Source organism: Scatophagus argus, chromosome 11, assembly GCF_020382885.2.
Source record: "Scatophagus argus isolate fScaArg1 chromosome 11, fScaArg1.pri, whole genome shotgun sequence".
Classification (NCBI taxonomy): domain Eukaryota; kingdom Metazoa; phylum Chordata; class Actinopteri; family Scatophagidae; genus Scatophagus; species Scatophagus argus.
The window spans coordinates 19,325,781-19,614,138 of NC_058503.1; the positions used below are offsets into that span (position 1 = coordinate 19,325,781).

Here is a 288,358-nt window from a genome sequence, read left to right on the forward strand (position 1 = left end):
GTTTTCTTCCAGTCTGAGTCATACCCCATCCTGACAGACAGTCTCTGGGGTTGCAGATATTGAACAGACCCCTTGTTGATCTGGGCTGTTGAGAAGCAAGCAGACGAGGGCATGCAGAACAGACACCCACCGTTCGTTAATGTGCACATCCTGTTTAGAAGGCAGTTCGCCCTGGAGACCAGACGTCGGTATCCTAGCAGGAGTGCAGAGAAGACGCGTATTTGCCCTGCAAGCCTTTTGTCGGGGAAGAGCTGTTTGCATGGATCGTGTTATTGAGTTGGAGAAAACATGCAGGGGCATGTCTGACTGGCTTCTCCAGGCTCTGATGGTTTTTCTATCCAGAAGTCATTGGTTGGTCAGTGGCAGCTCAGCGCATACAGGTGTGGAGATTGTGTCCTGAGAGTTGATGGTTCAAATCCCCACATCATCCATCAAAATACAGGGTAAAGTAAGGGTAGAAAATGCCCTTGTTCTACCTCAGAGTTGCTACTGACTGCTCATTAGTTTAAGATTGGTGAAACACGTGAAAGCTATCAAATGGAGAAAATAAAGTACTTTATTAGTCCCATTGGGAAATTCTGTAAGCATTGCATCGGCACAAAACAGGTTTTAGCTTCAGAGCTCAGACCTTCCAATTTGTCTTTTGTATCAGAATCATGGACACAGTTTGTTTGATCAAAATATGAAAGGAGTAAACGTATGATTGGAAAATACAAGAACCTGTGTTGCTCAGAGAGAATGTACAGCCTTTTAAATAACATGTGTTTTCTTTATTTACTTTCCTCAGTTCATATTTTTCTATTGCCTTAGCTCAAACTTTGGCTAAATTTTGACATTTAACAAATGTGAGACTGCTACATGTTGCATCAACAGCAGCTTCACAGCCAATATCCACAAACAGACTTAGTTACTGGCGCCACCTAGAGGCCAATCATTGACAGTGACACAAGCACCTCAAACAAAATACTGGAATTACAGAAGCAGCAACGATCACAACATCACAGAGTTACAGTTTTACTAGTGTTGTAAGTCATTAATTTTCCTATGTTGGTTCAAAAGCTTTCCTTACATTCTCTGCATCTTAACAGATTCCGCTGCAGCTCTCTTTAACTTCTTTTTTGTTTTCAGGAGCCAGTATACAGTGAAGCTCATGCCAAGTACACTTCCAAGAAATAATACAAAGAGGACATAAAGTGCAACTTCAGCATCCTGAGATGAAAGCTCCAGACCCAAGAAGTCCATTATGCTCAGGGGCAGAATGGGGACGGCTGTATTTGTGATGGTGGGAGCACTTGTAGCTGTTGACAGAGAGAAAGAATAAACAAGGAAAACTTAATTTTTTTCCTTCTAACCTTAAATAAGTTCCCTCACTCTCTGAAATTAAAATCTAGAGGAGGTTTTTTCCTCCTAAATTCTATAGTGATTACACTTTTTTTAAATCAAGGGACTCAGCTTTACATTACCTTCAGGTTCAGGGTTCAAACACTCATGGGGCCCGAGGGCTGGGTCTGGGAAACCATTGCAGGTGATGATGGAGGAGTAGCGAGAAGCTGAGTTTTTTGGGATGCGGGGCAAGTTGGTGTCAGAGCGATTCACATAGAAAAGTCCAAATCGCTCAGCGTAGCCTCCAGCCCACTCAAAGTTGTCCATTAATGACCAGGCTGTATAGCCTCTCAGATCAACTTCATCCAGAACATGAGCTGAAAGAGCCAAAGTAATGGTTACATGTAACAGGCATGTACGTACCCTAAAAACCAAGACATAACTAGGTTGTAGGATGATGTTTTGATGTTCACTTCCTTGTGGTAATAACAACTCTCTTATTAATCTGTCTTATTTACCTGTACATTTAAAGGACAGATATGCAAAATGAAATTTAATTTAGTTCCACTATCTTTTCTCAATTTTACAAAAGAAATAAAATTCCCATAAGTCCATCAAATCCTTGATTTTTATTGGCTGCAGTACCTTTCAGGGCCTGGTTAATGTAGCTTTCATAGTAGTGCGTTCTGTGGATGTCATTCAAGTCAACTGGTCCTCGTTCTGAGACCCCATTCTCTGTGACATAGATGGGTGGGTTTCCATACTCATCCTTGATAAACTTGAGGATTTTTCTAAATCCAAATGGAGTGATCTTTAGCCAGAATGAGCCAGTTTCAATCCAGGTGCGATCATGGGTGACTCGAAGACCTCTGGACATTGGAATGGACATACATTTAGCATCAGTAAAATACGTCATATATATTTCCACATCTACTTTGTGTGATCACTTACACAAAACATGATTTAATTGTGGGTTTAATCCACTCATGTGTCATATGGTACAAAAAAGGCACCCAGTTTTTTTTAAAACTCCAACACACCTGTCACCTTCGTAATCTTGCTGATTTCCCAGACTGAATGGGTATACAAGAACTGAGCAGTAATGGTTGAAGCCAAAGTAATCATGAGTCCCTTTGATTCTCTTGATTTCCTCAGGGGTGAACTCAGGAAGCCTACATTAGAAAGAAGAATCTTTTTCAAAACACACTTCAGGATTTCTCCTCAAACATTAAAAATGTACTCTAATGTTTATCTGTCACTTACTGTGCACACTTCTATAAGCAATTCATTTTACAATACTGAACCGGATCATCAACAAAACTAGCATATCATGACAGAATGCATTTATTGACTAAGTGTTCAACACCAAGAACATAGCAAATGTGTGTCTGTGACATCATATTGTGTATTAGAACAAAGTATTTTCTATGCTCAAGATGGCATCAGTGTTTCTCATTTACCTCGACTGAGGCAGACCCGCAGCAAGGCTTCTTTCCCGAACGATTGTTTTCATTATTTCAGGATAATCACCGTTGAAAATGGGATGGGCAAACCAGCCAATGAAGAACTGCAGCATATATTAAATATTACAAGATTTCACCCAAAATCAGTTCAGTTCAAAATCTCATCCTTTTGTCATGCTTTAATTTATCTGACTCTATCTGAATTTTTTTCTGCATCTGGTGAACTGGTGAGGTTAAAAAACTGTATAAACTCATCAGCTCTAGTGTTTACATTTATTTGTCTACCTGCAAGTAGCGCATGGTTGCATCCACATCTTCCTGCTTATACGGGTTCCTTGGCTCTGCCCAATCAGAGTTGATGGTAATGGAGATGAGACCACCCTGAGTTGCTCGATACTTGTCATTGTAGAGATGCCAGGCCTCAGCATGGGCCTTGATCAGGTTGTGAGCTGCAATATACTGCTTACGCACAACGCCTGAAATATTTGAGGTATTATTCACAGTTGCCATTCATCATCATACAGTGTAAAGATTTCAAATACCTTTTTTGTGGTTTAAAATGATGATCTAAAAGTTATGTTTTAAAAAAATGTTTTCTGAAACACTTTCTGTGAAGTAATTAAGTATTTGATTTCTTCTACCTTTACACATATAGACCATGATCAGCCATACAAAAATATCTATACTTTGTGCTAAAAACTTGTCAGTATTAGTAGAAGTATCTCAAAATGTTTCTTTTTTATCACCTGGAGCAAAAGTACCATATCCATAGCCAAGGTTGGCCACAATATATGGTTCATTTAGTGTGATCCAGAACTTCACTCTGCTTCCAAATTGACTGAATAAAACATCTGCATAATCTCTGAATCTCTGGACAATGGTTTCATTCTCCCAGCCACCAACTCTCTGTAGAGCCTGGGGGAGGTCCCAGTGGTACAGGGTTACCTGAAAAACAGAGGACAAGAGATTTATATGACAATACTGTATACCTTCTGGGGCCAAATAGTATTTTATGAGGTAGAAGTAATTTTTTGAGACAAGCACCACTGTTGTTCATGATAATATCATTAGAAGAGAACAAAGTTACAAATACTGTACTACATATAGGACCTATTAGTGTTTTTTTTAATTACACTGCTTACCTGGGGCTCAATATTGGCAGCTTCCAGGGCGTCGAGTAATCTGTGATAGTAGTTCAGTCCAGCTTCATTGATGTGGTTGTTGGTGCCATCAGGAAGTACTCTGGGCCATGATACAGAGAAGCGATAATGGGTCACCTTCAGCTTCTTCAGCACTTCCACATCCTTGTCAATCTTGTTGTAACTATCACAAGCGATGTCGCCATTTTCACCGTTGTGCGTCCTCAAAGGAGTATGGGCAAACTTGTCCCAGATACTCAGACCTTTACCATGGGCTCTCCAGCTCCCTTCAATCTGAAATGAAAGTTTGTGTGTCATCCCTGATAAAAGATATGTTAAACATAACTGACACTCCACCATACCAGTGTGCCACAAGTGTACTCTGCCCTTGCAGAACATTAAATGTTACTTACCTGGTAAGCAGCACTGGCAGTACTCCAGTTAAAACTTTTGGGAAACTCGCCGTAAAGTATCTTCTCATCATCTGGTAATGGGAATCCGTTGTCCTTCATGACTTGGTAGTAATAGTGAGCAGAGCGTTTGGGTGTCCTTGGCCGGTGTGGGTTAGTGAAGTCCACATGGTGTAACCCAAATCCAACTTTGTAACCATTTAGCCACTCAAAAGAATCCATGAGAGAAGTTGCTATGTATCCTTTAACCTTTACACCGTCAAGATCATGAGCTGTGCAAAATATGTTACGACAGAGATGACACAGTTAGGAATAAGACATTGACATTTGCTGAGAGGTAATCAATATTTTATAGTGTATAACTAAATAGAATATGCTGACAGAGTGGTTATGTTACCATGTGTATTTTAGACGCACGTAATCTCATTTAAGGGAACTACAACCACATTTTCACTAGATTTTAAGTGCTTGATCTTTGGTAACTGATGTGCACACTCACCTTTTAGAGCTTCATCAATATAGGTCTTGAAGTAGAATACTCTGTCTATGTCATCAACTGTGGTCCTAATGTCTGTAGCTACTCCATTCTCAGAAATGTAAATCTCTGGATCTCCATACTCCTCCTTGATCCAGTTGAGGAGTCTTCTCAGTCCCCATGCTACAGCTCTCTGGTCACTGATTGCAGTAGTTGGTGAATCTCCTTCCTCTGCTTCTGACACATCTCGGTCATATTCATAGGATGCAGGTTTAAGCGAATTTGCAACATGGCTTACTATCTTTGTAGTGTAATGATTTAAACAGAACATGTCAGCCGTTCCCTGGATGAAACTCTTCTCTTCTTCAGTGAAGGAAGGCAGTCTGGTCTCTGAAAGATCTTGCAGCTCACTTTTGCTTTCCACTTGCCACTTCATTATAATAGGATAGTCACCGTTCTTGAAAATGGGATGTGCAAACCAGCCCAGTTGGAACTGCAGAGCGCGGTCAGCAGCCGCCACTTCACGGGGAACGTTAGCGTCTTTAGGCTCAACCCAATCAGCATTGAGGGCAATGGATATTAAACCACCTTGTGATTTGCGATACTTATCATCATATGTGTGGTAAGCCGTGGCGTGTGCTTTAAGAAGGTTGTGTGCAACTTGGTATGGTGCAGTTCCTGGATTCTTAACATTTGGTGGCATCTGTCCAAGTCCATATCCTGACCATGCAATTGTCTGAGGTTGGTTGAAGGTTATCCAAAATTTCACTCTGTCTCCAAAGGTGGCAAAGCAAAAATCACAAAAGTCATTAAAAATGTTGATCATGTCTACATTTTCCCAGCCACCAATGAGTTGCAAAGCATGAGGGAGGTCCCAGTGGTACAGTGTCACCATGGGAGTGATATTATATGATCTGAGGCCATCAATAAGTCTGTTGTAGTAGTCAACACCTTTCTGGTTCAAAGATGCATGCCGACCGTCAGGAAAGATTCTGGACCAGGACAAAGAGAATCTGTACGACTTCACCTTCAGAGCTCGAAGCATGTAGAGGTCTTCTTCAAGTCTGTGATAGCTGTCACAGGCCACATTTCCATTTGCATCTTCAGGAATACCTGGAGGTCTGATGATGTCCCAGATGCTGGGCCCCTTTCCATCAGCATTCCAGCCACCTTCAATTTGGTAAGCAGAAGACGATACTCCCCAACTGAATCCTTGTGGGAAAGTGCCATAGTGGTAGAGTTTTCTCTGAAAATTGTTTTGACCAGAGAATTTCTCCCAAACACTTTTGGCTTGAGATGGGACTGTGGAAGGTGGCATTGAGGAAAGTTTATTTGACGCTATGTTTTTCAGTTCTGGCATATGAAAGAACATTTTTGAAGGGGCAAAACCATTTTTTTCAATAATTTCGGAGTAAAAGTAGGCAGACTGTTTTGGAGTCCTGGGTCTATCAGGTGAGTCAAAGTTGACATGATGCAATCCAAAACGTTCACTGTAGCCTTGCGGACCTTCAAAGCCATCTACAAGTGACTGGACAGTAAACCGCTGCACATTCACGCCATCCAAATGTATAGCTGTTGAGAGAGCAAAAAAATTCAACCACACCTAATTAACATGATACTCATGCTGAATCTTAAAAAGAAATACACACCTTCATATTTACAAGATGTAATTCACAATAACATATACAAGAAGAAATGATGTGGCTGTCCTTACTAATGACTAATTTGTAATGTAATATCCAATGGTTGTGGCAAAAGCCTAGTCTCATGTATGGATGTGAAATTTGTTTACATAAACAACTAATTAACACCATACCTTTCAGAGCCTCATTGATGTAATTCTTCATGTACTCTATTCGATGAATGTCATTTAGAGTGTCCCCAGTGTACTCAGTAGGCATACCATTCCCAGTTATATAAATAGGCACTTTGGTAACTTTCAGGTATTCTGTGGAAATGTAGTTTAGAAGTCTCCGAAGACCCCAAGGTGCAGAAAAGATCCAGTCAGAAGCTGTCGAGTTCCATGAAGGGTCCACGTGTGTCTGGAAGTCAGCCACACCCTGAGGACCAGGGCTGCAGCCCCCATCACTGCTGTTGACCAGCCGGGAGGTATAGTGGTTCAATCCCAAAAAGTCAGCTGTTCCACGTATCCTCTGGCTCTCTTCAGGAGTGAAAACTGGAAGTCTTGCAGGCTCAGACACGGGGCACTCATTTCGTTTCTGTTCTATTTGAGCCTTGAGTGTTGCAGGATAATCTCCATCCACAAATATGGGATGTGCAAACCAGCCCAGCATGAACTGCAGGTAGCGATTTGCAGCTGCTGTGTCTTCAGGTTTGGAAGGATCCATGGGCTCTGCCCAGTCTGAATTCAGTGCAATGCCTACTTTCCCTCCTTGTGTTTTCCTGTACTTGTCATTGTAGACATGCCAGGCCTCAGCATGAGATTTGAGTATATTGTGAGTCACCTGAAGATCCAAAATACATGGTGAGCTAAATTTCTTAAAATGACAATGAATCAATAAATATTTGCATCATGGTAAGGGTCTCACCTGATAGGAGGCAACCACATAGTCTTTCACACCAGGAGGATGCTCACCAGTGCCATACCCAGCATGGCTCACCACCCAGGGGCTGCTGAATGTGTTCCATGTCTTGACCCGATCTCCAAACCTGGAGAAGCAGAAGTCTGCGTAGTCCTTGAAGGCTTCAACAATGGAATTGTTGGTCCATCCACCAGACTCCTGGAGTGACTGGGGCAGATCCCAGTGGTATAGAGTGACAACAGGATGTATGCCAGACTCAATGAGGGCATTGATTAGTTTGTCATAATAGAGTGCACCTTTTTCTGACTGGCTGCCCTGATGACCTGAGGGGAAAATTCGGGCCCAGGAGATGGAAAACTGATAGGTGTTGACTTGAAGACCTCGCAGGAGGTAGACATCATAATCGACCTTGTGGTAACCGTCACAAGCTAAATCAGCTGTTTGATTTTCAAAGGCTAGGCCCTCATGACCGAATCGATCCCAGATGGTCTCTCCCTTCCCATCCTCTAACCAGCCTCCTTCAACCTTGAAGGACTCACTGGAGGTGGCCCACTGGAAGTCAACAGGAAAGGACTCTTTCAGGAAGACATCTCGCTCAGATGAGGTCATCCTGGCAAAATTGCTCCAAGTTTTGCAGTAGTTTGTTGAACACGACGACATCTGAACATTGTTTCTGTTTTTGTCATTTGTGAGGTAAGATAAAAGGAACAAGATGTTGAAAATAAAATTAGATGGGATCTTGAGGAGAAATCCAACATTTTTTTGGCATAGACAAAAATGTATGTAAGATACATTAGAGGTGGAACCAAGCTGGCAAAATATAATTTTGTGTTCACATATGCTGCATTAGTTCAGTGGTTCCCAATTTTTTTAAGTTAGACCATCTTATTGTGAAAAATATTATCAGAAATAAGACACATAAAACTTAGTCATTATATATTGTTGATTAAATGCTTGTCATACCTTTCAGGAAGATGTAACAAATCAACCACGTCAAATCCAAGAACATTGTCATCTCCATTGCTCAGTGCTGTAAAAATGTAAGAATATATCAATTAAGTCATGTACCTTATACTTTGCTATAAAGTTAAAATCCTTGAATCTCTGATGCTACGCTTTCTTGCATGACAATTAAATCCAGTCTATGTCAGGTATAAATAAAAAATAATTGGCTGCAAAAGACTATTACATCCCTGACACATTCACAATAAATCATAATAGCTATATTTTTGAAAAGTATCTAAATTGATCTGTGGATAATCTGATCTGATCTGTTTGAAGAATGCTTATGATTCACTGTAAACAAGCAATAGTATTTCACTTCTCTAAGGTGTTGCCTTTCCACTGATAATGTAGATTACCTTTTAAGAATGTGGTATCTGACAGGAGCTGAGAAGGAGAACAGTCCTTGATGTCCACCTCATAAAAGAGAATGGGTTTGTCTCCACATGTTGCCTTCAAGAAGATAGAAACGCTCAATACAAGTGCATGTGACAGAATTCCCAGAATAAATTTTATTCTAATTATATACTGCAACTGATTATCTGCAGAAGTGACAATTGTTAGCTGAATTTTTGAATAAATTCCCACATACCAAAATATTTTGCAGTTCCTCAGCCAGGTTTTGTCCAGTGGTGCAGTCATATTGAATTTTAATAGAGAGGAAATCTGAATATTTCTGAAACAGAGAAACATGTGCTAGTATAGCTGGATGTGGGAGGCATATTATTTTTCCCTTGTGCATATAAAACTTTTTCTTTAAATGATCTGCTTATGCCCTGTGTGATCATGTAGTCTCACCAGTTGTTGAGTGTTGCAGATGAATGGGGCTTTACTGGCCTTCACTCCGGCTGATACCCCTCCATCTGAAAAATATGACAAGATAATTATATACTTTTCTGCTCCTTTAGGACATTGACAACACATTTCCCCTTGTATAACCCTACTCCCTTATCATGATCTTTGGAACATATGGTGTACAGACATGGAAATCATTATCAAACATTGCCATGATTAGATCTAATCTGTATGTTTGGGAGACACCCATAATGAAATGAATTTCTCCTTTGAAGACAATAAAATTTATCAATCAGTGTGACCGATAAAGCTGCCAGAAAACCGGATAACAAGAAAAGAAAAGAAATATCACTTTCAAAATATGATTATAAGCTTAACTATCTTGTTTGTTCACTCAAGGTCATCATAAGTAAGCAGTGGAATAAAAGACTGTCCATATTTATCTCTTTTTTTCTAAGTGTGGCACTAATTTTCTGCCATTATATACACATTTTATGCAAGAAATCATCAGTCTTCAACTTTTTCAGGGACCACGTATGATGGGATGAACTGTGGATCTCCTACCTCTCCTGGGAAACAGCTGATGGTAACGGTGGTAGATTTTGGTGTGTGCATCAAGAGCATTTTGCAACTGAGCATCACTCAGCTCATCCAAGTTGCTCAGTGTCACCCATGAGTGCGCCAGCTCTCCAAACACCTGGAAGGCAAACTCAGCATACTGCCGAAATATTTTAGCTACCTCCTGGCTCTCCCAGCCTCCATGACTTGAGCTCAGAGTGTCTGGCACGGTGGATCCGTGAAGCACAATCAGGGGCTGAAGGCCCACCTCCAGCAACTGTTTCAGCAGAGTCTGATAACAGGTAACCACAGCCTGCTGGGCTTCACTGGAGAGGGCTGAAGGTAGAAATTGATCCCATGACAGCGGTACTTTGAAGTGGGTCACTCCTCTGCTCTGGAGGTACTCAAAGTACTGTTTGGAGCCTGGAGGTATGGGATGACTGCAGTCAAAAGTGTCCAACACTGTTCCTTCAGACGGTTTGCCATTCAAATGCTTCACCATGGTCATGGGACCTGCAAGAAACATGGCTGGATGTTGATCCTCATGTTTCTGGCACATGCACCCGTACAAAGTGATCAAATACAGACAGAAAAGTCTCCCCTGTAATGCCATGTTGTCCAAGTGTGGGGAACTGATTGAGCCACTAGATGGTTAACCTTTTATAGGAGCATTCAAGCTGTTTACAAGCTTGAACTTTTGGCCAAACCAGGGTTTCATAAGTGGCAGCACTGAATGCAGGGGTGACTACTGCTATGATGTTTTATGGTGTGTTTGGTAAGACTGGTCACAACCTTGAATGCTTCTGATAACCTATGAAAGATCAAACAGCAAGCAAAGATTTATGGTGCAGGGTTAAAAAAAAAAAAAAAAACAAAGCATAAAAATGGCTGCCTTAATTTTATTAAGGCAGCTATTGATTTACTAAGTTGTATTAGTTTCCATAGAAAAATTCATTACATAATGTAATATCTGTGAGTTAACTTCATATAACCAAAAATACTCAAATAATCAAAAATAAGCATGTTACGTCTTAATAGTTGAAAAAGGGATCTTATATTGTGCTTTGAATTTGACTTGTATTATAATGTCCAATGGTGTGACAAAAGTATGGATTGAATATTAATAAAAATTTGATTAGATCACCATTCAATGTGCTACAGATGCTCAATCTGTCAAGTATAAACTGCACTGAACAAAAGTATAAATGCAGTGAATTTGCACACATTTCTCCGGAGCTGAGATGAAAGATCTAAGATTTTATTCTTTGCCCACAAAGAGCTTATTTCTTTTTCTCTTCGTTGAAATCCATGTTATCCAACACTTGATTTTGGTAAAGAAGAAGCGTTAGGTGACTTGTGTTAACTAATGCTTCTTCTTTGCATTAAACAGTATGATTATTGCACTGCTGTGGATCTGGTCACAATAAAAGTTGACTCTAAAATGTACAGCTTTATCTTGAGAAAATAAATTTATGAGACATTACAATTTAGCATGACGGTCATCGTTAAATAACTCTGGGTGTGGTGATAATAACTTCAACGGATATCATGATGCCTGTCACATGCTTTAGTTGGTAAGGAATTAAAGGAGAAGGTAGGAAAGATATTCCACTATGCTGTGATTCCTTCTCACTCTGCATTTCCCCTTAACAAACTGTTAATATTTTAAGATTAGTTTGGCTGCTAAGATGTATTTCTTACACCTGAGGGTTCAAACTGAATTACATTCAATTATATTTTTACTCACACATTACACACGTTATTATGAAAACATACAACATTTTAAAAAGCATGTTTTGAATTCATACAGTATTTCATGGTGTTCAAACGTGAGTACAAGAGAGGGATGCAGTTATCACCTGACATGTCTGAGTCCAGAGTCTTTCTGACCATATCATATCACACAGCTGCAATAAAATGCTGAAAACGTGCAGTGCTGGGATGTGATATTGATCTTAATTGTGCAACGATGCATTTAGAAGAAAATAACAAAGCTTTAAAGAGTGGATAATATCAGTCCAAACTTTGTAAGCCACAATGAAGTGTTCATTGTGGCTTGCATTTCTGTATGTTTTTTGTCTGAATGGTTGCCAGAGCAGTGAGCTGAATGGACAAGAAGACTTCATGCTTGTTGCAGGCCCTCTGACAAAGCAGCTAGTGAGAAACTCAGGCAGTGCAGTCAATGATGCCTTTGACTGCAGTCATCCCATACCTCCAGGCTCCAAACAGTACTTTGAGTACCTCCAGAGCAGAGGCGTGACCCACTTCAAAGTACCGCTGTCATGGGATCAACTTCACCAACTCTGACAGAGTTGGTGACACTGAGTAACTTGGACAATGTTCTGCATGATAGGTAACTCTTTGGTGCTCCCATTCCTTTCCAAAATATCCTCCAACTTGACAAAAACATTTACGAGCTCTACCATCAGTGATTTCCTGACAGAGGTAAGAAAGACAGACAGAATTTCTGTGTGTGAATTGATATATTAAGTGATATGTTGTTGTTTCAGTATTACTTCTTAGATAACTTTATTCCATTACTTTATGACCAGTAGATCGTATTTTTTTATTGGATCATTTTGTATTTTGTAACTCATCACCCCATGGTTTATGGGGCTGATAATATGTTAATAATCATTTCTATCTCAACAATCAGTCCTTCTGAGATCAATAAAATAATCTATGCATGCATTTCACTGTGTGGCTGTGCATACTTGGCCTTTTTCAAGCTAAACATTTTGACTTGTTGTAGGAACTTCGCATGTGTTTCTAATAATATCAGAAGTTTCTCTGTTCATTTCAAGAGCCCCATTAAACAGGGCATGAAAAATACCAAGACCCTGTAACTGAAACAGTAGAATTCATCTGTCATTAATTTTATTAATCATACCTGTGCTTTGTCAAAATATCCTCAGTGATAAAAGGTCTATTTATGTTTAGCTGGAAGCATAACATAAATAGACCTTAAAAGCAATGTGTAAATGTGTAGTTTACACATTTACACATTGCATAAAGAGCGCCTTCATACCTTCATATTTACAGGGAGACGTCTGTCGATTGGGCTGAGAGCCAGTGATGTTGCTATCCTTCCCGATCAAAGGTTCAACACCAGTAAGCTGCATCTTCTGTTCTCTTATGTATGTTGTAAACATAAATAAACCACAGTTAATGATGGTTTACTGATGCATTCAACTTCTGGGTAGTTTTCATTTTTTACACATGTCCGCAAAAACGTGATTATTCTCGGGGCAAGGTCCTGGTGGAGCTTTATTTTACATGATTAATTCAGCTTGCTCCAAAGTATGTTGTCAGCTCTTTAAAATGTTTATGCCTTTCCTTATCTTAGCTCTGATAATAAGTGCTCAAAGATTACATGTCAGCAACTTGTTGTCCATGTCTGTCTCTGATCTCTGAAATTTCTGATTTTCTTTAACTCAATTATATTATATTATATATATTATATATATATTAATTCAATGTATTAAATCTCTATTATATAACATCTTATCCTGTTATCCAGTGTGAGGTTTTGCCCTGGGACCGACTGTTGTTGTTGTTGTTGTTGTTGTTTACACACCTGTGTCTTGAGATAACTGTGTTATGAATTGGCACTTTAAATAAAATTGAATTGAATTGAATTGAAGAAATATAGACAAAGAAAGCGTAATGACAACAATACAACAATATCTGACAATAAAAAGAAAAAATAAAATAGAGTGTAAGTTTTCCATTTAACCCTAGAACACTAACGTCGGGTGATTTTCACCCACACAATTTTGAAGTGATCGAATTTTACAACCAAATGAAGGGATGTGTTGATACTTTCGACCAAATGTGTGCTCAGTACAGCTGTGAAAGGAAAACCAAGAGGTGGCCACTGTGTGTCCTATATGGCATGATGAACACTGGTGTGATAAACTGTATTTTATCCGAGATATTATATCGGGTAAAATATACCCAACGTTAGTGATGGTGTTACTAATTTTAACGTTAGTGTTCTAGGGTTAATGTCATAAAAGAATTTCACTATGATCAAAATGAAAACTGTCTTTTGTGGTGTATGGATCAATGTGTTAATTGCCTATGGCAATAAAACTTCACTTGTTTTTCATTTAGAGACATAAGTGTGATGATGATTTTTAAATCAAAACTTAAGACACACTTTTTTAGATTGGCCTTTTATTCCGACTAGGTATACACTTCATGTGTACTCACTCTGCCTGCTGCATCTTATACATTTCTGGAAGGTTTTTAACACTACAGCACTTTTATTTTCTTTTATTTATTTTCTTTTTATTGTATTTAAATTGTATTTTAATTGTATTTTAGTTGTATTTTAATTTTAACTGCACTTATTTATCTATGTACCTGTTATGTATTGTTTCTAGAGCTTTGTTGTAAAGCACTTTGGGTACCGTCTGGCTATTGTAAAGGGCTATATAAATAAACTTGATTTGATTTGATTTGATTTGATGATGCTCTGTTGTATTTCCTGTTCTGAACAGATGGATTTCTTGTCAGTGCACATTGAGTACAACTGTGCCTCTGCATCAAATTTTGCAAAGAAACTGAGCAGCTTAAGGGTAAACATTACACTAAACATTAAGTGTTTATTTTTTTCACTTTGGATTTTAAACAATGAAGGATGAAAGCATGTCAAAGTTAACCTGTTTGATCAAAGCACATGACAGATGTTCCCTCTGAAAAGGTATTTTGCCATTTCAAAGCTTTGTCTCCAAGGCACATTTCAAAACTGAATGTAGATCACTGTGCTCCAACACAAATAATTAAGAACCGCTTGTATTGTCAGACTGTTACTTATGTATTGTCCTGTACAAACACACGCAGTTATTGATTGGGGATTTTAACGACTGAATCACCAAGGTGAAGTTGAGACTCTCCATCATTTCAATTTATTGTAACCATTTCAGTTTGTTTTACAATTACGTCCTCAGTCTTCACAGTCAGCCCACACACTGTGCCCTTGTTCTACCTCAGAGTTGCTACTGACTGCTCATTAGTTTAAGATTGATGATACACACGCTATCAAATGAATTAAAAAAGTACTTTATTAGTCCCATTGGGAAATTCTGTAAGCATTGCATCAGCACAAAACAGGTTTTAGCTTCAGAGCTCAGACCTTCCAATTTGTCTTTTGTATCAGAACCATGGACACAGTTTGTTTGATCAAAATATGAAAGGAGTAAAGGTATGATTGGAAAATACAAGAACCTGTGTTGCTCAGAGTGAATGTACAGCCTTTTAAATAACATGTGTTTTCTTTATTTACTTTCCTCAGTTCATATTTTTCTATTGCCTTAGCTCAAACTTTGGCTAAATTTTGATATTTAACAAATGTGAGACTGCTACATGTTGCATCAACAGCAGCTTCACAGCCAATATCCACAAACAGACTTAGTTACTGGCGCCACCTAGAGGCCAATCATTGACAGTGACACAAGCACCTCAAACAAAATACTGGAATTACAGAAGCAGCAACGATCACAACATCACAGAGTTACAGTTTTACGAGTGTTGTAAGTCATTAACTTTCCTATGTTGGTTCAAAAGCTTTCCTTACATTCTCTGCATCTTAACAGATTCCGCTGCAGCTCTCTTTAACTTCTTTTTTGTTTTCAGGAACCAGTATACAGTGAAGCTCATGCCAAGTACACTTCCAAGAAATAATACAAAGAGGACATAAAGCGCAACTTCAGCATCCTGAGATGAAAGCTCCAGACCCAAGAAGTCCACTATGCTCAGGGGCAGAATGGGAACGACTGTATTTGTGATGGCGGGAGCACTTGTAGCTGTTGACAGAGAGAAAGAATAAACAAGGAAAACTTTTTTTAATTATTATTTTTTCCTTCTAACCTTAAATAAGTTCCCTCACTCTCTGAAATTAAAATCTAGAGGAGGTTTTTTCCTCCTAAATTCTATAGTGATTACACTTTCTTTAAATTGAGGGACTCAGCTTTACATTACCTTCAGGTTCAGGGTTCAAACACTCATGGGGCCCGAGGGCTGGGTCTGGGAAACCATTGCAGGTGATGATGGAGGTGTAGCGAGAAGCTGAGTTTTTTGGGATGCGGGGCAAGTTGATGTCAGAGCGATTCACATAGAAAAGTCCAAATCGCTCAGAGTAGCCTGCAGCCCACTCAAAGTTGTCCATTAATGACCAGGCTGTATAGCCTCTCAGATCAACTCCATCCAGAACATGAGCTGAAAGAGCCAAAGTAATGGTTACATGTAACAGGCATGTACATACGCTAAAAAAAAATAACTAGGTTGTAGGATGATGTTTTGATGTTCACTTCCTTGTGGTAATAACAACTCTCTTATTAATCTCTCTTATTTACCTGTACATTTAAAGGACAGATATGCAAAATGAAATTTAATTTAGTTCCACTATCTTTTCTCAATTTTACAAAAGAAATAAAATTCCCATAAGTCCATCAAATCCTTGATTTTTATTGGCTGCAGTACCTTTCAGGGCCTGGTTAATGTAGCTTTCATAGTAGTGCGTTCTGTGGATGTCATTCAAGTCAACTGGTCCTCGTTCTGAGACCCCATTCTCTGTGACATAGATGGGTGGGTTTCCATACTCATCCTTGATAAACTTGAGGATTTTTCTAAATCCAAATGGAGTGATCTTTAGCCAGAATGAGCCAGTTTCAATCCAGGTGCGATCATGGGCGGCTCGAAGACCCCTGGACATTGGAATGGACATACATTTAGCATCAGTAAAATACGTCATATATATTTCCAGATCTATTTTGTGTGATCACTTACACAAACTATGATTTAATTGTGGGTTTAATCCACTCATGTGCCGTATGGTACAAAAAAGGCACCTACTTCCAGCCTACCTGTCACCTTCGTAATCTTGCTGATTTCCCAGACTGAATGGGTATATAAGAACTGAGCAGTAATGGTTGAAGCCAAAGTAATCATGAGTCCCTTTGATTCTCTTGATTTCCTCAGGGGTGAACTCAGGAAGCCTACATTAGAAAGAAGAATCTTTTTCAAAACACACTTCGGGATTTCTCCTCAAACATTAAAAATGTACTCTAATGTTTATCTGTCACTTACTGTGCATACTTCTATAAGCAATTAATTTTACAATACTGAACCGGATCATCAACAAAACTAGCATATCATGACAGAATGCATTTATTGACTAAGTGTTCAACACCAAGAACATAGCAAATGTGTGTCTGTGACATCATATTGTGTATTAGAACAAAGTATTTTCTATGCTCAAGATGGCATCAGTGTTTCTCATTTACCTCGACTGAGGCAGACCCGCAGCAAGGCTTCTTTCCCGAACGATTGTTTTCATTATTTCAGGATAATCACCGTTGAAAATGGGATGGGCAAACCAGCCAATGAAGAACTGCAGCATATATTAAATGTTATAGGATTTCACCCAAAATCAGTTCAATCTTTCAAGCTTTCGTCGTGCTTTAATTTATCTGACTCTATCTGAATTTTTTTCTGCATCTGGTGAACTGGTGAGGTTAAAAAACTGTATAAACTCATCAGCTCTAGTGTTTACATTTATTTGTCTACCTGCAAGTAGCGCATGGTTGCATCCACATCTTCCTGCTTATACGGGTTCCTTGGCTCTGCCCAATCAGAGTTGATGGTAATGGAGATGAGACCACCCTGAGTTGCTCGATACTTGTCATTGTAGAGATGCCAGGCCTCAGCATGGGCCTTGATCAGGTTGTGAGCTGCAATATACTGCTTACCCCCAATGCCTGAAATATTTGAGGTATTATTCACAGTTGCCATTTCTTCATCATACAGTGTAAAGATTTCAAATACTTTTTTTGTGGTTTAAAATGATGATCTAAAAGTTATGTTTAAAAAAAATGTTTTCTGAAACACTTTCAATGAAGTAATTACTCAAAAGGCAATTATTCATTAATATCTAGTTTTGATCGTTTTTAAAAGAAGACAAATACTCTGATCAGTAACAAAAAGATTTGTTTAAAAAAAAAAATATTTAGTTTTCCTTGACAACATTTTAAGTTTATCTATCTAAAAAAGGTATATGAACCTTTTTATTTACTAAAGACGTTTCCTGGTTTTGGACACCAGCAAAACACAAAGTGGTTGATTTTTTCTACCTTTACACATATGAGGTGAGCCATACAAAAATATCTATACTTTGAGCTAAAATCTTGTCAGTTTTCATAGAAGTATCTCAAAATAAATTTGTTTCATCACCTGGAGCAAAACTACCATATCCATAGCCAAGGTTGGCCACAATATATGGTTCATTTAGTGTGATCCAGAACTTCACTTTACTTCCAAATTGACTGAATAAAACATCTGCATAATCTCTGAATCTCTGGACAATGGTTTCATTCTCCCAGCCACCAACTCTCTGTAGAGCCTCGGGGAGGTCCCAGTGGTATAGGGTCACCTTAAAAACAGAGGACAACAGATTTACATGACAGTACTGCATACCTTCTGGTGCCAAATAGTATTTTATGAAGGCAAAAGTAATTTTTCGAGACAAGCACTACTGTTGTTCATGATAATATCATTAGAAGTGATAAAAATCAAAAATGTTTTACTACTATACGACATACCTGGGGCTCAATATTGGCAGCTTCCAGGGCGTTGAGTAATCTGTGATAGTAGTTCAGTCCAGCTTCATTGATGTGGTTGTTGGTGCCATCAGGAAGTACTCTGGGCCATGATACAGAGAAGCGATAATGGGTCACCTTCAGCTTCTTCAGCACTTCCACATCCTCGTCAATCTTGTTGTAACTATCACAAGCGACGTCGCCATTGTCACCGTTGTCTGTCCTTGAAGGAGTGTGGGAAAACGTGTCCCAGATACTCAGTCCTTTACCATGGGCTCTCCAGCTCCCTTCAATCTGAAATGAAAGTTTGTGTTTCATCCCTGATAAAAGATATGTTAAACATAACTGACACTCCACCATACCAGTGTGCCACAAGTGTACTCTGCCGTTGCAGAACATTAAATGTTGCTTACCTGGAAAGCAGCACTGGCAGTGCTCCAGTTAAAATATTTGGGAAACTCTCCGTAAAGTATCTTCTCATCATCTGGTAATGGGAATCCGTTGTCCTTCATGACTTGGTAGTAATAGTGAGCAGAGAGTTTGGGTGTCCTTGGCCGGTGTGGGTTAGTGAAGTCCACATGGTGTAGCCCAAATCCTATTCTGTACCCACTGAGCCACTCAAAAGAATCCATGAGAGAAGTTGCTATGTATCCTTTAACCTTTACACCGTCAAGATCATGAGCTGTGCAAAATATGTTACGACAGAGATGACACAGTTAGGAATAAGACATTGACATTTGCTGAGAGGTAATCAATATTTTATAGTGTATAACTAAATAGAATATGCTGACAGAGTGGTTATGTTACCATGTGTATTTTAGACGCGCGTAATCTCATTTAAGGGAACTACAACCATATTTTCACTAGATTTTAGCTTTGCCATGCTGGATGAAGGTATCTAACAAACTGTATGTGCTTGATCTTTGGTAACTGATGTGCACACTCACCTTTTAGAGCTTCATCAATATAGGTCTTGTAGTAGAATACTCTGTCTATGTCATCAACTGTGGTCATAATATCTGTAGCTACTCCATTCTCAGAAATGTAAATCTCTGGATCTCCATACTCCTCCTTGATCCAGTTGAGGAGTCTTCTCAGTCCCCATGCTACAGCTCTCTGGTTTCCGATTGCAGTAGTTGGTGAATCTCCGTCCTCTGCTTCTGACACTTCTCTGTCATATTCATAGGATGCAGGGGTAGGCAAACTTGCAACATGGCTTACTATCTTCGTAGTGTAATGATTTAGACAGAACATGTCAGCCGTTCCCTGGATGAAGCTCTTCTCTTCTTCAGTGAAGGAAGGCAGTCTGGTTTCTGAAAGACCTTGTATCACACTTTTGCTTTCCACTTGAAACTTCATTATAATAGGATAGTCACCGTTCTTGAAAATGGGATGTGCAAACCAGCCCAGTTGGAACTGCAGAGCGCGGTCAGCAGCCGCCACTTCACGGGGAACGTTAGCGTCTTTAGGCTCAACCCAATCAGCATTGAGGGCAATGGATATTAAACCACCTTGGGATTTGCGATACTTATCATCATATGTGTGGTAAGCCGTGGCGTGTGCTTTAAGAAGGTTGTGTGCAACTTGGTATGGTGCAGTTCCTGGATTCTTAACAGTTGGTGGCATCTGTCCAAGTCCATATCCTGACCATGCAATTGTTTGAGGTTGGTTGAAGGTTATCCAAAATTTCACTCTGTCTCCAAAGGTGGCAAAGCAAAAATCACAAAAGTCATTAAAAATGTTGATCATTGTTACATTTTCCCAGCCACCAATGATTTGCAAAGCCTGAGGGAGGTCCCAGTGGTACAGTGTCACCATGGGAGTGATATTATATGATCTGAGGCCATCAATAAGTCTGTTGTAGTAGTCAACACCTTTCTGGTTCAGAGATGCACGCTGACCGTCAGGAAAGATTCTGGACCAGGACAAAGAGAATCTGTACGACTTCACCTTCAGAGCTCGAAGCATGTAGAGGTCTTCTTCAAGTCTGTGATAGCTGTCACAGGCCACATCTCCATTTGCATCTTCAGGAATACCTGGAGGTCTCATGGTGTCCCAGATGCTGGGCCCCTTTCCATCAGCATTCCAGCCACCTTCAATCTGGTAAGCAGAAGACGATACTCCCCAACTGAATCCTTGTGGGAAAGTGCCATAGTGGTAGAGTTTTCTCTGAAAATTGCTTTGACCAGAGAATTTCTCCCAAACACTTTTGGCTTGAGATGGGACTGTGGAAGGTGGCATTGAGGAAAGTTTATTTGACGCTATGTTTTTCAGTTCTGGCATATGAAAGAACATTTTTGAGGGGGCAAAACCATTTTTTTCAATAATTTCGGAGTAAAAGTAGGCAGACTGTTTTGGAGTCCTGGGTCTATCAGGTGAGTCAAAGTTGACATGATGCAATCCAAAACGTTCACTGTAGCCTTGCGGACCTTCAAAGCCATCTACAAGTGACTGGACAGTAAACCGCTGCACATTCACGCCATCCAAATGTATAGCTGTTGAGAGAGCAAAAAAAATTCAACCACACCTAATTAACATGATACTCATGCTGAATCTTAAAAAGAAATACACACCTTCATATTTACAAGCTGTAATTCACAATAACATATACAAGAAGAAATGATGTGGCTGTCCTTACTAATGACTAATTTGTAATGTAATATCCAATGGTTGTGGCAAAAGCCTAGTCTCATGTATGGATGTGAAATTTGTTTACATAAACAACTAATTAACACCATACCTTTCAGAGCCTCATTGATGTAATTCTTCATGTACTCTATTCGATGAATGTCATTTAGAGTGTCCCCAGTGTACTCAGTAGGCATACCATTCCCAGTTATATAAATAGGCACTTTGGTAACTTTCAGGTATTCTGTGGAAATGTAGTTCAGAAGTCTCCGAAGACCCCAAGGTGCAGAAAAGATCCAGTCAGAAGCTGTCGAGTTCCATGAAGGGTCCACGTGTGTCTGGAAGTCACCCACACCCTGAGGACCAGGGCTGCAGCCCCCATCACTGCTGTTGACCAGCCGGGAGGTATAGTGGTTCAATCCCAAAAAGTCAGCTGTTCCACGTATCCTCTGGCTCTCTTCAGGAGTGAAAACTGGAAGTCTTGCAGGCTCAGACACGGGGCACTCATTTCGTTTCTGTTCTATTTGAGTCTTGAGTGTTGCAGGATAATCTCCATCCACAAATATGGGATGTGCAAACCAGCCCAGCATGAACTGCAGGTAGCGATTTGCAGCTGCTGTGTCTTCAGGTTTGGAAGGATCCATGGGCTCTGCCCAGTCTGAATTCAGTGCAATGCCTACTTTCCCTCCTTGTGTTTTCCTGTACTTGTCATTGTAGACATGCCAGGCCTCAGCATGAGATTTGAGTATATTGTGAGTCACCTGAAGATCCAAAATACATGGTGAGCTAAATTTCTTAAAATGACAATGAATCAATAAATATTTGCATCATGGTAAGGGTCTCACCTGATAGGAGGCAACCACATAGTCTTTCACACCAGGAGGATGCTCACCAGTGCCATACCCAGCATGGCTCACCACCCAGGGGCTGCTGAATGTGTTCCATGTCTTGACCCGATCTCCAAACCTGGAGAAGCAGAAGTCTGCGTAGTCCTTGAAGGCTTCAACAATGGAATTGTTGGTCCATCCACCAGACTCCTGGAGTGACTGGGGCAGATCCCAGTGGTATAGAGTGACAACAGGATGTATGCCAGACTCAATGAGGGCATTGATTAGTTTGTCATAATAGAGTGCACCTTTCTCTGACTGGCTGCCCAGATGACCTGAGGGGAAAATTCGGGCCCAGGAGATGGAAAACTGATAGGTGTTGACTTGAAGACCTCGCAGGAGGTAGACATCATAATCGACCTTGTGGTAACCGTCACAAGCTAAATCAGCTGTCTGATTTTCAAAGGCTAGGCCCTCATGACCGAAACGATCCCAGATGGTCTCTCCCTTCCCATCCTCTAACCAGCCTCCTTCAACCTTGAAGGACTCACTGGAGGTGGCCCACTGGAAGTCAACAGGAAAGGACTCTTTCAGGAAGACATCTCGCTCAGATGAGGTCATCCTGGCAAAATTGCTCCAAGTTTTGCAGTAGTTTGTTGAACACGACGACATCTGAACATTGTTTCTGTTTTTGTCATTTGTGAGGTAAGATAAAAGGAACAAGATGTTGAAAATAAAATTAGATGGGATCTTGAGGAGAAATCCAACATTTTTTTGGCATAGACAAAAATGTATGTAAGATACATTAGAGGTGGAACCAAGCTGGCAAAATATAATTTTGTGTTCACATATGCTGCATTAGTACAGTGGTTCCCAATTTTTTTAAGTCAGACCATCTTATTGTGAAAAATATTATCAGAAATAAGACACATAAAACTTAGTCATGATATATTGTTGATTAAATGCTTGTCATACCTTTCAGGAAGATGTAACAAATCAACCACGTCAAATCCAAGAACATTGTCATCTCCATTGCTCAGTGCTGTAAAAATGTAAGAATATATCAATTAAGTCATGTACCTTATACTTTGCTTAAGTTAAAATCCTTGAATCTCTGATGCTACGCTTTCTTGCATGACAATTAAATCCAGTCTATGTCAGGTATAAATAAAAAATAATTGGCTGCAAAAGACTATTACATCCCTGACATATTCATAATAAATCATAATAGCTATATTTCTGAAAAGTATCTAAATTGATCCGTGGATAATCTGATCTGATCTGTTTGAAGAATGCTTATGATTCACTGTAAACAAGCAATAGTATTTCACTTCTCTAAGGTGTTGCCTTTCCACTGATAATGTAGATTACCTTTTAAGAATGTGGTATCTGACAGGAGCTGAGAAAGAGAACAGTCCTTGATGTCCACCTCATAAAAGAGAATGGGTTTGTCTCCACATGTTGCCTTCAAGAAGATAGAAACGCTCAATACAAGTGCATGTGACAGAATTCCCAGAATAAATTTGATTCTAATTATATACTGCAACTGATTATCTGCAGAAGTGACAATTGTTAGCTGAATTTTTGAATAAATTCCCACATACCAAAATATTTTGCAGTTCCTCAGCCAGGTTTTGTCCAGTGGTGCAGTCATATTGAATTTTAATAGAGAGGAAATCTGAATATTTCTGAAACAGAGAAACATGTGCTAGTATAGCTGGATGTGGGAGGCATATTATTTTTCCCTTGTGCATATAAAACTTTTTCTTTAAATGATCTTCTTATGCCCTGTGTGATCATGTAGTCTCACCAGTTGTTGAGTGTTGCAGATGAATGGGGCTTTACTGGCCTTCACTCCGGCTGATACCCCTCCATCTGAAAAATATGACAAGATAATTATATACTTTTCTGCTCCTTTAGGACATTGACAACACATTTCCCCTTGTATAACCCTACTCCCTTATCATGATCTTTGGAACATATGGTGTACAGACATGGAAATCATTATCAAACATTGCCATGATTAGATCTAATCTGTATGTTTGGGAGACACCCATAATGAAATGAATTTCTCCTTTGAAGACAATAAAATTTATCAATCAGTGTGACCGATAAAGCTGCCAGAAAACCGGATAACAACAAAAGAAAAGAAATATCACTTTCAAAATATGATTATAAGCTTAACTATCTTGTTTGTTCACTCAAGGTCATCATAGGTAAGCAGTGGAATAAAAGACTGTCCATATTTATCTCTTTTTTTCTAAGTGTGGCACTAATTTTCTGCCATTATATACACATTTTATGCAAGAAATCATCAGTCTTCAACTTTTTCAGGGACCACGTATGATGAGATGAACTGTGGATCTCCTACCTCTCCTGGGAAACAGCTGATGGTAACGGTGGTAGATTTTGGTGTGTGCATCAAGAGCATTTTGCAACTGAGCATCACTCAGCTCATCCAAGTTGCTCAGTGTCACCCATGAGTGCGCCAGCTCTCCAAACACCTGGAAGGCAAACTCAGCATACTGCTGAAATATTTTAGCTACCTCCTGGCTCTCCCAGCCTCCATGACTTGAGCTCAGAGTGTCTGGCACGGTGGATCCGTGAAGCACAATCAGGGGCTGAAGGCCCACCTCCAGCAACTGTTTCAGCAGAGTCTGATAACAGGTAACCACAGCCTGCTGGGCTTCACTGGAGAGGGCTGAAGGTAGAAATTGATCCCATGACAGCGGTACTTTGAAGTGGGTCACTCCTCTGCTCTGGAGGTACTCAAAGTACTGTTTGGAGCCTGGAGGTATGGGATGACTGCAGTCAAAAGTGTCCAACACTGTTCCTTCAGACGGTTTGCCATTCAAATGCTTCACCTGTGTGTTGGTCATGGGACCTGCAAGAAACATGGCTGGATGTTGATCCTCATGTTTCTGGCACATGCACCCGTACAAAGTGATCAAATACAGACAGAAAAGTCTTCCCTGTAATGCCATGTTGTCCAAGTGTGGGGAACTGAATGAGCCACTGGATGGTTAACCTTTTATAGGAGCATTCAAGCTGTTTACAAGCTTGAACTTTTGGCCAAACCAGGGTTTCATAAGTGGCAGCACTGAATGCAGGGGTCACTGCTATGATGTTTTATGGTGTGTTTGGTAAGAGTGGTCACAGCTGTGAATGCTTCTGATAACTTATGAAAGATCAAACAGCAAGCAAAGATTTATGGTGTAGCATAAAGAAATGTGTCCCTGTCAAAGAGGAAATTAAGCAAAAAATAAAATAAAATAAACTTAAGCCAGCTATTTATTTACCACGCTGTATTAGTTTCCATAGTACAATTCATGACATCATGTAATATCTGTGAGTTCACTTCTAATTTATCTGAATCATAAACCAGAAATAAGCATGTTATGTCTTAATAGTTGAAAAAAGGATCTTATATTGTGCTTTGAATTTGACTTGGATTATAATTATTGAATATTAATAGAAATTTGATTAGATCACCATTCAAAATGCTACAGATGCTCAATTTGTCAAGTATAAACTGAAAGATTTTTTTCTTTGCACACAAAGAGCCTATTTCTTTTTCTCTTTTTCTCTCATTGAAATCCATGTTAGCTAACACTTGATTTTGGCAAACAAGAAGTGTTAGGTAACTTGTGTTAGCTAACACTTCTTCTTTGCCAAGATAATTGAATCATCTGACAGGTGTGGCCTGTCGAGATGCTCATTAAACAGTATGATTATTGCACTGCTGTGGATCTGGTCACAATAAAAATTGACTCTAAAATGTACAGCACATCTTGAGAAGATAAATTTATGAGACGTTACAGTTTAACATGAGTTAAATAACCCATGATTGGGTTCAACGGATATCATGATGCCTGTCACATGCTTTAGTTGGTATGAAATTAAAGGAGAAGGTGGGAAGGACATTCCACTGTGCTGTGATTCCTTCTCACTCTGCATTTCCCCTGAACAAGCTGTTAATATTTTAAGGTCACTTTATTTCACTTATTTTATTTTTACTCACACATTACACACATTATTATGAAAACATACAACATTTTAAAAAGCATGTTTTGAATTCATACAGTATTTCATGGTGTTCAAACGTGAGTACTAGAGAGGGATGCAGTTATCACTTGACATGTCTGAGTCCAGAGTCTTTCTGACCATATCATATCACACAGCTGCAATAAAATGCTGAAAACTTGCAGTGCTGGGATGTGATATGGATCTTAATTGTGCAACAATGCAATAAGATGCAATAAGAAGAAAACAGCAAAGCTTTAAAGAGCTTGGCTATCAGTGGATAATATCAGTCCAAACTTTGTAAGCCACAATGAAGTGTTCATTGTGGGTTGCATTTCTGTATGTTTTTTGTCTGAATGGTTGCCAGAGCAGTGAGCTGAATGGACAAGAAGACTTCATGCTTGTTGCAGGCCCTCTGACAAAGCAGCTGGTGAGAAACTCAGGCAGTGCAGTCAATGATGCCTTTGACTGCAGTCATCCCATACCTCCAGGCTCCAAACAGTACTTTGAGTACCTCCAGAGCAGAGGAGTGACCCACTTCAAAGTACCGCTGTCATGGGATCAACTTCTACCTTCAGGCCTCTCCAGCCAACCACAGCAGGCTGTGGTTACCTGTTACCAGACTCTGCTGAAACAGTTGCTGGAGGTGGGCCTTCAGCCTCTTGTTGTACTTCATGGATCTACAGTGCCAGACGCTCTGAGCTCAAAGTATGGAGGCTGGGAGAGCCAGGAACTGGTTGAGATGTTTCGTCAGTACGCTGAGTTTGCCTTCGAGGAGTTTGGAGAGCTGGCACACTCATGGGTGACACTGAGCAACTTGGACGATGTTCTGCATGATGGACAACCCCTCGGTGCTCCCAGTCCTCTCCAAAACATCTTCCAACTCAACAAAAACATTTACGAGCTCTACCATCAACGATTTCCTGACAGAGGTAAGAAAGACAGACAGAATTTCTGTGTGTGAATTGATATATTAAGTGATATGTTGTTGTTTCAGTATTACTTCTTAGATAACTTTATTCCATTTCTTTATGACCAGTAGATTGTATTTTTTATTGGATCTTTATGTATTTTGCAACTCATCACCCCATGGTTTATGGGGCTGATAATATGTTAATAATCATTCCTATCTCAATAATCAGTCCTGGTGAGATCAATAAAATAATCGATCGATGCATTTCACTGTGTGGCTGTGCATACTTGGCCTTTTTCAAACTAAACATTTTGACTTGTTGTAGGAACTTCGCATGTGTTTCTAATAGTATCAGAAGTTTCTCTGTTCAATTCAAGAGTCCCATTAAACAGGACATGGAAAATACCAGGACCCTGTAACTGAAACAGTGGAATTCATCTGTCATTAATTTTATTAATCATACCTGTGCTTTGTCAAAATATCCTCAGTGATAAAAGGTCTATTTATGTTTAGCTGGAAGCATAACATAAATAGACCTTAAAGAGCGCCTTCATACTTTCATATTTACAGGGAGACGTCTGTCGATTGGGCTGAGAGCCAGTGATGTTGCTATCCTTCCCCCGATCAAAGGTTCAACACCAGTAAGCTGCATCTTCTGTTCTCTTATGTATGTTGTAAACATAAATAAACCACAGTTAATGATGGTTTACTGATGCATTCAACTTCTGGGTAGTTTTCATTTTTTACATGTCCGCAAAAACGTGATTATTCTCGGGGCAAGGTCCTGGTGGAGCTTTATTTTATGTGATTAATTCAGCTTGGTCCAAAGTATGTTGTCAGCTCTTTAAAGTGTATATGCCTTTTCTTATCTTAGCTCTGATAATAAGTGCTCAAAGATTACATGTCAGCAACTTGTTGTCCATGTCTGTCTCTGATCTCTTACACACATTCATCGGAAAACAACAAAGTGTTTTTATAGACCCATCAGCATGCACTTACAATAGATTAAAGTTTGGTTTAGTTTTAGTTTTTTAGTTTACTTTTCTGTATTTAATATGTACGTCTTTTCAGTGTTGTAGGTTACTTTTTAAAATCATAAATCTGAAATTTCTGATTTTTTTTTAACTCAATTATATATTAATTTGATTGATTATATCTCTATTATTAACATAATATCACTATTAACATCTTATCTTGCTTCCATGAACACACATATAGACAAAGAAAGAGTAATGAAGACAATCAAACAATATCTGACAATAAAAGGAACACCTATAGTGTGTTCGGTTCCCATTTATTGTCAGAAAAGTGAAATTTCACTATGATCAAAATGAAAACTGTCTTTTGTGGTGTATGGATCAATGTGTTAATTGCCTATGGCAATAAAACTTCACTTGTTTTTCATTTAGAGACATGAGCGTGATGATGATGCTCTGTTGTATTTCCTGTTCTGAACAGATGGATTTCTTGTCAGTGCACATTGAGTACAACTGTGCCTCTGCATCAAATTTTGCAAAGAAGCTGAGCAGCTTAAAGGTAAACATTACACTAAACATTAAGTGTTTTTCACTTTGGATTTTAATATTTTTGCATTGCTATGCTGTTACACTACAGCCACGTGCATACTATTTTATGTCGTAGATGTCCAGTGGGAATTTACCTATCCTGATATATAAGATAATTATTGATGGTTGTTCGTACAGTCAGTTCCAGCTCCTTGGCAGTTTCCTACAAGGTAATTAAGACTGGCTTTATTTTACTTTTTGTAGCTGCTGGTTAGTATGTTCTTTTAAAGAGACAATAAAGTGACATTTTTGTCTTATCTAATTCTCCTCATATTGGATAACATACACATATTTATAAAACAGTGTGATTGTCCTTGTTTTATTGACTGATTATGACCTAGCATCAAGGCCAGCCTGTTGTAAATCACAGTATTATAAACATTTATAGTACAATAATCATGAGGGTGTTATCATGACAGTGATGAATGTGAATTCACCTTGCTATGGTTCAACAAGAAGGCACGTTCATGGTGCAACACAGCTGTGGCACTTTCATATTTGTAGGATAATGCGTAACAGAATTGACATGAATTTTTTATATACACCATGCACATTCATGGTGCCAAGAGGATCTAGTCCTGAAATACTGATATAATATATATATATATATATATATATATATATAGATATGTGTGTGTGTGTGTATATATATATATATATATATACATTGCGTATTGGTTTAACTTACATACATACAGTCAGTGATACAGTCTTACAGAGCTAACGGCTGGTATAAATATGTATATATAATACAAGAAGAATAGATTTTTAATTCTTCACGTTTCATTAATGTGATCATATAGCTATTATTAACTTTGTCTTGCATTCATTATAGTTTTTAGCAACAATGACCTGGATATTGTGGGAGGTGACATGATGGATATGTTAGGCAACCTGGACATGCAGGACATTCCAGCCAGGTAACATCTAATCTTGCTGAAATGGGCAGATTCAAGTGCACTGACAAAGTTTGTTACATGTATATTTACATTGTTTTATTCATCTTTTTCAACAGTCATGGTATTTCAAACTACAATACATATTCAACTTTTAGAAACAGTTATCAGGATGTGTGGAATAAGTTTGGGGCCCAAACAACAACAGAAAGAGATCTTTTCCTCAATGAATCATTCCCCTCTGGCTTCCAGTGGGCCACGTCCAGTGAGTCCTTCAAGGTTGAAGGAGGCTGGTTAGAGGATGGGAAGGGAGAGACCATCTGGGATCGTTTCGGTCATGAGGGCCTAGCCTTTGAGAATCAGACAGCTGATTTAGCTTGTGACGGTTACCACAAGGTCGATTATGATGTCTACCTCCTGCGAGGTCTTCAAGTCAACACCTATCAGTTTTCCATCTCCTGGGCCCGAATTTTCCCCTCAGGTCATCTGGGCAGCCAGTCAGAGAAAGGTGCACTCTATTATGACAAGCTAATCAATGCCCTCATTGAGTCTGGCATACATCCTGTTGTCACTCTATACCACTGGGATCTGCCCCAGTCACTCCAGGAGTCTGGTGGATGGACCAACAATTCCATTGTTGAAGCCTTCAAGGACTACGCAGACTTCTGCTTCTCCAGGTTTGGAGATCGGGTCAAGACATGGAACACATTCAGCAGCCCCTGGGTGGTGAGCCATGCTGGGTATGGCACTGGTGTGCATCCTCCTGGTGTGAAAGACTATGTGGTTGCCTCCTATCAGGTGAGAACTTTACCATGATGCAAATATTTATTGATTCGTTGTCATTCTTAGAAATTTAGCTCACCATGTATTTTGGATCTTCAGGTGACTCACAATATACTCAAATCTCATGCTGAGGCCTGGCATGTCTACAATGACAAGTACAGGAAAACACAAGGAGGGAAAGTAGGCATTGCACTGAATTCAGACTGGGCAGAGCCCATGGATCCTTCCAAACCTGAAGACACAGCAGCTGCAAATCGCTACCTGCAGTTCATGCTGGGCTGGTTTGCACATCCCATATTTGTGGATGGAGATTATCCTGCAACACTCAAGACTCAAATAGAACAGAAACGAAATGAGTGCCCCGTGTCTGAGCCTGCAAGACTTCCAGTTTTCACTCCTGAAGAGAGCCAGAGGATACATGGAACAGCTGACTTTTTGGGATTGAACCACTATACCTCCCGGCTGGTCAACAGCAGTGATGGGGGCTGCAGCCCTGGTCCTCAGGGTGTGGGTGACTTCCAGACACACGTGGACCCTTCATGGAACTCGACAGCTTCTGACTGGATCTTTTCTGCACCTTGGGGTCTTCGGAGACTTCTGAACTACATTTCCACAGAATACCTGAAAGTTACCAAAGTGCCTATTTATATAACTGGGAACGGTATGCCTACTGAGTACACTGGGGACACTCTAAATGACATTCATCGAATAGAGTACATGAAGAATTACATCAATGAGGCTCTGAAAGGTATGGTGTTAATTAGTTGTTTATGTAAGCACATTTCACATCCACACTTGAGACTAGGTTTTTGCCACAACCATTGGATATTACATTACAAATTAGTCATTAGTAAGGACAGCCACATCATTTCTTCTTGTATATGTTATTGTGAATTACATCTTGTAAATATGAAGGTGTGTATTTCTTTTTAACATGAGTATCATGTTAATTAGGTGTGGCTGAATTTTTTTGCTCTCTCAACAGCTATACATTTGGATGGTGTGAATGTGCAGCGGTTTACTGTCCAGTCACTTGTAGATGGCTTTGAAGGTCCGCAAGGCTACAGTGAACGTTTTGGATTGCATCATGTCAACTTTGACTCACCTGATAGACCCAGGACTCCAAAACAGTCTGCCTACTTTTACTCCGAAATTATTGAAAAAAATGGTTTTGCCCCCTCAAAAATGTTCTTTCATGTGCCAGAACTGAAAAACATAGCGTCAAATAAACTTTCCTCAATGCCACCTTCCACAGTCCCATCTCAAGCCAAAAGTGTTTGGGAGAAATTCTCTGGTCAAAACAATTTTCAGAGAAAACTCTACCACTATGGCACTTTCCCACAAGGATTCAGTTGGGGAGTATCGTCTTCTGCTTACCAGATTGAAGGTGGCTGGAATGTTGATGGAAAGGGGCCCAGCATCTGGGACACCATGAGACCTCCAGGTATTCCTGAAGATGCAAATGGAGAAGTGGCCTGTGACAGCTATCACAGACTTGAAGAAGACCTCTATATGCTTCGAGCTCTGAAGGTGAAGTCGTACAGATTCTCTTTGTCCTGGTCCAGAATCTTTCCTGACGGTCGGCATGCATCTTTGAACCAGAAAGGTGTTGACTACTACAACAGACTTATTGATGGCCTCAGATCATATAATATCACTCCCATGGTGACACTGTACCACTGGGACCTCCCTCAGGCTTTGCAAATCTTTGGCGGCTGGGAAAATGTAGACATGATCAACATTTTTAATGACTTTTGTGATTTTTGCTTTGCCACCTTTGGAGACAGAGTGAAATTTTGGATAACCTTCAACCAACCTCAAACAATTGCATGGTCAGGATATGGACTTGGACAGATGCCACCAAATGTTAAGAATCCAGGAACTGCACCATACCAAGTTGCACACAACCTTCTTAAAGCACACGCCACGGCTTACCACACATATGATGATAAGTATCGCAAATCCCAAGGTGGTTTAGTATCCATTGCCCTCAATGCTGATTGGGTTGAGCCTAAAGACGCTAACGTTCCCCGTGAAGTGGCAGCTGCTGACCGCGCTCTGCAGTTCCAACTGGGCTGGTTTGCACATCCCATTTTCAAGAACGGTGACTATCCTATTATAATGAAGTTCCAAGTGGAAAGCAAAAGTGAGATGCAAGGTCTTTCAGAGACCAGACTGCCTTCCTTCACTGAAGAAGAGAAGAGTTTCATCAGGGGAACTGCTGACATGTTCTGTTTAAATCATTACACTACAAAGATTGCACAGCATGCTACATTGAGACTTACCCCTGCATCCTATGAATATGACAGAGATGTGTCAGAAGCAGAGGAAGGAGATTCACCAACTACTGCAATCAGTGACCAGAGAGCTGTAGCATGGGGACTGAGAAGACTCCTCAACTGGATTAAAGAGGAGTATGGAGATCCAGAAATTTACGTTTCTGAGAATGGAGCAGCTACAGGCAATAAGGTCACAGTTGAGGACATAGACAGAGTATTTTACTACAAGACCTATATTGATGAGGCTCTAAAAGGTGCACTGAACACATTTCTTCACACAAATATTAATCATTTTCATGACTGTTAAGTTTTTTAGTCCTGATTATTTACTTGTTTGTGTATGTTTTAATAACAGCTCATGACCTTGACGGTGTAAAGGTTAAAGGATACATAGCAACTTCTCTCATGGATTCTTTTGAGTGGCTAAATGGTTACAAAGTTGGATTTGGGTTACACCATGTGGATTTCACTAACCCACACCGGCCAAGGACACCCAAGTACTCAGCTCATTTCTTCTACCAGGTCATAAAGAACAATGGTTTCCCTACACCGGATGATGAGAAGCATCTTTATGGACATTTCCGCAAAGATTTTATCTGGAGTACTGCAACAGCATCATACCAGGTATCCCTTAAGAAGACATTTAGTTATAGCTGGATCAGTGAACTGCACAGATTTTTCCTACTCTGTTTCAACCTATTTTGATTATTTTCCTTTTAATTATTTTCACTATTTTGTATTGTCCAGATTGAAGGGGGATGGCGAGCAGATAGAAAAGGTCTCAGCATCTGGGACAAGTTTGCTCACACTCCTCTCCGAGTGTTCAATGATGACACTGGAGATATAGCCTGCGATAGTTACCATAAAGTAGAAGAGGATGTTGCTATGTTGAAGCAACTTAAGGTGACTCATTATCGTTTTTCCATATCCTGGTCGAGAGTGCTTCCTGATGGCACCACCAAGCACATTAATGAGGCTGGCCTCAACTACTACCACAAACTGGTGGATTCACTGCTTGCTGCAAACATCCAGCCTCATGTATGTGTAATTCTTGCCAGCATTTCAGTTGTTTTTTTCAATGGAAACTTGGTAAATTTGGTGAATCTTGACTGAGTTTTCTTTGTTGTTAGATCACTCTCTACCACTGGGACCTTCCACAAGCTCTTCAGGATATTGGGGGCTGGGAAAATGAGACTATTGTTGTAAAATTCCGGGATTATGCTGACTTGATCTTTAGCCACCTTGGCCACAAAGTAAAATTTTGGATCACCATTAATGAACCATACAATGTAGCCATGATAGGCCATGGCTATGGAGCAGCTGCCCCAGGTATGCCTCAATGTCACACTCTACCACACACAAATGTATATTTCTCTTTTTTGCATGAAAAACAACGTGGAAGTCCTCATCATTTAACCATTCCACAAGTGCCACAAAGTTATAGGATCATTGAGGAAACTAAAATTGTGGCCAAGGTAGTGATTATAATCTGTATCAAAGCTGAGTGTTTTCTGTAAATCAAATGTGTCAGTTACTCCTTATGTGTGCCCAGGGATCAGTTTCCGACCTGGCACTCTGCCCTATATTGTGGGTCACAACCTGCTTAAAGCTCATGCTGAGGCCTGGCATCTCTACAGTGACAAGTACCGGGAAACACAGAAAGGAATTATCTCCATCACCATAAATTCTGACTGGTCAGAACCTAGAAATCCCTATAAGCAAGAGGATGTTGATGCTGCGAGACGTGTGGTGCAGGTAGTTTAAAAAACAAAAAGAAAATATTTTTATATTGCTTGCATTATTCTTCTTTCAGACCACACATTCTCTTCGCATTTTACAATAGACATGAAAGGAAATTGTTGGAACTAAGGTCTGTTATAGCTGTTGTTATATGACCTTGTGCAGTTCTACATTGGCTGGTTTGCCCATCCTGTATTTAATGGAGACTACAGCAACATGATGAAGACCATCATACGAGAGCGAAGCTTAGCTGCTGGTCTGATAAAATCTCGGTATGATAAAAACATTAAATCAACATCAAAGCCTGAAAGAGAAATAAAAACAACTTGTTCCATATAATTTACATTTAATTATAATACAATACAATATGATAATGATACAATACGATACAATTTTTCCAGGCTGCCAGAGTTCACTCCTGAGGAGATTAAGAGGATCAAGGGAACCTATGATTATTTTGGTTTCAACCATTACACCACAGTTCTGGCATTCCCTGTGGACTATGGAAATCTTCAGCATTATGATGCCGACAGGTAAACACATACCCAGAGTAACCAAGTGGTGGTAGGAAATTAAACATAAAAGGCACAAAAGGCAATCAGCTGAAAATTGTTCCTACTTCATTCTGTGTCTTATTTTTGTGAAATAAAATAATTAAAAACTGGTTTGACCTACTCAGGGGTGCAGGAACAATTGCTGATCGTACCTGGCTGGATTCAGGTTCATCATGGTTGAAGGTCTCACCATTTGGATTTCGGAAGATACTAAACTTCATTAAAGAGGAGTATGGAAATCCACCTATTATCATCACAGAAAATGGCATATCAGAGCGGGGGCCCATTGATCTAAATGATATTCACAGGAGCTACTACTATGAAAAATACATCAACCAGGTGCTGAAAGGTATCAGAACTCAACTGACTTTATATATTTTCAAGGGACTATTTATGATTTAGTCTTAACAACAGTTTGATGATATCTCATGTCAATTTTCTGCATGCAGTATAATTATTCTCCTGTTTCACAGAATGACATTTATCCACAAAGACAATGAATTTCGAGTCCCTTTTTAAATGAGATTTTACTTTCATTCCTGAATGTTTTCTTTTTCTCCTCCCAGCTTACTTGCTAGATAATGTGGATATCCGTGGATACACAGCTTGGTCGCTGATGGACAACCTAGAGTGGGCCACTGGCTTTTCAGAGCGATTTGGCCTTTTCTATGTCAATCAGTCAGACCCTAATCTGCCTCGAGTGGCCAAGACTTCTGTCGCCAGCTACTCCACCATCATTAAGTGCAACGGATTCCCTGACCCTACCTTGGGACCCCATGAGTGTTTGAACTCTGTGCCGGAAGGTATGTTGATGCACAGCTCATAAACCCACAGAAGGAACTTCAAATGCATAGTGTAAATGTACCGTATACAACATGTGAAAGGTGAAAGCACGGCATGTCCAACTCTAACTCTGATTGTCTAACCCTGTCATTCTTACCCATTCTGGCTCCACATGCCTAACCTAACCAACACAATCAACAAATGCAATGAGTACAAGCAGGAGGAGGATGTACTAAATAAATATGGTAACCTCTGTGTCTTTTCTACAGGTACAAGTACACCCACCAAACCTCCTCTACCTGCAACACCTACTACACCTGCTGCCTGTGACAACATTGTGAGCTTCCTGGGCATGAAGCTCTCTACCAGTGATGCTGAGACGGGACTTAACACCTTATTTGCTCTGCTGATTGTTGCAGTGTTTGGAGTTATTTGTTCAACCTTCTGCTTCATAAGGAAAAACAAAACAAGAAAACAAAAAGACTATGCTGAATCCATAAACATGTCCAGGAAATTCTAAATGCAAATATGAACTGTTCTAATGAAAGTCTAAGATACACTGAACTCTGAAGTAAATATTTGAGCTGACCATTTATATGAAAACCATTTAAAAAATCAACCTGCATGTTATAAAAATATTTATAACAGTTCTTGCAGACTGAAAAGATATTTTCTTTCTTTATGCTAAGGGCTGTTGGAACAAATGTCTTTGTTTTTCATTGTTCAGTGGTTATCGCTGTCGCCTCACAGCAAGAGGGTTCCAGGTTTGAATTCTGGTCTGGGTCCTCCTGTGTGGAGTTTGCATGTTCTCTTTGTGCCTGCTTGAGTTTTCTCTGGGTACTCCGGCTTCCTCCCACAATCCCAAAAACATGCACATTAGGTTAATTGGCTGCTCTACATTGACCTATTGACCATAGGTGTGAGTGTGTGCTTGTCTGTCTTTCTGTGTCAGCCCTGTGATTGACTGGTGACCAATCCAGGGTGAACCCCACCTCTTGTCTGTAGTCAGCTGGGATAGGCTCCAGCCCCCCTGTGGGATAAGTGGTATAGAAAATGGATGGATTATAAACATTTGTCCATGATCCACATCATTTCATTTATTGCTGCTAATTAACTGAACCACAGTGAATCCTATGACGTCCGTCATTCAGTGCTGCAGCACTCCTGTCTGTATCAAAAATGCAAAATAACAAATGAACCATTTATAAAGCAAAAATAAAAAATATACAAAATATTTACTGGTGAAAGCTGCATGTTAATACTCAAACCAGTGGAACAAGGCTTCCACTTTGATCAAGTCAGATATCACGTTATATATCAATATCAACCTTGTTTATAATGTGTCCAATAAAACCTGACCAAGAAAGTATTTCAAGATTTACTTTGGAGTGCATCAATATAAAAAATGGTAGCACCTTCTCTCATCTATGTAGTAGACAGACTGCAGCAGCAGTGTTCAGACTTTGTGTATTGTTTTTACATTGAGAAATGCTGTTATGTGATCATCAGCACTTACATATATTGTGAAACAAAAGCTCTTGCACCATGCATGAAATTCTGACTTGCAGACAACTGCTGTTGCTCAATCATGCTTGCATATTTTTTAAATCTTCAGGTGGGTCTCAGAGATTAAGCGATTAATGATGGGAAAAGTGTGCTAACACAAAAAAGGTAAATCTCCACATCTCAAATCTTAAAATTAGGTTGCTGCAGGTTAAACTGCACCTGTGCTTTAACATAAACACAGTGGAAACCCGCTAGTGCCACTAGAGGTCACTGTAGGTTTACAGTAATACTAATTTAAGAAAAGACTCAGACTCTTCCAATACTTTTTAATTTTTGACACTTCTATAAAGGAAACACTCATATTGTCCAACTAATATAATATTAACTTATTGTGAAAGCTTTATCATATCATCAGAGATTAATAAGAAAATACTCTATTCTCTATTCATTTGCTGACGAGATGTGGTGTTGCACTAGCTAATACAATCAAGCAGACAAACTAAATGCTTAGCTGAATTCAGACTGGAGAGCAGGCAAACTTCAAGCTAGTAATAAAACCAGACTGAAACCACTTGAAAAACTGGTATTTGTTGAAAAAAATTTATTTTAAAAACTAACCACAAAGTACTATCAATACAAAAAGTATAAAAAGTACAAAAAGCATTGCTCAAAAAATAACTTGAGATGACAACATTTGAGCTGGCACTGTGGGTATGATTCAGAATACAAAAGATGGCATCTTAGTAGAGCGCATTCAAGGCATTGAATTCACATTGAAATGCATATTACATGGTTTACAACCCTCACTGAGACTCTGGAGCAGTGACAGCACTAGTCCAAAAGTCAGCACTTTCAAACACAAAACACGAGAGATAGTGTTACCCTTATTTAACGGAAACAATTCAATTTAGGTCTTTAAAGGCCAAAGACAACATGTAAATAACAAACTAAGCTGTAGGTATTATTAAAAATAAAGTGTTGCACTCAAACTCAAATTGTACCGAACCATTTTCAGAATGCAGCAAAGGACTGAATGTGGTTTCAGGGCGCTAAGACAGCAGTGAATGTCCTTTCTTTTAAAATCAAAACATAAGCCACAGTGACAGAGTCTCTTTTCAATACCACGATACTCAAAACTAATACAAAAATAAAGAACAGTATCAAATACACGTTTAAACATTACGAGACGATATCAAGAGTTACATGTTTTTTTTTTCAAGCATTACCCAGGTTTGTTTATTCCTTTGGACAAAGGCACCCCAAGTGTGTTCCTGTTACCATCGAGGCACCAGACTTGGGAATGTTGACTGGTGCAATGCCAACATTGTCAAAACGATTGAGAAAAAAAAAACCTTTGTGTGAAAATCAACACCTCAGAAAGTCTTTATCAGCATGACAGTAACTCCAGTACCTTTCTTTAATGAGTGATGCCTTGTCTGTTGACGTTTTGCTTGCATGTACAGCACACACCCACTGATTCACTTCCTCACTAAGCACAAGATTCTTACAGTTTAAACACGTTTTTCCCCCACTACAACTGGCTTGGCTTTACCTTCACAAAATGTCATAAAACAGAGTTCCAGTTTAGGTCTAAGGCAAACTTGAGATGCATTCACTGTGAACTTCCAACAGAGGACAAACTCTTTGAAAATGACTAATAGTTCTAAATCTCATAATAAAAATCTAAAAAAAAAAAAAGAAAGAAAGAATAGCTGCCCTGAGGGAAATGTACGTGTTAACCTTATCTGTTCTTGCTGCATGACGGTAGTTTGTAAGCACTTTGGATCTTCAGACAGGCTGGTGTCTCAAGTATTGCTGGTTTGAGACGACCGTCTGACTTGATGCTCGTCCGCAACTGGCCTTAACACTGGGCGGCTTGGGCTGACTTCATCCACCTCAAGCACACACACACACACACTCGCATACACTTTGATTCCCTTATGTCAATTTTCTGATCCTGATGTGAACATTAATCTCGTGTCAGCTGGGCTGGTGAGAATCTATGCGCGGAGACCTGTGAGCAGAAAGACAGCCCAAATGTCATTAAAGCATTTATCACAGATCACTTGAGCAAAACTTAGACAAAAATCAATGTACTTAAGGATGAAAAGGTTGGAAGTCTCACCTTTTTCACATGTACTGCTCTGCTTCTCCTGGGCAAAGTTTAGTCTATTTTGCTCAACTGCAGTGCCGTTGGACTCTGGGCTGCTGCTGCGTGACGGGCTGCCCTCCTCATTCTGGTAAGCCATATCTAGATGCTGCTGAGCAAGTTTTAGGTGTCTACGCAGCCTCTCTAGCTCCCTTGACGAAGCCTCATCCCCAAACGACTCGCGACCCGAGTCTCCCAGATTATCCCTGAAGCCCATTTTGCCCGATGGGTCCTTCTTCAGAGCCGTGTGGTAGCCTGGTGGTGCAGAGGGCTGGCGACAAATGGAGGACCTCTGGCTGGCCAAAGCTGGGTGACGGGGGGTGGGAGGCCGAGGACGTGGTACGCAGAAGCAGTCTCGAATGCCGCTGACACCAAGGTGAAGGATCTCCAACACGGTAAAGAGCAGACACAGAGCGCTGACGGCATACATGATGAGCAGGAAGATTGTTTTCTCCGTAGGGCGCGAGATAAAGCAGTCCACTGTGTGTGGACAAGGAGAGCGAGTGCATACATACGACGGTGCCACTTCCAGCCCATAAAGGACATACTGTCCAAACAGAAACGAGACCTCAAAGACAGCACGTGACAGCAGCTGAAACACATAGACCTTCATCAGGCCATCACGCTTGATGCGACGGCGTCCATCATGCTTTTTGGTTGGCTTCTCCACAGCTTCCTTTTCCTTTTCTGGCTCTATCTCTTCCAGAATCATAGGGTCCTCCTCCCCATTGTCCTCTGCTTCCTCGTAGTCCCTGTTGGCACCGCGGCTCACTATCGGCATCCTTTTCCTTCTCTGTGGCCGATAATCATTGTCATCCATGCGGGCAATTTTATGCATAGCAAAGCCCAGGTACATGATGGTAGGGGTGGTGATCATTATCACCTGAAACACCCAAAAGCGAATGTGTGAAAGCGGCGCAAATGCGTCGTAGCACACATTCTCACAACCAGGTTGCTGTGTGTTACACACAAATTTACTCTGTTCATCATAGTAAATCGACTCGCCCCCAACAGCCGTTAGCACAATGCGAAAGACAATGAGGAGCGTAAGCCAGATTTTGCCCACAAAGGTGGAGTGATTGGAAATCTCATCCAACAGGCGTGTAAGGAAGCTCCAGCTCATCTTGACTCTGGAACAAGAGGAGACCTCTCAAACCTGTGGAGAAAAAAAAAGATGTTCAGGAGCCATTTTTAAAAGTACGCATGTTGTAATATTGAGTTATCACTGGAAACATTTAATCTCATTAACAAAACTGAGACTCAACGATCAACCTTCTCCAGAATCACTCACTCCACCTTTAACATCTCAAAATAATTTAATCTCAAGAAATATTCAAATTAATTCCAAAATCATTTTATGCCACAATCCTAAATAAACATAATCAACTTAAATTACTAATATTTCCATTAATAGCTCTCCTACAGCACATTAAAATAGCTCCCCTTGGCTCCACATGATATTGCACAAGATATCCACACGGCGGTGCTGTTATCTCATTGTTTCAAAGCCGTGAAAAACCAGAGCAAACCTCAGTGCTGTGACCAAGAGCCACGGCATGTTCAAGCAAACATCTCCAACCTGAATGTCTAAACAGATGCCATCATCAAATCACAAACCCCTATCTAGCCAAGCCCATATCTAAAGTATGCTGTGCTTTATATGAGAGTTCTATTCTCAGCTGATAATCTTAAATACACTACAAACCCATGTCAAACTCAGTTGGTTTAATAATCTCACAAAAATTGCCAAAACAGAGTAAAGAGCTGACAGTGAAAACCTTAAAGAGGCAATGAACTCCTGTGGTTTCACACCAACTGTGACCAACCTCGTAACAAACTCCTACTGAGTAATTATCCACTACTACCAGGCTTTCACCAAGTACGTAAATTGAGTGTTTATTGTGACTTGGAAAAGATTCAATTACTCACCTTCAGACCGGTCTCATTGTTTTTATTACATCTTCTTGAATGCTACCAAAGATCAGCAAGCCGTTTGCTTTAAGGCCTGTCAAGGATTTACTTATTGGCTTCACTAACCAGAGTTCAAAATGATCCTGAGTGTGTGAAATCAAAACTGATGATTCGTTTTGTTTCACCTGCAGATTAACACCAGATTGAGCAGGTACCAAGTAGCCAATAGTAAACTCAGAAATTCTGAATTCCCCATGGTACGAGATGGGACAAGTATTAACAAAATATTTTCTATGTTTAATCTCTTAATCTTCCCGCCTGGCCAGTAGCTCTTGTGAGGACAGGAATCTTAGCACCAAAACAGTGCAGACAGACAAAGCTTAAGGTATGAAAAAACTATGTCACAGCTTATCCTTCCATACCGAACATTTCATTCGTTTTTACTTGTTGTTAGCTTTACAGTTACACTTGGAAATCAACAAAGAACACCAAAGCCAAAACCAAAAACCTGTACTTTCTCAGACGGCTGCTAAATTCAAACATAAAAAGAATTGTTATTTTTACATTTTTGTCTTTATGTTTCAAGAGATGTCGCTTTAAAGCCCAAACTAAAAAGTCTTCATTTTTCTGATGGGGTTTGGGTTTAATTTGCTTTTTGAATCTATAAAAAGGGGGTGAAACATTGGATCAGGAGCTCAGAGCCACAAAAGCATAGACTGTGGCTCCCAACATCATCACTTGCATGGGAGAGCAGCACTATTCAACATGGGTTCGCTGTTGTACATTGAGCAAAAGCAGAGATGTCATCTATCTTTATTCGTCAATGGTTCTGTCAGTCAAAATCATAACAAACCTGCACAGACGGGCCTTTACAGATCACAATTCTCCAGCAGAGATCCTCAAAGAGAAGTGTTTGTACTGGGCAACTCCCAACATGTGAACTGTATGAATGTGACATTTGACATGACATTTAGAGCAAACTATCCTTACATAAATAAAGAGTTAGGAGTGAAGCACACACTGTACAGCACCAACACAGGCACTATGAACAATCTGAAGAATGATCAGCTCATTTTCATGATCGATCCAGTGGTTGCTCTATCGCATTCTTTGAATAAATCATTGATCCTTAGTCTGTGGTGATTAAAAGTTCAAATTATGTTTGTAATCTGGAGGGAGGAAGGAAGGTAAGAAATCATATGAGAAGGTCAATGATTGTATGGAGCAGACTGCACGTTTGCTCCTTCACATGTGTCAATGTTTATTCACTCTTTTCATTTGCCTATTCACTGCTCACAGTGGATACCATTATCATTAATGTTGATCTGTGGTTTTGTGCAGCATTGCCTGCATGCTCCCACATACTGCAGTTACCTGAGCAACTGTATGAAAACTTTACAGCTGACAAGAGCCCCTACACCAGTTTCAAAACTGGGTTGCTTTGAAACTAAGAATAGTTACACAAAACCAATTAGCTCAGAATCAAAAACTAAACATGGGAAGTCAAAATGTATGAGCCACCACAGAGCTTTGTTCAGCTATATTCTGCCGCCACAGCGGTCATCTGTATATCAGTCACCTAAAATGTAAGCTACACTGCTCTTTTGTCAGACGGCAAGAGACATAGAAAGAACAGAAGTAGACAGCAAGCATTGCTGCTTGTAATCTAGGTTAATGGTTAGGATTTGCCCCGAGCTTTTATTGAAGTTGACATTAATACACAAGGAAAACCACCGATAGAGCGGCTGCAAGTGAGTGCACATCCAACCCCTGCACAGAAGTAGTTGATTAAAAAGCTTTTTCCAGGCGTTTTCCTTTGGACGGTGGTGTTTAACCCTCCAGCTAATAACAGTGTGCAGTTTGTAAGGTCATTACTGTGCTCCCACTCTGTCATGGAACTAAAGAGCTGCTGAACCTTGCTAATGCAGATGTGTTTTGCAACATATTATACCTTTCAGTTATAATATGACTCAGCAACAAACCAGCAAAACCTCTCTTCTTTAAGCAGGACCTCAACACTTGGTCTATCCTATAGGTGTATTTTCATGTTTCAAGGCAAAATACAGTCACTCACTTTGAAGGACAGCTTTAATCGTACTTTAAATAGCCTGTTTAAAGCAATTATATACCAAACAACTAACTAATACTGATGCTGTATGCTAATTGATGATGTAGTGATAACACAGTGCATACTTTCAATTCCATAGCAGACTGGATATCATTCAGAAGATGATACTCTCATTATGACCACAACGGACCTGAGAAAGCTCAGTAGCTCATAAACGATGCTGGATTTGTTTGTTGATGATAAGGATCTCTTATCATCAGAGAAGAAAACCGTTTGTACTGTTCAGGAACCTGCTTTTCTCTCCATAAGATGTTGAAGACAAAATGTTAAATATAATTTTGGAGAACTTTCACTACAGAGAATATATTAATGATGTTTTGCATAATATGAAAAAAATATCGACTATCGCCTGTTACGCAAACTAACATGGTAGCACAAAATGGCCAGCAAAGAAAGAAAAACAGTGTGTAGAGCTATAATACTTTCAAACCTTACGGGACTGGAATTGGATTGTTTAAAAACACACTGTAGCGTGTAAAAATGAAAAACAAAATGTTAAGGGGCAGAAAGGTTTTATGTGGACCAAAGCCAACAGTATTCAGTCCAGGGTTAATGTACTGTCACGAGATGCTCGTCTGTGTCTAGCAGTGATCACATATGCGCTTAAAAAAAAAATCAGATAAAATTTGCTGACGAATACTGAAAAGTCTCTTTAATCTCCAAAACTGCATCACATGTCCATTCCACATCCAACCTACTGACGCAGACCAGGGGCCTATACATCTGTGGTACTCCAAAGAAAACAGCCTGCTTCCAAGTACTGAGCAAAGTAAAGCAGCGGCGTTTGGACGCTGCCAGAACAGAGAGCCTTTTGTGGCTCTCACATCTGGGATACTAGTTATGGCTCCCCGTCCTTTATCCCAGAGGCCCCAAGCCTGGGGAGGACAGGGCCCAAAATAACCAGGATAATACTGAGTCAAACTAGGGAGTGACTTCTAGAGACTGTGGAGGTGTAACTGGGGAACAAATTAAGTCACCGCCTTTGCCATCACAATAAGCCCTAAAACTGGATACACAAGATGTTGAGAGTACAGTTGAGGCTTGGCTTAGCAAATGAAAACATGAAGACAAACTGTGTGCAGGTCTGGCTCTGCCCAAGTGATTAAGCACTAAAGTGTGAAACAGGAAACTAATCCACTTAACAAGTGGAGAAGAAGAGGGGGAAAAAAAAAATCCTCCTCCTCGTGGGCCAACGTCACCGCGACGCTACACGCGCTGCATAACCACAAATCAACTGTTAATTCAGTTTGACGGAGAAACGGGTGCGCCAAGTCGTTTGGGCAGCTTAACTAAATAATGACTAACACTTAACCCTAAAACGTATTATTTAGTTCAGCTATCGAGCGAAAATACTCGAAGACGGGCGGGGGCAACTGCGAGGGTGGAAAAAACATCCCTGCGCGTTCCTCCATCACCAAATCCAGTCGACCCAGTCAAGACACCCGAAGAAATGATCACAATATTCTGTGAACTAGCAGAATTTTAAAGACATGTGGTGTGAATGCTAACAGGTTTGCTACAATATTCCCCCAAATTCCAAGTTAATCAACACAACGTGATCGATTTGAGCAGAGAATGCGTCTATTGGCGCTGCGTGCTGCCAGCGTGTGCGCGTAAACTTAGTTAGCCATAAACAACACATTAACCACAGCTGCAGTCGTGAACACGGCTTTTTAACAAGGCTGAAATTACATTAACCGCTTTAAAAGACAAAAATGAACAACTCGTCGCTCCTCTGGTGCAAAAAGCTAGAAGCACCATTGTTAGCGAAAGCTAAGGAGCTACGTGGTGATGCTGCGTTACCACGAATTGTTTGTGCAACGTTAGTATTTTACCTTAAAGATGTGATTTTTTTTGGTCCTCTGCTTTCGCCTGACGTCTCCTCAAAGTTCAATACGAGAGCTTTTCCTTCGTTTTCTCTTTATTTAGAAAAAGCACTGCTGCTCTTACTATCAAGCCATCCAGTTTTTCTTTTCCTGCGTGGAGCCTTTCTCCAGTTGCGTGTTGAACTGCGGGGTAAGGACAAAGAATATTCCCAATTCCCCCCCTTTTTTCTCTCGCTCTTTCTCCTCCCAGTTTTTGCTGGGCACCCCACCCCCTGTCTGCGCACAGTGGAAGAAAACGATCGACTGCCAACATTCCTAATGCAATCCTTGCTTCGCCTTTCGGTTATAACTTCACCCTGGACTCAGAGCCTGAGAGTAACATGGAGTGCGTTGGAATCTGTGACACCAGATGGAGTTTTAATAAAATAATAATAATAATAATAATAGGTATGAACTGAATTTCTTCCCTGAAAAATATATTATATATTGTTGCTGGAAATACAAAAACTTAGTAGTTAGTAGTAATTAGTAGCATGCTTGAAACGCACAACACAACTTGAAGTAAGCAAAAAATGCAAAGTATTTTAATGAATGGTGCTTCATGTTACAACCTGCACCTGCACACATTGCTTAGAGCAGCTAGGTGAAGAAAAGCAGCTGTCAGGCCGCAGAGCCTTTGTTCCTCTCTGGGATGTGGAATAACATGCAGCCGACTGATGGTGAGTTCACCCCTTCCTGCTGATGCAAACATTCGGAAGTTGTTGCCATCATGAGGCCCCTTCCTCCATGTCACACTTTCTTTGGCAAGGGTCGCACGTGCTTTCCTCAGCCCGCGCCCCCACCCTCAGCATCTCTTTGAAGCTCCATCCCACACTTCATAACGTTTCTTACCAGAAGAAAAAGTAGTTAAATCTATTTTAAGCTAGGATTTATGTCCCACATTCGGGCTGTAAATGGGGGTCTGAGGGAGTAGAGTCACGAATCATAAAGTGAAGAGTCAGATTTGTGAACTCAGCATTATGTGGACTTGGTTATTCTGAAAAAAATAACCATCTGCAGTATGGTATTAGCCTTACACTCGCTCAAAGATGAGGTGTCATTTACACACTGCACTTTCCCTATGGAAGTGACTTAAACGAGCCATGTGCATTTACCCAAATTAAACATCTAGTCAGCATCAGTCTCCTGAGGTAGTCGCTCACAACGAATGATCACATTGTTATGTCTGGATCTCCTGAAGTACTGGTCTTCACTGGTTACCCACATCTCCAAACAAAGCACAGACAAAGCAAGATCCACTCTATTTTTACATATTAGTTCAATGACTGTTTTGACACCCAGCCACAGATGGGGAAAACACATTATTACAAGCAGCAGTTATTGTTTAATATCTGCTGCAAACAGGAGGTCAGTAGAGGAATGTGATGCCCTTCCCCCTTCTTAGGGAGTCGCGGAGCTCTATTGTGAACCGCAAGCACGCTTGCGCAATGTGGGGTGCCCTGGTAAACCACAGTCCAAATGGTAGAGGAAGATAATCTGGGGACTGAACAGCCAAACCTCATGGTTCCTTTAGACCATGAGCTGAAGTTAGCTGTCTTATTGATAACACAGCGTAAGTGTGTGTGTGTGTGTGTGTGTGAGTGAGTACAGTTATTCTTATAGAAGTCCTTTTAAAATTCATGTGATTTCAAAATACAAGATCCTGTAAGTCATTATAATGTGAAACTTTCTCAAAATAATGACTAACTACTCCTCATAGTTTTGTGTCTCTCCCTCCCTTTCTCTCTCTCTCTCTCTCTCTCTCTCTCTCTCTCTGTATCTTTCTGCAGGTATCTCTCCATCCAGATCTTCATGTTGAACTGTCTATGACCAACCCAATGTCTACTGTTGACGTCTGCCTGTCATTCATTCTTTCGTGCACCGACTATCGGCAGGGTGGTTCTCCCTGCAGGCCGAAATTGAACTGAATAGAATTGATAGGATAGTGATTTTCAACAGCACATAAAAAAATACATGAATGGTACAGCAGTTCACTATAATTTCATTATTATAATTTCAGTCTTGTGAAATGCCAAAACCATATTGAGGTGGTATCAAAAATGAAACTAAACCGTTGAAATTTTGTTTCACTTGTATGACTTTTTAGTAATGTCATTCTCATGTTGTTAACTGCTTTCCTGCCTGAACAACATCCATTGCACGTCCGCCCCACCTGGGTGAGGGATCCCACCTCTGTTGCACACCCTGAGGTTTCTTCCATTTTTTCCTGTTAAAGGTTTTTCTGGGAGTTTTTCCTTAGTCGATGTGAGGGTCGAAGGGCAGAGGATGTTGCTGATGTTATGTTAAGCCCTTTGAGACAAACTGCTTGTAAAAATGGGCTGTACAAATAAAGTTGACTTGACTTGACTAACTTATCTAGAAAATAACGACTTCATATTGTAAAATAACAAGAAGGAGCAAGCTCACCCAACCCTGTCTATAACAATAAAGCTGAGGTGGAGCAGGTGAACAGTTTTATGTATCTGGAAATCAACGTCACGGAGGACCTGTTCTGCGTATTACACATCTCCACCCTGGTAACGAAAGTTCAGAAATGACTCTGCTACTTAAGAAGGATAAATTCACATGCCAGGTTCTTGTCAGCTTTTACAAGGGAGTAATATAAAGCATATTGATATAAAACTTAACAAACCGGCCTTTTTTGTGCATGGCTCGGGATAGGAAAGCTATGCAGGGAGTTGGTAAAACTACCCATAACCTCTTTGGTATCCATCTAAGGGCTCCTGAACTCATCCTTCACACTGAGATGTAAGGATGAGCATAAACACTTCACCCTGAGTGCTCTTGCATAGGAACACAAAGATAGCTCATCTGTTTTAAGTTTTGTTAATGTACTATTATAGCCTCTTGAACCCAAAGTTGTTTTTCAGTTCCTTCCCCATCTGCTTGCTCAAGTGGCCTGGGATTACCCAACAGAGGAGACTTAAACATTCATCTGTTGTTGTGGGTTTTCAGCATAGGAGTCAACATTTTAAAAACATAAATAGCATTTTACAACTGACCAATTTTACAATTGGTCTAAGACTACTTCTTTGACCATATGCATTACATTACACTCTTCAATGCTCAGTCTGTGTTTAACCCCCCAAAAATATTTTTGGACAGGCTGTTCTTTATGACTTCTTACTAACATGTTTTCTTTCATAATGACAGCCCCACAGATGTTGCAACTTTTCCAAAGAGGTGAAAGGGCTTTGCTCAAGATTTGCCACATTGCCACATTTGTTTCAGAACCCGACCTACTGTGAATCATCCCCTTGTGTTGTTTGCGTTCCTGCCACAGCCATACACAAGTGCGTGCATGCACACACACTTCTGATGTGTTCTGAAGAGTGAACCTCAAACTGGTTTTGTGCCTGAATGCTTGTGCAGTTTCTATAAGGAAATCCATAACATTCCCATTCAGTCAGTCATGGTCCGCTCCTTTGTCAAAGGAGCTGAAATGATTGAGAGACTCCGTGAAGGTGGAAAAAAATATATAAGATGTCTGACAGCTGTGTTTCCTCAACTACAAACTAATTTGGAGATGATCTGTGCATTCACCATCAGGGACTTTCTCTCTATGTTAACATCATCTTTGCAGAGAAGATGAAGCACAAAGATACAAATGCTAAAAAAATACAGTCTTATTAGTGGTAGCAGAAATTCTTGCTGCAAGGTTTCGCTGGTGTTAATCTTTTAACTTGCATTCTTGAGCAGTCTCCCTGCCAACACATCCGGTAGAATGCTTCAGGGTGCTGTTATTTTATTATTTTAGCACAAGCTTAACCTGGCAACCCTCAGAGATGACTTGCAGTGTCTTCATTGTCTGCCAGAAAGGAATTCCTTTCTCTAAGCAGCCCGCTCAATTTGTCCTGTCCTGTTTATTTTTTTTATTCTTTACAATACCTAAAAGTGTGCCTTTATTTAAAAAAAAAGACAAAGTTTAGGTTCACGTAGCAAATCTAACTGCACCTGTAAGGGTTTTGGCAATTATTCATTTCACACAGAGTGATTTGAAGTTTGAAGTTCAGCAGTGACCCGTCCAACATAGTTACATTTTAATTCACAGTACAACAGGGAAATTTGAGTTTGCTGCCAGCAAGACTAATGCTTTCCATCTGTGTATTATTTAGGAGTCCTTGTATCCCAAATAATGCCTAATAAGGTTCTGCTTCAGATCAGAATGACTCAGTGTAACTTATAACCTCAAAATTTAACAGATACAGAAGGATTAAACTTGATTAGGATTGGTAGAGATGAGTTTTGGAGCCTGTGATTTTACAAAGAGCTATATTACAATAGAATAAAACCATATGGACAATAAAATATGCTCAGACGCATGTAAGGATATTTAACGTTGAACATTTTACGGTCCCGTATGTGTCAAATATCCAGAGGTGTTTGTGGTAAGCACACCAAGGAAAGTCAATGCAATTATTTTGACCATAAATTGCCTATAAAAAGAGAACTTTAAAAGTGTGTTTTTCCAAACCTCCCCCAAGAGAAGCAGAGAGTCTGACATTTATTTTCTGTCGAGAAGTGTGTTCCAACTCCCACCACTCCTGAGTGTGTATTATAACCTGTATTTAACAGAGAGAGTTTACAGTTTGAAGAATTCATGTTGGAGGGGCTCCATTTCAAAGCAAAATTAAATAAACATTAGGATATGAAAGCAAAGATTATTTGAGTCATTAATAATTATAGGCTGGTGTTTTTTAATTTGTTGCATTTGCAAACTGATGGGGAGTTAGACACATTCTTTTGTGCAGACTCTGAGTTTTCCTGGCCGGTTTACTGATCCTTCCTCACTAGTTTACTGCTTGCTCTTCCTTCCTACTCCTGCCTATCACCCCACTTCTGGAACAGTCAGGAACAGGGTGACTAGGCATGGGGTAAAAGGGGGGAGGGGTGTAGATGGGCTTATTTGCAAGGTCACCTTGTTTTGCATGGGGGAGGGTGACTGATGTTCTCAGAAGTGGGGCTCCTTGGTTCTTCAGTACATCTATTGTCTTTCCATTGTTATAAAAAGCATCTAATCTGTGACACTGCCTTGCTTCACTGTAAGATAATGGACAAAAAAAGCTCTGCATATTATCTACCAGTGCAGATCCTATTACGAAACCCCTTGTGTCTGTCATACAGTCAACACTAGCACCCCTCAGCAACATGGACCGGGTGCAGTTGAAACAGACTGCACGTGGGACGCACAAAAGAAACCTCAGTGCTTATTGGGAGGAGGGGTACAGAGTTACCATGGAAACAGACAGCCCTACCCCCATAGCAGATGGTGGTGGTGAGGGTATCGGGGGCTGGGTGTAGTGATGGCGGGATCCAGAGATGATTATCTATCCCGCGCTTCCGTCCTGAAATAACAGCTTCTGTGAGTCTCAAAACAGGTGGCATCAGGTTGTGTTCAGTTGCTCGTTAATGTAGGAGCAAGTATGTAAGTTTTGTTCTGGGGGTTACAGCTCTATTTAAAAGCGTTTGTAGTTTAAGGTTCACATTCTTTAACTAGTTTCCGTGCTAAATATAAACACAAATGTTAACCAAATTTACCAAAAACCAGAGAAAGAAAATGTCCATAAATAGCTGGATGTTGCCACATTGTTACCCATGTGCTCACATTGAAAGAGATATTAGTTGCTGTAATTGTTCCTCTTGTCCAGGTGTCCATAGATATGTCCAGTATTAATGGGAATTTCTGTTATACAGAATTCTACAAATTAAGTGTATATTTTTTAGATTTATAGTCTTTTCAGTACAAAATTCTGTTTAGACAGTCTGGTGCCATCATGAAAGTTTTCCAAACTTCCTTTCTCTGAATATTATAAACTACAGTGCAACTATCTCATAACACATCATAAACACAGTGTTTAAGCTACAACTCCCTTCTACAGCTGGCATTAGGCAATATGCGACCAGCTCAGCAAGCCAACGGTCAGCATAGCCGCCACTGCTAGCTGGACTTTCCCATCTGTCTTCAGAGGAATTTCCTGGCCTGTCGTCCAAAATTTCAGTCTTTCCTTTTCCTCAAGTCCAAAACGTGACCAGCAATATTATTATAAATCAAGTTGGCTACCAAAGCAAACAAAAGTCGAATATTTTAACCCAAACCTAGCCTTTAAGTCCACGGCTTGAGAGGTAGATTTTTGCAGTGTTAGATCAATACAAATTACAGTTTTGCACAAGTTAAAAGGATCTTAATGTCCTGTTGCAAACATGCTTGAGGATGAGGACCAAAGGCAGTCCTTTATAAGGAGAGAAAAGAAACACTTCAAGGCACAGGAAATGTGGTTATTGAGGACGGCCTTTGTCCTTCACTTCCTCACTGTTGCTCACCACACATCTCTGGTTGGCAGACTCTTGCTTAGATTTGTAGTGTGCTTACACTACAAAACATATTTGTAGTGTAAGCACACATAAAATTTATTTGTAGCATAGGTTTTATGTGGAGGCACACATTAAACTTATTAAATAACTTATTGGTTGAATGATTTTATTCAGGAAAATGACTGAGAAAAGTTGATTCATGCATCACTAAGTACCACCAAAACTCCTTATTCATGTTGTTTTTCAGTTTTTTACTGGGACCTCCATGTATTAGCAGCTCATAAAAATTACACTATATAGATAAAAGTATTGAGACACCTAATCATCACACCAACAGGGACACTGATGGCATCACATTTCAAAGACATAGACAGCTTTGCAGCTCTAACAGCTTCCACTCTTTTGGAAAGGCCACAAGACTCTGGAGTGTTTCTGTGGGAATCTTTGCCATCGATGCAGTAAAGCATTTGTAAGGTCAGACACTGATGTTGAACAAAAAGGTCTGGCTTGCAGTCTCCATTCCAGTTCATCCCAAGGTATTCAATGGGCTTGAGTTCCTTGTGGACCAGTATATATGCTATACTGAAGTATTAAGATTTTCCTTCACTGGAAGTAAGGAAGAAAAACAGCCCCATAAAGAGGTGTGACTGGATACTTTTGTCTATATAGTGTATTACTGCTTGTTCAGAAATATTTAAATAACTTGATACAAAACTATTATCTAAAGAAGCTTAAGGAAATGTTTTTAACAGCAGCTGTAACAAACTGTAGTGGTACGGATTCCCCCACATCTCTGTGTATGTGGATACTCTCCCTTAACAGATTCCACGTGTAACTGAACTCTCCAGCTGCCCACATCTGGTTTGTAGGTTTTGTAACTCTGCACTCACCCAGGCTTGTTTCCCTTTTTCCACTTCCAATGATACTCATATTGTGTCTTGTCAAAACAGCCTAGTCTGCCTATGTTTTATCTCTTTCTTCCACAAATCTCCTCTTACTAGCACTTGTCGAAAGAGTAAGAGTCAAACAAATGTCAAAGTACTTGTCCTTCATTCAGACTCCTAAACTCCTAAACCCCTCTGCCTTTTTGTCATAAACAGGCTTCTCTGGTGATGTCAGCATGACTGTGCCAAAGAGCAGTAAATGCCTAAAAGGCTTGGCAGTCACACTGCCGAGCCTTCCGGCGAAGGTGGACAAAGAGGAATTATGGGCTGGGTAAAACTGCTAAGATCACCATTGATTCAGCATGTACAGCATTTCTCCCCTGGGTGACAGGAAAATTAGATGATCTATCAAGAGACTGCAGTAGAAAGGATGATTTGGGGTCGTGACAGTACAGGGTGAATGCTGAGCTCCAGTGTCACTTTAGAAAGCTTGTGCAAGTTCAGAGTGGAATAATATGAATTTCAGTGCAAATTCTCTTCAGTAGAAAATCCTTAATTGTCATATATATGCGGGTGAATTTTTTTATCCATCAGTCATCTCACACATTTACCTTTTTTTTTCTCAAATCCATGTCCAAATCTGACGGAAAAGACCAGAGGTATCAGATTATAAAACGCGAGTTTGGGTGAGGAGTAGTATGGCCTGACACTCAGGACACTTGGGAGGGTAGTTTGGATATGGTTCTTGTCCTGAACATTTGTTTTTTCCATCTAGCCCTGCCCTCTCATGTCTGAGTGGTGATGTCATGAAAGTTTTTGGGTCTCACAGCTTTATGTTTCACCACAGTGGATGCACTGGGTCAAAGTTAGACTTTTGGGAGACTTTGGAGTCACCTGGGCAGGAGGGAACACGTTATGTATATTGTCCTAATTGTCAAAGTTTCTCTCTGTTGGGGAAACAGTGACGACCATTGTTACTACTTACCATGACATTTGTTTTAAAAGTGGGATGAGTTATACAAAGTTTGTCATCCGTCTGGAAACTATTACCAGCTCTTCGAGGAATGCAGTGCTTACTGAATGTGCATGTCTGGAGGTGAATACACTGGGCTGATCAGATACAGTAAACAGACAAGGAAATGAGGAAAATCCTCAAAAAGATTCAAATTGGCAGTAATGGGTCTGTCATCTCACCATTATCTTCCCCTTTATCCATAATACACGGAAATAAAAGAAGAGGTTGCAAAGAGGCAAGCCTATGCAAATGTACTCACCTCATTGAGAGTAAATATCCTGAAGGAGAAGGCATGAATAAGAGCATTGAAATCTGTTTTTGAGTGAATAGACATTATCTTGACTGCCTGACGTTACACTTTTCAGAGCCTCTCAAATTCAAAATGCAAAACCAAAGAGAACACAGACAATTAGTTCATTCTTTATTTTGGAGGTCATAGATATGGTGGAAAGTCTAAGAAAGGCATGTAAGTAAACCATGCATTAATGTCAAGCAGTGTGCAAAAGACATTCTGGGTAAAAATGACCTAGTTCCTATGACCCAAGGGCAACACGACATTGACTTTTAGATGAGGCTGGGATGTGTCTATAAGGCTATAAGGCCTTCTTTACAGCAGGTAACCTGTTGTGAGCACATTGTTTACAGGTGGCATTAAACCATTCTCAAAGACTTTGCTCTGTTAAACTCACTTCAGATATTTTGTGCCCAGAGGAACTGGAGGAAACTGCCAAATGCACAGATAATGCTGAGTAAGTCTGGAAACCGGCATCCTTTTGGTGGCTTGAATTGAAAAATTGCCTCATTATGACTTGTGTTATGAACTTTCTGACATCCAGAGGGCAGTGAGCATAGCACACTTCTCTAACTATGCACAAGGTCAAAGGCTTCACAGCTTCACAACTGCTGCAGAGCATTAAAGGGATTGCTCCAGAAACTGTCCAGAGTCAAGAGTTTTGGTCACCAAGCAGTCAAAAATAAACAATCAAACAGCTGATTCATACCAGAATTAACAGATTAATTATCTACAAAGATTATTATCTACATTTCTCAGGTGGTAGAATTGACTGTATTATAAATGTCATGTTTCTATTTCAGTTTTTTATGGCTATTTGAAAAAAATTTGAAAGATCTTAAATATTTCAATCGGGATAAATAAAGGAATTCTGATTCTGATTGATTATGGTTATTTGAAAAAAAATTGAAAGATCTTAAATGTTCAACATGTTCTTAAAGTAAAACAAAATTTTGTCAAGCTCATACTGTCTTCCCATTATACCACGAGAACAAAGTTGAGGCAGCAATTCTGCTTTAAATATCTGGATTTAAAAATGTTTAAATTACCACTATTGCACAACTACTTAATATATTTTAATATATGACAAAAGTCAGCCTTGGACAATTTGTTTTACACACAGAACACAATAGATTGCTCTTATGGTGATGCTGATGGATGACCTAAGGTCAAAAACTTACATTGTCATAATTGCTTGACTATTACAACATGTGCCTCTGTTGGACCTCAGCAGAAAATATCAGTTAGTTAGTCACAGTGAACTCCTGTGATAAAATTTATCAAGTCAGCATTTTTATTAATGTGTCATTCAAACTTCCTCTTTCATTAGCGCACTGTTTAAATCACCAGTACTGTTGTCACAATTGCTTGAGATTTTTTGAGATGTCACAAATGAATGGACATTAAAACTTGGCCTCCTCACATTTTCCTCAATAAGTAGCTTTACGAGCTCAAGGCTCGAAGGTCAAAATGCTTGGATGGTTTGACCTTGGTGTGGACCAAAGTCAAACCACCCTCAACTTCTCTATACCAGACCACCACTGGCACACATCTAACGAGTTTTAGTTATCTGTGAGCCTGCTGAGAGCCAAAACTTTACTCAAAAATACCCAACCCAGCCACAGCCTGCCGTCTGGCAAGAGATACAAGAGCATTTGCAATATCCCTTAGGGTAAAGAGTGAAAATGTTGTAGGCAACCTTTTTCCACTCATTATTCATACTCTGATATTACGTTTAACCATGGTCACATCAGAGCAGTTTTTAAAATGTTCCCCTGGTTCACATCACTTATGGTCAAAAACCAAGGGAGGGTCTGGTGGTTTGGCTCAGTGACCAAGACAACCCTGCTGCTGAATCAGTCCCACAAGATTTCAGAATGTCAAAGCAACGTGGACAAATCTTGCCTCACCAACTGACTAACACGGTAGGTCCACACTAGTTAAATTATTCATCCTTCTCTCTATCCATGTGGTGAATCTTGCGTGTGATGAAAAAGGGGGAATGAGTGTTCATAAAAACACAAAGGAAGATTCATAGTAATAGCCGTGTCTTCTACGAAAGGAATTTATGAACTTTTGCTTTTTTCCAGTTGAGCAACAAAACAGCTGTTGGGTTTTAAAGTGTAAGACAGGGGCCTATTCATCCAGTGAGCCATGAAAAAACCCACAGTGACTATCATCTGCTTGACAAATAATCTTCTCCAAGTTGTCACCTCCGGTCAGACAAAGCTAACACTAACACATTACTGTCCTCTGTGAAATGTAAATAGACAGTGGTGTAGAGTGACTAAGTACACTTACTCAAGTACTACACTTAAGTACAGTTTTGAGGTACTTGAATTTTATTGCAATATTAACTTTTCTGCCACTTCTTGCTTCTACTTCAATAGAATTCAGGGGCAATTATTGCATATTTTACTCCACTTCATGTACATGATAACTAATAAACAACTAATAAATAAAGTTGTATTCTGCTACTTTTATTTTTGGTACTTTGAGTATATTTTGATGCTAATACTGATGCTAACAGTAAAATTATCTTTATATGTCGATATATGTAACATATACAAATGTATATATGAAGTATATAGATACATAGATTTATATGATACATAGTATACACTGAAGTATTAGTGCTTTAACTCAACTAAAATTTCTGAGTACTCCACTACTGTAAATAGGTCAACTTGGAGATATAATTCAGACAGTGACAGAAGAAGAGCTGAGAGATTAGCTGCATGGTATTCATGTAATTTAACTTTTTCTAATAAATATGCACATGCAAACTGTCTACTTGCCATCCTGTTTTTCACTTTTGATTTAAACCACATATTATATTAATAACATGATTATGTTTAGACAGTGAAATTTGCTTTTTCCTTGTTTTTTTCACAGTTCACAGTTGTGATTGGGCTTTAGCTGCACTGTTCATATGAAGCATCATGTCAATAAAGTACACTGAATTTAAAAATAAATAAAAAGAGACATGTTAACCATCACAACAGCAGGTTTGATTAGTTTGCATGGTTAACGGTGACTCTTTTTCATTATACAAGGAGGTGCATCTAAAGAAGAAACAAACAACAAGTCTGCTGAAGTAAACTATAACGTCTGCCCTCAAAGACAAGAAGCATTTCCTGTTGTTGTGTTTCCTCTGGCAGTAAGGTGAAATCATTTGTGTGTGTCATTTCAAAACATTATAAATCCCCACAGGACTCATCAGTTTAACCATCTCGTCCTGCCATGTTTATAGGCACAATTGCAATTTGTTAGGGTTAGGGTAGCCTCTTTAGTTATTACTTGTTAAAAGTTTGAAATATGTTTTAAATAGCTGTAAATAACTATACTGTGAAGTGGTCCTTGAAACAGTTTTTTTTTAAATTACCAATGTCTGTGTAGAACGATCCAACACATTATCAACACATACTAAAATCCATGACTCACACCAGATGGCTACATGCTAACAGCTAACTGCTTTCTGAGCCAGCAGGGAGGTTTCCCTCAAGGAATACTGAACATGTTCCACCCATTACTTTATCCACAAAAACATCTTCTCACATTAAGCTCCAATTCATTCTAGTTTGTTTTCTGGCACATGACTGTACAAGTATCTCACAGGCTGCTTGCCAATTAGTGGACAATTAACTGTCCCAGCAGGGTGGATAGACCAGATTGCTCTTGTAAAATAACACAAAAATATCCCTCAATAATGTTATAGTCATGACACTACAATCTCTTTATCAGGAGTTGAGGAATGAGCTTAGCTGTTGCATAAGAAAAGTTTGAGGCTGTTATATAAAGGGAGCTGTTTTGTCTTTGGGGAGAGGAGCTTGTATGAGTACGTGCATGCGCCTTTTAAGTGTCTTCGTGCATGAGTCTGTGCGTCAGAGATGGAAAGGCAGACGTATTGTCTCCCGTTTTGCATGGCTGCCCTCACTGCCCAAATAAAGCCATTATAGACAGACAAAGACATTGGTGTTGTATGCAACAAGTTCCAAACAATGAAGAGGTGGCATTAAACTGAAGTTATATGTCTCATTCTGTCTGTTAAACAGGTATTCTGTCCAGTCATGAAGCACATGAACATCTCGAACTAAAGCTGTTGAGTTACCAAATACTGACACAGGACATTCATTCACTCAGAGATCACAATAACTTCTATTTGATCTGCTTAATCTCCTGTCTATCACTTAATGCTGTTGTTACTGTATGTACAGTCACTGAGTAAATAGTAAAGATCAAGTCACTGTAGGGCCTGCACATGGCATGCAGTGTGATGCCCATTCTTCTCACGAGAGGTCAATATTTGATTTTATGAATGAGGTGAGGTTAAACTGGTTTCCCTGGATAAAGAAGAAAAAAATGTTTCACCATCACTGAATGATTCTTGTTTCTTTACCAGACAGGCCCTTTTCTTTCTATGTGTCCTTTGATTTTTGCCTTATAGGGTTTGTTTGCTTGTTTTCTGACAATCAAAAAAAAAAAAAAAAGCCAATCCCTGGGCTGACGTTGGTGCTCTGTCAAAATCACAATCGTTGTAATGTAGTCAGTTACAGGAATACAGAATATTTTATTATATTATCTCATTGAGAACACAAACATTTCTTGTGGCCTGTCACACTGACTTGGTTTATGCACTCAGTTCAGTGGCGTCCACACATAAACCCCGCCTAGTGTCATAGTCTTTAACTGTATGCAGTGCCTCAGTTGTGGTCCTCAGGGCTTTTTAAAATGATGACACCATCCCTTCACAATAAGTCTAACGTGTTTGTTCTTGATTGGTTTGGTGACGGGAACAGGCCTATGGCTGTTTTTCTGTCATTTGACACGTCATATATGACTTTTATACAATGGCTAAAGTAAGAGAATAGCTCATTTTGCCATTGTACGTAGTACTTGATATGGCTCGTAGAGGTAGATAAAGGTAGAGGGTACAAACACATTCCAAATTCTTATAAGTTTCAACTGAAGTTCCTTGTACCACAGTGAAAGACAAAAAAGGAACTGTAATTGTTTAAAAGAAATTGTACTGTTTTAAAAATATTAGTGATATACATATGAACTCAGCGCCTCTCAAGATTCAGACAATTGTAACAGATTATGAACATCGTTGCTATGTTAAACTAATAAGCAGATATCAAACTTTAAAATAACAGCAATTCTTTTTCCAAGGCTTTGTAAACTTTCCAAACATGTATGGAACCTTGAAATCCTTTACTGTTTAGATGCCACTGAAAAGCTGTTAAAACTTTTCAGATTTGACTCTTTTGCTGTCAATGCTAACAGCTTGTTAGCTTTGGTGCCACATGGAGAAGAACAACAGCAATATTCAACATTTTTAAAGATGGGCAGTCATCAAAATAGGACCTGAGACACATTGTGAAACAGTTACTGCAGAACTAGAACTTCGAAGTCATATCAGAATGGCATCTCCATATGAACTAGCTATCTTCAATTAGGTTTAGGGTTAGGATTAGGATTTTTTTTTAACCCGGGATCAATAAAGTATCTATCTATCTCTCTATCTATCTATCTATCTATCTATCTATCTATCTATCATAACTTGCTTGTTAAAAACAGCGCTGCTCTAGGTTGTATTCACAGTTTTTACACACAAAGTATAACTTAAATTGTGTATCAAAGATCCATTAATCATTCTGATGTTTTTAAGGAGACCATAAGCATGACTCAATATGATCGCTAACATTATGTTGCTAACATTCACCGAAGCAATGTGTTTACAGCATTTTTGTTGCCTCCTAGAGATCAACATGAAATTCATAATTAATTAAACCAATAATAGGACCGAACTGAATGCCCAAAGACAAAAAGACAAACTGCAAGCATAAAAAAGTATCCATTTCTTAAACTACTTTAAAGAAGAGTTTTTACAGTATTGCTTTGTAATACTGCAAGTTTGCTTATTGGCCAATATTAGTTTTGCAGTGAGGGTCACCTGAACCGTGGTCATGTGCAGCCAAAAATCTCAGGGGGAGTTTGTGTTGCCAAAGAGAGACTCTTTGTCATAAAAACCCAGATAGTTTGAGCCTTTCTCAGCCACTTGAACACACAGGCTTCCTCCTGTTTCAGGCAAACAACACACCACTAGTGTGTGGGTTGGCATACCATTTCCATTGCATCCTTTCTGCTGTGTGAGAGACCAGACATGTTATTTTAGACTTGACTTCTCGAAAAATATCCCAAATGGCATGGCGGTTGACCTTGATTAAGACTTGGTGTTGGAATATATATGCTGTGGTTTGTGTTGTTGTGACTCATGCTGGCTGTAATATAAACCTGGAAATCCAACCCAAATCCTTTTGACACGCCCTCCATTGAATGAAAAAGAGTTTTGGATTCTAAAATAAGAGCATATGACGTCATCATATGAATAAAAACAGACCCTCAGTCTTTCTGGTCTCCCAAATCTTTCATGAGTATAGTAAGACTATATGCAGCCCAAAAAGGAAGGAGCAGCGTATGTACAAAGATACCACAGAGTTGAGGAAAGAATGTAAAAAAGTAATACTTATCTGTAATTTGCTGTACTTCTGCCTTCGAAAGAAGCTTTCCAGAAATTTGTGCTTGAACATAGAAAGAACCTTCTGTGCTATGCTGTCTCCAAACTCAAGCGTAGGTATTACTTTATGGGTAACACTTTATAATAAGTTTGTTTAAAAACTAGAGCACAACAGTAGCCTAAATGTTCTCATATTTCTATGAGAACATGTACTGTTCTACTTTCAGATTGAGCTCTGAAATTAAGTTTTATGTCACTTTAAATTGGTTGCTTATCAATTACATGTGAATTGTAAATTAACATTCTCTGACTGATGTGAACTAATCACATAATGTCATAATGTACTTATGCGCATGGGCAAGTGTGACCACTGAACTTAAAAGGGCCTGAGAAAATTTAGCATACAAGAGAATTTGCACTTAGTTTTCTGAAGCAAAGATGCTGACTCAATGTAAGTATGTCTTACATCCACACTGAGTCAAATTTCATGTACGGTAAGTCACAGTCTTGGAGTGCCACAGTCTAATCCTTTCAAGCAGGTATCCACATATGTAGAATGCAGAATGATTCTGGTATTGGAAGTGTTCTGGTTTCTGGTTTTTATTGGAGAGCAAATGAGACCAAATGTAGAGCCTGAAATGCATCCCTACTTGGAATGCATCGGCTATCGTCTGGCGACACCTTTTTATTAGCTTTTTTTCCAAATTAAAGTGCAGATTTCTGCAATTTTTTAATATAAATTTTGTTTATCTGCAGCACACCTTGAATGGATGGATGAGTAGTCTAATATGATGCCAGTAGTCATCTTAATACATCCCAGATAACCAACTAATTTCTTCCTGCTTCTAAGTAATAAGAAAATATGACTCATTACAAAGAAAAACAACAGCCATACAACAACTGCACTCCACCCCAGGCAGGCTGGTCCTCTGGTAAAGACAGTCTATCTCAGTTTATTCTTGGCTTCTTTCCAGTAAAAAAGAATGAGGGATGTGACTGAATTTTTGCACAGTTGGGACAGTAATGAAAGTGCTGAGTCAGAGTTTTTATACTTCCAAGGATCCAGAGATCATTTTTCAAAATGCACTTGCCCTTGTAAATGTCTTCAATATGTTCAGTCTAACTGAAGAATAGTTTATGAACTATAAAATGCATTTTTAAAGACTACCCTTCAGTTGTACTTCAGTGCCAGTTAGAAATATGAGAAACTAAGGGAAAATGGACAGGAATCAATTTCAAGGAAGCAGGTCACTTAATGCAGTAGTGAATTCTTAAAATACAACTGAAATATCAGGTAGCACCAGTTAAATGGGAGTTAATAACAAGACATGTCTTAACTGACAGTTGTGTACCTTTTAACACCCACTGAAACAGGCAAGAGCTGTCAGTGGTGTGTCCACAACCTGATCTCCAGCCATCAAAGAGACAATAACAAATGTAAACAGAGCAGGCCAGCTAGATGGGAGGATATCCTGGGTGGTCTCATTTCAGACTGACAGCTCATACAGACAAACAGGCTGCATCATGTTTGTGTGATAACTATCCAGCTGGTTAACATTCCTTTACAATATATCACTCAAATCCTGTATTAATCCAACATTAACACCACTCACAAAATGCCAGAGAAATATAAAAAAATCTTTATTAATCTTCACCTATTTTGTCACTCTCAGACGGGAATATAATTAGGTTACACCTTCCATGTTGAAAGAGCAGATCTGATACAATCCAATAATGCCGAATTTTACGAGAAACTCCTTTTCCTGATTAACTGATAAAATTCTAGCTCAAGTTCCTGCAGTCCTGCTCTTGTCTTGTGTCAGATGTAAGGCATCTCCATAGAACTATTCAGCCGCAGGTTCTTCTGGGACTACAGCTGAACTTCATTTGTAAAATAGGTATATTTTTCTTGACATTCGTGACAACTTTTTTCTTTTTCATATTTTTATTTCTGTTTGCTCCATAAACACAGATCAAGACTGCTGCTGCCCTCCACTGGGCAAATAGTTAGAAACAGCAGTACTGGAAAAGGTGACTGAAAGAAACAGAAATATATTTTCAGAAATTATACAAGCACAAGCCAGTTCAGATTCAACACAGACAAAAGCAGATCAAGTTTAAACATAAGAGAAGGACACGTATTGACTCTAGAGTCATCCATTATCTGAGTTACTAAAAGTTGAACTTCAGTGGAGATAAAAGGTATAAGATGACCCCTCACTTTTGCTATAAATGACTAAAGTATCAGTCATGCCATCTGAAGCAAGAAAAATAATGTATAACACATTTCTGCTTTCTGGAGTCTTTCATAACCCAGAACAGTATTCATTTGTTCATCAAGAAGAGAAGATCTGTAAATTGATCTGCAGCCAAAGAGTCTACCTGTGTTGTTGTCCCGAGGTTGTGATAGGTACATGTGGGGAACTTCCTTTTATTCTTTTTTCTTTTTTTTTTTTGTAGATTGCTTTGTTTCACAGCTTTTTATGTAGTATTAACACCTTCCAATGAATCAAGTAATGTACTATTACATTATCAGATTTGGTCTGCAGGGTGAAGTTACCAACATCCTGTGCTGTACATGGGAAATGAAACATAAAGGTTTAGAAAAAAAGATAAACTGAAAGAAGCCTTTTTCACGGGGATTGCTTAAGACAGATAATATCTATGGTCTACCTACTTCCCTTGACATGATACCATTGCTTATACTCTGGCTCAATACTCAATACACAGCACACACTTTACAAAAGGACTTCTCCCACGTCTCTGATAAAGACAGTCTTAAAAACAGCTTTTTTCTTGTTAACTCGCGTGCCTCAAGAAAGGAGGGATGAAGCTACAACTTTTGATCATTGCAGTTTTGAAGTATTTGGTCCTAACCAATCAAGAAGAAAGAGGACAGCAGGTAAAAATACAATTGTTCTATTTTTTTCCCAAGTTGTCATAAAGTTATTGAATTAATCAAAAGTTTGATTTTTTGATAAATGTGAGCCAATAATAAATTATCTATGCACATGAGGCCAAGAAAATGTTCAATATTGGTGTTTTTTTTTTTTCAGGATAAGTTCAGGTTAAATGTATGCCATTAGGATGGAGTATTATGTATTTTTGCTGTCTAGAATGATGATAGTAAGCAAATTTGAATTAAAACTTCAAAAAAAAAAGCTCAAATTCTTTGTTTATTAAAGCTGCGTTGAACAATTTTATACTGTGATAAGTCAGGATACTGCATGCCTAATTCTGCTAAGGATCCTTCTTCTACTGCAACTTAACTTACACAGTTTGTTATAACTTTGTTTTTGTTTAGCTCCCGACAACAACGAGATTTCTCTTTGACGATGATACCTTTTACAATTTTACAACTTTTCCGGATGAAGACGGATCATCTGTTCCTTGCAGTACAACTGCACCTGGATTCAGTAGCTTGGGCCTGATGATCACCTACATCATCGTGTTCGTCTTCAGCATGGTAGGCAACAGTGTAGTTGTCTATGTGGTTTGTTATATGAAGAAAGGTAGAACCAGCACAGATATTTACTTGATGCATCTGGCACTAGCAGACCTCCTCTTCAGTCTTACGCTCCCATTCTGGGCCATCGATGCTCATTCTGGTTGGATCTTCGGCAACTTTTTGTGCAAAGTCCTGTCAGGCTTTCAGGAGGCGTCAGTATACAGTGGTGTCTTCCTGCTGGCTTGCATCAGTGTGGACCGCCACTTTGCCATTGTGAGAGCTAGACGTGTGCTGTCCTCCCATCACCTGTTGGTGAAAGTGGTGTGCAGTGTGGTGTGGCTGGTGGCTGGACTGCTGTCCTTACCCCATGCAATTCAGAAGCAGAGCATGCATGCAGTAGACCTAGACCAGACCATTTGCTATGAAAACCTAACTGGTGAAAGCAGTGACCACTGGCGCGTCAGCATTCGTGTTCTGCGTCATACAATGGGCTTCTTCCTGCCACTCTTGGTGATGACTGTCTGCTACGGCTGGACTTTGGTGACGCTGTTTCACACACGCAGTCACCAAAAGCATAAGGCCATACGCGTGATCCTGGCTGTGGTGTTCACGTTTGTTCTGTGCTGGCTGCCTTACAACGTAACTGTACTGATTGACACGCTCATAAGGGGTGGTACACTTGAAGTGGGGACATGTGAAACTCAGTACAGAGTGGAAGTGACTCTAAACGTGACACAGATGTTAGCCTTCATGCACTGTGCAGTGAATCCAGTGCTGTACGCCTTCATTGGGCAGAAGTTTCGTAACCAGCTGCTCTCAGCTCTCTACAAAAATGGCCTCATCAGCAACAGGGTCCGGATGGTTTACAGGAAGGGCTCTGTCAACAGTGCAGGGAGCACCAAATCTAGACTCACCTCTGCTACTATGTAAAAAAAAAAGAAAAACAACTCATTTACAGGTTTGGGTGGTGGTCATTTTCATTTGCCCCTTCAAATGAGGCCAAATGAGGAACGTGTAGGCAGACCCAACAACCAAGTAGTCAAATTTGATATTATAGTACTTCTAAGATATAATCTGAAAATAATGAGAAATTTCAGGAAAACTGAGTTAGCCTGGCAAGCTTGCTTCTTATTAGGGTTTAATCTAACCAGTAACCAAAGTTGTCAAATAAATATAGTGGAGTGAAAAGTATGATATTTGCTTATGAATTATTGTGGAGTTGAGGTAGAAAGTAGTAGTAGAAAAAGAAAAAAATCAAGTAATAAGTACAAGTACCTCAAAACTCCACATAAGTGCAGTACTTGAGTAAATGTACTTAGTTACCGTACTTTCGACCACTGGGTTTAGGATCCGGTCATCCCAGGGCAGGTACAGGTGCCTTACAGCTTAGGCTAAGCTATGTGCTTTTTCAAGTTTTTTTGTGTAATCTTGCCTGAAGGACTTTTGATGCTGAGTAATATAACTTTCACTTAAGTGTAGTCATTTGCAGGTTTACTTTTTACAAAGTGAAACACATTTGCCTTCCAGAGAAAGACAGAATATGCACTCAGCCTCAAAAACATGAGATGACATCACAGTCAGTGAGAAAACTGCACAACCATTGACTACAGTGATGGTGTGCCACAAGTTTTCTACTTTGAGATCTGATCGGTTTTTGAGATCTTATAGTTGTGTATGTTGTGTATGCTGCATGTTTTACCATGTTTTGAGAAGAAAGACATGCAAGTCACATTCTTTTATTTTGCAAACTGTTAATTTGAATACTGTAATCTTTGGTTTCTGAAGGTTTTCTTTAACAATTGTTGTTGCTCTTACACCACACACAAGTGGAAAAAAAAAGAAAGAAAATTCTTGCAATCAGATATCTTAATCTTTTAAACAGGAAGAAGTGGTGAAATCAGCTTTCTGTTTTCAAAAACAAGATACTGTCTGTCTCTGATTACTTCACTTATGCTCACCTTTAGGGTCTCTTTAAACTGCTGGTGTATTAAGCACAACATTGTTCTTTCTAATGAATGCTGTACTCTTAAAATGTTGTATTTTTTTTATATGACCTCTGCCTATAATACATAAGATATATTTCATCTGTTACTGATTGAACATGTTCAGGGGCACATGTGGACGAGGTGTGTGGGTGGCTTTGTGGCTGATGCAAAAAAGAAGAAAAACATGAGCTTCATGATCATTTGCATTCTGATTGTATTACTCTATTCACATCAGCTATTTCTGCAAAACTCTTTTGAAAAAGCCTGATGTAATCAGCATGTCCTTTTCTGTCCTGTTTCTTGAAGGTTGTTGAAAAAAAAACTCAAGCAGTTTCTTCTCTTCCATAACATCCTTTCTCTTTTCTTTTTGGGATATTATGTTTGTTTTCTTTATTACACAGCTACACTCCCATATCTTGCATATCTGTACAAGTTCTAGTTTGGACTGATAGCTTATACTTGTGTTAAAATAAATCCTTAAAACCTAAATCATGCCTGGTCTCCCATCTTTTCTCATCTCAGATGTGTCACATTTTGGTTTTTATTTTGCCAAGTTGGAAGGAACTATATTCTACCCAATAAAGGTTCTTGCTCTGTACAAATGCTAGTGTGAGGAAAAGATCACCTAAACAAATTTTCTGAAGTCTGCTTGATGAAAGAGAGGAAATGACCACAGCTACAATACAGTACCAGAGTACAGTTGTAGTATTTAACAAATGCAATTTGTCCATTGTTCTTTAAGCCAAAAATCCGAAAAATTTTGTGCTTCTGCCAAAACATGTATAATACCTCTTTCTTTGTGGTGTTGTGCTCTGTCAAGATTGATTTTATACACACACACACACACATATATATGTATATATATATATATATATAAAACCTTACTATTATTACTTGCTACTAAAAAAATCCATTGCCACTTACTGTATGTCCTTATATAGACTAATATGAACAAGTCAATGACAAAATCAAATGAGCATTTCTTGAATCAAATAATATGTCACAGGGCAATCAAAGGATCCTCTGACCAGCCAACCAAGTTTAATTTTCAGAAATCTCCATGTTCAGTAAAAAACAAAAAAACACAACAACAAATGAGATGAAGACCTCACATAGACGACAGAAGCTGTTCTACCAGAAGATGGAGCCGTTTTCTACTAGCCGTTTTCTATTCACTCAGACCCTGAATCACTGTATGTTTCTCACAACTATAACTTATATTTTTTAATTCTTATTGGTACAGAGAGATTTATGACATCATGTGATTTGTTGCAGTATTACTGATTACTTTAACCAAATTGGAGGTCTAATTAGCCAAATTACCTGAAAATACATGTGAGGACATAGTGGGAATGTTGGACTTTCTGTATCACAATTTAATTAAAGAGTTTGGTCTAGACCTGCTCTAATTGGAAAGTGTCATGAGATAACTTTTGTTTTGAATTGATGCTATATAAATAAACTAAACTGAACTGATTTGATACAGAAGTATATCAATCAGCCTTTTTCACAGAAGACATTTCAGAGAAGCTACAGGTGTAAATGATAAAGTGAATGATGGCTGAGTTCCATTTAGCTGCTTTTTTAAAGGTTCTGTTATGGTTCAAGGTTTATGGTTTTAGAGTTTACTGTCACACTGCCCTATTGCACAAAAGGATCAATCATTGCATGGGCAGGAACATCATAAATTCAACTACAAAAAATTGCCTATTATGTGCCAGAAGCAAAATTCTTAGGGAATTGATTATGAAATTATGTTTATTAATAAATGTGTTGATTTAAAGCTTGCGTTAAAGCGACAGAATTTCACAGTTGTCTTCCTCTGACTGAAATCTCAGTGCAGTTGTTTATTGAAAATTGACAGCTTCTCATTAGGTTTTATGACTGCTTTCTTCTTCTTGCTGAAAGACACAGAAAGGCTCCACAGAAACCCCTGAAACCCCTTTTTAAAGCTTTTTTAATATGCCTTTTTCCCGAATGGGCGTGGCCAACCCTGGACGTAGGTGGATATCATGTTACCATAGCAACAGCATAGTCACAGCTCGTCTATTGACTGTTCAGTTGCTAGCTACCCGTGAATAAACTTCGCCAAAGTGGCCTGTCGATCATTTGTTCACCACTGAGCTGGAACGCACACTTCAGGACTATTAAGGTAATCACGATGTTTAATGAAGGACGATATTCCTGGGTTAATGTCTATGGTTATACTCATGTAGCTAATAAGGTAGCGTTAGCGGTCAGAGCTAATATAACAACCGGCTGTAAATGTGCTTGATGGACGCATTGATGCTTCCCTTTATTTTTCAAAATAAAACAACAAACTTTGTTTGCTTGAGAGAAAATTACAAATAAATAGCTGCTCTCTGTCAGCCTGTTTCTATTACTCTCAAAACTACTTTCTTTTAAAATTATGACAAGTCCATTTTCACGAGTCATGCTGAAGAGTTCTAACACTGCATGCTACAATTTCGAAACGGAACCCCGGATACCGGAAGTGGTAAAGCAACAAATATTGACAACTTCCCACGCTATCTTTAGCCATGATTCCCTCACGGGTTGACTGTTTTTAACGTTTTAACATTATGTGCTCTCATTACTGTTCTTAGATAGTAACGTTAACGTTTGAGTCTTTAACGGTATGTGGAGACAGGCCTAAATCTGCAGAGAAGTATGATTAGGTTTCCCTTCTTCTAACGTCACCCCAGTTTGTTAGCTAACTCATTTATATAGATGTCCTTTAACGGTAGAAATGCGGCAATCAGCCCTCTAAGTTTTATGTGTCTTCAGCAGGTTCTGAAGAAGATAATAATAAGATGTCGAATGATCTTGCTGGTGTATGGGAGGTGGCATTGAGCGATGGAGTCCACAGGATAGAGTTTGAACATGGCACGACCACTGGAAAGAGGGTCATCTACGTCGATGGAAAGGTATGGATCGTCGTGATTTTAAGTAACGTTAGCCGGAGGAAAGACTACTTAATGAATCATTTCTATTTGACATCATATTGCAGGAGATCCTGAGGCGGGACTGGATGTTCAAACTTGTGGGGAAGGAGACATTCAGTGTGGGCAAATCCGACACTAAGGCGACCATAAACATTGATGCAGTCAGTGGTTTTGCCTATGAGTACACCTTGGAGATAAACGGGAAGAGCTTGAAGAAGTACATGGAGAACAGATCAAAAGTCACCAGCACTTGGGTTCTCAACTTGGATGGCATTGACTGCAGGGTGGTCCTTGGTGAGTCTCCCCTGCTGTCCTGCTCATCTTATCGTTATGTCATTAATTACTGTAGCAAAATAATAAATTCTCTTAGTGTACAATATAAATTCTGAGCAGCACGGTGAGTTGTTTTAGAGCACCCTCCTTAAAAGTCATTAGTGTCTGAGTTTATTTTTTTATTCACATAATCAAACAGATAGATATTGGACTGATATTTAGCACAGGGTGATTTCTGTCCCTTCAGAACCAGCACTAATATCATGTTGGAGCTGAGGCTAAGCTCTTAAACAGCTTTAAGCTTTACGCCATCTTCAGCCACCTCTGTCATCTGCGCAAGTTAATCCTTCTTACAATTATGCTGCTTACAAATGATCAGACGGCCTGCCGCCTGAAGCATGTATAGCGCAAAAGAAATGTTGTACATCAGTCTGCAACAGAGCAGAATAATTGAAATAATTGACTGAACTGGCAGAAACATGTGGTTGTGATCTGCATTGCTGTGATCCAGAGAATTACCGGTAGTAAAGGGGGTAAATATTAACTGGATTTTCTATTCTATTCTTGGGCGATCTATTTGTCAAAGACAGCAAGCGAGCGATTTAAGAGAGAACACAGCAGTCAGGGCAGTGCTCGCTTTGTTGTTGTTCCAGGAAACAAAATGATCAGATAAAACATTCTCACACCAACACCTAACAGTATTACAAACAAACAGCAACTCACACCTGGCAGTACGTATACTAAGACTTGTTTAGCAACTGTGACTCACCGCATGCTTGTATTGTTTGGGTTTCCTTGAATCAGTTTCTGCTTACTTTCTTTCAGAGAAAGACACCATGGATATTTGGTGCAATGGACAAAATATTGAGACTGCTGTAAGTATGACTACAGTAATGTTGATTCTGATTTTTCCTATTTTTTTTTTTTTTCTTAGTGAAATGCCAGTTATAGTATTGATGGAAATCCAAATCAGCAGTTTTTAATGCACGCCTCCTAAAGTTCCTAAAGCACACGTTTATCTGATTTGCGCCTGCAGGGGGAGTTTGTAGACGATGGCACAGAAACACATTTCACACTCGGAGACCACAACTGCTGTGTGAAGGCTGTGAGCAGTGGTAAGAGACGAGATGGCATCATTCACACGCTGCTCGTGGATGGCACAGAGATAGCTGAATGTACAGAGTGACTGCGTGTGTGTGTTTACATGTATGTGAAAGCAGGGTTTGTATGTGTAACTCTTGGTTGTCTGTGAAGATTAGATGAATTCATCTTCATTTGAAGCTGTTAAGAGTCAGGGACCCACTGACAGGAATTTGAACTCCTATGTTTGGACAGCCCTGCTCTGGCGGGTATATTTTAGCCATACATTGGTACTGAAAAGGGTTGTCCTTTAGTTAACATAGTACGAGTTGAATGCAGGTCCTGCGGTGTGGGCAGTTTCTGAGGAGAGAGTGCAGCCATAAATTTCAGTCAGAAAAAGATTTACTGTATTGATTTACTGAGTTGTAAAATTGTGCTGTATATTCATATGAATTTTATAAATTTCGATAATATTCTGAATATTGGAGGCCAGATGTGCCATATTTATCTAACTGACATGAACATGAGCAGCTTGTGTTCCCTTAAATATGTCCTGTTACTGTTTTGTAGAAAATAAACGCTCGCTTTAGAAAATAACATGACCCAGTAAACGCAGATTCAAGCTGTTCTTCCTGCTCTTCGCGCTCGCTTTTTTGTGTTTTCACTATTCTCTAGTAGGAGGATTAAATACCAGGGTACACTATTATCATTGAATGTAGCATCATTCTGGTATGCACTGCTGAGGAGCGGTCTGTGTTGTTCTGTTGTTCTGTTCTTGTATGAGCAGTCAGTTGATATTTCAGTAAATACCTTTAAGCAGACTGCTGTAGATCCTTGTCTACAATTTAATTTCATTGCCTTTCATTCAAATGTTATACAACTGCCAGTGATATTTCAGCAGTATATACCCTATAATAACAAAGTGAAACAAGTTTGCTTAAATTTTTATTTTTATTTTTTATTTTTAATTTATTAAAAATAAAAATATAACATGTACATAATTCACACCCTGTGATCAATACTTTGAAGCCCCTTTGGCAGCAATTTCAGCCTCAAGTCTTTTTGAGTATGATCCTATAAGCTTGGCACACTTATTTTGGGGCAGTTTCTCCCACTCTTCAATGCAGAACCTCTCAAGCTCCATCAGGTTGGATGGGGAGCGTCAGTGCACAGCCCGGGCACTCTACCGTACAGGCCTGATTGATGGAGTGCTGCAGAAACTATCCTTCATGAAGGTTCTCCCCTCTCCACAGAGCAACACTGGAGCTCTGTCAGAGTGAGCTCAGTCTTCCACTTACAGATTATGGAAGTCAGTGTGCGCTTTGGGACCTTTAATGTGGCAGAAATGTTTTTGTACCCTTCCCCAGATCTGTGTCTCAACACAATTCTGTCTCAGAGGTCTACACACAATTTCTTTGACTTCATGGCTTGATTTGTGTTCTGACACGCGCTGTCATCTGTGAGGGCTTATATAGACAGGTGTGTGCCCTTCCAAATCATGTCCAATCAGCTGAATTTACCACAGGTGGACTCAACACAAGTTGCTGAAACCTCTGAAGGATGATCAGTGGAAAGTTTTCAGTGTCATGGCAAAGGGTGTGAATGCTTATGTACATGTTGCAAAAAAATCAAAAAAATCAAGCAAACTTGTTTCACTTTTTTATTATGAGGTATTTTGTGTAGAATTTTGAGAGAGAAATTTAATTTAATCCATTCTGGAACGAGACTGTAACATAACAAAATGTGGAAAAAGCGAAGCGGTGTCAATGCTTTCCGGATGCACTGTACCTTGGTGTCTCCCTGTTGTGCTGTCAAATGATCAGTTTTCTTTGTAAAGGTCAGTTGTTTTGGGACCCCAAATTTAAGATTTTTTTTCAAAGTCACTGTTACAAATGAAAGGCTGGAAATTTCACAAATGTTTGTTTACATTTTGCAAAGAGGAGCATTTGATATTTATTGTATGCTGGTACAATACAGTGTTTTTGAGCAATAAGGGGAAAATAATTAATGGTCCACCCATTTGTCAACGTCTCCATGAAAACTGAGAAATGCAGCTGAAAGCTCCTGTAAAAGCTGTGAAATGGACCTTGAGTCAAGTTTTTCTTTTCATTAACTATTTCCAAGATCAAGGATGGACTTTCATGATCAACAGAATGTGATTTGTAGCAACTGTGTCATTGTATAATTAAAAACATGTTTTTCTTATGTCCTGTATAAAAGATTTATGGTAATACATGTGTTTCATTATGTTTACTGTTACAGTACATGTTTGTAAAATGTAAAATTAGCTTTTGTTGTTCATCATTAAATGAGCTTCAAATATAAATTATTGGTAAATAAGGAAGCACAAGTAGTGAAAATCATTCAGTGTTTCATTGTTCTCTGAAGCGGTGTTGTGACTTGCAGTCGGGTGTTGAAACAAACAGCTCGGATTCTCAAAAAAAAAAAAGGAGAAAAGAATAAGATGAAGCTTTTTTTTATTTTGACATCAGCATCAGGTACAATTTGACAGCCACAATTAGGTTACAATCTTGTATTTCTATCAGCATCTTAAATGAAGGATTATATCAGTCTAAACTACATGAAATCATCACCACGAATAAGAACATGTTGCTCTAATAATGTTTGCATACGTGGTTGTCTTTTGCCACTCAACAAATGAATCATATCACTGGTAAAATTATACATTTGACACGTAGTGAACATTTGATTAATATAACGCAGATTGTAAAAAGCTTGTAGTGAAAAAATAAGAAATACAAACCTCACCTAGACTTATTCGAGCTGCAGCTATGAAATATTCAGCTTGAAGACAAACAAAACATTTGAACCTGTGCGGTGTGATTCCTCTGCAATATGTGCTGAGCTCTGTTATGTAGTTTCAATAAGTGATGCAAACAGCCATTTCTTTCTGACAGTAAATGTGCTTACTACAAATGCACTTCAGCTTGTTTTAGAAGTTTTCTCTAGCACTACTGGCTGCATTGTTACAGGAGACAGATAACAAAATACTCTTCACACATCGCGGATCTTACAGGTGATAATGTACTTGGGCAGAGCCTGATAACCACTGAATATGACGGAGATATTGGGTCCACTCACACTGTCGTACAGCACTTGTGAATCTGCCCCCACAGCAGGTGGCAGAATGAGACCTGGTTTACCAGGGCAGGACTTTCCTGTCAGCACCTCGGCCTCAACAAAGTGCAGATATTCCAAGCTTGGCTCCTTCCACACTTCCTTGGCACTTTCCACAGTGCTGGCAAAGTAGATGCCCTCTCCATATGCTGGATCTGTATGCACAGAAAAATATAATAAGAAAGAAAAATATACAAGAATAATAATTGTATGGGTTCTATGTGTCTTCGTTATGGTACCTTTTCTAACTCTGATGTTCTGTGTATGCGAGGCAATAATTCTAATCTTGAGACCATAGAAAATTACTATCACATGCAAAGAATTAGTCTGCATTATCAAATGCCATTTGTAGATCAATTATCATACCATCAGGTGGTGCGTACTCAGCATGGAATCCAATGCGGCTAACCATGTCGCAGAACTGTGCAGGTATGCGCTGAAACATTTTTTGAGATCTGGAGCAGTCTAGCTGTTTTTTCTTCAGATCAAAGAGCATCTCCAGTGTCGCATTCATCACTTTGTCCACCTAACCATGAAATATTTCACTGGTCAAGCAGTGGTTCAAAATACGACGTGCAGCAACTCGTACACAACAACAACAACAACAAAAAAAACCCCAAATTGAAACAAGTTAGCACAAACACTCCTCCCTTTGAGCTTTGCCATTACTCTTAATTGTTTCCTACAAAACATCAAGCATGTTTCAGTTATACATACTGTACCTTCACGACATACAGCCCCGTATGTTTGAAGGCAGATAGTCTGTCTTTGAACTCTGAGCTGTTATCTTGAACTTCCTTTCTCTCAGAGGACACATCCACAGCCACCATCAGGGACATGGCATGCTCTTCTTCTTTGACAAACTCCCTCTGGGTGTTGCAGAGCATGGCCTCCACCTGCAACCCAGCCACTGCAACATCTTCGTTTGATTGACCGTCTACGGCTATGCTCGCATGACCTCTCTCAAAAAACTCCACAATAGAAATGCCATTTTTCATTAGACGGGACAGCTGCAGATGTTCTTCCTCGCCAAAGTGCAGGATGAAGTTGTTGTGAATAAGAACAGTACCAGAGCATTCAAAAAGGAGGTTGTACAGCCATCGCTCAGCCTCACGTGTCGCTACGTTGGAGGGGCCGGTCAGGCAGATCTGTGGAGTTGGAGCTCTGTGGCCTTGAAAGTCATCTTGGAGCTCCAGTACTGGTGGGGAAGACATCATTAAGTCCACCATCTACCTATCAGTGCTGACATTTTAGGATTTTAGGACCACCTTTACTGTTAATAATTTTAGCCACAGGACCGGACAGACATGCACTGCCAATATGCTGATTATTTTTACATTAGCCATACTATATTATTGATCCTCTTCACTGATGTTTTGGAAGATAACAGCATGTTATCTTCACAGGCAGTGCATGTCTGCCTGTGTAGGGGGGTTACTCTGCTGGAGGTTTTCTCCTTTCTTTCCCCATTACAGAGTTTTTCCTTATCCAAATCAAATGTCTAAGGACAGAGGATGTCGTATGTTGTGCAGATTGCTTTTGCGAATTGCCTTGCTGGACAACATTACGTCACCTTTGTGTACATGAAATAATTTGAAATATTGTGTTACCGTGTCTGAAGCTGCCATCAGATGCCATTTGCTGGAGGTGTCTTATTTCTTCCTCAAAAGCCTGGAAAGAGAAGGTCATTAATCTACATATTTATCTCATGTATTTGAGACATGAAATACATGAATATACAATACATGAAATTTCCTTGAGTTATTCAGTTAGAGAGTAATGACACCTGAACTTGGGCAACGGGACAATCCCAGTTAACAGCTCTGACATGACTGTATTTCATCTTAAAGATAGAGATTGCAATGATTCTCCATTAAAACCCATTTCAGGTTTCAGATTTAATAACTGTTAGTTGCATTTACCCGACAAAGATCAGCGTGACTTTACAAAGTGTCACCTTTAAAGTCACTATTTGTATTCCTCTGTCCCCTTTTTGTTCTTTAGCACTTTGGTTTCTATGTAAGGCGTCTGAAGGAGCCTGTACATGCACATTTGTAATATGGTCATTCTATTCTAGATTATTCTGCATCGTGTGAGCTATACAACCTTAAATGTTTCACCATCAGAAGGAAATATGACAACATGAACTTCCATCTTCACTGTGGACGTCTGGGCAAAGTTGATCAATGCACTTGACATGATTTGGACAACTTCTGTTTTCTTGAACCCGAGTCCTCCAGTGCCGATGGCAGGGAAGGCGATTGATTTGTGATGACTTGAGGCAGCCATCCATAAGCATTCCCTCATTGACTTAAAAAGCCTCTGTAATGAATGAATAATGCAAATAGACAAATTAATGAGGTGCATTTAATGCTACTTCAAATATGTGTTTACTTGATCAACAAGACAAATGTAAAGTAAAAAAATAAATGAATAAATAAATGTGACATATTTAATCTAAAATTTGATTTATTAATAGTTTAGAACATTTCCGATTATAAATAAATACCCGTAACTCATACTGTACCTCCTTGTCTGTGCAGATAGTGTGATACACCTCTTTACACTGCAGGTTGTAGGATTTTGTGACGATAACAAGCCCCTTCATAACAACTTTGTCCATTTCTTGCTGTAGTCTGGGACCAGCTCTGTGCAGTATAGCTCTGGAGATCTCACCACTGTTCAAGTGTCGGTTCCATGTTGTGTTCACGATGACATCTGTCTGAGAGGATACAGAAACAAGGATGTTAAATAAAAAATGCACCAGAACGAGAACATAGCTTGTTGATATATATTAATAAAAAGGAAAAAATACCATGTAACATATGACATGAAGCACACGTTATGATACTGTCGATATATTATATATTATATTTTACGAAAATAATATATGAAAATAATAATATAATATATGAAAAAAACTATTTAGAGATGAAAAAACTTTACAGACTCTTACCTTCTGATCCTGAATCAGACCCTTCTTCAGTGTCAAATGGACATTTCCCATCTGTACAGTATGTGTTGAGGCTTTGGCATCACTTCTGCGTTTCCCTGCTGCTGCCTGACTGTATAACATGGGCGAGCCGTGGGATAATATCTGACCACAGGCCCTCTCCATTTCCTTGACTGTAGGCTCGTCATTGTTAACAAGCATGACCTCTTTAGGATGATATCCTGAGTAGTTTTCATAGTAGAATTTCACGCTTTTGACTATGATGTCTGCACATTGTGGCAGAGGGTAGTTGAACAGGCCAGAGCTTATAGCAGGAATGGCAACACTCTGCAGACGGTTTTCCTTTACTATTTCAAGGATGTTCCTGATCACTCTGTTCAGGTGCCGCTCAGCAGAGGAAACTTCAGAATGGTGGGGATGTTTTGACAGTTGTGGGCCAACAGCATGAATTATCTTTTTGCATGGTAGTGATCCAGGATCCATGATTGCTGCATCTCCTGTATTCAAGGTCCCAAACATTTTGATAAAGTCATCGCTATCTTTTTGGATTTGTGGACCACCAGCTTTGGACAGAGACAGAGCAAGGCCACCATAATGCTGAAGATGGTCATTAGCAGCATTCACAACAGCATCCACCGGGAAACTGGTGAGATCAGCCTTCCACACAGATACTTTAACGCCTGCAGCAAGCGTATACTCAGACCTTTTCTCTGGGACAACAGTTGGCCTTTTCTGCTGTGCAATGCTCAGGTCTGCTTCAAAATCCACACCATCGATGATGGCTACACATCCAAACTTGCTTTGAAGGACATCGCTCAGAGCAGGTCCACATTGTCTCACAATGCTGACTGAATGCCCATGAAGTGGAATATCCAATTTACTAGACATGGTTCCTAAACAGAACTGTAGAAAAACAATGTGTGAGAAAATTGTACAATGACACCAGTGTATTTGACACTCAGTGTTATTGCATTACAAACATCAGGCATACACCTTTACATGCTCAATTGATAGATACTTTGAGAAATATGACTATGGGTTACAAAAGAACTGAGGTTATTTTATTGAGAGTCAATAAAAAATAAACGCAGAAAAAAGCTGTAACTTGCATTTGACTGTCTAGGAATCACATTTCTTCTGAGACAGGTATAATGAACTGTTCCATGGATGTAAACATTAATTTTATCCAAATTAATTTAATACTTCTAATACTAATAGTTCTGAAATATCCTACTATGCACTGGAAAATAAGCCACCAAGAACTTTACTAGTCTGTAGGGGATTCGCAATATACTTGTCTCCATACCAAGACGTAAGTGCTGTTCCCTTTTCACTCCAGTAGAGGGAGACAGAGAAGCGTATCTCACTCACATACACAAAAAAAGAACTACGTACGGAAGTGTTTGGTATACAACGTAAAAGGCTGTATGGTTGTCCTGCTTGGAAGTTACTGTTCAGTGAAGTTATTAAGATTCCCCTTTTCTGCAAAATGTGCAAAGCTACACGGGAATCTAAAACTGTATTAAAATCAGCTATAATAACAACTGCAGCCTTGTTCCGTATGTGCATTAGCTCGTATATTGCCATTTTTAAGTGCTCATATACTTAATTTTAATAGTTTTCTTCTGCACACGGGACAACTCAAAGCCTGTTTATGTTTGGTAAAAAGGTGCACATATGGATGACTATGTATGATACTGTGTGTGTGTCATTTTTACCATTTACAAGTTTCTTTCGTTTTTGTCAAATGATGTGATCATTAATGGCTTACGTTTTTTTTCTGAAATATCAGCGCGTGCAACCTCGCGCACAGACGTTCACGAGACGTCAAAACAAGCTATTTTATGACCAGCTTTTATAAGCCAAACATGTATTTCGACGCTTATAGTCAGTTTAGCAAAGCACACTTTCAAATTAAAGGACACGATTACGAGTATTGTGCTGAGAGATGAATGTACTCACCAACCACTCAGGGAAAGTACGGAGGAAAAACAGAAAGCGAAAAGGTTGGAAGTCTTCAAACTGCGCCTCTGGATGAATATTAGCCAAGTTTTATGCGAGTTTAATTGGACGTTTGTTGCACACCTCTGCCCTTGTCATCTATGTATCTGCGTCAACACTCCGCCGTGTGATTTACAAAGAAACAAAAGTGAAACCAAACAACGCAGGGCAGAGACTGCGGGACGGCAGCGATGGCGGGCACACACTCGTATGCCCTGCTCGTCGAGCTCGAAGAAAACAGCGTGGCGAAGTTAAAAAACAAGTTAGTTAAATACTTTCAAAGTAAAAAAGCTAACGGTGGTGACTGTGAAGTTGACTATGAAAACGGCAGCAGGACAGCGGTGCTCCGCTTCCGCAGAGAGGAGGGTAAGTATGGCCCAACAGATCAGACCGTATGCGCTGATTTGTCATTAAAACAACAGTTTCAGTCAGTTGACGTCTTTGCTGAAGATGATGCTTTGTTTTGTCACAGACCAACAAAATGTTTTGGCGAAAAAGACGCATCAGATTAGTTTGGAAAAAGGCGTGTTGAGGATGACAGTTCGCTTACCAACAGAGGAGAAAACAACGCAAGTAAGTGCACAAAATGTAACAGGAAGAAGCACCATCAGCTGTAGTGTGCTTTGTGCCCAAATTGACACCTTTTTGAGACCTCACCTCAGTAAGTTTCTGTTGTTTCAGTTATGGGAGGCCACACACAATGAGAGACGTACCATCTCTTCTGTCAGTCATCCTATAAATTATAAATGATATTGCAGCGATTTTCATTTATCCCTCGGTTGATGAGAGTCGCTGGAAGACTTTCTCAGACTCAAACGGGGCTGTAGTTCTTATAAGAATAGACAGAATATGTGAGACAAGCTGTTAAAGACAGGAAGAACTGGCCCTGTACAGCTTCTGTCCAATGGGTAGTCACATGGGTAACCAGAAGGAAGGCTGAGAAAGAAAGCTAAGGCACTGCTGCATGTTCTTTTCGGTATTGGGTGTTGTTTTGTTTGTTTGTTTGTTTTTTTAAATACATATATATCATAAAGGTTTAAACCAAAAGTACAAAACACTTGGAAAGCATTGTCGTAAAGTTATTTACCTGACACAACGGCTGTTCATTTGCCTGATTGGTTCCCTTTTCAGACAAGCTAAAACGCAGGGCACTGTGCCATGTGAAACTGATTACGTGAGATACCAAAGTGATACTTGCACAGGTTATTAAAATACATATTTTTGCCATTCTATACAGGAAGCTCAGCCTGGTCAATGCAGCGAGAAATGTAAGTATTCATTAAAACAAATACTCGTTTCACTCTTTAGCTGTGAAGTGTGTATTGTCACACACACACACATATGACTTATGTATACACCTTATATACTTTAGTCATCTTAATAAATGCTGTATATCTGGATATAACAAGCACCATCCGGTCAGTTTTCGGTGAAAATTGTAACAAAAAAGTGTTCTGATGTAGATGAGTGTCAGATCAATAAGCATGTTTTTATGTGTCCAAAGGTGATATCATAACTTTGTATGTTGCTCCTAAACCAGGAAGCACTATATTTACTAAAATCTTGTTAAGATAATCTCTTATGTTTTTGCTTAGCCGTGTAAGTGTGATAAATTTCTTTAATGTGCAAAATTTGTATTGTGTATTTTGGTTTGTCATTGTGGCCACATGGCTTTGCACTTGTTGAGGCCTCAGAATTTCACATAAATACATTACATAAGCATAAATTAGTTTCATTTTTGGATTGACTACATACTTCTCCACTTGTCTCACTTTCTCTTTGTCTCTCTTTTAAGTCAGTTTGGGTAGTTTTTTTTATGCCATATAAACATCAGTAAAAAATTAATTAGCGCAGCCCAGCGGTGTCGGATTTGTTTTAAGTCACTGAGATGATCTAAAATGGCTGCCAGGTCACACCACTCCCTTTTCCCAGGGGGCACTGACAGGGTGCACATACTAGTAGGACTCCTAGTAGTAAACAGATGAGAGCAACGCATCCAGGTACTGCAAATTCCAAAATCTTTGCCAGTTTAATTGCATAAAATAAGAACAACAATCTCCCTCTTGCCAGTGAGGCAAAGAATTATGTCATTGCCAGTCAGTGATGAGGTTTTGGCATGGTGCCACTTAGTTTTCACTTTGACTCTGGTACTTTTACAGCATTTGTATTCCCCCAAAAGGGGTGTGGTCATTCTCAGTACAGGAATTAGGAACTGATGTATGCCAGCTCTCATGTACAGGCTACAAAAGCACCCAAAGAAATGCTGATGACTTTGCAGATTTGTTTAGGACAAGTTAGGGAACATCTTTTCAGTTAATAATGCACAGACAGTAACTATGTAGTATTATAAAAATTGAAAAGCAAAATTAGATGATCCGACTGCATATTAAGGTATGTGGTAAATTCATACTCTTCATACTTATTACTGTACATTGTCCCAAGACAGAAGTTCAAGTTCAGAAGTTTTTTTTCTTAGGTGAGAAACACTTGGAGTAAACATTTTATTCATGTTTGGCTGTTCTTAGTGTTAAATTATCTGACTCAATTACTTATCCCTCATGTCTCATTAGCAGCAGATGTTGCTTTGAACACCAAACCATCCAGCGCTGATGAGGACACACCTGCAGTCGAAGTTCAGATGGAGGGGGAAGGTGGACTCGATGAAACAGCAGACGAAGAGCTCTGCTCCACTTCGGCTGTTTTAGGAAATGTTCCAGAGACATTAAGCCTGGAGTTTTTGAATATGCTGGTGGAGAATGTTTTAAAGGATCCTGACTCTCCATCTGCCTCTCATGACTTCACTTTGGAAGTCATTCATGGTACCTCTTCTGCTGTGGTGACTTTCCAGAGTGGAAAAGGTACTTATTTAGTATGTTTTTGTGTGTTAATAGTTAAAGAGATGGACCGATATGTTTTGCAGTGCCCATACTGACACAGATTATTAGTAATCAAGGACAGAGATAACCAATCTTTACAAGCAATACACATTTACTGCAAGAATTAAAACTGCAGTGTCATAATTTAGAATAACCATCATGGAATATAACTAAGTACAATTTCCTCAAGTATATATGTAGAATTCTTAGGTACTTGTGTCTGAGTATTTCCATTTTCTGCTACTTTGCTTCCCCTCCATTATATTTTTCTAGCAAAATATTGTAGTTTTTATTCCTCTACATTTATAAGTAGAGGATTTACACTAGATACTTAGAACTTCACTAGTTACATCAGATTATTCAATGTTGATAGGCTACAACTTGTGACTTGTAAGTGATTGGATAATTAGCAGAAAGTGAGATTGTTTAAGTGCCTTAATTAGCTATCACTGCCTTACAGAAGCCACGGATTTTGTGACAAGATGCCCCCAAAACAGGATGTTCACAAAGAAGGGACTATCAGTTCAGCTTCTTGAGGTCACAGAGCAAGTTGTAGTTGAAGACCTACAAAACATTAGTGAAGATCTCCTCTGCCTGCATTTTGAGAATGCATGTGGGGATGTGGAAGATGTTGTGCTTAATGAAGTTGAACATTCTGCCATCATCACCTTTAAAGACCACAAAGGTAGTGCAGTTCAAGTACATATTTAATGTTTCTTAGTGAATATACATAAATATCAAAGATTACCACCTTTAACTGAATTCTAGACAATATGACAACGTAATGTTTGATTGTAATTTCTCTCCCCATAGCTGTTCAGAAAGTCATGAAGAAGAAGCAAACCATTAAAGGGGAAGAGATCAAAGTCTATCCTTTTTACAGATCTTTGGGAACAGCCCTCTATGGCAAAGACAAGCCTTCACTAAAACTCCCTGCAGCCATCTCTGAACACATTGACAATGCTGTTTGGAGATATTTAAAGGACAATCAATCAGCAGTAGAGAACATACATAGTGACTTAAAAAAACACTTCTGCTCTGTGAATCTCAACCAATCCACTGTGTGCTTGTACCCTGTACCGTCACTACTCCAGCAAAAAGACGCCAAAGCCATCATCAAGGACTGGAAGGATACTGTTAAGTCTGCTTTTGCACAAGCTCTGTCAAAGTTCAGATCCCTGAAGCTTCAGCCAGAGTCAGACGTGTGGGAAGAGTCTGAGGAGAAGATCAGACAGATGCTACTGAATGAGGATGTGGTTGTAGTGCCTGATAAAGCCAGTGGTGTCTTATCAGTCGCTGGCCTTGTGGCTGATGTCAACAGAATGGAGCCACATCTCTGTGACGCTGTAAACAAAATTGTCAAAAGGTTGCAGAGGGAGAAATCAACCACAAGTCAAGAGGTGAAAGTGTCACCACAGATTTTTCACATCCTGTGTCAAGATGGTCTTCAGGACAAGTTGCTACGCGTGTACCCAGAGCTCAAAATGTCATTCAGGAAAGATAGTTCAGATTTGATATTAATTGGTTTACCAGATGAGATTATGGCAGCAACCAGAGTTATATATGATCAGATGTTTGCATTAAAACGGCAGAATTTAGAAATAGATATGTTTGTGCTTGAATTGTTGAATGATGAACAACCCGAGGAGCTTACAAAAGCTCTGCTCACATCTAATGGAATAAATGCAGCATTGGAGATCAATGCACAGAAGCTGCAGCTCCTTGCTGTTTCTGACAGAGATTTGGATATTGCTCAAGATCATCTGGGAAAGATACTAATATCTCAGTATAACAATGTTGAAGATATTAATGTCCTGGAGAAACCAGAGTGGAAGCAGCTGGTCAGTCAGTTAGAGAAAGCCAGCAATAAACCATGCAGTGGAATTAGAATTCACACTACTGGTCAACAAGTTGTGGTGTCTGGCCACAAGGATGGTGTTGTAAAGGTTAGCCATGAACTTCATGACTTTTTAACAGAGAATGCTCAGGTGGAAGAAACTGTTGTAGTCAAGAACAATACCATAGTCAGGTATATTGAAAAGCTTGACTCATCTTGGTTGGAGCAAGTGAGTGGCAAAGTGGCGGTGTCTTACAGAAAAGAGGCCATCTGTCTAAGTGGTTCTAGAGTTGATGTCACAAAGTGCAAGACTTTGGTTGAAAACATGGTCTCTTCTGTGTTCTTTGAAAGTTTCAAATTCTTCAAACCTGGAATGAAGAAGTTCTTCAAGGATCAAGAATCTATGTATGTCAACTTAGTTGATATGAAAACTGGCTGCCTGGTCCAGCTTGTTGATGAGACTAGTGGTGGACCGGGTGATTTGGCCCACACTCAAGTACCAAAACCTGTATACCAGCTTCAGACATCTGATGGAGTGGAGATAGCTATTTGCAAGGCAGATATGTGTAGCTACCCGGTGCATGCAGTTGTCAATTCTTCTAATCAGAACTTGAAACTTGATGGAGGTCTTTCAAGAGCACTTCTTAATGCTGCTGGCCCTCAGTTACAGGATGAATGTGACAGATTAATTAACTCGAATGGACAGGTCAAGCCTGGAGACTGTGTCGTAACTGGTGCCGGGGGGCAGCTTTGCTGCAAGACAATCATTCATGCAGTGGGACCCAACTTTGATTCAGCTAAATCCAAGAAGTCTCTGGCACTGTTGAAAAAAGTAGTTAAAGGAAGCCTAGACCTTGCTGAATCACATGGATGTGTCTCTGTGGCTCTGCCCACAATTGGCAGAAGCCTAGGCTTCCCTCTCAATTTATGTGCTGCCACCATCATCGGTGCAGTGAAGGAACACTGTGATGAAAAATATGATGACAACAGCCTGAAGAGGATCCATTTTGTGGACATTGACGACAGTGCTATTAAGGCTATGGAGGCAGCTGTCAGAAAGGATTATGGAAATCATGGTGTTAGTCATTCTCAACAAACTCTTCCTGTATCTCCACCTGTGAGCCATGCTGGACCTGATCCAAACTGCTTGGGGCAAGTGCAGACCAAACAGGGCTTGGGCATCACTCTCATGAAAGGAAATATCCAGGATGCCACGGTAAATTGGATTTTTTCCTTTTGTTCACTAGCTGTAAACCATTAGTTTAAGGGTGAAACATTCATAGGATCTCATACAGAATATAGACCACAGCAGTATGTAGCATTAATGATTGACCCTGTCTTCTAGCTCTTGAGTATCCCCATAATTGAATGTGGTCATATAGCGCTTGACTGATTATTTTCTCATTGATTGTTACAGCATTGATTCTTTAATGTTTCATGACTTAAAAAAGAGATGTAAAATCAACAACTGCTAATATTCTGTTATCACATTCCTAGACGGAGGTGATTGTGAATACTGTGTTTGAAGATCTTGCACTGAAAAGAGGGGCAGTTTCAAATGCCATCTTTCATGCCGCTGGATCCAAACTTCAGGAGCTGGTAAATGCGCAAAATGCAAGTGGAAGCCTCGGTGAGGTCATTGTTACTGAGGGCTGCAAGCTGAAGTGTGCACTAGTTTTTCATGCAGTCACACCTCATTGGGACAATGGACAAGGCACAGCTGAAAAGGTAATGTCATGTATGCTATGTGCTGAATTACAGGTATATTGACTCTATTTGAGGTCACAAGTCATCGCTTAGTTACAGGGGCTGGAACTAAATGGATGCAACACTGGAGTAATCTAATCCCAACTCTTAATAGTTATTTTTTTATAACCATTTAGTCTATAAAATGTGAAAAAAAATGTGAAAAAAGCCTGAAGTGACATTGTCAAATTGATTTTTATGTCCAACCAGCAGTCCAAAATCCAAATACTGTTCCTTTGCTATAAAAAAATGACAAAGAAATGCAGCAAATGCTTACATTTAAGAATCTGGAAACAGCTAATGTTTGACACATTTGCATTAAAATTGATTACATTGATTGAAGTATCGGAATATTTAGCAAATAATTTTCTTTCACTCAACTAATTGGGCAGCTTTTGAGGCAGCTAATTGGGTAGTTTATATCCATTCATTTTTTGTTGCATAAAAACTCCTCACTGCTAGATAACAGTTTTGCAATCGATCTTCAGCCTCAAGTGACACAGGAAGAAGGAAGCACATATCGCTAATCTAGTCACAAAGAACAAATGTCTATGAAACAATAACAAGTATTACAAGTAACCCTTATATGTGACACATATTGTATCGCAAGATCCTTGCCAATACACAGCCCCACTAGCTATCAAGAACGTTTATGTTTTGCCTTCCAGACCTTGAGTGGGATTTTCAAGGATTGCTTGAGAAAGGCAGAGGACAGTGGTCAGACCTCCATATCCTTCCCTGCCATTGGTACTGGAAACCTGGGTTTCCCAAAAGATCTTGTAGCCTCATCGATGCTGGATGAAATTTTAGCATTTAGCAAAAAGAAACAACCCAAGCACCTGAAGAAGGTTGTGATCATACTTTACTCAGGGGACACACAGACTATCCAGGTAAGAAGAGAAAACAAGCTTTGTAATGCTTTCATTCTCTGTGTTCAAAACTTAAAATTAGAATCTTTTAGATTTTAGGCCTGATTCATTTGGTGATCAGAAATCCAAAAGAAGAACTGATGTATCTGTTCAGCAAAGGAGTTGGCCACCTTGCTTGAGTAGAAAACTACTTCAGTTTTTGTAGAAATTAAAACAACTCGATTGGCTCTTGCCTGGCGGGCATTTGTATTGTGCCACAGGATATAATTTTACTGACAAATCAGCAGTATCAACAAGTAATAAATCAGTTGTACAGCACTGTTCACAAAGTGGCAGTCATTTAAGTCTGGGTTTCTTCTGCTTTTCCATGACATTTGTGAATTTTTTGGTGCCAGTATCTCTGATTGCGTCCCCAGGTTTTTAGTGATGAATTCACGAAGAAGTTCCCAAATACCTCAGTTGTTCAAGCGCCCACATGCTCAGGTAAGCAGTATTATTGGGATATTTTAACATGAAAACGTTTACCTATTTAAATTACTTAAATGGAGTGATTTAAGTCAATTAATGATGATCAAGTTAACATTCAATAATTATGAACGTTAACTGTTTGTGATTTTAACATTACTACTTTTAATTTATGGGTTTTTCAGCTGTTGTTAATTCCTTGTTTGTGTTTGCTATCTAAGGTCCCTTCACTAAAGTTGTGTCAACCTCGGGGATGCATGAGACCAAAATGGGAAGTGTGGCAGTACAGGTGGTGACAGGAGACATAACCACGGAGACCACTGATGTCATTGTCAACTCTTCCAATGAAAATTTCACTCTTAAGTCAGGTAATTTATAGGTTTTCTTACTCTACCCTTGACTGCTTTTTTGCACTTCTGGTTAGATGCTAAGCTGCATTTCATTGTCTCTTTCATTTGTACACTGTACGGTGACAATAAAGTTAAACCTGATGAGAAAGATGGATTTAATCTAGAAAAGAACTAGGATCTTGCAGTGAAGCAAAAGTAATTTTAGTTTGAGATTCTTTTAGATTTAATGTAAATATTTAAATGTAGTGGATAGTTTTAAATGTGTGATTACTTTTGAAGTACTATTCACAACAAGGCAACATATTTGACAAATGAGTATTTAAAATCAATACTAACACAAATATTAGGCCACACAGTAATCATGTCTTTCAATTTAGATTTATTTATCCCACATTGTTTTATTCTTTTTATTCTATCTTTGTTTCCTCTAGGAGTATCAAAGGCTATTCTGGATGCAGCTGGTCAGCTTGTTGAAGACGAATGTCAGAAACTTGGTAAGGGGGAATTTGCACCCAGAGCTGACAAAAAAACACAGTATAACAGATTTCTTGCTTGGCCATCACAGTTATTAAGCCTGTTCTGTAATCATGACCCAAGATTGTTTCAGAAAACATCAGGTTTCAGAGGCATTCAAATATACTGTCTACACCTTCAGGTTCCCAGCCCAATTCAGGCATGGTAATGACCCAGCCAGGCAACCTGAAGTGTAAGAAGATCCTACACGTAATTGGACAGACGGACCCAGTCAAAATCAACAAGGTTGTGAAAGACGTACTTCAAATGTGTGTGAAAGACTCATACACTTCTGTCTCGTTTCCTGCCATTGGTACAGGTGAGATTCATCAGTTGGATGTGGTGTGTATCACTTCTGCTCAAAGCCATCTGAGTTGCTGGGTTTGTGTATACAAATAAACCTCCGAAATTCCAGTTATTACCAGTTTATGATTTTGCAATCAGTTTGCAATTTAGGTTTATATTCAAAAGTTTTTTTGAGGCTGCGGCACACTTTGATTATCGCAAGAGTTTGTCATATGTGCTGTACAATTTTAGGTCAAGGCAGTGTACAGGCAAGGCAGGTGGCAGATGCCATGTTGGACGCAGTGATTGACGTGTTGACTCAGAACACTACCATTACCATGAAGACAGTCCGGATAGTTATTTTCCAGCAACCAATGTTGAAAGATTTCTACAGCAGCATGCAACAAAGAGAAGCCAGTGACCCTAAGGATACGACTGGGTCCTGGTTTGGAACAATCGGCTCCAAAATTAAATGTAAGTACAGTAAAGAGAATAAATTTTTTTGTTCATATTTCTTAATCTGAAGAGCTTTGTTAGATCTCAAGGATACGCACAATGAATCTGAATGTAAACATAATTTTTCTTTGTTTACAGAAGAACTCCTAATGGCACCTTTAAATGGTAAATTCTAATGCAGATCTTGTTACTTGTTCTTTCAGCGTTCTTTACTGGAAGTGCTGACAAGCCCCCGATAGATGGGGATTTTGTCATTGAGGCCCTGAAAGTGGAACCCGCTTGCTTCCACGTCTGTGGCGACTCACAGGCTAAAGTAGACTCAGCCAAGCAGTGGATCAGTGACCTGATATCCAAAGAGCACAGCAGCAACAGCATTTCAGATGACATCATCCTCAGACTCTCTGGTGCAGACCGTCAGCGCGTTGTTGACATCCAGAAGACCATGAACGTGAGCATAAGAACTGAGAGCAAGAAGGGCCAAGCCTCTTTCACCATCGAGGGGCTCAGCAAGGATGTGCTTCGGGCCAGCAATGAGATCCACATGATGCTGGGAAAAGTGAGAGATGAGGAGGACCTGAAGAAGAAAGTGGAGGTGGCGGGCACAATGGCAGAGTGGCAGTACCAGCAGCAGGGGTCTCAGTTTCAGAGTTTTAATCCAATGACCAACTACGAGCTTGAGCAAGCATTGGGAAATAATCTAAAAACTGTAAAAGTCACCATCCAGGGTCAAGACTACACAGTTCAAATGCCAAATGGACCTGCTGCTGATAGCAAAGGACACACCCTGGAGATAAAGCGCATTGACAAATTAAAAGGTATCGTAATATTTGTGTCCTTCGATAAATGGAAACATGTTATTTGTTGTAATCCTGCTTCTCCTGCCTAACATTCACAGCAGTGCATGATAAAACCACATTTGAGTCAGTTAAAATTAATTTAATTACTATCAGGTTTTAGCATGTTTTTTTTTTTCTGGATCACTTTCGTAGCACTGTATATATTGTTATTTGTTCATCACGGATTTCTTGTATACCAGAGTTCCAAAAACTTTTGGCAATAAATTGCTGATGCCAAAATTGTTTGTTATTCCACCAGAGGAAGACATTCCTGGAAACTGGGTGACCATGCCAGCCAACACCTCGTGTCAGGCCGTCACCATCAATGCTGGGACAGCCGAGTATACTGAAGTCGAGAATCTGTTCAAGGCCACATGCAAACAAAACATTATTAAGGTAGATAACATTTAACATGCACTGTATGCATGAATAATGTTTGAGCCATCACATCTCCATCATCACGTGTTCATCATTGGGTGACATCAATGAATCCCTCACATATACAAGACCTATAAACAGTATTCACCCCTACATCATATACTTTTAATTAACTGACATTACTTTGTAGAAATCTGTTTTCACTATGACATTAAAAAGCTTTTTTGTAATTTTTTTTTTTTGCAAATTATATTGACTATCATTCCATTTATAAAAGCATTGAAAGGGGAAAACATCCAAGGGGGTGAGTACGTTCCATGGGCGCTGTACATTTTATAATTTAATAAAAAATCCATTATATGGAAAAGCCATTCACATCACAGACGCAGAGCAGAATGCAGAATAACATACTTTTTCTTTTTCCCTTTTAGATTGAGAGGATTCAGAATCCTATATTGTTTAAGAGCCTACAGATCAAGAAGCGTGACATGGAGCAGAGAAACGGTCATCAGAACAACGAGAAGCGTCTCTTCCATGGCACCTGCCATAACACCGTGGCCTACATCAACGAACACGGCTTCAACAGGAGTTACGCAGGAAAGAACGGTGAGAAGTTTCTGTTGAAAGTATGAACACTGACAGTTGTCGTTCAGTCAGTTCTACATATGTGCTCTTAAAAAAACAAAACAAATACTATAAGGACTTATAGCAAGCATCTCACTGATTATCTAACTCATTAACTTCTGTTGCACTACATGTATATATATATATATTTTTTTTTTCTCTTGTAAATATTTTATTCTTCCTTTTATTATTATTATTGGTATTTTGTATTTTGTATGGTGCACAGGACAGAGAAAAATCCGGAGTCAAATTCCTTGTATGGTCACACATACTTGGCAAATAAAGCTGATTCTGATTCTGATTCTGATTCTGTTATTCTGTTTTCAGCTACTTGTTATGGCAATGGCACATACTTTGCCATCAATGCTAGTTACTCGGCCCAGAACACCTACTCCAGTCCCAATCAGAATGGGGAGAAGTGCATGTACCTCTGTCGGGTGTTAACGGGGGATTACACCCAAGGAAAACAAAATATGGTGGTGCCACCATTCAAGACCAACTCCATTCAGAAGTACGACAGTGTCGTGGACAACTTGACCGCTCCCAGCATGTTTGTAATTTTCCATGACAGCCAGGCTTATCCTGAATATTTGATTACATTCAAGTGACCTGGCTGTGTACTGAGACAACAAATTAAATGTCTTACATTTGACTCTTCCTATGTAACAAACACATTTTTGCTAATTATCCGCTGATTACTGGGTTTGTTTTTGCATCTGCTGAATATTTGTAGTTTAAACATTTGATGACTGCAGTTAACAATCTTTTGTTGCTATCAAGCAACTAATAATGCTCACAGGGGGTCATTTATGGAAGACCTAAGTATTCAGACCCCATATAGTGCCTTGAAAACATCTTTGTGAACCTATCGTATAATAATCTGAAAAATAAATCAAGGAAAGGAAAGAAAATGGTCTGTGTAATTGCACTGAACACAGTGTTCATGACAACCGGAAGGCTGATGGAAAGTACTTGCTGTTCCAGGAAATCATGTGACAGTCAGGATAACACTCACTTTTGGTTTTGATAGTAAAACTGAAACATCCACTGTTCCTTCACAGTAATCCTGCACAAATAAAATTTCTTCCAGGTGCACTAATGTGTTGACTATTTTCTTTACATTTCATTTAAACTTACTGTCTATGTGAGTGTCCATCTTCTGTCTGTTAGAGGAGTACACATAGTAAAGCGAGTGGTTTCCAGATCTTAATTCACAAGCCAAACAAAAGTCAATTTTTAAAGCAATTCACTTTACCAAATACACATTCCCTGACAAACATTCAGTTTACCTCTCAGTTATTTATTCCAAACGGAGAATGAAGGTTCTGGTGTTTTGCTTTGTTTACACCAATTAGTTTATCACTTTTTTCCAATTCAGTGGTAAAAAGTAGCTTCGCTCTTCATCAAAAGGTCTGAATTTGTAGTCTCTTGCTCTAAAATTAAGATAGAGTATAAGTGTCCTGTCTGCCTTCAGATGTCAGTATGGACATAGTCACATTACACCTCTGCCATTGTATTTTCGTAAAAGCGGTGCCACTTTGTTGAGGAGAAATAAAATACTTAATTGCAATTTTCAAAAATAATTGGAATAAGACCATAAATACGTTTAAGTGTACCTGAACACACAGCCTGTTGTTAGCTGAGACAGTATGAGAGAAGCTGGGAAATCACAGACTTGTTGTTACACACCTTTGTTAAAATGAAATCCTCTGCTGAACTCTGGCTCCACCTGCAGGTCACATTGCGGACTTACCACCGTGACTATTAAATCCTTTTGCAAAGTCTGAGTGTTGAGATTTAGGGCTTTGCAGATAACAGAAACTGTACACCACAGCTGTTCTCTAAGCCACAAGTTTTTATGGAGTCGATCTGACGACGATAAGCAGTTCTTTAAATAGAGATGACAGAACCTACAATAACAGTTTTTTAAGAACAAAATGTCACTATACAAATATATCAAAGCTATAAACCTGACTTCTAAAAAACCAAACAGTCCCCTTCAATATTAAGCTTCCCTTGTGCTTTCGTTTTCTAGTGGATTTTTCTTTTTGTTGCTGTCGGTGAACGCATTCCCAGCACGGCTCAGGTGTGCCTGGACCGACCTGTCTTTTGGAAGTTTCAAACACGGAAGTTTCAGGACTCATCACGACTCATTTTCATACGCTCTTGCACAGGGGTGTGTTCGGTACGCTGGCTTCCCTGACGTGTTTTTCTTAGGCTGAATTAAAAGGTCAAATCTGTTGACAGTGAGCACTTCTAAATAGCTCTTTTGGACGTCAGGAAACCAGGTTCCAGCGGGAGTCCGACCCAATGGCACCCGCAGGACCGGCGGAGGGAGCGGGGCTCGGGGAAAGCCTGACGATTGACGGCAGCACGGAAAAGTTGAGCTCCCCTGCTGTCAATCGCATTCTGATGGAGTTCCTGATTTACTTTGGTAGAGCCGTACTCGTTTTCTATCCCGTGTACCTGACGGGATACCTGGGCCTCAGTATCAGCTGGGTTCTGCTGTGCATGGTGATGGTCTCCTGGTGGAAGAAGAATCGCCAATGGAAAGACGCCCGGATCGGAACCGCCATCGAGTTTGTGGATAATGAAGCGAATCTGGTCCACAAGGAGCTGCAAAGTGCCTTACAAATGGCAACATGGGTATGTACAAGGCCAAAATACAGTACCGTAACAGACTTGGAGCATCTTTACCAGGCCATTAAGGGCACTTCAGAGGACAGGCAGCAAAGGGTCCACACAGAAACAGGTCCAAAATCAGACCTGGTGTTTGCTGTTTTGGGAGACCCTGATGTCTTTGTTGGTCAAACAAGGGACCTCTAAGTATGCACCAAAAAAGGTTTTCGTGTTTTTGAAACGAGCCCCATACTGTATACGTGTCATGATCTCTGTTGCTCTGACTACAGTCCACTTTATTTGCATGACATGCCAGGTTTTGGCAGAACCTCCCATTCCCGTGGATGGGTTAAGCCAGCCAAATGTGCTGTTACTTTGCAGGACACTTTTGGTTGCACCGCACCCACTCATACAGTGACTCATAGAAACTAATGGAGACAGAAGGATGATGATGATGATATACTTCACAGTAACCTGCTGTGGTTTAAAGATTAAGAATTTTAATTTCTGTCCAATGTAAAACACTTATCATTGGATCTTTACTCCATTTAGGTCTTGATCGAAGCTGAACTTTTTAGCATCTCATACAGAGCTCACTGAGGGAACTGTAGTTTATCTGGATAAAGGGTGGGCTCACCAGATGCTCTGTTTCAGAACATGACTCCAACCCTCTGTTACAGTTCACACTTTTGATGCTGCGAAGAAACTTTTGGTAAGCCCTAAATAACTGGCTTCTCCATGCCTATTTTTTTATTTACTAAGGAATGCTGTCAAAATCCTGAAATGAATTTTTTGAAGTGGATCCCCCAGTCTTATAAACACTTGATTTATTGTTATTTTTTAATTTTGCTGATTTTATGTTGATATTTTGAGAAATTTGAAAATTTGCATGATGGATATTTAATAATTACTGACACAATTTTGTCTTCCTTCACGATTGCCACCGTGCATGATTTTATTATTTGGGTTGGACCCCTCTTCTAACTTGACTATCATATTTTTTTTCCAAAGGTCCAATTTCCTGATGTTGAGAAAGTTGACTGGGTTAACAAGGTACAGTATCAAAATAAAGGTCTTCATTAATTTATCTTCTTTGCTCTTTTTGGTTTTACTGACTCAGACTCAGACTCAGACATTCATCTCAGACTCAGACTGCACCAAATCCCAGCTCTGTTATTTAATTTTTCTTCAAATGTATACCATCAGTATTCAAAATTCAAGATTAATTTAATTCTCATACAATGCAAGACTGTAGAATTAAACTCCAGTATGATCTGAAAATGCTATAAAAGTAGTTTCATGCGTAGTGTTCTTGAAGTATTTCCTCTGCTTTATAAGAGCAAGTGAAACAATATTTGCTGGTGTGTGGATTCACCGGCTCTGTTGTGCTTTGTACGTTCAGGTGTTGGAGCAGGCCTGGCCGTTCTTTGGGATGTACATGGAGAAGTTCCTTACAGGAAACATCCAGTCAGCCGTCAGGCTCTCCAGCCCCGCGCTCAAAACGTTCAAATTTACCAAAATCCACTTTGGACACATAGTGAGTCTACATTTGTATTCAGTTTATATCCATTTTGAAACCAGTAACCATTTTTTAACTGTCTTTTGTTTTTGTTTTTTTTAAATAAAGCAGAGCATATCGAGCATATAGAGTACCAGTAGTAGTAAGATGGTTCCTTTAAAAGTCTTTCCCTGATTCCAGCCTCTCAGGATCACTGGAATGAAGGCGTACACGCATGAGGTGGATCAGAGGGAGGTGATTCTGGACCTGAATGTAAGGTTGGTCAGACACATTTTTCATTTCAGAGCTGTTTATGTCTTCTCAAGACATTTTACCTTTACCTATCTTACCCAGTTTCCCCTGAATAAAGTCATCTATCTAAGTGTGTTTGGTCCCTCTGTTCACTCCAGCTAGTGGGTACATATTCACTCACCAGCACTGTTCACTTTGCAGTTACGAAGGTGATGTGGACATCGACGCTGTGGTGAAGGAGCCAATCACAGCTGGTGTCAAAGGACTTAAGGTGAGTATCTTATTTTTCTGTATTCTCTGTGTTACCTGTATCATCTTTGTCATCATCATATGTGTTTTGTTTGCCAACCTTGTAAAAACTGTCCTGAATCTTCCAGTTCAAGGGGATGCTGAGGGTCATTTTAGAGCCACTTATTGGTGATTCACCGCTGGTGGGAGGAGTCACTTTCTTCTTCATTCGCCGCCCTGTGAGTGCCCACAGACATTTTCATTGCCTTACAGTCATCAGTTAAACTGTGGGCTCATCCACGTATAAATTACAAATTTATTTTTCCCAGATCCTTGAAATCAACTGGACTGGCATGACCAACGTTTTGGACAGCCCTGCCTTCAGGTTAGTTTCCACAGAAAACCCCCTGACCTTTAACATGCCATTTCCCTACACAGAGTCTTAATGTTCAATATTTAGCTCTCCCATCTCACCTGTCCCCTTCCAGTTCATTGTCTGAGAAGACCATCATTGACATCATTGCCTCGCTTATGGTGTTGCCCAACCGCATGTGTGTGCCCCTCATAGACCAGGTCAAAGTGGACCAGATGAGGTTCCCATTACCTCGTGTATGTAAGATATTCTTTCATTTTACACATTAATCTTCATCTTGAGGTTGCTTGCAGGTGACAAACTTAATTAAAAACATACAAACTGTGAAGATTTGAATGTCATTTTGACAACTGCATCTTTTGATGTGTAAGTGAAGATTTGGTCTTTTTCTTTTGTGTGAGACAGTGTTCGTTCTTCTGTCTGCTCCTCAGGGTGTGGTTAGGGTCCACTTGCTGGAAGCCAGAGACCTGGTGGCTAAGGACACTTACATGATGGGTTTGGTGAAAGGCAAATCAGACCCCTATGCAACACTCAGAGTCGGCAACCGACAAGTCAAAAGCAAGACCATCAAAGAGAATTTGCACCCCAGGTGGAATGAAGTGTATGAGGTAGAGTAACGGTTCCAAATGGCAATTCTGCATGTTTGTCAGCCAGCAAACTCAAATTCCGTCAGAGGCTTCCTTGTTTGTGAAAGGCAAAGATAAAATAGTTATTTTCACAAATTGGTTTTAAGAGACCCCAAAGTCTCTGGTAGTAACTCACTGTTTTAGGGTGTCCTCAGTTTATGCTAACTTTTGTTTCAGATTGTTTTTTTGCAGTAGTTTATCAACTAATATCCCTTTTCTTACATGTGATCTGCTAAAATTCTTCTCTAAATGCTTTAGAAATCTAATTCACACTTTCCATCTGAAAGAATTTACTAACATCCACCTGTTCCATATGTGTGTGCAGTTTGTCGTTCACGAAGCCCCTGGGCAAGAGTTAGAGGTGGAGCTTTATGATGAGGACACGGATAAAGATGACTTCATTGGAAGGTAAGAAACCATATGAAGTATGAAAATATGAGAACATATGATTCAGTGTTGAAAGTACAGTAGATTTAAATGTGAGCATTGTGAGGTTTTTATTCACTATTATTTTCCATAACCACCTTAGGTATAACCTTGATTTGGGAGAAGTGAAGAGGGACAAAAAAATTGATGAGGTGAGCTCTTACTTGTGAAATATCATGCAGGAACAGCCTTTTAAGAATGGAAAAAAAAATCATGCCAGTGTATTCCTAACCATTTTCACCAGTTTGATTTAAATAAAGTGTGAATTATCATATTGATGAGTGAACACTTCCTTCCTGTTGAAGTGGTTTTCTCTGGAAGGCGTTCAGCATGGAGACGTTCACCTGAAGCTCCAGTGGTTTTCTCTTAAGGCTGATCCCAGCCTGCTGACAGAGGTGACCGCACTGTTGTATCATTCTCATTTACATTCAGTATCAGACTTTTATTCTACTTGTCAGTCATCCGGCCACAAATTTGGCTATCCTAGCTATAGACTGCGCCTTTGTATAATTTAGTGGTCGAGCGGTTGTGTAGATCATGTATTTCTCTCTGGCGTTGCTCTCTTTCAGTCATCAGACGGCTTCGCTTGTGCTATGCTTGCAGTGTATCTGGACAACGCGTCAAACCTACCGGTAAGTGTCTTCTAACAGGACCGTTTGTGATTGAGAGAAGATGATGCAATAATCAACATGTGCTGACAACATGTGCTGATGTGTATTCTTGTGTTTGTTACCAGAAAGACCACAGTGAGATCAGTGAGCATCACAAACATGGGAAGCACGCGAAGGAAGCCCGGGTAAGACGAGAGCTTTGTAAGCTCACAGTATTCTTATATAAACCTGTGCTACTACGAGTATGTCAGCTGCCCTCCCTTTACAGTAGTTGGTATAAGATGAAGCTGGAATGGGCTTTTCATTGTGATTTTATTTGTACAACTGACAGTATTTGACAAGAGGGTATTTGCCTTTCTGTTACCACTAGTAATACTACAATAAAAAGCAACGCAGTTCAAGGATTGTAGTGAGGTGCTTGTCACTGGAAGTAGACTTGTGAGTAGAAAAGAACAAGGTTGCACAACCTGGCTCCTTATGTATTTCTGTATCATCCAGATGACCCTCAGACCTTCTTTGGTAGTTGATCTTGAAGAAGACCTGTGGACTTGAACATTTTCCTTTACTTTCACATCTAGTCATAGGAACATAACATTATCATAGCATTAACATAATCAATATTAATGCATGTATGTAGTCTTCTTCTTGTCTGTAGTCTTCTCTGCATCTATCACATAAACTTGTGAGCATAATCATTGCCATTGCTGTTTGCACATTAGCCTGTACTTGATTTAACGCAGGTATATGAGAACACTTAATCCAGAGCTCTTTGGTATGCGGAGGCCCAACCCCTGTTCCAACAGAATCTGTTTCTTTCTTTGTCTCACAGCTACTACACTGCAGGGGAATTTACAAAGCCTCAAAAGTTTCTCAAATAGCTCACGGACAGCCATACATGAGAAATGGGTTTTCTTTTTTGTGTCTCATAAAAAGTCAATTTGAGAGCTATAGTGTATAACTGGGACTTCAAAATAAGATGGTTGTCTTCATAGATATGAAGTCTCTGAATGAAAGTTTCTGTAGTGCAAAGTCTCATTCACTTTACAGCCTTACAGTTGACAGTTGTTTTGTATCTCAATGTGAAACAAAGCCTCAGTCAGATCAGATGTTTTCTGTTAGTGCTCCAGGTGTGCTCGTCCCTGTGAACATAGCTGGTATTTCCCGTTTGTCTGGTGCATACCTGTCATATTCTGTGGGTGTGTTTTTACCTGCTGGTGCTCATGTTGCTGGATTTCTTGTTCAGGGCCAGTTTCAAGCATGGATTAGTAACTAAACATTTTTATGGTGATGACTTTTGACTTGAGAAATGTAAACATTCATTATGTCCACTCTAATTTGTCTTCTTTATAAAGTTAATAAAGGCTCATATTTCTTAGGATTAAGATGACTGAATAAGAAAAATACTTACCGGTAACTATTTTTGGTAGCAGGGACAAAGAGAATTTCACTGCACATTGTACTGTGTATGATTGTGTGTGTGACAAATAAAACTATCTTGAATCTTAAGATAATCGATAAATGCCATTGAGGTGAGTGATAATTTATCTGTCTGGTAATCAGGGCATTTATGATCAAATTGAAAGAAGGACACTTTTTGACCTGCTAAACAACAGGATCTCTTAACCTGAACTGTCAGCAGCAGCTGTTGCCTCTGAACGCCCTCTGCTGGTGATTATGTGAAATTACATTGACAAAGTGAAAAGTGAGGCACATCTGATTTTCCAATACTAAGGTGCAATCATCCTGGACTGCATTGCATCAGAGCACACAAGACAGTCTACGAAAGTAACATGACAACATGAAAATGTCAGAAAATATTTGGCCAAAAAAAGCAAAAAATACAATCTTCCTGTGCTTTGTTTTCAGCTCACAAAGAGAACTGCCTGCCCAAACTCTTTTGTGGAATTTTCCGTTGATGAAAACATTCAGAAAAGCAGGGTACGGCTCTCACTTCATTACTTTTATGCATCGTTTTGTATTCAGTTTGCTAAATTATTGTTTATGTTGTATTTTTCCACTGTACAAGAGAGGAAAGCTGACTTTCCTTGTTGTAATTGTAAAACTGAAGTTTAAATTGCATGACTGTGGATTCCGTAAATTTACAACACAACTGTGTGGCTTCTTGCAGTGAAATGTCTTCTCTGTCCATAGGTTGTGTATTCATCTAAGGACCCAGTGTGGGAGCAGGGATTCACCTTTTTTGTGCATAATGTCAAAACACAGCAACTCACTGTTCAGGTTTGTCATTTGATATTGTAGACATCATGCATTTTTATTGATTTTTCCAACAGAAAAAAAGGAAACACAATATTTTACCTTCATACAGTGTTAAAAGGGGCAATGAAAACTAAAAATTATAATGACATAAAAAAGATTTGAGAAAAATAGTGATTATGTATTGCTTCGTGAGATGACAGTCCAGAAGATAAACTAAACGTAATACAGTTTTGTTCAGATTTTAAATTGGAGTTGATTTAATTTAGCATATTGCCACATTATTCTGTCTTGATTGCAAATTGGGAAATGTACTCAAGACAGTCTAGTGTTCCGATCATAAGTTTGTTTGTGACATTACTGTAATAAGTGCTTCAATTTGAAATGATCATCCCTATGAACCTGTATGTGTCAGTATGTATTACACTGACAAAAAGTCAGCTACTTTGATTCCCCAGTTGTTTCAGTGCAATAGAATGTAAAAAAACAAAAAAAAAAACAGGAAAGACCGACTGTTGCAACTGTTCAGTAACACTACGCCTCTTTTAGACAGTCGAATATCCTCAGGAGATGTAAAACCTTTTTTCATTCACTGCTTGACTGTTTTATTTTGTGTCCTTTTGGTCCAGGTCAAGGAGCACGAGAAGAAGACTCAGCTCGGCATCCTTAAATTGCCACTGAGTCGCCTCCTCAACACTTCCAACATGACCATTGACCAGCGCTTCTCGCTGGAACGCTCTGGAGCAAGCAGCCAGATCAAGCTGAAAGCCACGCTCAGGGTGGGCATGCAACAACAAGCTTCCACACAAGTTTAGTGCATAGAAAGTCACGTTATACAGAGATCAAGCTCATCACACATTCAGTATAAAGATACAGTCTTCTTTCTTTCATCTTGATTTCTATTTGGTTCATTCATTCTAGTTTTTACCATTCACCCAACATGCAGATAACGAGGACTTGCAGTTGAGTTTTCATCACATTGATGTTGTTTACTCTGTGACACTGACATTAGCCTTGTCCTCTATCTCTCAACAGATTCTTACTGTGGAAAATCCTCCACCCAAGATGAGCCTCAATCCTCCTCCACAAGGCAAACAACAAGGACCACAAACCAATCAAGGAGGAAACGCCCATGAATCCGCTCCCGCCGTTGCTTCATCTTCCTCTCAAGCACTTTCCCCCAACACCGCCCCTGCTGCCCAGTTCTCACCTATGAACCGGGCAGCTGATTTCCAGAGTGACTTGAATGGAGACTATCCAGCTCATCGCCGCAGCTCCTTCCTGGCCTCTGAAGCCTCGCGGTCATCTCATTCTGCATCAAACATGCGACGATTTGACTCTCACAGCCTGCTGTCGGAGAACTCCATCGCTTCTTCGCGTTTCGACCTTTCAGAGGGAGCCCCGTATCCAGAGTGCGTCTGGAGTTTTGTTCTTTGCGTGTGCATCTAACCTGGTGCCATGATCTAAACTACAGATGATTTTAGCAAGAGTTGTGTAATAAAAGTGACTCATCTAAATGTTTTTATCACTATAGGGCCATCAGGAATCATCAAGGTTCGTTTGGGGAGATCCACCTGGTTATACGCTATGCCATCCTGAGGAAAAAACTCGTGGTCACAGTTGATGGCTGCAGGTACATCAGAAAAGATTAGCAGCACTAATACTGACCAGGGAAACTTATTTATTAAACAGATTTCCAAAAACAGTAAAACAGTAATTCGCATTTCAGTTTCTGTTTGATGAACCACCTTTAGTGGGTCTTTTATTGAAATACGTCACCATTAAGAGATTTAACCACAATATACGGCTGTAGTTTTTGCCTGGTATGAAAGGAAAATTGTCTTACCATAGCTTCCTTTTCAGCCATTGTTAGAACATCAAAAACAGTTCAGCCTTGACAATATTCTAGTCAATATTTCCATGGTATGAATGAAGCAAATTCCTGTGCTTGAACCCACAAACGAATCTATCTTCAAATTCATATGAACTATGTGTACTTGTTGCCGACAGGAACTTATTCCCCTGTAGTGAGAACGGCACTGACTCTTATGTCCGCCTGTATTTGCTCCCTGACCAATCCTGGAGACACCGCAAGAGGACACATGTCAAGAAGAGGACAGTCAATCCTGTCTTCAATGACAAGTAAGTTTGTGGGATAAATTCTACATCTCATGGGAGTCATGGGCACTGAGGTTAGGCTGTCTGAAACTTGTTTCTTTCTGCCAACCCTCTTTTATCACAGGTTTGAATTTGATGTGTCACTTGAAGAAGTACAACGCAGGAAGTTGGATGTGTCAGTGAAAAATAACAAGATGTTCCACATACGAGAGAGAAAGGACATTGGCATGGTAGGTGCTGCTACTCGTGACTCCGACTGTGTCTTTTCATTTCTGGCACAAAATTTCAAAGGCTATCATCAGTCTCTGCTTTTTGTGCTGTGGTTGTCACACTTTTGAAGTTTGCTGCTCAGTCTGAATAATTCACTGAATTTTCAAGTTCTGCTTGTGTTCACAGGTGTTGATCGAGTTCTCAGAAGTGGATTTAGTCAAAGGCATCACAGGCTGGTATGGGACATGTTTTTTTTTTTTCTTAACTTTTCCATAATTAGTTAGGTTACAACAAACATATGAAATAACTGACAAATACCGTTAGTTACCGTTAGTTATTTTATGTTTAAACTAAAGTGCTGTAAACTGCTTCTCCCTCTTTTTTCTCTTTAAGGTTTGAGCTCACACTGCCTGGGCTGAAGAAATTTAACTAGTGGTGAATTGTGACACAGCTTCAAGAGAAGCTCTTCTGCACCTTCAGGGCCAAATGGTGGGCTGATAAATGCTTGGAGAGATGCGTATCCCTTTGCCTTCCTTGTCCACCTCATGATACTGGACATATTTGGTACTGCTTGTCAAAGTGTGTGGAATCACTGGCACACAGAATAATATTCCATTCCACACCTACTTAAAGTCTTACTTGAAATAAAATGATTAAGTGACTCTTATCGCACTCAGAAATATTTCCCATGATTTAATAAAATATACTACCGACAATGTTAGCGTGTCCAGTTTGGGTTGACAATCATAAACCAAATGATTCTCAATAAAAATGTAATTGCTAGCATCTCTTTTTCATGAAAAAAAAAAGTTTCAAAAAATGTATTATATTTGTACTTCTACTGTATTGATAAGGTGATGTGTTTATTTTGGATATTTTTTGCAAGAGGTTTGGCTTTGAGTTGATCTGAGCCAAGGCTATCCTTTTTGTTTGTTTTAATGTAAATAGTTGTATTAATGCTTTTTATGTAAAATAAATAAAGGGAAATCAAAGTGTGATTTTTGCACCAGTCTAGTCTGCATGGCAAGGAGTGGTTACACAATTTAATACACACGGCCCACATTCAGAGCTGAGTGAGTTTTGTTCTAGTGGGTTCATTGTAAGTCAAACTGCATCCAAGCAAGACGCATGACATACAGTACTTTACTCAAGGATGCTTTGACAATGTTTAAACCGGTGAACCACCTGATCTTTAAGTGATCTTCAATATTTTAAAACACCGTAACACAACATTCACGAGTGGCTTACATTTAGATGCTTCCTGATAAATTTGCTTTTATATGTCTCTGTTTTAACATGGTTTTCATACCGAGTACAAATAGCTTATTGCATTTATGTAGAGTTTCTCTTCAAATGTATTCATTATGGGAAAATTCCTCTTACTGTATCTAGACTGCTATAAGCTTAGCTAAGAAATTGATCACTGTTGCTGAGCTGTTGCCTATGTGAATTATTCAGAAGCTGGAGAATGTATGAAAAGATTTCAGTCCTGGTCTTTCTGAACTGACACCCTAAAGGGCTTTGCACACCGCATTTAGCCCGGGGATAAAAGTGTTCTTAGAGCCTTCTCAACCCCAGGCTAAGGGAACTGATTGCCCCAGGCTAAGCTTTCTCTCTGATACGGCCCTGATACATTCCAAAGGGCTAACCCCGACTTTAGCCTTGGGCTTTTTGGCCTTTGCCCCCCCCGCGCTCTACAGCTTTTTGGACTATTCCATCACTCAGCTCGCCGCACACCCTAACCAGTTGTTGCTAGGAGCGCCCAAACTCTGATATTGAGAGTCAAGATATTCAGGTATTCTGCACAACATCAAACGCTGAAGCGTAGATGTCCCAGTCGGCACCGTGAGACCAAATGTGCAAAGTAAAGTAGATAAAATATTGATGGCAACATTTCCAATGGTAACCTCCTTTTCAAGTTAAGAACATATCGGCCCGGTTCTCTCGATTCACCGCAGAAGCCATTCACCGATAAAGTTAACGTTACACTGTTCGATGAAATGGCGACAGAAATTAGCAGAAGTGGATCAGTGTCTCACTTCCTTTGTGCTATTATTGATTAACAAACCGTTGTATTTATATCAGAGATTTATACACAAATCAAAATATCCGCAACTGTTGCTTGTGCTAAAGACTTCACGCGAGTTCACCGTTGCTTCCTAGCAACGTCCTTAGCAACGGTTTGTTAAAGAGCTAACTCCAGCGTTAGCTTGTGACAACTTTGCCGACATGAGTTCTGCCAGGAAGAAAACAAATGTTGCTGATAGTCTATCATTTTTGCTGCCAAATTCACCACAGGTATGTTTACAACGACTGGAAAATGTCTATCAGTGTTTTAACACTCAATTACAAATTTTAACGGACTGTGATATGTGCCACTTAACCGGCCATGGCACCAAGCTAACTGTGCCACTTATTTTAAAACGTTAGTGTCTTGCCCACTTTTATGTTGCCACTTTTCAGATTGTTTGCTTATAAGCTTTTTTGTTCCGAGTGCCTCTGAACTTGTTTTTGAAAACAACACCAAACTAATTGTGCAGGTCCTAAGAAAGCAGCCGTGGATGGAAACAAAACCTTCATTTTCGCTTCATCACCCTGTCAAGCTGAAACCTCAAGAAACAGACACAGCTGTAAAAAGTGGGTTCATTAGTTTTATGCTCTCTGTCTGTCTGTTTCAAATACTGCTGTGTTTAATTAATGTAATCATTCTCTTTGCCATTTGTGTTCTGTAGATGATGGGCTGATGGAAAGAGCAGATAGTGGACCAAGTACAAGTTATGGAGGCCAGAACCTGCTCCAGAGCAGAAAGGCACAACAGATCCATGGGACCTCCAAGCGCTACGGCAGTAGTCTCACACGACTCACTAAAAAGCGCAAGAATCTCCGTGAAGCTCTGGTTAAATTTATATGGTATTTTGCACTTTTGTAAGCTTAATTATATGTCTGCCATGGCATTTCAGTTTATATAATTATATACCTCTACATAATTATATCGTGTATATTGTTTGGAAGCACAGAAAGGACATGACTAATAACTACTTAACCACAGATAATGGTAATGGTTTGCCATGGTAAAATATCAAGGTAAAAACTTTTTTCAAGGGAACAATGTGAATGCAGTGTAAACAATATCTAAGGATTACCGCTGCCAAACTATATTGCAGTGCTTAGGATCGGAAATACTGTGTATATTATCATGTGGCATTTGTTGTGTCCAGTTTTTGCCCATTTTTTCCCCTTTTTTAGCTCGCAGGAGGAGGAGAAGGAAGACGGCTCTCCACCATGCGACTCCCTCAGAGTTGGAGCAAAGGACAACATGGTGAAATATAATAGACACTCAACACCACATATTATATCACACACCCTCTTCTGTTTGGTACATTACCATAATGAAGACATAATGCCCATCATAATTTTAAGACATGTGATATGGTAGCCTTTTGTTTTGTTTTGCTGGTCTCAGTGGTTGCAGTTACTGTGTACATTTCTTCCTTAGTACAGTGGAGGCTTTCCTCTGTATATAATAAAATATGCCTTCAGTGTACAGTATTTTAATTTCCTGCTTGTCCTCAGGACAAAAGATAAAACTGTGCATTATTTTTTTAATTTTGGCATTTTCTTTATGTGCAGCAGTAGAGATTATGCATAAATCAATGAACATTCAACAAACACATAAAACTTAAATTGAAGTACGCAGCAAAATGAAGTCCATATTGGCCAGTGGATATATATACTTAGAATCATATGATAGATATAGCTTACATATCATAGAATCATATAATCCTTAACAATTGAAGCTTACTCTCCATGAGGTCCTGGATGTAGATATTTTTTCACCATCCACCAATCACCACTGTTACCAAAAAAAATAAAATTCATGTCAGGCATTGTTTGTTTAAAATGTTGTTACAGCTGCTCAAAATGGTTTATAATATTCTGTCCCCTCAGAAATACAATCACTACATCCAGAAAGGGATCGACCTGAAGAATTTGGCTCCCCTGGAGGACTCCTGGCTGGAAAACATTCAGGGAATGGTCCCCTGTCACCTAAAGAGCCTCAATGCACCACTGGAGCTGCTGATTGATGAGATTAAGGAAGAATACTTACTCGCCAGCAAAACAGCAATTGGTACATTTTTTGTTACTTACACATTACACTTAAAATCATTAGCTGGTAACAGATGCAAGCATATAAGCTACGTGCATGTATTTGGTCCTGATAATCCACACACATTATCAGGCTGTAAAACATTTATTTATGAAGAAAAAAAGTCTAATTACAAAATGTGTATTGAAATAAGAAATAAAATGAATGAAATACTGTTTTTTTTAATGCTCTTTGTATCAACAGTGTTACCCAAAAATCGTGGGTGACAGTTTTGTTTATAATGAATAAGGATTGTGGTAATAAAATATTGTCAGTTTTAATTTTTTTTTCGTGATTGCAGTGAAATATATATTCAGAGAGTCAGGGCGAAATGACAAGGACAGAGTGAAAGATCTGCCTCCTCACAGACTTGAGTAAGTCAGATTAATTTGATATTTCATGTGTATTTTGTCACATAGAGGTGTTTTGTTTTCCTTTATACATATAACCTGAGTTTTAAGATTAAAATGATGAATTTCGCATATAAAGAAGTCTGTTCCTTACCATCCGTCTTTTATGTTTCACTGTCAGGTTTGAGGTAGTGCCAAAACCGTGGAACAAAGCCTTTGTCAGTGCTCAAAAGAGGATGAGAGATAAGCTTCACTCCATCAACCCCACTATGCAGCAGGTGCTATACCTTTGGCAAACCTGTTACAAGTAAGTATTTTATGATAGATTTTTTATTTTTGTTAAAACTTCACCTTGAGTTGATTTATTCTTACTATTTAAAATGAAATTGAAATAACACGTAGGTGCCGATTGAGTTCAGAATTTATTTTACTGCTTTTATAAAACATTTTAGATCATTTAATATTTTTTTCTGACAAATCAAGCATCATATGTATTGCATTTTTTGCTGAAAATGAAGATATTCACACAGAGCAAATTATAAACATTTATAAACATATCACATAAACATACAAGATTAATTTATTTTTGACAACACAAGGATGTGCAAGAAATTACAGCTTGTAGTCCCAGTGCTGCTCGCAAAGCAAAAAATTTACATACGGATGAATTAACAAAATCAAAAATTACTATGATTTTTTTTATAATGAAGGGCTGAGGATGATTTGAGGAGTCTCTCAGCCTGAGGAAAAACGCTGCTCTGTTGCTCTGTCTGGTGGTACAGCAGCAGATACTTCTGTATCTCTTGCTGGACAGCAGTAGGGTGAACAGGTTGTGACTGGGGTTTGGACCTCGTATTAATCGTTTTTATGAGAAATAGTTTTCCTTGTTTTTAAGATATCCGGGGACAATTTTTGGTTTCTGTGCTTTTCTAAAGTTTGTGGTACTGCTATATTTTCCCATGTCACACACCCCCTGCCATTTCTGTAGTAGAGCCATGTTTCCTGCTTGCAGAAACCTCCGTCTGATAGATGTTGAGGAGTTCCGCAGCAGAGAGGAGTCCATGGAGCTCTCTGAGTTCCAGCAGGTTGTCACCAGACATATTGAGAAAGCCAGAGGAATCCTCCTCAAAAAGTGAGTTAATTTGATTGCATAACACCAAGACAGCTGTTCTCAGTTAAAAAAGAATTGCTTATCTTTGCGGATTTGATTTACTGAATAATAATACATATATATATGTATATATAATAATAATAGAATAATAATACAACAACAAATACAATGCCAACTCTGCAACTCTGCAAAAGTTTGAATTGAAGCTCACTTCACCTTAAAGAAGTTAACTTGAGTGTTAAAGAAATGAAGTGCATCCTGTGCAAAGGCTAATTCAGGGGGGTCAGTATTTTCTTTATAAGGTTGAAAATCAGCAGCCATTAAGGTAACTGAAGAATTAGTGTGGATTAACAACAACAATAGTCTGATGAATGACTGATAATTTTATGTATGAGACAGTATTAAACTACTCATACCACCCTTAAACCAGCAAGTCACTTATTGCAGTGGCCTCCTCTGCCCTAGTTTCCATATTGCTATCACTAAAGTTTCCATTTACTATTTAATTATTTGACAATTTGATGTTTGAGTATTAAATGCATATTAACAGATTCTCTGAACATAATATTAAAAGTGATTTTACTGTTTTTACACCAGTTGGATTCCTGAAGTGCAAAGTATTTACTACAAGGGCTGCAGACGTAAACTTGTGCCTGTCTCCAGCAACATGCCTCAACTGCAGTCTTTCTTCAACTGTGCAGCTGCACTGATGACCTCCCAGCTGCAGAACCTTGCAGTAGACTCAATGATGGACTATACACATCTCATTTCTCAAGATGTGGTAGGAGAAAGCTTAAAAACCTTAGGCTAGCATATTTTACAAGAGTGAAACTGGGCCAGAGAAAAGGCATCTCAATATATGTTTTGATTTTGGTGTGGATGAACCAGTGGATGCTTAAAGTTACACTCTTTTCTGTCTTTTGTGGCAGTCTGAGTGGGCCTATGAGCACCCAGGCTTTGTACTGCATCTGATCCTGGAGGACAAGGAGATCAAATTTAAGCCAGACCTCAAACTCTATGAGGAGGCCTTCCTCAATGTCTTTGACTTCATGCTCAGTTCCATCAGCATGATACCTCGTGTGGAAACCAAACTTTACCCTGAGTGGGTAAGAGGACATTGTGTGTTTGTGTGCGTGTGTCTGTGTATGTGTGTGAATGTTATCTACATGCCAGATTAATCAATTGCAATCTACACAGTCTTCTATTAAATCCTGCCTCCATGCAGGCTATAATGTTTAATTAACTCTATGATTATTTTGAAGGATAATGTTTGTACTGCTGTTGAACTGCATGGCAATATATGGAGAAATGTTTCTGTTATTTAGCCCTAATTGATATAATTAGACTTTATTAGACAAAATATTAGAGACACTTGTCGTTACAATTCAGTTCACAGACTGCAGCCCAGTGTGCCACTCCCTGTCCTTGAATTCAGACTCTGAAATTGGATGCAATTACCCTTTTACATTCAACACAGTCTTCTTCACGTTTTATATTGAGTGTGCTCAAGTGCTCTAATGCTGAAATTTATTGATAACATGGTAATTTCTACTTAGTAGGTTTTTCTTGCAGTCACGTTGTCTGCATGCCCTAGTCTTTATTTTAAAACCACAACTAATGATCCCATCATGATGATATCCATCATCCACACCGAAATAAAATGTTGCTTTCTGCTGGGGTTTATGCCGTACTTTTGGCTTCCTAGCCAGGCTCCAAGTTCGGAGGCACCCTGAAGCCCGTCATCCTGCCAGAGATTCTTCAGGCCCTGCAGGAGGAGGTGCGCAGGGTGTTTTGGACTGAGTGTGTCAGGCCCAAGGAGTATGTCCATGAGTATGATAAATACTCTGCACTGGTATCCAGACAGGCAGAGGAAGATATAGTGCTGTTCCTCAGTGAGCAGCACTCCTTCCAGGAAATCTTGGAAGAGGTGATTCACTACCGACAGCTTGCCGACCAGATCCAGTATACGTCACGCAAGGTACTTAGTCAGCAAGGTGGAAATGATGATGTAATGGATATATAAGTTAAGCTATTTCGCTCGTTTCTTTAATGATGTTGCATCATTGTGTTACTGATAAATACTTTGGGTTTTAGGCTGTGCGTCTTGGCATGTTTGAGATTCAGTCCCATAAGCTTATCCAGTCTCTTGTCAAGCATACTCAGGAGCTACAGCAGAAACTGCTTACACGGATGCTACAGGATCATCAGAACATCAACAAGCAGTCAGTTGGTTCACTGTTTTCACTTTTTACTCTCCAACAAAGTTAAAAAAACAAAAATTAAGCAATTTATGAATTGAAAAAGTTGAGAAGGATGAACAGAACAGCAACTCCTGTCATATACCACTGAAACAGGGAATTTTAGTTGGCAACTCTGAAGCCTCAAAATAAACATTGTGCCAGTTAAAGGAAAGGTACACTAGTACCCTAACTGCCGTATTAGCTTCTATCCCAGTGATGCTTGTGAGCTCAGGTTGTGCCATAATAAAATGGTAAACCTGTGAAACCACTTATGTGTGTCATTGAATTAATTCCCTTCCTCTTACAGGCTCTGTGATGAATTTGAAAAGATTTCAGAGAAGGCATTGAGCACACCGGCCGACACACAGACACTCATGGAGCTTAAGGTAAATTCTTGCCACACAGACTGCCTTGATGCAGTGTGCCACATGCTACTTATTGTCATTCACACTTCTGTCCACAAAGCAGTTTGGCATGGCGTTACACATAACTAGCTTATGGCCATAACTGGATTGTGGCAGTGACCGTAATTCAGCACTTTCATGTTAAATATAAACTATATTTGGCCTTTAAATGAAGCATTAAATCAGTTTGTTGTTGCCCTGTACCACCACCCAGGCCTTCATGAACAAGGTGGAGACCACAGAGATGCCTCTGTTGGAGCAAAGATTGGCGGACTCCAACACACAGTTGTGTTTCCTGATGGACTTTGTCACCCTCTCACCAATGAACATGGAGCTCAATACACAGACCATCCAGTGGTTCAAACGCATGCCGTCCATCTTTAAGGAACACCAACAGATTGTGACTGAAAAGACAGAGCAATATCAGGGTGGCCTTAAGGTCTGTATTTGTACTCTATCTGACAATCTGTTGATCTGTTGGCTTTAATCAGTTTTTCCATCAAAACTGTAGAACTTAATAGTCATTGTGAATGTAAAATGAAGAAATACTGATTGCTTGAAAACAAAGACTTCTGCACATGCATTCCAGTTGCGCCGTGATTGCTTTGTGGAAGAACTGGAGAGCTACAGCGTACAGGTGGAGGAGTTTACCACTTTTGGTGAACTGACAGATCTCAGCAAGTACTTGAAGAAAGCCCAGGCCCTCAATGCTAAACTGGAGTTAGCCATGGAAAAGGTACATGAGGGTTTCAAAGATTAAACATTCAGGAGTAGAGAAAAAAAGGAACTCAGTAGGCCAATATTGCGGTAAAATATGTAGAATAACTTTAGTACTGATATCCAAACCCATGATTAAAACCTGTCATAAGATAAAGTTGTTTGTATCAGTACAAAGGAACTTTACACAGGTGTACAAGATCTCTCTTGGCGGCATGATTCAAGACTGAGAATGATTTGGTGGTCATGGATAACTACAGTATGTTCTAGAAAATATTTAACATCTAGAGGGCAGTATTGGCTGTAAAAGAAACTCAGTGTCAGGAATAGTAAGAGGTTTTTATCAGGATTGTCATCCACACATTGTCCATATATCTCTTTTTTGAAACAAATGTTTCTTTCTTCATTCTATCCTTGCCTCTCTTTCAACCTTTCTGCCACTCTGGAAAGATAAACGCTTTCAATATAGAGGAGGAAGCCTATGGCTGGTCTGTTTCCCAGTACCCACAACGTAAGAAGATCCATGACCGTCTCACACCCTTCTTGCGTCTGTATGAGACTGCCACTGATTTCCTACACCAGCATGAGCAGTGGCTCCATGGACAGCTCTCGGGTGTGAACCCAGACAAGGTATCACTTGTTGTTTAGAATGGTGTCATATAAAGTCCTGTTTGTACAGTGCAAGCTCAATCTCTACATGTATGTCAAAATTTTGATGAGTTATGTTTAGATGTGGTTATTGTGGAGATTATGGAAGCCACTGATCTTATTACATTTGTTGTTTGAAGCCAGTCTTGACCTCAAACAACAACAGCAAGCCAGGCTTTTGAGGGCCTCTGGACTGCTGGGTATAACTGGTGGTTTCATATTTGACTGTAGGGCAAATTCATTCAGTGACTGAATGAATTGCCTACAGTCTACAGTTTCTGTGGAACTACTAAAGTGACTGAAAGGATGAGAAGAGTATAATGAACTGTTAGCATATCAATTTAGTTGACAATTATTCGGCACTCTAGTTTCTTTACCAGTGTATCTGTCATGGAAATCCCGCCCATCTAGGTAGAAGGGGATGTTGGAAACTACTGGCGCAGTCTGTACAAACTGGAGAAAGGCTTCAGTGATGTTCCCAAAGCTCTGCATATAGCCACTACTATGAAGACTAAGGTGGAGGAGTTCAAGGAACACATTCCTATGGTGCAGGTAAGACCCAAACACAAAGATTTTATATCTACAGAAGTCAAAATAAGGTGCTAAATTATTTAACTGTCATTTCATTATGCTTACACATTATCAGTTTAAACTGAAATATCTGTCCAGCACATTAGTTACATCTTTTCTTTTGTACTGTGCCTCTTTCATAGGTACTGTGCAATCCAGGCTTACGTGACCGTCACTGGGAAGCCATGTCTGAGGTGGCTGGTGTCTCCCTGAAGCCAGCTGATGAGCAGGCCTGCATGGCCCACTTCATATCCATGTGCCTCGAACAGCACCTGAGCAACTTCGAGGGCATCAGTGAGGCAGCCAGCAAGGAGTACTCCCTGGAGAAGGCCATGGAGAAAATGGCAAGTGAGTGGGGAGACATGGTGTTCAGTCTCCTGCCCTACCGAGAGACGGGCACATCCATCCTGTCATCTGTGGATGAAGTGCAGATGCTGTTGGACGACCACATTGTTAAGACACAAACCATGAGGGGGTCACCCTTCATTAAGCCTTTTGAGGAGGAGATACGGTAAGAGATAAGAAGACTTACTTGAAAATTATTTTCCTTAGCTTGCTTGAAAAAACTATTCAGTCCTATACAGATCTGATGACTATAAATTGCCCATTGACTCTAAATTGCCCATAGAAGTGAATCTGAACATCAATGGTTTGTTTGTCTCTGTATGTCAGCCCTGTGATGTGACTTGTCCCCTGTCTCCCACCCAAAGTCAACTGAAATAGACTCCAGCCCCCCTCCATCATCTTTTTTTTGTTAACCTGAGATGGTTTTGAAACTTGGTCCCTTTTACAGGTCACAGAAACTGTATGTTCACTGATACACAACCATCTGTGTCCCTCATCTCTCACTCTGTGTTCTCACTTCCATCTACTCATTTTCTCCTGTAGAGAGTGGGAGGGCAAACTACTGCTCCTCCAAGAGATCCTGGATGAATGGTTAAAAGTGCAGTCTACTTGGCTTTACTTAGAGCCCATCTTCAGCTCCCCAGACATCTTGAACCAGATGCCTGAAGAGGGACGTCGTTTCACAACTGTTGATAAAACCTGGAGGGACACCATGAAACAAGTTTCCCTAGTAAGTTATTTGATTTAATTTTGTTTAAATTTTTGTTAAAGATTGAAACAGCAGAATGTCGCATTGATTAGGAAGAGCATCTTTAATACAGGAAACTCTTCGAGGATGAACAAAAAGATTTTTATTAGGGTGATCAGTAGACTGTGACTATTCAATAAGAGGAATCTGGTGGAGGATCTGTTTTCCAGGGCAGAAAAGGCGAAGACAAGATTTGCATTTTGTTTAGTTAGTGATAAAACCACAATCGTTCCTGCGAGAGGAACGCCATATCAAAACTAACCACAGATAGATGAGGTTGCCTGAATGAACTGCCCTTGACCAAAGATACTATTACATTTAAATTTAGTGAAAACAACGTTCGCTTGAGCTGCAACACACGTTTCACTAATGCAAAAAAAGGACCAACAGTTGAAAATAGTGACATGCTGCAAGCCTGATCAGAAAGTTTACTGGTCAGGTCAGCAGAAAGCTGGTTTTAACGTTCAGAGGCACTTCTTTTTTTTCTGGATCTTTTTTTTCTCATGGCTTGTAAAACAGTCAGAAGTCCTGTGGCTTCAACTGCAAATACAGATCCAAATTCTAGTATGACATATATAATTTGGGCCTGGTATATTAACAGGCAGTATACTTATTAAAGGTTGTTTACTGTAATTAGACCATATTCAGCACATAACTTGCATCATATTATCAACCTGACAAGTTAGTCAAAATAAACATAAGCACACAAAAATGCACAATGACCGGTGAGACAGCAGAGGGTGAGAATGAAATACAGAGGAAAACAGGAAGTATACAGTAGAAGCAGAAATGAGTGCTGAGATTGAGATAGGGAGGAGGGTAGGGGGGCGGGGGGGAAGATCGAGTGCAAGACAGAAACAACAGAATGAGGATAAAAAGTCAGTGTTGCATCAGCATCCTCAAAGAGTTTCCAAAGGGTAATTGGCATCCTCAGTAGACCTGAAATGAGACACATCAATTTCAGGCAGTGTCCTCCAGAAAGCCTGGCCTGACTGCACCATCAAATAGAAATTATGGATTTTGTCTGGAAGGGGCTGGGCTATACTGGGCCTCAAAGAAAATGAGGTCACCGAGGGACAGGGAGCTTACGCACAGATGTGCATGCCTATTGTCTAGTCTGCTGAGAGATGTGTATTGTGCTGTGGTGAATGTTGACACAAATGTTTGTACTGTACTGCACTTTTGACAAGTTCGGTGACGTTAGTACTGTACAGAAGTAGGCCAGAAAACCATATTATATTTATGGTTTTTTGTTCAAAAATTTTATTTAAATGTAAAGATTCAAAGAAAGATAGATAAACCAAACAGTGATACTACACTGTTTAATTTGATGGAGGATTGCTTTGATAATTAAAATGCTGGTATTGGGGTCTCCTGTCAAACGCAGTGGACAAACACACGAAGAACACTTTTACAGTATATACACAGTGGTTAATATTGATGTGCACCTATAAGATTAAGCATTGCAAAAAAATATTTTCCTAATGTGTCCAGTGCCACTGCTGAGTATTTGTATTTGGATTTGGTGAGCCTCCACACAGCTGCTTAGTTACCTTAACGGGCTTAGACCGTCAGCAGTATTTTTCATTCTTACCCGCTGTGTGTGAATTTAATAAGAAAGTAAACATGCTGGCATTTTCTTCCTCAGTAAGGTACTCATGTAGTTTCAGGGCTCTGAAGAGTGTCCAAATGAAAAGGCAGGTACCTGCTTCACTGTTTCAGATCACTAATCACCACAGGTAAAGCCAGTGTTCAAGGGCTGTAATCTTGGTCAGTACACTAGTCACTTCTACTGGTTTGAGAGGAATTCTGCTTATTTTGCTCTTTTAATGTCCAAGATTAATCTTTTAATATAAATCTATGGCTGTTGGCCAGTTAAAACACGTAAGTATAGTGTTTTGCCCTCCATGTTGTTGTGTGCATATGTTTTTAGAGATGGAAGACAGAATGATTTTGCTGCGAAGTATGGTGATCGAGCAAGACAAAGGGAAAAACAAATATCATCATGAGTTGAAATAATTGTGTCTTTGTAATTTTAATATGGAAAGTAAAGATGCGGAAAACACCTACACCCACTCTTCTGTACACAGTAAGACTTGCTCAAATACTAAATCACAATTTATTAACGTGGATGTTAACATGAAAAACGGTTCCCTGCTAAACAGATTCAGAAAACTGCCTACTGGAAGTGTCCTTTAATTACAGACAATTCTGCTCATCATTTTTTCAATCCATACACTAAATTATCATACCACATAGGCCAGTCATAGAATTATACTCTGTCTGCACAGGCTCATAACTGCATCAAAATCAGATTAAGATAACATCTTCATCTTGTCTATAGCATTTGTCAGCAGTGCGTGAAATTGGAATCATTTCAACTCCATACTAACATGGAACAGTGTAAGAAAAAAACAAGCTACAGTGAATCTCTCCTATCCACAAATCACATCATGGTTTTTGCTGAAGCTGTTGTCATCTGATAAACCACTGGGAGCTGCTCAAGATCCACTGATCTTCCAATGCCTTACAGCCTCCACATCTTAACTTCTTTTCCTCCATGTTTCTTTATTTGCAGCCGCTGTTAATGTCTCATTTATCTACTATTGCATGCACAATTACAGATAAAAACAGGACCAAATAAGTTTAACAGACATATTTCTATGAACCTGCTTGTTTCCAACTTTGCAGCAAATCACACAGTTGGTCTTGCTAATGAACTGAGGAAGGGAGAAATAACATCAAACATCTGAGCTCACAGAAACGATTAATGACACATTTTTACGGATGGATTCACCCAAGCAGCAAAAGAATAGCTCACGTAATATTAGACTCACGCATGCAGATATTCTGCAGAATGTGCCTTGAACATACAAGACATTTTTTTCCCTGGATGTGTGGTGTGTGTTACATTGGAACAAAGAAAAATGATGCAGCCCAGAGTGGTCATAGAGAAAAATAAAAACACTGAGTCCATATGTTCTTACACTGAGCCCTCAGAATGTTTATTGGCAGAGTGGGTTAATTAGGGTTCAGCATGTTCTTATGTTACTCCATGATTTTAAACTTGGGTCCGTGCTTCTCACTTCATTTCATCATTGCCAACATTTTCATATGAGAAGATTCAGACATTCACCGTCTAACCTTGAAGATTAGATCAAGTTTTTATTTAGGCACTTCCTCGGGGTGACAGTTCGAGAGGATATTGAATTAGTGTACAGATGGGATTCTATCAGAGCTGAAATATTTCATAGGTGCTAGACAGGCCTCAGGTGAAATCTCTATTACTGTCCTGCCATAGATTTTTGTTAGGGAGCTGTGTGACAAGTAGGCCTCAATGTGGAATAGTGAAGTGTGGATGTTGCTAAAGGAAGATATTGCAGTGTTTTAGTGTTACCTTCAGGGCAGCAGTGACAACACTGCACTGCTGGGAAATATGAACACAGCAAAGCACCTTCCTATTGTATGTTTCCTTAAAGAACTAAAGGACACCCACTGCAAAACATATTCTGTACGTCACTTTGCAGATTGTTGTGTCATTTGACTAGGGAGCAGAAACAATAAAATTTCTGCGCTCTTCCAGATACAGTAACCTCGAGTAATTTGTTAAGAAAAGCTTTACAGTCAAAAGAGACAAAGGAAACAGATAACACACTGTGGGTACCTATCAGCTGTTCGTGCCAATATATCACTATCATATTGGAGACCAGATACTGGGGACTCAAAATGAGTTTGAGAGGATGTGAAATTGTCCATTGAAAGTAGTAAACATTTCCATTTATGTATTTTGAATGTAGGTTTACCCTAACTATATGTTGTTAGGAGATGGTGATGATAATAAAAAAGCCTATGCTGGTGGTTGATCACTGAAACTATTGTGGAAGTAAACTGCAAGTACCCAAGTGAATATTTGCTTTAAGCCCTATGCTCTCCTGTCTGTGTCAGGACAAACACGTGTTGGCTGTGATAGCCATTGACAAGATGCTAGAGAGGCTAAAAGAGTCCAATGAACTCCTGGAGATGATCCTCAAAGGTCTTAATAACTACCTGGAGAAGAAGCGTCTCTATTTTCCACGGTTCTTCTTCCTGTCCAATGAGGAGCTGCTGGAAATCCTCTCTGAGACCAAAGACCCCACAAGGTAAACAGCTAAAATGTGCTTGATGATATTTTTGTTTTATCAGTCACTATCCCTGATTCCAATTCACAATGGATGTAGATGTGTATAGTTGGATTACCCCTAGTGGTCAAGATGAACAGCACCATTGCTGACTCTAGATCTCATCTAGGCAAAACTAGTCTGTTTGTAGAAACTGATAAATAGAAGCTAAACCTACTTCTGTACAAAAAGAAACTAGTGAAGCAACAGTCCATTTTCTATCAAAAAAGGCTCAAAACAGTGATTCAGCATTTGAAAGAAGCAAATCCGGAAGGGGTAACAGAAAACAGCTTCAAAGAGTTGCGGCTTTTGAGAGACTGATGTTAGGACAAGAAAATATTCATCTCTAAAGTGGTTTTCCCAGAAGCCAAGTCTTTAGTGATAACCAACCCTTGACTCATTTCACCCTGGGCTATTGCTTAATAATGAATGTGATTTCAGACAAAAGATGTTCTAGCCTCTTACTCTTTCTCTACCATTTCTATTTCTATTTCTTTCTTCTGTTCTCACTCTGACTTTTGGGAATTGTCAGCACATCAGTGCAGAGGCACACAATCATGAGCTCATCTGTACAGAAGGAATTTCTGCATTAGGGGGATTGTAAGTAGTTGGGAAGTATTATGACAGTAACGTGCTAGTTTGATTTTTAGAGAATTTGATTCACTGAATGTTGAATAAAAGTATACTTTCTAGGTGGTGAAACTGGATAAGATCTCTAATTCTCAGTGACCTTTAAACTGCCTTGTCATATGCAGAGTTAAAATGTAACATGGGCAATAATCATCATCTGAGCACAAATTTATCAGGGTTGTGGTCTCACTCAACCTGGTTTAGTTTGACCTCTAATGGATTAAAGAAGCAGCTGCTGGTGTTCAGGTGGAGATGCAGTCATGCCCAAGAGCAACTGTCCTGTAACAACCTGATTTAAGAAAGTCTGGGATCAGGAACACTGAAAATGTGTTGTAGGTCTAAGACAGATGTTCTCTGACTGCATGTCATATCATGTCTTTTTTCATTTTTCAGAATTTCAAAGGCGGGGGACAGACGTTCAAACTGTGTGCAACATTACTCTTTTATATAATGCGAATTTTACCATCATTATTTGCAAAGAACAGCATGCACTCAGTGTAGAATTGGACCATAAATCACCCTCACTCTCAAATTTACCAATATCCATTAAAAGCCCCTAAGTGTAAAATTTTTATGAGATTGTCTTTCAAATTATCTAATATTTTTATTTGAAAACAATTCACACAATCCTTTTGATAACTGGTGCAGTTTGTGTGCTGCTTTCAGTCCATTCACTCTACTGACCCCTGGTCAGATCTGGAGGGAGAAGGAAGAGAATATCAACATCCATTCTGCCATGAGTGTGTTGTACAAGCTGTCATCACCGAAATCAGAACTTTTTATATTCTACACATATGAGTCTTAAATAAATAACAGCACAGAAATATGTATGGGTGATATTGATTCAGACATACACCAACAATTTACTTCTTGCCTGTGAAGGCATCACGTGAACAGCTCAGCTCGTCCATCAATGTCTACACTGAATTCATACATATACATTTCTGCTGTGCCCGCAGAGGCATTTTGACAAGGCTTGCAACCCAGTACGGAGACATGTACTTGTGTGCATTTGGTGTGAGTGAAGCCTGGGCCATTATGCGACCAGTGAAAATACTGACTCATAAGGAAATGGGTAGAATGTCCACACATCAGGTCATACTGTGGACAGATAATACCTAAGTGATTAAATTTTCTTGTCTTACTCTCCTCCAGGGTGCAGAACCATTTGAAGAAGTGCTTTGAAGGCATTGCTAGTGTGGTGTTCACTGATGTGATGGACATCACCCACATGAAGAGCAGTGAGGGTGAAATGGTGCAGCTGCTGGATATCATTTCCACCTCTAAAGCCAGGGGCCAAGTGGAAAAATGGCTACTGGAACTCGAAAATGGCATGATTGCCTCTCTGCATAAGGTGTTGTGTGGATTGTTACTACACTATCTTTTAGCTTCAATATATATGCAAAGAAATGTGTATTTTTTTTCTTGGATGTTCAAATGAGATTTTATTTGACTTGACTTGACCCCAAAATTGAGCCTGCACATTCAAGGGATCTCCTTGTATGCTTTTTAATATCTTCCATGATACCAGACAGACACCAGGGAGTTAAACCCTCTGTCCCTGTTGTGGTTAACTGTAGGTTATTGGGGAGGCAATCGAGGCGTACCCCAACGAGTTGAGGATCAACTGGGTACGGGCTTGGCCAGGCCAGACAGTGCTCTGCGTCTCACAGGTCTACTGGACAAAGGATATTCATGAAGCCATTAATTCAGGACAGAAGGTGATCAACTGCTTATTGCGTTTGTAAACTTGCATTATGTGTTGTGAATTGTGTTGAGGTAAGGTCCTTTTTTAAGGAATAAGGCGCTTTATTTTGTTTTGGTTGCCTCTCTTGTACAGTATTGTCATCACATTCCAGTCACAGAGCTGAGCATCTATTTTTCCAAAACATAAATCCCTGACTATGTTTGAAAACCCCAGAGTGTTTAACAATACTTACTGCTGTTTTGAACAGGAATCCTCAAGAACTCTGCTAACTATCTGGATCACAAAATAGCTGGTTCAGCCCGTGCAATATTTTAAATTATATTTTAATATTTTAAAAGCAAGCAAATCATGGCTAAACATTGTTTTACTGTGCATCAGACTTCATGATTTTTACCCTCACACTGAACATACTTAATTTTGTTTAAGAGCAAGCCCCCTAGCATGTTCTGCTGAAACACATCATCTACAGTATGCTCTGAACTTCCATCTTGTCTCTATCTAAGCCGTAACCATGGCAACATACACTGTGAAGTATGTCATGTCAGACAGAGCGCAAGAAACAGCCTAAAGAATGTGAAAGCTTGTCAAGATGAGGTCAGAAATATGCTTGGATAAACTATAGGACAAATATATTACCTTTCAATGAGTGTGTTACTCACACTAATGACTTACCCCATAGCACTATTTACAAGCTGTCATCTAATTCAAAACGGTTCAGAGTTAAACACTGAGTCTGAGGCGCATATGGGAACAGCTGGTCTGAATGAGGATCACAGACTACATTCATTCTGTCACATCACATGAACAGCCCTTGTATTTCAAATGTGACACATCCTATTTAACTGATGTTGCCAGCAGAGGGCTGCTGCCATAACCAATATGGGAAAACCCCTTTGTATGACAGGTATATGATATACATATATACATATAATTTTTTAAAGTATCCTTTAAAACACAAGAGTTTTACATTTCACCTGTTGGGTGAGGATCATGTCCAGCTAATAGCACCTATAAAAGCGAGATAAGTGTGGTGTTTTTCTTGTGGACATCTTGACAGTGATTTACTTACTATTTGTTTCAGAGCTCAGACCTTCATGGATGGGGTCGTGATATCCTCCCTCCCTCCCCCCTTCTTGATAATCTCCAGCATAGTCTGCCTTCCACTTAATCATACCTCTCTCCCTCAGGCCTTAGATGCCTACCTGGAGCAGAACAACAGACAGATTGATGACATTGTGGCCCTTGTACGTGGCAAGCTGTCCAAGCAGAACCGAGTGACCCTCGGAGCACTTGTTGTGCTGGATGTCCACGCCAGGGATGTGCTCGCTACACTGGTGCACAAGGGAATAAGTGATGAGAATGACTTTGAGTGGCTTAGTCAACTGCGATACTACTGGGTGGTATGTAGAAGGGGAAGAGGATGGTGGAATTAAGTGTTAGGGCATTAATGTCAAATCACAGCACTTACTCTGTGATTGATTTCTGACCTGTGCAGGAGAACAACCTCCAGACCAAGATGATCAACGCTGGTTTGCCTTATGGTTATGAATATCTGGGGAACACTCCACGGCTGGTCATTACCCCACTGACTGACCGTTGCTACCGGTAAAACTGCTACACAGTCAGCTACCTTGTTATTCTTTCTGCAGAAACACCTCCTGTATTCTTGTCTTGTTTCAGATGCTAAATTCCTATTTCTTGTCCATTTTCTTATTTGTCGTACCTTAAAACATTGACCTATATAATATGTAGGATTGATGTTATATAGTTTATATTCTAAAATTGGATTTTGCTGTATATATGTTTTCATGATTTACACAGTTAATGCTTCTACAGTTTAGGGTTTGTTTTGAAAACCTTAATGACAATCACTGCTCAGTAATAAATGATTGCCAAGTCCCTGTATTGCAGTGCAAAAACTGCCTACATTACAGTGTATAGAAATTTGAGGATTCAGTATGGCTGAAAGCTTGCACTTAACAGCTGCCACCTTGCTCTATTCCGCTTCCCTGCCGTGACTCTCTCAGTCGCTTTAACATCTTACTAAATGTTTTGTCAGCAAGCTGGAGTGGACCTATTCTGACACATTGCTGTCGATAAAAATGTGTACATAGCACAGTGAGAAAACATATAATCATACGAGACACTGATGGGCCATCGGGTGTTACATGAGCCTTCTCTAAATTCCTTCCTCTTCAGCACTTTGTTTGGTGCCCTTCACCTCCATTTGGGAGGGGCTCCTGAGGGCCCAGCTGGCACAGGAAAAACAGAGACAACCAAAGACTTGGCCAAAGCAGTGGCCAAGCAGTGTGTCGTTTTCAACTGCTCTGATGGTCTGGACTACATCGCTCTGGGAAAGTTCTTCAAGGTGAGTGCAGTTCTCTTGCCAAAACTTACCAGCAATTACCAGCATTTTCTTTCTACTTGGAATCTGAACTTTAACTCTCACACACAGTTGAGAAGCACACCTAAGTGAAAACTGATACTAAATAAACTGACACCAAGAAACGTCTTTTATGTTCACCAGTGAAACCGAGCATGTAGAAGAAATATGATACATCTGATAGTTAATCAGAATATTCCCAAGTGCTGTTCCCCTCCTTGATGGATGTGTGTCGGAGCAGTTACTTTCACCTTGCAATATACCACTACCATAACTATCAGTACTGTCAACTGCTACAATCTGTTCTTACAAATATAATGCAGTGTATTAGTAAAGCTGAATTACTACACATTGTGCGTATAAAATATAGTAATATATAAAAGTCTAATATATGAAATACATGCAGCCAAGTACACATACACATTGCTCATGTCACTATGTCCTGGTGCTGGTGAGAAAACTGTAGGATATTAAAATTCAAAAATAGCACTGCACTGATGGCTCAGTTAGGGGGCCCTTGTTCTTCCCTCCTCCCCTCAGTTTCATGTCATAATGTGTGTGTCTCGAATGTAGCCTCAAGACCCACACTAAACAACTGCCAAAAAATCCAATCTTTGATCACACTGAAATGTCCTCACACTTGTCATTCTGAAATAATTATGTTTGTGTGTTCCTGCGTGTGCTAATTTGTGTATGCATGTGTGACCAGGGCCTTTTGTCCTGTGGCGCTTGGGCCTGCTTTGATGAGTTTAATCGCATTGACCTGGAGGTGCTGTCCGTGGTGGCTCAACAGATTCTCACTATACAGAGAGGTTTGTGCTATATATTCATTTTTGACTATCTGGCTTCCCCCCTTAATGTCTGCATAAACCGACAGTATACCAGAAAGAGATCTGGCATATTCTCGCCAGTACAAAAGCAGGTTTTCGACTACAAAGACATGTAACACTGTGCTGAGGCAGTTTGTGTACAGGCTGGCCAGAAAAAACTTCAAGCATAGCTTTGTTCAGCACAGCACAGCAGTGTGTTCAGTGTGTGCTGTGGGCATAGAACATAGTACCATAAGGTCCAAGCGCTGGAGGGGGATACAGATTGTTCTTAGCTCAAAATTTAGGTTTGAAAATGGTAATAGGATTCTGTTGCAACTGATGCTACAGAAAAAATATTTTTTCCCAGTTGCATTGAGGTGTGCACAGGTCTATGACATGTCTCTCATGGGCACGTGCATTTGTCATCTACTCATATGAGGTACAGTTATGTACATATAAGCTCCTCAATGTGTTCTCATTACAAAAAATGGTGCAAAGAGGCAGCACTCTGAATCTGCAGTGTGAATAATTAGCGAAGCATTTGCAGCCTTTAATGGTGCAATGTTTTGAAAATACCCTTTAATTGTCTCCATCAGAGTCAAAAAGCACAAAATACAAGTTAATACACACTGTATCTCACTGCATCTGTGTGTCCAGGAATTGCTGCCCATAGTGAGATGCTGATGTTTGAAGGAACTGAGCTTAAACTGGACCCCTCCTGTGCTGTGTTCATCACTATGAACCCTGGGTATGCTGGACGCTCTGAACTACCAGATAACCTCAAGGTACAGAATGAGTTTCTTTGTCCAAACTGGAATGTAAAATTTCAGGCACATTTACATACATAACTGAAGATTTTGAATTACAGTTGAAAAATCTGCATTTTGTGAATCTCAGTGAAAAATGCTTCAAAATATAGGCCTTTATCATGCCTGTCTCCAAGTATTAATGATGTAAAAACTGTAAGAATAAAATTGAAGAAGAGAAAACCAGAAAAATGCAGAAATTCAATCAGAATTTAAAAACTTTTGTTCAGCAAAAGCATCTCTTTACACCAGGCTCTGTTCAGGACTGTGGCTATGATGGTACCAGACTATGCAATGATTGCAGAGATTGTGCTGTACTCGTGTGGCTTTGTGACCGCACGTCCCCTTTCGGTGAAAATCGTGGCCACTTATCGACTCTGTTCCGAGCAGCTTTCCTCACAGCATCACTACGACTATGGGATGAGGGCTGTGAAGTCTGTGTTGACTGCTGCTGGAAACCTCAAGGTACAGATTTGTTTTGAGATGATTGGGTGGAATTTTCTGTTCATTTTCCTGAATATTTCCCTACAGAATGAACACATAATTAGGCTACCTAATTGGGGTGCAACAGTTTCTCAAAGTAGTGCTGAGCAGGTTAAAAGCCAGATAACTGATCGAAATGTCTTCCCTCGATTTGGTTGCATTTTTAATGCAGAGGAAGCAAGTTTATTTTAAGTAGGGGTTGGTAGTTCCATGGTATTATTTGTATTGTGTGCAGGGTTACATTTGTTTGTGGTAATAATCTTTAGCACACTCTGAGGAAATTTGCTCAAACCCAAACACAACAGACTTTTTTGCAGTGATGTGTGGCAAAGAAAGGAAAGAATTGGCTTTCAATAAGAAAGTTATCAACAGACACCTGCATTTGTTTTACACACAGGAGATTTGCTTCCAACATCAGTGATAGCATCCATATAGAGTTAACAAGAGCACCAAGCTGGTTAATTCGCTTCTTGAAAACGGTCATTTAGAGCCTTACTACACCTATACAGTGACTTTACGGCGACAGCGGTCACTACAGTTGAAGCCCCACTTTTTATCTGCTTCACATTACATGTTTTTTTTTTGTTTATTCCTCTCATTACCTTGTCTTTTTTAGTCCATATTTTCTAATCTGCTTTTCTGTTCTTCTTTCATATGTGTTGGTTTGTTGCAGCTCGCGTTTCCAGAGGAGAATGAAGATACCTTGTTGCTGAGATCCATTATTGATGTCAATCTGCCCAAGTTCCTGGCCCATGATCTGAAGCTGTTTGAGGTGCAGTAGAGTGGAGCACCTTCTGTCTTGATCAATGGAGCATTACACATCAAATGATGTCAGCCCATGTTAATTCCAATCAGTTCATTTTGAAGCATGATGCACAGGGACAGTTTAAGTTTGAGTCAGAACACTTCACATGGATTAAGTGTGTGCATGTGTGAATGGTTGTTTACTCTGAGTTTCTAAATAAGCATATCCATCATTGTCATACCATCCCGAGGTGAATTTGTGGGTCCTTGTGAGTAAACGTGTGTGTTTTTGTTGCATGTTGTGTTTAAAAATGTGTTTAAGTACTTGTGTTTCCTCATTCATCTTTAAGATTTCTCCTTCAGGGTATCACTTCTGACCTCTTCCCGGGTGTCAAACTTCCAAAACGAGACTACCACATCCTGCTCGAAGCCATCGAAGAAAACTGCAAGCGCATGAACCTGCAAGTCACCGATTTCTTTGCAGAGAAAATCCTCCAGATCTATGAGATGATGATAGTGAGGCATGGTTTCATGCTGGTGGGTGAGCCTTTTGGAGGCAAGACCAGCGCTTATCGTGTGCTGGCAGCAGCACTTCATGACGTCTGTGAAAAGGTATGTGTTGTGGTGGAAGGCGCATGTCAGCATACTAGATTTCAAGTTTCAATCAATAGCTACTGTAAACCACTATTTTTTTTACTTTTCTTTTTTTTTCCAAAGCTGTCCTTGAGGTCCAATTTATTTATTATGTTCCTGAAACCTCAACTTCAGGTGGTTAACCATGCATTATTTAATTGTATTTTATTACAAATTTTGATGTTTTTTTTTGAGTCCTTGGGACATGAACTTGCTCAGTCAGTAAAAAAAAAAACATGTCAAGTAAAAATATGTGATACACTCAGTATCCAAGGCTTATCTGAGCTACATGTTTGTCCCAAGTAAACACATCCATCCAATTTGTCAGAGCTGTAGTCTTTGTTTAGTAGTTATCGATCTCACAGAGAAGAGCAGAACTGGCTTGTATTTACATGGCTGAGAGGGCTGAGTGGCGTCCCACCAAGGAGACAGATGAAGGCCTGCTGATGGAACGCCTGGGAAAGCCACATTTATCATCGTCATCCTTGTTGCTGCACATCCACCGATCATGTCCAGCCCCGTCCCCTTTCTTTCCTTTTTTGTTGTTTTTTTCAGCACCTCACTCTTCTCATTGTTTTCAACTCAAAGTGACACCTTGTCTGAAAAGCCGTTTGTTGCAGTTTGTGCTTCTCTTCCTCAGTTAGAGTTAGCAGAAGTCCTGTCACACAGACACTAATCTTCTAAGCAGTTTGCAAGCCTTATCAAAGACAAGTTGGTCAAATGAGTGACTCCTCATGCTCATTGTTGTTGTTTATATATCTATATGTATGCGTGTGTGTGTGCGCGCGTCTTCTTTGTCTTGAGTTTGTGACATCTTTGTGTTTTCTGCATGTTCTTGCATATGTGTGGCTGTTACACCAGGGTTTGATGGATGAGAACCAGGTACAGATCACAGTTATCAATCCCAAGTCCATCACCATGGGCCAGCTGTATGGCCAGTTTGACCCCGTCTCACACGAGTGGTCTGATGGCATCCTCGCTGTCAGCTACAGAACCTTCGCGGCCTCCCAGGTAAGATGGCCACTCAGGCACTGTAAACTGGTGAAGTTCAGACACAAGCCAACATACAGTATTGTCAGACTTGTGAAGCGTCATGTTGCACAGACTCTGATATGGTACCAGTGTGGTTAAGGCTGTGGTAGCTATAACACCTCCTGTTGAATCTCATAGTCATCCATGTGCTTAATACTCTGTATATTCACAGATAATAGTTTAAAATGTTGACTTTTACTGAAACTATCACTTTAAATCCTGCTGACACCTTTGCCATTTTATGTGTCTATTGTATATCCATTTTTTATAACAAAAAATATGCTCACAGACACAATTATGTTTTGTATATTTATGTTGTTTTTTGGACAAAAGAATATCTGATATTATAATAATATTGAAAATGTGATTGAAATGGATTAGTTGGTAATCATGAACAGAGCGCATACTGTTGCTATGGTTACCTGTAATGGCTTGCAGTCAGTTTAGAAGAATGGTTAACTGGAGCTGTTTCAGGAGTGTAGTTGTAGTATTTTAATGGTCTCTTTTCAGTAAGTCACAAACTTTCTGCTCGCTTGGTGTAAACATTCCTCTGGGGCCATGTGACTTTATCCTAGTGGAATTTCCACACTTCCTGGGGAATGAGAATGTGGATGAGGAGACAAGCTGGAAAGATGCCTTACTATTGGATCCTCAGAGAGATTTCTCAAGGTCATTGATTGAGTCTTTTCCTGGGAAACCTCTGTATTTATACAGGCTGCCAGAAATAAACACAGAGCATCTCTGAGATCCTACATTTTACAACACAGCCAAAACTAACAGAGCATCCTCATGTGCTCTGTTAGTTTCAGTTTGGCTTTTGAACAAGTTTTCATACAAACACCAGTCTCAGCTGATATGATTTGTCTTCTTTGTGAAAAACGTTTAGCTGTAGGAGAAACAGTTTATAAAGATGGTGTATCTCAGAGGAACATGCAGTGTATTGGATTTCTCATGTGCTGTTCAGCATCAGCTGGATTCTTTTTTAATGTCAGCTTCTAGCATTGCAGTAACTTGTCGAGCTTTCCAATACCATAACGATATATTGGATTTTATAGCTTCAATATCAGCTTGTTAACACTTTCTCCTTAGAAGTGACAGCCTAGATTGCTGCTTTTAGGTATATATAAGAGATATCATACGTATTTTGATTCCAAATGGAATCAGCATAACTTTCAATGTGGTCTGCTGGTGGGTCAGAATTTTGTCTGTGTGTTTTTATTACCTCATATGAACAATATAGTTGAAAGTAAACACATGAAACAGTCTGAAATGATTTGGTATAAAATGGCTGCCTTCTATAATTTCACCTTTTAAGATATAAATGTAGTTGATATTGTAACTAGAATCATGGGGGATTCATTACCCCAAAAAGCTGACAGATGACGAATCACCTCAGGGGGTTGGAGGATATTGATCGTTGTCATTATCTCTCAGTGTCTTTCAGTTTGTAAGCTTAATACTGTTATATAATCTTGCTCATTGCTGTATGACTGGATTTGTTGTACAGGTACCTTATTACCTTATCAAGTCCTATGTCCTGTTAAAGTTTTGACAACTTACACGAAAATTACCATGATGAGTCAAAGTAATGGCGTCTTAAATGGCACATAATATCAGCCTAGATTACAAACTGTAAAACTCATGCTGGCTCTGTGGAAACAGGCACTTGAAGCAACTTTGCAAAAGCAAAATGTATTTGAATCACATCTCTGCCTCAGCTACTTTGTGATGTTCCGCTACACGGCTGCACAGAATAGACATTCAGGCTTATAAAGCAGCACTGAAATGACAACAGTAGAAATGTAGAATTATGCTGCTATATTATGCTGAAATTGCTCCCTCCATAAGGAGCAATACAGAAAACTGCTGCTGCACCTCTTCCTGTGTGGGAAAATCTTACACTTATAATTTAACCTGAGGTGCAACATACTCAAATGTTTGATGCTATGTGCAGCAAGAAGATGAGTCTTAGATGTATTATTGTCTATTCAGTCTCAGTTTACTAGTTTAGAATAGATCATTGTACAATCGGCATGACATTCCAATTAATTTCAAGCTGGTAGAAAAAAAGGTTGCGGTGACAGAGTAAACAAAAGAATCATTTTTCTGTCTTGTTAAATTTAGATCTTTAATAACTCTTCCATTCATGTGCATTGTGCACACACACTAGACTCACACGGACAGACGATTTACACATTGCAGTGGGTGCATGTCATAATGGAAAGTCATTTGTTCTCCCTATTCTCAAATTGTTTTCAAATGAAGTTGTCATTTTAAAAATTGTCTCTGTATATAAAGTTGTCATTTTACAAATTGTTTTTTTGTCAATGAATTAGAAGTGTGAAGAGTGGTTATGACAGCCGAGGGAGTACATACTGATGCAATGAAAACAGAAAACGGGTCCTAATTCAGTTTCAAAAAAACTAATTTTCCTCTTTGGGCAAAAATCTTTCCCTTGCTTTTTTTTCCTGCACCACATTTTTTAAAACTAATTCTTTATGTGTTAATCTGGAGTCAGCAGCAGTGTAGAGTATTAAACTCATGGCATACGCAATGTAATTTTTTTTTTTTTTTCAGTGCCAACCCTCTCTGTCAGATCATTACATTATAGCATACTCTCTTCCCTCTCAAGCAGCAGATGGCCCCAGCCCAGGTTTCTCCATTTGTTTATATTTCAACAAATCAATTTAAAGCACAGCCCTTGCCACTCCATTTAACTGGAGAATTGACTCTTGTTGTCAACCGCCATTATGACAGTGTAGGTGTTAATTTCATTCATTTAGGAAACATTCTTTGCTTAGATTATAATGGAGGTGAGTTCTATTGTGACCTTGAAAGCATGCGTGGGGATTTTTGTTCAAGAGAAAGAAATGAAAACAGTATGTGCATGTGATTAAAGGATAAGTTCTTACTCGTACATTTCTAAGCTTTTCTTCTGAACGTTAGAACTCCATGAATACAAGAAGATTTTGCATATTTTAGCACTGCAAGGGGCCAACTTTCCTGTGAATTTAGCTCATCTTTTCTTTGAAGTAAAAAGCCTCCCCGGGGTGTAAAGTTTTAATTTAACATGGCTCTGTTTCAGCTATATTTGTGTGATATGACATTGTATTTAGGTTTTGGTTAGTTGTAATAAATAGAGAAGATAAGATAGCAGGTCCTCATTGTGATCAATACTAGTGACTGACCTACTGCACTGTTCCTTCAAGCTGTGCACAAACCCATTCCTCCAATTTCTCAGAGCCCTGACAGAAAATGGCTCATCTTTGATGGCCCAGTGGACGCCGTGTGGATTGAGAATATGAACACAGTACTTGACGACAACAAGAAGCTGTGTCTGATGAGTGGTGAGATCATTCAGATGTCACCGCAAATGAGCCTCATCTTTGAGCCCATGGACCTTGAGGTGGCATCGCCAGCCACAGTAAGTAGCACCTTTACTTTGATCAATGGCTTCAATCACAGTGTGTTTTGCTTTTCCATTCTGTAGCAGGTATGGTTTCCAATCTCTGGGTTTATCTGACAATGGTTCAATTCTTGTTCTTATTTAGAAACAGACTGTTTTTGTACAGAAGTGATAATTTTCTTACTGTAACATTGTGCTGAAAGGGTTCTGACCCATCACTCCCAAACCTACATTATCTTATCATCCATCAGCTTTTGCTGATTATACTATTCACATTTGTTTTTTTTTTTATTACACACATTTTCTAGTATTCATCTCCGTGGTCTTGGCCTCGTATTGTCTGCTTTCACTTTCTGTTATCTATCCAAATAATGTGATGTGTTACTTGCATCCTTGGTTCAGTTTTCACAGATCATATTAACTCTGTACTTAACCTTAACTGGTGTGTCAGATGGATGTAGTGACTGCTCAGACAAGGGAGTACTCTGATAGTTAGTCAGTGTCCTAACTAATAACCTTCCTCTTTTTCCCCCTCTGTTTCTCTCCTTTAAACCACAATTGAGGCAACCAGCCTTTAATAAATCCATTCAATCATGTAACCTTGCAAACAAAGACATCACAGGCTTTGAAATGAATGAATTGCAATCCTTGTATGGATCTTTTGCAGTATAAAAAAAGTTTCTTTTGTACCTTTCCTTACGATTCTTTTTTGTGAGGCAGTAACAAAGGCACCTGATTTGAAAACATAGATGCCTTGAGAGAATACCTTTGCATCTCCCTGGCTCTACGTTTTTTTTATTAAATCGACTTCTATTTTTGATTCACTATAGCCTGCCAGCTGTTCCTTTCATCATGCCGAAAGCGGAGGTATCAACATTTTTGTGATCACAGTGAACTTCCCCCATATTGTGCCGGTTCCCTTTTGTGCAAGGTTGAGCTCTCTTTCTCTTTCCCGCATTTTTTCTCTTTGTCTATGAAAGTTATTTTTCTCTTTATGTGCTGCTCTTCTTTTTTTTCTTTTTCCCTCTCTCGTATCTGTATGTCTCTTAGCTACTGCTCATACATCATGTCTTCACCCATCTCTGCTTATCTTTCTTCTTTTCTTCTAACTTTACCTTTCTGAAGTTATTCCTTGGGTGGGACCTGGGGCGATGGGATCTCATTAAAAAGCTTCTCTTCAGGAAGGAACTGTAATGTAGTCTTCAGATATTCCTTGCAGCACACACCTATCTACTGTATACACTCGGGTAAACTATATGATATAACTATTTGGCTGAACTCCTCAGTAGTTATGGTATTTGGCCAAATTAGGGCCACAGCACCACTGGAGTGCTGACCTGCACCATACTGTATTTACAGTTTACAGCATTGCATGCAGTAATTTGCTGATAATTGACTGATTGTAATTCTAGGTGCTGGTCAGATTAAGATATATACTGCATTAAGGATACTAGTGTTATAAATGGATTTTTCTTGATAAGTTAAGCACCACTAGTTTAGATGTTTGTTTTCAGATGTGATATATGTTTCTGGCAGGTGTCTCGCTGTGGTATGATCTACATGGAGCCTCATATGCTTGGGTGGCGGCCCCTTACGCTGTCCTGGCTGAGTACTCTGCCTGCCACAGTCAAGGCAGAGCACAAAGACCTCATCACTGCCCTTTTTGATCGCTTACTGCCCGCCTGTTTGCAACTCATTCGAAAGGCCGCCAAGGTGCTGAACTATCCTTGGGAGATACAGTTTATTTTCTGTCTGGTGACAGTTTGCATATAAATGTGTTGTCTTTACTCTAAAGAGAATTTTTCACCGTGCATCTACATGAGGATAATGCTTTTGTTTCTCATTCCAAAAAGACATAAATGTTATGCTGATATATGTGCATTTCTTTCTGCAAGTGTCACAAGCAAACAATATATGAGTTTTTATGAGTTTTTAAATAGTACCATTTGTGTTATTTTACTTTTACTTGTCAGTTTCTTACAACAGTGTTTCTTGATTGACAAATTTGGTCATCTAAGCGAACTTGTAATTAGTTCTGAGTCCAGTAGTAAGCCCAGACGTCACTCCTTTTCGAGTGTTAATGCATGTTCTTTCTTTTGGCTCGATCTCAGGAGCTGTCCCCGACCTCCGACACCAATCTAGTCAAGTCCCTGATGAATCTCATGGACTGTATGATGGATGACTTTCATGATGAAGCAAAGATTAAGAGCATGAATGAAAAAGACATATGCTCCTGGTTAGAGGTTTGTGTACATGCCCACCACTACACTGCAACTAATTATTATTATAGTGTTATTAACAGTAATAAGACAGTAATTGAATGTCTAAATGCACAAGTGACTACAACATCTTAAAACTATCATTATGGGTGGTTAGACACCATTAAAGAGGTAATTAAGGTTTCACAGGGCAGTCTAGCGTCTCAGAAGCAGTACGCTACATACAGCATCTGCTTCTCACTCTCACAAATCTCAACATAACCATAAGCCAGTCTCTTTCATAAGCCGTGTTAAACATCTACTTGCATAATGCCACATACAGCATTATTGCCAAATTAGTAAACACATTAAAATATAGTAAAAACAAAAATCCAGTCAAACCACAAGAGCTCATACTTCCGAGTCCAGCTGATGCGTCACTTCACATGTCATGATATGTGTCTTCAAAGAGAGAAAGGAGAGGAGGTCAGTGAAATAAGACAGCTCTCTATCACAACAGGGATTCTCTATCAGACTCAGTGCAAAACTGCAGACATTTCATGCGCCACCCCCAAAAAAACTAATTAAATCTAAAGGTATTTAATTAGGTATCTAATTTCTGTTTTTCCTACTCATCCCCATCTCCAAAATTGTGCAAATGAATAATTCATAAGCAAGCCAGAGCAAATGCTGTTGCATCTTTAACTGTGCAGTACAAATTAATCATTAGCTTTAAAACGTTACACTTTGCTTTCTATTATATCTTATTTGTAGCTTGATAGAGTTATATTTTTAACATCCAAACACTGAGTGAACATCTCAACAAATTCAAAAAAATCAACCTACCCATTCTATTTCTCCATAAACACACATTCAGATGCTTTTATTATACCAAACCGTAAGCTCAGATACAGTATACACCAAAGAGCCATCTTTTACATACTGTTCCAATCAAGTCTGTCTCCAGGCAGGCCTACAAAGAGTGGAAATGTTTTAGCAGATGAGTGCTTTCTTCTGTCCCTGCATGAGTTCCAATAGATTTTCTTTTTTGCCTCTAAATCCTCTCTTTTGAAAGCACTGCTATTATCCTCCTGTGGCACACTGCACTGATGAATGCCTTTCAACCATCTCTCCCATGATTCTCTGCCAGTCATTATCAAAGTGTTGAATTAATCAGCCTTTTAACAGCAGGAGCTATCATGTAGTCGTGAGGCTGCTAAGCTCATGATAACTCATGAGGCAGTAGGAATTTTCAGCTCCTACAGTATGCCTGCTGTTTATCCCAACAAAGACATCGCTCCTCTGTGGTTTTGTCTTACAAAATAATTTGTACAGTCTAAATTTTTATCTGTTCAGTAACTGCAAACCTTGTCTGCGCAAGGAGATTTTTGATTGCATACTGCTACATACATATTATGTCTACACAGGGTTTTTGTTAGAGTGTGGTAAGTACTACTTATACTCTACAAACATCATCTTGAACATAATTTGTTAATTTTGTGGGTTAAGGTCCACAGGAGCCAACTTGAAAATATGATGAAACAAGAAAATACAAAAGTGCTGCTGCATAACAAGTGATATTTCATGATACAGTGTAATAAAACAATAATTTTACACCACATACACCAAGTTCCATGTTTGCCCAGTAATTAGATTCTGCTTTAGCAGCCAGGATGAAGCCTTAATGTTACCATCCATCCTGTTTATTATAGAGGTAAAAATTACTCCCACACAGGACCAGCCACAGGAAAATGTATGTTTGCACAAGTAGTGGATTATTTTGAGAAGCAGACAACTTACTGAAGTCCTTTTATTTTAAAACAATTTACTTGACTGTGCATTTATTCCAGTACATTTCAGAGGGAAATGTTATTTTTTGTCCATCGCATCAGTAGTTAATTTTCAATTTTTCATACAAATGTTTATTTTCCACAGGGCATCTTTGTGTTTTGCCTGGTGTGGTCAGTGGGTGCCAGCTGTGATGATTCAAGCCGCGTCAAGTTTGATGCTGTGGTGAGGGAGGTTCTGAATGGCCCTTTAAGTGAAGAGACCCGGACCTGCCATGGCATCCTGGCTACTGTCGAGGCTCCGCCTAAACAGCTCACAGTGCCCCTGCCCTCTGAGGGAACGGTCTACCAGTACTGCTTCATTAAAGAGGTGGGGCTGCTTCTGATGCTTTTGCAGCAAATTTTGTACTTATTTCAAAGCTGCTTATGGAAAGAGCTGTGGAAAATTTTGTGGAAAATAAGAATGACACAAAAACCAAATATCTCTCTGTCACAGTCGAGAATACAAATGGTTTTATCATACAGCAGTTTTTCTTTACACCATTATTACCGCAATAACTGACAACATACACATGCAATACACTTCACCCCCACCCAACTTTCTACATCAACCGTATGTGGACTGGACAGTGTGAGAAACCAGAATGACAATTTTCTTAAGACAACTGTGGAACTGTGGATGCTCATTTTTTGTCGTTGTGTGACCTTTATAAAGTGTCATTGCTTTAGTTTCTGTCACACAGCTGATGTTTGCTGTCAGAAAACTCTTATTTTATCATGGAGGATGGCAACCAAACTTGGTTATTATTGATGTTACAGTCCTGTTCCGCCCATCTAAGAGGATTTGAGATATTCTTTTTTAAAATCTGTTTTGACAAAGCTGCTGAAAGAACACTGTTACAGTTTGCTGTAACAATGTATTAAGATAAGGTATCTGGAATTTATCTGAACTGTGTGACATTTTTGTTGTTATTTTTCAGTGTATCGTATTAAGGTTACCATGGTTATGTTGTTTACAGTATGGTCCTAAAAGAAAATTTTCATATTGGCGCATTTTATCTTACATCTCAATCAAGAAAAAAATCTGACTACACAAGACTACTATCAATTTACTTGAAATACATCAATTATTTTGAAGGCTATTGAGATAACTCAATTCCAAACACAAGGAAAGGTCACATAAGGTAAAAAAAAAAAAACATCAAAGGTCACATCAGATTAGAGTCCCTATATTCACAAATAGATAAATCCATTTGTGTGGTCCATTTTGTCATGTACATGTAAGTATTGTGTGTCCCCTTGGTGCGTAATGGTTGAGTGGGGGCTCTTGTGGCCTTTCATATATCCAGTGCAGCTCTTAACGTTTTGGTTTTTTCACCTTCCTCTTCAGGGTGCAGGCAGATGGGAGCTGTGGACTGATGAGCTAAAGACTGCTCCTCCCATATGCAAAGACATGCAGTTCAACGAGATCATCGTGCCCACTGAAAACACAGTACGCTACATGGCACTGATGGAACTCCTCATCACCCACCAGAAGCCCACTATTTTCATTGGTCCGACTGGTACTGGCAAGAGTGTTTATATTACAGTAAGTCAGCTATCTATGATTTTATTAATGTAATTAAATTACATTAAATAATGTAACTATTATTATTAAATTACAGAGCAGAAAGACATGTTTGGTAAGAATGACTTACCAGCTACGTACCATTAATTTGCTGAAGTGAACAGAAACTGTTCACAAACGTCTGTGCAATCGATAACATCATTCTGTTGGGGGAGTGTGCATACATTCCCAAGCTGTGTCGTCCCAGCCTCAGGAAACTAAAGTAAGTGCCCTGTTCACACAAATCATTTGTAGGCAACACAGCTTCGGAGACCAGGTGTGAAACGGCCACCTTGGAGGAATACAGAGTGTCTCTCTGTAGACCTTCAGCTATTTATATCAAGGACTAATCCCCCTCCTTCCCTTTGCTTCATTAGTTCATATATTAGTGTGCTCAAGCTTGAGACTCTGGGGTGAAAAGAGATCATCTCACTGGGGAACCTGCCTTGCTCTTCACTTCCTGTCTGTCAGCATGTTGGAGCAGCTCTGTCCCATGCAACCAGCAGAGCATGGATGTATCCCAAATCTGACAGACCATAAGAATGTGACTGGCATGATGCCGGAACCAGTACCGTCAGACAGCTGTACACAGGGCTCCTTCACCTGCCTCAGTCAACTCTTGAGTGAGACAGCAAGAAGCTGTGCCACTGGTTTATAATTTAGATAAGAGGATGATGATGCACCGTGTCGGCAGCCTGGAATCATTCACATCACAAGTCCCCTTTAATAATACAGGTCATTGCTCACATGTGTTCACAAGGATGTGCATGAGTCCTGTGTGCACGCATATACACATTGCACAGGGGAAACAAGCACATGACTGAACAGACACGGTACATGATAAGAAGTACTATGAAGATAGTTCCGGTCCTCCGGCCTTCAAATCACTCATGACTATGTTCTCTGTTCTCTGTTCTTTGAAACATAAACAGGACTGTTTATGTGCATTTTATCCAGAAGAGGCCTTTCATAAAAGCCTCTTTTAGCATTTAATAAAATGCCCTTCCTGCAAAATTAATCATGTTTTTACTCTTTTGACCTGCACAACATTGTTTTAGATTATGTCTACAGAGGACGACTGACCCTCAACTTCATTTTGCAGTCGTTTTCCGGGCTTAACTTAAGAAACTGATGAAATACTCCCTGAATGCCACATTTAAATGTGCCACATCAAAAGGAAATTGTCATTTTACGTGTACTTTACCTGTATAGGCTGACTTGCAAGCTACTCAGAACAGTGCGTGGAATTACATAGTTATTTCTGTCGCATGCGTTTTTTTCTTTTCGTCAAGTATGCAAATATCACCCAAGTTTGTACTTTGATTGCATTTATTAGTTGAATTAAATCCATAATCCCATAATCCCAAAACTTCATAACATTAAACTATACTACAGTTTCAGGGAGCAATATTGCACTTTTTGTTTCATTTTATTTATTTATTCATTAATCACTTTTATTTGTATTGTGACACTTAAGACACTTGTAATTTTATGTACTTTGAGTACATTTTATCAATAATTTTCTGAATTTTAACTCAAGTCAGATTACGAAAGCAGGACTTTCACATTAAAGGAGTATTTTTTCTTCATTGTATTGGTATTTTTTACTTCCACCACAAGTGAAAATAACCAATAAACTTTCATACTATGAAATGTGATGATAATCTGTGTTCATATTTCTAATATCTCTCACCCAGGACTTCCTGTTGAATAAGCTGCAGAAGGATGTCTACAGCCCATTATTCATCAACTTTTCAGCCCAGACTACAGCTGCTCAGACCCAAAACATCGTCATGTCGAAGCTAGATAAGCGGCGCAAAGGAGTTTTCGGTCCACCACTGGGAAAGAAAATGGTTAGAGCCTCCTTCTTATGTTCGTATGATGATTTATGTTTGTATGAATTATCCTGCAGCTTGCATTCATAAAATGTTGGCAAATTGAAATAAAATAAAATGTTGTAGTCCGTTTTGAAAAAGCACCATATTATTGTACCGCTCATCTGTAAAAAGTGTACATCTAAACAAAATACAGTGTAGTTTATGCAATATCAAATACCCTGCAGAAGTTTCAGTTTATAATATTAATTTAGGCATTCTAATGTTATATCTTATCAGGTGGTATTTGTGGATGATGTGAACATGCCGGCCAGAGAGGTTTACGGTGCCCAGCCCCCTGTGGAGCTGCTGCGCCAGTGGCTGGACCACTGGAACTGGTATGACATGAAAGACTGCTCCATCATCCAGCTGGTGGACCTCCAGATCATATGTGCTATGGGACCACCTGGTGAGTGGTACACTTTTGTTTATTAGAAGGATATTGTTCCAGTATTGATGTTCTATGAAAGCCCTTGATTGGCTGACAAAATGCAGCAGGTATTTAGATGGGTAAAGCAAATACGCTCTTTTCCTCCACTACCAGTGTAAACATGAAACCTTCCCTGTCCACTGAGGCAGGAGGTAGCAACAGCTGCAACAGAAAGACAGTAGATGCCACACAGCTACAGTACCTGTGCTGACAGTTGTTTAGCTTTTCTAAGCCCAATATGGCCATAGAACACAGAACATAGAAAACAGTTTTAAGTATTTTAAATTAAGGCCATGTCCTGTTGTCTCACTGGTTAAGTCAGACATCACTGAACTACACAGGCAGTAGTAACCGTGCGCTTCACAGAAAACATCCCCTCAGTAGACTCAGCTGACTGATGAGTTGTGAAAGTTGACCACGCCCTGAGACATAACTGGTTTTCTTGTGCGTTATGCCACAGGGGAATATATTGCAGGTTCAGTAAAATCTGTGCATATACTGAATGAGTTTATCTGTTAAATTATTACATCACTTTGAACATGAGAGTGACATGTTGCCTTCATTTCCCATGGTTCTTTTATACATTTCAAAGCTGAAATAATAATAGTAATATTATAATAAAAAAAATAGAATAGAACACAAAATGCTTTACTTTCCACCACTGTAAAATAATTAACTCTAGCCTTTAGCTCATGAAGACAGAAAATACTGTGTATCATAAAACAATGCATTAGTGCTAGAGTACCAGAAACATTCAAAATATTAGTCAGAGATTATAGCTTTTCTCTTTTTGTCCTGCTTGTATTTTAGGTGGAGGTCGGAACCCCATCACGCCTCGCTACCTGCGCCACTTCAACATGATTACCATTAATGATTTTGATGAGAAGACCATGTACACAATCTTCTCCAGGATCATAGACTGGCATTTCACCATACGGTAACTCTCTAGCATGTGTAATTTGTGTGTGTGTGTGTTTTTTTTTTTTCCCCAGAATGACACAAAATAGGTGCATATGTTTGTATGTATTGTATCATAACCAAACATCTACATATAATGCACTGAGATGGTGCATATAAAATACATATTTCAATTTTATTTTATTTAAGTTTATTTATTGATATATGGCATTTGACCCCTGACTTCCTGGGGTAGTGTCCTAAAACTTTAAGCAATTGAATGGTTAATTATGACTAACCAAAGATTTGTCATTTCTGACAAATGCCATGGTTGTAAGGTAATTTCTAAATATATTAATGTGCTTCATAACTGACATAATAATAACATTATTATCATTATTGTTATTATTATTATTATTATTACAGCTAGAACTTCAGCATTATACATATAGTTAGGCTAGTGGTCACTAAGTTGGGATAAATTTTACTACATAGTTTCTCTTTCAATAATTAGAGAATTAAATGTTCTTATTCCTTTTCTTACTGCGCTGCTACAGTGTTTACCTCAGAGACCACAAGTCCTCAAGCAGTTAAGTCTGTTGGATGGGTTTCAAATCTATCTAAGCACTCCTGTAAATAGAAGTAACACGTGATAGCGATTTCACACTTTGACAGTGTTTGGCATTTTGGGAATACATTTTTAACGCTAAAGATAAAAAAAAGTCTCCTTGATGATATATGTTTTATTCATTTATCTTATAAATGTTTCCGTAAAGCAAACACAAATTATTATACTATTCAATTACATAGCTAAACTGTGGGGAATAATCTGAATGTAACCTAACAATGAATCAATCGTTTCATCAACAGGTTTTCTTTTCCCAAGCCATTTACAGCTCTGACCTCTCAGATTGTAAACAGTACCATGTCAGTGTACCAAGAGGCCACCAAGAACCTGCTACCAACCCCAACTAAGTCCCATTACTTGTTCAATCTGCGCGACGTCTCCCGTGTCATCCAGGGCATCTGCCTGTCACGGCCAGAGACTGTAGATGAACCATCTGTCATCAGACGCCTCTGGATGCATGAGGTACTGTTATACACATCAGACAGTGGCAAATACCTGACAGCTATGTAACAAAAAAGCCTGAAATAAATCATAAATAATGAAAATCTAAAAAGTAAAGCTGCAATCAGGCTAACCCCTGAGTGTCATAGTATTTCTTCTGTGGAACTTCCTTTGTTGCCATCCCTCCGTAGTTTCACTCACACTCTACCTTTCTTTGTCTTGATGATCCACAGGTCCTGAGGGTTTACTATGATCGACTGGTCCACGACGCAGATCGATCCTGGCTCATAAGCCATTTACAGGTGGTGTCCCAGAGTCACATGAAGGAAAACTTTCATCATCTCTTCCAGCATCTAGACCAGGACCAAGATGGAAAGGTCACTGAGGATGACCTGCGTAGCCTCATGTTCTGTGACTTTCATGACCCCAAGGGTGAGGACCGCAACTACCGCGAGGTGCATAACCTCGACCAGCTCCGACAGGTGGTCGAGTCACACCTGGAGGAGTTCAACAACATCAGCAAAGCGCCCATGAATCTGGTGCTGTTCCGTTTTGCCATCGAACATGTGTGCCGCATTTCCCGCATCCTCAAGCAGCCAAGTGGCCACGCCCTGCTGGTGGGTGTGGGTGGGAGTGGGCGCCAGTCTCTCACCCGGTTGGCTGCCTACATGGCAGAGGCAGAGCTTTTCCAGGTGGAAATCTCCAAGACCTACGGAACCACTGAATGGCACGATGACCTGAAGCTTATCTTGAGGAAGTCCACACAGGGAGAAGCTCATGGCGTTTTCCTATTCACAGACACCCAAATCAAAATGGAGTCATTCCTGGAGGACATTGGTAACCTGCTCAACACTGGTGAGGTAGAGTGGATGAAAGGGGACATGGATGGGCTCATGGTTGAGTTTAGGTATAGATATCATGTACAAACTGTTGTGAATTCTGCTTAGTAAAAATTTAGTATGGATGGAAAGACAGATGGACAAACTGAGAGATGGATGGACAGATACAGTGGCTGTGGATAGATGTAATGGTCATACAGAGAGAAATGATACAAATGTGTCCTATGTTACAGAGTCAATACCCAAAGACAGACTCTTTTTTTTGTGGTTGTGGTTTTGTGGTTCCAGGTGCCTAACCTGTTTGCAGTTGATGAGAAGCAGGAGATTTGTGAGCGAATGCGTGTGTTGGACCGTCAGCGTGATCGTGACAAACAGACGGATGGCAGCCCCTTGTCCCTTTTCAACATGTTTGTTGAGCGCTGTCGCACACAGCTGCACGTGGTGTTGGCCATGAGTCCCATCGGAGATGCCTTTAGGAACCGTTTGAGACGTTTTCCTGCTCTTGTTAACTGCTGCACCATCAACTGGTTCCAGGTGTGTGCATGTATGTGGCATGAATTCTGATGTGCTGTTTGTTGTACAAAAAGATGCCTCGGGTAGTTAGTCAAAAGAAGAGGACGATGTGTAGTGCAACATGACATTACAAGAAAATGATAGAAGAGATTAAAATACGTACATGGTAGCACAGTGCCAGAACAGTTTATTTCCTTTCTTATCAGACCTGGCCTGAGGATGCCCTGCAGGCAGTGGCCTGTCGCTTCCTGGAGGACACTGAGATGACGGATGAATCCCGAGAAGGCTGCATCAACATGTGCAAGAGCTTCCATACCTCGACCATAGAACTATCAGTTCGCTTTTTGGCTGAGCTGCAGCGCCACAACTATGTCACCCCAACGTCCTACCTAGAACTCATTTCCACCTTCAAGGCCCTGCTGAAGACAAAAAGAGCGTAAGATGTGCTACTGTACTCAAATATCTGAAAATGCCAGATATCGACCCAATTAATCAGCTGATTGATTAATTAGTCTACCATTACTTGAGATACAACTTTCAGTTAAAAAATGCAACTGTAGTTAACTGTAAAAAACACCTCTAAAAAACAGCTGACCAGGACATACCAATATAATAGAAACAATCCAGTTTCCATGTGTAAAATGAGGACTCATTTTCCTTATCTCTCTTTGTCCTTTTCCAGTGAGGTGATGAAGTTGAAGCGCCGCTATGAGGTAGGCCTTGAGAAGCTAGAGTCAGCAGCAGACCAGGTGGCCTCTATGCAAGTTGAGCTGGAGGCTCTACAGCCACAGCTGCTTGTGGCCAGCAAGGAAGTAGATGAGATGATGGTGGTGATTGAGCATGAATCTGTGGAGGTGGCTAAGACAGAGAAGGTGGTGAAAATGGATGAGGCCGTGGCCAACGAACAAGCCATGGCTGCTAAGGCCATCAAAGATGAGTGTGATGCTGACCTGGCTGAAGCCATGCCTATACTGGAGTCGGCACTGGCTGCACTGAATACTCTAACCACTCAGGTAAAGGGAGAAATGACCTCTTATCTTCATGTAGGATAGTTCCCTTAGGTTCAACAACCAGATAATGGAATGGAATGGAATGGTGACAAGGACAGGCATATTTGTGGTTCTTTTCCTGTACAGGATATTACAGTGGTGAAGTCCATGAAAAGCCCACCAACAGCTGTCAAGCTGGTGATGGAGGCAATCTGCATCCTTAAAGGCATCAAACCGGATCGTGTGCCTGACCCTTCAGGCTCCGGTAAAAAAGTGGAAGACTTTTGGGGCCCAGCCAAAAAGCTTCTTGGAGACATGAAATTTCTCCAAAGCCTCCATGAGTATGACAAGGACAACATCCCATCAAATCTCATCGCCATCATCCGTAATAAGTACATTACCAACCCAGACTTTGTACCAGAGAAGATTCGAACTGCATCCACTGCAGCTGAGGGCATGTGTAAGTGGGTTTGTGCCATGGACAAGTACGACAAGTAAGTAATGTTCTTCCCCTTTTGTGGACTCAGCTATGAAATCTGATGTATATTCGCAAAGATTGAGATAGCCTTTCATCTGTCTAAGTGAGTAACATGAAGCTTCGGTTGTCAAAGGAATAAGTCCTTTCCTGGTGCAAGCGCACCCAAGCGATTAATATAATAGTCCAAGCCAAGATGCAGATCATTTAAATGTATATGTTACCAACATTTAGAGAAGCTAAGGGTTGTCATAAACTCGATATATGCTAACAAAATTCAGTTTTTAACTACAAGTAAAAAAGTGACATTCGGTCCCCGTATAATAATGCTGCCCATACAGTCAACCACTGTAGACATAATAATATATGATAAAATATATAATAACTTCACATTCCATAAATATTTTCATTACACATTATATCTTGTGGGATGCAGATAAACTTAATATATGTGTTGAGAAGAACTAAACTTTAGAGCAGCTCATCTGGCATGCAGTGTTTTGACACTTGTGTCACGATTATGACAATTAACACTGTGATAATTCTGACACTTATGTCACAGTTATCACAGTGTTAATTTCACTTGCAGCTCAAAAAATATCATTAAATATCATAACAGTACATGGTACAGTCAAATCATTCTGGAATATGCAATGTCTGACACTTTCCTTATCGTAATTTTACATAATTTTCCTGAGTGAAATGCTTCACTTGTCCTTCAGAGTGGCAAAGGTGGTGGCTCCAAAGAAGGAGAAGTTGGCACAGGCTGAGGGGGAGCTGAAGGTGGCCATGGAGAGCCTCCAGAAAAAGCAGGCTGCCCTCAAAGAAGTCCAGGATAAGCTAGCAAAGCTTCAAGAAACTTTGGAAGCTAACAAGAACAAGAAAGCTGACCTGGAGAATCAGGTTTGTGCTTTTTATATCAGTTTGTGTGATTTAACGCGATTTAAAATTTATTGCAGCATGTATCATCAGCTTAGTAAAAATTAAGTAAAAATTAAATTTCTGATGCATCAGTGGACAGGTACGGATATCTAGCTAACAAACCTGAGAAATAAAAATTAAGAGAAAGAGGAGACTGTGCCATTGATAGAACAGCCAGGGAGAGACAAAGGACCCATAACCTATTGAGGCCACCGATAGACCGAACAGCTGGCCTAAGTCAAACCATTGAAGTTGCTCTGGTCAGCACGACTTTCATTCTGTTTTGTGACCTGGGAAAACAGTCACAGAACAACAGATGTTTGCTTTCCTCCTCCGACAATGTCCTCCAGGTGGATTTGTGCAGTAAGAAGCTGGAGCGAGCTGAGCAGCTTATTGGAGGCCTGGGTGGAGAGAAGACACGCTGGAGCGAAATGGCCTTCAATCTCGGAGAGCTCTACAATAACCTCACTGGGGACATCCTTATCTCAGCAGGCATAGTGGCTTACCTGGGAGCCTTCACCTCCAGCTATAGACAGGTAAACCGAGGGAGCATGTAGTGCATACTTGAAAGTGGATAATACCTATGTGTTACTTATGTTACTTAAAGCCCTGCACCCACGTAAAATCTTTGATTTCTGCATTTGTTTTTGTAAGTACTATATTGAGAGATACAAAAGCTGCCACATTTGTAGTTTAACATTTTCATTACCTGTGAGGTTAGTGAGTTGTTTCTATTAGGCACCCAGTGACCAATGCAAATCCCAGCACTATTAGACCAGTAAAAGCCAAGTGCCTGAGAGCAGTTTAGTAGAAAGTAAACACTCTAGAGTACTCAGGCACTTTGCTTTTACTTGTGCTGAGCCTCTCATGTCTCTGAGACCAAGTCAGTGTGTTAATGTTGTATTTCAAACTCTGTTACACAGAGTGCCGTTGTGATGCTGGAGAACAGAAATGAGGAGAATGCATTGAATGGGAATATTTGTGATTACCTACGCCTCTGTGTATTGCTGCAACTCATGCCTTCGAAACCACTCTTTTTAAGTTGGACAGTCTACATATACCCTATTACTGTGTTTAAATATCTGTTTATGTGTGCATAATAATCTATGTTGAAATGCACAGTTCAGTATTTCCTCCATGCATATGCTCTTTATTTATTATTTGTGTGTTTGATTCTGCACAACTAGTGAAACTTGTTGTCATTACCAATAAATGTACTCCTCACCAGGATCAGACAGAGGAGTGGATGAATCTTTGTAAGAGCAGAGAGATCCCGTGCTCACCCAACATGTCTCTGATGAACTCTCTGGGTGATCCTGTTAAGATTCGTGCTTGGACCATCGCTGGCCTACCGTCAGACAGCTTCTCCATAGACAACGCTATCATAATCTCGTGAGAATGAAACATACACTGAACACTGACGTGGCCTTCTCTCTAGTGGAAAAATGCGTTATTTTTTCGTTTGTACTTATGGTATAGTATGGTATGGCCAGGAGTTTAATTCACCATTCAGTGAGAAGTAGTAGGTGAATGGTGAATTCCTTAGGCACTCACAGTGCATAAGGAATAAGTTCCAGTGTTTTAACATTGTGCAGTTGTGTGTTTTTGACAGCTGATGTTCCTGGACCACAATGGCTTACAACTAATTAAAGGACCTGGGTTAGACTACCCATTCAGGCTACTCAGTCCACCATAATGAAAAGAAGAGACCACTGTACAACAGGTTTTCGTAACCTTACAAGAAAGTAATACTGTCTTTCCACCTTTAAGATGCTGTAAAACAAGAAATACTACAAGACATCTGCTTGTTTGTGTAATGGAGCAGCAACATTGCTTTTTAATCACAATGCTATGGCCCCTGGTGTGCTACCCAACTGTGAGCTGTCTAACTGTGCTCAGAGTCAGCGTTCACCTATGAGCTTCTGTCTATGTCTGAATTGTTGTCAAGCCCCCTGCTGGTGTAATGTCTCATGGATATCAGGTACAAGATCTCTCACTCTGATATGACAGCACCATTTGATCAGCCGCTACTCTCTGTGTGTGTGTGTGTGTGTGTGTGTGCTTGCAGTAATGCCAGGCGGTGGCCCCTGATGATTGATCCACAGGGCCAGGCCAACAAGTGGGTGAAAAACATGGAGAAGGCCAATAGCCTGCATATCATTAAACTGAGTGATGCTGACTTTGTACGCACTCTGGAGAACTGCATTCAGTTTGGCACGCCAGGTAAGCACAAGTATTTTTCTGGTTTGATGGCTCTGCTGTTGCAGCCTGTTCTTTTGTGTGTGCCTCACCCACATTGTTGCAGTTCATCTTAGTGCCTGCTGAGGTCTCTCTTCACCACAGTGACTAATGATGGCTGTGCATAAAATGTTTTTCTCCTTTGTTCTCTGTTCTGCGCTGAGAGAATTCTTGTAAGAAATATTTCTGAGTGAGGTGTTCCAATAAACCTTTATGCCTACTGCACCGTTAGTGTGCCAACCTACTGTAAATCACACAAAATCTTAGGAGAAATCACAACAACATTTTTTTCTGACCAGTATCAGGGTCATATTGTGTAGGGAGACATGACTATTTTATATACAGTTTTTGTATGCTTTCGTCTTCCAGGATTTTCAGGGGGTATGAGAGGGAACAGTAAGAGATGAATGAGAGTTAGAAACAGACAGCGCCAGCTACACAGCCATTAAAAAGACATCTAAATAATGACCCAACTCAGCCAGCCGTTGGGTCTTTGCTTACTGGCAGACTGCAAGGCTAACAGCTCAGAGAGTAGCTTGTCCTTGCAGGGTGCAAAATAGTCCCCGGAGGCTACAGTTCCACCCTACACAGCTGATTCTCTCACTTCACTGTTTTATGGGGTCTTGCTATTTGTATTGCAGCCTGTAATCTGGATTATGTGGTAGTGTTGTTTGTTTCAGCATGTTTGAGCTAATGTTTCTCTGCCATATCTCCTGATAGGTTTTAAGTGATAGAAGGTACAGTTTAATATACCAAAATATTAGTAATAACGAATGCTGATGATGCTCCAAAGCAATATGGACAGGGTTGACCTGATTTGATTCCTTATCCTGTGAGAGAAAGTTTATCAGCTGTCACTGGCACTGAATGCTGTATAAAACTTAGCTGCCACCTCAAGGCATAATGTCAATTATAGATGTTCTTAACATGAGAACAGCATTATCATACTTAATGTGAAATCAAATTAATAATGATGCCTGGGAAGGCATCAGTAACTGGCAATGCTTGACTTGCTTAACAGATTGCTTGATATTACGCTTGTATGCATATATTCAGGAAGTTTCTTGGGCTGTTTGCTAATCACAGGGAACTGAAAGAAGCTGTGGCTTTATCTTTTTTGTAATGTCACAGCAAAGTTCAGCACAATATAACTGCAATAGGTATACTTAAAAACTAAGTATATGTCAGTACAACTTAAATATGTTTCTGAATGGAGTATGTGCTTTCATTTTTGGTGAAGGTATATATTTATAATTAACGGACTAATTTAAAGAAGAAGTTTTAAATCTAGATGCACAATGTGCTTTTCAGAGGCAGAAAGATGCAGAGAAAAGCCATTGCGTACATACATTATTCGCTCACATTATTAGGTGATCTGATTTTAAGTGGAAGGCAGTCAAAGATCCAGTAATCAGCACAGCAAAACCTAGATCATCCTTGGTTATTAACCTGCTGTGCAACAGCTAAAAGGATGTAAGTTGTACAAGAAGATCTTGTTAGTGATTAATAATTTAAACTGTTTTCTAAAAGAAGTTTGGAACCAGTATTGCAGCTACCAAGATTCATCCAGTTTGAAGTTGCACAAATGTCTCAAAAAATTGATAAAAATTGATAAAGATCGAACATTTTCTTTTAGTGCTTCTAGAGAATGTTGGTGAGGAGCTGGACCCTATCCTGGAGCCTCTGCTGCTAAGACAGACCTTTAAACAGGGAGGTGCCTTGTGTATCCGCCTTGGAGACTCAACCATTGAATATGCTCCAGACTTTCGCTTCTACATCACTACCAAGCTGCGCAACCCACACTACCTTCCTGAGACCTCTGTCAAGGTACTGTAGTGGGAAAGGGCCTCAGGCTTTGCTGTAGATTTTGGTATCGTGCGACACTTTAACTTGTTTCACACTTTGGAAACACATTTTATTATTAACATAGAAAACACGTTGATACATTTTGGACAGATAGACATGAGTCTGCTCACGCCTGTTAGCAGCAGCTGTCAGTCGTGCTATATTGAGACCTTTGCAGTAATCCGTGCTTCCTCTAGCCACAGCTTGATCGCAGGTGGAGCTGGGAGCTAAGGATAGTTGTGTCTTCCACAGCAAAGCTGCTGCCAAAACACAAAGGAATACATGCTTCCACTGGAAGCAACACAGACATCTGCATTCCTCTGCCTTTAAAATGTTATTTTCACACCACTGTCACAACTAACAGCAAAAGTGAGCTAAGTTAGTTTTGTTATCGCGTATGATTATTATTAGATGATTGCTTTGGTGATCTATTAACTTTTGATCCAGGGCATCATCAAATCAAAACTTGAAATTGTACAGTACTTTACCAATATAATATTCTCATTTAGCTCAAAGTTCTGACTTACAGTGATGCTAGCTTGTCTCTAGACACTTAATCTTGTTGTGAAATTTGAAATCAATGGAAAGTTGTTTGTTACAGTTATGATTCTAAACCTTCATTCCAAACAGCTTTTTTCTACACATAAACCAGCCCTACTTTCACTATTTTATATCCTACATTTTGCACCATACTATTCAAATAGAAACATGTTTTTACCTCTGCAACACAATGATTCTCCTCCCTCAAGGAATACACACCCCCCTACACAAAAAAAAGAAATTCAAGAAAATGAGCATTAAAGGAAATTGCATTACAGAGAGGTAAGGGAAAGGAGGAAAGCCTTACTGAAGATCACATTTCAGGCATCCATTTGCAGGGGGGCAGCTCTTTATGGGCAACTATTAGATATATTCAACTCATTTTCACCACTGGTACAATCCTTCTTTTTTCCTTTTTGGATAAGCCTTTTTTTGTCTACAGTACAGTATGAGGCCTCCATTATTGCCATTAAGCCCTGGTTGAAATGCAGTATTTTCAAATACAAGAGGGCAAGCTTCTAGTAAAGCAGCCCTTAAGGAGCTCAAGGGACAGAGGGAAGCAAAGAAGGAGGGTGTATATGTGAAAAGGACAAACGGCAGATTTATATGGGCTCTGAGTCTTTACCACCAGCTGAGTGGGTCCGCAGCATCAATAGAAATGGAATTAGGCCCCGGAGAAGTGCACTCGTTTATTAGGGCAGAGAGTAGAAAGCAGATATAGGCTTTTAACCTCTGGGTAAGTGCAGAACAGAATGACTAAGGTTCTGGTTAAAGAAACACTCCTACACTTCACTTCTAGCTGCAACACTTTCCAAAATGCATTCTACCTGTACTTTTACACGGATGGACTGGTTGAATTGATTGGTTAAAGGAGGTTCATGGCGGCACACTCTAGATGATCAACACTGCACTGTAAAGTGCCTCACATAAATGTCTAAAGGCAAGGGTGGTACGAAACACCCCCAAACACAAACACTCCCTTGTGCATATTTATGTCTTTTTACTGTGTGTTTCTGTATTTCTTCTTTTATGCTTTAGGTGACCCTTCTAAACTTCATGATCACCCCAGAGGGCATCCAGGACCAGCTGCTAGGCATTGTGGTGGCTCGCGAAAGGCCCGACCTGGAGGAGGAGAAACAGGCTCTCATCTTGCAGGGTGCAGAGAACAAAAGGTATAGTTGTACCCATCAAATTCAGGTGAGAATGAATCAAATCAAGCATCTCCTTTATCATGGAGCAGACTTGTCCTGGCATTTTCACCAGGCAGCTGAAGGAGATTGAGGACAAGATCTTAGAGGTGCTCTCCTCTTCTGAGGGCAACATCCTGGAGGATGAGACGGCCGTCAAGATCCTCTCCTGCTCCAAAGTGTTAGCCAATGAAATCACAGAGAAGCAGGCTGTGGCTGAGGTGACGGAGCAGAAGATCGATGAGACCCGCATGGGCTACACACCTATCGCTGTGCATTCAGCCATCTTGTTTTTCTCCATTGCTGACCTGGCTAATATTGAGCCCATGTACCAGTACTCCCTCACCTGGTTTATTAACCTGTTCATCAGTTCTATCGACCACTCAGACAAGAGTGACGACTTGGAGCAGAGGTAATTAGGGCTGACAAATGCACCACTCAAATAATTGCTCCTACAAATCACTTAAGCATCAAAGAATACTTTTCACTGGAAAAATTAGATTTGGCCTGTAAACTGTTAAAAAAGAAGAAGAAATATAAGTTTAGTAATAATACATAAGTATGGATGAGTTTGTGAGTTCTGTTTGGTTTGAAACAAGATTGTTAAAATGCTAGCATACATATGTTTTTCAGACTACAGATCCTGAGGGACCACTTTACCTACACACTATATGTCAATGTGTGTCGCTCACTGTTTGAGAAGGATAAGCTGCTCTTTTCCTTCTGCCTCAGTGTCAATCTCCTCATACACAACAAGCTGGTAGGAATATACGCACACTGCAGACACCTGCAGATTTACTCTACTTATTTAGTCACTTAAAAACTGTCTATGTTGTTTGAAAACGCATTCCTTGTTGATTAGTTTGTAAGCAAAGAGTTAACTCATCAACCTTCTTTGTGATTGCTGTAGATTATTGGTATTCTGTATTATTATCCAAATATAATCCCTAAATGGTCAACTTTTAAATCACTTAATCACAAATTCTAGTTAATCCTCCAGTGTGTTAATACTTCAACAGCTGCATGACAGTAATCTGTGCTGTAGGTGGATGAGGGTGAATGGCGCTTCCTTCTGACGGGTGGTGTGGGCCTGGACAACCCCCACTCAAATCCCTGCACCTGGCTCCCCAAGCTGTCTTGGGATGAGATTTGCCGTTTGGACGAGATGAAGCCTTTCAAAGGTCTGCGTCATGACATGGCTCGCCTCAGGAATGAGTGGAAGAAAGTCTACGACAGCCCAGTGAGTGTCATCAAGCCGTGTGGCTGTACTGGGTTGTGTGGTTATATACACAATTACAGACAAATGGGGTTAATGCCGGTATTTCTTTAAATCGGCATGCACAGGAAGGAACCATTAATTCAAATTTCCCAGGAGAAGTAGAGGAAGAAGAAAATCTGTAAATCCCCCCAAAAATGCAAATTTAGTCAATAAGCGCATTGATATGGCTGGCATGGCTGGTGTAGAATTTGTAAATGCGAAAAAATGTGTGGTTGTGTGCTTAGCAGTGTAGGAAGTTAACAATTTAAACTGGGTCACTGACAAAGTGATGGCCCACAACATATCATATCTGCAGTCTGTTACCTTCAAGACCACCAGAACATGTGAATTCTGGAAGTGCCACTGGACCAAAGTCTGAAGAGCAAATGATAAATATATTTTCAGTTTTTACCAGAGTTCTTTATTTTTGGCTGCCGAACTTTGTACTTTGTAATTGTTTGCTGATACGGATTCCCCAACAGTTTAATTTTCAGTGTCTTTTTTTCATGTCAATCAGAGTTGTACCAGGTGTATGTAGTATTGAAAAATGGTACAGGGAGAGAGAGAAAATTGAAAGAAAGTCAAGCCCCCCTGGTGTACATGATGCACATAGACACCTTCCCTCCATTTTTGAATGATAAAGCATCTAAAACTGAAGGCTTATCTAATTAAATCTTTTTTTTTTCTGTTGTGCAAGTCACATCTATGCAATCTAGACGCAAGAACAGCTGTTCAATCAATGTGTGGCACACACAAACAATGTGCAACACACGTTTGTCTCTTAACTGTCATACACACACACACACACTCATGCATACATACCATCTTTGATTTATAATCAACTGAATCAGCCACAACACCTCTATCTAATTAAATCTAGTTTGTTCCAGTTGTAGAATTCACATTTGTTCAATCTTGATGCCAGAACAGCTGTTCAATCAAGCACACAGACACTCAGGCTAACACACCCCTGCACGCACAGAGAATCCCCACGAGATCCTAAATAGGTGTATCCGTCTCAAAGCACCTGCCAACACACATAGCCAGAAGCGTCTCCGTAAACAGCCTGGGGAAAATGATTCCAAAAGTTCCGGACCACATCGCTCACTTCCTCTTATACATTTGTTCCATAGATTAATGAAGCACATAGCTCTGACCCAGTACCCAGTGGCTTTTCTCTCCCTTTACCTCTTTCTTCTTACACTTTTTGCTTTTCTACAGTCTTTGCTTGTTCATACATATATATCTATCTCCCAGCAATACTCTTTCTTCTCCATTTACAATACAGATTACCTCTCTATTTGCCTAATTACATTGCTTAATCTTGCAATAGCTCAATACGGTGCTACCACACCCCAGAACTTCCCATGTTCTCTCGAAGAAAAGTTGACAAAAAGGCAAAGGGGCCATAACGCTTTTCATGATGAAGAAAAATGCATTAAACAGCCTTAAAATATTTCAGTTAATCATGTGTGTGGCTTTGGTGGTGGTCATAGGTGGTCATCAGGTTTGCTTGATTTTAAATCAGGTTTGTCCCACAGAATTACTGCAACCTTAAGTAACTCCTTCAGTCTAATTTCAATATGGATTGTGTCGTGGACATCTGCAGAACCCCCATCAGACTCCCTTCCCTGATGAGTGGCAGGAAAAGCTGAGTCAGTTTCAGAAGATGCTGGTGATCCGCTGTCTGAGACCAGACAAGGTGGAATTTTTACATTTTTACATTACATTTTTCTTTAATGTGTCTTAAATTTTCTAGAATTTTCATGAAATTCATCAGGTTATAAAGAACTATGTGTCCCACAGATTATTCCCATGGTGCAGGAATTTGTTTCTGACAGTTTGGGTCGTCCCTTCATTGAAGCACCGCCCTTCAACCTGAGTAAGGCCTTCGTTGATAGCCACTGCTGTGCCCCCCTCATATTTATCCTCTCTCCCGGCTCAGACCCGATGGCAGCATTGCTCAAGTTCGGAGATGAAAAGGTACCGAGACACCTGGGAAATTCAGCTGCTGTGAAGCCTGCTGTGTGTACAAACTGAGAATGAAAGAAGTTGTTGAATCCTCTAGATTTCCCAGGCTCCCACACACATTTTGAAAGCACAGACAAGTATTTTGGCTGCTTTCCTGAGAAAAAGCAGGAACATAAGTGTGTGTGTGTGTGTGTGTGGCTGTTCTCTTAGGGCTTTACTGGTAGCAAGCTGGCCTCCCTCTCTCTGGGCCAAGGCCAGGGTCCTATTGCTATGTGTATGATTGAAACAGGGATTAAAGAGGGCACCTGGGTGGTTCTACAGAACTGCCACTTGGCCACATCGTGGATGTCAACACTGGAGAGAGTCTGTGAGGTCAGAGCACACACTTCTTATAGATGGCAACAGTGCTAATACATGTCTTCCAGTACACTTTTTTTTTAACCGCTTCTGTGGCTATGACAGGAACTGAACCCAGACATGACCCACCCAGACTTCAGGCTCTGGCTAACTAGCTACCCATCACCCACCTTCCCCGTGGCGGTGCTTCAGAACGGGGTGAAAATGACCAATGAGGCTCCAAAGGGCCTCCGCTCAAACATTGCACGCTCCTTCTTAATGGACCCCATCTCTGACCCAGAGTTTTTTGGCAGCTGCAGCAAGCCGGTCAGTGTGTGCGTGCATGTCTCTTTGTATGTCTAGATGGCCTGCTGTGCATATTTATCATGCCTGCATCAGTGGGTGTCCTGAACTCCTTTGTGTCTTGTCACCACCCACGGTGCATTTCAGAGTGTGTTTGTTTTAGCAGTGGAAATTCTACACTATCTCCACTATCTCTCTAATTATTTATCCAATACCTAGCCTCCCATTTATGTTTATCCACTTCTCAGGCTGTGTTCAAGAAGCTACTGTACGGCCTGTGTTTCTTCCACGCCCTGACCCAGGAGAGGAGGAAGTTCGGTCCTTTAGGCTGGAACATTCCGTATGAGTTTAATGAGACTGACCTGCGGATCTCTGTGCAGCAGCTACATATGTTCCTTGAACAGTACCAGGTAGCTATTTTTTAAATTTCCCTCCTTTCATGCATGGTTTTTGTAATTCCTGAATAAATTACAGTATTGTTCCTGAATCACAAAAAACATACTTTGCTATAGTATATACTTTACAGGCACTCACATGAACGGAATGGGGCAGATTAAACTCTAAAACTGACTGACTGCATGCAGATGCACCTATACCATTCACTCCCACATATATATTCAACATCCAGGCTCATAATAGAAATTCTGGCTTTCAGAAGTGGGTTCCTCTTCATTCAAGTATCTGCTTTCATCAGCTATATTCAAAAACCCCCTTGACATTTTTCCACAAACAGATAGCACTCAGTATTCCCTGTTCCTCCACTGTGGCTGAGAAAAAGTGGCAGGAATAAACTACTGAAGGTATCTTTTTTGAAGGGAGTGACATTTTCATCTTGTAACCAAGTGTCGCTCACTGAATTTCTAATTGAAATCCTGCCCTGGAAAATGCCACAGTGGCCACAACCCCACTTTTTCACTTCCTATTACGCCAGCTTCCATTTCAAGTCTGGGTCTTCAAGTGAATTTCAGCCGGGTTTCCTGTTTTGGAAGAACATACACATGCACCCTTGAAATATGGAACTCTAACTCTAGTTCTTTTGTTCCTTTTTAAAATGCATAAGTTCTTGTATCCTGCAGGAAGTGCCATTTGATGCCCTCCGCTACATGACTGGTGAGTGTAACTATGGAGGCCGCGTGACAGATGACTGGGACAGACGGACGCTGCGCACGATCCTGTCTATCTTCTACACCCCGAAGATTATCGAGGACTCCGACTACAAGTTTGATCCCAGTGGGCTCTACTATGCACCATCTGAGGGAGACGTAAGCAAAAAACTTTACAGAAATTAGGAAATACCATATGTTATTACCACAGAAAGCTAGTACAGTACTTCACATAGAGTTAGGAAAAGTCTGTTCTTGGATAAAAATCACTTCACTGAACTGACTTGTAAATCACTCACAAAGGGGAGCTGTTAAATGTTATAATACAAGTAAACCACACTTTATACAATCCTGATTCCAAAAAAGGCGGGATTCATCATCAGAGAAATGCAGGTATTTTTATTGGTGGTGACTGTATTTATACAGCATGGTGATTATATGTGTTTTTGATCCTTTGACAACAAGAAAATGTCACCTGCACTTCCTTCTTTGAATCAAGTGCTTATTCTACACAAAACAACTGGCCACATTGTTATTGAGATGACCACATGCACAGCTGTTATGGAAGAGATATGGTGTCTTTTTATTGTATTCAACGTAGTCTGATGTTTTGGAGATATGGAACACTACAGCATAGATATGTTATGCTGCATGTTATTTATGGCTTCCCTTCTGTTAGAGAAGACCATGTACCCCTCAGTTACTCCGAAGTTGCCTGGAGTATCATTTACTTAAAAATTCAAGAAAAGTTCAACTCAATCTAATGTGCTTGTTTTTAAACTAAGCATATTACAGGACTCACAATTGCTTAGCACTGTTGTTGAGCTACCTTTAAAAAGTCATTAGGAGATAAAATGTGTGTAACAAGGCACAGCAGGCAGCCACCATCAGTGAGGGTTGATATATTTGTTAACACAAGTGCAATCTATGGCGCGCTCCATTTTATTTGGCATTTTGTTCTCCAGTGCTGCACCCCCCCCAACTGCATCTTTTATTCATGAAGTCACATTTACATAGTCATTATAATAAATGTCAGCAATCTAAGGAGCCGACTTGTTTTTCAGTGAGTGTTATTACTCTAGATGTTTCCTGATGTTGTGTTGAAAATTGCCCCTCTCACTTCGCTCCACTCTTCTCCCTCTGTTTCTTTCTGCAGTACGATAGCTACATAGAATACACCAAGTCGCTGCCGCTCAACCCGTCACCAGAGATTTTTGGCATGAATGCCAATGCGGATATCACCAAGGATCAGGCTGAGACACAACTACTGTTTGACAGCATCTTGCTTACGCAGGTAAATCAACCTGAACCCGAGAGACACCACGTCATATTGATTAGCTTCTAGGTAGGAATTAAGTGATACACATGCACTATATTCATGACATTCATTTAAGCTAGTGTAATTTCTGAATATAAATCTTACTGCAAAGATTTCATTTTAATACTGTTGGTTATTAATAGTGAATACAGAAGGCCAGATTTCCCTGCAGCATTATGATTCTCGATTCATTATTATTCCATTAAGTGACTTAAGCGGAGGTTTATGACCATAAACAAACAATGAAAACCTGACCTGAAACAGCATCGTGGTCTGGCATGGGCACACGCTTCCCAAACCAATGTGCCCCCTCTTGGCCAACATCCCAGATGCTCAGTTGAAATGTAACCACTCAGCTGGTGCATTTTCACATTGTAAACGTTGTGCATCACACTGTAAACCCACAAATGCCTGACACACACATATATGCACAAAACAGAAAAACTGAAAACACACTTTTAAACATGTGCACCTAGACACTGAAATACTGTTTGACATAAACGTGAACCGCATCAATATGCTTCCCTCGAGTTTCCGTCGACTTTTCTGAGTAAGTTTGCCAGCATTAAATATTTTATCACCCTCCATTAAAATGTACTATGCAACATTAATTAAAGAGAAAAAAAATATATAAATATTTTAGTTGTTTGTAGAGAGACTTCATAAAGAACAAGAAAGAAATCCCTCTTATTAGGTTGTCTTTGACACTGTAAAGACGCAGTATGTCTCGCACTGGCTTTGGCGAAGCTGTGTGATCCCACATCATTATATCTCAGCTCTGCAGAGTTAGACTAGGTTAGCTTGTTGAGCATTATATCTTACCACTTCCCAGCTCCAGTCAGTGTTGGCTGTGAATCAAATCTAAGAGATTTCACATCAAGACCGACTTGAAAACGACAGAAGTACAGCTTCTCCCGCAAAGTGGAAAGGGATATTTATTTATCCGGGTATCAATTTATTTATTTTAAGACACAGAGCAGTGCTTCTCACTTAGCAAAGATTTCTCACTATGCCAAAACTTGTCTAAGTTCCTGTGGGAATTAAACTAGATATTAAACAAATGCAAGTGATCTACATATAGAACAAAACCAGACTCTCATATGTGCACACTCTTGTTAGTTCCTGTACATTCTAACAAACACCAAAAGTATACTACGACACCGACAGACCTGGCCTGCTACCAACAAATGCCACTTCTAGAGTTCAAGTTAAAATTTTAGCTCAATGAAGTCTGGAATTTATTCATACAAATTCCTTTCAACAAGATTAATAATGGCTTCAGTCATGTGTGGACTTTATTAGCATCTAATACGTTCTCATCAGTCTCAATGACCGATAAACAGGGAGAGGCTTCAAATCGAATGAAACAACTATTTGTCATTCCCCTACTGTAACCCCGATGCCATTAGCCAATGATTATCCATTACCGCTGGCTAGTGACTGAGCATCAAATAGGTAAACGTTGCAAGTTGGGCTGAGAGGAGAGTGGAAGAATGTTTGATTAGAGTGAATGATTATCAGCATGAGTGATTATTAGAATAATCAAATTTCTGCGTGAGGGAGATGTTGTGAAGCCTTCCATGTTATGAGGCTGTGTGTGTGTGTGTGTGCTTGTGTGTGTGTGTGTACGTGTACGTGTATGTGTTGTGTGAGAGAGAGAGAGAGAAACTGTGTTTATAGGATCTCATCAGTGGTGTTAGCAAGGATAGTAGGCTAGCCTGAGAAATGTCAAATTAAGAAAGGGAAGGTAAAATTAAGGTTCAAATCATGACTGGTATTTTGTGTCATTTTAAAAACATAAATCTAAATCAGTCTGGCATAGAAGCAATGAAGCAAAGTTAGAAGTTAGAAGTCAGAAGCTCTTAACATCAGGGTACCAAAATAACACCAATGCAACATTCCCATAAAGGGAATACTTAATTTGACAAGTCAGAGACAGCAAAAGATAATTTTCCCATAAAACGATGAGCTGTCAAATTTATCAGAGCCTAAAGTCCTGCCTCCTGTTTTTATCTGCCCTCTGTGTCTCTGATCAGTCCCGCTCTTCAGGCGGCGACGCCAAATCCTCAGATGACATGGTCTTTGATGTGGCAGCTGACATCCTGAGCAAGCTGCCCGGAGACTTTGACTTGGAGGCAGCGATGAGGCGCTTCCCCACCAGCTACAATCAGAGCATGAACACAGTGCTGGTGCAGGAGATGGGCCGCTTCAACAACCTCCTCTGCACCATCCGGGACTCCTGTGTCAACATCCAGAAGGCCATAAAGGTATGCGGGGGAGTTAGAGAAGGGTTTGAATGTGAAAGCATCCACATGTGGTAAGAGTGAGGAATTGTTTGATTTTGAACTAAGTCTTGGTCCCATTCTCAGGAATCCTTATTGTTTTGATACTTATAGCATGATATATGGCCAAATGCAGTGCAATTATACTAAATCTGTTTGCTTTAGATAAACTATAAGGCCAAATGATGAATTATCATTGATTTTACATTTCTGTACAGTGAAAGCAATATTGCATGAGAGGAGGCACACCTCTGCTGAATGATTACAGAGGAAACTCTGGTAATACATCTTGAAAAATCAGATACACTAAGCATTCTGCACAGTACTCCAAAAGCACTAATCTAACACCATAATTTCCCATTACAAGAGAACACTTGGACAGGAATTGTGAAAGTTTAGGACAATTAACCACCATACAGAAGAACTGCTTCATCATAGTACAATATATTGCTGTGTTTTGTATCTCAAGCATTGTTCTTAGATTCTACGCTGGGCAGAAGTTGCAAAGCTGTAGAAAAATGAAATAGATACATTACAGAAATGCTGTTGACCCTGTGAGAATGACAAGGATGAAGCAGCCACCTAGACCTCTAAATCATTAACTAGTGTTCATGACCTTCTCTCAGAAAGTGCCCTTTTTCTCTGTAGTGTAGAAAAGAGCTGAGCCGACTCTGCAGTACCATTATGTATTCATACCACTTCCTTTTGCTTAGGCCATACACTGTACCAGATAATCCACAGCCATGCCGGTGGCTTCGGTTTGAGTTAAATGTCACAGTGTCGATGGTAACAAGCTTCATGGTGAACAGTCATAATGTTAACCGTGTTCATCATATTAGTTTACCATGTAAACACTGGCTAATTAGCACGAAACACACAAGGCTGATGGGAACAGATCAGAACATCACCAAAGTTAATACCATTCATCCTCTTTGCACCATAAATGTTTGCACGAAATGCGATGAAAATGGCTATCTCTACAGCCACACTGCTGTCATGGCTGAAAATATGTCATATTTTTAAAGGAATAGTTTGAAACCTTGTGGTGTTAACTTGATGAGTGAGGGAGGGAGTCTAAGTAGTTGGCAGTAACCACCCCTGCAGTGAGCTAAAACTCTCAACAGTTAAGCAGACTCCCAGGTAAAGCTATCTTAAAGCCTTGATATAATTTTAATCTTTGTATTTTTTCAGTGTAAAGTGTCTCTTTACACCATTTAATAAACAGACTCCATCCGCATTTCCTCTCCTCCTGAGATGCTCCAGTCTCATGAGATTGAAGTGGAGTGAGCGTAAAGAGTCAGGAAGTGGAATGAGCAGATCATCTTTTCATACTGGAATCAAAGATCTCCTACAGAGCGATAAGGGTTCCCATTATGTGACAGCCTGTCACCTATCTCCAGAGAGATGTTTTTTTTTTTTTAAGTGACACACTTGAATGTCTCTCATATTCAGTTCAGTTCAGTGTTGGAAAAGAGCTCTGACGACTTTACAATTTTAAGTAGTGAAGAATGATAATTGCGTGTTTGTTGGTGAATATTTGCATTCGGATGTGTGTGTGCGCATGTTCGTGTGCAGGGGCTGGTGGTGATGTCTGCAGAGCTGGAGGAGGTGGTTAGCAGCATCTTGAAGGGCAGGATCCCTGGCATGTGGATGAAGAAGTCCTACCCCAGCCTCAAACCGCTGGGAAGCTATGTCAGTGACTTCCTAGAGCGACTCAAGTTCTTGCAGGTACTGAAATCTACCGTGATGTTCAAAATCAAGATGCCCATCATAAGTTATATCAGTGCTGCAATGTAATAGTGAACTGAAACCCTACCTGAAGCTGTGTCACACTTTGATTTACACAAGACCACTTCGCTTATCAACACAGGAAGTAGGCAGATCTGGTACTGATTTTCACTTGTGGGAACATTTGGTACATGAAGACACATGAGCTACTGTATCATGTGTTTCTGCTGGAGAAGTACTGTATTCCCCCAGTTCATCATTACGCAATGGAGTAAAAAGAATGTACCCATGACTCCCCGCAGGGTGAGCTCGAAGGTCATGAGATTCTTATCTGAGACAGCTTGCATTCTTACCAGAATACCTTTTAGGAACTGTGATTGTTTTGTGTTTTAGCCAGAGTTGAGAAGAAAAACAGAAGTTTCATCTCATCCCTGCATTCAAACCCTTAATTAAGTATGTGCATATTATCAGCAACATTTATACCTGTGTATCTTGAGCAGTAAAATAACTCCCCTGTCAGTGATTTACCAACATAGCTGATGTTTCTGGATTATTACTCCTGTATTACTCCTTTTACTGCTGTAGATGTTTAAAGGTGAGCTCCTTTTAACTACTTCATACTGTTTGGTGTTTTTCAGTATTGTTGTCCTGTGAGCAGAATGTGTCTCTAAGAAGTGTATTTTTGTTTAACTTTCTGAGATTTATAGCTAATCCAAAAGGGTTTTTAATTATTCTGTTTATCTTAAGGAGGAGAATTTTCTCAACACATGAAGGAACACGTAATCCTTTGGTTTGTTACAAACAGTCACAATCACCACATGTGGAGATAAATGGTCTTCACTGGAGTGACTGCCAAAAAAAATCATTTTGTTGAACTGGACATTTCATAAGCATATTTGTTTTTAGTCATGAAATGGCTCAATGGACAACAGTGTGGCCTGTCTGTCAGTCCAGACTGAAATAACTCAACAGCTGCTGGTTGGATTGCCATCTTTTTGATGAAACATCTGCTAAACTCAAGATATTCCCATCTGTACCTTTATATTTATTGCTAATTAGCCAATCTTAGCGTAACAAACAGCTGAACTGAACACAGAACTTAACAATCCTGCTAAACATCAGCATATTTTTGTGAGCATACTAGCATGCGGACATTACTATTTAACATTATGTTCTACTTCACACAGTAGTAATGTACTAAAGCTGTGCCCCCCCCCACTCATTCTATTGTACATTTTTAAATCTATTATGTTTTCACCTCTCTTCTTTGTCCTTGTGTTTTCAGGACTGGTATGATCAGGGTACACCTGCTGTATTCTGGATATCAGGATTCTTCTTCACCCAGGCCTTCCTCACAGGCAGCCAACAGAACTATGCCAGGAAACACACCGTCCCTATTGACTTGCTTGGCTTCGACTTTGAAGTCCTGGATGACAAACCGTACAAGCAGCCCCCAGCAGACGGTAAGATGCCAACAGGAAGGTGGAGAAGATAGGGTCAGAAAGTTGTTAAAAAAATGTTTAGATAAACAAAAGAACATTAGGGTATTAGGAAAGCTTTTGATTGGATAAAATACACCTGTTCAGCAAACTAAAAAAAGGAAGATAGAGAAAACAGTTAAGGAGGGAAGGAGTCAGAAAGAGATTAAAAATAATTAAAGGGGGTGGAAAGTGAGGTTTCAAAGCAGAAAGTGAAATGAGCAGTGGGTGGAAGAGAAGAAACAAACAGATGAAAACTGACATTAGGCTGCCTGAATATACGAGATGCAGAGTGTAAAAGTGAGGAAGTAAGTTAAAGCAAAGTCTGTATGCAGGCCTGCGTCAGCCCCTCGCTGTGCCTCCAGCTCTGCTGTGAGATTCCCAGTCAAAGTCTCACATAAATCCTCACCCTCAATCAGTCCCCAGCTGGGGCCCCATCACACTAACACAACCTATAGTGCCAAGGCACAAATCTGACAGTGTGTTTGTGCTTTGGGGTGTGTGTTACCGATAGGAAGCCAACAGCCAGTTTCCTCTAAATCCCCCCTCTTACAGGGTGGGTTCATTATTTTTGTGTTTTTTTATCATCTTGTAGCTTCCCAGTAGCATTTGCTATGTGTTCAAATCCCAATATTCAAATGCTGGTCCAAGTACACTTGCTTTAGCTTCAAAATGCTATTTTCCCAAGCCCTTCTAAAAACTTCAGCTCATGTGACCTGACGCAGGTTTTCACATGATGACATAGACAGACACAGGGTCAGCCACATACAGTGGACAGGATAAAGCACGTGCTTCGGCTAAAGTCACACAAAATCTGGCAATGTGGCACCTTCTCCCAGGATTGTTTTTGTGCTTGAGAACATAAATGCACCATGTACCAATCAGAAAATAATGTTTCATAACTCTGATTCATTGCTCCTCCTTCACTGACCTGGAGAGAAACTCTGAATAGTGTTTTTGCAAACAACAAACCCTGAAATGAAGGTTTAATAACACTAAAATCTTCCACCTCCAAGCTCAAATCTTCCAAGCTAACCCTTGAGTGACTCTCCATCTTTACAGTCAGCAAACTTCTGTGTGTGTGTGGACTTCAGCACTATAACCTGCGTCACTGTTTTTTGCTGAGGGCTGAGTGGGTGTTTGCATTTTAAAAACCCAGGAAAGACTGCAGACTGAGTCAAACTTTAATAGGAGGGTTCACATGCTTTATGAAAAGACTGTCATAGCACAGAGGTCAGTTCAGCTTGATTCGATAAGTTTTATGTTTCCTGGAAGAGCCAGCATAACGTCATAGCAACACTAATAGCCTCTCTTGTTTCTCTGCATTGTCTCTGTGTTTGTATGTGACACTCAGGTGTGTACATTAGAGGTCTGTTTCTCGATGGTGCCTGTTGGGACAGAAAGACCAAACTTCTCGCCGAGTCCCACCCAAAAGTGCTGCATGACCCCATGCCTGTGGTGAGGAGCACACAGAGCACACAAATCTGAGTTCAAAGCTTTCAGAGGAATCTGAAGATCCTCAGAAATAGCCTGATAATCTGATTTGCCTCATTGTTTGCTCTTCCTTTCATCAGCCTCACATTGTTTTCCTGTTTTCCACTTTCTTTTTCTTTTGTCAAGACCAATCCACAGAGAGTGATGTGTTGGGGAGCTTTTGATTACTTCTCATCCATGTTGTCTTGGAAGTTAATAGATTTTTTTTTTAAGTCAGAGTAAATTTCCTTAAGTTTTTACTTGAACATTTAGTTAGTCTGTGTTTTATCACCAACACTCCATAACAGCTGCTAAACTGCTGTTTCCAAGGACAAGAATAAGCTGTGAACCTAACTATCAAATTTAATACTTTGAATTACTGCTTTTTTTATCATCAGCATTATTTATCCATTAATATGCAGAGAGGGTTCACCTCTTCTGTATTGTTGGAATTTGACTCCCCAGTGTAGGCAGTTATTAAGCCTTAGTGTGACATAACGTACAGAAGTGTATGGTTAAAAAAAAAAAAACAGGCAGACTAAAATAGTTGCCTCATCTCATCTCGTCCCCCTCCACTTATCCAAATCCGGGTCGCAGGGGCAGCAGCTTCAGCATGGAAGCCCAGACTGTCCTCTCCCCAGCCACTTCCACCAACTCGTCCCGGGGGATACCAAGGTGTTCCCAGGCCAGACGACAGATATAATTTTTCCATCGTGTCCTGGGTCTGCCCCAGGGTTTCCTCCCAGATGGATATGCCCGAAACAACTACCCAGAGACGTCAAGGAGGCATCCTAACCAGGTGCCCAAGCCTCCTTATATGGCTCCTCTCGATGCGAAGAGGCAGCGGCTCTACTCTGAGCTCCTCACCCTGTCTCTGAGGCTGAGCCCAGCCCCCGGCTCTGTTTCCACCAAGTTATGCGTGTTGGTGAAATTTAGGAGATCCTCGAAGTATTCCTTGCACTGCCTGAGTTTATCCTCAGTAAAGGTCAGCAGCTCTCCATTCCCACTGTAAGCAGTGTGACAAAGTGCTGCTTCCTCTTCCTGAGTCGCCGGACGGTTTGGCAGAACTTCTTTGAGGCTGACCGAAAGTCTTTCTCAATGGTCTCACTGAACTCTTCCCACACCGGCGTTTTTAATTCTTTGGTCGTGCATCGTCTGGCCTGCCAGTAGCTGTCAGCTGCTAGTAGCTGTCAGCTGCCTCAGGAGTCCCACAAGCCAGCCATGCCCTGTAGGACACGACACCTTTCACCCCCAGTGTCCACCAGCAGGTTCGAGGATTGCCGCCGCGCTGGAGACCTTCTGACTTCTGCAACGGCAGCGCAGAACATGGTCCACTCGGACTCCACGTCCCCCACCAACTCCAGCATGCAGTCGAAGCTCTGCCTTAGGTGGGAATTGAAGACCAATCTGACTGGGTCCTCAGCCAGAGTTACTAGCAGACCCTCAGTGTTCATTTAGGTCTGCCAGTCCTATCTGACTTCCTCCCCCGTCACCTGATCCAACTCACCAGCAGGTGGTGATCAGTTGACAGCTCTGCTCCTCTCTTCACCCGAGTGTCCAGAATATACGTCCGTAGATCCGCTGATAGGACTACAAAGTCGATTATCAACCTGCGACCTGGGGTGTCCCAGTGGCAGGTGCACTTGTGGATACCCTTATGTTCAAACATGGTCTTAGTTATGGACAAACTGTTACTAGCACAGAAGTCCAATAACTGAACACCATTCGGGTTCAGATTAGGCAGGCCGTTCCTCTTAATCACACCCCTACAGGTCACACTGTCATTGCCCAAGTGAGTGCATCTTCTAGCACCTGTCCCCCCAGGGACTCCAAAAAGGGTGGGCACTCTGAACTGTCATTTGGTGCATAAGAACAAACAACAGTCATGACCCATTCCCCACAAGCACAAGCTCAGACTGCTTCCCCGCCAGTGATGTGACATTCCATGTCCCAACAGCTGGCTTCACCAACTGGGGATGAGACTGCCAAGGCCTTCGTCTGCTGCTCAATGCACACTGCACTGGACCCCTTTGACTCCTCCTGCAGGTGGTGGGCCCACTGGAGGACAGACCCATGTCCTTGCTTCGGGCTGCGCCCAGCCAGGCCGTGCACTTTGTCTAACCCTTCCCCTAGGGCCAATTTGTCTTGGAAGACCCTACCAGGGGCAAATAGCCCCTGACAACATAACTCCTGTGATCACGAGGGCACTCAAACCCCTCCACCATGACGGCGGTTCATAAAAAAAACAGTTGTGTAATATATATTTTTACATAAAGTTTGAAGGGACGAGGTTTATTGATTCAACTCTTGTCAATCCCTCTGTGTTTCCATCGCCATTCAGCTTGTGAACTACCACAAGGCAGTTTTTTGTTTTTTTTTTTAATCAGAGAGCAAAACTGTGAGTCTCCAAGAAAGTGAACAAGCTGCAGCTAAAGCCAGGAGGACGTTCACAGCTCCTTGTTCTCCAGACCTGATGCTGAGCTGCAGTACTCTGTAGGAAGCCCAGCTTCTTTGCTCTCCCATCCCTTTATTAGTTAACTGAGTTTGATACGGTATATGAAAGCAGACTGACAGAATGATGGATACAGTATGCCAGTCGCAGACAGCGAGGACTGATCAAGTGTTTTCATTCGTCTTCTCCACAATGCATTCAGTGATTATGAATAATGCAAGTCCAACTTTTTTTAATATTCAGACATTTCAGGGTAACTTATTAACAGAATCAGTTCTTGACAAGAGTGGAACGTAATTAAAAATGTGCTTACTGTTTGTGTGTATGTGAAGGGGTCATAACAGAGGCTGTCATGGCTGGCTTTGAAATGCAAATAACAGAGACAGCCGTTATAGAAGTGAATGAGCACTTTCTGGCTGCAACTCAACTTTCAGTGGCCCAGTTTATCCCTTTTGCATAACCAAGACTTCTTAATAGCCCAGGGGGACTCTTCCTCGTTAATTCTATTGTTTCACAAGTTTATGTCCCCAAAGTTCCAATTTGTAAGTTAAAGTGTAGATAAAAAAAAGGAGATCTAGGTTAGATTCCCATGTTTGCACCTTAAAAATAATCAGATCTTTTTTTTGTTTCTTTCACACCCTCCATCATGTATTTGTCATATCACAACCGTCACGCAGAGGCATACAGAATTTCGTTTGCCAGTATAATTATTCCACTACTCGAATGGTCTGATTGGAAAACACCAACAAAGTGACAGTGACTGTTTGCTTAAGTAGCTAATGGAGAAAGAGCGGCCAAATGTGGCAGCCACAGCTTAAGTCTTAAAATCACATCACCAGACCTGTTTGTTCCCCTCTAACAACCTTCGTCTCCTCCTTCCCCGTCAGATGTGGCTGAAGCCCGTCAAACGACAGGACGTTCCCCAGAGGATGTGCTATGTGGTGCCCGTCTACAAGACTAGCGAGCGGCGTGGCACGCTGTCCACCACCGGCCACTCCACCAATTATGTCATCGCCATGACGCTCAACTCCAACGTGCCAGCTGAACACTGGATCAGACGAGGGGTAGCACTGCTCTGCCAGCTCAGCTCCTAGTCTCTCTAGCTTTGTTTTATGAGTAATTTACGTGTAAAAAGAAAGAAAAAGAATGATTATATATATAAAAATCAGTATGATTTATATATGACAACAGGTCATAATAAATAGGTGACAAAGACCTTTAGTCTGTTATTACTGCCATGATAGAGTTTTGATGCAGCTCAGAGCAGTTAACAGTAATATGGCAGCTGTACACCAGTATGTCCCTGTGACATGATGCCAGGACCATCAGAGATCAGGAGTCCGAGATCTGTTTTAAGAGTTTATTTTCCTTTCGCAAAGGAGAGAATGCACAAACAAGCAAACAGCAAGGATGTCACATTTTGCATTTTATATCCAGATTACTAAACAAATACACATACAACAAAACAAGAACAATCATGGACCTTCACTTTACAGACAATTTTTGCCCAATAAACAGTAAAGAAACATGTTCTTGGGGGGCATAGTGTCTCTAAATGTCACTAACTCTTACTGAACAGCTGACAGTATGGTTTTGATTTTAGTTCATACAAAAAAGGATCTCTAACCTTTAACACTTGGTGTTAAATGAAAATACATTCAGGTTTCATTTCAACTGTGTGAACCATCATTAAATAGAAATAAAAGTTTAAATAATAAAATGCCTGTAAAAGACACAAGTGATGCAGATAAGTGACACCTGCATCATCAGAAAAGGCCCATAACACCTGATACTCTATACCCCAAAGAACATGATCTCCACACAGTTAATCCAACAAGTAACAAAAGTTGTCAATATCTTAACTTTGCAGTATGAAGAATGAAAAACAAATTTACACTCAACACAACGTCTGTACCGTTTCACTCATGCTTCATGCATGATTCGGTCAGATCTTTAACATGAGTTCAACACGACTGACTGACCGACCGATGATTTACAGCCAGTTAAGACATACGATGGATGTCACATAGTGACAGGATAAATGAAGCCAAACACACAGTTATCTGTGTGCTCCAGCAGCTGAAGCTAAGCTAGCTGGCTAGCTTAGCATGAGAGCTGCAGAACAGCCAATGGAATGTCGGAGCAGGGTATGGGGAGGAGCAGTATCAAGCACCAGCCACTGAAAATGCACACTTTAGCCAGTTTTGGCACAGTCAGCAGATTGAGTACAAGAGGAATGACTGTAAAAAAAAAAAAAAAAATTACAAATAACAATAAAGGTCTCATAATTTGGGGGTAAAACATCCATAAGTGCAGGGAATGCTGGATTTCAAAAGCGCACACGACCGGTATTTTATTCTGTTGTCTTCTGCTTGGTTTGTCTCTAACTACCATGATTAATTCCTTTCAAGAAGTACCTTTAAAAACTGTTATTTAGCAGGAACAAATAGCTGCTCAATTACTGACACTATATAGACCTCAAGTAGTTATAGTCCATTAAAAAAAAAATCTACATTAGCGCGGCAACTCAACCTCGTAACCTATTGTAATTAATTTCAATTGCAGGGCAGTCAGAATAGACAAAGCACCTTTTAGCTCAAGTACGTTTCCTAATTAAATCTAGTAAACTACAACATTTGTTTGAAGACAACATAAATAATAATTTTTTTTTCTGAATTCACATTTTGAAGCTACTGATTTTTATGAAGATAGATAATAATATAAATGCCTAAACAGGATATTCCTCCTTCGGCTAAAGATTGTCAGACCCTTTAAAAAGATTTGTCTGATACTTGCAACATCTAGGTTCTAAACAAAACCATTGATAAGTCTTGAAATACTAATTTGTAAAGGCTTTGGCAGCTGTGTTAGTGATCACTACGAAATACAAAGACTTAACAATCCCTAAACTCAAATTAGACGATAAAACAAAACTCTGAAGTAATAAATGGAGAAAAAAAGACCAAAACACTGACCCATTTTGACAATCGAACACTTTTCTGTCTTGACGCCAACGAGACATTTTGCATGTGAAGCAAACAAGAACCAGCAGGTTGACTCCAGATATATTGGTGAGCTAAACTGAGCTCTCCGTCTCTTTAAGAACACAGTGCGGTGGTGCGTGGAGCGGCTGTGGTGCTGCTCCAGTGGCCTGGGCTTGGCACAGAGAGACACAATACACAGCATGAAGCTGATGATGGATGCCGGGTGGAACACACACAGCAGATGTACGAGGCACTGGAGATGGGAGAGCACAGAGCGACTAGGCGACGAGGTGGCAGTGGGGGTGGTACGAAGACAACACGCTAACAACAGGTGATGATGCATAGGCAGCGAGCTGCTGGGCCGTGACAGCTGTCTCTCTGCAGGAACACGCTTCCTTCACCACTGTACTATCTACAGCTATTCTTTGGAGATGGAGTTTACTGGTTCAGTGCAGAGGAGGTGTTTTTATTCCCTGGTTGGAGTACAGCGTCACTCTTTCTTCATTTTTTTTTTTTTTTATTTGCTTCACAAGGAGCAGACAGATTGGAGCTGACAGAGGAGAGATGATGGAGGAGCAGAGTGTAAACACCACTGGCAGGGTCATGAGATATGCATAAGCTACCGCAGCTTGTTTGGAATGGAGGCACAGGCCATGAACGAGACTCACATTGCATGCAAGACTGGGCCGTTACATTGCAAACAACGCATGTTAAGGCCAAGAAGAACAATATTGATACATCCAACTCTCCTGTCCTTCACTCAGCACCCCGCTCCCTCCTCAACTAAAAGCCAAAATCGAAAACGATTTGGTCTTCGAAGATGGCGATGAGCAGCATGATGCCGAACCCGGTCAGCATGCCCAGGTTCTGGAGGATAAAGTGTCCAAGCTGGCAGCGCTTGTGGTCCTCACTGTCCCCGTGAAGCATTTCTGGCAGCTATGAAAGAGACAAAGTAACCAGCTGGGATCAGAAACAGACTTTCCTGGAATAAGCACTGCAGATCAGGAGGCAGAGAAAAGAGGAGTGACTGCCCGTTTGGGAGAAGAGACGGTGGAAGTTAAGCTGATGTTGTTGAGGGACAATTATCACTCTGGGGCTGTCGAGTGCCGTGTGCCAACTTACCATATCCACCAGAGCCACATAAAGGAACATGCCAGCTGTGATGGCGAAGATCCAGCTGGTGACATTGTGTGTGTACTGGCCCACAGCTGTGCCAATCAGCATGCCAACATAGGCCATGAGGGCGGACAGCAGATTGTAGACAATGGCCTGCTTCACCGTCATCCCTGCTTTCAGCAGCACTGCAAAGTCACCTGTCAGCCAGGAGACACACACAAACACACATTTAAACACCACTAAAGTGATTCCCGGATTTCCATCCAGCACTCACTCTGCAGTACACTTGTACACACTTGCAACATGTAACGCTCGTGTCTTACAAGCTATTTATGAACAGTAAAAGTGAGAGAAAGCGTAAGGCTGCAGCGGTGTCCGATTTCTTTTAAACGCTTTGCAAAATGACGTGCACTTTGCTGTGTATAAACCCCCTTTGTGATTAATGCTTTGGGCTTTTCCAGTCTGTTCTGACTCTCTGATGAAGTGAACTTGTTCAGACAAACTCCCTCCATACATCCGCCACTGCCATCCGTCTTAAAGCAGGTGCAAAACAGGCTCTTTCTAAGGAATATGTCTTTAACTCCCTTCTGATACGCTTATGATTACACATGCACGCCTTAGCCTCTCTACCCTCTTCAATCATTGCCGGGCCAAATGTGGGAAAAGGCCCAAGTCTCAGCGGAAACGCCCTGGATTCGGGAAGAGAGATGAATACTGAGAAGCAGGGTGGCCTACATTTCTTGCACCGTACAACAAGCGGCCTCTTTTCCTTGCTAATTACCACAATGAATATATTACCACTTCGCTCTCATCCATCAATCAAACCCAGAGAAAAGGGGGGGGAGAAGTTAAAGAGAGACAGTCTGCACACACCTCTCTTCAATGGCCCCTTTTTTTTCCCCTCTCCAACTTACTCTGGAGTTTCCTGCCTCCCCGGATCCAATCCGTCAGACACTCAGACACGCCTGCCGCCGCCTCATCTACCGCAATTAACACACCCATCACTGCCAATTAGCTTCACTCTGGGTGGTTAAAGAACCCTCATAATCATCATCTTTGCCATCCAGCTGCCAGTCGGGGGAAGGCTTTTGTGCTCAAGAGGAGCTGAGAGGTGCACTTGTCAAACCGCTGGGTTTGTCTGACGAGCGGCCCTACAGGGGTGAAGGCACAGCAGCAAGTGCTCATGAAGAACGGACGCCAAATCAACAGGAAATGTGAAATTACACAGGGAGAGACTGATCTCGCAAATCTTCCCCAGACACGTCTTGTGCTGCAGTTAACCATCTGGAGACTCAAGCACAACAGAAAAAATAGCAATAAATGGACAAAAATGTTGGACCGGAATAAAAGCTCTGAGACATCAGTTTTCTATCCTGAAGCTTCACAGATTTTTTGGCACTAATCACTATCTTTAAAGCCGTTTTTTGCAACATTAGTTAAACCAAAAGCAAGATTCTTTTAACAGAAGCTGATTTTTCCTCCCAAACACAACAAGAAGTATAGGATAGATATAGGATGCGGCTAGTCAACACACGAGGGAGCAGGCAGACAAACGCGGGCTATTACTCACTGGTTCACACTCCGCTGTAATTGACACTTCTCTATTCATCAGGCACACAAACGAGGCATGGAAACTGCACTGCGACAAGACACATCATTAGTACTGATCTGCTGTGGATGGTCCCATTGTCTCTCTCTTTCACCCCTCTCTCGCCACCTCTTCCTCTCACTATAAACAAACAGGCTGAGGAGAGCACTCTGGAGTAAAAAAAGCACTACTCTGAACAAAAATGTTCACAGTTGCTGAATCAAACTGAATCAAAAATGTCCTCAGAGACACGGAGTTGAATGCAAATGAACGCAGCAGCTGTACTCTTTGAGCCCGGCTGTACCGAACAACGTGTGCCAGGCACGGTACGTCATCCTCTCTGACAGACACACTGACAAGCCATTTCACTGCTGTCAGACAAGAGACATTAATCTGGGGGGAAAAAGGAGTGAAGAGGGGAGTGATGATTATTGACACCACTGGGCTTTTAACAAGTTCCAAGGGACAGAGAGTTATGAGGCCAACTTGGATCAAAAGTTTTATTTTGAGTTAAAAAAGCTCTGCATGAGGCAGTGATGCAGACACTGATTGTCATTAAGAGAATTAAGCGTAAGGCCTTCACAAAGGAGCCTTGTTCCACTTGCCGTCGAATAAATCAAGTGTGCAGTGTCTAGTGTGTAATGAGTAAATGACTTGTTTGGTTTAGTTTCTCCACACTTTCTTTCTGTGTAATCCACTTACCAAGCTCGTGAGGTAATTCATGGCAGAAAACGGCCACCGATGTACTGATGCCTCCTGTCAGGTTTGCACTGAATGCTGCGCCTGTAGAGACAACAAGTTCAGTGAATATCGGGGGGACAAAAGGAAACGTATGAAGTCAAAGTTCAGCATTTTGAGTTATATGCTTGTTTGGTTTTGTGCTGAAAGTTGAGAAGTATCATTCTCATGTTTGTGAGGCGAGGTTTACAATTAAACAGATGAGCAATAATGTACTGATTACTGAGTTTTAGAGGGGCTGGTAGGTGGATCTTGTTACCTTTGGACAGAGCAAAAGATTTTGTAAACCAGTGACTGACCACGGTCCCACCATTTCAGCAAAAATAATTACTGCAGTCTTAAATGAAATGGGGGGTTATAAGTTATGAGAGTGTCAAAGTAAAAGCTAGTGATTTTATCAACTGTATTTTAGACGACTGTCACCTCAGTAGATTGTTAATATTGCTTCTTTTGTACAGTCTGGCTTATGAACATTTTTTCCCCATCTAAAAGGCAGCTACTATCTTTTCATTCACTTGAGCAGGTGAGGAAAAGTCAACTACAAAACATTTTGAATTTTTGGTCAGTTTACCTATTTACCTGAAGCAGAAGGTGCAGATAAAATACAAAACCTGTTACCTATAGCCAGCCCGTCGCTGAAGTTGTGCATGCCATCGCCCATGATGACCATCCAGGCGATACTGGCTATACCAGCATCCTTCATCTCCTGGTCTGAGTGGCAGTTCCCTCCATGAGAGTGACCGTGGCCGTGCGAGTGTCCGTGACGCTTGGTCTTACGTCCGTTCTCTTTGGTGGGCGACTGGTCGTCTTGCTGGGGCTTTGTGGGTGCCAGCGGCGTTTTGTTGGTAGGAGAGTCAGGCATATGCAGTTTTGTGAGCTGTGTGTCGTTGTGACTGTTGTCACAGGAGACGGCGGAGCTGTCGGGGTCTGGATGAAAGACGAGACGTTAACAGTGACGGCCACAGGAACAAAGTGCTGTAAAAATGGAGTATTTTTTTACCTTCCCTGAGGGGCTTCAGGTGCAGCCACTCTGCATCTGAGCGGCGGTTTAACTTGTGATCTGACAACTTCCTGCCAATCTTGCCCTCCTCGCTCACCTTCTTTGCGACCTGTGGGCAGTGACATAACTCTGTGCTCTGTTCGCAGAAATTCATTACGTGTCTATATGAACAAAAACCAAACTCAGGAGCAAACAGGAGCAACTGCCTCTGAGAATTACTGTGATGATAGTCGTGCAACAGCAAAGTTCAGCCGTGTCCATCGTCCTCAGCTGGGTCATGTTTATCTTACCCTGTGGTCTCTGTAGTGCTTAAACATGCCGATGCAGTGTTCAATGATGAAGAGCAGGTAGATGCCAGCTAGCGCTGTAAGGCCCTTCCACACTCCATCAAAGTCTGTCGCAAGATTGGTGACGTGGCTCTTCCCAGGCTCGCTGTGGTCATGCTGCCCTTGAGACTGTAGACAGGAAGAGGAACAGAGGACAGCAGGAGTGAGGGAGGGGGATCACACATTTATCAAAGCATGGATTTTATTTCCTGGAGTCACACAGATCGAAACCCAGAGGCCTCTTACAGTTGAGGGAAAGAACAGAGTGAGCTGAGGATGGCTGGCTATCATTGGAAACATACTGCGTATACACAGAGTTGGTGCGTTGAGGCTTTCCTGACAACTGGTCAGAGAAAGAGGGACTTTGAGTTGAAAACTGTCAAGAACTCAGCAGTATATGATATTGAATTATCTTGGATAGTTGACATGTAAACTCTCACAAAACAATCAAATGTTTGGACGTTTGCGTGATCCTACTTATCATTAACTCACCAGTAAACTTTTTAAGGAAATGCAGCTTGTAATGGGAACACAAGTTATATTTTGCTTCCTTGCATACAAAGTCCTACTCCTGGCATTGTTTTTGACACACAACTCATCAGTTGAATTTTTATACACAGTCCTATGTTCATAATTTCACTATGTTTCCTTTTCTGATACTGTGTGAGTCCAATGGGCAGTCAAGAACACAAATCTAAAGACTCAAAAGAACCCCAAACTGTGTTCTGGCTGTCTGTGGCGAACTCACGTGAGGCAGCAGATGAAGGAGAGCGTCTCCACTGAGTGTGCCCACTGCCAGCGCCACCAGGAACGTGAGCAGGAACTTGAAGCAGGACTGGTTGAGGATGGGTACGAGGACCACACCCAGCAGAGATAGCAGGCTGATGATGGTGATGGACACAAAACCCCACAGCCACACATACACTGGAGAACGAGACAGACAAAAGGCAGACAGGTTATTTACTCTTCAACTGTGAAAGTCCATTAAAAAAAGACTGAGGACCTGTATGGTTGGGTCAGAAGCTGTCATGATTTCCGCCAGCAGACTACATTAAAAGCTGCAGCTTTCCCATCATTAAGCTACTGACTGACAGTTCACATGTGAGGGAAACTATCCTCCACAGGTTTTCAATCCGGGTGTCCTTGTGGTGACATGATGCTTAAAGGGAAAAAAAACAGCAGAATTCTACTCGACTCGTTTTTCCATTTAAGGCTACAGACCTGACACGTGAAGCAGAAGAGGAAGAAGTCAGAAAAGGCACACTATCATTTAAACTGTCGATCCACCTGCCAGCTCAGGATGTGCTTCCAAATAGCTCAAGACCGAGTGAGGAAAAACTTTATGATTCGTTCATCACAGCAGACAAAGTGTTTAACATCGTATGAAATTCAATGTCACGCTGAAGCTGGTGATGTGTTTGCTAAAGCGAAGCTGGGTCCTTCACTGCTGACATTCAGCTGTAGGACGTCTACTGACTGAAACGCAGTGTGCGTGTAATGATTTGACTTCGGTGAGCAGTTTCAGGAACTAATGTTCTTTAAATACATCAGAGAAAGGTGCAGAAATATCTGTTCCTCACAGATTTAGCTGGTTATTGAAATTCATTTTCAAAACAATGAATCTTATTTGCTCTGTTTTTCAGGGCCTGGGAAATATCTGACCATTACGGAATACCCAGTATGAGCCAGTCACGTTACAAATTATTAAGGTTGTCTGGAGTATTGACACTGGGATTCTTTTTTGAAATCCGCATTTGATCGTAAAAAGAACAGATCTACCCCCAGATTTTCAACCAAAGGTGCAAACATATTAACATTTTTACAAAAATTTCTGATATTGTGACAAGCTTACAAACTATGGAGCACTGACAGAGCTTAATTCATATAAACAAAATCAGCAAAGCTGCCACCAAGCCAGGGGGAAAAATGACTAATAAGAGTAAAATCTCACTGGCAGGCACACTTCCTCTCCTCGTTTAATCGGCCCCAGGTGGTGTCGCTTGTGAAGAGATGATCTGAAACACGTCTTATGCCTGATTGAGAGGTCTTTAGAGACACTGAATCAAGCTGTTACTGTCCCATTACCCAGCTGTAGGATTAAAAAACATTAACAAAAAGAAAAAAGTCTCTCCCCGGGCGGCCGTCTCTCCACCCAGAAAACAGGAGGCGGGAGTTCCTCTGGGGGGAAATATTTTAAGTGAAGAGGAAGGCCCGGATGCTTAAGTGCTGATTACACAGACACTTGTCATTAACTTTATGGAAGCCAAACCCCGACTCCTGCTGCAGGTTTAGATGTTCATCGTCCCAAAATCTCCCTTAAGTGTTAAAGGGGGTGGAGATTTGGTGACTGTTCTTTTAGCACACTGTATTATTTCTGTCATTTTCATACTCAGTGAGGCAGTCACTCAATCTAACAAAGAGAGCTCCCTGATAGGCGCTCCAGGTCCAGGCTCTGTGCCCCTGCTGTGTCTATAGTTTTGTGGGGAGATTAGGACAAACTGGACAGGTTGAAAAACATTTTATCACCATAGAGGAAAATTTCTCAAATAACCCTCACATTCTCATTTTACTGTTACCACCATTTTCACTGTGCCTTTCTGAAGGTGCTCTAGCTGACTGCTGGTTCGTTTGTTATTTGTTGCATAAAGCAGAACAACGTGTAACCCTGAAAGGCAACTGTACATCAGCCAGACATCACCACAGCTCCCGCACGCAGCTCATCGGTTTCTCTATCTCATTACCCTTATGCAGATTGTAGATGTGGAAGTGTGCAGGGGGTTGCGGTGCAGCAAAAGAAAGTGGAAATAGGGGAACAGAAGAGAGGAGAAGGAGACCCACTGGTCTGTGTCTTCTCTCCAATTACACATCTCCTGTGAGCCATGGCTCAGAAAAATGGCCTTGGGTGTCGCTTGGGTTCTCCTAATTGGCACAGTGCAAAAAGAGCGGGGAGTGGGGACCAGAAAGAAACCGACTGCAAACTTTCAGAGCTCCCCCATGGATGCTGGCAGGAGGTAAATGAGAGGTAGCGTCGAGGTGTGTGGTGATGCCAATGGTTGAGTCTTGGTGCACCTCTAGTTTTCCACTAATGAGGAGCCATTCTTGCCCTTTTGACTTGTTGTAGCTGTCTTCCTTTTCGTCATTATCATTTTTATGACTGTTTTCGGTGCTGGCACACTGCTGCCTAGGGCTCATATGGTACAGGTTTCCCCTGAGTGGAGTGTGTGTTTAATAATTAAAGATTTAAGTGGGCACACTGTTAGGGAATTCCTACAATCTCGCAGTTGAACCTGAGTGCCTGCTTCACTGACAGTGCTAATCCCTGCTGAAGTTCACAAATGCAACAGTAACTTTTGCAGTTGAAACATTATTTTGTCATAAAAATGGCACTTTCTAACTCTAATTAACAATAAATCCAGGCTGTGCAGAACATCTTATGACCCCACACTTGCCATGTTGTTTGTTTACAGTTTGCAGTGACAGCTCCCAAACTTCTTGCCTTCTTTGCATAACTTAAAATGAACACTAAAATCTAATTAGGCCGCAGGTAATAACACAGAACAAATTAATTTAATGCAGTGTGGTCAGACTGATTATGAAGCATTTGCATTCCAGGTGTCTTATTTATTCTTAGAGATTTACATTTATTTCGCCCACCAATACACAAACTGTTTAGGAAACAATTAAGGAAAAGCAGCCTTTTGTACTCTGATGACTGTCCCTGGTTTTATTCATAGTGATATTTTATGGCTTTATTTAACAACCTGTAACTCATTAACTTTACAACGGTGTGCTTTGCATTATCATGCGTTATAAATCTAGAAACACTGTGAGGTCCCTAAGCAGGGCTTAACATTCACCTTCATTCTTTATGTCTGTTCTTTCAGCGCCTTTCCGGGTATTTCTTTGTTTTTTCTTAGTGTTTTTTTTTATTAATATAATTTCTTCAGAGATTTGGAACACAAACCAAAAGATGAGAGAACACCCAAAGAATTTTTTTCTGACATAAGTGACATGGGTCCACAAAAAAATCCTTTGTGCAATTTCAGACTTATGAGCACATAATAAGACCACTTGTTTGCTGCCATGGCAACTGAAATTATTTCCTGACAAGGGCACGCATTGGTACAGACACACAGCATCCAGCAAACTTCACGAGTGCTGCAGTTCGGTGAGTGAATGATCCTGATTTGCAGTGTCAGTCACATGATGTGTCCCTCTGAGAAGGGCTGGGTGTGATATGGTAAATCAGCCACCTATTCATTCATAAATTAATTTTCACACAGTTAATATGCAAAAAAAGGAAATATTATCTCTTCCTGGTGGTTTAGGACACACATGGCAGGCTGACTTTTCCACACTACATTCAGCTCTCTTAATACATTCACTGTCCATCAACTCCCACAGATATCCATTATTTATGCATACACTCATTGGGACTTGTGATTGAAGTATTTAATTAAGGACTTATGCTAAATACCTGCAGCATACACAATCACGTCTAAAAATAACCAAAGTATCTTTCCTCTCGTTATATGGCTGATAACTAGCACAAACCCTATTATGAAGCCAGGCTATAGAAGCTTTATGAGTTAAGAGGCCGCTCACAGTCCTGGTTATGTAACTTCATATACCATGCATGATTCATGCCATCCACATCTACATCTGCAGGTGGATGCAGGTCACCTAACAAGTGTGGATTTGTCAGGTGACATGTCAGCTAAGACCAGCTAAGAAAATGAGTGGGTATGGAAATCATTTACTTACAGAAGTGTACAAAAAAAATGCAGGTGGATTTTTGAGCAACCTCTGTTCAAATAAAAAGCTAAACACACATGATTGCAGATAAGATAATTCTGCGACAGCCTGGTCACATACTTGAAAAGGCATTACTATGATCAAAGAGCACGGTTATCAACAAAGAAGAAAACCCCACTCTTATTATGAGACTATACCACCGTTTCATGTGACCTTTCATTCTCAGACCAAAATGTCTCCATGTCTGCTATCTTACGTAAAAGCTATTAGATGTTATGCTTTCTTCATCTGTTAAGAAAAATTAATTAAGCATTTGTTCTGTAGAAATACAGAAAGCTTGAGATAAGTGAGCCACAGCTTATTCATTGGCTCCTGTGCTCTCAAAAAGAAACTTGCACTAACTTACATCTTTTTTTTAAACTCTTGTTAGTCTTCAAATTACACTCTGGTCAGTGTGCACTGCTCAGAACACTATATAGACAAAAGTATTAGGACACCATTACACTAACAGGGATTTTAATGATATTGAATTCTAGATACACAGACAGCTTTGCAGCTCTAACAGCTTCCACTCTTCTGGGAAGGCTTTCCACAACATTTTGGAGTGTTTCTGTGGGAATTTTTACAGCAGAGCATTTGTGAGGTCTGACACTGATGTTGGACCAAAAGGCCTGGCTCACAATCTCCGTTCCAGTTCATCCCAAAGGTGTTGGATGGGGTTGAGGTCAGGGCTCTGTGTGGGCCAGTCAAGTTCTTCCACACCAAACTCATCCAACCATGTCTTTATGGAGCTTTGCTTTGTGCACTGGGACACAGTCATGCTGGAATAGGAAAGCCCTTCCCTTGGACCTTCCCTAAACTGTTGCCACAACGTTGGAAGCACAGCATTGCCCAAAAGATTATTCAAAGATTTTCCTTCACTGGAAGTAAGGGGCTGAGCTCAACCCCTAAAAAACATCCCCACAATGATACTTTTATCTATATAGTGTAAACTGAGAAGATGCAGCAAAAAAAAAAAAGTTTATGTATTCAGAGGATTGTGGTTGTAATTCCTTGTTCACGTCAGATATCATCAGTATAAAATATTTCTTGGTTATTTCAAATAAACACTCAATTATGCAGTTCTGACCCCAAGAGAGGAGCTCCAGGTTATGCATCCTGACAGCATAGTTTCCTGTGGTTTCCCTCTTATGAAGATAACTGTGTAGAACCAGATACAGACAGTTGACCTTCCTTATCGCTATGCATGCCACTCCTAACACCAGTTCTTTTGTGAATTATTTCACTGTATTATTTGGTATGACTGATCCACTATCAAGTGTTGGGTGGATGCAAATATGATAAATGCACTGATGTGTTTAAAGGTAATGTCACTGGATCCATTGTGCAAGTAAAGTTTCCAAAACCAAAAATCTAACTATAACATATTTTTTGCTTTGCTGTGGAGTGAGGTATTGATCCTATGATCAATAGAGGATCTTATGATTAATAGCTCACGTCACTGGGTACAAAATATCTAAAATATCCGTTACACCAGGATGTTGTTCATCAGCGACAGTGCTTTCTAATCTTAACCTATGATAACTCCGTTTGATGTCGGAGGTTTGCTACCACGGTCAAAAAAGTTTGGATTAAAAAGAAAAAAAAATGGGCACAAACATCACAGGAGAAAGCATGCTGATACCGTAATACAATTTCTATCAAAGAACCACTTACATTGGCAGTGCGTTGGTAATATGCAGAATGCTCATGTCAACAGCTGCAGTCTCTTACTACACTTTTGGTCATATGTGTGTGTGTGTGTGTGTGTACGGTATACACACATACACACACACACAAAACAACAACAACCTGACGGACAAAGAGTCTGTGCTCACCGAATGAGGCTCTTAGCACTGTTGAGGTTGACACTTGCTGAAATGATTGCATGTCTCTTTCTAGTACAAATCTTCTCGGTCAAAATGGACCGGATCAATAAGATACTTGGCGCTTACCAGAACTGACAGGCTGCAACGTTTTCTGCTCCACATCCATATGGCGGATGCAGGAACGGCTATCTATCTGGTAGAGCAGGGCAGGACAGAGGTAGGTGAACTGTCTGGGGGAGATGGGTGAGTCGGGATTCAGTCCGTAGTAAGAGAGGAGCTGAGTCAGGTTCAAACACTGGAGGGAGAAGGAGATGGTACGGTATGAAGGAAAGAGACCACTGGCTGTGTAGCAACTGAAATAATAATAATAATAAAACTTAAACTTGACTTTTCTTCTATGTAACATATTTCAAAGCTTACTACAGCTGCTGTTGCCCATGAACAAAACAAACCACATTTTAACCCTACAGGGATTAGTGTTCGATAATCAAAAGACAGATTTTGTAATTGCATGTACAGTTCAGGATTTTTGAGAATCAGTACTGATTAATAAACTCCTCTCTCCTACAGCAAAGCCAAAGACATCCTGGTCATTTAGTTTTGAGAACTACTGTAAGTTCAAAGAAGTACTACCTCCTCATGCTGATGAGACAATCCTCCTGGATGGTCAGACAAGACAGGGGCTGGCAGAGTGGGGTTGCTGGGCTCTCCCGGTGCTTCTCTCTTATCTTTATGAGAATGGCTGTGACTGTGATCATGGTCATGACTGTGTTCAGATGGATGGTCGTGATCGTGGTCATGAGAGAGAGGCGTGAGAGGAGTAGTTGTTCTGTTTCGCCCTCTCTGTCCTCTGACTCTGACTCTGGCTGGCTTTCTTGGTTTCTTGGGTTGGCTTTCTACGGTGGGAAGAGAGGGCTGTGGCTCCTGGGTTACTTGGGATGGATCCACCTGGGGAGCGGGCTGCCGTTCCTGGTTGATGGGAGAAATGTCTGTGCCTGTCTCCACATCATGGATATGACTGTGGTCATGATCACTGTGGTCATGTTTGTGATCACTGTGAGGCTGAGCAGACTGGTTCTTTTGGTTGGACTGCACCTGCACCAGCTCAGGTGTGTGCACTTTCTCATGTGCGTGATCATGATCGTGCGTGTCCTGCACGTGTGTATCAGAGTGTTTATGGTCACCATCCTCTACCTCGGTGTGATCATGACTATGTTCTGCTTCATGCCCATGATTGTGGTCGTGGTCGTGATCGTGTCCTGCAGGTACACCAGCAGCTGGACTGGCAGCAGTCGTCTGCTGGCTGCACCGTGTGGGCCCTTGTTCTGTGTGTGGATGGTGGGAACTGGGCTTGTGGTGTGGATGACCATGCTCGTGACTGTGGCCCTGGTTGTGGTCTTCATTAGAGGATGAATGTGAGTGAAGGCCCTTCTGCATGTCGAGCGCCTCAAGATGAGCCACGTGGTCATGGCCCAGATTGTCATGATCCACATCTACCACCTTTACTTCACCCAGACCCAAGCTAAACAGCAGACTCTGAAATCCCTGGAAACTGAGCCGGCCTTTTTGGCCGTAGCGCCTGAACAGTTGCTGGATGTAGAAGTGCTGCTCCTCCTCTAGAGTTTGACCTTGAAGAGTGTTGGACTCCGGGGACAGAGTGGCCCCACCTATATATGGAGCCTCGGAAATCTGCAGGTCGCTGTGGGCGTGGCTGTGGTTGGCATGGTGATGTCCACCGTGTTGATGGCTGTGCTCTTGCTCATGGCAGTGGTTGCACTGATGGAAGAGGAAGGTGAGCACACACAGGAAACAGAACTTTGTGTGCACCTGGACTCGCATTGTCCTCTCACTTCTGGTCCCCTGCCAAAACAGAAAAGTCTTCTTCACATGTTTTTTCCTCAAACTGGCAATTAAATGTGGCAACGTTTATCTTGATGTGAATAAATATTACAAATATTTTATGATTTGCTCAGTGGTATGAAAATTTGATTTGTAAAATACATATACAGAAAAACAGCTCAAGTAACCAAGTAAACATCATTCAGACTGGGAGGTTGTGTTCCTGAGTGGTGCTGAAAATTAAAACATGAAAATCTCTAAACTACTTCAATAATAAAGTCTCAGCAGCTGTATCTTGTTCCATATCTTTAAGACCACAGTAGCATTTTAGATTAGGTCAGCCTGAGTAATGACAAATGCAACTGTGTCTTTGTTTGGTCTTTTTATAAGTAAAACAGCTGCTTTTGCTCTAAAAACTCTGCTTAATCATTACAATATTGACATTTTTCTGACACTCATATATCTCAATGTGTGCAACCATTATATTAAAAAAAATCAAATTCATGTCCATTGCAAGGAATTATGTTCCACTGTCACACATTAAATCAGAAACACAAGTCTAAAGGTGTGAAACAAAACTTATTTAGTTTGTTTTTAATTTGCTTGGAATGATTATTGTGGACAGCAGATGTTTGGAACACAATAACAAAATGATTAGATCAACTCAATGAGATTCCACTTAAAGTCAGGAAACAATAATACTTAATTACAGGGACCAACTAAAAGTAAAAAAAGGCACAGCTGCTGAGTGTTAGTGTTTTCTCACACTCTCATTTCAAAATTAGCTACAGAAAACCCATTTTCTGGGAGCGTTAACATAAACTCTACATGGAAGCAGTTCTGAATTGACAACACATAGTGTGACAGGGTCAGCATTAGTTCACATATAATTTTCTAAAAGAAAAACACACAAAAAGATAACAAGCCTGTATATCACACACAGTATAATTACATCATTCAAACCACCTAAGCGGCTATCTTCAGCTTAGAATATCAGATAGAATAAGTGCATCAAGGAACCTTTTGGAGCATAATAAACTCTCTGATGAGAATTGAGCAACAAACTGCTTGTTTTCCTCCCCACTCTAAAGGGCCTGAAGCAGCGATATCATTCCAGTCAAATGATCCTCATAAGGTCTCTTGTAAAGCCTGTGGGTGGTTGATATGTGAGGGGTGTGGGTGGTGGGGCTGGAGTAAAGAGAGGTCAGATGAGAAGTGCTGGATAATGGTAAGATGGCACAGCAGCAGAAAAACCAGTCACGCACTCATTCACACACACACACACACACACACACACACACACACACACACACACAGGCCTTTGGCAGTCAGCTTGTTAACAAAGTTTACGCCAGGGTTACAGTAAGCACATCATGGGGGAATAAATTTGTGTTGTGCAGACCACAGATACTGGGCTAAATATTAAAAACATAAAACAGAGAGGGTGATCGCTCTGCAGAGTTATCAAGGCTGATAACAACAGATTGCACACTGTAGGCTTGTGGGGAAAGGCACAATATAACTACAAAGATTTCTTTCTTTCACAAGAAGCAAGAAAAGGCCAAAACAAAAAGTCAGAGAGTTTGTGACAGACTTACAATGGCCTTCTGCAACTGAAACAATCCACCAATCAAAAATGATCGGTACAACCAAAATATTTAAATTAAACTATACAGTGTTTGTGTCCATACCACTGAAGTTTTTCACAAACAGTACAATTAAAACAAAGCTGTTGTTTATTCTCCAGAGCCTTGATCATTGTGCAGATGACTTCAACAGCTTATCAGCAAATGACTTGTAATAGACTTCCTTCCCCCATATACCAAGGGCAAGAACATGTGCAACAGTATTTATTACCAGTAGTTTGAAGAATGCAAGTACGTTTTTATTATGTCATATAACAGTGAAGTTTTTCTCTCAAAATGTAGAAAAGGATTATTGTTGTCGCTGAACACAAACTGCACAAACTCCAGTTTAAAATCAGCCAAAACACACCCACTACCATAAAGAGTCATGCAGGTGATAAACCATGTGGTGCAATGTAACATCTTCAAGGAGACTTAAACAAATCAAGCACTTCAAAACGTTGCCACATAAAACTGGTTACCAAACACTGCCTTAATGCTCGTCCATAACTACCTTTAGAAAATGGAAGCGAGGCTACTTACTGCTTGTGTGCCCTTGACGACTGACTGACGTGCGAAATTTAGTTTGGCAAAGAAGTTAACAACTGACTTCTGACTCAAGCTGCAGACTTTAAGTGTGGTCACAAGCTTGCTTCACGGCGGTCGAGATGACAGTGTTTATAAACATGAGACAGCGCTGACCTATGAACCTCTCCACAGATAGGTCGGGGCAAAAGCAGGCCCTATTTTAAAGAGCACACCCTCTGAGCAGCAATAGAGCCTGCTGTGTTTCCTGATTGGAGACTTTGTTGTGCTTTTTCTTTGAGTGGAAACAAAAGAATCTCTATTCAGTGTGAGAGCTTAATTGTGTGTTACACAAACCTCAGTCTGAAAAGGAAGCAATATAAAGTCATTATAAATCTGTTTTTTCCCTTTTAAATGAGATTGTCAACTTATTTTCTGCAAATGTTCACAACTAAATATTCTAATGAATGAAGACAAAAATCTACTAAATTGTATAAAAAAATATGCACTGCACTGTTTTGTTTTTGTTAAAAAGTACATGTTTATCCTCATGCAGTGCTATTTATCCATCTACATTGTTTTGGTGTTTCTTTAAAGGGATAAAGATGCCATGCCTCCCTTTAGGAGCTTAAAAAAAGTTAATGGCCCCCACTCCAAAACTGTTATTAATCATTAACATTAACTTGAAAAACAACCACAGCATCAACAAACTCTTGTTCATTTTCCCCCTGGTCATTCATGCCCCCCGCCCCCCTTTGAGAACCACTGATGTAATCACAATGTGTTTCAGCACCACAAGATAAGTCAATAATCCTATCACTGCAGAATACAGTAACCTGGGAACTCACTCTAATGCGTTTCCTCCTTCTCGGCCCCCAGTCCTGATGCTACTGTAAGAGTGAGGTAATCCAGCTCGTCTGAAATGTGCACTCTGGAAAAAATCACAGACAAAGACAGAGAAGAGAAATTCAGGCTCATCCATGCACTTTTTTTATATGAAGCCAATAGAATATTCTCCTAAAATGATAAAATGTCACCTAAAGCAGTGCTCACACTGTCAGCAGCTTAAAGAAGAAAAATACACACTTAAGTGAGAACGCTGCCATTCAGGGGCTGGACGGCAGCTCTGATGAAGTACTGCGACGGAGCTCAATTCCTTTTCATGTTGAGCATCAGTGAGGAAGAAAATACACCTCAGTGCTGCACAATGACACAAAAACCAGACCACTTCTACTAAACAATCTGTAAAGCTACTAAGTTGAACAGCTGTAAAACTCCGTTATACAAAACTCACTTCTGACATTTCTAAAACTTGCTTCCATACACTCCAGGAGTCACCAACCTTTTTGAAACTGAGAGCTACTTCATGGGTACTGAGTCATATGAAGGGCTACCAGTTTGGTACGCTCTTCTGAAATAACACATTTGCCCAGTTTGCCTTTAATTATACATTACTATGAATAATGATACTCATCTATGTGAAAATACTGGTCACGTTAATGATTTCTCAACAATGACAACATCAATATCCAGAACTTTATTAATCTCAGTAATTGTTAAATTTTCAGATGATCACTTGCATCACTACATTTCATAGGAAAATGTCCCATTTTCACTAGCCACTGACAAGCCCTTTTAACAAACCATGAACTATGTTGCACCATGTTTCAAAAAGTTATCAATTATGTAACGTTAAAGAAAAATCAGCTTACATATTTTTAAATAAATCTTGTCACATTTTTGAACTAATGACCAACTCTGTGGCGCAGGCTTTTTCTGCACGTAGTGCGCTTCCCGGTGGGCAGTTAGCATGGTAGCTTTTGTGACACATAGTGAAGCGTCTCTCCACATTGTGCCGCTTTGCCGTCGCCACAGTCGCCCCGCAAGTGAGACACACAGGTTTCTTTCACAGGTTTCTCCTCCTCCCATTCGCTGTGAAAGTGATGCGTTTTCTTTCTCTTTTCTGCCATTTTGCGGGGGTAAGAAACTGCATTCAGCGCTCATCTTCGCTGCGCCCGCTAGCTTATTCTCCACGACCACAGGTTTTGTCGCGAGCGCAACACTGACCTTTGAACCAGAGCAGGTCAAAGTTCAACTAAACTTAAATAAAAACAATGTACAATGAACATATTTTTAACATACTGTCATTTTAAAATCTATATAAATGCAAGTGTGATTAAAAAAGAATAGTAACAGAATAAAATTAAATTTTAGACGCAGCTCACTAGTGAGTTACACCATTTTTAGAACAGGCCTGCGGGAGACTCATGTGGTTTTTGGGGGCGACCTGGTGCCCACGGGCACCGTGTTGGTGACCCCTGCGCTACTCCATGCCTCAAAAACATTGTCCCTTTTCTAGGTTGCAGATGATAACAGGAACCTTGTTATTCCTCTCAAGAAAAAAAAACTGACACCGGCCCTTAAGCTGTTTCATATGATCCTCACACGACCGTACACATCCTTCTTATCTCAGTATTAAGCTGGTGTCTATAGGGCAAGTGAAAGGAACTAAGGAAAAAAATCTCTCCTTGGATTCAAAAATGTCATCACATAATAAATATATTTTGTTAAAAAAAACAAAAAGCAATTTGATTAGTAAGTGTTGCAGTTTCACCACTGATCCTGATCTGATACGTATCTCAAGGAAATTCAATCGAACGCAACTGGACTTAGTTATTTGTCTTTGAAGACGTTTCACCTCTCATCCAAGAGGCTTCATCAGTTCATGCTCGCTTGACTAGGCTTGCCAGTTGCATTCGATTGAATTTCCTTGAGATAACCATGACCTGGATGAATGAGAATATTCACAGGCTTATCCTGATCTGATACGCTTCTAAGAAAATAGAACCGCATTAAGAAAAACAGAGGAGTGCAGCTGAAGCATATTCGTCATTATGTCCAGTAGTGTTTTGATTAAGATTCTCAGATAGAAATCTACAGCAGCAGGAAGATATTTCAACAGAGACCAAGCAGCCGTTACATGTTTGCCTTGTACTTTACACCTGCCAAAGTACAACTCAAACATGCACAGCAAACAGTGAAGGAGTTATGTTTAAACTAAAATTGGTAGCTCTGTTGCTCTTTAATGTACACAAAAGAAAGCTTTCTCAGCTCTAGTTATGTCAGTAACAATTAAGCCAATTTGTTCTTCAGTCAGAGGACAACTACACACACACACACAAACATGTCATGAGTGGAGGCTTGCTTAGCAAGGCCTGAGGTTTACTAAAGAGGGCAGATGTCAGCTGCCACACGGGGGCCTAACTCACAGCAGATGGTCTTTGGGAAACTTAGACTTCCACAATCTGCCGTTGTACCATCAAATTTTGGAAAAGTAAAAGACTGAAGAGGCACCTGAGTTCAAGTGACATATCTATGCTGACGATCACCGCAGACAGCCAGAGAAATAATACTCTGTCATCTGTTTTCAGCTTACCCATCAGTATTTCCTAAACCTTCGTTCAACAGTGGGGACGTCGCACAGTTAGATGTTATGGACCCTGGCAGACAGAATGTGAAATCATTACAGCGGAGCTCGACCATACCAAGCACTACCAGGTACAGGCTAGAACCCATGTTTACAGGTGTAGTGCTTCTGTCATTATATGAACAACCACCCACTACTGCTGCAAAACACAAAACAGCAATTATGGCAATCATTTGGACAGGTCAGACTAGCAATCCTCTGATCAAGAGTAGCTATTCTGTTGAATTTGTCATAAGCTGTGCGGTAGGTGAACTGCAAATCACCTGACTCATGCACTTGTAAAAAGCCTTTTAACAGCAGCCTGACAATAGCACTCAATATAGCAGGGTGGTCACAGGTGAAGACACACATTTCGCTCTGAGTTGCTCCCACCACACCCAACGTCACAGTCTTGTGTTTCCCCTAGCAGAGGAGAGACAAGCGATGATGAGATGTCGACTCGTTACATTACTGTCAGTGCAACAAAAGCCAACAAGAGTAAGTATGTAATCTGTCTAAAACCAAAGATGTGTTAATGATGTCAAAATGCCGTTCTTTCAACATTTGGATTGCACCTTTTTACTTTCATTCAAACAGAACTAGACAAGTACTCAAAACAGCCTTTGACATGCATGTAAAATATGGTCATAATTAGCACATGACTTCTTGAGTTTTGGTCAAAAATGTGTTGGGCACAGTGAACTTTCACCACCAAATTCTAATTACTTCATCCTTGAGTCCAAGTGGACATGTCAGATCTAATGAAATTCCACCAGGTGTTCCTGAGGTGAGGTGTTCACGAGAATTAGACGGATGTGACGTCACAGCGGCCTTGAACTCTAATCAACTCGTTCGTTCAAGTGGACATTTGAGCCAAATTTGAATAACTTCCATGGAGCTGCTCCTGAGATATCACACTGACAAGAATGGGATGGACCTACAGATGTACAGACATACGGATATCCCAAAAACATCAAACAATAAAAACAACAGAGGGATTAAAAAAAAACACTGCATCATACAGCAAGCACCCTTCATCCCTCTGTGGTATAAAATTAGGCTGTGAGCTACCATGACACATGCAGGTCAAATAAATCCAACCTAAACAGGCCACAACTTCCCTGAACGTCTTACCAGGACAAACGACAATAAATACCACATTAAGTTCAGGTTTTGGACAAAAAGCAGTGGATGGAAGATGCTGTATACAGTCCCCATTTCCTCGAGCGGAATCAATGAGCTGCAATGCAAAAACAGTAAGCGACTCCTATGGTGAGACGCAGGTGCACTGCTGATGCTCTGTGGCCTGGAAGCAAGTTCATCACAGTGTAAAAGAGTCTACAGCTAGACACAGACAAGTAAACAGAGCAATCAGCTAAAGACTACATTGTGCAGATACCACAGAAATAACACTTTGGAGGCAGAGTGTGGTGCTTACCTCTAGTCACAAATAAGCCAGAAAGTAGAGGAAGTCACTCTGTCCACATCTACAGAAAATGCTCACGCCGGCACTAACAGGTTGGATTGTTTTGAGGCTTTTGGGTCCACTGACTTAACTAATTTGTGCAGGGAGGAGGGGGCCACAAGGAGGGAACGTATGTGTGTGTGTGTGTGTGTGTCTGCGTGTTTGAGCAGTCAGGGAGCTGTGTCTCGGATCAACCACCTGACCAGCTGCTCATGATCTAAATGTATTACTGGTGTAACATTCAGCAACTTGAAATGTGTAAAATATACCAAAACGTCCCGCCGCCGTGTTATCGCTAACCTCCTTGTTTAATAAAACAGTGGAATGTCCTGCAGAAACATTTTAAGCTTATCCCCGATGAGCACTGATCTGAACTGACCAGTGCTTTGTGCAGAGGTATGCACTCAGTCTAAGGTTATGGCTTAAATGCTGGTTATATTTGTACAGTAAACTGATGCCTCCTGTAGACACTGCTCTTTGGCTGAATTGCGATGGTGCTTGTCCTACAGAAACAAGGCTGAGGTCAGAAAGGATGACTTGGTGAACAGATGTTGGCTAACATGACTCAAAATGCCCTGCGTGCTTAAAAGACTATTTTAAACAAAAAGGAGTGTGGGAAGGGTGTTGCATGTGTAGCAGGGTGTGGACATTTTGAGAACTAAGCAAATAGACCAGCCAGGCCTGTGTTTACGTATCATCTGCACAGTGACTTTCACAAAGGAATTGTACTGTAAGGTATCAAGATAGAAATAAATAAAAAAGTAAGGATGTTGGCATGCTAACCAAGAGACAAATATTTGCAAATGATAAACATTTTATCTCAACAAAAGAGGTATTTAATGAAACTACTGAACGAAGCCCTAACGCTTAAGGGTTGTTAATGTGGTGTTGTCAGTCCTTCTGAGTAAACTGACACAGAAAAACAAGAGCTTCATTCCAGGCTGTATTAATGAAGAAATTGCCATAGGCCAGTTTAGCGAGTCGTGTTGCAGAAGCTGTAAATAATTTTCAGCAAAAACATCACTTTCTTCCAAGTCATGCTTGGATTTTAGGGTTGTTTTCAGCACTGGTGTGGCTCAGTGTAATACAGTACAATATATTTACTTTGTCCTCAATGGACATGAGCCAAGAGAAAATTCAGGGAGCCTTCAACTGTATACTGTCCATTTTAACCAAAAAAAACCTCTCCAAGCCGAGACATGATCTGTGCAGTTGTGTGTTTGTGGTGTTTTCTTACTTGGTATTCCAGAGTAATTCAAAAAATAAACAACAAAATCACTGGCAAATAAAAATAAATATAAATAAATATACAAGCCTGGGCTTTCTGTCCAAATACAGTAAACCTACTGTAGATGTTCAGCCAAGGCCAAAACACAATTCAAGACAGTGGGCGAATATGATATGAATTAGCCAAAGTTGTTCGCACTGTATCACAGAGAACAGATAAACTTATGAGATCCATCTGTAAAGCTGCTGCAACGCAGTTCCCCCTTCCAGCACTGCATTCCCAATCCCACAGCGTTACTTCTCAGGACGTAAACCCTACAAACTTTGGAGGCTGTTCACTCCATTACAACACTTTTTCATGCAGGGGATCATGTGTACTACAGCACAAACCTAACACTTATTTATGTAGCCCTGTAAGCATTTTAAAACACACAATGACACAATGGAAGTTTCTACATAATATCCCTAAGCTATACTTTAAAGTTGTGTGCTTTAATCATAAAGAGGTGCTGCTATGTGGCAGTTGTAAATAAGGTTTTGTGCAGTTTAGCATTAACACTTAAAGGGGAACTTGAGGGACATCACAAATAAAGATCACTTTACTAGTCATCCGAGTACAGGTCACATAACACACATAATGCATAAATTGTTATACAGAATTTGTGTGAACATCAAAGTTATGTGATAAAACTCATTTTTGACATACAACTTGTTGCTCGTGTCTGCACAGAATTTCTCCCATTCTGTCAGTTTAAGTTCACAAAACTCATTGAGAACAACAGGACAGGAAGTACTTGTGCTTATTAATTTTCACATTTACTCCATTACATTTTGTACTGCAGTACTATTTACTCCATTACTACCGATTTAGATTACAGTATATCATTAACACTCAAGCCAGTTTTCAGTACATTTTGATACTTTTGTACAGGATTTTAAATGCAGGCCCTTTATTTTCAACAGTACTCCATCAGAAACAGAACACTTTATTGATCCTTGGCTGAAAACCAGCAATTACAGCAGATTGTTGCTACTTTTACTTAAGTAAAAGACCTGAATAAATTCGTTTATACTGATACGCCGTATTACAATACATGCAATGAATATTCATCTGGAGGAACAACGAGAACTGAATGTCACATTTGCATGACCAAAAGCATCCACTACACACGCTGCGTCCATTCCAACAAAGTGGATGAACAACGCTGGTTGAGTTCCCAACCCCACACAGTCAGACGTTAGTCAGACGTCAGTCTTGCTGTGTAAGACTGCCGAAGCCACAAGGCTAATGAGGCAGAGTGGCCGCCCATCAGAAGCCAATGTGATTAACGCAGGGCTTTGAACACCGCACGTGGTGCACATAATGCAACACCGAGCGAGCTTCCTCCTCACTGAAACGTGCCTACTAAACAGGAGCGTTTAAATTTATAAGTATGATTGAATCGCCAGCACAAAACTAACGTTCAAATGTCCAAAGCCGGCCAAGGAAGACTACCCGAGACACAAGTTCAAAGCTAACCAGCCTGTTCGTCCCGTTTAGAGTCGCCCCTTTCGGACGGGCTAACGTTAGCCTGGAAACGAAGGCAACAGCTCAACCAGCTAACGTTAGCTAGCGCGTGACTCAAACGAAATTAGCTTACAGCCTGTAATAAGTAATGATAGCACATGCTGCCTAAGAGCCCTTAAAATGTTCACAACGGTGGCTAATAACGTCTACACACTCCGACGAACGCCACCCGGGTCCATGTTGTGGGAGTGAATGATAACAAATGGCTTTTTATATAGTTACCTCACTCGAGTGCCGTGTGCATCTCCTCTCCGCTCGGTACCAAAAAAAAAAGTCCCGTCTGCCTTACGTAAACGCACTAAAGGCCAGTCATTTACCAACGCCTCTTGCGAACTCTCCGTAGAATCTCAGTACGGACCGACAAACAGTCTGCGCCATCTGCGCAGCGCATTGAAGAAAACACTGACGCCTCTTTCCGCCACATTGTGTCTGGGCTGTCATGTGACTAACTCCGGAAGAAAGAGAGGTTCCGCATTTACGTCGGCCTATCACCCTGAATAACTTATTCTACGTTTAACAAGGTGGACAAACTAAAGCAAAATCTATTTAAAACATGATGGAATGGATTGACTTTTTTTGTTTTCCTATACAGCCATTGGGCCCGAGGAGATAAAAGCGCGAATATGAATGAATATTAATCTAAAACTTGAAAGGTGCAATAATCTAAATACATGAAATGGATCTTGACTCTTGCTCATACTAACTTTTTCTTTACTTTTCTTTCTTTTTTTTTCTTTTTTTTTTACAGAACTTTTAACTATTTCTGAAAGAGGTGTGGTTTATTTGTCAAACATACTTTTGGTTTATGATTTTAAAACAAATTTAAATGTATAGTTTTTTGTTTTAATTTAAGTTACTTTATTAATCCCAAGTTGGGAAATTACTTCTCTGCATTTAACCCATCACTGATTGAAACACACACACATGCAGTGAAACACACTGGAGCAGTGGGCTGCATCAAGCATCCAGGGAGCATATATTGGGGTTAAGTGCCTTGCTCAAGGGCACATCAGCCAGCTTATGGAGGGGTGGGGACATGATCACTCCACCACACTCAAATTTTTCCTGCCCATCCGGTGGGGGAAGCGAACCAGCAACCTTCTGCTCACAAGCCGCTTCTCCAACCTCTAGGCCACCGCTGCCCCCTCTAGGCCACGGCTGCCCCCAGTTGGGTGCACATGTGCTATGGTTGTAAAATGATCCATGTCAGAATACACACTGCTATGTGAATATTGTGTAATTTTTACTGAAATGTGTGTGTTGAACCCTTTTGAAATATTTAGCAGGTTTGGTGGCTGTGATCGTGTCTAACGTCACTCCCTTGTTGAATAACATGTTTGGTATCAAATGTAATTTTAACATCTATATATCCCATCAAAACTACTTTTGTATTGTGTTGTAGAAACAAATATCACATATTTGTCCAAATAAAATGGTACAGGGTAAATACAGTTCACTATTATAGTCCAAATAGAAAATTAATTTGGGCACAGCCTGGGTAACTTTATGTATATGCAATATTATACAAAAACACCATATTATACCTATAGTGGTGTAAAGAGTGAGTGCTTAGGGGTTCACTACCTCTGGTGCTTATTTTACCTTTTGACCTTGCTGCTTGGCCTCGTACATATTTACTCTGGACTTTTAATACAGTATTTGTAAGCAATCAATAATTTCATGTGCAGTGCTCCAAGCAATCTATCAGGTGATATGCTTTGAAATTTGGACCACTGACCTTCACTGTGTGTGTGAGTGTGTGTGTGTGTGTGTGCAGGTGAGTGTGAGGCACTCAGATGCTCTCGGCAGACGCACAGGTAATTTCTGTCGGCCTTGCACCACCTGGGTCCACTGCGCAGCTCCTCCCCGCTGCAGGTTTCCCCTCATGTAGGCTGTCTCTTCTGAACACAGAGAGATTAATATCAAGTGATTGGCAGCCATGTTCTCACTTAGCTCTGCAGTCATGGTGCCCCAGGGTCTCTGCCAGTCATAAAGCAATAGTGGAAGTGCCATTGTGGCTTTCACTGTCATTTAGCCAGTACCCAGCCCCAACAGGCATAAGATGAAAAGTGCCAACGACCGCATTGAATTATAAGCTCCACTCAGCCCCGGCCATATATACAACCCAGCACAGGGAGCCATTTCCTGCTGAAATGCCTCTTGCTGCAGATTACTGAGGTAATATTTCCTGCACTGCAACTAGAGTGGTTATGGTCCGCAGGCAATCTACCTGACGCAGCTTTTGCCTACGAATTGACGACTGGCATGAAAGACGAGGCAATGGCTCGTAGTGGAATTGCCCTTTTTATCACACGGTGGTTAAAAAGGTGAGGTGATTTTTAATGAGGACAACAAGTATAACTTTTCACACCAGCCTGAGGCCATAAGGGCTTGAACAGCCTCCATGTGCATAATTACAGACACACGTGAAATAGTTCATTCGAGTCATATACTCTATTATAAACCTATATCACCACAGTCAAATTAAGGTCATCCATCTTGACTGTGCCTTTCCAATTGATGGAAATAGGCACTGGGGATATGCAGTCTGGATCCTGCATGTGTGTGTGTGTTTGTGTGTGCGTGTGTGTCTCTGGCTGACATTTTGCTGATACAGAGCAATATTGGCACCCCAGCAGACCCGCTGGTGCTCTGTCCTGGAGGGCAGCCAGAGTCAGAAAGAAAAAGAGAGAAAGTGAACGAGAGAGAGAGAGACATGGCAAGTGACAAGTTTTAAATATCAGCTCATTAGCCACCTGTAAACCCATCCGATGAACGCTCATGGATTTTTCATTCCCTTTAATTGGGTAGAGGTTGGAGAAAGGGGAGTGCACTTGCTTGTTTCCCCTCAGGTTTGTTGTACTTGCCAAAGCTATAACACACACACACACACACACACACACACACACACACACACACACACACACTGCTGCAGTAGCCAACCAACACCCATTCTCTCCAACTCACACATCCTGGATCGATGTTAGCAGAGGCAGAGTGCCCAGCGAGCTCCATTATGGCTTTCAGTTGGTCCACAAGAATATCTGCTGATGAAGTAGGTCAGCTTTCCGGTCTTAATATCAACATGCATGGACGTGTGTCCTCTGGTCTTACAGTCATTATTTTCTTTTTAATAAACATTAAAAAAAAAATTACAGTGTTGTCTTTTTTTCTAAGAAAGAAAGTTTATCACCTTACACTCAGTCATAAAAGGTGTTTGCATGTTTTCGGTTTAATTTATGCAGCCTAGTCAATAGTGCTGTTAAGGGTCGTGATGAATGTGGATCTATAAATCAGAACATGCTGCAATTTCAATGTTTTAAGAACGTTTTATAGGAGACATAGAGGGAATTTCATACACCAGTTTAGCGGCTATGTGTACAAAACACCAGATCAACTGAATGGTATTTCTCATATTTATTCATAATGCATTCACATGTTCACCTGCTGTTGTAATGTGTCAGGACAGAACAAGACTGCCTTTTGAATATTTGTTTTCAAGAAAGAAACATTAGAGCTCAGCTATTCTTTATGTCGAACCTTATTCACCCAAACGAATAGAATTAAAAGGCTTTAGAAGTTGGCCTGTTGCTCCTGTGCACTCACTTCACCTCATTCCTCACTGGTGAAACTTAGTCGAAAGAGTTTTTAATTACCATGAACAACACAAACAGGTATTCAAGGTGTGGTGCATGAAGTACTCGTGTTGAAATGCAGGAACTGCAAAGTTGGATGGTTTGTCGTTGTGAGCGAGCCTTTTCACACCATGATTCAAAGCAACTGTCTTATTTCCATATCACACTGGAGGATGAGCTGCTCCTTTACAATGGTCTCCACCTGTGTTTTTAATACCCAGCGAATCTTACTGCTATGAGACCTGCTGCACCAAACCCGCCTCTGCCTTCGTGCCAACATGCAAACATCTCTGAAGCTGTCACGGAATTTAATGTCCCATCAAATGTTAGTGTGTGGATGCATTCCTCTGTTCTTCTTCTGAATTCTAAATCTCGGTAATACAATGGACAAAATATAGCACATCTATTGTCTGCTTTAATTATTGGGTAGGTGCAATATCAATATTCATGAGGGCTTTGGGAGGATATGGTAATTACAGATATTATCTTAGTGTGGTGGATAAATTGTTTCTTTAGGATGTACACGTTCCATTTGTGTGTATGTACACATTTAAATTTCTTACATCACCATTAATGGTAAGTCTAATATAGAGTACATACCTTAAATATAAATTGGCAAACTCAAGTTCTAAAAGAGGAAAACCTTTCAGGTTGTCAGGGTTTCATTTGGTTTTTTTTTTATCCCTAAAAGACATAAACATGTCTCGTGCACAGCAAAAAGACGACAGCTGAGACAAGTGACCTGAGACCCCATGGGGACACCTTTCATCTTAAAAAAGAAATAAGAAAACCTATTGGTGCCATCTTTTTTGATTACCATAAAAAGCTGGTGAATGGGTACTGAAGGTTGAGTATATGCAGTGATCTTCACTGCTCCTTCACATGGAATAAGAACTGATTTCTGAAGATGAAGTGTTCACAATAAAAGAACATTATTCTTTCAAACCAAATTCTGTCCTATTCTATGCGCCGGGGAGTGCTTTTGATTCCTGACAGCCCTGACATGTTCTTAAATTCAGACGTTCCTCCTGTCAATAGCAGCTGTGTTGCTCATTCTCCCTCTCCGAGATCTTACAGGCAAAGAATTGGGTATATTCAAAGGCTCCCTGCAGAGAAATGTTATTTCAAAGGCACTCAAAATCTCAGGTCGATATACCAAGGCTTATCAAAGTAAACTGTATTTTATTTTCTTTTAATGACGTTACAAAGGCGAAGTGAAGCATCTGACGACATTGTTCCCACTTTTATTTTGTGTAAGAAGGGGATGTACTCTTTTCTTATTATTGTTAGAGCTTGTTGTAGAGTGTGTGCGCATTTCACAGTTGTTACACTGATGATATAAGTCAGTAGAACATTTTGATGGTACACTGCAGTGCGATCATTAATTGCACAGCTCTCTATATTGTCTCTCATGCTGTAAACCATCTTGTTCCCTTGCACTCCACTGAAACCATTCTAAGAACTGGATTAGTGAACAACTCAAAAAGTTTATCAGCATAAAAAGGTTGTGATTTTAATTCACAAATGTTTGTTACATGTCGTAGATGTACATGGAGCTTTTTTATGCAACATCTAGAGAGAGAAGGGTGGAAAGACTGCGTCAACAAGACGTCAGACTTGCATAGAAGACTGGTGTCATTTTGTGGCTAAACTTAGCCAAACTTTAACTATAGAGTTTCAGATGATGTGAAATAGTGACAGCAGAAATAGTGATGTTATCCTGCATGGACCAATGATGTATTTTGTCTTGAACATATTTAACAACCATCAGAATCTTAAACTGCCTGAGCTGGCCTTAGTTAACCACAGATTCATTTTGGAGATTTTGCTCTTTTCCAAAGAGTTTCTACACTGGGCCCCCACCGTCCCACTCCCCCTCTTTCCATCTCTGGCACTTATTTTTTGACACTTGCCTAGACCTGGTTATTTGGGAGATCACATAGAAAAATTTATGAGACCTGTCACTCAGATGAAGCATTCGTTCTGGGTGTCTTTCTTTATCCCCTATCCACTTGCTGTCTGTCTTTTGTTCCTTCTTTTTTGTTTTGCTCTTGCTTTTTTTTCTTTTTTTCTTTCTTGTCCTTCCTCTGCATCTGCGACATGCCCACAAATAGAAGACACTCTGGCACACACAGCCACTGCATGCAATGCACACGCAATTCATCATGTGATCAAACACATGCTGAAGTTCTGCATTATTGCTGACACAAAAAAATGTTATGTAAAACAGAAATTTTTCCTTATGAGATGTCATTTCTTCCAGGTAAGGCAGTCATGACAAGGAGGACAGATTGCAGCTCACACACCGATACAAAAATAACAGCTGACATTTTCATTTTCCCACACGCGTGGGAAATCTTCATTTTTTATAATTTCCTTCTAGATAAGAAATAATCCTTTCTGCATACAGCGCAGCTAATGCACAATTACTCTTATTCCAGTCTTTTATACTCACTGCAGCATAGCAATACAAAAGGTGATTTGATATATACAGATTTTATTACACTCCCCAATCATTATCATAATTTTACGAGCTTCAGTCACATTTGTTATGGAAAATGTTCGTCTGATGGCTTTGCCATGCCTTTACCCTGACATCCCAAATCTGTTTTGCCACATGCTGTCACGATCCATCAGTTTAATTTGAAAGATCACAATCGTGCTTAGCCACAAGCATCAATGCTAGTATTCAATGAGACAGCCATGTTTCATTCTTCATCTGTCAGTTAACCAGCAAGGGAAGTGTACGGGAGATACATCTTCCTTTTCATCCCGAACACAGGATAACTCGTGAGACTTGCCACTCAGAGGGCATGAGGTCGCAAGAATGTTAAGGATTTTCTAAAGGTCAAGAGTCAACGTCGCAAAACTCAGGCTTCTTATAACACATAAAAAATGTCATTTGAGATGAGAGGGGAATTTTGCTGAGGTGGATGGAAAATGATTGGCATGTTAGAGAATACATCTGAGAAACACTGCAGGACATAAAAATGACACTGCTGTCTATATGGAAAACCTTCCCCAACAACTGTGCACCCGCTTCAGATTGACAGCTGGCAGAGCAGTTCCACTTTTCCCTTCTTCTTTATAACTATTTATTACTTGAATGAATTAAATATCCTGTCAGAAGAAATGCAAAAGAAACAAACTGATCATTTAACCTGATTATTTCTGATGCTTTGGAGACACTACTGGGCCTTTGTCATAATCATGCCAAAACACACTTAATGTTGGGTCTTGGGAACACGTACACAGTGCTGGTGTTGGTCTTTGTCAGTCATGTGTGTTTAACATGTGTGTCCAACCTATGAAATTGTCAGACTGGAGAGGCAGAAGCAAACTGAGAAGTTACCATGCAGAGACAAACTCAGCAAGGGTGCTGCAGACATTAATTGGATAAACTGCCATCTATTAACAACACTGATCCATAAAACCTGGCCTGAGAAAGCTTCAACTGACCCCACATTGTCACCTCCAACCTTGTATTTTGACCTAAACTGGATGTTTATGGGATAAGTGCACATACCTGTGAACACACTGGCTTCATCTACTTTTTATTACACAGTCTGTGCCTGGAAACGAGACTCAACATTCTCTTTACCCAGAATTCTGCACCCTGCTTTTAATGTAAACCTTGCAAACTTTTAATTTAAGTTTAATTTAAACCTTCATTTAGTTCTGGATTTATTTATCTTCCTTCAGGAATTAAGTGCATTTGATTTAGGACTAGGCTAAACTCAGGACTTTCTAAACCATGGCTGAGAAAGGTGATTGCTTTAAATCAAATTTTAAAGGCCTCTTTATTTTAGTGCCAAGCCTAATCCCTGTCTTGGAAATTGGCCCAAAAATTAACAGAGGAAGCCAAAGAGAGTTCACACTATAATTTGCATGCTGGACCTGATCAGGATCTCAGTTGGCTTATGCCTCAGGCAGCCTGTGCCAGAGTATCCTAGAAAGAAAAATCAGCTTCATCACAACTGGGAAAGACAAAACAAAACTTACTTTAAAAGTCCTCAAGCATGGTATGTAGTTTTCCCAGTATTTCTTTATGTTCGATGACATTTATGTAGTAGGCAAAGGGCTCTCTGTTCGAGTTCATTAATTAAAGTCTAAAGCACACAATGAAGCCAGATAACTTGAAGTTATTCCTTCTAAAGGTCAAGTGGATCTCATGCAATTACTGAGTGACAGGGCAAATGTAGAATGTGGAAAAGAAGTGAAAGAAAAGAGGTCTTGTCGCCATGTAACGATACGGCATAAATCACATTTTATATTGATTTGCTGGTTGAAAGGTATCTTAGGTTTTCATGCTGATGTGGCACAGGGTTCAAACCTAAAAGTTTATTATACAGCCTCATTTTAGAAAAATAATTTTAGCATCACCGTCTCGTACAAAAGGACTTTGGGGGATAGCTATGATATAAACACAACTGTGTATGGATTCTCTTTGCATATTTGAGCAATAGTATGTATAATTACAGTAAAAGTATATGTATAATAATAAAATTATATAAAATTATTTGCCCATTTCTGTAAAAGTGGGCTTTACAAAGTATTATATTTTATATAATATAATTTTATTGCAACGTATGGCAATGTTGGTTGTTCAGGTTGGACACAACTTTGATCCAGTTGGCTTTTGATTTTATACAGACATTCATGGTCCACTGAGGATGAACCTGTCTGACTTCAGCGATGGCCTGCCAACAGAGAATTAAAGCTTTTCATTTCCTGAGTGAAATATTTCAACATATAGTAGATGGATCAGCACTAGGACGTGGTAAGACCGAAGTCAGTCACTCTTACTTGAAGGCTGAAAATGAAACATCAAAGTCTATTGGATTTTTTCAAACTATACAGCAAGATGCTGCCAAAGCACAGCAGCAGATAGATTAGATAGGTTGTTGGATATCAAAGCCAAAGCAGCCATCCAAGTCTGCTTGTAAGACGGTCAAACTCAGTCTGAGTCATCTGTCAGTCTTTTTCTTGTTTTTGACACAATGATAAACTCACACATGTTTAATATTTTTTGAAAGGTTATTTTTGTAATATCAGAAGCAAAAACTCCTCAGGTCCAGTCATAGACAGTGAAAGAACAGCATATGAGCTGATGTTTAATTTGCCGTGTATCTGATACACCAGCCAGCACTTATTTTAGTGTCTCATTACCACATTGTTCTCCCACTACCACCACTGTGTACTTGCTTCTACTACTTTCCTAGCATGATGTGCTTGATGGTGTTATTAACGATTCCTGATGAAACTTGAAAGCACAGCATTCTTGTTTCCCTTTTCTTCCTTATATCCTGAAACAGCCAATATGTCTCTGTGTAATACGACCGTCTTCCTGCCAGCTGCCATGTGCTTGCAGTATTTTCTGTTTTTCCACACATGATTTCAGGCTGTTGGAGGAGTTACACCTTCGACTTACATCCAAACCAGTTCATTTATTCAGACCAGTTCAGCTTATTCACGAGTGTGTTGCTCTCCTGATGTAAAATGAAGTGATTTAACTAAGATGCCCATGTATGACTGTAGTCTCTCTGTGTTGTTAGCATGTTCTTAGTTATTAAAAGCTGACAGGAAATTACTCTATCAACCTTTTACACTGGTTTTATACAAGGTTGCCCAGCTCCAAGCCACCAATATTTGATCTATATGAATGGCTAGGGCTCAGCAGAAAGAGCAGCCCATTAATCTCAAGGGTACGAACCTCAGCACCAACTGATCACTTATCAAGGTGTCCTTAAGCTGCGCACTGAACTCTCACTGCCCTGCACGGCAGCTTCCCAACACTTGTGTGAATGGGTGAATTATAAGAGGTGATTAATATTCGATAAAAGTGCTATACAAATGCAGTGAAATATATACCATTTCACCACAAACTGCACGTGCAGACGTACAAATGTACTGACGGACACATGTGCCACTACCACGCCGATACAACTCGCCATTTAAAAGTTGGATATTAAGTGAAGTAGTCGACGGTGTTTACTTGTGCATGAGTCTCTCGCTGGTTTCTTCATGACCTCTCTGCTGTCTCTTCGGCAGACGTGTGTTTCGTGACCTGTTCTGATGTGTTGTGTGCAAGAGAAAGTAGCAGACAGCGCAAAAGAAAATGGAGCAATTTATAATGCAGCTGTCCTGAGGTCACAAGAACAAACACCATAACAAGTGAACGCTTAATTTATGATCTGTGTCTTTTTGTGGGGAACTGCTTTGTAGTCCCTCACTTTTATCTTGTTGAATATATGAAGTGTCTGCATCTCTGCCTTAGTCTTTGTCTGGTTCTGCTTTTCTCTCCCTCTCATTATCTGCCATCCACAAAGAACACTCAGAGCACGGAGAACTTTTACCAGTCGACTGGCAGCATAGCACTCTACATTACAATGCAAATTGTGACAAGTCCCAGCACAGATGTGACAGTCAGACAGCAAATCAGTGGTCCTGGTGTAAAGGCAGAGCTGTTACTGAATTAATGTGTCATTGTTTAATAAAGAACAGGTTTCTATGACCTTCATGGATAAAGCTTACATAAATTACTTTATCAGTAGAGTGAAGCTCATACAGCTTCAAATCTTAATTCGAGGAATAAAAATGCAACTCCACTTTTGACACTCTTTCTGACACGCACTGTATTCTTTGCTCTCCCCATGAAGCACACATTTTCTTTCAAGCATTTGATGGAACAAAAGTAACTCTATAATGTCAAGGTTGTGAATACGACTATATCACTGGATTCAGATTGAGAAGGTTTTCATCTGCGAGGCGGTAATGAGCTGTCATCACCTACACTGTAACTGGAACACTGACACGTCCCATCACTTTCTCCTTGGAGTAGCTTGTTGCAAGTTAGTGCAAGTGTTCTCGCAAGCATTTGCAAGTTGTCGTCCCAGACATGAGGATGGGGTAAAGGAAACAAAACAAAAAGCATAGCTTGAAAATGATATTCACTGATCTAACTTTGGACCAATTGTAGTTTAGTGTGGCAGAGGAATAATCAATTTACAAAGAGTACAACTTTAGTATTGCTTTTATTGTCATACTCCAGCATCAGAACTTGTAACAGCTGATATTCATAAACAAATTTGCATTAAGAAATATGTTTTTGAAGAAAATGCAGTGCAATAACAAGGACATATTTTTATTGAATAGTAAAGGAAACTCATAAACTGATAAAGTGTTGACAAAGTATAATTTGGTGACACCTCATCCTCATCCTGACTGGGAAATAGACATGTGAACCAAATTTCACGCCTATGACATCAAACGTTGTTCAGTTTAGTGTTTAGTGGTGGACCAGCTGAGTGGTCAACAGGGTGACATTACCATCTCGAGAACAACACTGCTGGTGTGGCAAGACAGGACATGAGCGACATGAGTGTGGCTTGAGGTGTAAGTTGTTGAACTAATTACAAATTCCAACACTGAATCTATATAACATCCCCTAAAGCCACAGCTCTCTATCTATGTGGCAGAGCAGGAAACAAGTGGCACAAGTTTGATAAACTATAATTCATGATAGAGATACCCTCTCTATTTATTATGTAGAAACATAGTTTGGGCAAAAATAGCTCCAGCGTGTCAGAGGAGTTAGGCAGAAAGAGAAGGTTTCTCTAAGCCACAATATGTTTTGGCCCTTTGGGAGGTAACTGTCTTCCCCGCAGATTGTAAGTCATGGAACCATTTTGGGTCAAAATGAATAAATAATGGTACACAGAGTAAAGCAAGCACAAGCTGGCTAAATATTTCATCCGTGCAGCCCTGTGCTTTTGACCTAAAATTTGGACTGCAGCGACAGACCAGTAAAATAAAATAAAAATGAATTCAATTGCTCCCACTAGAGAGGAAATTGTTCCAACTTTGGCGTGCTGGGGTTTGAGATGGCGAGGAAGGTTTTTAAATGCCCCAAACATGAAAAAGCTCAATCTGAGTCCTGAATATGAGAGAAATGCTCCATTTTAAGGCTGCTTAGAGGACTGCTTCACCTGTGGTCAGGACTTCAGTGCAGTCAGCAGCAGGTGTTGATGTTCCGCTTAGCAGGGGATGCTTTTCTCAAACTGTGGAGCAAAGTAGAGGCAATTCAATAAATGCAATTAAGTCACCTTTTCAGTCTTTTTCAGAACCATGTTGATTTATTAAGTGTATTTATTTGATCCATATAAACCTCAGATCTGTTGTATCTCTGATCTACATTAACTGAACAGGTTCACATGGATGGTAACTGAGTCAGATGCATCACCTCCATGGACCATAATTTACTGACACTTTAAAATAAAATAATTCAGACAGTTTGCAGCAGGCGCACATCATTTACTGTCTAGTTGGTGCTTCAAAGCAGTGTTTCACCTAACAGACATCAGTAACCTTCTCTGGTACAGCCACAGAGTCTCCAGCATCCTATTCACCCTGTTTACAAGAATCAGGGTTACGAGTCCATGAGCTCTGATTATGCACCTATCAAAGTCCATGGCAAAAAGTGCAGACGTTTTTATTTTCAATTTTGACGCTACTTTCTAATTTATATATATATATAAACTTTAATGAATAAAGTCAGCTATCCAATGAGGATTTTCCTTCATCACAAATACAGTTCAACAAGACAAGTCATGATTGAAATTTTTATTACAGCAGCAGAACAGTTTGGCATCTAGGATCCGAGCTCATCACTCCCTGCATGTTTACATAGAGATATTGGGGAGTGAAGAGCAAACATCTTGGATCTCCTGTTCAAAGCCTGCAGTTGGATGCTGGGGTGGTGGTGCTGCATGGGGCTGGCGATACTGATGCAGGGCAGCAGTGGCACTGACAGGCAGAGGGAAAGACGGGAAAATTTCATTGCCAGGAGGGGTGTTTGGTGATGATTGAGGAGAGTGATGCATGTCACATGTGTATATAGCAGTCCAGATTGAGTTCACTGCCTGAAAGGTTCTAACAGGATTGAAAGACGAAAAGATGAGAGCTCTTACAGTTGTCAGCAGATCTAGGTTCTGGAAGTAAGACATGTTTTATGTGCAGACCGGAGGACGGAGTTCTGCATGTTTAGATCGACAAACTGACAGCTGAGTTCAAACAGGGAGAAAGAGAAAATGATGACATACCAAGAGGAAAAGGACTCTTTTTAGCATTTTGAGCTTTATAGTTATAAGTCAGACCATCATCATTTTGACATCATCACTTTGAAACACCATCCAGCACTGAGGTCTCATGTGAGCGGCTCACATTAGAACCTGCTCCTCTTGTTCATTTTTTGGTCCATTAATATAAAGTATAGTAAATTTTAATCATTAACATCCAAATTATTTTCCTATTAATCCTGCCAATGTTTTTAGAGTTTCTTTTCTTTTCTTTTTTTTTACTAAAGATTTAGTAATGGTGTGTGAGAGTGAGTCAGGAGTTTTTTTGTTTGTTTGTTTTGTTTTGTTTTTTTTTAGCAGCATTAGAGACCACCATGATGTTTATTCATGCCTCCTGCTGGCACTATAGTTTTCAGGTCACCCCCCCTGTCTGGCAACTATGAGACGCCTCAAAAACAGGCAGTGCAGGGGGAGGACTTGATTCTCAGGCTTCATTAATAGTCGAAAGCAGTGGCACCATCTAATTATGAAGCTCATCCATCAACTGTAACAAGGGCTGTCATCGATATTTAGTTGGGCATAAAAGGCGGCATGCTCTGCTTTATATGCTAAGCGAGATGCCACAAAGAATTTGCAAGTTCCCAATCTTGACACTAATGGCTTACCATAATTTGATGAATGATGTATTAAACTGAGGTGGGAACCTTGGAGAACTGGAGGAACGAGCTGGGAGATACAAACAAAAGTCACTGACTGTAATTTACTTGAGAAACTCGTAAGCTATGCAAACGAGGGAGGGAGGAGGCGACGCACCATCACCTTGTCACCTCTGGTTGAGCTGAGCCGGGACTCGGGTGTTGGGGTGTTTTTTCTGTGTCGTCATTGGAATGCAAAGGCCAGTGCTGTCTCTCGTTAATTAACACCTCTTAATTATAATGAGTTGACTGATTGGCCATGCATATCTGCATGACGAGGGGGAAGGATGGATAACAGTTGATGCTGATCAGTTATTGCTGCTATTTCGAATTTCAATGCACAACAGTTATACACCTGTTTCTATAGTGAGTGCTGTGACCAAATGCCCTGACACAATTTTCTCTTTAGAATAAACTTGTAATAACCATAATAACAATTATTATAACTTGTTTGCACAACAAAAAGGTAAATGATTCTGAATGATGTGACTGACCCCCTCAGTAAAACATGGATCATTATTTTAAAGAGCTGCAATTTAACGTTATTACCAGCAACAGGTTCATTCGTGTTTTGTTATTAACAGAAACTGTGTTTGTGACTGGGAGCTCTGTTATCTTGGGTGGTGAGATAATATGCACCACCAACATGTGCGCATTGAAATTCTTCCTGCAATTTTTTTCCACTAATGAAGCCATTATTTTGCCTGGATCAAATTTGGTAGTGTGAGGTTAATGGTTTCACTGGGCAACAAATTGCCATCCAGGGTCTGTCTAATGCACTTTGCCTGTCGTGTCTTGGCTATATTTCATCGTTTGCCATCTATGAAAGTATTATATTACAGGGAAACAGATTAGCTCAGGCTAACTACATGGAATACTTTTATTGCAAAATGGGATTCAGTGCAACAAACTGAGTCTGTGCTGATAATTTAGCACTCTGTGGACAAGATGCCTGCACTGATACGTGTCTTGTGCCTGAGAAGGAGAGAGAGACGCTCATTGTCCTCTTTGTGAGGCACAATTATTTGGTCAAAAACTCTAGAAATATCTGCATAGAAATATCCCTTTTGAAAACATTGCTTGGGTAAGATTTTGGCTTCGTGAGATGATTATTAAATTGGAATGATTCCCTGAAACAAGCATCTATAGATGCTCCTCAACTCCTCTGTGGAAAGTGTTAATAGCTTGCAAGAATAAGCTTATAGCGTCATGTTGAAAGAGATCTCCGCTGACACCAAGAAAACATCAATCATACTAATTTCCAGATACTACAATATAAAATACAAATACATAAATTACTGCAGCATTAAGACTTTATTATTTTGAATGTTTGTTTATAACAGCACCATTTAAGAGCATTGCACATTCAGTATACTTTGCTATTAAAACTGAAAACACTCATTATGCAGAATGGCCCCTTATATATTGTGTAGTGTAACCTTTAACAAGGCATCGTAACATGTGCCCTGGAGTAGAAAAGTAAAATATTTCTCTGTGAAATGTTATGTTAAGTGGCAGAAAAATATGAATACTAATACTAAAATATGATTTCTGTCTTCTCATATTCTATTCACATGTTCTGCACATTTATCATGCAAGGCAAGGTGTGAGCTCAGTGCAATCATTTCAGACTGTTTTAAAAATAATTACAGTGCAGACTTTGAAATATGGACACAAGTCTGTGATATGTCTCTCTGTACGAATGAGCAGCCATGCACTCAAAATGCATGATTTAGCAGGTGATGCCTCACAGCTAACTCTGTGTGCAGTCATAATGTTTAATTCATGCCCGTGTGTGTTTGACTGATTCCATTCCAGGTGAGTCTCTGACAACCGCTGTCACTATAATAGAGTTGGAGGGGGTTCTGTGGCAATAAAAATGATAATTAAACGACAGACAGAGGCCACATTGTGCAAATAACTGTAAAGCCGGTGGGGTGAGTCAAGTGCCAAATGCTGCCTCAAGAGCCGGGATGTGTTGAAGCTGTGATGTTATCTTAAATGAAAAGGTGCTATAAAATCAGGTTATCAGAGAAAATAAATCCTCGTTAAAACCCTTCTTGAATCAGGTCTGGTTAGAATCTCCAGTAAACAAAGCAGGTCAAGGTGTGCAGGCAGTATTTATTTGACTATTATACATATTAGCCCCATCATAAGATGATGTAACAGTGCGACTCCTATCAATAAATACTGGGTCAGGAGGACAAGTAGAACCTGTTAACTCTTTATAAAGCTCTCATCAGGTTTTTTCTCCTCATTTCCATTTCACGGATCTTCAAATTGTTTATTGTCTGAAGTCCAATGCTCCAGCTTTGTTACAAAGAAAAAAGTTTGAAGGTTTTCTCCATATTTAATTGACAAACATATTCTGAATGCAACCTACATTTCTCTCTGACCTGTGCTGCTGTTTTCTTTTAATTTATTCATAACTGGCAGCCAAGGAAAATATGTGCAGAGCTAATATTTATAGTTTCTATTTATCACGACTAAATGTCCAGAGAAATGCATTATCACCCGCCTGTGTCTGTAGCTGGAACCAAAACAGTGACAGATGTGGAACTAATATTAAACTTCCCTTCAAGCACCCAAGCGTCATCATTACACAGAAGTGCAAAAGAAACTCCTCTGCTTAGATTAACCGACTTTAGACACACATCTCTTTTTTACCTTTTGGGTGATGATCTGACTAAAATTAGAGCAATCTAGTTTCATTTCATGTGATTAGAGTGATGTGCTAGTCATGTCACCAAAACAGGGTTTGGTGTGTGTGTGTGTGTGTGTGTATGCGTGTGGAGTAACTAAGTAGAGGATCTTTCTTCTTCTGTGACTGAAAAAAGATGGACTGACTTTTGATGTTGTGCCTAAAAATTCCAGTTTTTGCATTTCTCATTCCCACAAGAGAAACTAATGAATTCAAAATTCAAGTTGGCCTCTTCATTTGCCAGTTTCCCCAATGTTGTTATCAGGAGATAAAAAATACAATTATTTTATGCACCAGGGAGACAAGTGGGGGAGGCAGGACATGAATGTTTTTCAGCCTCTGTGGCTGTAAGGATGCATTCAGGAACCGCTGCATTAATTCACCTGAGGTGGCACATTAAATATCATATAAATAACATTTTATATGATTGTCATCAGAAGTTATGATACTGTCTGACTGATATGTTTGGTCAGCCTATTTGAGACAGAAATGAGCAAAAATAAACTAACCAACTGTCCTCATTTTCGCACAATTGTCTAATTCAACGTTCCACATTAGTTAGCCATGGATGTATGAGGAGGTTCCTGTGTTCCCATTTGAGCCAACGTAAGCTGCTAACCAGTTCATGAGCAAATGTGGGTTTTGTAGCTGTTAATTTTCTATTTTGATTTAATACGGAAAAAGATATTTCTGGGCCACTCTGTGTCATGTGACCTGCTAGAAAAACATGAAGGTCATATTCAGACAGTAAAACAACTTGGTCTACAATAGACAGATTTTCAACAGAGAAAAAGAAACAATGGCACACATTAAAGAAAAATACAGTTGATATGGTATAAAATAACCCATCACTAACCCACATAATCATAAATAGCTTCAATTTCATGTTTTAACCAGCACTCCTGAAGGCACTGCATTTGCACATTCCTTTGTAAGCAAAATCTCAAGCTATTATGGCTAGTAATGACTTCTTAAAACACATGCTGACCAACAGGAAGCTTCACAAAATCTAAAAAAAATGTTTCTGATTTCTTTATGCTGTCGTTGTATAAGATTCATTTAGACAGATGTATACAGATAAATGATTTATGACAGCTTCATCAAGCTTTTCTAGCTAATGTTGTCGCACTCGCCGATGTTGTTACACTTGACTCATACGATTCGGGTCCCTGGCTCACAGTAACGATCTCCTTTCAGGCCATGATATGACTGGAGATGAGAGATTGTGGAGAAAAAGCTCAAATCGATGTATAATGAACACCAATCAATCACATGTGGGGAAGGTGGGAGCATGTGGCAACACAGAGAGCTCTCTTGGTCTCTGGCATCTGTTTGATTAATGCCTTGTCTTGCAGTGCGTGGTGTCCGGGACTCCCATAATGCATTGCAGACCACTGTCTGGAGACTTCATTTTCTACAACCTCAATCCCCCAAACCCTCTCCATCCTCTTGCAGCTTTGTGTGATGATGCCTCCCAGCTGACCAAAGCAGTAATGCGACCATTAATAGTGTTGCTATGGTGATTAATCACAAAAACTGATCGAGTCAAACCTCTTTGTGCTGTCTGCAATAATGGATTTTATGGAGAAAATTTTTGTTGCCCTTGGTATGACACTTGCATACCACCTGTGCAATGCTGCAAAATTATTCAAATGAACAAATCCACTTTATTTCAGACCTATAAACCTATAAACCTAAGTCCTAATGGTACTGTTGTACTATGGTTAGGTGTCTCACAGTGCAGCTCCTGTAGGTGACACATGGGTTTAACAAATGAGATGAGGTGTGAAACGACAGATAAGAAGAAACTTCATTAGATCCCTGTGGGGAATTAGACTGGCGCAGCAGCAGCAGTAATAGGATTCAGCAGGGAAAAAGACAAAGATAATGAATGAAGGCATGACTGGATTTAAATAAACAATAAAAACTAATGAAACAAAATGTGTGCAACTGTAAAAGTTGCTGTATAAAAGTATACTAATCTAAGAATAAATATTACAGCAATTCATTTATGTGGCAAGACAAAATAAAATGTATGAATTCCAGTCGTTATAGAAGTCATTCACAATTTTACATTGGTAAGAATGTTGCAAGCAGACATAATTGCATATTTAACAGAATGTCTGATCAAAGTATGGATGAAAACAGTAGCTCTGCTGGTGAGAAGGAACAAAATCCATTAAAGGGAAACATAATCACCTTCCACATGTATATCTGGTTTTCGGTCTTTCAGTGTTTTTTGACAATCATTTGAAAAAGTTTACATTTTCTCAAAGAATGTCTTTGTGTGTCTAAATCTGGAATGATCAGTTTACTTATTGCTTAGTTGATAACAGAAAACGAATCAGCAGCAAATTTCAACCACTAATTAAACGTTCAAGTCCATTTTGAATCTGAGGATTAGCATCCTAGCTTTCCCTTGACTTTCATTATGGTAAACTGAAATCTTTGGTGTTAGCTGCTTGGACAAAAAGAAAGAAAAAAAGATATTATTTGATTGTGAAAATAATCTTTGATAACAATGCAGATTTTGTCAATTTGTCAATTCATTTTGAGACAAACTTTATTCAGAAATGGTTTTTGGCTGCATTTGTGCCAAATTACTTTAACATGCACACAATATCTAAACCTAAATAGAAAACACACCTCTGACTGTGGAAGTCTGGTCTATACAACCACATTTCCTTTTTATTCAGAAAAGACGACAAATCTATCAAAAATGCTGCGTTTATACTTCACTTCAGACAAGCATAATCAATAATGGCAGCACTTACTGTCAAAACAAAGTCTGGGACTAATTTGGGGCTCAGGGGAAATTTGTTTAAAGTATCTTTAGAAAAAAATTAAGTTTTAGCCCTGAGCTTAAAATGGCTGAATATAAAATTATTGAAATTGTGAGTATAGATCTTTGCGAGTGGTCTTTATTGCCTTCCCCCGGCTCCTCAGAGGCCAAAACAAGTGCACACAAGCAAAGCCTGGATTATTGGGTAATGGCTGGCATCAATATGACTGTAATGTCATTTTGTGATGCATCCCGGTCGTTACCGGCCTAGCAAAGAGTGGTCCTCGGCTCGCTGTAATGACTGGGATGTCAGGAAAACAAATGTTATTACGCAGCAGTATTAAATATAGCTGTTATTTCTGTGACAGAAGTGGGAGAAGAGAGCAGTCAGCTGATTTCTAATCTGTTTCTTTCAGTCAGTAAGCACACTGCTTACCGTGTGCCTTCGGCGGCACAGAAATATTTCACTTATGTAAAGGAACAGTAGCGTTCTTTGGTTTTTATTAAAGCCGGATTGATTCATTCTTTAGCTGTCACAGAAATGTGGCTGAATATGATTCTTGTTCACCGATTTCAATATTGTGTGGAATATAAATCCACTCAGAGGAAGAGATGGGTCATTATTAGCCCGAGATGTGAGCCCTCTTTGTTAGGAGCAACAGTGGGAGATGAGGTTGAAATAACTGGGGTTTTGCAGTAAATAGCAGGATTCACTGTGTGCACACAATACCGACAATAAAAACGACAGAAGTAATTTACTGCAGCAGAAGGAGAACCACCCTGCATTTGTATTCATTAGCCACTAGAGTGTAATGTTTTATAATAGTGATGATGATGAACTAAATATGAGGCTTTCTGCATGAGTCTTTCCTGATGTCACAGTTTGATTGTTTTAGTTATAATGGAAATTTATTTTCTCGTATGCATCTGGATTCAGAATAGAAGGCCTGCTATGTTTTGAAATTATAATAACAAGAAGGTTTCATTACAGAATATAGGATGTCACTGTGCGGAGGGAGAAACAGCGTGCATCTATAATAAATACCTTTTATTTGTTAGGACTTCGGGAGAAAAATACAATGCACTATCAAACAACAGTCTTTGTTTGCGTGGTTGCATGGTTTGTGTGGTTTCACACAAGTTTTAAAGTAATTACAGTTCAAATTCACTGAAAGGACAATAGGACATTTGTACAGACATTTATTGACACAGTTTACGATGGACAGAGATGCCTGTGCAGCTTAGCAGCATAACGAGGAATCACCTAATGAGAATGAAGAGAAAAACCAGGAGCTGCATCCAAAGGAAATAATGAGACATCCAGGGATTGTTGAATGAAGTCGGTGGACCACTGTGCTCTCCATCTTGCTATCATTTCATCATATGCGTACGATCCTGTGTGTTTTTATTATTACGCCCATGCCCTGCATGGATTTCATCTTTTGCAAAAATTGTGCTTTCATGTCAGTTTTGGTGAGTAGAAAACACTCTTGTTATTCTCTGATACCTTAAAAATGAATGTATTTAGTTATGCACAGGTACAGAGCCAACACAACTGTGATGCTGTGGATGAAAAAATAATCTAATTACAACAAGGTCACAAATAAAGATGTATATTATTCTCTATTCAGAATCCAGTTTCCATTCAGCTCAGAGAGAATCGAGACACTCAGAGGTCCTCTTCCTGACTAGACAGTTTGAACCTCTTCACATGACTGGCAGTTTGAGGTTGAACTCAAAAGCGGTCTTAGACCAGTGTATGGCAAGAGTTTAAATGGTGAATGGAATTTACTGAAGGGTTGTAGAGGTGGTAGTTTGGAGAGCTGATCTGAGTCAAAAGGAGGAAGTGGGCAGGCAGGGAGGGCTGAGAAGTGGACTGAAAGAGTGACGCAGGCAGATATCACAAAGGCAGGATGAACCTGAGGCAGAGATAATCACAGGATTAGCACAAAGGTCAGGCAGAGGGAAGCAAAAATATTCACTAGACTTGAATTTGACTGTAGTGTTAGCAACCACTTTGGCAAACTGAACAATCTGGCAAAGACCAGAGCAGAGAAGAGCTGGGGTACTTACCCTGCTGGATGGGCTGCAGCTGTGCAGGCTGAGCAGGCAGGTGATTCGATGGCGGTAGGAAGCACAACACAAAGACAGACAGAACAGGAAACAAACACACAAGGAACACAGAACATTCACTAACAATGGCTTTCATTTGCCTTCTGTAATGTTTAACTGAAAGAGTTTTCCTTAATAAACATTTTCCTTAAGTTTCCCTGACCAGAGAGGAGAGCTAATCACACATCAGAGTCTGAACTCGAGCTGTGGTTTGTCCAATCAACATCCTGAACTTTGTGAGCTCGCGATCCACCCTGACCACCTCCAAGTGACTCCAGCACAGCACACACGTAGTTTTTCATTCAGTCAAACAAACATAATCCAGGCAGCGATTATGTTAAGTTATAAACGTGTTTGCAGCTGGAGATGGAAAGAGACAGGAGACAGGGTTGAAAAACACATTTTATTCAAATAACTCACATGATGTCTTCATTACGTGAGTATGCGTTTCATGTATGTACCTGCATTCCTGTTTTTTTAAGCTTATATTCTGCATTGTTAATCTAAATCATGCTTTTACATGCCTCTAGTTGTTCGCTTGCAGAGCAGTACAAAGCTTTCAGAAGGTCAGGCTGCACGGCTTCTTGCCACTGTCATTCATTATGTGCACTGCTTTTACTGCCTTTTAAAAATTGTCTCACAACTCGTTATTAACATGGACGTCGTCTCTGGAAGCTCTGGAGGATTTAGGATAATGAGGGAAATTGGCCGGCAGTGTCCTCCAGCTCAGCTCATCCTCCATCAGTGCTGCTCGAGCTGTCTGGCTCTCAGCGTAATGAGAAATTTAGCAGTGAAGCGGGAGAAACATCTCAATCTGCCCTTCTCTGTGCTTTACACATTATGTCAACATTACTGCTGTCACAGGTGGAGGAACATGGTTTTTCCCAGGTTAAATGAGTTAAATACATATATGTGCCGCAGTCCAGATGTCCAGTAAATTATGCTGAGGCATAATATCCTTTAAATGACGATTTAAACAGACATTTTGATTAAAAAAAAATGCTGTTATTTAGTGCAGGTAGCAGGTGTAGTCAGACAAAGAAGTGTTGTGTGAATGTCTTTGTCAGCTGCAAGTAGGAAGGACGAACTTGTCCGTGTCCTGATAATTTCCAACCAGGCTTTTTAAAAACGTTATGCTGTTCTTCACACATCTGATTTATAATGTCTGAAAAACAACAAGATAAAAAGAGAAAGAAGAGAAATAAAACATTTCCTTCCAATAAACTCAATAAACTATTTCACTGCCGGAACAAAACTTGGTCATAAGAAGCACATTGACGTTGTCCTCTTCCAAACAAATCCCTTCAATTTACCACCTATTGTACTTGAGCTGAGTTGAAAGGAGACATGTTGATCAGTGTATTATGACAGACAGCAATCTCTTCTGTTCAAAAAGAGAATTAGCCTAAATGTTTAGCCTCATCATTAACACATGAGTCTGTGCTGATATCAACACAGTGGATGTTTTACTGTTGTCTAATTTCCAAAAATGTACTCAGTAGAAACCAAACCTACATTGAAACATGAAAAATACCCATATATTTATGATTCTAGATCATAATGAAAATGTAATGCTTTGTCACATGACTTCCTGAAGTGAAGTGGTGAGAAGAGTCCTGGAAGTCACAGCAAATCACTAGGCCAAGAGCCTAACATGTTAATTAGTCATCTTTAGAAGATGTGATCTCTGAAATAAATAGTGCGCTGGTTTATTCCCGTCATTACTTGCCTTCTCCCTCTGCTCCCGCCTTCATTAGCGGTTTTGATTAGCCACAAGGGAGCGATTTTTCACTTGTCAAACAGAGCTGGATCAAATGATCAAATCAGGCTTCTTTTCTTTCTGGCTCTTGCTGCTGGTGTCCATGCTATGCAAACACTATTGAAACTGACCTACTGCAGCTAGTTTATGGGTGCTGGAAGGTGATGTTAATTGGATGAGGGATCATTCAATTTACATGACCGACAAAGAAGAAACTCTGTGTCTCATGATGCTGCCTTTTATGACATAACACCTCCTCATTGGTATGGGAGCATACAGTTTAAGGGACAGATTTCCAGTCAGTTGTCCAAAAACTTTCACAAATGACCTGCTCTTACAAAAGTCTGACAAAAAATGCTAATGTTTCTGTGAGAAGTTTGGCCACAGCTAGCAGAGAAATTTGATATCAGCGAATTCCTACTTTTGGCAGAGCCAGGCTGTTTCACCCGTCTCCCCTGTGCCTTGTGCTAGCTGGCTAAGCTAAACACCTGCTGGCTGTGGCTTTATATTTAACACACAGATGTGAGAGTGCTATCAATCTTCTCATCTAACCATCAGCAAGAATCCCCAAAATGTCAATTTATTCCTTTAACAAGAGGCCAGAGGGACGGTCCTGTTTCTGCATGACGAACATCTGAATTCAACCTGCAGGCTCAGACTTTTGTGGGCTCTGCTCATTTATAAAAGCACAACGCTGCCTAATAACTGACGAAAGTAACACTGAATGTTAAGTTATATCACTCCACAGCTAAAACAGCTATTAAACAGGCTATTTACAGAACACACGAGCTGTTGATTAGAACAGTAACTTGTTTCTGTCTGTAATATTATCTTTTAAACTGATGTTTATCTGGAAAGTGTTGTTTGTACCATCTTTCTCCCACTATAATGCGATTCAAACACAACATCATCTGCACAACATTTTGTGTATTCTGCCAAACACAAACTTCACTGTGACTGAGACGATGTGATTGCAGTTCTAGTTGATTAACCTCATGTCACAGGCCTCTGTTCTTTGGCTTCCTCATTATCAAACACTCTGTGCTGGCGACACTAACTACACTGCTCATCAAACTCCAGGCTGAATCTAGGTTAACTCAAATCACAGAGATGAATACCCACGTTTCCCTTAACAAACCTTGCTCCCCTTGTTAATGCACCCTGCAATTTACATATGGATCATCACTCATTAATCATACTGAAACACAAATATTCCCAGCAGTTTCACATCTCATTTACGCAATCCGTCCTCATTTGTTTCCGCCAGCTTAATAAAGTTACGAGGTGTTCACCACTTGGAAGTGCTGGTGACATTTTTAAATACTTAGCTTCTAATGTCTGCAAAGCTCAGAGGATGATTTTCTCACCTTCTTACTTCCTCATGTAGAAAGTCAGGGTCTGTATGGGTTCAAGAAGATGCTTCAGGGGGAGAAAATGAGGAGGAAAAAAAAGATGCATCATTAGGGTTTCCTCTCACTGTCCTTGCTGCTAATTACATACAGTAAGCAGCCTCCAAGGAGGATGAGGTGTTGCTTTGTGTCAAAAAACTTGGTGGTCGTTTTTCTCTCTGCCTTTTTGTTGATGATGTGGATAATGAGCCACCTGTCTTAGTGTAGTCCTGCAATATTTCTCTCAGTATTTCATCCGCACAGGGAATAAAATGCTCGGTGTGTTATGAACGGAGTGGCACATACTTGACTTAGTTGCTTCGCTTGCAGAGTGCACATTTTGATTTTTTTTTTTTTTTGTCTGCACCCTATTTTTCTAATCTTCCGACTGTCTTTGGGAGCACAGAGGCTGAAACCTGTAAGGTTTTTCAATAATATTATCATTATCATATCTGACTACTAGTTTTTGCAGTTATACTGACATACATGGATTTTACTCTCTGCATACTCTGCTGCTGAGAAATTCTGATCTGTTTTTTCAGTCTGGTTCTGTGTTTCACCAGCACTTCTCTCTTCATGCATTGAAGTGACTTAATTAATGATATTTAAGTAGACTAAGACTAAGTTAATGATATTTCCACCCCATAGCAGCAAAGAAGGGGTAAGACAACTGAGCAAACGTAAAGATTTGTAGGTCTCATTTGAGGTTTCACAATCTACATACACGCAAGGAAGTTTGGTGGAAGATGACTTATTATTATTCAAGATTTGTCAGTCGGTGTTTGGAAAAACAGCATTCAAAATTACTCTTCAACTCAATGAGGGAGACAGAGACACACAGCAGCAGTGGTTGAGCGAGCCACAGAGTGAACGGAGAGAGGGACCACAAGCAAAGCAGCAAAACGGCACAGAAAAGGTGTCATATTGCTGAATTATGTGTGAATTCAGCTAAAATGCTCTCTTTAGGCTGTTCGCTGTATTTTGCTGGCCCTCCGTCTGTGTGTGTTGTTCATTCATGCCCCCTGGCCAGGATCAAACACAGACCTGCAGGAGGGCTCTCCCACCCCCATGAAGGCACAGGCGAGCTGGTGGGTTTATTTGCAGCAAGGTCAATATCAGGAACCTATATCAGGTCACACGGGAAAAAGTTTTTAGACGGCTTGAGAAAATAGCATTTTAACATGCTTAGCTGGACCAGCAGTTGAACCTTTGCATTTAAAAACATAAGGATTCCAACTGAGAAGATACAGAATGATTTTAAAACCTCAAAAACAAAAAATAATGGAGCTGCCCTTTAAGCAAAAATATGTTTAACTGGAAGACAATTTACTCTCCTAACAACCTCAGCTGTTGTGCGCAGACATTTCTGTGCCTCCCCTCCACCCACAGAGCACCAGTGGGGACTGGGCAGAAAATGCAGAATGCAAATGTGAACTTTGCAAGCAGACCAACTTTGATGCTCAGGTCTCCTCGGTTAGCTGAGAAGGAACAAAAGGACCAGTTGATGTGCTTCCACATCTGACAGGGTGCCTATTTGTGGTTTCGGTGGGTGGTTAACAAGAGAGCTGTGGTGACTGTACTTGCAGATAACACAGAGGTGGCCATGCAAACTCTGTGGGTCAGTGCTTTGAATGAGGTGGTGCATGCACAAGTGGGGCACCTCTCAGATTGTCTGTCGTGACAGAAATGTGCCCTATAGGCCAAAGTGGTCTGTGGAGATAACAGTGTTCTTGAGTTGGTCAGTCATTTCAAACCACAGAGTGTACAGAAATGTTTTTTAAGTGGATAATTTATCTTCTATGAATGTGTTTTTTTTTGTTTTTTTGCAGCTGCAAACATCATGCTGCAGAAAGGCTTAGATGTGTCTCAAAATATACTTTTATACATTGGTTATTATCTTGTCCAGCCTGAGTCAAATTTTGTCCATGTCATCTCTCTATGTTAGCTTGACTCGCATCCTGGATTGCCTTCCCCTCCTCCTGAGTGGTCTGGTTGGACAGTCAACTGGAGCAGTGAGCTGAAATCACCGTCAATAAAGTTGAAAAACAAAAATGAAAAAAACAAAAAAAACAAAACAAAAAAACAAACAAAACAAAACAGGAAACTGCCATTGCAGGTTAACTGGTCTTTATGATATGATGCTAAAAGAGAGACTTTTTAATTTGCACAAAGTGACTTTAAAAAAGGTGATGGGAATTAGCAGCGTGAAGTGCATACGCAGTCTGCTACTGGGAGTTCAGTTAGTTCTTTTTCCTTTTTTAGGTCTGTCACTCATTGATTTGACAGAGCAGATAAACATACTCTGTTTTATCAAACATATCAGTCCTGACAGACTCCAAGACGTGCTTTAGTGACATGCATTACTACCTAACCCGCTGCTTTAGCTGGCACTCCAAGTCAATTTCTCTTTCTTTTGTGTGCTTAGTGAAGCCTTATCTCTGTAAGCAGCTGTTCAAATCAACAAATCCTCGGTGTGTTGTGAACTTATATCTACCATAACTGATCAAGCCTCCCAATTTCACTATGAGTTTTCCTGATTCCGAGATAGTCATTTAGATGTTCGATGGGCAGGCAGAAAATAAAGGAAAAGCCTCGCTGAAAGTTATTTTTGTTGAGCAAATTTCCCGACATTCTTCCACTCAGTCTCGTAAAGAGTGGTTTGAAAAACAATTTTATCTGGGTGCTTTTCTTTACAGCTCCTCAACTGCGTCTCAGGACAGTGAAGCCGTTATTGAGGCCAGAGTTGTTGTGTATTCTCTCAATGGATGCTTTGTTTGTGCTTTCACCGATTTAGAATCTAATATGTATTTCCTGTCACTTTTGTTTCCTCTTTCCATAAAAAACAGCCTTCTCTCTCTCATACTGAAAAAAGAAAAGATCAACAAGAGAGTTTAATGGAAATATCAAAACAGGTGTGATGATGTGATTTTAAAATATATTGTTTCATAACTGTATGTGCTCAATTCTTATTGACTGCTCAGATTTATTTATTTTGTTGCCCAAGTGCTTCTTACTCAAATATTCAGCTTCTTTTAAGCCTGGGGAAATGTTTTACTTTGGATAGTTATGACCCACTTATGCCTAATTGGGCCAAGAGCATTGTTTATTTATATCCCAAAATGCCATATACTTCATCACTTACCAAACTCTTTAAAACCTGACATTTAGGAAATAAAGGGAATCTGGAGAAAATGGGAGGAAAAAAGAAAAAAGCTTTTGCTTGCCCCTCCCTCATTACCACCATTAAGGTGGCCTTGAGTCAAACCCATAACCACCACCTGCCCCAGTCGAGCTGCTCAGTGGTCAGTCAGTCAAGTTTAAAGTAGATTCCAATACTACCTGTCCCTTTTAGAAGATGCTTTTTACAGCTGACATGGTTGCAAAGCAGTTTCATCAGATGGAGCTCACCTTCACTGACTGTCCCAGCTGTGTAGTGAAATATGGGCCAATGACCGACACGCTGTCATGTTTATTGCCTTGTTTAACAATCCGTCTTCATCTTGTGAGAACCGACAACATCATGCATTTGCGTGATGAAACAATGTGGCACATTTAGGGTGTCACCTGCTGCTTCTCTTCTAAACAACTGTAATCTGATCACAAGCTGTGATGCTGATGGTTATCAAGCAAGAACCACGTGTCATAAACTATATCATGTTGAAATGTGTCAGTGAGCAACGACTGTCACTGATGCGTTTTGATTTTCATCCACAAAAAGTGATTTTTGTCAGTTCTGTTTACAATTTCATTGACCCAGCTTTGCTGTTTGCAGGGTGTGCAGCAGCAGCAGTATAGTCAAAATTTTTTGAGGGAGAAAAACTGCAGTTTGTGTTGAGGTTTGTGACTCTCAGCATCGCCTAAATATTGACATAATTAATTTCTGTTCCTGAATGAAGTTTCTTTGAGACTGGCAATTGAAACTATTAAAGTCATTTTAAGACATTAAGTAGCACACAGCCTTGGTAAGACAGAAGATAAAAAGAAATCAGCTCCCGGCTCAACATCCAGCTGGAGAGTTTTATTGAATGCCACCTTCCTCCTGCTCCCCAAAACTGCCATTTGTGAAGGTAGTCCAGAGTTTAGGAATAATGAATCTCCTCCTGTGGAGTTTAGTCAGTTGCTTATTGCTGCTGTTGGTTGTTGTTCTCTTGAGGTCAGGTTTAAGAACAGACCACAACAATGCTACACCTGTGACTGAAAAAATGATTTGTGGAAGGATGAAATGTGTCTGCCATCACTACTCTCCTTCACAGCAGAGATCATGCAAGGGCAGAGGGGATGCTTAGCTGAGTATGTTGGTCTAGTCTGTCTGACTCTTTGATCCTTTATCTAACTGTAGTCTGTACAACTTAGAGTCTATAGGCCAACCGCGGCTCTGATATGTCAGCAGGCCAACTGTGCTACGTATTGATAAATCTATGGTGCTGAAGTAACAGACCGTTTTGAGACTTTTTCTCTCATTCGCGCCCTTCTGTGAGTCTAATCTTGGATCTGTAACATTCAGTAGTTCTGTTAGTACACCCCCAGACTAACCCAGACACGGCAGATATTGTCGTAGCACAGTATTCAAAAGCACAGGTGTTATTAAGAGCATTCACAGTGACTCATATATTGCTGTAAGTCATGGCAGTTTGTCAGTGAGCCAGCATGCACCATACCCGGACAGCCATCATTAATTTCATTATACTTAGGATTTTGCTATTATGCTATTTGCTATTGTGACATTTTGACAAAATGTCTTCTGTAAAGAAAAATGAAAAGATAATTGAAAGCATGCACCAGTATGCATGTAAAACTGTTCTGGCAGCTTCAAGTTGTGTATTTTTTTTTCTATGAACTATTATTCATGAACTTGAACTTTAGTTGGACTAAAATATCACGTGTGATATATTAGGTACTTGAAATTGAAAACTGTTTTTTGCCTCATTTTTGTATTTTTTTGTTGTCATTATCAATGTTCTCCTCTTCATTCAAGCGCTGCAATGGAAACTTATGCTGCTTGTTGTTTAAAAAAAAAAAATCACTGTTTAGTTTATACTTTAGATTTTTATCATGAGGTCTGAAAATGGGATTCAGCCTTTGTTTCCATCTCTCAAAAATGTCTGTCACAGTGAGTCATTTTAAGATTTGGCTAGCTCCGCTTGTTAAATATATGCACCTTTGTGATCGATCAAACAGATTCTAAATCCTCCCTTTCCCTCAGCTGCCTCAGTCACGCTTTCACTGGATCCGTTGTTTCTTTGTTCTTCTTTGAGTTTTTGTCGCTGCCATTTCTGGCTCTCCCAAGGTTACTGCTGCCTTTTTAATCTCAGTGTACCCCACCGGTATGCAGCACAAAAATACAAACAATAGTAAGCCATAGCATTCAGGACGTTCAACTGTGTCTTTGTTGTGCATTTGACGGTGTTTGTTGGTGTCTCCGGAGTGCTCTGGACCTGAGCAAAGCTTAGGCTACACGTAGGCGAGAATGCACACTGCATTCATTTAATGGATGCTTTTATCCAAAGCAAGTCATAATAAGTGTCTTTAACAGCACGATTCATGTCATCAAAAATTGTAGCTGCTTCTCAGTGTGCGTTCAGTGCCGCAGGAAATCAGACATTAATGTAGGATGTTGTGACTAAGCGTAGTCTGAGAATAGATGATAAACAGCGACTCGGCTATCATGACTTCACTGGAGTTTGAGTATTTGAGGAGCTCCTTTCATCTGTTGTTATACTGCTGTCATGTACAGTCAAATATTTTTCAAGAGCAGGAGTCTTGTCCTTGAGTAATTTGCCACTGATAGCTGGTTTGTGGTTTGTGATCAAATGAAAGCCAGCTGTGTCCTGTTTTTTATGGAATGTGGATAACGAAAAGTCTCTTCACATTGACTTCATGAAGTTAGTGTATTTCTGTCTTTTTAATGCAAGGCAAAAAAACCCGAAACTGCTTCATCTATTCCCTTATTTGCTTACCGCTGTTCAAACCAATTGAAAAGAGTCATGAGATTCAAATGCTCCACAGTATGAAGTCACTAAACTAATTAAGCAAAGTAGCAAAATAGCTCATATCAGTCAAGGACATTTTAAAACCAGTTGGAAGTTGGATGGTTCAGAAGAAAAAAAGGAAAACAATTTGTTTTTCTGTTCTTTTCTTCTGCATTCGTCAACCCTGTACGGGGCAGCATCCTACCGGGAGGAAAAATCACTACCTCTCACTTTGAGGCTCCCACGTCTCCTCTTTGTTGTGCACACATAGCTTTGGCGCTACCTTCCCATGCTCTGGACCCTGTGCTTAGTTACGTACTTTAAGCAAAAGGACAAAAAGACTGTGAAGTCATGTTGCTTTGTGCCCTCGGCGCATTTTAGAAGCCCCCTGCTGCGCACTCAATCTTTCATTCATCAGGCTCAGAACAAAAAATGACTTTTTCATGGCGACGCCATGGAAGGAGAAAGCAAAGCCATAGCTGGGTTGCAAATGACAGGGGAGTGTGTGTGTGTGTGTGTGTGTGTGTGAGTAGAAGAGACAAAGAAACAGAAAGAAACAAATTTTATTGATTGCATGAGTATTGCAGAGTATGTGTGCAATGCCACCCTCTGTAGTTTTCATCTCCTGTGAGTTGGAAGTGAGTCCTGTGTGCCTCCTGGAGATCTCAGGAATGTTTGCCTTTTGTTGCACCAATAAGACAGTGAAGATATGTTGAGAACGGCAGACAGAGAGTCTGAATGACACAGAAAAGAGGGAGACAGACGACTGTGTGTCTGGGTTTCAAAACGGGTGCGAAAACGAAGATGTCACAGGATTTCTGTCATCCCGTACGTCGAAGCAACATGTGCAGTTAAAGTGATTTGTGTGTCTGTCAGCCACAACATTTTAGCCATGCAGGTCTTCAGTCTTCAGGATATTTATGTTGCTAACAGCCAGAGTCGCGCTCACACATGCTCACTGTACAGCAGCATCCATGCATGTCTCCACGGCTCCACAGTTTGCGTGACATTTCTGATGTTTCAGTGATGGCTGATTCTCTGACTGTGAGATCAATGCAGCCATACTGCAGCAGCTACTCAAACTGCAATACCATACTACAACAGCAATAGTAACTGCTGTAAATTACACAGTGACAGTGTGCAATACCACCATGAAGCCTCTGTTCAGGCGTTTATATGTTAAGAGACACGTGCAAGCATGTGCAATACTTCAACATGCATCAGTGTCCTTGCAGCGTTTCTCATTAATTATTCACATATCCTGTGATGTACACTTTGAAAACAGAGCAGTATATATTCTAATAAAAGTCACTCTGTCAAAGGAAAAATGAGAGAGCACACAAAGAATAAATAATAAAGAAACATGTATAATACAGATAGAGAGCAAGCATCCAAATCTGGAAAGAGCAAAGCACCAATCGAATGTTGCCAGTCTTACTCCTGTTTCTGTTTTGTTACAAACATGTTGATTATTGGCATTATTTAACTTTTTAAAACTGTGTGTCTGCTGACATTATGGCAGAGAAGTGGAAATTGCTCCCCCCACCCACCTCTCTTTTACACTCCTCTCCTGCAGAGGGCGCCGTGGCTCTGTTCATTTTGCTGTCTGCTGCACAGGCATTGTTCTGTGGCTCAGTCGAATAAAATGCACTGCCGGGGCTCAAATGATGCAATGCACTCTTGTTACATAAAAGCATTTCATGTTTTGGAAAAGAAAAGCAATTTTGAAAATCATCCAGTATGTAAGAGGTTTTATGTAAAAACCCAACACCTAAATCATGATGCATCAGTCCCTGGTATGCACACAGCTCACGTGTTATTGACGACACAGCTGTAATCCCATAAACTGATATATAATCACACATGAACAAAACCCTGGAGTGTGTTGTAAATCACTTATTAACTGTTTACACCAATGTGTAAGTTAATGTCGTAAATGTCGGGTTTGGAGGTTCATTCTTGAGTAGTTTAACAAACATTTTTAACTCAAGATCCACTCCAGAATTTTTCTGAACTTCATTTTCATCCACGTCATGTGGCTTCATCAGCAGAGTTTGCTCAGCTGTCATAGAGAGAAGACGTGTTTAAAAATAAATATCTTCTCAATAAATGTAATACAATAGATACTTGATAAGTAATGCAAAAAACTAAAATAATTATTCATAAATGTTAAAACAAGATAAAGTATGAGATAATTTATGTAGGAGGTGACATATCTCAGATGAAAAGTCATAATGTATGCATGTTGGAAAGAAGCTACACTACAGTGTTAGGAAATTATCATTATTATTATCATTCTTCTTCTTCTTATTATTATTATTGACCCTGTGTACATTATGCGAAGTCTTTTTGTTCACTGCAATATGGGTTTCACTGTTAACTATGAAATACTACACAGTGTACACCAGTAGACTGTTACTCATGCTGATATTTAGAGTGATGTGAAGCTTTTTTTTTTTTACCGTTCTGCATGCAGTTTCTTTGCAGAGAGGAAATGTTCAGGAAATTGTAATTATGTTGTCTCTTAAGGTAGCCAACCAGGAGGCAAATCAAATGATAAGCAGTCACAAGTGAGACATGAGCTTTGTTTTGTTTTGCTGCGTTCTCATTTATGGAAATCAATAGCCGCTGTAGCCTCCGCAGTACAAATGAAGGGTAGATGAGGATAGAGGCAGAAAGGGAGATTTATCCTGAGCTATTTACAAATGGAAGAGAATCCAGCATTGTGATACCCATGCACATATTCTTCTCTGTGCATGCCCCACAAAAGACATTTCATTGTGTATTCAGAGGTTAACGCTGATATTGTGAGGGTAACAAAAAACAGAATACATGATTGGATGTGGGGTTTTTTTTGTCCCATCAATACAACATAATGACTGAACCGAAGGTCATCATAAAGCAGCCACTTCACTGCTCAGATCTCCTCTGCTTTGATAAGTACCCAATCAAGAAATTAACAGGCTGAGAGCTGGAAGACTCCTGGACTGATGTGTGAGGAAGGACTGCATGATGCATGAGACCAGAAGATGATGTTAAATCCAAAGAGGTTCTTTTTTTATGAACTGACTGCACGTCCTGCCGTCAGTCGTTGTAGGGTTGCATACTGAGAACTTTCAGCACAGAGAACGTGTCCTCAGAGGCCTGAAGTTATTGAAGGGGCCATAACTCTTTTATAAAATATAAAAGAAATCTTTAAGAGGAGCAGGTTAAGCTGAACCTGAACCGTCAAATTCGATGCCATTCAGTTCTTGGGTTTTTTGTTTTTTGCTTTTTTTTTTTTCAGACCAGCCGGCTGTATTTTTATATTTTTTTTATTGTTGTTTTTTTGCGGGTTGTTATTCTTTTCATAGGTGGAAGACAACATGGGGAAGTGACATGCCAGGCCGTCACATCTACCCCAAACACACACACACACACACACACACACACCTTCTCACTAATGCATATCCATTTGTCTCTGTAAAAGCAAGGTGAGCAGTGCAACTGGGACTTTAAGTGCTTTCTAGCACTGAGGGACTCTGAGTTTCTACCCTGCAGGACATCCACATTCCTCCTTAAGGGCTCCAACTGTACTCTTTCATTCTATTTCTATACCTTTTTTCACCGTTTGTGGGGGGGGGGGGCTGGGAGATCAAAAACAAACAAAATGCTCTGTGGCCTGCTGTGCCTCCGTGGCTGGACCACATAAATGGCAGCATTTGGTATTGCAAAGCAATCCCTCACATATGAGTCATATGGTGCTGTTCTGTATTAGTGATTTTAGGGGGGCTGAAGAGCCAGTGTTCAGTGGCCAGGTATTACAGCCACGTGTTTGGGTTTTATTCAGTCTACACTGATGAGACTCATGAAAATATCAGCTAAGCTGGGTTTGGTAAAATGCTAAATGCTAAAATTCTCACCATGGACCATCCATAATTTCTACATTTGCGTCACTGTTTCAGTGAGGTGAGATGTACTACTTTTCTGGTGTGTTTGACTATTTCTGTCACAGCTGTGACTGAAGGGTCTCTTTCAGCTCGAGATGTTTAAAAACTTTAAGACATAGAGGCTTAGGAGACTGGTTACAATATGAGCTGTTTAGGACTTCACAGGACACAAGGCGCACAAAATGACATTCAGACAGGTTAGTACACCCACTGCAGAGACATCAGCGACCACTGTGTTGCTTAGCAACATAGTATTGTGCATGTGCTACACGGTGTGTAAAATCTGTACGGCTCTTTTTGCTTAACGTGTGTTTGTAGCTGCAGCCATTGTTTGTACTATTGTACTTGTACTATTTGATTGTTTGAGTTTTTTCTCTTTTCTAGTTGATTCTATTTTAGGCCATACAGAGAATTATCAGTTATATTTGTTCGTCGCTTATATTTATTCTGATATAATCAGTGGCATGCACAAGCTGCAAAATCAGCAAATGAAATTTATTATTGGTTTGGACATCAGGGCTCTGCAACTTCAGTCTGAAGCTGTTCTTTTATCCAACAGTAGCGTCATATGTCACCAGTAATTTCCACAATGTTTTGCAGTCATGTTCATTCAAAGTTCATTTGACTGACTTACATTTAATTTTTATCTCTTTACGTTTCTGCTTTTAACAGTAAATTTTGTTTAGAATTACATCACTTTTACCTGGGTATAATATTTTGTATGTACTTGAACTGCATTCATTGTACAGTCCTGTGTAAAATTATCTTCTGCAAAATTGTCTAACATGATCAAAATTCCTTGAGAGATGTGATTGTGATTTTTCTGTTATGCCACTGCCTTAAGAAAATAACTTCTTTCAAAAAGAGAAATACCAACACAGCTGGAAAGAAATTGGACACACACACACACACACACACACACACACACACACACACACACACACACGCACACTGTCGCTCCTACACTGAATGATCTTTCAACAGCTGCAGTCTCTTTTCAGCCATCTCATCATTTCATACTTCTTTACTCTTTCCTTGGGCATATGAAGGTCAGGTGAAGGTAATGCTGTGGATTATGGGAGCTCAGTGACTGGTCCCTCTGCCTGCCATGAAAGGGTGAAGTTAATGGCTCGGAGAGGAGTGGGAGGTCTCCAATCTCTTTGCCGCAGGCCGTGAAAACGGATGCCTTTTATTGCAGATTGACCCTCACAAGCTGTAGCTGGAGGCCTCTCACCTGATGTTCTGGATGGGGACCTGGAGGGGGTGGGGTCCTTGCCTGGCTTTACAGTTAATGTACCGGTGTTAATGAAGCCGCTATGGTCCACTGGCCTGCTTCGCCATGCTATGTCAGAGTGTCCATCCCATTGCTGATAGCTGCAAGTCTGCTGTGGGTCATAAGTGCCACTAAATTTGTGGCCTCTCCACCCTCAAATGACTTTGGGTCTCATGGGCAGTGGTGGATGGAAAGGTAAAGGCGCAGGGGGGATGCTCAACTACTGCGGCCTCACCTGTCCAACATCTCTCAGTCATTGTAAAACATTAGGAAAAGTGTTTGTAAAGTGTTTGTAGCAACAGCAGTAGCAGTACTGGTAGAGGAAACAATAACCTACTGGTATCTGTCGTAGTACTACCAGTAATAACAGTATATATTATAGTAGTACTGGTCATAATAGAAAGAGAAGTAGTAGTGTTAGTGGTGTTGTTGTAGAAGTTGTAGGATTAGCAACACTAGTACAATACTAGAATCATCGCAGCATATTGGTGGAGTGTTTCTTGCTGTTGTAGCAGTTGTAAACATAGCAGTAGTAATAGTAGTAGCTGAAGCTGAAGTAAAAGTAGTGGTAGTGGACTTAGTAGTAATAGTATCAGTTCAACACTGTGCGCCACCCTCACCTCCCCTGTAGCTCTTTGACTGCTGCTGGGCTCAATGTCATCCAAAGCATGGGGACTGACAGAGGTGTGAAGGGCTTGGCAGACCCCTTATTGACTTTAATGGAGATAAATCTGTGTGTGTGTGTGTGTGTGTGTGTGTGTGTGTGTGTAGGTGCTGTGAGAGAAACTGACTGTGGTCACAGACAGATGGATAACATGCTGTGCAAGTTACTGTGTGCGCATATGTGTAACTTTCTAAGTTTCATGTTGATTTTTATGATATAGTTTGGATTTATTAAAAGAAACTGGTGAAAACACTCGGTACTCTGGATCAGACTTGCTTGGGGAACAAATTTGTGCTGCAGTATATTCAAACCATGGCAAGCATTTTATTATCTTCTTTTTAAATCTCAGCACTTTCAATACGTTTATGTTGAAGAACCGACCTTAAAGATGAACGCTTCAGTCCCAGGAGGAAGCTTTTTATTTACAAAGGCCCTGGTTCCATATAGCGTTTTTTGTGTGCTGCTCTTATGCCATTTGTTTCACCTAACAACTTTTTTTCTCACACATTTGTGCCAAAAATGACACAATAAAAGCTGAGTGAAGATGGCGTTAAACTACATGCTAAAAACCACAAATGTGTTATGATAACATGCAGAACGATTTAAGACATTGGCGCGTTATCCATACGGCATTTGGTGAGACCAGGTTGTCGTAACACTGAGGAACACTAATCCTGTATTCACACATGCAGCTACACAGTGTTAGACAGTTTCTAACCTCACATGAATCTGTATCTCTGTGTGTATGTTGTGTTTTAGCATACAATTTACTTATGGACATCTATTGTTTTCAGACACAAACTGTTGATTCAGGCCTGAATGTTTATGGTCAGTCTGCATCTCTCTGTGACTATGTGCTCTCAGACTTGTGCACATGCACAATCTTGCAGCCTCATGGGTTACGCAGGTGGCAAACAGGAAAAGTTCCACAGGAAAGAAGTTTTCACTGAGCTGACATTTTTTAAGCATGTGGGGGTCATGACTTGTTTGCCCTGAAAGTTATATTTTCAGGAGAAAATATTATGTTATATATCATAATCCACGATCCATGCACATATAATCCATGGATTTATGCACTGCCTCATGACATGAAAATACACTGTAGGCTGCTGCTGTACACTGCGGACCTTTCTCCTGAATTGTGGTGACCTTTGTTGAAGTTTGCTGCAGGCTGTTGTTGTTGATACTGCGGTCTAACTGTGAATCCCTGACCACAAGCACAGAGCAACATACAGTGGATGGTATCAACATGTTGCCTCTGAAAAATCCCCAAGAAATGCAACATTTCAAGAAATTGTGTTTCAGGAAAACCACATGTTTATGTTCAATTGTTCTAGCAACTGTGGTAATTATGACTTTACTCTGTAGGGAGTCATGTGCTATGGACAGCCAGTGTTGGCCCTTTCAGACTTGTTGTCAGATTTTTAAGAAACATAGTACATGCTTGAAATAGAAGAGACGCTGCTCATTTGTAAAGTCTTTTCTCTGCACCACTTTGTCTTTAATCCACTGGAACAAAACACATCCTGTAGCTAGCTAACAGTTAAAAGTTAAGCTACAAGACTGTTATGTAAGGGGTTAAGAGTAGATTCAAAATTTAATGGTAAAGGGTGAAGGTTCGAGTTCTTCTCTGTGTGAGATTGTGAAGCTCTTTTTATAATATTTTCCCAGAAACTTTCCAAGGTCCATCTCCCATGTACTGATGATTTTATCAGTTCTTTATTGATCCGAGGACTGTAGCTTCTGCAAGAGAAATAAGCTTTTTACATGAGCACCACACAATGTATTTTATATTTTATTTTGTGATTTCTTATTTTAAATGCACATTTAGAAAATAAAAACATATAAATATGTGGACATTTTAGTTTAAGATGGTGTTATAATTTAATCTTACATCAAGGGACTTCTTTTTCTTTTTTCTCTCAGAGATGCATGTTATACTTATTGAAAGAGCAATATACCTGTTACCATGTGTGTCAAGTTAAAATCTACCTCGACACGCTTTGGTTCATGAGGAAGAGCACATCCTAAACAGGCTACCAGACTGCCCTTAATGATCCACTACACAATACAAAGCATTATTAGAACATTGTTGTCAGCATGCATTACTGTAGACTACAAAGACTCTGATGTTGATAAGAACATCAGAGTGGCGTCACTCAGCTTCTGTCACAGCAGGGTAAACACAGTGACACCTGTGAAATGATGAGACCACATTATCGCTTGCTTTGAGAAAGTGATTACACTTTGATGAGTGGGGAGGTTGGGGTGGGGTGGGGTGGGGTTGTGCCAAGTGGCCCAGCACCATTATTTAGCACTACATTACTCCCCCCCAACCCTATTAGCGGGTACAGATGGTACCCACTTAAAGGAACTCACAGCTGGCAAATGCGAACTACCTCTGGACTTTGGCCATTCACACAGCAAACCAGATGGAAGGTGGGTCCATCAGTGCATAAAAGGGTCCAGGCATGATCATACACACACTTGTACAGGTGAGTACATGTGTGACACCACAAACTCCAAACACTAACATTCACCTTTCAGCCCTGGTCATCAGACTGTAGATTGGAATCACTGCTGATATCCAACGTGTTTGTCCCTTGTTGTTATAAACATCTGTTTAGACTTTTTAGTATTTATTTTATTTTACAAACTAACATCATTGCCTGGTTATAATAGTGGCAAAAGTGAAGTAAGTATGTTTTAAACAAAATATAAATGTACATATGACAGAAGTCATCTATGTGTTTCTTTATGGGTCTTGGCTAGTTGTTAACTTGGTACTTTAACTTTTATCACTATAAGAAACCTGCTAAAGTGCAGAACTTATTCTCAGACTTGAATGCTTGGCGGTTTACCAAGCAGCTTCAGGCGTATTACCACCGCGCTCTGGAGTGGAGCTGACCCTGATTTGCATGAAGCCCCCAGAAAACAAAGACGGTTTGTAATCAGGCCAAAACTATATTGGTTTATTGAGATACAAACACCCCCACCTCGCCTCCACACACTCCAATGACTGATGAGATGAAATCAAAGATGTTTGCGTTGATACATTATGGAAAACAAAAAAGCAGGCTGGGTTTGCAGTACATTGGAAAAACTTGTGTCTCTACACTGGATTGTTTAATTCTGAGGCAATTATGATAAAATCAATTCTTAATTGTAGCAGAGATGGAAATGCCTTATTGTGTTGCGTGCAGCAAATAAAGAATTAAATCCAATAAGAATGAAAACTGTACACAAAAATGCATTACAAATACATTCCTAAAACTGGATTTAATGTCCTTTTCCCGTTTTGTTTCACTTTTGACAGAGTAAAGGTCTTTTGTGGATTTTGATAAAAGAATCCCAGGCTTTAAAATGGATCACTCACTTTTAGCCACACACAGAAGCACATGCCTGCAGCATCCTGGATTTGAGTTAAGCCTGAGACCTGAGACCTTTGTTCAGTGTCTGCCCTTTCTCTCATGTCTTCACTCTTTGTCTTTGTCGTCTGCTGAATGTCTATTGTCGACCTAATGACAAACAAAAGCACACCCATGATAAACGCAAAGTACCGCAGGAAACCTTCGCTCACAAACAAATAATTTCACGATACATTGCGAGCGCTGACCTCGTCTCAGTCACGGCTCCTGAGCACCACGTCTGGTCTGTCCCTCGCTTGCCCGAGGTGTGGTTGGCCCTCTCTGTCAAGCCTGCCAAGCCACTGTCTCCAGGCAACAGGCTCTGGGGCCACTTGTCATTTTGGATCAATGGACACACCTGCACACCCACCTGTCCACAGCGTTGTCATACGGCGAGATGAGAAGAAAAAAGAGAGAGAGACAGAGAGATAGACAGAGAGAGAGAGAGAGAGGACTCATCCTGGGTGGTTGATGACCTGATTCTGAATGAATAGATGGGTCTGAATCGAATGATTTAGAGAGATGTGATTCTGGTTGACAGGCCTCAGAGAGGCTTGTGTTTGGCTATGAATGTTGGGGTAATAATGACTCATGTCTGCCTCTGTTCCACGCTGGACTGATGCATACATTGCGCATTCAGGTGGTGGTGATTGTTGGATTGTTTGCAAACTTTCACGTCTCTTTTCCATACAAGTACTCTTCACAATAATCCACATCTCTGTGTGTCAGATAATGTCCTGTGTAACTGCTTGAACAAGGACTGGACTCAGGCAGAAGCTGTCAGCGTGTCACAGCCATCAGTTCCATTTGAGTTCATTGGCAGATGAGTGACAGCTCATGTTCAACAAGAGAGACTGGAAACACTTAATTTATTTTATTAATTAATTATCATGAATGCATCAGTGACCTCTGGGAGAACCAGATGATATTGCTTTCTGCTCTGGATAGAGTTTGTATGAGTGGCAGAACGCAGATAATATAATGTAATGAAGGGCATCAGGAGGTCTGGGACCGAAGGAGATTTTTTCAGCTTGCTAACCGTCTACTTTCAAGGGCCTTCCCTGCTCTGATGTGAATATCTTTAAAAGTTTCCACATCCTTCCCATCACATAATGTTGTTGCCCTCCTCAGGGCATGACAAAGACAAAAAAAAGAGGGGTTTTCATTTTCATCTCATAGTGATGTGTGTTTGTTGACACACACCAAAGCCATGATAAAACAAAGTTTTGGTCAAATTTCGATTTGATGTAAAGTCAACGGAAAGTTATTACAGTTCACCTTGTGGGGAACTTGAATGTCCAGTCACTGGTAAGCATTATTTGCCGAATGCTTGTCTTGCTCTGGACCAGAGGTCTGACAGACTGACTGAACAACCAACCATCCAACTGATAATGCCATATAGATCCTGCTGCATCCTTTCATTTCCCCAAAATGTACTTTAGTAATGTAATATTGTTACAGATAAATATAATGCTCGAGGAAAACTGTTGCATCATAGTACATTTTTTGCTTCGCATCGTGTGATTATGTGCTGATAACACACCCATTTCAAATCAGGTGCCTCCTCAGCCACACCAACACTGTGCTGTGCTGAGTTTGTTGTCATAGCTTGATTTGTGTCCGACATACCACGCACACACTCACACACACACACACACACACACACACACACACACACACACAAGAAGCCTGAGAGTGTTTCAGCTGACCTTCGTGACCATAGCCACAATTCAATTCTTTTAAACAGATTCTTGAGCTTAAGAAGTTGTCTGAGTCTGCCTTCGCTGCAGGTCCTCTGGAGCACAAAGGGAAATAACAATCTCTGCATCTCTGCTCTATAGAGATGTGGAGTGATGATGTTATTTTTAAAGATGAGGTTTTTGAGAGTTAATGAATTTTTTTTTTTTTTTTTACCTGCCCTTTTTACCCTCAAGGTATTACAGTATGTGACTTACCTGGATACTGAAAATACTGAAAATCCTTTGTTTAAGACTCCTTCACTCCAAATTGTGTGTCATTTGTCTCTATTACGCTCACTGCCAGTGAGTTGGTCAAGTAGTTCAAAGGAAGAACAGAGTAGTTCTTTCTGTTCTGTGAATTACAACTCATTTACTCAACTCGAACTTAATACTTACAATATTATCCTGGCTTTGTGTGTGTTAATGGCTCATTATTTTACCTTGCACCATATATAAATGCGCCAGTATTGTCTTAATATTTCATGTAACTCTCGAAGTCACCAGTTAAGAGGTTATGAACTTGTGGACATTTTACCATTACATAGTGAAAGACTTGTTTAAGAACTTGTCATCTTGTGCTTTCACACTGCAAGCATATATAATATAATTAGTGATGTATAATGTGGTCGCCTTTTGGGAATTGACTTTTTCAGCCTAATTAGCAGGGTTTGCTGTTCTGCCTAAGGAATGTATTGAGGAGCCGTCTTCTGTGCCATAATTGTATCTACAAGCTGCTACTGGGAATGCATTGATGTAGTTCTGTACAATTTGCTAAATGTTCAATATTCATTTCAATTATACAAATTTATTCAGTTAAATTGTTTTTCTTTTTCTGTCCCAATCTCTCCTGGAGAGATATAAACAGTGAGAGAGAGACTGAGACAGAGAGAAAATCAAAGATGAAGAAGGTAGCATATTTACAGGTCACATGGCACAGTCGGCCTCTTTAGTCAAAATTCAACACAGCCAAATTATGTTGAAATGCTAATCTGCATGCAGTGCAAGATGTCAGCCCATTTCAACTCATTTCCTTCATTCTGTCACAGTAAAATTGTGCACAAAATCAAGTGAAAAAGAAAGCACTTAATTACCTTCCTTTGTGAGTGTTGAAGCTGCCCTTTTTCCAAATTCAGTATAGTGTGAGTGGGCAGCAGAGCACATATTGATTTTGTTGATGAGAAAGAGGTACGTGTGACTGTTTTGTCAATGGGTGTCGCAATTTCCACCCATACCCAGTATACCAACACATCATAATTTAGGCCTGATCATGCCTTCATGCCTCTGTAATTTAAATATTTACCGGGCAGTCCATCAACACCCACAATCCTCCACCCTTCATTTGCATACTGATAAGGAGGCCAATAGGGCAGCGAGGTTTGGAATAAATACTGTCTGTCATCAGCATGTGCTCGCTCATAGCTGAAATTAGCATGGACCTTTTGGCCACAGTTCTCGCAACAGAAGTGCCTCTTTTAAATTGGCCGTGAGGGGTCACGATACCCCTGGGACGACAAAACAGACTCATGTTTAGAATGTACAATTGCTTAAAAGCCCAGGATTGAGTAGGGCAGCAAGCCTGAGGCAATATTCTTTTCTGCAAGGTGGCGAAAGACAAATATGCTGCTATAATGAGGTGTCAGGCAAATATGGTACTGTCTAAAACACATTTAAAAGGGGCAGCCTACAGTATTCCCTGGCAGTCTATTTATTGAGCTTAAAACTGCATTTAGATGTCATTCCAATCAAAAATGCACAGGTCTTCTCAGTATGACAACCAGATAATATTTAAAACACTGTTTTCATGTAGTCTCACGACTGTTATTGCATATTATTTTGGTGTCTCTAATCAGCTCTTATCAAGATTTTTATGTCAGCAATAAAATGACTACATGTAAAGTGCAATAATGAACCTACAGAGAGTTTTTCTCACCCGACTCTGCTGCTCCACCCAAATTTATAAAGCTTTCTAGCATCTTTCAGCTCATCGTCTTAAGTTTTCCAGCCTATGTCCTTACTGTTTTGCTTTGCTGTCATCGCTCTCATCAACTGCATTACGCAGCAGGAATGTTTATAACTCTGATAAAGCTGCCGATGCACTACTTTCCCACCGAACAACAGACCAAGTCAGCAACTGTAACTGGTGTTGCATTTGCATTCAAATATTTTTGTCTTGAGTTGGTGGAGAGCAAAGCCACAGCTAAAAAGAGAAAGGACACCAAAAGATCCCAGCAGTTTAACGAACTTTTCCCTTTCAATACCCTAACAATAAACATTTAGCTTCCACAAACTTCACCAGTCATTCAATTTGTGATTGAGGTACTTGTTTATATAATTTTTTATACATTAATTATTCAGTGGAAATACTTGAATCTGATTTGACTAACTGCTCTCAGTTGCTTTAAATAAAGTGCTGGAATTATCATTCAAATGATACTTATCACCACTTTCACTGTAATGAAACTCCAAGGTCTGGAGCTCTCATAATTAAGCAAAACAAAACTAAAATGTGAATTGGTTGCTGACGCTAATGGCAATAGTGTATAGTTAGATTTTCTAACAGTATGAGAGCTGGAATCTGACACAATAAGTCTATGAAAGTAGGTTGGGATAAGAGAACAACCGAAAGCAAGATGAAAATATAATGAAGGGAGAGAGAGGAAAGGGTCAAGCTATTGTCACTGACACATTCATACTGATCAACTGTGTGGCCTGGAGGATTATCGGTGCAGTCTGGCAGCTGGAATGCTGACTAAGCTGCATGGATTACTTAAAGGCACTGACATGCACATTCTGCTGCACTTCCCAGGGTGCCTCCAGTCCCCTTTGAGCTTGATGCAAAGAGACAGTGACACTTTGAGGATGCCAGTGGGAACCCTGACAGAACTTTGAATAAACAGTCTTGCTTGGAGCTACATCTGGAGCACCAAGCTACAAGCATACCCGACATGTGGATGTTTTATACTGAGGTGAATGTATAGACGTAATGAAGATAGACTAGAAAGCTGCTTATATGCTCCTTTCAGTAATTATAGTGGTGAGTGACTCAAAGTTAAAAGCTATCACTCCATTACTTATCCCTGTTATTAAATCTGTAACTCCAAAGAAGAGGTGATTTTAGAGAAACAGCAGAATTAGAAGACGGCAATGTAAAATAAAATGAAGGCCAAGTTGGAGGGATTCCAAGTTACTCGCCCCTGCAATCAATCTTCATACTGGCTGCTCATAAAGTGATCTCTTGCAAACATGGCTCCACTTCAGTGCTCGATAATTCTGATCCAGATACACAAGGGTACCTTCTGAGTCTGGATGAGAAGCCAAAGGACTAAGATGGTGCTATTTGACACTCTAGGAATGAGAACAGGCTCATGTACAGAGAAAGTTCATTTTTTAAAAAAAGTTTAATTTCAGCTTGACAATGAAAACATGTTAGGATTCCATGTAAAATAAATGAGAATGAGAATATTCACAGGCTTAGGATTCCATGACCATTTTCATAAACCTTGACCCTCTCAAGACTGCATGCTCACATATGCAATTCACTACAGCTTTATGCAGTATATGGAGTGAAAGAAACAAGCTTTGTGATGTGTATGTGACTTCTTGTTTGAATGAAAATCATGATTCTTTTCAACCTTTGGGATGATTCACAACTTTAATATTTTGTTTCCTGTTAAATATAGGTTTTCATTTGCAAGACATGTGAGTGAGGGTCACAAAAAATCTGCATCAACCAGACTACAGAAAATACATCTGGGATGAACAGACTCCTGCAGACTACTGACTATTGGAACTGGCCAGAGTGCTGACCACATCTGTACAGTGTCTCATAGTGTCTTCATGGTACATCTAATACTTTAAAATGACATATTATTCATCAAATTCCCAGAGACAAGATCCTTGTCCATGAAACAAGTGTTGTGCAGTAAGCTTCCATTTATCAATAAGTAATCACAAATTCCATTATTGTCAGATGCAAAAGAAAGCACATGTGCATCAGGGTATTCCACGTGCCTGTGCACACAAATGTGCATTCACAGGGATGGTGGGCTTCAAATGGGGTTGATGTTGTCGGTAAATAACTCATGAACACACTAAATGGGTCGAGGATACAGGAGTCACAGTGGAAGTGTCCTTTATGAAAAATCCAGTAGCTACAAGTGTGTGGTTTTGATGCTGGAGGGAAAGAACCCCTTATGCCACGCTTTGCTCACTAGGAGGAATCTTTAATCAGAAGAATCTGTCTTCTCTTATCTGAAATGAGAGTATCTGGATGAATTGCATTACAGTATGAATATACCATTTATGCCTAAACACATTTGGCTGACAAGAGTTGAATGGGGTACGTTTTATATTATATCTGACTTGTACAAACTTTGTACCAACCTTTGTGAGGTGTGTGCTTTTTCATCTTTGTTGAAGCTGATCTGAGGAGCAACCAACTCAGGGTTAAATCAGCTACATCTGTGCAGTGTCTGCCTCCATTAGTTGGTTGGTCGGTCCACCACTTGAATATCTCAAAAACGATTGGTTGGAATCCCATAAAATTTTGTCATCCTTGGTTCAGAGCTGGCGAACCCTAAAGATCGTGATGATACTCTGCTCTCTGGTGCCCCCATCAGGTTTACATTTGTGTCTCTGACTGAAATGTCTCTACAATGTGTTGATGGGTTCTTATAAGAAATACTACATAGATATTCACGTTTTGAAATTTGGTGATCCCTTACTTCTTTATCTAGAGCTGGCCAAAATTTTAACTTATCCATTTTTTTGGTTTATGAACATATTCGCACAAAGCTAATTCCATCCCCGTTAGCCTCAGCTGGACTTTGCGTTTAGCCCCAAATAGTTCCACTTCCTCTTTGCATCATCATGTTGGTTTTCTGATGTCGGCTCTAATTCAATACACCACTGTAGTACATCTCTGCAAAGCTGTTAACATAGCTATGGACTCTTAGTCTTCTTTCTAAGGAGTAAACTTTCACTGCTACTTCTCCTTATACTCCCTGTAACAAAAATCCTATATTGGTTTGTGTAGCCTCTTGTAAACTAAGGTCCTAAATGTCTAAACATAAACTAATTTAAAGAGAAGAGTGGATTGCTGATATGCTTGAAACAGTCCAACTGTTGCTCCCATGAACTGGAGCTGCATTGCCTCCATGTTTTCAAATTTCACACTATTACAAACCTATGCAACGTTCAGAGCTACAACTGTGCCCACTGCCATATATGAGTTTAAGTGACAGGGAGGCTGCTCTATAAATGGAAAATGCCAGTATGTGGTGAGGAGTTATGTTGATTGACTTGTCAAGATGCAGCCCTGGGTATGTCAATCAAACTCTTCTCTGTGAGTACAGGCCACTCATGTCAATTACGCCACCATCTTGCCGCTGAGATCTGTTGTTTCTCATACTGTTTTGCCACTGTAGATGAAATTGATGAAATTGCATCTCTACAAAGCTCCCAGGAAAAAAAAGAATGATCACTTTCATCTGTTTTTTTTTTTTTTTTTTTTTTTTGAGTGCACAAAATACATCTAATGAAAATTAAATAGGTCAGATGACCATTCTGACAGCTGCCAATAGAATATTGTATACACACAACTTGGAGGAGGACTTTCAGCTACATCCCCCATAGACTACCCTCCATGTCTGTGCTGTCAGTCTGGCTGGTCATGTATTGTATTTGTTTGCTGACATCTTTATTTATTTATCGGTGTTTAGCATGCAATCACGGCTGGCACAAAACTCCCTGATGTAAATTATAGAGAGTCAATATTCCGATTTCTCTGCCAGTTTTTGCTGCTATGGAGACTTGGATCTGCGCCACGTGTGTTACCCACACCTCATATTGATGGGAGAGGCAACAAACGCCACGCACACAGAATAATAATAAGATACAGTATTAAACAGTAGCTGCTTATCTGTTCTGAAGTTATGTCGATACACAGTGTTTCCTGCCCAACGGCTAAAGGTGAAATTTTGACATGAAGGCTACTCTTGATATGTCGCTTCTGGAACTACAAAGTTCCTTTGGCATGATATGAAATTATCCGAAACAGCTTCTTTGTAGCAAATGGAACAGTTTCTTTTTTCCTTCATTATTTCCATCACTCACTGTAAGAAGTGCCCTTCTTTCTGTTATGTTATGGTCCTTGTGTCTTTTAAACTGGTCTTTGTGTTTTTATTGTGTTGCTTTTATGGTTTTCACTGTCTTTGCTTCGACAGTACAGTTCGGCAGCTGTTAATTTAAATGTGTTTTAAAGACAAATTTGCCTTGGATTGTCAGTTTGGATGATTATGAAGAAAAAAAAACAGAAATATAATGCGATTTAGCATTGCGTTTTACTTGTAAGGTGTGAATTAGTACTTTTATGACCCTAAATCGTCATTATATTGATAATGAGTATTAAAACTTGAGGAGATGGAGGCAGTATTATTTAGTTTAGTAAATCACCACGCCATCAGTGGGGAGACTGTAATCAGGATGGAAAGTTGGCTGTGGCAGCTGCCTTTCATTAAATGTAATAATGTAAAGTAAGCCTGCATTTTTCAGTGTTTTGCCATGACAGCAGAACACAGAATTTTAACATACAGTTCATGCCCCCCCATTTCTATTTAAAATATTGTGGAAAACATAACCATTCATTCCCTCTGTGTGTTGTCAATATCTTCTCCTATGGTATAATTCCTATATTTTTTCTTTCATTGACCATCTCCTACTCCACCATCTGTCTCTGTGCACCAATTAAGCTGAAGTCCAACAAAGCACCAGCTGAAGATCTTGTTCCTGTACCTCAGCAGGAAACACATGGAAATATGCATCTTTCAGAAACCTGTTGGGGGACTTGGGCCTGCTTGAAATTGTCCTCCATTTTGGCTGAAATTGGCCATCCACTTCATTACAGGGGATTGCAAGCAACCTGCTACCTTCCCAGGGTGTTTAAACTAAATTTAACAAACTTTCAAGCTGAGTTGAACAAGCAGAGCAGGGTCCGTATTGTTCTCGTGCCCTCTTCCCTTTTCGAGTGGCATGGACTGCTTTTATCACACAAATTGCAGTGTTGCGGTGGGACTGTGATGTCAAGCTGCATTGTAAAAATGACACTCATGTTGCATGCTTGGCAGAAACCCAACTACCCAAGGCTGTGCTTGTGTCAGAGTCTGTTGATGAGAGGGAGACTTGTTGGTCCTGCTGCAAAATTGTTGAGTCTACACTGACTGCACAGGTTATTTATTCTTCCTCAGCTGTGCACAAACAAAAAGTGTATTAAACTGACGGAAAACAAGTTAGAAAGGATGCAGAAGGACAGAGCTGACAGTTCAACTCACTGTATATTTCTCCTTCTGCTGAGCTGGCTAGATGGTTTAGTTCTCCCATAGAGCAGTACAGTTTCAATACAATAATGAAATGTTACCTTGAAATAAAATCACAGATTTGTCTGGGTTTTAATATTGTTGGAGAATGTTAAGTACAGCATTCAATAAACTACAAAACATATGTGAAAGTGGAAATGTGACATTTTATATCTTTACATCTTGTTGAAGGAGGGAGGCTGTGATATTTGACCACATAGCTGTCTCCTGCTGTGAAGACACCGAGGCACATGTGTTCACGGCTTGTTTTAGCTTGGCATAATTAAAATGGGTAAAACCAGGATGCTAAAATGGCATTTGGGTCAAGGTGAGGAGTGCAGAAGGATTTCAGTTTAGAACTCCTGCTCCTTTGGACTGAAAAGATTCAGATTAAAGGAAGTTTAGGCATCTGCTTAGGGTGCTTCCTACTTGCCTCTCTCTGGAGGTTGTTGTCCAGCTGTCCAACTTTTTGCCCAAAATCTTGGGACAGACCCAGAGAATGTTGGATGGATTATATGTCTCACCTTGCATGGGAAGACCTTGGAACTCCTCAGCCTCCGGAATGTCTTGACCAGTTTATTTAATTCCTGATATACAACAATTTATTCCAGTCTTATGATAACTTTGATTTCTTAAGTAATCTATACCGCATCTTTTATAATGATCATTTTGTTTAAAAAATGATCTCCCTTTGCTTCTGACTACATGGGTGGTTTAGATTTAACATCTGCTTAGTTGGAGGCAAGCAACACCTGCTGCTTCTGAGCAAATGTAGCAAATAATCCTGTATCAGTCGCATCACAACCCCAAGTCTCATGAGGTGCAGATGTTTTTGCCAACATATGAGGGCGGTGGAGGTCTGGCAGAGTGTGCTGTGTTTGTGTATGTTTGTGTGTGTGTGTTGGGGAATGTAAATGCCAAAGCACATGTGCACTGACTTTTCCAATAGGTACTCCTGTGTGTGTGTGTGTGCCTTTGATAGTCCCTTTGTTTTATACCATTATCAGCTGCTAACCTATTCTGTTCTATTTAAAATAGAGCTCTGGGCACACTGAATATCATCATGACACTATGTGTTTTAAAAGTCACTGCATCATATCATTTTTAAGTATACTGATTTCTGAATGGAAAGCCTTTCATTTGACTCACTATGCTGTTGCAATTGACTGTTTCCCTATTTCTGATCTTCTCTGATCTTGTTTCAGTGGAAGGGATTTGAAAGTAATAAAAGAAATACATTGCTTGGAATCCAAAAGTTGAAAGAATAGAAGTTCTGAATAATGTAATCCCTAATCTTTATTCTATGCGTTTACCAAAGGACAATCCATTGCAGTATAAGATACAGCCAATGAATATTTGATTCGAGTGAAGCCTTGGTCTAAAAGTAAAATGCGTGCAAATAGATTATGCATCACCCCATCCAGTGCTCTCTGTTGTGCACGCTGATTTGATTAGGAATGTGAAGCATCATTTCATACATATTTATGCTACCTACCATTAAAGCTAGAGTTAGAAAGTTGATTAGCTACCCAACCCTCGAGGGCACTGGTGGTATTCTGTAAAGTGCAAACAATAAACATGCAGAGAAATAAAAATGCCAAAATGCAACTGACTAATGAAACCATAATAAAATTGAGGTGTCTTGTATGTAAGGACAACACAGCAGCTGAAACACAGTACAAACAAAGACTCTCAAAACTTCATGCCCAGAATCCTTAAAATGTGTTTCTTAAGCATCAGTTGACCCACAGATATAATTTTAATCTATTTAATTATTCTATCTATTTTATGTTTTTATGTCAATATCTTGTTGCTGTCAAAACTGAATCAAGTCATATAATACTGACACTGACATCTGCTTTGTGCATTATTGTACTTACACTGTAGCCAGTTAAAGTCCAGTCTGCAGCGATGTTTGCATGAATGTGGTGACAGCTGGTCACAACAGTGGAATTCCAGCTGTCAAATTAAAGACGCAAGGGACAGATCTTAATAAAAAGAAGATATTCTGACCTTCCATACTCACCTACAATCAACATTTAAACATTCGTGTCTTTAAAAATTCACGCCCCCAGTTCATTTTTAATTACTGTTTATTTACTGCAATTTGTACTGTGATTTTTTCTTTTTATAAAAATAAATGTTTAATTCCCAACCCCGGTGGTGACCCTGATAACACCATGAAAGCTACCACTGAAGTAACTGAAAACAACAACCATTTTCACGGTAGTGGTCCTCCACATGACTAGGGACCCTCATGTGCAAACTTTTAATTCATTTCTATTCATACTAAACAAGAAAAAAAAGCAAAAAACAACAGATTCCGATGGGCATCAGCCAAAAGAGAGAGAGAGAGAGAGAGAGAGAGAGAGATGGGAAAGACATACACATTTTGTGAAGCAAATCTAATGAAAAAACAAACCAACTCATCCTGTGTAACCAAAGCCTGATAGAGCTTATTCCTTTGTGCCACAGAGCTTCATTGTCATCCCCAAACTATTAAAAACATGCTAATTAGGCAGATTGTTGCTCTTACTATTACTTCTCAATGAGCGTGGGCACTGTTCAAGTTCCTCAGCTGTTGCTGTGGTGGAAATTTTATTTAATCCACTGCACTTGTGAGTAACTTCTGGCCTCCTCTGCATAGCACTGACAAAAAACCTCATGTCAAGTAATTCATAAAGGCCACACAGTGTCCTGCTGGCCCTCATCACAAAGTCTCAACATGCCGAGCTGCTACCTGAGGCAGTTCAAAGCTTTGAAAATGTCCAGAGAGGTGAAAGCAACCAGGTCAAAGCTGCTTTTAAATGAAAGTTATCACTAAATGCAAACGACTGGATTGTGAGATGAGACAATAAATAAACAATAATACAGTTTGAATCTTTTCAACAAAACCATTGGAAATTCAACATTTATTAACTATTAATGGGCACGTTAAATGATCTGATTGTGTTTGTACGTCATTATGCAAATGATCAAGTCTCACAAAAGTGCATCTCCTGTTCAAGTTTGGTGAAGTTGGTTTAAATCAAACATTAAAAAAGGAGAGATATGTGGGATAAGAGTACAAAAATGTCTCGAGTTGGTGGAGGTAAATTGTTGACAGTAGTTGTACTAAAACGCTGTTTTCTCCCCAAACTGCTTATTTAATTTGTTTATTTTTTTTGCTCAGCGATATAATTTAGTTGTGAAACCTTTGCTGTTATTGCATTTGTCGTGGAACTGTAGATACTTAAAAGGGAAAAAACCTTTTCTAAGTAAAGTTTTTCGAAGAAAAGGAGAGATATGTCAATAAGTGGAGGAGACACGACACCGGGACCTTCACCTGATCATGAAGTGTGGCTGATTTGTCATCAAACATGATGTGAGTGTGAAATAACTTTTTGTGAATTGTATATGTGGGACAAAGTAAGAACTAATTAGAGTTTACTCTTGATCCTTCTTAGCAACAAAAACATGACAGTGCCCATTTTTTAAGTTCCCCTTTGAAATGCACATCCAGGACCAGGAATAGAGGAGGATTAGAGATGATACTGAGCAGTTGGTGAAGGAAGGGGGGAAGGAGATGTCTTGACTAACAGATTTTCATGTGCACTGGCTTCCTGCCAGTCGGTTGCTGTGCATAGTAATTTGGCCAGAAGGTGTTGGATTCTACAGTAACGTAGGAGGTCAGTGGAGGAAACTGCGACTGGCATCCAACACCCATTCTCCTGGAAATATGCTTGAAAAATGTCATCTGCAGGTGCCACATTGCTGCTTGTCACAGATCTCAGACAGCAGTGTGTACATGTAGAAGACAGGAGTTGGAATAATACATTAAATGAAGACAGTCTGCATGTATTGTACATTTTTTCTAATGTGGACATGTAGATAATTTATTGTGATTCTACCTAAATGTAAAATTTTAAATGTTTAACTAAGATGTTTAAAGGCACAAAAAAATTTTGCCACTTGCACAAATACTCACACAGTTGCAAATGTGCACAAACAGATATTGTCTCAGTGTCACTGCGCCCGTAAGCCATCATGCCCACACTGGTGGAAGTGCCAGCCGTTGGCTCCCTTAAGGATGACAGGCAGGTGACAGCACACACAGTGAGGCAGCTGCATGAGATCAACTTCAAAAAGCCACACAGCCTGGAAAAATACTGCCTCTCACCAAATATGTTTCGGAGGAAATGTAACTCACGCTTTCAAATAGTTTTTATACTGCTTTGAAGTAGTAGAGTTTGACAAAAAAGAGCTGCATCCCTGTGCTGCATTCTGAGCTGCTTAAATGGCTGTTTTAAGCAGACTCATTGAATGAAAACAAAATCTCATGATGTTCTTTCAGGTAACATTATGGTTCTTACCACTGAGCTTAACATAAATATGGCTGACATGATAGCCAAAGGTGAAGCCGAAACATCTGGATGGTTCCCTGGTGGCTGGTTTCAGTATGAGTCATAAACCCCCCTTCCTAAAGCTAAAAACCCAAAGTACACTTCAAATAAAATTTTCCTAAAGACGGTTTCTGTTATTTTAGTTAGTTCTTGTCATGCTGAAGCCTGCTCAATTGTTCATTTTCTGATAAGTCTAGTTTTAATTAGTAATTTGATGATTAGGAAGATGCGTCATCCATCTTTATCAAGCACTTGGTATTGCAAGTTAGCTGTGCGTGTATTTAATTTTTAAGAGAGAGGGTTGAATGGATCAGTGCTAGTTTGAAACCAAACTATGGTTCACACCCTGCACCGGTGCTGCTTCATCACTTCAACACCACCCACTGTACTCTGTTGCCAGGGGAAAGAAAGTCACTTATCTCATAATCTTAGAAAACTGGCAGGCCAATTGTTCTTCTTGGCCCTTGAAAAGGTGTTGTTGCTGCACTCTGCAAGTCTTATCTTCTTAGGCAGCTTGTTCCCTTTTCTGTCTAGATTATCAAGTTTATAACATCAGTGATTGTTAAGTTCTGTGGGAAAGTGTGTGTGTGTGATTAGCTGAAAAAAAAAAAAAAAAGAATGGGAGGGGGGTAACAGTTCAATAACATCATTTGGATCAGGCCAGGCCAGAGAGGGGAGGTGTGAGCAGAAATAAAATGTACTCTGTGTTTGTGGACTCCAGGAACCGTATTTTGAACAACTTCAAGTTTCTGAAGTCCTTGCTTCCTTTATCAGGTAAAAACTTGGCAAAATTCTGCTTTGTTTACAGAAAGTAGCTGAGGAATGAGAACCAAAGCAAAAGAAAAGAAAGGAAGATGCCTCATGCATACGCCTGAATAAGCTGGATCATTTAAAAAAACTTTAATTTGACTGGATGGGATGATTGAAACATTGAATATTATGTTCAAACGATGACAAGTTGTCATGTATTCTCTTTCCAATCACTTTATCTGCACAACAGCCTTACCTCTGCTGCACGTTTATCCACTTGATTTGGTAAAAGTTAAATAAATAAATGTGCCATTGATGTCATTACCTCAAGATTCTTCAGAGTGGAGTAAAGTGATGTACAAAATTAAATATAGCTCTCACATGTAATTAAAAAAAAGTAATTAAAACTGCTCATTCAAGAATATTAATAACAAATTTCTAAATGTAACTTATTCATTATTTAGAAAATTGTGAGGATCATCACCCCCAATTTAAGACACATCAAATCTGAGTCACAAAAATAGCCTCCTAATCATTTCTGGAGTGACTAATTAATGTTTGCATGGAGAACAAGGCTGGCTTGAGAAAATAAAACATTAGCTGAAGTTTCTGTAAATACTGTATTTCATTCTCAGTTTTTGATGGATGCAGAGTTTATTCCCTCGTTTTTCTTTATGAGTGACCTTGGTGTATTTAGAGGTCAGAGACAAATAGGAAGCCGTGTTTTTCCACCTCCAACCGCTGACCACACCCCTAGGGGCAACTATAATTTATTTTTAAAAGCAGACAATAGCCATGATGGGGGCTAAGCTCCTTCTCATGAGCTTTCACTTGACATCATAAACACATAAATAAACACACATGAACAGCACCACACACACACATTCCCCAAAGGTTAACCTTTAACCTTAATGAAAGGCAAATGCTAATGATGAGGGAACCCATTTCTCTTACACTGAAAGCAATGACAGCAAAACCATAAAAGATGTTCCTCAGTGTAAAGTGTCGATGTGAGGACCCAGTTTCAGATAAGAATCTGTCTGATAGATAATACTGCTGACAGAGGGGCTTACTGACAAGCAGGCAGACTGAGAGACAGAAGAACTACAGCTCATTGGGGACACTGTGGGGTCAGCTTCTCATGATACTGGGTGGAGGACTGACAAAGAAAGACCACAGAACCAGAACAGCTGAAAAGGAGAACAGCTGTTTTTTTCTGAATTAATGACATCTTGGAAAATATTAGTTGACAACCTTTTCTTGCCAAATACAATTCAAATAGTGCTGCAAACGTAAAGGAAGTATTTAATGCTGCCTAAAATACTCTCGACAGGGAAGTTGACAGCAGTACAAAATGACTTGCTGGAGGCCATCCTACATTTGAGACCCCCGCATGTTTTTGAACATATACACTGTAGGGAGCCACTTATGTTATAATTTCAGTCACAGTACAACAGAAAACAAATCTTGGAAAAGTGTACAACAAGATAAACCAATACATTTTAATCCCAAGTCATCAAAAACATTTGTCACACAGCTCTTGTGTCTCTTCCAGGTGCAAAACATACCCGTTAGCATCTGTGTGCGATGCTGACATCCTGAAACAAAACCTTTTGAACACGTGCTTAACATGAAACAGCTCTTTGGTTAAATCCAGGCTCAAAAAATTATTAAGTTTAGAAAGAGATCATTTGTGTTCACCTCACTCAACACTATATAGACAAAAATATCCAGATAGACCTCTTTATGGGGTTGGGCTTGGCTCCTTACTTCACAAATGCTCTACTGCATGAATGAATGTTTTGGAAAGCCTTCACAGAAGAGTGGAAGCTGTCATAGCTGCAACGCTGTCTGTATATTTAGAATGCAATGTGATTTAAATCCTTGTTGGTGTAATGGTCAGGTGGCCCAATACTTTTGTCTAAACAGTGTACATACTTAATGTATTGTATAAAAAAGGACATTATATTTTGTCCCTCAACAGATCAAGTAAAACATGTGAACAACAGTACAGTATCATATTTTTCTCTGTTACAAAAATAAGTTTCCTCTTACCTGTAATGCTTTTTATTCATTTAGATTTTGGTGTCTGTTTTGAGATGTTGCCCCTGTCTAAAAGATTCTGCCAAAGTTAACACCTTTAAGTGAAAGCAGCTCAAAAGTGCTTAGGAAGTGTTCATTTAATGCACGTCATTGACATAAATGTTACAAGAAGGAAGTCAGGCTTCTTTCTATGGATCAAAAAGCACTACATTCCAGCTGCACATGGTTCATTGTTTTCTAAAATACCATTGCTATGCCGATGAGTTACAACAGTCTACAGGTGTGTAATATTAGTGAGTCAAGAAGTGCTAAAGCAGATTCGACAGCCAGACAAACATAATAAGCAGTTACACACAAAGGAAGTCACCAGAATAATTCTTCAACAGTAACAGACAATACTGTTGAGTGAGGTGGGAATGAGAAACTGTAGTCATGTTGTCTTCTGTGTGTTGTTTCAAATCTAAAAATTACTTTTCAAGTAAAGTCAATCTCATTTATATTAATATATCCATCGTTTGACCTTTGATCGAGGTGAGGGAGAAACTCCTCTAAAAAAATGAAAAAACGCCAACAGGGAAACAAATGGAAGAAACCTCAGGAAGATGACAGAGGATTGATTCCCTCCAAGACAGACAGACGTGTTGTTCTTATTGCCAACACATATCATAAAACAGACCAAAACCAACACTATGTTAGACGTCCTTTCAGAATTTTAAATAAGAACGCAGTCTTGTGGACAGAGGAATAAGCTATAGAGACTATAAAGGAAATATTATTCATTGCTGGTTTTGGTCATTTAGGGAAATATAGAACATAACCAGCCACCACCCTTTACTTTTTAATGTGGGATAAATTACAAAGAAGAATCGTAATTATCTTACTATGAGGAGACACTGAGCAACCACAGACTCTGAACAAGGTTCAGTTTCAAATCAGGCAATTTACACAGTGGGTTTCCATGAAAGTGAAATATTAAAGCACATTTCCATTAGGACTGCTGTCATATCCAATATTTTAAAACATAATTAGGAATAAATAATTCATCTTTATCAAATGAATTGCTTTTTCTATTTACAGTTCAGACCTGGGGCCTGTCTCATGAAACAGCATCACTGAGATTTCACCCCCTCAAATCTGAAATATGGACTAGATCAAATGGACATGAATTTACTGGGGAAAAAAGAGCTTTTGCAAGTATCTAGCTAATTTAGTAATCCATTTCTACAAGGCAAATAAAAACAGGTCTGTTAACATTGAACAAACTATCATTTTCTTTTAAACTGCAGCCTTTAAAACAGAGGAAAAATATTCGGCCTTTATCCAACAAAATTTTAACCAAAACAGGAAAATGAGAAGATGTGAAGCTCCAATTCTGCCTTATTTTCACATGCCCAATTACACCGTAGTTCTGCCCTGGAAGAAATGCAGACTCCTTGGTTTCCTGTTCACTTGGCAGCTCTTTGAAGTCATGTCCACTCGCATGTAATTGATACAAGCAGTCGTTTACAGGGTCCTGTTCAAGAAGCACTGTCAATTAGACTGCCTGTCACTTTCTGAAACCTAATGGGAAATTACACCCTTTAATCACTGTAAACGTTGATACTAACGGTGAGCTACCCGCCAACCTAAACAATACATACCAGTAAGCATTAGACAGAACTGACACCAGCCCTTTGTATGTCTTAGAGTCTACGAGAGGACCTGTTCTGCAGCTCTGTCTGTATGTTCTGTCAAAACCAAAGCTGCGATATGCAAGTTGTCTCAAAGAAAACACTGAACTTGGTTATTCACTGTATTGATTTTACTCCATGGCTGTTGTCAATTGACCAATAATGTTTTATGTATGTTGCTCTCTGTTTCTCTCTCTCTCTCTCTCTCTCTTTCATCCTCTCTGTCCTGTCTACCTCTTCTCACCCCCCCCCTTCACTTAGCCGACTATCAGCAGGATGGCTCTCCCTTGTAAGCCGGGTCCTGCTCAAGGTTTCTTCCTGTTAAAAGGGAATTTTTCCTTTCCACTGTCTGCTTGCCTGGGGGTTCAGGCTCTGGGTCTCTGTAAAGCATCTAGAGACAATTTTGATTGTATAAGGTGCTATATAAATAAATTGAAATTGTAATTTTAGTTTACAAAAGCTTCCTTAGTTTAGGCTTTACAGTTTCTGCTGCACCAGTAGTATTATATTTCCAATAAGTACAAACAATAAAAAATGTCACTACCCAGCAAGCACTGGGTCAACAGTGGAGTTGTGCACCTGAGCAAAATTAGTCCTAGCTGGACAGCAGAAAAGTTTGGTACACATGGAAAGGGTTTTGAAACATTAACATGGTGATGCTTTATGATTTTGATTTATTTTTTTATTTTTTTATTTCACAGTCTGGTGTTTTTTTTTTACATCTTTATAATGCTGTGAGCTTTACCTGGATTTGTGAATGGTGAGTTTTGAAGAATTTAACTAATAACTGAGGCACAACAGCTGAACTCTAGATTTGGGTTTTGCAATACAACATGACCACAGTAAATGGTTGTAAAATTCTACCTAAAAGTCTGTGTTTCTCAAAGAATCCGAACAGGAGTGAGGATTCTGCTTGGAGGATACCATGATACCAGGAAACACTACATACAAGGAGAAAAACTATAGAGTAGAGACGTGGCACTCATTAGATACACCAGAGACACAGGTGAAGCCAATGGGGGTGGAGCAGGTAATCAAAGCTGGCAAGAAAACACACAAAGGCAGATAGAGGGAGGTCTGAATGAGAAAGTATCAAAGTTGAGTATCAAAATAAAAAAATCATCAAGATCATGAAGACATAACTTAACTTGTTTCACTTAACAAACATAATTATGGCCACTAGATCTTTGTAAAGTTAACAACAATGAAAAGTTTAGGATGTTGGTGGAGGGAGTGGAAGAACAAACAACTTTCACATGATGCATCAGCAGAATAATGGTATGAAGTGGCAGGTTATAAAGGCTCACCTGCATCAATTTAGCTTGATATTAGTGCAGCTGCTGCAGCTATATGCAGCTGATGCCAATCAGCTGATGCAAGCCGGACTTGAAGCCTCTGCCTGAACCAATTCAGTGCTTTATTCCTGTGGATGTGTATATGTCAGTACTGACATGTAGCAGAAGCATGCAATTGATTTCCCTGGAAAGGCCAGCATATTGATTGGACCATTTGAAAATATATATTTATGAAACTGTACTTCTAGGTCTGTACTGCTAAGTAATAAAAATGTGTTTGTAAAGATACATTTTCCTGTGATTACTAACTAAAAATGCCTGTAATAATGGTTTAAACACATTGCATCCTGCCCTGAAGAACGTTTAAAGACCCTGTTGACCTGCAATTGACAGCGGAAGCACAACCTTGTATTGGTGGTAATCCCCAGAAAAACTGCACACTTAAGGTAAATATATGTCAGAGTCCAGTGAGCTAAATAGGTTTATTGATTAGTGACACTCATTTGCAAAAAGATTTGAGGGTTTGTGGGATCCCAATGACAAAAATTCACATTATTTACACAAGAATGCAAAAATACAGAATTATTTGGCCATCCAGCCTTCATCAGTACAGTTGCCTCTAAGATAACAAAGCAAAGTGTTGATCCACTTTAAGCTGCATCAGCCACATAAATTGATGAATATCCAACAAGGACGAGGGCAGAAACCAGTTCACACAGACACACACACACACACAAACAACAACAAACAAACAAACAAAAACATGAGCACCATGCACCACAGTCACAAATCAATCAATTTTCTGTCACAACAAATGGTAATAGTCTAATAACAAATAGAGACTCTATCATCAAACTATTATAATGAACACTTCTTAAGCCAGAATATAAAGAAAAGAATTACTTAGATACAACCTTAACGAAGAGATTCTGTGGTGAGGAGTTACTAGTCAACCAGTGAATACGTAAGTCCAAAGAAAAATTACAGGAAAAACACTGAATTGGATTCCTCATTCAGGCAACGGCAGGTAAATTGCTTTTTTATCTTACTATGAATATGTATATTCTGTGGTATTGTTTGGCAGTGTGTGCAGTTTCTTCATTATTACTTGATTTGTAGAGAAAATAAAATTAAAATGAATGACATAAATTCCTGCTTGCATTCTTTGTAAGTGAAGGAAACATTCACATATAGAATAAAAAGGCTGTTATGAAGACTTACAAAGCTCTTATGTAGTTTCACGTTTTCTACATTTCAGCACACACATAACAATCACATAGATATCACAGCATCTCCACGGCACTCTTAACACTCAATAAATACAGCTACTACTACTAATAAATGCTAAAAATACAACTGCATTATTGTTGGGCTCATAAAGCATTCAAGCAAACACATGCATGACTATGAACATGTGCATACTGATGTAGACCTCTGAAAACCATATGAAAATCATTTGAGCGTGTTTATTTTTAGACAACATTGGGCTTGGATGTTGAGGGTCAACATATGTGAAAACTGCTGTTTTAACTGTGCTCCCCAGAGACTGTGCAGCTGGGGTGAGTCAAGTAAAATGCAATGCAAACCTCCATATAACTGATTCATCTGCAGGGCTTTATCTTCTGTCAAAATATGGCCCACACTAATATATATCCCCTCACTGACTGCTTTTTCCTCTCTGTATAACTAACAGGCAGACACACACATCAACACATACACACAGTTGCATACACATAAGCTATGAAGTGCATCACATCAATTATATCCAAACTTCTGTGACGAAGGCACTTGTGTGCTTGCTTTACTGCTTGAGGCACACAGTCGCTTTAGAAATTCCATTTCACAGCAGCAACTTACCAGGCCTGGGCCCACTGGCTCTCCTGGTTCACAGTCAATAGTTTCTGTACGTTGTTGAGGGATGAGCAGATTTACAGTATCCTGCTGTCGAATAACAGTGCTCCACGTCTTATTTCAGTGTGTGTTCATGTAGCCCCAAAGCCATGAGGTGGTGAGGAGGCACCTCATCACCCAGACAGATAATTCACATATTGCTTGTACTGAGAAGGAATTGATGTGCTGTTATATGATATTTCTACCAAGCCCCCCTGGGGTTAGGTGAGAAGAGAAAATAGTCATGTGTAAACCTTTGCTCTCAGTTTTTCAAATCCTTGCACATGGATTGATAAAGTGTACCCACGTTATGCCAATCCCTTTATGTCAATCCGATGTTCTGGTGTCATGGCTGCCTTTTGCCCATGTGTTTAGATTATTATATATTCTTATTATTCTTAATACAATGACCTAATTTTGGTGAAGGTTCTATCTGTTTTGTCCAAAATAATCCAAATTATCATAACATTCATGTCCAGATTTAACTATAATGTACTTGCTGTAGATAATGCTGGCAGTCAAAGAGACAACCTGTACCCAACCGCGCAGTCACCAATCTGAATAAAAACCAGCTCCTTCTCCCAGGACCGTATCAACCTGAGGAAAGAAGATATTTCTTAGAAACACTGTCCACAAAGCATTTACAATAAATCCACCTCTGACTGATGCTACTCGCAATGACAGTGACCCAAGGCACTGAACAGTGGTACATTGATCTGTGTGACTGCTGCAGCACAATGACCCTTTGTTCCTGCTAGTAGGGGGGCCTGGGAGGAAGGACAGGACACAGAGCTAGTAGGTCTCTCTGGACATAATGGGTCAAGACTGACAGATTTTGCTACTTGGAGAAATTTTCTGAGTCAGTAAAAGTTTGCACTGCCTCTGCCAGAAGACACAGAGGCAGTGCGGTATGTTTGCCTCATCTTGTCATGCAAATGAAATTAAATGAAATTGTTTCCACCTCGCATTTTATCCAGTACTATTCAGTGTTGGGTTTATCATTATGGATTCATTTTATTCTCCAGGAAAACACCTGAATAGCTTCATGTTAAAAAAAACAGTATCTTTCCACTTCAGTGGACACACGTTATCTTGTGCTTTCTCTGATACTTATCCAGATGTCTGATGACATGACAAAGATATAATGTTAGTTAAAAAGGTAATGTGACCTGAAACAGAAAAGTAGTTGCCTGAAAATGTTTCAGTGTCCACCTATTCATCCAGCAGCCTGTACTTGTTGAAAACTCACTTGTTCAATGGTGTAATATGTAGCATAGTATCATTGTTTAATTGTTATGGAGCATATCGCTGTCTGTGGTGTTTCCTGTGCAGTGAGGACATGTCTTTCTTCTTAACGAACTCCCGATATGTTTTACTTTCCATATGTCAGAGAAAACATCTCTTTGGCTGCAAGTTGACATACTATCATGTGTGCACACACATACATGTGAGGCAAGATAATTCCTTATAGCTAAGTCCACATGTAGCCTTTGGCTGCCAGTAGACTTTGATGAAACCTGGTTTCGGAACACGGTGAGTGGCTCTGGAGCCTATGTAACCACACGAGGCAGCCACCATCTTCGGCAATTGATTTCCAGCTGACACTCAAGTGGCTGGCTGTGAAAGATGACCTGTCAGTGCAGCTCAGGGGAGCATATCTAGCGAAGCATCACGTAGAGAGACTCGTGCGTGAGATGGCAGGTAGACAGACACAGAGACCTTCAGCTGGGCCTGTTGGGGAGACATCTTATGAATACCCCCAGGTCAACGAAAGCTTGCTAACAAGCCAAGAGGAGTCTCAGTAAGGACTGCAGTTCATTTGAATGTGTAGAAGTCTACAGAGATTGATATGTTATGTGTTTGAATAGTGGGGAATTTCATAAACAATTTTTAGAGATTTTGTATGGATATACTGTATATAACATAACCCTTAATCTTCTAATGCTAATCATTTGCTTTCAAGCCTTTATATATGGTTTTCCAGTTGTTTGTGGGGCCATATAAGGTGTTTCAAGAAGGTGAGTACTCACACACATAAATGACCATTACCAAGGTAGCAACATATGAAAGTGAGGCACTATACACTAGAACTGATGTGAAGTCAATTGTCTCAGGAGGTCTAGTCCTCCTCCACTCCCTGTAGATGTGCTGCTTGCTCTTGCTCTGACTCTCCAGGGACCAGAAGCTGTCACTGTGATCTTGAAAGCTGGAGCCACATGTCTGCTTGGCAGCTCTTCAAGTCAGCTTAACTTTTTCTCACCATGGATGACTTGGTCATTTCCTATTGGCCATTTGCCAGAGAAGTGGAGTCTTTTGTCTAAAGTAGTTAGAGTAACTGTATGTAGTGAAGCTGGGAAAAGAGCTTAAAGTTGTAGAAATGATATCATTGTTCAGGTTGCACTTGTTAGGGGCTTGTAGAAATTTGTATTATCAAAAGGCAAAATTAGATGTTACATCTCACAGTCCCACAGTCTGGTATAGTCAAAAACATATTTTGTGGAGTTGTCACAATGAGCAATAAATCAGTCTCTTCACTGAAAATCAGGCATACATTAACATCATGGTGCATTGTGAACACCGGTTTCTTTCTGGTTGCTTTAAACAGTACATGTTTCATCTGGCGATTTAAGGGTGAATTATGTTAGGTTAAGTTTCAAGTTTCAGGAAAGCAAACCAAAGTATATCATTGACCTCATATACACACAGTCACTTAAAGCCTGTTGGGTGGATCGGATCACTATCTGACAAGAAAACAGCCAATCGTGGGGTGTGCCTGTGTTTTAGGGATTAAGATAGTAATAATGAATTGCATCATTCCTGATTTGATTGTATTCATGGTAGCTGCTGTTACACTGAAATCAAACTGAAATTAGCTTTTGTTCCATCTAATCACACAGAAGTGTGAGGAAGAAAGCGTCTCCAGGAAATGTAAAACATACTGTAATGCATAAAGGCAGTACACTCCACAATATACACCCAAAGATTTAACTTCTCTACAAATCTGACACTCGATCTTCTTATCTTTCACAATCATCCAAGCATTTACCTTGCAGAAATATTCTTGGACAGGCTCAGTGTTGGAACTGCAAGTAGTGCTGACAGCCACTGAGTCCCTTGCACTGCAGCCAGCTACCAGTGGTGCAGGTACATCAGCAGCATTAATTGTTGAAGTCCAAGTCCTCTGTTTTTGTTTTGTTTTGTTTTGGTTTTTTTTATCAGTTTTAACAAGGACATTGTGAGTGCTGTTGTCTCAGCATTTTAACTTGCAAAGAGTTTAACACAGTTATGTGGTAACATATTGTCACAAATCCAACTGAAGTGTCAGTACTTTGTGTTGGTGAGTACCAGTCCATTTCAGGCACTGGTCTAACAGCATGTGAAGCCACCCTGTGAGTGGGCAGGTGTGTGGAAGTGTGAGAGTTAACAGGTCTGAACTTCTTTTTATACTTTTCACAACTGCTTCCATCACTTTTGTGCACACAACCACCTGCAACACCCTATAAATGTGCTCTCCTGTCCCTATTTGTATGAGTCAAAGCTTGAACTCTTTAAAAAGTTAGTTCAAGCTACTGTATAAGAGGCAGATGTACCCCTAGTACAGTTGTTTATTGTATGTATGTTTATTTTTTAAGACACCACCTGCTTTGTGGTCACTCCCTGTCTCAGCTCACTATGTCAGCTGCCAACACCTTGAAAGCCAAGGGCGCCCTTTAATAAAAACACCATAAAATTCGCCGCCATTATCCGGTTAAATGGTGCAGAAGATTTGCTTTTAACAGGACTACTTCCCTCCCAAGCGCTGTTGAATTAATTACAGCTAAGGTGGGAGGCACATTTAAGCTAATCAAATGTGTGCATGTGTGGGCATTTGTGTGCATGTGTGGATGAGATGGATGAAGGTCAAGGTTTCCCATGACTCAGTGGACGATGGCTTAAGAGATAAGGCTTTGATTTGAATAATGTCAACAGTCATGCATGCATCAACACATAGAAGGTATAAATACTTATGTTTCCAACTTTTTCCTAAATTTACCTGTGGTGATGAGAAAGTCAACATTAATGAGATGTAGAATGACTTTATCTCATCCTTTACCGACTTATCCATTATACAGTAGGCTCCACAGCTGAGGGATTGTCAGGTGAGGCCGTGGGAAACTTCAAATACAAATTCACACATTCGCTTTGTTTTCAGTAACTGAGACAGTCATTGACTTGGGTAGCTTTATTTAACACCTTCCTTGCACATGGCCCAGCAGGGCTAACCAAACACAAAGGAAAAAATATCCACACATAGGTGTACAAGACCTGCCATAAGGGTTGTTCTCACACTTCTAATTTGATTCCCTTAAAACGAGGGCATGTGATATTTTCAGTTAGATATTTGATGTATATTTAGTAATTAACATTGTATTAATATGCAGTTTATCTGCTTCACTCTCAGGTGATCTCTGGTATTTACATTAAAGGTACTGTGAGCAGATAAATAAATTTAAATTTAAGTCCTAATTACATACTTTTTGATGGACACATACATTTCTGATAACTTTTAAATGACTGAGTTTACTTTTAGTTATTTCATTAAATGACAAAATAGACACATTTTAACTGAGGATTGCAAAACAATTATTGTTAATCCTGTAAGTGAAAACTATTGAATGTGTATGTGTTAATGAATAATTGATTCTTATTTCAACATGGGTAAACATAAAAACAAATACCATGATTTGAAATCAGCCGTGACATAAGAGCAGTGTGTGAATGTTAATGCATTCGCGCTGAGACAATGGCATGTTAACGCACCCTGACTGAAACAACAGCAATAATGGGAGGCTATAGGGATCAAGAGACTTGACATGGAAAGTCATGATTTAGCCACCTAACTTTACTGGTCTCAGTAGATGTCATGCAGACACAATATAAAGGATTAAAAACTAAGATTATTTACCATAAAGTGAGGTTCAACATCCCTGGGACACCAAGGTGAAAAAACATTGTCAGTGTCTCCCTTCACCTCCCCTTAAGCACTAAAATCAAGATTGATGATGTGCATGATTCCGGAGTACAATGACACCCCATTTTCCACTCCCTCCTTGTCTAGGAGTTTTCTTATAAGCAGATAGCAAGCTGTGATATTCAAAGTGACACTCAATTAGCTGTGCGCTGGCAGTCGGACACAGATTGATAGGATGGCTTTGTCCCTGAATGCAAAAAGACCTATCCAGATATTGTCTCCCAAGCAAGATTCTTTCCCAAACATTCACTGGAGATATGTGAAAGCAGACATCTATGATACTCATGCCATAACAAATAAATAATTGTTGTCACAGGAAAAATGAGATACTATTTATTATTATTGTACTGCATGGACAAAGAGTATCTGTAATTTCATTCTGGTCACGTGCTTCATGCAGAAGCGAAGACACTGTAATGGAAAAAATAATTACACTGCACACTACACTAATGCTCCCTTAGTAGTAATGAGCAGTGTTTTACTTTAAGCAGCATGTTTATAGTTGCTCTGGTGTCTGAATGTCCCCAGAGTACGCTGTTTAAGATACTAAATCAATCCAACAATTTGCTTCCTCTGCAACCTGTCTCAAGTCTACCTTGAGCTCATTTACAGCCCTCATGAGCAATGCTAATGTATACAGCTCAGACCTGCCAAGACCTGGCACCAACAATGACTATCAGCCAGTTGTCATTCAGAGGACTGGAGAATACCTGGACCTAAGTGCATTCACTCATCCTCTGGATTAGGTGGTAGCAATTCCTCCAAAATGAGTGAGTTTGTATGCAAAGACCTTTATCAGTTTTGTGGTTCTACTTGCTGGTTTCATACTCCTCATGTGCCAAACCAGATGAAGGGATGTCCACCTGAGATGTCCACCTCGCTGACAAGCGAGCATCTGTAGTCCTGAACATTTAACAGTCGCCAACTACACTATACAAACAAAAGTATCCAGACATGCTGGACTCAACCCCTTACTTCCAGTGAAGGGAAACCTTAATGCTTCACCATACCAAGATATTTTGGACAATGCTATGCTTCCAGCTTTGTGGGAAATGAATGAATGTGCAAAACACAAACACAAAATCTTGTGGAAAGCCTTCCCAAAAGAGTGGAAGCCATTAAAGCTGCAAAATTGTCTATGTATTTAAAATGCAATGTCATTAAAGTCCCTGTTAGTGTCAAGGTCAGCTGCTCCAATACTTTTGTCCTGATAGTGTATGTACACCGAAAATTTGTTTATTATTTAAATTGAAATAAACCACCTTCACTGACTTCTGTGAGACTGAATCTAAATGAAAGGTTTGCTATTAAATACATGTAAAAGCTATAGACGAGCTACCAACCAATAATGAGCTAACAACCAATAATAAAATGATCCTTGTAGTCTTACTTAGTTTATTAGACAGTACTGAAAAACTAGTCACTTAACTAAATACTTCCCCTCTAAGCTTTTTGAGTGAACTTCCTTTAAAGTCCACTGTGAATTCAAACCTTCTAATGTTTGTCTTCAGCCAGTATTTGAAGGATTAACTCATTCAGTCTATGAGACAGTAGCACTTGGCTGCCCGGGCCTCCAGGGGAAAACTAGTCATAGTCATTTGTAATTGCTGTAATACTGTCAACACAAAATCACTTTCCCCACCCACCCTCAGGGCCACGAGTTAAAATATGAGACCTAATAAATGGCAATACCTCAGGTGTTATTTATTCGTTACAATAAGCTGTCAGTTAGGTGTGTCATGTGTGGGGAAATATAAGACATGCTGAAACCAACAATAGCACAGCACAAGGCTGCAATTAAAAAAAAGCAAGTGTCATGCATGTACTTCTGTAAAATCAAACAGAACTGTTCGTTGTTGGTGGTTTGCTAATCTGACCAGTCAAGACCAGCTGTTAATTTGTATGACAACAAATCAGTTATTTCAACACAGTTAATGGATTTTCCTAAATGACCGTTTTGCTTTCTGTCATTTAGAGAAATTTAGGAAACTCCAGTTTGATTTATTGCTCTGTGGTTGTCAGTGGAGATCTGGATACTAAGTCTTAAGCTTAAAGCATGCATGCCTGTATGAATCACAGTTAGAAAAAAGCCACATAAGGTCCAGGTGTTTGTACCTTTCTTGCTGGCTGCACTGCAGGTTCTACCATTTAAAGGGGATGCATTTGATAATAAAGAAAGTGACACCCTGATAATTTGAAAAGTGGCACCTCGAGGACACCTGTGAGACTATTAACTCAATAGTCAGTGCCATTCATTAATCGCTGGCAGTTTGTCAACCTCATTATGTCAGTCTGCAGTGTGTTCATCCAAACTGCATGTGGTGAAATGTCCAGGTGCCAAGCTGCTTCTGGTCACCTGCTCTAGTTTTATTGTTGGGACAGTAATTAAGAAGCACATTATTTCTGATTAGTGCGCCTTTGCATAATTAATGAATAGGGAGCTATGTCCAGATGGCTATTGCATCACAAAACCATTACTCATCTTGTTGAGCAGGACCTGGAAAGTGCAACAATAAGTTAAAACATATTTATGAGTGTTAAAACATAACAGTTACTTTTTTAAAGTGATATGAAGTCTATTTATAGCTATATGTAACTTTTCGCTGGTGATTATATTTTATGTTAATGTGCTAGGTAAGTTCATATGGCCCAAGGTAACAAAATGATGCACACATAAATGGAAGACAACAATTTTTGGCCTCCAGTTTCCTCTTCGCTCCTTTTCTCTGCAGTCTGATCAAACTCCCAGGAGTGCACATTTGACCTCAACTCTGTTAACCTTGACTAAGCTCGGTGGCAGTTACTGTTTTATCACCTGAAGAGTGCACCAACTTTTCCTTCAATCCGTACTAAAACTAATTAAAGTTGGGGCAGAGGAAGCGTTTGGCGAGAGAGAGAGAGAGAGATGGAGAGAATGAGGTTGAGTGAGTGATGTTGGGAGGGGAGGAGATTAACAAGTGCAAGCAGAGAGAGAGCACTGTCTCTCAACCGCTAATCCTTAATGTCACAGATATGCAGTAAGCCGGGGCCTTTGTCAGTTAAAGACTGCTTTCAGATCTACCCAACTCTTTGTCTGCCGTGGTGCATCCTCCTCCCCTTATACCCTGTGCTGTACCCTGGCTCTCCATACTACTTGGATCGGGGATAAACATGGGAGCACTCACTTTTCCGGGCGAGATGAAAGGCTGCTGGGGGTTGAAAGAAGCAGCTCATGCAGCTAAGATGGCTTGCCATAACGCCAGATGGATAAAAGAGCATGGAGGAAGAGGAGGGAGGTTTATGAGCAGGCTTTGTTTTCCTCCTCAGTGTTTATGTCACAAGGTGACTTCGGCGTATTTTTTATTAAAAAGTTGCACTTAAGCTTGCAGAAATTGCACTGTTGATATAGTTTTGTTAAAAAATGTGTGTAACTTAATAAAATGTGAATTTTCATGCACACTTGAGTATAAGGACCTCGATATGCTTCATACAAAAATCTTCCAAAATATCCTTCATGTGCATCCTGTGAAACAAAGTATGTGGCTGACAGTGTTTGTATCTTTAAGTCATTTCACTTAAAAAAAAAGGTCTCCAGGTAAGAGCTTGGTCCTCCTTAATGAAACAAAGTGTTTTCAAAAGTTGTGCCATAACTAACCACTCCTCCAAACATTCAAAGATCAGGTCAGGTTTTCAGTTTTCGATCTTTTTTAACAAATCCACTGATCGTGCCGATTTCACTGAATTTTACTGCAAAATTTGCCCATTTGAAGACAGGTTGGTTTGACCGGGCTTTACATTTCTTAATTTTAACTTCTCATGTGTACAGCCAGCTGTAATACAGAAATGTTGCCATTATCCTTATTTGTACAACTACAGTAATCGAGTCGCACTTGTCACCATGACAACTCGCACGTTTGTCATAAGTGACTTTTTAGAGTGGAGGCATCGAAAACAGGTATTAAAACTGAAGACTTAATTGTACAACACATTGTACAAACCAGGTCGCTGGACACACACAGGGGCCTTAAAAATACTTTCACATTGGCCTGCAGCCTACCCAAGTCCTGGCTGGGTTCCAGACCTCTGAATCGCTACCTATATCTCAATGCACTTTGCAATTGTCAGACTACACAGAACCCACAGTCCAATAAAAGTACCTATAACAACTTAATTTGTTCTTTGGAGTTTGGCATAGAAGAGTGATGTTACTAAAATGTCAGTGATAGACTGTTACACTGCACTAAAAATACAATCAATGAGGCCTATCGCACATTGCCATATATTCCAGTTCATAGTTTTAATGAGCTTGGCCTACTCACTTAACCATATCAGTGTGGTTCTCTAGTGACACAGCAGAGTGAATCACCATCAATGACAATTAGCTAATTGAATTGTATAAGTCCATGGGGCTTAGAGTGATGAGGGTCAGTGCAAGTACAGGCAAGCAACAACTGCAGGTCCCCCATTAAGCAACAATGACAGGGTCGTTTCACAGCAACTTTCTCTAAGTTATGGCGACAGTGCAAGTGTCTTTACTCTGCATTCCATTTCCATAATTGATGGTCCTTGCCGTGGTCTCCGCCTAAGTGTGTTATCTACTTCACTGACAATAATTCAGTATTCACTGACTGTGTGATCTGTCTGTGGATTGTTTTTGATAATCAGAATTAATAAATGCAAGTGTTAGGGGGAACTGTGAGTGGATGAGACAATTGTGCACGCATCCATAAATGTTGCAGAAAGCTAAGCCAGTTAGAGTTGCAAAGTTATTGATGTGTCTTGCCAGGAGATTACGAGGCTTATGGGTGATTTATATCAATCACTGCCATGGACCTTATTGCAATAAAACAAAAACAAAATATGAAACTGGAATATAGTACAAATGATCTGATGTGGTTTTAAAAAAGTGTATCGTATTTGTCCCTGTCAATGGCTAAGAAATCACTCAGCAGAAACCAACTAGCATTTTGTCTTCACTATGTGTTTGATAAAAAGTAAAATAAGCTCCGGTACTGATTTTGGGTTACATAGAAAACAAACTGTGGTAAATGCACAGTGAGTCAACATGGACCCATGGTTTGCCAATTTTTACATTTATCACAGTAGCCTTTACAGCAACTGAGGCAGTTTTATTTGTTGTACGCACTTTGAAACTTCTTATTGAACAGCACTGGTTAAATAAATGTAGTATAACAAAATTAAATAAGGAAGAGAAGATGCCTGGTACTTTGTTCAAAAACAGATCTCCTAACAAACCCTGACACTCAAATGCTAAGGCTGTTAATGTTTGTAGTGTGTGTTGTATCTCCAGAGTGACATCCATAATCCCCTGCAGCTCTTAGACACACTGCACACACACTTAAAATATTTATCTGTTTTATAATCTGCAAACAGGATGATGGGATTGAAAATTCGTCACACACGGTTAGCACATTTCTGGCACATTAAAATGTTGGACCAAGAGATCGTTTGCTAGACCGTCAGTGTTTTTTGCACTAAACTGAGTTTTGATGTGCACCTTTTCAGAATGAGAATTTGGAAAGTGATATTTTTAATGCATGGCACATTGTTAAGGTCAGCGTTTCAATTTCCTGTGTTGACGTTGTTTTTGCTTAAAACTTGACATTTTCAGCATCCACTTTTATTTCTTTGCATAACCCCTATAGACTTGGCAACACCAGGTACAGAAATACACCACAACTGAATAAAGAAACACAGCTGGCAGAAACAGCTCATGAAAGCTACAAAAAGTGTTGCACTTTCCACTCCATAAATGTCCTGGCTCATATTAACATGTCGGATGGCAAAAATGTAACACTTCCACCAAAGTGAAGCACTCTGATTGTTGAGTGCTTCTTTTTTGGAGTCAACCTTTCAAGCAATGGTAAAGCTCTATTAGTAGTTGACAGCACTTCCTCAATCACACATGGGGTCCAGTCTTTTACTTTTTTTTATGGGGACCACAATCATAACAACTGCATGGGGATTGCAAGGACTTGAGACTGAATAATCATGTATTCTAAAAATAAATAAATAATAATAATAAAAAAAAACTTGGCTCGGCTGATCTGGAGAAATATGTGGCGACAAGAACATTTGCAAGCTAAAGAGTAATTGGCAAGAGGCTTGAAAAGGAGGGAGACGGGACTGCTTCGTCCTTCATTATCATTAGTAGCAGTGTCTGATATGGTTGGGGATTGTCCAATGGCGCGTATAATCGAGGCTGTCTGTACACTCGGACTTGCAACTGAGAGTGACTGAATGGCTCGACGAGGGTGTAGTTTATAGCAGAGATGTTGCAGGCTGGTGGATCCTGTTAAATATGCATCACGGTTCATTGGACACTCGTATGCTGTCAGGCTGCGAGATGTACTGAGCCATTTGTTAAATCTTTGAACAGAAGGTCAAACCCCTTGAATAAAAGTGAACAGACGTGATGGTGGTGCCTGATTCTGTTTGCTACATTCTTTTACACACACACACACACACACACACACACACACACTTTAATCTATACGTAGACAAAAACAAGCATGCAACATAAGGCTTTGATATGAAGTGGCTGTGACATCTGTAACTGCCTGTTAAGACTTCAACTTAAATGTACAACTTGTCACACAGTACCTTTAGTGAGACAATCAACTTTACAAATTCATTTCTTTAGTCAGCAGAACTTGATAAAGCCCAACCATCCTATGAACTAATGCAATAAGAGAATACGTTCAGGAAACTGTTACCACTTTACCAAACTGTAACTGCATTCAAAGGTGACATGCAGTGACAATGACATGTCTTGTTTCATACAGGAAATCAGTGTTGAATAGCTTTTGTGATGTAAACAAAACAGTGATCTTTCTGTGCTGTTTCTGTGGTTCAAAGAGATATGGTTTCAGAGGTTCCCGACTTGTTTAACTCTGTGGACTGTTTTCAAGTCAACAGTTTAGTTGCAGAGCAGCCAAGTTCAAAGCAGCTAATGGAAAATAACCTATAACAGCATGTACATTTACACCACCACCACCATCTCCACCACCACAGAGACTTGGCCTCAGTCCGCTGCCTCCTTCACATTCCACCAACCTTCGTCAAAGACATGTGAGTGTTTGTGGGTAAAAAGTTGACAACAGATCAGAATCAGAATCAGAATTCCTTTATTAATCCCTGGAGGGATCACGTCCTCATCACTGCACCAGCGATTCCCGTCAGTATGTTGGTGCGCCATGCGAAGAGGTTGTGATCTACATAGATAGATAGATACTTTACTTGATCCCGAGGGAAATTCAAGATCTGGGGAATAAAGTTAACCTCCGCACATGTAGTAAACACAGAATAAATGTACATTAACATACAGTCACAGAGGTTCTTTTTTTTTTTTTTTAAATTATTTGAGGACAAGCATGATCAGTTTGCATCACCCACTCTAATGTGTATTCAGCATGTACAAATACTATTTTCACTGCCATAGTCACATGTTTCAAGGAACAGGTGACCAAACTAAATGCACCATTGTTTAGTGTTGGGGAGCAGTACATGTAATTAGTTTAACTAGCCTACATTTTGCAGTAGCTGGCTGGTAGTTCAATTACATTCATAGGTACAGATTGATTTTATTTTTTAGAGAGATATTTATGGTCCCTCCTGAACCAAGCAAGCAATGACAAGAAATTTACTGATAACTCTCACTTTTCCATATTGGGGTCTGAAGAATGTAACGAAGTTATGAGTTACACCAATACGTTACTGGTTTAGCTAGATAAATTAAATGAATGGCAGCATTATGTGCAGTGTTATGCTTGGGAACATTTTCATTTCATTTCATTTCATTTTTTTGAACAGCTGTATTGTTATGAAGACTTTATAGAAACTCTGATACTGTTCAAAAAATTATTTTTAAAGTTTGTGCTTATCAGGTAGTAAGTCTTTTTAAATTGCTTCTTTTGTCATCCTTAGACGCTGTTGAAAATCTCTGGCAACAAAAAATGGTTGAATAACTTTTACTAATAGTTGTACATTCTTCTGCAACAAAATTTTCAACACAAGACTTTACCAAAAGTATCAGAGAGGAAAAAATACTTTAGAGTATATGATATAACATGAACAATGAAAACTATGACTCACACTGAAGATGGCACGACTGCTTCACAATCTTATTTTCAACACAACTGCTTTAAATAAATATCAAACAGTTCTTTTTACACATGAGTAACTTACAGTACGATGACAGTTTACTAAATTGAGAAAATGACTGACCGTACAGGATCTGTGTACTGCTCTTTCACCTGTAGTGAAGACACCTACTCCTGGTCCATATCTGAGTACAGGTAATGGCATTATGATCAGACTAATCTACAGGTATAGTGTCTTTTAAGTGAATGCTTTCATTCACTTAAAAGAATTGTCCAGTATTCAATCCTTGCTTTGATCTGGGGCTGATTTAATGGCACACATGAGAATTTCTGTCTAGACAGTATGATACCCATTAATTAGAGACAATAACCAGGAAGCGTATGTATTTAAGACAGCTTTTTGAAGTTCATCAAAGGAAAAGTAGAAATAAGCACCCCATTCAAGGAGAAAAGGGGCAGAAAATAACAGACATAGAAGGTAACAATCAGTTTCACCATGAAAGGTGCAATTTTGATGTAAAAGCAAACAGAGGCATCACACCATCACATCAACACCAAGATTTAAAATACAGGAGAGACTTGTCACACTGACTGACAGGTGACTAACATATATTTTATGTAACTATACTGTTAATTGTGTGTAAATGCAGGCATAAAACTATCCTATATAATATTAAAATCAAGATTATTTGGGAAACACACATGTAAAAATGATTTATATTTCATTTGATGAGAAGTCACACTTTGAGTGCTAAATCTAAACTTTGATCTGAAGTAAAACCAAAATAAAATCCTACATGAAAATGCAGAATCATGTGAACCGTACCAAATCTCTTGCTGAAAATGTAGTCGGGTCTGAAGGATTAAACACTGCAAGATTTCACACTGATAGGAAGTGAGCTGTGAGATTAGATGGGAGCTGATGGGATAACAAGCTGTCGGCGATGTCTAAAACATATTGCGGTTATAGCCGGGATAGACAGCCAAACAGATCCAACATTTCAGCTCACAAATGACTGCACTGAAAACAACTAATTAAAAAGATGCTCAGAATTTTCAATTGTGTGGCTGCAGATGTTCCAAATTACCCATAACTCACTCTCTTCCACACATACTCTCACACACATTTCTAAAATCCTCCCTCCTCTCTTTTAAGGTATGTTTTTGTTATCTTTCTGAAAAAAACAAAACAAAAAAAAACAACCAAAAAAAATAAATAAACAACTGCAAATGTTGCCATTACATTCATATTAACAATGGATCAAATTATGGTTATGCATATGTCAGCTGGAATCTGCTCCAACCCTTCTGCAACCCTTCAAGGATCACTGGTGATAGATAATGTATGGATGGATATTTTACTTTACTATTTAACTTTTATTTTGTACAGTGCTTGATTTGATTATTATTTGTTGTATTGCATGCTTGACAGATGCCAACCAGCCTTTTAACGAGAGGAAATTCAGCATGTTACAGGGCAATGCAGAGGCAACAGCGTAGCAGAGAGCTATGTCTGGCTGTGACAGTACCCTTAAGTAAGTAACACTCTGGCACAGGAAGCCTAAATCTGGTGTTTGTAGAGGATATCCTGCATTGGCTTTTTGCTCTGTCCTCACGTGTCCCCAGCGTGGATGTGCCTCCCAGCTTTCAGGAAAGACAGTTAGAGGATACAAAGTTTGACCGCAAACAAGCGAATACACAGACTAGATGGCCAATATTGAACATTCATTTTTCCCCTTTTTTAGAATCTGTTTCCCATATTGCGCATGAATTAATTGTTTGTTAGTTTTGGTGTGAATGGCCTACTGGGAGTTTTGTTGAATGTAACGTCTGACAGCAGCAGGGAGGAAGGACCCGTCTTGCGATATCTCTTCTTCACACACCTCAGCTGAAGCAGCCTGTCACTGAAGGAGCTGCTCAGTGCTGTCATGTGGTGGAGCATATTCTCCATCAGGGATGATCCCTCAGACATCATTTCCCTTTCTCCCATCACCTCAGCGGGGTCGAGGGGGGCATCCCAGGACAGAGCAGGAGTTTTAAAGCCATTTGTAAATCTCTTCCCTTACACGCACACACACACACACACACACACACACACACCGTCCTTCTCTTTCTTAACATAGAAGGTACATTATTTGTACCGGGTATTCCTTTCAACCAACCACTCTGGGGCAAGTCATTGTCTTTCATTATAATTGATCAATGATGAAAATGTTCACATCATTCATCCATGCTGGTTTTTGTAACCAGAGATGGTTTGAGATGCCTCAAAACTCCTGTGACGTTCTGCTGCAGCTCTAATATGGTGAACATGTGATCCTCCTTCCTCCCATAGCTGTTTTCCCATCTCTGACCCTTCTCCTCAGCTCTCTCTGCTCATTCCTCAGCTATTCTTTGTTTCCTGACCTAAAGAACCTCGATTTTTCTTGACGAGAGCATTTATGTCAGGATAATGAACAAGACAATAATGTAATTAACAAGAGCAATTGTTGTTCAGATACCTTTTTCCTCCTTTTACAAATGTAAGTCGCTCTCATGCAAGCACTGCACACATATCGAGGAGGTGGGAAAAAGGTAAACACAGACATCAGTTGCCGCACAGGTCGCCCGCCTCCTGCAGTGCACCTGTACAGACCTGCCTACGCACTTCATCAACAAATGCAGCCCCCCATCCTACCAACACATGCCATAGCACATTGAAACCAGTAGGCTCCCTCGGCTGCTCTCTCTCTTCCTCTCGCTTCTGCGCACACCCACCCACACACACACACACACACACACACACACACATGCACACAAAGCACATTGTAGCACCACTCAAGCAGCAGGTTTTTCTGCCAACCACTGGCAGCATAGCTCACAATAACATCTGCGGGTTTTCATGGTCCAACTTCATTATGCAATCCGTGTACCACATGGGAATCAGTCCCAGAGCAGAGCAAAGATAAGATTGTGCCTTTTCCCACCGCTGCCATGTGGCACAAATATAAGCAACTGCAGCTTGCTTAAAGCAATATGAAGCTTTCTCTTTTTTTGCCTTGAACCTGAAGTGGCATTTTAAACAGTGACCTTCTCGCTTCTTTTGATCGAGTTGCCAACGTTTGCCATTATCTTGATGAGCTGTCTGCCTTGAAATGGCATCAAGCCGGAACTGAGGTAACCCAGCATGTAAAGCCACCGCATGTGAAGAAGCAGATGACAAACACAGAGTCGTTTTAACCAAACAGAAGAGCCTTGCCTTGTTTTTTCTTCACATTTATTTATTTTTTCAGCCAGTGAGAAAAATTCCCATTTGGTGACAGATGAAGAAGTTGTGTACGTCATTAATGTTTTTTTGGACATCCAGAAGGCGTCTCTACAGGAGCCAGAATTTTTCGACATCTCATCTAAGAAGCTGTTCTTAGAAATGATACCCCCCCCCCCTTCTCCATTTGACAGTGTACTAGTTTTGAAAACACTGTATTACCTTAATTGGTTGAATCACAGTGCCAAAGAAGTCTTTTAAGTTGCCAAAGAGTTAAGTCCCATCTGGTTTTATTTATTTATCTAGTTTTTGCATTGTTCTTGTCACACATCACTATAAAACAGGATTCACAGCAAGTCTAATTTTAAAAGTGACAAACCTGGCAGCATGGCTCACCCAATACCACGGTTAATATATTTTTATCTCTATGTCTGTGTTCATCAAATTTAGGGAGCAGAGAAAATTCACTCCGGCTCCACTTTTAACTAAACACCGACACATGTTCTCATGTTGGTTTGGTGTATAGATGAAGTGCACAGATAAATTGCTTCAGATTGGAATGATCTAACAGTTTTGGCTGAATAATTTTTAGATCAAAGATGAGAAACTAATTGAATTTTTTTGTGGGAAGAAAAAAGTTTAATCACATTTTCATGGCTATTAGACAACACTGAAGGCCATGGATAAGAGCTGTGAAAGGATTTTTAAAGTTTGACTGTCTCTTGTTTCACTTCTATATCGTATATCAGAGGAAAGCAAAATCCAGTTGGTGAGTTCACGGTGGCACTCAAGATAGAAAAAAACACCAAACTGAGGAAACTGTCACTTAGACTTCAGATGTTCATGTATCATGACCTTACAGTACATAAGGCAACACAAAGCATGAGATCTTTACAGACATACAGACATATAGAATTAAATTACTTTTATTCCCCATGAACCTGCAGCTGCTCTGGCCAGCCACAGATCAAATTCGGGGGTAACCACAACAACAGTTATTGAATTTCCCATTAATTTTATCAGACCCATAGAACTCCTTGAGGTTTTTTTGCCATGGCCTTCCATCTCATACATTGTATGACATCAGTTCAATTAAGGTTACAGCAAGAACAGAACAGGTTCAGACTGTACTGGATATTCATGTAGCCATGCTGTTCTGTGGTCCTTACTGCACCGCAAGTAGCTGTTATAATGGTTTACTGTTGAATAAGTGGTTTTAAATTAGCTAATGGCACCTGCTGCTAGGGCTGAACTATTTATTTTTCATTAAGTTAATATGTGAAAAGGGGAGGTTTTCAAATTAGAGAAGGTCCACAAACTCATTGGGATGAAAACAGTTCTGAAAAAACTAACTTTGATTCATGAACCACACCTCAGTTAGAGCTGATTATTAGAGACCTAACAAAGGACTAGTGCTTAATGAATGCATCCCTTTTCTAACAGCATAGATTCTATTTATTTTTGTTAGGCTTTGAATTTAGAGTTGGAGTTTTATTGGCATTTTATCATTACTGAATCCACTTATGTGATCTAAACCCTTTCAGACCTCTAAATGAACCCTTTTATTTACATTTAGCGTTTAACTTCTGAAAGTTACTAAAGTATTAAATCACTAAAACTCAAAAGATCCAGATGCATTAAATATCAGTACAAATTATCAGTGGCGTACTTTAGAAATACTACACATGCAAGAGATGCAACTTCTAACTTAGTTCAACATTTGAACTTGAAGTTGCACAGACAGTGTCAGGTCAAGGCTCTGTTGGTAAAATGTCATTACATTTGGAGAAGAACGTATCACGGCTTGACTTGAAGCTTGTCAGTCTCGCTTTAGACTTGATTCTGGACTTGAGTGCGAAGACTTGAGACATATATGTGACTTTGATGATGAAGCCCTTGGATGTCATCACAGCAGTTCCTCTCATTGCTTGTGGTTTGGCTGCTGGACTGCACAGGACTATAAAAAATTAAGAAGGGCAGTAAAAAGAGAAGCTAAAATCATGGATGTTGAATTACCACACTCCAGGACATTTACAACTTGCTGCAAAAGCAAACATCATCAAGGACACCAGCCATCCTGTCATTGAAAAAATGTTGCCTGGGAATCAAATCTAACACCATCAGTCCACATCGATCTCTTTGTAGGCATGGAACGTAACGTGGAGTGTGCTCAGCATATCAGTGTATACTTATTATGTGGGTTGGGAGCTTTTATATTTTTATAGAATGAATGATCTGTATTGTCCACTTTCTGACTTTTAGGCTGCAATGAAATAGCGTCAAGGTTCACACCCTCAATTACTTTTGATCACTAACAGAATGACTTCCTAGCACTCAACTGAGCTTCAGAATTCACCACTGCTCATAATTAATTTCTTGTATTTTCTTTTACACAGTATAACCTCATAATGGTATGGTAGTTCAATAGACAGTGACTCATTAGACCTTCACTCCATATTGTAGAGTCCAGTGAATGAAGATTTAATAGCCCACATTTAAAAAATGACCAGAATAAGTCTGTGTGGGTTGTTGATCAGAACAAGTAACTTGGTGATTGTTTTGCCAATTCCTGAGATATCATACTCGGAAGACTTATTCTCTGGTCCTGACTGGTCTTTTTGTTTTTGTTTTTGTTTTTGTTTTTTTTGTTTTTTTGAGACAAGATAAGATAAGATAAGGATAAGAACTTTATTGATCCCGCAGAAAATTGTTGTGCCAGGGTTGCAATGGAAAGAAGCATAAAAAAGTAGAAAGTAATTTCCCCACAAAATGTAATAATATCTGCAAAAATTAGTACTATATAAAAAAATAACAGAGTATATAGCATATACATGAGAAATAGATAACGGCAGATAAGGTGCAGAATGTTTAAGACAAAATGTTTACTGTCTGCACTCCCTGCCACAAAACATTCACATTTTCAATTGCACAGTGATCAAGGACAGCACTCAGTAAACTAATGTGCCTGAATGTATTTCACTCTAAGTGCACAAAAGCCCATCTTTAATAATGTCCATTCACCCATCCAATTTTGAAAGCACTCATCACTTCAGGGTTGAAGTTTATCCCAGCACACATCAGGTGAAAGGTGGTACAACACAGTATTTTATCAGTGTTGTGATACATTTGCTTTCTTTATTTGGATGATGAAATATTGATGCTCAGGTAAATTCTCATGGTGAATATATGTGTACATTGATTCATAAAAACCTTGGCTAAAATATGATATAATACAGTAATAAACAAGTATTATATTTAGAAGTATATATTGCTTACTTTTCTGCACTGTCAGTTTGGCGGCATTTAAGCTGTGGTGTTTCTTTATTTCAAGTTGTAACAGCAATGAGCTTTGTCTTTACTTGTAAATAAATGGGAGTCTGAGTCACATGCAGTCTAGTCAAAGTCTACACTACCACAGATTCAGCCACCATGACAAAGACGACCAAATTTTCTCACTTATGAACAACAACCTCCGACTCACTCGTGGCTCCATTACTTGCTTGGATGCCTTTGGTGAATAGCAGAAAGGTACTTAAGTCTAATACCATGAATGGTTCAGCAGAATTGAACATTCATTTACTTTCTGAAATGTATTGACTGACCTAGATGAATGACACACATCCCACAATCCTGCAGTCTGCTGAAAAGATAAGAAAATGTCATCCCCACATAATATGTTAAAATGTGAATCATTACCCTATACGGCCAAACACAATTTTCCCCTTTTTCACCCTCATGTAGTGATTTTCTTATTGGATACTGGAGCTTCACTTGGCAGAATAATGTCCCCTAAGATTGACACTTGAAGACACTTTTATTTTATGTAATGTTTTGCTTATTTTCACTGTGTCAAGCTGCTAAATTCTTCTTGGATCAGAGAATGGACTGTGATCTTCACATCTTATTATCAGATTATTAGATATTGTTATTAAGGAAATGCTCACCTCATGGCCTTAATGGCAATGACTTCAGGTCACATTGGATCGAAGGTGTCTTTACTCTGTTTGTATTTGCGTTTCTTTGAGCAAAGACTGGTCTTTAAGCACCCGTAGAACCCATTCATTCAGCAAAATTGTTCTGTTGGAAGAGGTTTCTAGATGATCTGTTTGTTCCATGAATTCTACAACTTCATAAACTCTAAAAGCAAAAACTATTTGTTCACTTTGGCTTTTGATGCAAACACAATACATTTTGGATGCACTAGCTATTTAAAGAAAGCAACAGCCTAAAAATTGAATTCTGGAGCATGTAAGCCTAAGGATGAAAACTCACTTTTCCACGGTGAAAAAACAGCCAGTTCAGTCAAACAGATAGATCTGCAGCTGAAACAATGACATCGATAACCAAACCTTGTAAGAGCTTGTAAATCCATTCAGACAAAGAAAATATAAAGAGATGGTTTAACAATGCTTCATCACGTTTTTCCATCTTATCAAGCTTTACTACCACTGGACCAAAATAAAGAGAATGCAGAGCTGTCTGGGCCACTCTGTATTCACTTGTATCCAGGGACAGAGAGAGTTTAATCAAAGCACATTGGCATATCACTGTGACGGATCCAGTACTAAAAAACTGATTTTCCAAACCCCCTCGAGTGGTCCATAAGAGACCCCCTAATCTGGTTAGCATGCTGGTGAGGGCAGACCTTCCCCCTCCACCACCCTCATGTTTTCTGTGCTCGGTCCCCTCTGGTGCTTACAGAACAATGTCATTTGACACAAAAAAACTAACTCATTCAACAGCCCTCGCATTGGAAGAAAATACCACATCAAAGATGTTCTTTCGCATACTATTGCCAATGTCAAATACATGCTTAAAGGCCCCTGTGGACATGCACACATTGGTGAGAGCATCAGATCCCTAAAAACTCAAACCACTGAACACTGAAACAGAAATAATGTAACATCTAGACCGCAAGTTGCACACAATACTTCCACACTTTATTGGCCTCGAAAGGCCTTAACGAGGACTATAATCTTACAACTCTGCTCCATTGTCTTTTTGGATAGTTTGGTTTTACAAAGTGTTACTTCTTCATCCTTTTCCTTTGTCAAACGTGATTTATTTTTACAAAGGGACAGAGATGCTTCTGATAATTACTATATGTGACAACATTCCACCCAGAGTTATTTATTGGAGTACAAACCATCAGCGGTTTCTTTTTTGTACATTTTCTCTAACTTGTGAGGAGCTTATCTATTGTCTATATTTTTGTGTATTTATTCTAATCTTTTTGAAAAGACTCACGTATACACAAAATATGTAAGCAGTCACACAGCAGTGAGCAAGTGTGATAGGGAAACTTCAAACCTCAGTGCACATACATTGAGGATGGATTTTTAACTGATCGGTGTCCAGTTGTGTCGGGATTTCTTTTAATGAGGGTGAATTCATGATCAAAAATCAGAGAATCATCATACTTGCAGAACCACCAAGAGCAGGTCATTGACAGACTGTCTGTCTTAATGTGTCAAATTTGTTTACCACATAGCACCCAAGGACATCAGTTTTCTAGGACTGGTTCTGGAAGACAAGATATGCCACATTTGGAGACTCGTGATTGATTCCAGATTGATTCACTGGACAGCTGCCTGAGTGTAAATCTTACCAGGATATGCAACCAGTCGTGAAGTGACAAGGCTAAAAATGACAGAAAATTATGAATACAGTTTAAGTCATAAAACAAGAAGTCATTGCTCAAAGGTCATTAAATGAAAATCTCTTCTCTCTTATCTTTTAAAGAGAAGTTTTATTGAGACCAGGTAGCTGCAGCAATTCTTGCTTGACCCAAAACAAATTGATCCTTGATTACAATAACGATTCTGTCAGGATTAAAAGAGCCCATCTGAGTCACTGACTGAAATTGTTAAGAAATAAACAGGAAAGCAGCATGAAGAGGGATAAGAAGAGAACATGAAAGTGAAAGGGGCTGAATAACTGGAGAGGGGTTAGACAGGGTAGGGAGGGTAAAGTACAGAGGAAGAAAGAGAAAGCAGAAGTCTGCTGGAAGCTGAGTTCTATAATAAGACAGCTGGGTTCACACACAAAATGACAAAGCAAGGGCAGAGGCACAAGGAGGGGGTATGTGGGGTTGAAAACGGTGGGCATTCCAAAAAAAAAGAAAAAGAAAAGACAGAGGAAATAAGCAGTGGGCTGGCAGGAACAGAGCAAAGAATAAGATGATAGAAAAACGGACAGATTCTAAGAGGAGAAGAGGGAAGAAAATAGCATGAGACAAAGTGAGAAGGTGGCAGAGAGGTTCTGCTGGAGCAGCTCGTTACTGCGAAGCCAACTCAGGCTCTCTTGCCATCTCCAAGAGCTAATTGGCACCTCCAGTGTGAAAACTCAACTCAAGCCCGTGTACTCATTCTCACAGACATACTGCACACACACACACACACACACACGCCTGCTTACATGTAAACTCACAAGGGAAAATAAACTGCACATCTCATGGAGAAGCACTTTCAAATAATAAGTACAAAGTTTGACAAAGAAAACTAGAAGGCCACTCAAAGGGCACATGCCTCCACCAAGGCCAACAGCCCACTCTGCTATCATATGCAGATCTGCAAACACAACCACAAACCCACGAGGTCAGTTGTGGTTTAGAGTTTGGAAAAATTTGGGTGTGGCGGAGTGATTAATGAGAAAATGCTTCCCCCCTCCGTTAGCCAGCTGATGTGCCCTTGAGCAAAGCACTTAACCCCCAATTTGCTCCCTGGGCACCTGAGAGTGGCAGCCCACTGCTCCTGTGTGTTTCACTGCATGTAATTTGCTGTTGTAATTTGAGTGTTGCGTGTGTGTTCAACTATATATACAGCCAATATATCTATATATAAACCCACAGTCATATCCATACTTCATCTGCAAAAGTGAAAAACAATTTGTGCCTCTGCCCTGTGATTCAAATCTGTTCCCAAATTTAATGGGTTCTTTACTGGCCCATGCTACACGCTTCCACCGACTTTCATGAAAATCAGGCAGTAGTTTTTCAGTAATCCAGCTGAATATGGGGTGAATATAGCGGGTGCCGTTCCCTTTCCTTTTACTATATACCTTGCACACTGATTAACAATGGTTGTTAACTTATTGACTCTCAGTAACAACCTTTACGGTGTAAGTACTAAATTTTAACAGGCACCTGCTAGCCAGTATTCTTTGTCTGTGGCAAGATCCCAAGAATTAGAAGTATGAATGAGGACTGAGTATGCTTGAGGACTGGTGGGGGCATTTGAGCTCCTCCTGCTGCTTCAGTTAACTTGAATTAAGACTCATATGGAGAGGCAAGAAAACAGCAGTTTCCACAGTTGTGTTCACTTCTAACAACGTATTGCATCCTATTTGCCTGAAGGCATTTCTGAGTGAGACACTCAGCCAAGGAGCACACACACATAGCTGCAAAGACATCTCTTAAAGTATATAAATTCATGTGTCTGACAACACTGAAGTCAGCCTGACATGTTCAGCTGCTGACAGGCAATTTTCATCGAGGTAAGCAAGACGGGTTTAGCGGTCAAACAGAAAATCGTGTCTAAGAAGAAAACAAGGGGCTATTCTAGGTGCCAAAATGCAAACTCTTCTTTATTTGGAACACAGACAATATGAAATGGATCAAATAATATTCAGTGTATTAATTCCTGTAAGTCAAGTAAGAAAAAAGCTTCCACTGTAAGGTACATGTTGTGAAGAAGGACTAACAGGTAACAGCAATGATTTGGGTCTTATTACTGTGGGATCGCTGTCACACATGTTAATGGCCTGAATGAACTGACATGTATACCGATTAAGCAGTTTTAACAGCTTTCAACCTATTAATTGGGGAAAATATCCAAGCTGATATGCTTGCGTATTGCCATGGTTACTCATTACATGACCTCTTTTTCATGTTTCTATATAGGCTCATACATGGCTTATAGCCTTCCTGAAATGCTTATGATCAGCAGGTGGATTTAACATTACTTTGAAATCAGGCTAAAATCACAAATCCTGTGCTATTTCAAGTGGTGTCAGTCAGGTTGTTTGGTCTGTACCAGGATTTGACTGCCAGCTTAACACACCAGACTAAATGAACCACAGTAACTGGGCGAACACAACAGAGCCTGTTTTGACTGTGCCAAACAGATTAGGTGTGAAAGCACATACACAGAGATAAAAAGTTAGACGTAATGCTAACTATTTAGTATTTTTTTCTTTGGAGGCAGCAATACTGCCAAATGGTTTGAATATTTTAATTAATTTTGTTATTATTATTATTAGTTTCAGTGATCAGTGGAATTTAAATATCGCCAACTACCACACATCGTCAGGTAGAGACAAATGTGTTTTTGTTAACTTTTAATGATCCTCTTATTGTGTTTTTCAAAATGAAACCCCAAAAGCGGAAACTCAAAGGTCTCAGCGGGGATGCTTCAGGGCCAGTATGGAGAGGAGGAATTAATACAGCAATAGCAATAACACTTTAAACAAAGCATTTTGTGAAGATAGACTTCGGTATGTGAATCCATCCTTTCATAGTTTCGCAGTGTGACATATTGAAATTCTATAATTGATAGGTAAGGATTAAATGAAGTCTGTATGGATTGTGAGCCAATAATGATCCCTGAACTGTACAAGGCCACTGTCTGTGTAAGGCTAAACTCTATGGTTCATTTCAGCAGTACAGTAATCTGGTGCTAGACAGCATGCCCATAGACTCTGCCCTCCATGTAGAGCACAAGGTTGACCCTCTAGAGAGCGAAAAGCCTGAAGCCTTTCATAAAATGCAAGATTCAAAATGAATATCCCTGCAATGTTCTATAGCTATATATGTTTAACATTGTCAGGAGAGTAAGTGAGAGCATTATTGTCGGTGCTTCATAATGTCCAATAAATTGGTCTTTCATGTGAAGACATAGAAATGCCTGCCAAACCAAAGAGTCCTTCATCATTGTGAGGGACCATCCACATTCTGCCATATTAATACACTAATAGGTAATATGTTCTCTTCAAGTTTAAAAGGTAATTTTAAAATTATTTTGTCATTATGCAACTCTGGTTTCAATTAGAAATGTTCCAGTTTTGGTGACAGAATATTTCTATTACTTGCAGAATCCCAAACCAACAGAGTGGACCTTTTCACGCTGAGGGCTATCAGGCAGTCAGTCTCGCCTTTCTACATCAAGGAAAATGAGACTTCCATTACCGGCTGTGGCACCACCTGCTGCGCCCACGATCTTTGTAATCCAAAGATGCCAGCTGCTGACACCTCAATCACATTCGCTGTCTCCCTTGGAAAATTTACCCGCCGACCACAGGAGTGCTAGAAAAAACCTGTAATTCCCCAAAGTGATGAGACAGACTCTTTTTGGTCTGTTTGATGGTAGGGCAAATCTGGGGGACTGTAAAGAAAGATGGTTTGACTTGCCTGACCTTAGGGAACATGCTATCTGAAGATTCAGTCCTGAAGTAAGTGACGTATTCTTGATTGGTGTTGCTCGCGTTTTAGCTCAAAAGCTGAAAAAATCTGTACATTTGACAGTCTTTTCGAGCAGAGGAGCAGTGAAGAGAGATAACCCAGATTGTATGACATCATACAGTGAAGAAACCATAAAACTCAGTGCTGTATTATTCATTTATGGGCAATGTTAAATAGGCAGTCTCTGAAATAATGGACACCATAAAATCCCAAATGTGCAAACAGAATGATGGCTGTGAAACAAAGCTTACTTGACAAATATGCCAATCCAAAATGGCTTAATGACTCTGTATAGCTACATTACATATTTAGACATGTTTTATGACTCATAGCTCATGGTGAGAGTCATGCACATACACATAATGAACAAACAGCAGGCACAGAGTCTGGGCCTTATGTTTGATATGTGCACACCATCAGACAGACGCTTTAGGGGCACTGAGCAGTATGTCAGCACTGGAGGTCAGTGGTTCACGTGCAATGGAGCAAATTTGAATGAAAATGCTGTTCACTTGTCAGCCTGGCGTTTTGCTTCACTACTGTTTGGTGTTTAAGTGTCAGGAACAGGTCATCCATTTGTACGTTACTTTTAGCAAACTATTTCAGTGGTTCATATTCATCTGTTAAAGTAATCTATTTCAAACATCTATTAATCATTTTCAGCTATTTCAAAAATTTATCCACTAGGCTACTTCAGCTCTTTCACAAATTTTACTTTGCTGTAACTGTTTGAACTGTTTCTGATACCTTTAGTCATCTACTTCAACAGTTTTTAAATGACTTGAACAACTTGTCCACCACTTTTAGCTTTTTTGCAGCTGAAAACCTTTTGCTACCTATTCCTTTGCAATAACCATTAGAACCATTTCTTAATTACTTTAAGCTATTTATTTAACCATTTCAGCAGCATATTAGAAGTTGAGAATAAACAGTTGAAATACAGTGAGCAAATAATCAGCTACCATTTAGTGATTACTTTTAGCCAAACGTTTCAACCTTTTCCACTTGCTTGCAAATCACTCTTTATAGACAAAAGTATTGGGACACCTGACATTACACCAACTGGGATATTAATGACAATGCATTCTAAATATGCAGACAGCTTTGCAGCTCTAACAGCTTCCACTCTTCTGGGAAGGTTTTCCGCAACATTTTGGAGTGTTTCTGTGGGAATTTTTGCCCATTCATGCAGTACAGCATTTGTGAAGTCAGGCACTGATTGGATGAAAAGGCCTGGCTTGCAATCTCTGTTCTCCCCAAAGGTGTTGGATGGGGTTGAGGTCAGGGTTCTGTGTGGGCCAGTCAAGTTCCTCCACACCAAACTCTTCCAACCATGTCTTTGTGGAGCTTTGCTTTGTGCACTGGGGCACAGTCATGCTGGAATAGAAAAGGGCCTTCAACAAACTGTTGCCACAAAGTTGGAAGCAGAGCATTGTCCAAAATGTCTTGGTATGCTGAAACGTTAAGATTTCCCTTCAGTGGAAGTAAGGAGTCGAGCTCAATCTCTGAAAACCAGCCCCATACCACACCTGAATTCAATATTAAAAAAGGTGTGTCCCAAAACTTTTGTCTATATTATGTATAGAGTATCCAGGTGTTACAGCTGACTCAGTAAGTGGAAATATACATACAAATTAGTTGAGCTTCTTTTCAATTTTTCCAAGCAACCCTTGTCAACTGCAGAGATGACCCCTGGGGTACAAATACCCCTTGTTGAGAATCACTAAGATAAAATGAGCATTATATTATCTTCACAATTCCACTGTTTCCTATCATTGGCCTGCAGATACAATCACAGTGTCCTTTGAATGAAAATAAATCATCTTCAACTGGTATTACATGTTCCTTTAGGAAACTTATCCACAAGATCTTAATAATTCATCAACGCTAATGTAAATGGTTGATAAATGGTACTATTACTAATTTATTATTATTGTAATATTAGAGCTGAAATTGAGTAGATGTGTATAATTTGGAAAGGAGGTTCTATTTTAAGTGCAGCCTGGTTTGAACGGTTTGGCCGGAGTGGGATTTATTATTAGCATAAAACATGTTGATAGGAAATGAGGAAGTGTACTCAGATTAATTTTTAATAGTCTTTTACTTATTCCACCCACATCTGAGCACTTCATTTAGGGATCAATGATAGACCCTCGTGAAGGCAGAAAGAGAAAGAGTGTAATTTGTTTTACTGAATCACAGCATTTCACTTAGCACTGATTTCGGTCCTTCTCTCCACCCTGAAACAGACCACTTTCACCTCAGGGTGACTAATATTTCACCTCCCACCAGCCAATGGCCAACAAGTGACAGGCGTAACAGGAATCGATGATTTCAACTTGACCCCCAACACTTTACATCACGCTTGCTTACCTGGACGCAGGCTAATTTTCTTTTAACCCTTATGTCAGTCATCCTGACACCCGAGGGAGGGCGTTCACAAACCATCTAAGCCCCACATTGGAACAAACCAACCTCCTAAAGAAAACTGCATCTGCCTCGGGAACAAGGCCTTTAATAGCATATTGATCAAAAATGAATTGAGTGCACGAATGAGAACACGGCAAAGCACAAATAATACAAACTACCCAGCCTTGGCTAAATGAAGGACTGATCGATGCAGGATTAATTGCATTCCTCCCAGATCACAGTGGAATTAAAGGGTTGGATGCTGGATTCCACGCTTGTACAGCAAAAAAGTAAAAGCATAACACCAGAACAAATCTATTAGATATTGTTTGTAGTTTTCTGTTCTCATCAACTCCAATTTAACAACTTGCAGCCAACCACTGACTGAATGCTCAGGACAGTGAAGTGTTGCACACTGTTAACTGAAAAACAGATTATTATTATACATTTTGCAATAATAAAGGTAACCCTCCATAGGCTTTTAAAATGGCCCTGAAAATTTTGCTGCATTTTTTAACTTGGATTCAGTGCACTTACAATGGGTCTCATACTTTTAAAAATAATGATGTAAGCAATCATATGTCTGACAAATGTTCATGACAAACAGTGGGATCAGCCATAACAACCATATTTTGATGAAAATATAATGAATGTTTGCATCATATTGATTATACAGAATAAGAGCAGCAAAGTGGTTCATGTTGCGGCTTCTGTGTCTGTGAAATTGGATCAATGTTGGAATCCACTGTAACTGTGAATCTACAGCCTACAGGAGTATTTGATCATTAAAAACTTCAGTTTCTTTGAAATTTACCTGGAAGGATACAACATCAGATGACATTTGGCATTTCTCTGTGAAATAATAACCCATTAAATGCTATCCTCTCCCTTCTCTAATGCTCCAACGCTCAGACTGTTTGTCTCACCAAAGAATTTTCCTGAAATGAAAAAAACAAACTCATCTTGGGCTGATAGAGAGCTACTCTATTAACACATGGAACTCCTCTGTGATTATTAACCTATAGTAGGTCGCTCAGTCAAGGACAGGTAACGTTGACATCCACATGTCCCTGTTTCAGCATTTGTCTGTGTTTTATCAGGTTCTACAGGCTGCAGCTGTCATCCTGCCTATTGAGCTTTTCATTGGTAGAATTAAGGTTGACTCTTTATCTGATAGCATTGGACTATTTCACCCACATATGTTATTGTGTTAGTTGTTTATCACTCGCACTTCATATGACAGCATCATGTACTCATGATATTAATCACAGCACTCTGTAACTGGACAGGCAATGCCAGGCTGCCATGTCTGTTGTTATTTTAGTGCAGTCAGAGGCACCAAATAACACACACTCATACCAAAGCAGTTGAAAACATACATGAATACTAGAAATTATCAGCAATATTAACATTTAAATTTGCACCCTAATGGTGGAGGTAGCAACAGCGCAAACCCTGTTTTCATGTGTGTATCAGCAGAATAAAGTCAGATGGGAGTCACTTGCTTGTCAAACAGCTGGTGCAGCACAAATGAAGACGATGCCAACCATCCAGTGCTGTATTTTAATATTTTACTGACTTCATATGATAAGAGCTCCTCTAGAGTACAATTTTGAGATACTTGTGCTTTAGTTGAGTTTTTCCATTTTATGCTACTTCATACTTCTGCTCCAATACTTTTTTGGAAACCAATATAGTACAGTTTACTCCACTACATTTGTTTGACAACATTAGATACTACTTTAGAGATTCAGATTATTAATACAAAATATAAATAAACTAATAATTTGTGAGGTATTACTACAGATTAAGCTAACCTACAGGATTTGAAGAAGTTAAAATTCGGTCCACCGTCACTTGCTATACTAATCATGATGCTTGAGCATACTAATGCTTCAGTAATTATAATCCATCTTAATATTTACAGCATAAAATGGGCTATTCTGCAAGAGTGTAAATGCAGGACTTTTACTTGTAACAATACTATATTTTTACACAATATTATTGTTAGATTTACTCAAGTAAAAAATTTGAGTACTTCTTTTGCTTCTGAACAGGGGATTTGCTCCATCTTTCATTCTCCTTCACATACATTGTGTGCCTTTCAGTCTCCTTGGAGCCTGATTCTGATTTTATGTGAGATCCCACTGCGAACCAGCTGTGAAGTATGTGGTGTTGTTGGCTACCAGCATCAGATCTTCTCGGCCCACTCACAAAGCCATGGATTGGCCTTGGTGGGTGTGCTGTTTTCCCCTTACCAGGTGCTGTCTGCTGGTGTGCACAGGCCAGACGAGTGTTGCTGCTTGACAAATGTATGCATGGCAGAAACTTCTCTCTCTTGTCAACATTAAAAGACTGAACACACACTGTACACTCTGCATCCTCCTTAATGCTGAAAAGGAGTTGCAGGCAGGCTGTGTGAGGGCTTTAGCATCAGGGTTATGTTAGCAATGATTTAGCAGCCAGAATACATTGTGAGCACCCGCTGAGGGGAAAATAGCGCCCCCCCCCCCACATACAGTCACAGCCAAGTAATGACTGAATGTGGAGGAAACGTCAATCAGGAGTCAGGGAAAATGACGGGCACACAATGCATGTGAAGTTGAAAATAAATTGAAATAAATGTCCAGGCAGCAAATGGGCAATTCCCAATGTAAGCATACACTATGGAAAAGAATAATATTTTGAATTCTGTGATATATATATATATATATGTGTGTATATGTATATTGTACGCTTCATGAGCCTATAAAATAATAAGAATATAAGAGAGTATCATTTGCACAGTTTTAGAAATATCATGCTGGTGTTGCATGCAGCTGTGTTGGCACTGAGCTTGTGTACAACTATGCTGCTGGTTTTGGACATGAGAAAAATGTTATACAGTAGACTTTTAATAGATACTCCCACTGGGAGAAATTTGACAACTTGTCAAAACACCTTTGTTGTTACTGGACACTGTCTTAAAAGTTTGAAGACAAGTTTTGCAAAAACACATTTATTCAGTATATATAGAGAGTGGAGTTAGATGTGTCACAAGGCAAATAACTTTCTTATTTCTTTCCGTCCTTCACTGTAAGTATGCTTGATGTTTTTTTTTTTATTGCTCTTCTCTGAAATCTTCTTTTATCAATATTGAGTATTTTGAATCTGTACCAACGCTTTGTTTTCCAGGCACTCGGCTCCTGCGGAATCGATGTAATTACTCAGTGAAAGACAGTAACTGTTGTCCTCATGCAAACCATAACACTTGTGTCTGAATGATGTATATGCTGCTTGATCATCCTCTCTTGTTCTTTGTGTGTAGACTTGCGTGCACGCGCCCATGCATGTGTCTCTGTGGAAAGGAAGAACTGTATATAACTGTATACTGTATAAAAATGACTGCATTACAGTTGGTTTACCAGCTGATGGGTCCTGGAAGGCCATCATGGAAGAGCAGGCTACCATTCTGCTCTTAGAAAAATGTCCTTCTACAGACATAACACGATTTACCAATTCACCTGCTAAAACTGAATATTTCTCCATCTAACATTGTGTGTGCCCTGTTCCAAATCATCCACCAAAATCAGTAGGTCTCAACAGGTGTCATCATTTTCATCACTAAGACATTCACCCTCTAGCCCAAATACATACAATTGAATTTCACAGTTGTAATCTGAAATCATGTTGTAAAATGTTGTAACATTTACATATATCCTTATTACCTGCGTGGACATAAAATAGGGTCCAGTGAACACACAGGTGAGACTACATTTTTGTTCGACATACTGAAACTATTTTGTCAGCCTGCCAGGAGTGTGGCCGACAGCGATGAGCAGCACAGATGGTTGATTTAACAGGAGGTGAGAGAACTTCAAACAAAGCAGGGCGATGCCAGTTAAGGTCTAGATGTTTAAAACATCAGTACTGAGCAGCAGGCTACAAGGTCATTTTAGATGGGTTCATTACTGATTCTCTTTGCCAGTCAGTTTTCAGGTGAACATGATCATGTATGATACATGCTATTTCACAACATGCTATGTGGGAGTTCTGTGGACATGGCAGTACATTTTCAGTAACGTCAAACAAAGACAATTAAATACACATTAAAAGAGAATATTCAGTGTTGTTCCTACAGCTTGTGCTAGAAAAATGGTGAAAACCATCTCTGTTTTGGTGTTGTGTAACTAAAAACTAGCATGTTCACACCAAACTTGATAAAACCTTAAATTAATTAAATTAGCATGCTAACATTTACTAATCGCTGTGCACTTAAAACAGTGTCCTGTCGAGGCTGATGGAGGCCTGAAAGGCCGAAACGAAAGTGTTGTGCAATTTGAAATTGTAACCTGGTGTCAACCCTGCAGAAATAGTTTTGGGAATATTTTGACATGCTGGTCTCCAGTTTCATGCCAACACAAACTCGGTGGTTTCACAAACACACAGATTCATTTCACAAGCTGCATAAAACCATGAAATTGGCTTTTTTTGTGTGTCATTTCTAAGCTCCAAACAAACCAACTTTTGCCAGAGTTTAGTAGTACATGTGAGGTTGTGTTTAATGCAGACCAGGTGGGCAGCGAAATTTTGGTGCCCACTTACTCATTATTCATTACCAAGCTGGAGGAACTGCCTCGTGGAACTAAACCCTGCTCCCTGTGGTGGTGAGCAATTGTTTTGCCACTGCGCCAGCTGTGTGCCCTTTACAGACATCTTTGCTGGAGCTCAGGAGGCACCCTGAGGACACCTGCTGTGCTCTCGAAGCCTTCACTGTACAAAATTGGAATCTGAGGAATACATTAATGATGTTTGGGAAAGCTCAGTCTTTTATGTGCTATAGCTAGTGGTGCTATGTGGGGAGGTCGTATGGGCCTAAAGGTTAGAAGAGCATAAAGTTAAAGATTAGCACTTTCACCTGCCTCATGACCACTGCTGCGTTACCCTTAAAGCAAGACCATTAACTCATTTATACTCTAATGGTGCTGCTCAGTAGCCAATGGATCAGACTGTAGCTGTATAGGGCAGCTTCCAGGTGTGAATGTGTATAACTGTTTTTTTTTTTTTTCTGCAAAAAAGAATTTGCACTTAGCAGTGAACTAAAGGAATAAAAAGTATGTTTCTTTAGAGGCCCAAAATGACCCAGCAGAAGAAAAGAGCCTGGATGCAGACAGAAGGTTGTTGAGGGTGCTTGAATCAAATGTTCCAAAATGGGTGGATATTAGTTAATTATTAGCTGTAAGAGATAAATAATTCTTTGAGTTAATTCAGAAACCACAAATGTAAATGTAGTCTAGGTATTGCAGTGAAATGTTGAGCTAAATTTAAATTAAACTAATTAAACTGTCTTTAAAAGAGGAGCATCTTTTGAGTTGCTCTTCTGTCTCAAAGACAGGAACCAGAGGAAAGAAAGGTAATAAGGATTAGAATTTTGGGAAATTCAACCGTTACTGAATGTAGCCCAGGTGTTTTAAAAACCATATGGACACAGATACATAGGTTGTGTCTTAGAGTTGTTAAATCTATTATATTGAAAACTTACCACCTTTCTGACTTTATATTTTTTAAATTTCCCACTTTGTTATCCTAAATGATTCAGTTTTTTCCCATGTGATATGCAAGTTTGGATTGAAATTTTAAGTAAAATCTTGATTTGAATTTCTCATAAAAATCAAACCCTTAAGGCCTTTCCTTGCCTCCACACACCACTATCAGTTCTGAGACAAAATGTACCACAGTGCAATATAAATTGTACAAGAATCCCTTTATAACCCACATAGTTTTTTTTTTTTTGCATATATCAAATAAGTTATTATAAAGCCATTGCTCATTCAAATGGTGATGGCTTCATTATGACTTCCACCTTGGCTCAGAAATGAGACCTTGGGACAAAGAAGGCAGAGACAAGAGGGACCGGTTGGGGTGGGGTGTTGTGTCAGACCAAGCTTCAGGAAAGGAAAGACAGAAACAGATGAAGAGAGACTTAGCTGAGTAGAATAACAAACAGCCCACAGGAAGAAAAGATGCAGAATGTGAAGGATGCACTGAATTAGTGTTTAGATAAAGACATCACAGACTTGTTCTGCAACCCTGCAAACTGTTTTTTCCCTGTCAGAGGAAGAGAGCACAAAGTATGAGTGAAAACAGCCAACATTTTCTGTCAGCTATCAATGACAGTTGAAGAGCAGATGGGCACTTTTTAGCACTGAGCTATTGCTGCTTTTGATTTGTACTCATAAGTCATTTTCAGAGATGTTTTCTGACGAAGCCGGAGGTGACAAATCAAATGCCACCCGAGGTCGGAATTCAAGCTCATCAACCCGGTCAGTCTCAGAGGACACTGAGTTCGCAAACCAAGATGGCTGCCCAGAGCATCGACTGTAAATAAAAGCCATGGTTTTGCATGTTTCTAGTGCTTCTGTCATTTTTGTGTCCAGTTTAGTAAGCCGTATACACAATACTGTCTTATTGCTGCCTAAAAGCATATAGATGTGGTCTAACATGAAATACCGTGTAATGTGTTGTTTATCAGCTGGTGCTGATTGTAATTGGTCGATGTTTCTATAATGACAAAGGCCAAATAACGTTACAAACAAGCTGTCTTGTGTTGTGGCAAATAGAATGTATCCAACTCTGCTTTTAATGGATGTGATGTCACTCTGGAGTTAATCAAATGCAGCATATACCCCCTAAACTACCAGATGTAATAGCAAAATAGTAGATATTAGAGATGTTCATTTACTGGAAAAAAATAAAAAAGGATGGTTTGCTCAAATCGTCATAATGTCTCTTTAACAGTCCACTATGAATAATTTTTCTTTCTCTTTTTTTCACCAGCTGTTGACCTTTAAGGAGGATTTTCTCTCCCGTCCATTCAGTGATGCAGATGGCGAGGCACAAGAATGCAAATGAAGACACTGAAGCCAGGGGCACCGCTCTGACATTCAAACCTCTGTGGACAATATCATGAAGGACATGGAAAATCTCATATTACAGGATTTCTCCAAAGTTATGCCTAAGAAACAGAGAATTTATCATCAGTTGTGATTTGTCACTTCTCTGCTTCTACTGTTTGTCTTTAATTCTGTTTAAATAAATGTAATAAATCAATTGTTGATCTACTGATCTGTTGTCAGTGACATTTTCTACACAGTGTTGACAAAACACAATGTGCATTTGCAGCATGTGCTCATTAGAAGGCCAGTTGTTGTCTCTTCTGCTGCATCTTTCTTGGTTTTGTTGCACACTTTATTCTTTTTGCCTGAAGGTTCTTCACCTGGCCTGTGGAGTGTGGGATCCCCCTCTTGGTGTTTTGAAACACAACTCTGAGTCTAAAATATCACCAGCAAGCTTAGAACAAGTTGGTTTGATTTGATTGGTCTGTATTACTGTAAACAAAAGGTGAGATGCCAATGCAACAGATGAGCAAAGTTCTCCCAAACAGAAACACGACAGCAAAAGTAAGTTTTGGAAGTTCAGGGCCCTAAAAGTAATGTTTCTGACAGATGCACTGCCAAGGCTTGGATGACCGTGAAGTTTTTTCTGATCCAATAATTAATGCATAAGATGAAGAAGCTCATTGTTAATATTTGTGCATTTTCGGATTGAAAATCTGATTATAGTCTGCACTTTTTCAAAAAATAACTTTGGTAGTTTCATAGCATGTGGGTATTGTGCTATTTCAAACATGCATTATCAAAAAAAGTGTTCAACCTTAATGTTAAAGGAGCAATGAAAATACAGCACATGCTCAGAATTCTTTAGAAATAGCGACGCATTGTTCGAAGCAGACCAGATTGCAGGCAGCAGATTATAGTACATTCATTACAACCATAAGAGACTTGATTTGGCTTGTGAGTAGCTCTGGATGCTGTCAGCTGAACAAAAAAGTCCAGTAATGGAATTTAAAAGGCTTCCAAGAGTAATGAAATAAAATCACTGTAGGTTATTTTTAGATTTTTAAGATTATTGCTTTACACCGACAGCTAACAGGGCTACTTAGCATGTACTTGGCTGCTTGATTCATATGGCACTTCACTGGAACTACTGCTAGCCATTAAAAGTCAGGGTAAATACATATTCATGAGGAGGCCACTGAGGGAGCCCAAAAATAATAATTTGCATATTATCGGATTTCTAAATGAACTGCTCCTGTAAAGAAACCTTGGATGCATCTTTAAATTGACTCCAAGATTCTTTACTGTAATGTTTTCATCCTCTAGATTATTGCTGAAGACCAAAGTTTTTAATCACTCATAATGTTTCTCTCCCTCCCTTTTGACCTTGGCTTTCTGGTCTCTCTTGCTGTGTGTGTAGGACAGATTTTACACCAACTTTCTCCATACGTTACACTACTTTGGATAAATCACATGTGGCAGCTATAAATTTCCATTCCCTTTTCCTCTATTTTTTGATAAACTTGGACGCTGTAGAATACACATTTCATGAGCACAAACACACCATTTGTTGTTCTCGGGTGCACAGGGTGTTCTTTTAGTAAATATGGACAAATAGCACTGAACTGTTTACATCCTCCACAGTGTTTAGAAAGAGACTTTGGTTCATTTGTAACTGCAGTCACTCGGTCGGGTTAGAGGACACCTCTCACACACAAAAGTAAGGAATACATGATATAAGTATCTTGAATCATCTTCTAAACCCCACTGCCTGTATTACACTGATATAAGATAAGATTATAAAATTTTGTATCCCACTAATGTATCACATTTTGTTTTTCCTGTCGGCATGTGGTGTATCTTTTCAGCGCAGTCATATAACAAATGAATGTCACTTTGCTCAGCTGTATATGACACATAGCATATCTTATGACCTTTAACAAATGGCACCATCACTTCTCTGTAACAGATCAAATCGCATATCAATATTCTCATACAGCATTTACACTGTGTGTCAGTGTGTTTGTGCCACAGGTCACTGTGTGTCTGCAGATACTTTTAGTTTCTTTTAACAGACTTAAAGTCACAGTTGACCCACCAAATCAAAAATCCATATCTTTCCTCTTAGCTGTAATGCTGTTTATCCATCTAGATTACTTTGGGGTGGGTTGTATTATATGACAGGACAAATCATAGATAATTACCACATTAGGTTTTCACAATTTATCAAATCAGCACAGGAGGCCAGGTTGAGTTTATTAGCTCAGTGACAATGAAAAACATATAAAATGTCTCCTAAATAAAATGTTTTTATGCTTCCTGACCACCTTGAGTAATGCACCCAGGACAAATGCACTGTAGCTGTAGCCTATAGGCAAGGTTGCGAGCAACAATCCAATTCAATTGCTTGTGTATTCATGTGTTTGAAGACAGATGACATCTCCCATCAGTTTTCTCACCTCTGCTACAAACAGAGGCATGTGTTCTAGGTGAATGATCATGCTCCCTCGATGCATCGTGTCCAACACCAGCAGGTGATTTTGTTCCTCACAGCATTAGGGCTGGATTCCATTACAAGAACACTGGTGCCATTACACTTGAAGGTTAACGTGGTCTATCAAAACGACTAAATGGTCCTTTAATTTACCTGCTCTAGTGACCCTGCTCGTGTCATACATGGTGTGAGTTCATTTAAGAGATGCCAATAACACCATGTAGCAGTGAAGATTCACCTGATACACAAAGAGAACAGGATGGTGCCATAAAAATACTCTGACTTGTATTGCCCTCCACTCAGCCTTGTATTCCATATGCATACTTTATTAAAGAATACACATTCTCATCCTTGTAATTCTGAATTATAAATGTAAAGACATAACTCACATGGGGACTGAACAGAGTGCATTTACACGTAATCTGGGGTAACCACCACATGCTATCTGGCTGCAGTGGGTGCCTTAGAAACGTGTGTGAATGTTACAAAAATCATTCATGGTTTCATTCATCATTCTGTTATGTTGCTAGGCATCTCAGTAAATCTGCTAAGAATATAACAGTTCCAGATTGTGGATGAGAAAGCAAAAGGTTAACTTTTTTAAATTGTTTTTGATTTAGAACTACAAGATGGCCCCAAAGACAAAAGCAGCAAGATGTGCAATGAATAAAATCAACAAAAAGAGCCTTTTTATGACATTTAGGCATCATGTGAGAATTGCAGTTTTTGTTCATAATTCACATTTAGTCAGAATGACTTTCAGCTACACTATAAAACTATAACCTATAACATTTTTATTATGCTACTGAGCAAAGCACAGTGTTGGATCTGCACTTTCAGAAATGCACA

General features: G+C 39.9%; 11 protein-coding genes across 22 annotated transcripts; 6 read left to right on the forward strand and 5 right to left on the reverse strand.

Moving 5' to 3' along the window:
• Nucleotides 1–540: 540 nt before the first annotated feature.
• On the reverse strand, nucleotides 541–23,161 carry LOC124066810 (lactase-phlorizin hydrolase-like). Its single transcript, XM_046403579.1, has 32 exons — nucleotides 23,135–23,161; nucleotides 22,739–22,805; nucleotides 21,782–22,448; nucleotides 21,049–21,697; nucleotides 19,256–20,803; nucleotides 18,722–18,990; nucleotides 18,312–18,602; nucleotides 17,944–18,142; nucleotides 17,281–17,471; nucleotides 16,998–17,104; nucleotides 16,578–16,709; nucleotides 16,195–16,418; nucleotides 15,694–15,930; nucleotides 15,290–15,518; nucleotides 15,174–15,186; nucleotides 9,715–10,258; nucleotides 9,154–9,218; nucleotides 8,948–9,031; nucleotides 8,715–8,808; nucleotides 8,317–8,383; nucleotides 7,360–8,026; nucleotides 6,627–7,275; nucleotides 4,835–6,382; nucleotides 4,339–4,607; nucleotides 3,929–4,219; nucleotides 3,533–3,731; nucleotides 3,072–3,262; nucleotides 2,784–2,890; nucleotides 2,364–2,495; nucleotides 1,969–2,192; nucleotides 1,464–1,700; nucleotides 541–1,298 (listed from the first exon to the last, which is right to left on the reverse strand). The coding sequence occupies exons 3-32, from the start codon at nucleotides 22,433–22,435 to the stop codon at nucleotides 1,066–1,068; spliced, it is 10,344 nt and encodes a 3,447-aa protein (XP_046259535.1). The 5' UTR covers nucleotides 22,436–22,448; nucleotides 22,739–22,805; nucleotides 23,135–23,161; the 3' UTR covers nucleotides 541–1,065.
• Nucleotides 23,162–23,177: 16 nt separating this feature from the next.
• On the reverse strand, nucleotides 23,178–25,205 carry LOC124066811 (lactase-phlorizin hydrolase-like; the record flags this gene model as incomplete). Its single annotated transcript, XM_046403580.1, has 4 exons — nucleotides 24,135–25,205; nucleotides 23,574–23,638; nucleotides 23,368–23,451; nucleotides 23,178–23,228 (listed from the first exon to the last, which is right to left on the reverse strand). Coding segments are annotated over exons 1-4 (813 nt in total), but the record flags the coding sequence as incomplete, so codon positions are not given.
• LOC124067228 (lactase-phlorizin hydrolase-like) lies at nucleotides 25,134–36,057 on the forward strand. Its single transcript, XM_046404394.1, has 17 exons — nucleotides 25,134–26,718; nucleotides 27,270–27,340; nucleotides 28,158–28,235; nucleotides 28,341–28,434; nucleotides 29,100–29,184; nucleotides 29,280–29,958; nucleotides 30,043–30,691; nucleotides 30,929–32,476; nucleotides 32,578–32,846; nucleotides 32,970–33,260; nucleotides 33,353–33,551; nucleotides 33,775–33,977; nucleotides 34,128–34,234; nucleotides 34,364–34,495; nucleotides 34,642–34,865; nucleotides 35,083–35,319; nucleotides 35,569–36,057. Exons 1-17 carry the CDS (start codon nucleotides 26,097–26,099, stop codon nucleotides 35,817–35,819), a joined length of 5,739 nt encoding a protein of 1,912 aa, XP_046260350.1. The 5' UTR covers nucleotides 25,134–26,096; the 3' UTR covers nucleotides 35,820–36,057.
• A 1,334-nt stretch (nucleotides 36,058–37,391) lies between these two features.
• gjc4b (gap junction protein gamma 4b) lies at nucleotides 37,392–45,154 on the reverse strand. The gene is made up of 3 exons (XM_046404321.1): nucleotides 44,829–45,154; nucleotides 38,931–40,110; nucleotides 37,392–38,819 (listed from the first exon to the last, which is right to left on the reverse strand). Exons 2-3 carry the CDS (start codon nucleotides 40,075–40,077, stop codon nucleotides 38,806–38,808), a joined length of 1,161 nt encoding a protein of 386 aa, XP_046260277.1. The 5' UTR covers nucleotides 40,078–40,110; nucleotides 44,829–45,154; the 3' UTR covers nucleotides 37,392–38,805.
• Nucleotides 45,155–62,484: 17,330 nt separating this feature from the next.
• cxcr2 (chemokine (C-X-C motif) receptor 2) lies at nucleotides 62,485–65,824 on the forward strand. Its single transcript, XM_046404839.1, has 2 exons — nucleotides 62,485–62,804; nucleotides 63,207–65,824. Exons 1-2 carry the CDS (start codon nucleotides 62,730–62,732, stop codon nucleotides 64,278–64,280), a joined length of 1,149 nt encoding a protein of 382 aa, XP_046260795.1. The 5' UTR covers nucleotides 62,485–62,729; the 3' UTR covers nucleotides 64,281–65,824.
• A 1,513-nt stretch (nucleotides 65,825–67,337) lies between these two features.
• faima (Fas apoptotic inhibitory molecule a) lies at nucleotides 67,338–70,454 on the forward strand. Of its 4 annotated transcripts, none has more exons than XM_046404840.1 (5): nucleotides 67,338–67,487; nucleotides 68,126–68,262; nucleotides 68,346–68,574; nucleotides 69,379–69,428; nucleotides 69,590–70,454. In XM_046404840.1, exons 2-5 carry the CDS (start codon nucleotides 68,149–68,151, stop codon nucleotides 69,737–69,739), a joined length of 543 nt encoding a protein of 180 aa, XP_046260796.1. In that variant the 5' UTR covers nucleotides 67,338–67,487; nucleotides 68,126–68,148; the 3' UTR covers nucleotides 69,740–70,454. The 4 variants fall into 4 exon arrangements, with proteins under 4 accessions (XP_046260796.1, XP_046260799.1, XP_046260800.1 ...); XM_046404843.1 differs by having other exon boundaries at nucleotides 67,354–67,487; nucleotides 68,123–68,262; XM_046404844.1 differs by lacking the exon at nucleotides 67,338–67,487 and adding an exon at nucleotides 67,760–68,003 and having other exon boundaries at nucleotides 68,123–68,262.
• Nucleotides 70,455–72,093: 1,639 nt separating this feature from the next.
• On the reverse strand, nucleotides 72,094–78,561 carry parp9 (poly(ADP-ribose) polymerase family member 9). 3 transcript variants are annotated; one of them, XM_046403523.1, is made up of 8 exons: nucleotides 78,383–78,561; nucleotides 75,728–76,627; nucleotides 75,299–75,493; nucleotides 74,878–75,093; nucleotides 74,382–74,442; nucleotides 73,494–73,969; nucleotides 73,138–73,297; nucleotides 72,094–72,926 (listed from the first exon to the last, which is right to left on the reverse strand). In XM_046403523.1, the coding sequence occupies exons 2-8, from the start codon at nucleotides 76,610–76,612 to the stop codon at nucleotides 72,649–72,651; spliced, it is 2,271 nt and encodes a 756-aa protein (XP_046259479.1). In that variant the 5' UTR covers nucleotides 76,613–76,627; nucleotides 78,383–78,561; the 3' UTR covers nucleotides 72,094–72,648. The 3 variants fall into 3 exon arrangements, with proteins under 3 accessions (XP_046259479.1, XP_046259477.1, XP_046259478.1); XM_046403521.1 differs by having other exon boundaries at nucleotides 78,439–78,544; XM_046403522.1 differs by lacking the exon at nucleotides 78,383–78,561 and adding an exon at nucleotides 77,687–77,825.
• On the forward strand, nucleotides 77,917–90,055 carry parp14rs1 (poly(ADP-ribose) polymerase family member 14-related sequence 1). Of its 2 annotated transcripts, none has more exons than XM_046403518.1 (17): nucleotides 77,917–78,091; nucleotides 78,198–78,298; nucleotides 78,963–78,993; nucleotides 80,296–80,583; nucleotides 81,062–81,286; nucleotides 81,415–83,654; nucleotides 83,936–84,166; nucleotides 84,853–85,074; nucleotides 85,470–85,536; nucleotides 85,740–85,886; nucleotides 86,300–86,362; nucleotides 86,524–86,700; nucleotides 86,919–87,140; nucleotides 87,326–87,937; nucleotides 88,218–88,354; nucleotides 88,768–88,942; nucleotides 89,288–90,055. In XM_046403518.1, exons 1-17 carry the CDS (start codon nucleotides 77,917–77,919, stop codon nucleotides 89,566–89,568), a joined length of 5,394 nt encoding a protein of 1,797 aa, XP_046259474.1. In that variant the 3' UTR covers nucleotides 89,569–90,055. The 2 variants fall into 2 exon arrangements, with proteins under 2 accessions (XP_046259474.1, XP_046259475.1); XM_046403519.1 differs by having other exon boundaries at nucleotides 80,299–80,583.
• A 776-nt stretch (nucleotides 90,056–90,831) lies between these two features.
• esyt3 (extended synaptotagmin-like protein 3) lies at nucleotides 90,832–101,127 on the forward strand. The gene is made up of 23 exons (XM_046403520.1): nucleotides 90,832–91,606; nucleotides 92,591–92,632; nucleotides 92,982–93,116; nucleotides 93,279–93,355; nucleotides 93,531–93,600; nucleotides 93,707–93,796; nucleotides 93,887–93,942; nucleotides 94,046–94,166; nucleotides 94,362–94,538; nucleotides 94,882–94,964; nucleotides 95,086–95,134; nucleotides 95,288–95,377; nucleotides 95,552–95,614; nucleotides 95,719–95,778; nucleotides 97,460–97,531; nucleotides 97,745–97,831; nucleotides 98,437–98,586; nucleotides 98,843–99,219; nucleotides 99,342–99,440; nucleotides 99,818–99,949; nucleotides 100,050–100,155; nucleotides 100,322–100,371; nucleotides 100,529–101,127. The coding sequence occupies exons 1-23, from the start codon at nucleotides 91,271–91,273 to the stop codon at nucleotides 100,566–100,568; spliced, it is 2,562 nt and encodes an 853-aa protein (XP_046259476.1). The 5' UTR covers nucleotides 90,832–91,270; the 3' UTR covers nucleotides 100,569–101,127.
• A 688-nt stretch (nucleotides 101,128–101,815) lies between these two features.
• On the forward strand, nucleotides 101,816–164,465 carry dnah7 (dynein, axonemal, heavy chain 7). Of its 4 annotated transcripts, none has more exons than XM_046404857.1 (66): nucleotides 101,816–101,930; nucleotides 102,676–102,772; nucleotides 102,868–103,045; nucleotides 103,382–103,454; nucleotides 104,084–104,264; nucleotides 104,584–104,656; nucleotides 104,814–104,939; nucleotides 105,645–105,764; nucleotides 106,341–106,524; nucleotides 106,673–106,849; nucleotides 107,449–107,721; nucleotides 107,838–107,965; nucleotides 108,291–108,369; nucleotides 108,602–108,826; nucleotides 108,977–109,123; nucleotides 109,555–109,734; nucleotides 110,164–110,304; nucleotides 110,466–110,833; nucleotides 111,211–111,397; nucleotides 115,361–115,554; nucleotides 117,358–117,556; nucleotides 117,783–117,923; nucleotides 119,098–119,310; nucleotides 119,406–119,515; nucleotides 120,110–120,278; nucleotides 121,003–121,105; nucleotides 121,760–121,887; nucleotides 122,161–122,373; nucleotides 123,065–123,163; nucleotides 123,499–123,747; nucleotides 124,630–124,779; nucleotides 128,042–128,224; nucleotides 129,743–129,919; nucleotides 130,318–130,449; nucleotides 132,340–132,561; nucleotides 133,582–133,779; nucleotides 135,495–135,650; nucleotides 135,912–136,080; nucleotides 136,912–137,038; nucleotides 137,869–138,088; nucleotides 138,301–138,927; nucleotides 139,195–139,440; nucleotides 139,626–139,855; nucleotides 140,102–140,432; nucleotides 140,556–140,902; nucleotides 141,606–141,786; nucleotides 142,155–142,340; nucleotides 143,033–143,196; nucleotides 143,873–144,027; nucleotides 145,679–145,869; nucleotides 147,466–147,599; nucleotides 147,691–148,026; nucleotides 148,248–148,374; nucleotides 148,660–148,854; nucleotides 150,482–150,574; nucleotides 150,679–150,855; nucleotides 151,054–151,215; nucleotides 151,306–151,506; nucleotides 151,731–151,892; nucleotides 152,559–152,744; nucleotides 153,742–153,879; nucleotides 155,940–156,170; nucleotides 157,761–157,913; nucleotides 159,199–159,376; nucleotides 160,746–160,849; nucleotides 164,204–164,465. In XM_046404857.1, the coding sequence occupies exons 2-66, from the start codon at nucleotides 102,697–102,699 to the stop codon at nucleotides 164,408–164,410; spliced, it is 11,910 nt and encodes a 3,969-aa protein (XP_046260813.1). In that variant the 5' UTR covers nucleotides 101,816–101,930; nucleotides 102,676–102,696; the 3' UTR covers nucleotides 164,411–164,465. The 4 variants fall into 4 exon arrangements, with proteins under 4 accessions (XP_046260813.1, XP_046260814.1, XP_046260815.1 ...); XM_046404858.1 differs by having other exon boundaries at nucleotides 101,849–101,980; XM_046404856.1 differs by lacking the exon at nucleotides 101,816–101,930 and adding an exon at nucleotides 102,027–102,433.
• Nucleotides 164,466–164,662: 197 nt separating this feature from the next.
• On the reverse strand, nucleotides 164,663–189,841 carry slc39a10 (solute carrier family 39 member 10). Of its 3 annotated transcripts, none has more exons than XM_046404860.1 (11): nucleotides 189,628–189,841; nucleotides 182,529–182,611; nucleotides 178,325–179,551; nucleotides 177,818–177,986; nucleotides 171,817–171,992; nucleotides 171,033–171,197; nucleotides 170,743–170,851; nucleotides 170,361–170,669; nucleotides 169,707–169,787; nucleotides 167,423–167,613; nucleotides 164,663–167,236 (listed from the first exon to the last, which is right to left on the reverse strand). In XM_046404860.1, the coding sequence occupies exons 3-11, from the start codon at nucleotides 179,528–179,530 to the stop codon at nucleotides 167,084–167,086; spliced, it is 2,559 nt and encodes an 852-aa protein (XP_046260816.1). In that variant the 5' UTR covers nucleotides 179,531–179,551; nucleotides 182,529–182,611; nucleotides 189,628–189,841; the 3' UTR covers nucleotides 164,663–167,083. The 3 variants fall into 3 exon arrangements, with proteins under 3 accessions (XP_046260816.1, XP_046260817.1, XP_046260818.1); XM_046404861.1 differs by lacking the exon at nucleotides 189,628–189,841 and adding an exon at nucleotides 186,585–187,788; XM_046404862.1 differs by lacking the exon at nucleotides 189,628–189,841 and adding an exon at nucleotides 182,767–182,982.
• Between the last annotated feature and the right edge of the window lie 98,517 nt (nucleotides 189,842–288,358).

What these genes read in the sequence shown, in the direction of transcription:
- dnah7 (XM_046404856.1), top strand. Translation starts at nt 102,365, where the DNA reads ATGAGTTCTGCCAGGAAGAAAACAAATGTTGCTGATAGTCTATCATTT. An exon ending in AGACACTCATGGAGCTTAAG is followed by an intron (nt 108,370 to 108,601) that starts GTAAATTCTTGC and finishes ACCACCACCCAG; the next exon opens with GCCTTCATGAACAAGGTGGA. An exon ending in CAGGGTGCAGAGAACAAAAG is followed by an intron (nt 147,600 to 147,690) that starts GTATAGTTGTAC and finishes CATTTTCACCAG; the next exon opens with GCAGCTGAAGGAGATTGAGG.
- slc39a10 (XM_046404860.1), bottom strand. Translation starts at nt 179,530, where the DNA reads ATGCGAGTCCAGGTGCACACAAAGTTCTGTTTCCTGTGTGTGCTCACC. An exon ending in GTTGCAGCCTGTCAGTTCTG is followed by an intron (nt 171,993 to 177,817) that starts GTAAGCGCCAAG and finishes CTCGTTCTCCAG; the next exon opens with TGTATGTGTGGCTGTGGGGT. An exon ending in AGCACTACAGAGACCACAGG is followed by an intron (nt 170,852 to 171,032) that starts GTAAGATAAACA and finishes CACTGCCCACAG; the next exon opens with GTCGCAAAGAAGGTGAGCGA.
- gjc4b (XM_046404321.1), bottom strand. Translation starts at nt 40,077, where the DNA reads ATGAGCTGGAGCTTCCTTACACGCCTGTTGGATGAGATTTCCAATCAC.
- cxcr2 (XM_046404839.1), top strand. Translation starts at nt 62,730, where the DNA reads ATGAAGCTACAACTTTTGATCATTGCAGTTTTGAAGTATTTGGTCCTA. An exon ending in AAGAAGAAAGAGGACAGCAG is followed by an intron (nt 62,805 to 63,206) that starts GTAAAAATACAA and finishes GTTTTTGTTTAG; the next exon opens with CTCCCGACAACAACGAGATT.
- LOC124066810 (XM_046403579.1), bottom strand. Translation starts at nt 22,435, where the DNA reads ATGTCGTCGTGTTCAACAAACTACTGCAAAACTTGGAGCAATTTTGCC. An exon ending in CTGCCAATATTGAGCCCCAG is followed by an intron (nt 3,732 to 3,928) that starts GTAAGCAGTGTA and finishes TCTGTTTTTCAG; the next exon opens with GTAACCCTGTACCACTGGGA. An exon ending in TTTGAACCCTGAACCTGAAG is followed by an intron (nt 1,299 to 1,463) that starts GTAATGTAAAGC and finishes CTCTGTCAACAG; the next exon opens with CTACAAGTGCTCCCACCATC.
- faima (XM_046404840.1), top strand. Translation starts at nt 68,149, where the DNA reads ATGTCGAATGATCTTGCTGGTGTATGGGAGGTGGCATTGAGCGATGGA. An exon ending in TGACTGCAGGGTGGTCCTTG is followed by an intron (nt 68,575 to 69,378) that starts GTGAGTCTCCCC and finishes ACTTTCTTTCAG; the next exon opens with AGAAAGACACCATGGATATT. An exon ending in GACAAAATATTGAGACTGCT is followed by an intron (nt 69,429 to 69,589) that starts GTAAGTATGACT and finishes TTGCGCCTGCAG; the next exon opens with GGGGAGTTTGTAGACGATGG.
- LOC124067228 (XM_046404394.1), top strand. Translation starts at nt 26,097, where the DNA reads ATGAAGTGTTCATTGTGGGTTGCATTTCTGTATGTTTTTTGTCTGAAT. An exon ending in TATTGATGAGGCTCTAAAAG is followed by an intron (nt 32,477 to 32,577) that starts GTGCACTGAACA and finishes TTTTAATAACAG; the next exon opens with CTCATGACCTTGACGGTGTA. An exon ending in CAGCATTATGATGCCGACAG is followed by an intron (nt 34,496 to 34,641) that starts GTAAACACATAC and finishes TGACCTACTCAG; the next exon opens with GGGTGCAGGAACAATTGCTG.
- parp9 (XM_046403521.1), bottom strand. An exon ending in CGGGGCTGTATGTCGTGAAG is followed by an intron (nt 73,298 to 73,493) that starts GTACAGTATGTA and finishes TTTCATGGTTAG; the next exon opens with GTGGACAAAGTGATGAATGC. An exon ending in TGAGTACGCACCACCTGATG is followed by an intron (nt 72,927 to 73,137) that starts GTATGATAATTG and finishes CTGTGCATACAG; the next exon opens with ATCCAGCATATGGAGAGGGC.
- esyt3 (XM_046403520.1), top strand. Translation starts at nt 91,271, where the DNA reads ATGGCACCCGCAGGACCGGCGGAGGGAGCGGGGCTCGGGGAAAGCCTG. An exon ending in GGTGGAATGAAGTGTATGAG is followed by an intron (nt 94,539 to 94,881) that starts GTAGAGTAACGG and finishes ATGTGTGTGCAG; the next exon opens with TTTGTCGTTCACGAAGCCCC. An exon ending in GGGACAAAAAAATTGATGAG is followed by an intron (nt 95,135 to 95,287) that starts GTGAGCTCTTAC and finishes TTCCTGTTGAAG; the next exon opens with TGGTTTTCTCTGGAAGGCGT.
- parp14rs1 (XM_046403518.1), top strand. Translation starts at nt 77,917, where the DNA reads ATGGCGGGCACACACTCGTATGCCCTGCTCGTCGAGCTCGAAGAAAAC. An exon ending in GGGACACACAGACTATCCAG is followed by an intron (nt 85,075 to 85,469) that starts GTAAGAAGAGAA and finishes TTGCGTCCCCAG; the next exon opens with GTTTTTAGTGATGAATTCAC. An exon ending in GAGTTACGCAGGAAAGAACG is followed by an intron (nt 88,943 to 89,287) that starts GTGAGAAGTTTC and finishes TTCTGTTTTCAG; the next exon opens with CTACTTGTTATGGCAATGGC.